General features: G+C 39.0%; 1 protein-coding gene across 10 annotated transcripts; it reads right to left on the bottom strand.

Annotated features, from left to right (window-relative positions):
* Positions 19,428–205,834, bottom strand: MEF2A (myocyte enhancer factor 2A). 10 transcript variants are annotated; one of them, XM_018065836.1, is made up of 12 exons: positions 205,663–205,807; positions 172,548–172,633; positions 114,544–114,735; positions 93,196–93,399; positions 70,373–70,504; positions 67,845–68,064; positions 67,040–67,099; positions 49,527–49,714; positions 32,557–32,580; positions 28,738–28,864; positions 24,791–24,917; positions 19,428–23,532 (listed from the first exon to the last, which is right to left on the bottom strand). In XM_018065836.1, exons 3-12 carry the CDS (start codon positions 114,595–114,597, stop codon positions 23,172–23,174), a joined length of 1,497 nt encoding a protein of 498 aa, XP_017921325.1. In that variant the 5' UTR covers positions 114,598–114,735; positions 172,548–172,633; positions 205,663–205,807; the 3' UTR covers positions 19,428–23,171.

Consider the following 274,978-nt stretch of genomic DNA (forward strand, 5'->3'; position numbering starts at 1 on the left):
TTTGGTATCAGGGTGATAGTGGCTTCATAGAATGAGTTTGGGAGTGTTTCTTGCTCTGCAATATTTGGGAAGAGATTCAGAAGGATTGGTGTTAATTCTTCTCTAAATATTTGATAGAACTTGCCTATGATGCCCTCTGATCCTGGACATTTGTTTGTTGGGAGCTTTTTTATTTCCATTTTTAATTTCAGCATTCATGATTGGTCTGCTCATATTTTCCATTTCTTCCTGGTTCAAATTGGGAAATTGTGCCTTGTGAGTAATTTGTTCATTCCTTCTGAGTTATCCATTTTTTGGCATATAGTGCTTGTAGTAGTTTTTCATGATCATTAGTATTTCTTTGGTGTCCATTGTAGCTTCTCCTTTTTCATTTCTATTTTTACTGATTTGAGCCTTCTCTCTCTTCTTGATGAGTCTTCCTAAGGGTTTATGACTATTTTTTATCTTTTCAAAAAGCCAGCTTATCTTCATTGATCTTTTCTATGATTTTCTTCATCTCTATTTCATTTATTTCTGTTCTTATCTTTATGATTACTCTCTACTAACTTTGGATTTTGTTTGTTCTTTTCTCTAGTTGCTTTAGGAGTAAGGTTAGGTTGTTTATTTGAAATTTTTCTTGTTTCCCGAGATAAGATTGTATTGCTATAATTTTCCCTTTTAGAACTGTTTTGCCTCATCCCATAGGTTTTGGATCATCATGCATTTGTTTTCACTTCTCTCTAGGCATTTTTGCTCATTTGTTTCCTCTTTGATTTCTTCATTGACCCATTGGTTGTTTAGTAGTATATTGTTTAGCCTCCACGTGTTTGTGTTTTTTTAACTTTATTTTCATATGGTTGATTTCTATTCTCATAGTGTTGTGGTCAGAAAAGATGCTTGATATGATTTCAGTTTCCTTAAATTTACTGAGGCTTGCTTTGTGGCCCAGCATGTGATCAGTCCTGAAGAATGTTCTATCTGCACTTGAGGAGAATGTATATTCTGCTGCTTTTGGATGGAATGTTTTATAAATATCAATTAAGCCTATTTGGTCTAATGTGTCATTTAAGGCTGTGTTTCCACATTGATCTTCTGTCTGGATGATAAGTCCACTGATAATAGTAGGATGTTATAGTCCCACTGTTATTGTGTTTCTGTCGATTTCTACTTTTATGGCTGTTAGTATTTGCCTTACAGATTGAGATGCTCCTATGTTTGATGCATATATATATTTGATTATTACATCTTCTTAGATTGATCCCTTGATCATTATGCAGTGTCCCTTGTCTCTTGTAACAGTCTTTATTTTGAAGTCTGCTTTGTCTGATATGAGCATTGCTACTCTAGCTTTATTTTGATTTCCATTTTCATGGAATACCTTTTTCTGTCCCCTCACTTTCAGCCTGTATGTGTTCCTAGATCTGAAGTGGGTCCCTAGAAAGCAAAATATACATGGGTCTTGTTTTTGTATCCATTCAAGCAGTTTACTTCTCAGGTTGGAACTTTTAACATGTTTATATTCAAGGTAATTTTCAATATGTATATTCTTACTAACATTTTGTTAATTGTTTGGATTTGCAGGTCCTTTTTTATTAACCCTTCCCCTCTTGTTCTCTTGTGATTTGATGACTCACTTTAGTGTTTTGTTTGGGTTGTTTTTTCTTTTTTCTGTATCTATTATATCCAAGCAAGGCTTCAACACTACGTGAACCATGAAATTCCAGATGTTCAAGTTGGATTTAGAAAAGGCAGAGAAACCAGAGATAAAATATCCAACATCCACTGGATCATCAAAAAAAGCAAGAGAACACCAGAAAAACATCTATTTCTGCTTTATTGATTATGCCAGAGCCTTTAACTGTGTTGACCACAACAAACTATGGAAAATTCTTAGAGATGTAAATACCAGACCACCTTACCTACCTCCTAGGAATCTGTATGCAGGTCAAGAAGCAAAAGTTAGAAACATACGTGGAACAACAGACTGGTTCCAAATCAGGAAAGGAGTACATCAAGACTGTATATTGTCACCCTGCTTACTTAACTTATATGCAGAGTACATCATGTGAAATGCTGGACTGGATAAAGCAAAAGCTGGAATCAAGATTTCCGGGAGAAATATTGATAACCTCATATATGCAAATGACACCACCCTTATGGCAGAAAGCAAAGAGGAACTAAAAAGCCTCTTGATGAAAGTGAAAGAGGAGAGTGAAAAAGCTGGCTTAAAACTCAACATTCAGAAAACTAAGATCGTGGCATCTTGTCCCATCACTTCATGACAAACACATGGGGAAACAGTGGAAACAGTGACAGACTTTATTTTGAGGGGCTCCGAAATCACTGCAGATGGTGACTGCATGAAATTAAAAGATGCTTGCTCCTTGGAAGAAAAGTTATGACCAATCTAGACAGCACATTAAAAAGCAGAGACATTACTTTGCTGACCAAGGTCCATCTAGTCAAGGTTATGGTTTTTCCAGTAGTCATGTATGGATGTGAGAGTTGGACTATAAAAAAGCTGAGTGCTGGAGAATTGATGCTTTTGAACTGTGGTTGCAGAAGACTCTTGAGATTCCCTTGGACTGCAAGGAGATCCAGTCAGTCCATCCTAAAGGAAATGAGTCCTGAATATTCATTGGAAGGACTGATGCTGAAGTTGAAGTTCCCATACTTTGGCCACTCAATAAGAGGAACTGACTCCTTGGAAAAGACCCTGATGCTGGGAAAGAATGAAGGCAGGAGGAGAAGGGGATAACAGAGGGTGAGATGGTTGGATGGTATCACTGACTCAATGGACATGAGTTTGAGCAAGCCCTGGGAGTTGGTGATGGATAGGGAAGCCTGGCATGCTGCAGTCCATGGGGTCACAAAGAGTTGGACATGTCTGAGTGACTGAACAGTCTGATATCTACTACAGATTTTCAGTTTGTGATTATTATGGGATTTTGTTATAGCAGCCTCCATGTAAATTAGATTAAGTTGCTGGTATTTTAATTTCAAATGCGTTTCCAATATTTTTCATTTGTACCCTCCTCACAATTGCTGGTTTTGATATCATATTTGTGTGGGGGTGATTTCCTACTTTTATTGTTTGTATTTTCTGATATGCTTTTCCATTTGTAACTTTCTTGTTTATATTTTTGGACTTTCTTTTTTGTCTACAGAATTTCATTTAACGTTTGTTTCAAAGCTGGTCTGGTGGTTCTGAATTCTCTTAGCTTTTGCTTGTCTGTAAAGTTCTTGATTTCTCCATTGAATCTGAATGAGAGCCTTGCTGGGTAGGGTATTCTTGGTTGTAGATTCTTCCCTTTCATCATTTTAAATATATTGTGCCACTCCTTTCTTCCCTGCAGAGCTCCTGCTGAGAAATCCAGTGACAACCTTATGGGGATTTCCTTGTATTGTATTTGCTGCTTTTCCCCTGTCCCTTTTAGTATTTATTCTTTGTCTTTAACTTCTGTCCATTTGATTATTGTGTGTCTCATTGTGTTGCTCCTTAGGTTTATCCTGCCCAGGACTCTCTGTGCTTCCTGGACTTCTGTTACTGTTTCCTTTCCCATGTTAGGGAAGTTTTCAGCTATGATCTCTTCAAATATTTTCTCAGGCCCTTTCTCTCTTCTTATTCTAGGACTCCTATAATTCGAAAGTTGGTGCATTTGATGTTGCCTCAAAGGTCTCTGTGGAGAAGGCAATGGCACCCCACTCCAGTACTTTTGCCTGGAGAATCCCAGGGACCGGGGAGCCTAGTGGGCTGCCATCTATGGGGTCGCACAGAGTTGGACACAACTGAAGCGACTTAGCAGCAGCAGCAGCAGCAAGGTCTCTGAGACTGTCCTCATTTCTTTTAGTTGTTTTTTAAATTTATTTTGTTCCATTGCAGTGATTTCCACCATTCTGTTTTCCAACTCATCTGTTCTTCTGCTTCCCTTATTCTGCTCTTGATTCCTTATAGTGTACTTTTCATTCTATTTATTTCATCTCTGTTCCTTGGTTCTTCTAGGTGTTTGTTAAACAATTCTTATATCTTATTGATCTGTGCCATTCTTTTCTCGGAGATCTTGGATCATCATTAAATTATAACTCTGAATTCTGTTTCAAACTGGTTGCCTATCTCTACTTCCCTTAACTGCTCCTCTGAGGTTTTAACTTGTTCCATCGTCTGGGTCATATTCCTTTGCTGTTTCATTTTGTCTGGCTTTCTGTGATTGTGACTTTTATTCTGCAGGCTGCAAGGTTATAGTTCTTGCTGGTGCTGTCTCCCAACTGGTTGATGAGGCTGTCTAAGAGGCTTCTGCAGGCTTCCTGGTAGTTAGGACTGGTTGCTGCCCATTGGTGGGTGGAACTGAACCTTGCCCCTTTGTCAAGCAGGACCACAACAGGGTTTCTGTTTAGCAGGCAGCCATGGGCTCCAGAAGACTTTAAGCAACCTGTCTGCTGATGAGTGTGGCTGTGCTCCTGTCCAGTTGGTTGTCTGGCCTGAGGTGACCCAGCACTAGAGATGTTGGCCCCTTTCTCTTGGTGAGAAATCCTCCAGAAGGGTTCAGGCCAATGAGTACACCTCAAAACTGTCACTGTAGGTGTTTTTGTGCTAACAGTGAGTTAACAGCCACCTCCTGCCTCTACAGGAGACTCTCCAATTCTGCAGGTAGCTCTGGCCTTGACTCTTACAAGGTCACTGGTTTTTGTCCCAAGTCCAAGTGTGCATGAGAGCGTGCATGTCCCCTCCAAGAGTGGAGTTTCTGTTTTCCCCAATCTTGTGGAGTTCCTGTAATCAAACCACACTGACCCTCAAAACCAGATTGTCTGGGGGCTTATCCTCCTCTTGCTAGGCCCCCATGCATGTGAGCCTAGTATGGGGCTCAGAAGTTTCATTCCTAGGAGAGAACTTCTTAGGTATGATATTTCCCAGTTTGTGGGTTACCACCTGGTGGATACGGATTTTACTTTATTACAATTGCTCCCCTCTTGTTGTGGCCTCTTTTTCTTTGGCTGTAGGATATCTTCCAGCATTTGGTTTTTGTTTTTGTTGTTGTTGATAGTTATACAGCAGTAAGTGCAATTTTGGTGTTTTCATAACAAGTATTGAGTTCATGTTCTTCTACTCCAGCATGTCTCAGTCCCCTCAAAATATTTTACTAAGATATTATTCATCGTGATTACTGAGATTTTTGGTACCCCTTAGACTTTGCACACATGGATAGTGCCTCATTCATCCCTCTATTCCCAACCCTGCTGCTTAGACATAGATAAGCATATTTATAATGTTAGATTTTAGGTACTAGGCTAGGGGTTGACACTCTCAGTGGAGACACAGGGTAACCTTATAGCTACTTCATCCCTTGATTGATTGATATATATTACTTGTTACTATACTTTGTGGACAATACTGCAAGAAACATACAAGTTCAGATTCCCTTTTGATATCTTGTTTTCATTTGTTGTTGCTGTTCATGTCTGACTCTTTGCGACCCCATGGACTGCAGCACACCAGGTTCCGCTGTCCTTCACTAGTCTTCTTTATAGTCTGACTCTTACATCCATACATAATTATATGGGCCTTTGTCAGCAAAGTGATGTCTCTGCTTTTTAATATGCTGTCCGGTTTGACATAGCCTTCTTTCCAAGAAGTAAGCGTATTCTAATTTCATGGCTGTATTCATTCACAGTGATTTTGGAGACCAGGAAGAGAAAATCTGTCACTGCTTCCACTTTTTCCCCTTTATTTGCCATGGAGTGATGGGACCAGATGCCCTGATTTTAGTTTTATAATATTGAGTTTTAAACCAGCTTTTTTTACTCTCCTCCTTCACCATCATCAAGAGGCTCTTCAGTTTCTCTTCACTTTCTGCCAACACAGTAGTATCATCTGCATACTCAGGTTGCTGATATTTTTCCTAGCAATCTTGATTCCAGCTTGTAACTCATCCAGCCTGGCATTTCACATGATGTATTCTGCATAGAAATTAAATGAACAGGGTGACAACATACAGTCTTGTCGTACTCCTTTCCCAATTTTGAACCAGTCAGTTGTTCCATGTAAGGTTCTAACTGCTGCTTCTTGACCTGCATACAGGTTTCTAAGGAGACTGGTAAGATGATCTGGTATTCCCATCTCTTGAAGAATTTTCCACAGTTTGTTGTGATCCACACAGTCAAAGGCTTTTGTGTAGGTAGTGAAGCAGATGTAGATGTTTTTCGGGAATTCCCTTGCTTTCTCTATGATACAACAAATGTTGGCCAGTTGATCTCTGGTTCCTCTGCCTTTTCTAAATCCAACTTGTCCATCTGGAAGTTCTGGACTCAAGTACTGCTGAAGTCTAGCTTGAAGGATTTTGAGCATAAGTTTACTAGCACGTGAAACAGGCACAACTGTATGGTAGTTGGAACAATTTTTGGCATTTACCTTCTTTGTAATGGGATGAAAGCTGAACTTTTCTAGTCCTGTGGCCACTGCTGAGTTTTCCAAATATGTTGCCATATTAAGTGCAGCAGTTTAACAGCATCATCTTTTAGGATTTTAAATAATTCAGCTGTAATTCCATCTCTACTAGCTTTGTTTGCAGTAAGGTCTAAGACCCACTTGACTTCATACTCCTGGATGTCTGCCTCTAGGTGATTGACCACACCATTGTGGTTATCCAGGTTATTAAGACTTTTTTTGCATAGCTCTGTCTATTCTTGCCACCTCTTATAAATCTCTTCTGCTTCCGTTTGGTCCTTACCATTTCTGTCCTTTATGGAGCCCATCCTTGCATGAAATGTTCCTTTGATATCTCCAGTTTTCTTGAAAAGATCTCTAGTCTTTCCCATTCTATTGTTTTTTGTTGTTTCTTTCCATTGTTCATTTACAAAGGCCTTCTTATCTCTCCTTGCTATTCTTTGGAACTCTGCATTCAGTTGGGCATATCTTTCCCTTTCCCTTTCCTTTCACTTCTTTTCTTTTCTCAGCTATTTGTAAAGTCTACTCAGACATCCACTTTGCCTACTTGCACTTCTTTTTCTTTGGGATGGTTTTGGTCACTGCCTTCTGTACTATGTTATGAATCTCTGTCCATAGTTCTTCAGGTACTCTCTCTACCAGATCTAATCCCTTGAATCTATTCATCACCTCCACTGTATAAGCATAAGGGATTTGATTTAGGTCATATCTGCAAGGTTTAGTGGCTTTCCCTATGTATTTTTGATCTAAACCTGAATTTTGCAATAAGGAGTTCATGATCTGAGTCACAGTCAGGTCCTAGTCTTGTTTTTGCTGACTGTATAGAGCTTTTGCATCTTTGGCTGCAAAGAATATAATCAATCTGATTTTAGTATTGACCATCTGGTGATATCCATGTGTAGAGTCATCTCTTGTGTTGTTGAATGGTGTTTGCTGTGACCAGTGTGTCCTCTTGACAAAACTCTGAAAGCCTTTGCCCTTTTTCATTTTGTTCTCCAAGACCAAACTTGTCTGTTACTCAGGCATCTCTTGACTTCCTACTTTTGCATTCCAATTCCCTATGATGAAAAGGACATCTTTTTTTGATGTGAGTTCCAGAAGGTTTTGTAAGTCTTCATAGAATCGTTTAACTTCAGCTTCATTGGCTTTAGTGGTTGGGACATAGACTTGGATTATTGTGATGTTGAATGGTTTGCCTTGGAAACAAATGGAGACTGTTTTGTAATTTCAGAATTCCACCTAAGTACTGCATTTTGGACTCTTTTGTTAAATATGAGGGCTACTCCATTTCTTCTAAGGGATTCTTGCCCACAGTAGTAGATATAACAGTCATCTGAATTAAATTCACTCATTCCAGTCCATTTTAGTTCACTGATTCCTAAAATGTTGATGTTCACTTTTGCCATCTCCTGTTTGACCACTTCCAAGTTACCTTGATTCATGGACCTAACAGTTTAGATTCCTATGCAATGTTGTTCTTTACAGCATTGGACTTTACTTTCATCACCAGACACTTACACAACTGATTGTCATTCCCGCGTTGTCCCAGCCGCTTCATTCTTTCTGGAGCTACTAGTAATTTCCCTCCACTCTTCTGCTGTAGTCTATTTGACACCTTCCCTCTTGGGGGCGCTCATCTTCCAGTGTCACATCTTTTTGCCTTTTTGTACTGTTCATTCACGGCAAGAATACTGGAACGGCTTGCCATTTCCTCCTCCAGTGGACCAACGTTTTGTTAGAACACTTCACTATAACCCATCCATCTTGGGTGGTCCTGCATGGCATGGCTCATAGCTTCATTGAGTTTTGCAAGCTTCTTCACCACAACAAGGCTGTGATCCATGAAGGGGTGTTTTTGTTTATTTTGTCTATATGCCAGAAGTGGGATTCCTGGGTCATCATTAGTTTCAAAAATTGGGAGGAGCCTCCGTACAGTTTCCATAGTGACTAGAGCAGTTTAGGTTCTCTCCAATTGTGCATTGCGGTTCCCTTCACTTTACATCATTGTTAAGCTTATTATCTCACATTTTAGATGACAATCATTTTAACAGGTGTGAAGTGACGTCTCATTGTGGTTTTGATTTACATTTCCCTGATGATTCATGACATTGAGAATCTTTTCATGTTGCCTGTTGACCATCTGTATTTCTCCTTTGGGGGGGGGTGGAAAATCTATTCAGATTCTCTGCCCATTTTTAAATTGGATTGTTTATTTTTGCTATTGAGTTGTGTTAGTTCTTTAATATAGTTTGGTTATTAACCCCTTAGTAGATAAATGGTTTGCAGATATTTTCTCCTATTCTGTAGGCTTTCTATTTTGTTGATTGCTTCCTTTTCTCTACAGAAACTCTTTAGTTTGATATAGTCCAAATTGTTTAATTTTTATTTTCTTGCTTGTGCTTTTGGTGTCATATCCAAAATATCCTTGCTATGACCAATGTCAAGGTAATTTACCCTGTGTTTTCTTCTAGTTTTATGGCTTCCGGTCTTATATTTAAGTCTTCAATCCATTTTGAGTTATTTTTTGTGATTGGTGTAAGACAGGGCTCTGCTTTTACTCTTTTATGTATGAATATTGTTTTTTCAGCACCACTGACTGGAAAGAGACTATCAAATTTTCTCAGCACCGTTTAAAGGAAAGAAACTATCATTGCGCTATTGAGCATTCTTCACTCCGTTGTCAATATTGGTTGACTATATTTCCAAGGGTTATATTTGGGCTCTTGCTTCTGTTCCATTGACTTGTGTGTCGATTTTATTTTGTCTGCACAGGGTGGGTTGCAGGATCTTAGTTCCATGATCAGGGATTGAACTATTGCCACCACAGTGAAAGTACCAAGCCCTAGCCCTGAACCACAAGGGAATTCCCTGTATGTCTATTTTTATATTATTACAACATTATTTTGATTACTGTAGCTTTGTAGTATTATTGTTTGAAATCAGAAAGTATGATGTGTCTTTCTTTGTTCTTCTTTCTAATAGTTTTGGCCATTTAAAGTCTTTTATAGCTCCTTACATATTAAAGGATTTTTTTTTCTATTTTTCTGAAAAATGTCTTTGGAATTTTGATATGGGTTGCAGTGAATCCATAGATGGCTTTGGAGATGATGGACATTTTAACAATATTAATTTTTGCAGTCCATGAATACTAGTTATCATTTTGCTTGTATCATCTTCAGTTTCTTACATCACAGTTGTAGTTTTCAGGCAAAAGAAATTTTACCTCCTTAGCTATATGTATCCCTAAGTATTTTATTCTTTTATTTGCTATTATGAATAGGATTGTTTCATTTCTTTTTCAGATGTTTCATTGTTAGTGTATAGAAACACAACTGTTTTCTGTATGTTGATTTTGTATCCTGCAACTTTACTGAATTTATTAATTAGTTCTAGCAATTTTAGAATTGTGTCTTTAGGATTTCATATACAGATATAAGATTATATCATCTGGAAACAAAGTCAATCTTACTTTCTTGTTTGGAGGTGTCTGTTTTTCCCTTGCCAAATTTCTGTGGCTGATATTTCCAGTATTATGAATTGCAGTGGTGAGTGTGCGCGTTTGTCGTGTTCCTGGTACAGGGTAGAAGGTTTCAGCCTTTCAGCAATTGAACATAACATTTGCTATAGAGTTGTCATGTATGACTTGTATTGAGGTATGTTCCTTCTATATCTCCTTTCTTGAGCATTTTTATCAGGAAAGGATGTATTTTGTCAAATGCTTTTTCTACATCTGTTGATCATATGATTTTTATCTTTCATTCTATTAAAGTGGTGTAGCATGTTGACTGATTTGCACAGGTTGAACTACCTTGTGTCCAAGGATAAATCTCTCTTGATCATGGAAAATGATCGTTTCACTCAGCTAAATTTAGTTTGCTAATATTTTTTTGAAATTCTTTGCATCTATCTTCATTAGGGATAATGGCCTATAGTTCTCTTTTCTTGAAGTATCTGTTTTTGCTTTGGTATCAGGGTAATGGTACCTTGTAAATGAGTTTGGGTATATCCCTTCCTCTTCAATTATTTTTTGGCAATAGTTTGAGAAGGATTTTCATTATTTCTTCTTTAGATGTTTGGTGGAATTCATCAGCAAAACCATGTGGGTTTTCTGTGTGGGGAGGTTTTTGATTACTGATTCAATCTTCTTACTCAATATTGGCTTGCTTAAATTTTTCTATATCTTCAGTCTGGGTAGATTCTGTGTTCCTAAGAAACTTCATTTTTTTTCCTAGGGTATACAGTTTGTTAGTGTGTAGTCATTGCTCACAATCCTTTGTATTTCTATCATTTGTAATATTTTTTATTTCATTTTCTGATTCAGTCTAGCTGAAGATTTCTCAAGCTTATTATCTTTTTAAAACACCCAGTTCTTGGTTTCACTGATTTTTTCCCTATTATTTTTCTGGTCTCTATTTCATTTATTTCTGCTCTGATCTTTTTATTTCCTTCTTTTTACTAAATTTAGGCTTTTTATGTTCTTTTTTCCCTCGTCCCTTGACTGGCAAGTGAGGTTGTTTGCTTGAGCTTTTTCTTTGTTAAAATAGGCAGACGTTTATCACTACAAACTTCTCTCTCAAGACTGCTTTTGTGGCATCTCATAGGTTATGACATGTTGTGCTTCCATTTTCATTGGGTTTTAAGCTAACTCTTAATTTCTCTATTTCTTTTTTGACCCACTGATTATTCAGGAATATGTTGTCTAGTCTCCATATATTTGGGGTTTTTCCAGCTTTACTCCTGCTATTGATTTCTGGTTTCATACCACTTTGGTTAGAAAAGATACTTAGTATGAGTTCATTCTTAAATATGCTAAGACTTTTTGTGACCTCACACTTTAGCTTCCTGATCTATAACAGTTTAGTCTGATGGCATATAAAAGTTGTATCTATTTATTCCTCCTCCCCTTTTCGGTTTTTGATGATACCATTTACATATTTTATTGTGTGTTCATTAACAAATTGTTGCTACTTAAGCTATGCTTCATACTTTTGCCGTGGAGTCTTTATCTAGAGGTAACTAGTTTGCACATCACCATATTACTGTACTCGAAATCTTATTCTCTCCTTTACCAGTGTGTTCTATATTTTCAAATGTTTTCAGTCGATTAACTAGTGTTTTTTAAGCTTGAAGAATTCTTCTCAGCATTTCTTATAATGTAGGTTCAGTGGTAATGAGTCCCCTCAGATTTTGTTTATTAGGGAAAGATTTTATTTCACCTCTATTTCTGAAGGACTTTACTGGGTAAGGTATTCTTAGATGGCAGTTGCTCTTAGCACTTTAAATATATCATGTCATTTTATCCTTGCCTAGTATCTGGTGAGAAATCTGCTAATAGCTTTATGGAGTCTCCCTTGTATAAGGGAATTTTTTCTCTTGCCATCAATCTTATCACTATGTTTTTTGGAAAATAATGTTTTGGATTGGTGACCTGTTAGCTTTTTGAACTTGAATGTCCAATTCTCATGTCGGGAAATTCTGAGCCATTATTTCCTTAAATAAGCTTCTACACCTTTCCCCCTCTCTCTTCATTCTGGGACTCCAGTAATATGTACTTTATTTCTTTTGATTATGTATTAACTCCTGTAGGCTTTCTTTGTCCTTTTATTTTTTCTTCTTGCTTTTCGAACTGCACAGTTTTAATCAATGTCTTCTTGCCCACTGATTCTTCCCTCTATTTGTTCAAATATGCTGTTGAAGGTCTTTGTTGAAGACTTCAGTTCGGTCATTGTATTCTTTGACTTCAAAATGTGTTTTTTTTTAATGTTTTCTGTCTCTTCATTGAGCTTCTCATTTTGTTCTTATTTTCCTTGTAGTATCAAATTGATGATCTGTGCTCTTTTATAGTTCTCTAAGCATCTGTAGAGCAATTATTTTTAATTATTTGTTGGGAAATTCCCGAATCTCCATTTGTTTGGTCTGGATATGAGAGGCTTACTGTATTCCTTTGGTGGAGACATGCTTTCCTGGTTCTTTGTAATCCCTGTAGACTTCTGTAGGCGTCTGAGAATTTGATGAGGCAGTCACTTCCACCAAACTTTGTGGGGACTGATCCTGGTAAAAGAAGCCTGTCACCTGTGGAAAGGGGAACACCATATTGTGTGGTGACCCCTGGTCTAGTGGCACAGGCCACATGGTAGCACTGGATCCAATGGAGATGTGATGTCTGTCTCAAACGAGTCAGATCTGCAGTATTGACAACTGTATTCCTAGGTGAGCACTCATGGAGTCTGAAATAGCTGCAAGGGATATGGGCCTTCTAAGCTGTGCCTCCTGGATCAAGTAGCTAGTGATCAGGGCAGACAGTAGTGGTGGCTGGAGCCAGTGGTGGGCCCATACTGTGCTGCAGGGGCCACTGCTGGTGCTTATGTAGTGGCAGAGGTTATTTTCAGGCACACTTGAAGTGATGGGGGTCAAGCCTGGTAGCAAGATGTGGGTCAGTGGCATCTGTGGAGGACCTGGGTGTCCTGCGGCTTCACACTCTCCCTCGGGGTATGCATCCTGCAGTGGAGGATAGTGACAGGGTTATGCCTGGGGGCATGCAGATCCTCAGCTGGAGGAACTAGCTACAGGTGAGCATGGTGGTGCTGGCCAGCAACAGAAGACAGGGCCTCGTCTGGACTCAGAAACAGCTGCTGGGGGCCCTGGACACTGGTGCTCTCTCCTATATCTGTTTTCTCTCTCCCTGGCTATGCACACTGCAGTGAAGGCCAGGGGTGGGGCTCAGGCTGGAGACATGAAGGGGCACTGTCAGAGGGGCTGGTTACAGGTAAGTGTGGTGGTACTGGCCAGGGACAGAAGGCAGGGTCTGGTCCAGGCCTGCAAGCAGCTGCAGGTGCCCTGGATGTCCATGTGCTACACTCTCCTGGGGCGTGTGTGCACTATAGTGAGGGCTGGTGACGAGAGTTGAGTTGTTGGCATGCTGGAGCAAAGCTGAAGGGGGTCTTGATAGGCAGGCATCTTGTTGCTGCCAGTAAGGGAAGGCAGGGCCTGATCCTTGCCCAAAAAGCAGCCTCTGGGGATTTTGGCTGTTAGGATGTCTGTCTGTAGCTGTACCCCCTCCTCTCTCTGTTTATGCGCTACAGTGGAGGCCAGTGACCAGCATTAGGCTTGTGGCGTCAGGCTTGTGCATATATGTGGGCATTTGGAGGGTCCAGTCCCTCACACAGAGCCAGTGGTGAGGGTCAGGTGAGGGCACAGAGGCTTGTGTCTTACATTCATGGAGCTCCTGAAGCCAGAGTTTGCTCCAGGTGTAGCTCCCAGATTCTGGTGGAGGTGAGGAGAGACTCAGGTGTCTGACCCCTTTGTGCAGCCACGGGGACCTTGGTGCACTACCTTCGTCAGGTCCAGGCTCTGACGGAAGGCAAGAGAGGGAGGGGAGGGTGGGGAAGCAGGGACTGGAGCGAAGTGCAGCTGGCTGGTTTTCGGAATGTAAATGGTGTGGCTGGCAAATAGGAGCAGCTGGCTGGTGACTTCAGTGGTAGAAGCTGCTGAGTTTTTCTGTAGGGCAAGTCTCCCACTCAGGGGACTCTTCCTAGCTGGGAAGTGCCTTTTTGCTGCTGAATATTGTGTTGGAGGATGGGATAATGCAGAGGCAAATGTTGTATTTGTCTTCTCTTCTTGTTCAGTTATTCTCAGTGTTTCATTTTGTTAGATTTTTTTCCATGGTGTTGCTAAAATTTTGAGAGATCTCCTGGAGTGGTTTTATTTGTCAATAGCTGCCTAATCACTGGGGAAGCTGGGATGTCCTACATACCCATTTCCCCCCCAGAATCTATTTTATTATCTTGCCAATTGCTCTGGCTAGGACTGCAAGTACGTTGACCAAGAGTAGAGAGTGGGTGTCCTTGTCTTGTTCCTGATGTTGAAAAGCTTTCAACCTTTCACTGTTGCCTGACTGGGGTTGGATGGTTGTGGGTTTGTCATGTTGAGGTTTGCCCCTTCTATACTCACGTCATTGAGGATTTTTATCATGAAAGGATGTTTTGTCAAACCCTTTTTCTGCATCTATTGAAATGATCATGATTTTCATCTTTCATTCATTAATGTGATTTATCACACATGGTTTCACACATGGTTTCATTTGTATATGTTGAACACATGAAATCACACATGGTTTCATTTGTATATGTTGAACCACCCTTATATCCTAGGGATAAATCTCACTTGATCATATATCCTTTTAATGTGTTTTGCTAATATTTTGTTGAGAATTTTTGCATCTCTGTTCATCAGGGATACTGTCTTGTAATTTTCCTTACATTGCCCTTATCTGACTTTGGTATCAGTAAGTCCTGGCCTCATAAAATGAGTTTGGCAGTGTTCCCTCCCATTCAATTTTTTTGGAATAGTTTGAGGACTGGCAATTCTTTAACCAGTAGGATTCACCAGCAAAACATCTGACCCTGGGCTTTTTATGTGTTGGGAGGTTTTTGATTACAGATTTAATGTTATTGGTCTAGTCAGATTTTCTGTTTCTTCCAGATTCAGTCTTGGTAGGTTGTACGTTTCTAGGAATTTATCCATTTCTTCTATGTTGTTCAATTTGCTGGTATGTAAGTGTTCATAAAGTCTTATGATCCTATGTATTTCTGTTATTATCAGTTGTAATATAGCCTTTTTCATTTCTCATTGCATTCTCTCTCCTATTCTTAATTAGTCCAGCCAAAAGTTTGCCAATTTTTTTTCAAAATCAGCTCTTTGTTTTGAATCTTTTACATTTTTTTCTATGACCTATTTCATTTCCCCTCTGATCTGTTGTTTCCTTCTCTCTGCTTACCTTGGCTTAGTTAGTTCTAAGTTCCTTGAGATGTAGTTAGGTTTTTTATTTGGGATCTTTCTTTTTTATATATGTATTTCTGGGCTTCCCTCATAGCTTAGTTGGTAAAGAATCCACTGCAATGCAGGAGACCTGGGTTCAACCCCTGGGTTGGGAAGATCCCCTGGAGAAGGGAATAGCTACCCACTCTAGTATTCTGGCCTGGAGAATTCCATGGACTGTATAGTTCATGGGGTCGCAGAGAGTCAGACTTGACTGAGCGACTTTCACTTCACTTTATATATGCATTTATCACTATAAATTTCTCTTTATGAATCACTTTTGCGGCATCCCATTAGTTTTGGTATGTTTTGTCTCCACCTACATTTGTTTCAGGATATTTCTTGATTTTTTTTTTTTTGACCCATTAGTTGTTCAGGAGTGTGTAGTTTATATCCTGTTTATACCAGATACACTGGAAGGATTAAACCAGAAGCTAGAGATTAGTTATCAGTAGAGGGCTGGCAGGAGAATTCAGGGAGCAGTTGAGTAGCAGGGGTGAGAAAACAGTGACAATACTCTTGAGTTATCTTTTGATAGCTCTGATTCTTCCAACATAGTGAAGGCAATGGCACCTCACTCCAGTACTCTTGCCTGGAAAATCCCATGGATGGAGGAGCCTGGTGGGCTGCAGTCCATGGGGTCGCTGAGTGGGACACAACTGAGCGACTTCACTTTCACTTTTCATTTTCATGCATTGGAGAAGGAAATGGCAGCCACTCCAGTACTCTTGCCTGCAGTATCCCAGGGACGGAGGACCCTGGTAGGCTGCTGTCTATGGGGTCGCACAGAGTCGGACATGACTGAAGTGACTTAGGAGCAGCAGCAGCAATGCTTCAGATACCATTCATTCATCTCCCCTCCAATAAAAAACAACTAGCATGAGAGGGAGTGCATGTGTGCTCAGTTGTCTAACTCTGCAAACCCAGGACTGTGACCTGCCAGACTCCTCTTTCCATGGATTATCCTGGCAAGAATACTGGAATAGGTTGCCATTTCCTTCTCCAGGGGATCTACCTGACCCAGGGATTGAACCTGCATCTCCAGCATTGGCAAGTAGATTCTTTACCAATGAGCTAGCCACCTGGGAAGCCCACAAAGGGAGGGTACCTGAAGTAAAAACATCAACAGATGATCCTAACTATATTGAATAACAACATGGAAAGTGGTTGGGAACTAAAACTATGGAAAACACTGCCCTCAACGGATAAATGTAAGGCCAGATGGGAAAGGAACTATTCAAATGCTCTAATCTGGTCAATAAATGTTTCTCACTTAGGTGTGGACTGGCAATTTTTTTTGGCTGCAAGTCAGGCAGGATCTTAGTTCCTAGACCAGGGATCAAACCAGTGCTCCCTGCAGTGGAAACAGAGTCCTAACACTGGACCAACTAAGTCCCTGGACGGGCAGTTCTAAAACTAATGTGTACAGTAAAACTGAAGAAGTAAAACAGACTGCAGATAGTAAAGTCAGGTTCTTACCTCAGGAGAAAATTCACAAATAAGGAAAGGAGAGGCTAAAAGGAATCCTGTGAAGTCGAATTGAAATATAAAAGTATTACTACAAAACTTGTGTTTCCACATACATGTTTAGATAACTAGCTGCAAAATATGAATTTATGTCTGTTTTCAAGAGTATGCATGAGTGCTAACCGTGTCCACCTCTGTGAAACCCCATGGACTGTAGCCTGCCAGGCTCCTCTGTCCATGTGATTATCCTGGCAAGAATACTGGACTGGGTTGCCATTTCCTCTTCCAGGGGATCTTCCCCACCCAGGGATGGAACCCACATCTCCTGCATTTGCAGGCAGATTCTTTACCACTGAGCCACCTGGGAAGCCCGTGAGTGAACATACCTACACTTATTTCCTAGCTTTGGCTGCAGAGAGGGCCAAAGAGCAGTAATACTCTAGTAGCAATGAGCAAATACAGTGCACTTACCTCGGTTTCTAAATGCCATTCTCCAATACATGGATCTAGGAATCTTAGAGAGGTGGTTATTCCAGTACCTCGAATGAGTGTCAGTGTTTAACATCTTGCCAGAAAGTAAAGAAATGCTTGAAAAATGGGAAGGAGCTTTTCCAAGAAACATCAGCATCTACCTGAAGCTCTTAATGACCAAAGCTGGAATAATTTCAGGAACAGAATGATAGTACTAGATTATAACCCAAAGGAAAAAAAAAAAATCATGAATCCATTATAATATAATCAAATAAATCAGTGGGGAGAGGGACAGCTCCCAATTAATAAATGTAGAAGAAATCAGGCAAATACTTCAGAAATAATTATTGTGACCAAGAAGCTAAAGTTAATAGGTATGTTTGAAAAATCTATATAGTTTCAAAGTATCTCCCCAAGATACTTATCAACAAGGAAAAGATGGTAACTTCACAGTGGAGAAACCCAAAAGAAACCACTTAACCAAGTAGTCGTGGTCAACATCACCTGTGCAAACATACGACATCATGAAATGCATGATGCATTATGGGCGCACTTCTGTGGTATTCCTGCCAAAATGCATGCTCATTATAATCGTAAGAAAACATCAGACAAATCCACATCAAGGGAATATTATTCAGGATAACTGGTCAGTAGTCTTCAAAAGCACCTTGTCTTTTTAAAGACAAAAAAAGACTGTGGAACTATTACAGAGACATAACAACAAAATACAATGTGGGATCCTGGGTTGGATCCTGGAACAGAAATAGTGGATAAAGTGGTGAGATTCAAGCAAGGTGTTTAGTTACGAGTGCTCTATCGGTGTTAAGTTCTTGGTTCTGATAGTGGTACCGTGCTGTGCTTAGTTGCTCAGTGGTGTCTGACTCTTCGAGATAGTGGTACTGTGGTTATGTAAATATTAACATTAGGGAAAGCTGAGAGAGGGACATATGAACCTACTATTTTTTCAACTTTTCTGTAAGTTAAAAATTAATTCAAAACTAAAGTCTAAGAAGAAAGGTAGGAGAGGATAATATGGTGAAACCAGTTAGTATAACTGACTTTTTTCTTTCCCCAGCTACGTTCGGACACTTCGGTATTCAGAGAGCAGCCCGCCTGTGGGGTCTAGGACACGTTCTCGAAGCTGGGTCGTCTGGAAGCAGACACTGAAGTGGAGGTGGGAATTCACTCTGGCAATGTGCAGTCCTGGGCTGGGGCCCAGCTCTCACACTGTCCCGGGGCACATGTCCACTCAGCCCCTGCCAGCCCCTCCCTGGAGTGCTTCAGGTGCCCGTGGGGAACCTCCCAACCCTTGCGTCAGCTGGAAGGAATACAGCTGTCTCCTCAGTTCTACAACCAAGGGGTACTTTGACTCCTTGTGAGAGACTGGACAGGCAGATGGGAGGTGGCAGGAGCCATCCTGCTGGCAGAAGACCATCACTGAAAAACCATTTTCTTGGCTGGTACCAGTCAGACACAGAATCAACTTAAAAACAAGACAGAGCCTAGAGGAAGGCAGGATGCATGGGAGCTAACTAGGAAGTCGCAGTGAATTGATTTCAAGTAGCTGCAGCTGTGATTATTTTTAGCCACAGGCTTCAACCAGCTTTCAAAACCGGCTAATCAGAGTTTCACAGTAGCTAGCAAGTAACGGCAGCACAAAAATTTAGCTTTTAATTTAATTGACAGCAAGAATCTGCTTAGCTGGGAGATGGCTCGGAAGGCAAATCAGAGGAAAAAAACTTCACTGCAAGTGTAAGATAATTTTTCACATCTGTCACTTTTGAAAATAAAAATTTATTTAGTAAATCTGTTTCTGCCACTCCAGCTCAGTATTATGTATGCATTTTGGGTAAAACAAATCATTTCGCCACCTAAACTTGAAAGGAAAATAAACTGATGACAGTTAAGTTCTAACAAATGCCCCACATCCATCCCCGCACTCCAGTAGCATATCCTGCAGGAAGCTGTTATCAGAGCCTGAATGGGTTTAATGTAGCCACACCAACAGGCACAGAACAGCCAGGCTGGCTGATGCCGGGACTAGACTGCTGGCTGCTTCCTTGAGGGTCCAGGGCCGCCCAGGAGGAAGAGGCCTCAGGAGCCAATACGGGGGTGGGGGGGTGGGGCGCTGTAACAATTTCCTCGACCACATCTCAAAGGAAGTAAAAGGGACCTGCAGGCGGAAGAGGTTTGGGAAAGAGAAGGGAATGGAAAAGAGGGCGACTGGTGGCAAATATGACAGAGTCTGGAGTACACAGGAAAAGCCAGTCCGTCTTTACTGTAGTGAGTGCAGGATACAAATAGTTTACAACAACCTCTAACATTTTCTTACCATTTGATAAAAAGTTCACTATAATATTTATTGTATAATGAAGGAAAAAAACAACACATTCAGGGAAAAATTGAGATTAACTTATTTTTTCTTAAAAGGTTCATCTCAAGGATGGCAACAAAGTCCAGCTTGTGCCGCCAAACGGTTTTACATGTTCAAACCGTGTACAGCTTCTTGTGTGAACTGTTGACTACAAACATTTACCAAATACATAAATCTCTTTTAAAAAAGCCATTTTAAATATAGCAAAGCAGTGTCTTCTTGCACAGCAAAGTGAAGAAAGTTTCTACAGAGAAATAAAAGTTTTACATTTGTAAAATCTTTTTCACATTCTAATCATCTAGCTTCTTATGATCCGATGCCAGGAGTTTTCTGGTTCCTTATTTACTATGTATTTCTTGTGCGCATGATGGTTAATACAGAAAATATGTTAATGCTTTATTAGCTGTCCTTACAGTAAAAGGAAATGGTAAAACATATATTGTTCTTTTAGAACAAACCCCTGATTTAGTCACTTAACACAATGGACATAATTAGGGCTCAAAAGATGGAGTTTTGATTGGGACCATCTGTAGACGTACAATGGTGACTTTCCCTTTCAATGTAGTACCAGGTAGACTGCTGAAGGAAGTACAGCTGCTGGAAACCGTACTTGAACCAGTGCAATTTACTCTAGCTTTTTTTGTTTTTGTCTTTTAGTAATAAAATACTTCATCTGCAGGGATAAAATTTCTTGCAATGGTGTCATACAAAACACAGGAGTCCAAAAAGGGTAAGAAAAGTAGGTTCTAAAGTAATGTGGTTCGTGTCTTCCCCACTCTGAGCTGGTTCCCACCAGGAGATGCATGTGTGTAATGTGTTCGTACATGGGGTCTGGGCGAGGGTGCCTCTGTCAAGTCCATATGCTCTAAGTCACACTGGGCATATGAGAAAAGGGTTAACAGTCAAATACTCAGTTCCTGAAAATGGAATACATTGTTACTTGGTCAGTGTAATTGAAATACAAACTCCGAGCCTTGGTAATATTATTTTAGAAAACAGTAGTTGTACTGATTATAAACCTGCATAGAAAGAAAGACTATTGAGATACAGTCAGAAAAGCCATCTCGTAAGGCACACAAGAAAATAGACAGTAAATGTGAATGTGTTAACTCCTATCCCATGTACAGCAGAAGTTCATGAACATGCATAAATAACAACCAAAGAAGCACTGAACACTTTCAAAGCTATAAATGGTTTACAAAGTGGTAAGGATTATCTTGGAAATTCAGTGTTGGGAAACTGCGTTGTTTCAACTAGGTGTGACCTCATGAAGAAATGTGCCTGTAAGTTGTTCAGTAAAATAAGTATATTTAAAACAAAACAAAACAAATCCATTCTGAATAAAAGCCAAATGTCTAAACTGATGAGAGGAGAGAGTGTATCACCCTCCCTTTTTTGGCCTCTATCAAAATTTACTACCCAAAATGTCATTAAAAACAGAATTCCACTTTGCAGCTGTGAATGCCACAAGTTTATCCTGTACCTAACTACCTATGTGTCAGCCAGGAAATCTGGCTGATGATTTGTCACAACAGCATATGAGGAAAATGTCACAAGGAACGCAATTTAGGGGGAAAAAGCAAAAACGTAAGTAAAAATTGTAGGTAGCTGCTTAATATTAAGTTTAAAATATAAAATAGCAGTAATTTTCAACCCTTATTTTGAGTTTCTCAAGAAAACGAGTATTTAAAAATCGACGATGAAAGATATACAGGACTTTGAATTTTGTCATGGCACAAGCCCAGGGAACTGCCGAACTTGCTGTCACCACTTAGCTGTCTTCCTGAGAGAGTAAGGCCTTGGTCAGCATCTCAGCTGAGGGCATCAGGATGGCAAGAGTCATGCCAAGGATCTGCACCATGAGAGGACTTCTCCCCACACTGAAGTGCCATTCAATGCGCAGAGTGTCCAGAATGACAGTTATCTTGTAGCCAGCTGCATCAATCTCCTTTAGAGGGTCAAGAAACAAAGATCCCTTCCCCCACAAATATTCTTACCTAATCATTTACCACTTATAAAACCTTTGTGCTCATCTACTATTTTGCCATTTTCTCTAATATTAATTAAATTAGGTCAGTTTTTCTACTATATTTTTTTCCTCACAAAAGGCAAGTTTTAAATAATGCCTTATAAAATCTGTTACAACACATTTTACATTTATGCAGGATGAACTTAACATCAATTTTTTTTGCCACTTTGCTATTTATATACACATATAAAATATATAATAATGTTCAACCCATACAGCACAAAGATTACAATGTAACATCACACATTCACCACCAGTGAGGGGAGAAACCCCTTTATACAATCCTCTGAAAAGACTGGGCCAATAATTAAAATCCAAAGTACAGTATATTTAACAAAATAGTAAATATTAAACAGTGAATACTCTACTTAATAAGGATCTCGCCTTTTCCCCCTAAATTGGCGGCAATCCACAAAAATATACTTTTTAATCTGGTGACCATACAATACATAGGTACTTACATCAAAGGTGATAATATATTTAAGATGCTATATACACAAAGAGTTTGGCTCAACTTTTAATTTACATATAGAATAATAAGTGTTCATGGCTTTTTTTTTCCAAGGTTCTGCTTGCAAGATATTTTTGTTTGTTTTTTTCCCCCTCTCAAAATAAAACTAAAAAGTTAAAACAAGATAAAGCTATTCTCTAAAAAAAAAAAAAAAGTTACAACATACAGCTTTGGCTTATATAAATAATTCATAGCAGAATGTGTTCAAAAGTAGTGAATATAATTTTATATATAGTCATCAATTTATAAGGGTGTTTTCTTTTATATAAAATATACATGAGCTAAAATCAGTTTCTTTAATTTTATGATATGAATGTAAAAAGAAACTTCTGACATATTCCAATTATAACTTAATATATTAATTTACTGTTAATGCTCTATATCTCTAGGCTAATATTTTCTGAATATCTCATGCGTGTTTTCTATTCTCTCTCTTTTTTATTAGCTAAAGATCACTTCTTTGACCCAATACATTTTTGCACGTGCAAAACAGTTATGTGTGGGGCTTTTTTGTTATGTTTTTTAATATCAACAGCCCTTTCCCATGCACCTCTTTGCAATAGAGACCCATGCCAGGTTGGGTAATTAATATAAATGACATTTTATGTACAGTATTGCTTTCTTGGTTCCTGCTTTTCTACTGCTCTGTTCTACAAAGCATTTTTCTTAAGTAACTACAGTCACTGCACAGTTAAATAAAACAAGTAGGGGCCCTCTAGGTTTCTGCAAGCTAGTGTGGGAGAATTATATATAGGGTACATGTTTCTCTGCAAAAACTGGTTATCTTATGAAACAAGTAGTCCAAGGAAGTGCCAGACTAGACTCTGCCTACAGGGTGCTCTGTTTGCCGTGGTACACACACCTGCAGATCTACAAGAGTTAGCAGGTAAGTGCCTGATTCTGTGTACGCAACACACACCCACACATACACACACTCACACCCACATACATATATATGTAAAGGGATATATATGTATGTATGTACATATAAATATATTTAACTCATGTCCTTATTTACCAGTTTAGATATGTAGAGCAGTTCACTGCAGTAACACAAAGTACAAACACCTGCCTGGAAGCCTTAGGTCACCCACGCATCCATCCGCATCCGCTTTACGGAAGGGCTTTCTCTGTCCTCAGAGTTTGGGGGCCGGCCGAGCACAACGGGAGAGTGGAAGTCGCCCCGCGGATCCTCCCGGTCACTGCCGTCGTACGAGCTGCTGGAGCTGCTCAGACTGTCCACAGGGGAGCGGCCCACTTCCTGCCGGGGCTGCGGCTGTGGGGCCTGCGGCGGCGGCGGTGGCGGCTGTGGCTGCTGCTGCTGCTGGAAGCCTGATGGGGTCATTCGATCCCGGGGAGGTGAAATTGGTTCTGACTTAATGTTGATGTTTTGGTTGGTATTAATGGATAAATTTGAACCCTGAGATAACTGCCCTCCAGCACTGAAGGAAAAAAACAAAGATCTGTTAGCTGGTTTGTGAGTGCATCTGCATGAACGGGCTACTACAGATACCACCTGACTGACAAAGAGCCCAGGGTCTGAAACACTGCCAGAACTCCCCAAGACCAGTTCTGGTGTTTCCTGCAGTGCTTCACACAGAAAAAATAACATATCCCTGGTAAAAACAGAAATGAGTACAGTCAAGATGTCTAGTGGCTGGTTCTGTTACCCAAATCTTGGTACTTCTGTGGCTGAAATTTCCAAAACAGTGTCAGTGACTGATGCGCGGGGACCAAAGCGGCAGAGGGACAGTGGCACCCCGACCCCAACTCCCTCTCCCCTCTGCTCTGCCTCTGTGACAGCACCTGCCACCTACGCTCACAGCAGCTCTCAGAAGGCAGCCACGTCACCCCACTCTCCAGATGAGTCTCAGAAAGGCTAAGTGAGTGGCTCAGAGGAAGACACAGTTAAGTGTGCACACGCCTTTTCCTCAGTCTGAGTACCAAGCCTTTTGCACCTGCCTTTGCACGGCTATTTTTAGTGTACTCATTTAGGATGCTCTGCACACGCCCGAGGGCCAAACACCTGTGTAAGCAGAGATTTCCTTCAGATACCCTGGCCATTTCTCCATGACACAGTTCCCAAGTTGATGACCAACGACAGTGTGTACTGTGGAGCTACCAGGATGCAGGGAGCCTCTCTGGGGACTTTTAGGCCAAGAGGCTGGGAGTCCCACGTGTCCTGACAGGAGTAACACAGCTAACCTGTTATGCTGTCCCCTCTTCTGGATTGTTCTCCTCCAGCTTCTCCTTGGGCTGACTATTCTAGTTTTACCAAAACACCATTCCTTCTCCTCCTGCTAGTGATGCCTGTCCTACCTGAGCACCACTGTAATCCCTTTCCATGCTGTCTGTAAGGAACATTTTTGCGAACCCTTCCTGGAGAGGTACAATGTGTGCAGTGGACTGGGGTCAACCACATGAATCCCCCGTAGCCTGACCCATACATAAGAAACCAAGCCCCTACCACCCTTCCCTGCGATCCAGGGATAAAGCAACGGGTACAGCTTAATGCTGATGTTTTGGTTGGTATTAATGGATATTCTTATTCTGTCTGTTGATGTTAACCAAAGCAAGGAAAGAGAAGGGTGGCAGGTAGGCCTGAATGCCTTCAGGTTACCTTTCTTCTACCAGTGGAATGAAACACAGGCTGGGAAGCATAGGTAGAGGTTTGGTGAAAACATCTAGTCAGTTACTCACACGAGAGAGTTGAGGGCAGCTTGTCCTAAATGGTGCTGCTGCCAGGCCGACACCTGTCCCAGAGACAGCATTCCTGGCGAGTTGAAGCCCTGCAGGGCTGACAGATCTGCACTAGTCAGTGAGTAGTCTAAAAAAGAAGAAAATGTTCCTTGTGTGTGTAATAAAAGGACCATACAACACCTGCTTTTCAAATAGTTGTGCCCAAACTTTTCTTAGTCTGAAAGAAGCCAGGTACTTCATAACATCGAAAAACTCCCTTTGTGCTTAGTCACTCAGTCGTGTCCAACGAGCCTGCCAGACTCCTCTGTCCATGGGGATTCTCCAGCAAGAATACTGGAGTGGGTTGCAATGCCCTCCCCTCCAGGGGATCTGCCCAAGCCAGGGATAGAACTCGGGTCTCCTACATTGCAGGCGGATGCTCTACTGACTGAGCCACCAGGAAAGCTAAAAACACGCTTCCGGTCTACAACTGACAAAACATTTTCTTTTGGGAGGTTTCTAGGACCTAGCTGTATTCAGTTGTCTGGGATTATTTCAGTAAAAGAGGTTTCAATTCTGTACTAAATATTTATAGCTTATTATTTCACAAAAAGTTGAGATACTTATTCTAGGATTGTAAACAGAATTAACAAAAATGCTGTCACTAAAAGATATTCCTATACAATTGCCATTTAAAATCTATATGCCCACCACTACCCTCATGAACAAAGAGAAAACACTCCAGTTCATCCTGACTACAACTAGTTCAGCATGTCTCATACTTTTGAAGTACAGGGGAAGCAGAAAAGATTCAGGACCCCTTTTCCCGGGCTGTCAAGCTTAGTGACATAGACAGTATATTCATTATCATACAATTAACTAATTGCATTTCTTCGAAGTACAGGAACTGTCAAAGATCCCTGATTGCATGAAAAGTCAAAGTTCATGAAAAACTTTGTGTTACAAGACATAAACGCTTCAGTCATAATCATTTTGGCCAAGACATAGTATGTTAGTTATCATTCATATGTAGAGTTATTTCAGTTCAACATTAACATTTGTTTTTTTCTATTTAGTTCTAAAAAGAGGTGGCAAAAGCTCTTCTACTTTTAACTTCTTTTCTATGTCTTGAGAGAAGTATTTAAAGAAATTAGTCTCCCTAGTGAATTAGCATTTTAAAAAAGAAACTGAATTTAAACAGCACAGCTGTGCTTGGGATCTTTTCTCAGTCACTGTTCTCTAACACTGCCTTGCCCCTCCCCACAGAAGCTGAGTCGGGGGGTCCATCGCACTGCACCTTCTACAGTGCCTCCAAATCCTTCCAACTACCCACTTGACATGTCTACTTGTCATGATGTCTGTCCAGACACATCAAGTCTGACATGACCCCACTGAACTCGTAATTTCCTCCAAACCTGCCTCTCTGTAGTAAATGGCACCAACTCTCCTGTAACTGTTCATGCCAGAAATCTGTGGGTGTTACCCTTGATACTTACTTTTTCCACCAACAATCAAGTCTAGTCAATTTTAGCTACTGTCTCTCAAGCCTGCCCACGTCTCACCGTCTCTACTGCCACCAGCCTAGTTCACACCATTAGCATTCATTAGCTGGACTATCATAGTAGGCTCTTGTGTGGTGGCCCCATGAGTGCTGTAGTCAAGTGATCATACAAAACAAATATAGTCATGATACCGCTCTGCTTACAACCTTTTTATGGCTTCCCAATGCTCTCAAGATCATGTCCAAAAGTCCTCAGCAAGGTGTATGCATCCCAACCTGCCTCTGTGGTTTCAACTCTACAGCCATCCAGACCCATCAGCCATGCTCCTGCTGTCTCTGCACACAGTGCTCCCCGTTCCTGGAGCACTCTCCCTACTCTGCCTGGCTGAGGCAGGTCGAAGCCTCTTCACGTCAAAGCTTCAGAATGGCCCTTAACACGAAGGTGATAAATTACTCCTAGAGCTATTTGTCTTGTGTCTTTCTCCTCTGATAGACCCTACGTTCCATTGTTAACTGTGTGCTCCTATGTATTTCCAGTGCCTGACACAGTGCTTGTCACACAGAACACACTCTATATCTGTGCTGAATGGATCCATGAATAAGTTGAGAAGCTGGGAGTGATCTTACAGATGGGCATGAGGAAGTGTCTATATGATTCCTCTACACAGAACTACTGTACTTTTTGAAATGTTGCTCACTTATTCATCCCTGTACTGACTGACTGGCACTTGTTTGATTCTTAACTATGTACAGAAAGGTAGTTGATATACTAATGAAAGACAAATTATAGATGCATGTTTTAAAAAGATAAATACATTAAAGATAATGTGGTAACATTAAACAGAACAGGTGCTCTGAGAGAAAAGTAAGTAGTTACAGGAGTGAGACTGATAAGGGAGGGTTTCAAGAGAATGTGACTCCATTTCTGTGTTTTGGTAATTCCTTCTGGACTTTGGAAAAAATATTCTTTAAAGCCAATGGCATTTCTAAAAACAAATATAGTGGGGTATCTAAGTTTTCTATTGGAAAAACCTGTCATGAAATGCTCAGTAAACTGTAATGTAACGGTGACACCCAGCTCAAGAACCATCTCCTTGGCCAACGCTCCTCTGAACATTCTAGCTCACAAATTTTCTACTTTCCTCACCTTCTCAAGATCAGAGTATAAACTGGTAACCTCAACAACTCAGGACTTCCCCTCCATAGGTTACCAGCTTGGGTATGTCTCCTTTTCTAGAATAAACCTGGGAGAAAATGTATGTCCCTAGACCAGTGTTGCTCATATAGCTGGTGACCAGGGCAATGAAACAGAATTTCTATGAACATATAATCCCTGGGTTTACTCTAGATTTAGTTGATGGATTTGGATATTTTTTTTAATATTGACTATTGGAAAAGGTAGTAGACATTTCCTAAGCAGCTTTCTTTTCAACAAAACCATTTAAAGTTGTTTTTGTTTTAAAAGAACTACTTGGAATTAAAGCAGCAATCAAATGTATCAATGGCTCTGCACCCCTCAGGGAGCTCCACAGATCAGGGTGAAAGACTGTGCTACAGCATTTACCCTGAAGTCTGAAATTAGATGATCTTTATTCATCTATTTATCAGAATCACAAAAGAATAAATGCCCTGCCCTGTGGTCTCTGAAAAACTGGCAAGGTATTTTTAACTCTTTCCCTCGCTCCTCCACCTTTTGAGGCATCAGGTGTTTGGCTCAGCTAGTGAGAAAGGGAAGCTCCCCCACGTGTCCTCTGCCAATCCCTAAATGGCACATCTAGAGAAACCGTCATACATTGGGCTCACCACACAGTGAAAGCACCCCTCCAATCACTGCAGTATTTTTAAACTTACCTAATATACTCTCTAAATAGGGTATTTGTGGATGAAAAGTCTAAATTACATGAATGAGTGAAAAGCTCACCTCAGAGGTGAGGAGTGACTGGCTTTGAAGAGAAGTAAGAAAGCTCCTGGTCTTGCCCCCGAGGCACAAACAGTATAAACCAAATGGGCTATCACATGGAGGAAAATGTGACCTGCTGACACAGCCACCTCGATCCACCTCCCTGAGTCCTGAGGGCCCAAGGGATGCAGCCTTTCCCGAGGCAGGCTGACACAGCATACAGAAAAACATCTTATTTCAGAAGCTTGGAAGAGTGAGATGCTATGTGACAAGAACTACATAGGAAACACCAACTGTTTTGCTCCGTTTGCTGTGCGTCATAATTTGATAACAGCTAGTTGTCTCTCAGGGGTAAGCAGAAGTTCATGCTGGGGAATCTTTCTATACTCAATGTGTACTGTGTAATTTTTTCAAGACTAGCATGTATCTCATTAACATATCCAACTGTGAATCTAAGAAACTTGAAATAATTTATTTCAATAAATACATATATTTTTAAGTCACAAAAGCACACACTGAAACAAAACAAAGCAAACCACCCCACAAAAGGCAACAGGGCAGGCCCACCTGTGTTGTAGGCGGTCGGCATTGCTGAGTACACCAGGCCCTGCGGAGGCAGGCTTGGCGTTGTCACAGACACCACTGGGGTAGCTAGGGGCTGAGTGGCTTGAGAACTGCTTATCCTTTGGGTATTCTGTGAGAGAGTAGAAAAAAGTGTTATTCTATGAGTATTTATATTTAAGCTTACTATTTAAAATAGAATGTTCGATTTAAAAGTGACATTTTTCACAGTTTTATGATGTGAACATCATTCCCTGAAGCAAGTGATCACGTGAAAACTTTAAAAATACTAATGAGAATAACTAAATATTTAATTTTAAGGGATGTATTTTGCATTAATCATTCATTTTCCCCTAGTGCCTTTTTCAGAGAGTTTATTGATGTTAGAGATACATCCTTAAAATAGAAACTTGCATTAGAGCTGATAACACTTATATGCTAACATAAATGAGGACTTGAGGCCCCAACTTATAAAGACTGCCAGGCTACCCTACCTAAGTAAGATATGTGTAGATTTTAAATACCTGAGGATAGCAAGGTTATCTGTGTATATAAAGATTATAAGTCCATGAGAGTCCAAGAGAGTTCAAAACGACTTCTATTTGCTGGATTTACAAGTTAACAGGGTTTTAAGTCATAGCTTACTAAACTGCAGCTTGTATTCATATTTCCTTCCCTGAGATCCTGCAGTAAACACACAAATATGTATATGTGTATGTATTTAGATATAAATTTTTATTAAGATTTTTTTAAAGAACAGTTTTAGGTTCACAGAAAAATTGATGAAAAGGTACAGAGATTTACCATATACTCCCTGACCCTATACATGCAGAGCCTCTCCCATCATCCGCCATTGACCTATTTTTTAATGGCAGACTCAGTCATGTATCCCTTCTCCGGACGCTTATGAATGGAGAAGCTTTGAGTAGAGAGTTTTTAAATAAAATATAATACTTCTGATAGGGCTGCGGATGACCAGCAGTAAATGCTTGCTGACTGACTGCATCTACATAGCATCCCATCTACAGTGGGAGTGAAACAAAATGAACTGCAGAATAATCAAGTCAGTTTAAGACAGTCACCATTCTGTAAGGGTATGGGTATCAAAGAGCAGTTTCTCACAACGCTGCCTTAAGCAAACACGTTCTAAACCTGAGAATCAGTGAAACAGAGACTCCAAGTTCCATGTGGTTAGAACACAAGAAGGCTAAAGCCTAACTCCAGGCTTATTTTTTTCTAAATGAAGAAGTTACAGCCTGGTAACTGACATTTAGGGGACCTAAGCCATATCAAAGTATAACTCAGCGCCCCTGAGACTACAGAAAGTAGGATGTCATTCAGTTTTCTCTATTACCATTTCAAATGGTCATCAGATTGAAGACCTTTGGTTAGATCTAGGTATTTCATATCTCATTTTATTTCTTTTCAGTTTGTATTTTCTATCCAATCTTAAGTTAGAGGATATTAGAAAGACCACTCAGGCTACACTGGCCTGATTCTTGCCCCAGAGTCACTAATTCCTGAGCACTGGAAAAATCCTTGACCCTCTCCAAAGCAGAGAAGACGGTGATCGCTGCACTGCTGCTCGGGAGTGCCACTGTGAGAATCTAGTAAGGCAACAGTGAGAAGTGCTTTCATGAATTAAGTACTTCAGAAATGTAAGATATATCCTTAAATTGTTCTAAGATACTCTCTGGCCCAAGATTTCTACATAACTGGCTTTTTCTTTTTAAGGTAAATACAGTTATTCCTCCTGATCCATAGCTATTCCCTTGGAGCTGTCAGAAAGGAGAGTTGTTCTAGAATTGCAAGACTTTTAAAGGCATCTTTATAGCCTGGCTCTGAACGGGCCTTTAGTGTAGGTTCCAGGGCACTCACTTTGGGTCAGAGCCACTCATGATTCTATTCTAGAGCTCAAGCCAATTTGAACAACTTTCTAGATTCTAACAGATTGTGTCTCTGATTGTGATTTGGTTCTACACACAGAGCTCTGCATTTTAATTAAGTTTTAGAATTTGAATTAGCTTAAGTTTTAGAGAATATCAATGACTATTTACAGTTTTTGGTTAAATATTTGTTTCTTAATCAAAAGTATTTTTATGTGCTAGATTTTACAATCTTCAAATACTTAGAAATTTACCTTTGAGATTTTGTAATTGACGGTATACTTTAAGGAATGTAAAAGTCAACATATTAACAACTAAATATACATTTCTGTCTCAGCATCAAGTTAAAAATTTTAGTGAATTTTTGACACAGAGATCTACTTTGAGAGAACAGAGATCTGTTCTCACAAATTTTGTCACTGAAACTTCAAGAGTCAAATACTAGGTGAAAAACACAGTATGACATGGTCTAGCTTGGCTCTATCCATGCCCTACCTTCACCTCCACGGAAGTCTCCTAATGTGACCTCAAGATGGGGTGGCGGTGGTGGTGTGTGTGTCTGTAAAACGGTGACACTCCAATATATTGGTTCTACCCATCAAGGCTCATAATCTCAATGGCATTGATTTCAACAGCCACTAGAGGGCAACATACTGCTAGATAATTCATAAATTCACAAGGAAGCATTTATGATTAAATTCTTAAGGGTATAAATAGTGAGATTTAATCTAAGACAAATTATTTAAACTATCATTTGCTAATCATTATTGTATCAGTAAGTAAAGTATTTCCCCAAAAGATACTTAAAATCTGCACATGATATAATCCAACACCACAAGAATTCCATGGCCAAGAGATTTCCATGGACTGTATAGTCCTTGGGGTCGCAAAGAGTCAGACACGACTGAGCGACTTTCACTTTCATCACTTTCAGTGTATTTCAGTTACCCAATGTGAAACCACATCCAAAACTGTGAGAGTGATCACAAAGGTAAAGAAGAGTCTCTAATTTCAAGGGCAGAGCACAGACAACCTCATTCGAAAAGAAACAAACTGCGCAAAACACACCCGCATGCATATGTATGTGACCAAGTGTGAAACGGCAGATGCCTCCCCCATGCTTCCATGCACTCTAAACCCCTGTCCATGCTAAAAACTGAACATTTTCAAGTCTTTAGTTCCCTTAAAGTCACCTAATTAGCAGCTGACTTTGAAATCAGAAGATCAGTTCTGTGAGGTTTGAGTTTTAGTTCCCAAAGAAAGAGCCACTGAAAGTTATTTTTAGTCAAATTTATTTTCTAGAAGAAAAGCCAATAGAAATCATTTGTTTTTGAAAAAAAGTAACAGCTACTATTAAGGACAGAATATCTTCTGATAGAAAAAAAGGAAGTTTATGTATGTTCAATTAAAGACATTCGTTTTAATAAACAGGGAACCCCCTTGTGGTTCAGATTGTCTCATGCAGGATGAAATAATTCTAACTCTGTGAAAAAGGTGACCTCACCAAAAATGATGTAATCTTTTTGAAAGAAAGAGAAACAACACAAGACAGTGTGTTACAATCTGAGGAACTGTGAGGGTGAAGTCATTTTCTAAAAATATATTAATAATTTGGGGAACTATATAAGGTATTTTATATCTTTCCCTAAAAAATTCTTTAACATGTCTTGTGATCATGGACAGCTATTGTTTATAAAGGCTCTATTCCAAAGTTTCCAGAACAAATAAAACAGGTCAAGATACATAATTATGAGTAGAAAAACCACATTCTGCAGTACCAGTGCTTGGTTCAGTTATTCAAAATGTTTGGACAGTATTTAACAGCAAGAAAAAAAAAATCTGTGTAATAAAGGGAACATTACTCAGATAAAAACACTGAAAACAATTAGTACTTTCCATATTTTTTTCCAATTCCATTCAAGTAGAAACCCACACTCACCAACTCCAATTCCTCTTCCTCCGACTGCACTCAGCACATAAGAGGAATAAGAGAGTTACTAAGACTGTTGGTAGTTGAATATAAAATACTTCTTTAGAAAGCATGTTATCTGAACGCTATGAGTTGTTTGGAAATCTAAAGAGATGATTACATAGGCAGTGAGTACAAATATACATTATTTATTGTCTCTGTACCTGTAGCTGACTTCAAAAGACAGGAAAGATTCTTTTAAATTCTCTAGGGCCAGTATTTAAAGACCCTCCTACCCCAGTTTGTTCTGTTCTTATGCCATGCTGTGATAACATATAAAAGGATTTCCTAATTGTGAAACTAGTTTCTGTTTGGAATCTGGAGAATGCCAACGCTATTTTTTGTTTTTGTTTGTTCAGACGCTAAATTGTGTCTAACTCTTTGTGACCCCATGAACTGCAGCACGTCAGGCTTCCCTGTCCTTCACCATCTCCTGGAATTTGCCCAATACTTACATCTAAATCTTCCCATCCCTACCCTACCTGGTTACACATGTACATTTATCTTAATTAAATTCTGTGGTGGGCAGAAATTATGTTTTCTTTTTTCCCACAGTAACTAACACAGTATTATGAAACAATAAGAACTCAAATATTTGTTAATAAGTATAATAGTTTTACAAATTTATTTATCATTTGCAAATATAATTTTCAAATGAGCATAATAATTTCAATGGAGAAAAGCCACATAAAGAAAATGAGAGGAGAAATGAACTGATAAATCGCCTAAATAAAGAAAATGAGAGGAGAAATGAATTGATAAATCATACAGAAAAGAGATGAATGAAACATATTGCTCCTTTTCTTTCTACACATATAAAAATAGTAATATGCTAGAATACTCCAACTAGTTTTAAAAAATTATTTTACTTGAGTAAGTCAAGCTTCTCTGTCAATCTGCGAAAGGTATCTTTATAAGCATCAGTGATGCATGAAGTCCCAATCTGAAAGCAGGTTTATCTGCAGACAACAGTGTGAAAGAGGAGTGAAGCTCATTACTGACTCTGAAAAATAACTACCTGGCCTATAAACTGCTGTTTCAAACATGGCAAAATCCTCTTCAACTGTTCTGTTATAGATATCTTCACCCATCTCCAACTGTTAAGACACAACAAAATACTATGGGTGTGTGTGTATTCAGTTTTCACTTTAACTTACAGGGATAACAGTGTAAATACTGATAGTTTCTGGGGCAGATATTATAATTCCACAGAGATGCTTCATGAACTCTTAAAAAAGACCAAGATAACTGACAAGTTGCTAAATGTCAAACTTGTAGTTTGTCCATCAATTCTGCAGTTTATTACAATTCTTATAAACATATTTCTATGCCTTAAATGAAACTTCCTTTAGTGTTTATTTCTGAAGGACAGTGGCAGTATTCCACATCCAGTTCCTGAAAGACAAACCAAATGACTAGGATTCTCTACTATAAAAATCACTCTTTTTCTTTTTATAATCAACTTTTTATTATCTGGGGAGTGACATTCTGAGATTTATTAAATGTCCTGTTTCTCCTTAAATTTTTGCTAACTTTAGTACTCATCCATTGACCTTGCCTTCAAGGTCTGCGCTGTCGTATTATAATGGTGATTTGCCATTTCGCTCATTCTTTCTACATGCATTGATTAGAATTCTTCTCTAACGAAGAGCTGTCCCTTCTACATTTATTCATTCAATCACTAAGTTAGTCTCACTATTTTGTAATCCTTTGTGTTATAATCCAATAATATTTTTTTTTCTTTAAATCTTTATTTTTTGAGCAGTTTAGGCTGACAGCAAAATTGAGGGGCATACACAGAGATTTTCCATAAACTCACATATACATAGCTTTCCCCATTATCAAAGTGGTACATTTGTTACCATTATCACCCAACATCCCTAGTTTACATTAGGGTTCATTCTTGGTGTTGCATAATTCTATGGGTTTGTTCAAATGTATCAACCATTATAATATCAGAGTATTTCACTGCACTAAAATGCTCCATGCTTTGCCTATTCATCCCTCCCTTTTTCAACCCCTGATCTTTTTACTAAAAAAAAGAAAAATTGTGCCTTTTCCAGAACGTCATATATAGTTGGAATCATGCAGTAGGTAGCCTTTTCAGGTTGGCTTCTTTCACTTAGTAACATGTATTTAATTTTCCTCCATTTCTTTTTATGGCTCAATCACTTATTTCTTTTAGCACTGAAAAGTGCTCCATTGTCTGGATGTACCACAGTTTATCCAATTACCCACTGAAGAATATCTTGGTTGCTTCTAACTTTTGACAATTATGAATAAAGCTGCTATAAACATCCATGTACAAGTTTTTATGCAGGTAAATGTGACTGCTGGATCATATGGTAAAAGTAAGCTTAGTTTTTTAAGTGGAGAAGGAAATGGCAACTCACTCCAATATTCTTGCCTAAAGAATCCCAGGTACAGAGGAGCCTGGTGGGCTGCCATCTGTGGGGTCGCACAGAGTTGGACACAACTGAAGTGATTTAGCAGCAGCAGCAGCAGTTTTGTTAAGACGTCACCTGTCTTCCAAAGTGGCTTACCATTTGGCATTCCCACCAGCAATTTGTGACAGTTCCTGTTGTTCTACAAACTCACCAGCATTTAGTGTTCTCAGTGTTCCAGATTTTGGCCATTCTAACATGCATGTAGGAGTATATCACTGTTGTTTATTTTGCATTTCCCTAATAACATATGATGTGGAATGTCTTTTCATACATTTATTTTTCACCTATATATCTTTTTTGGTGAGCTGTCTGTTAAGGTCTTTGGCCCATTTTATAATTGAGTTGTTTTCCTATTGTTGAGTCTTAAAGAGTTCTTTGTATATTTTGGGTAGAAGTCCTGTATTGGAAGTGTCATTTGTAAGTATTTTCTCCCAGTCTTTGGCTGGTCTTCTCATTCTCTTGACATCTTTTGCAATTATTTCTTGTGTGGATCATGCCTATAGTGTTATATCCAAAAATGCATCACCATACCCGAGGTCATTTAGGTTTTCTCACTTATTCTTGTCTAAGAATATTAAGAGTTTTGCATTTAAAAATTTTGGTCTGCAATCCATTTTGAGTTAATTTTTGTGAAGAGTCTGAAACTGAGTAGGGCCCTGTGGGGCTCCCAGGCACAGAGGTCTTTCTGTCCCCCATTTCTTGTAAGCAAGACTTTCTACATGCATTGATTACAATTCCTCTCTAAGGAAGAACTGCCCCTTCTCCATTTATTTATTCAGTCAATAAGTAACAGTCTCACTATTGTTTTTCTTTGTGTTATAATCCAATAATATTATTATTTATTTTGCTGTTTAAATTATTCTAGATCTGGCCATTGGGAGCTCCTCTGAAAGGTTGGCTCCTGTGACTTGACATGTATTTCCTTATCTGCTGGCACCTCTGCATCAATGTGCATTTTCCTGGCCACAGCTCTACAATCAATCACTTCTGCAAGGAGGCTTGATTCCTTTCACTGGAGAATGGTGTTTAGAAACTAGGACCTGAGGGCTAGGTGTGCTCGGTTTCCAGGTGTCACTGATTTAAGACTCAGCAGTCAGAGTGAGGAAATATCAGATGTATTCGAATTCATGTGTACAAACATCTATACTTTTGTATCTATCTGTATATATGTTAAAAAAAAATACATTTATACTGAAACCTCCAACTACAATCCAGAAAAATAGGGCTCATTATAATCTTCCCATTCACCTTGCTTAACAGAAAATTTATTTCTCAAAAAACCTGGCTCTATCTACAATGTATAATATTCACTTATTTAAGGGTGTGTGTGTGTCTGTGTGTAACAAATTTACCATCTTGAGCAATAGTTTCCAAAGTTATGTAGACCAGTTCATCCCCTTCCATATCATATCACTCATTTTTAATAATTATTCATGTATTTCATCTTGGGTTCCCCTGGAATCCTGGTTGATTTTTTTAACTGCATATAGTTAAAAAAAAAATCACTCTGTATTGTATAGTTTTGTAGGTTTTATCAAAAGCATAGATTCATGTATCCAACAATACAGTATCACATCCACTCAAACATTCCCTATACTACTCCTTTTGTAGTCAGCTTCTCTCCCTACCCCTGGCAACTACTTACCTGTTCTCCATTTTCCAGAATGAAACATAAATGCAATCATATCTTTTGGATCAGGCTTCTTTCAATTAGCAAAATTCATTTAAGATTCATTTATATTGTTGTGAATTAAATTCATCCCTTTCTTTTTTTAATTGCTGAGCAATATTCCTTTCTGCAGATGTACCAGAGTGTGTATATGCATTCAGCTGCTGGAAGGTTATTTCTGTTGTCTTCTTTGGGGGAAATTAGTGAAAAATACAGTTTCTGTGTAAGTATGGTTTTCAATTCACTTGAGTAAATTCTCTAGAAGCAAGACTGTTCGGTTGTATGACAAATACATATTTAACTTTATAAGAAGTTGCCAAACTGCTTTCTGAAGCAGGCCTACTATTTTGCATTCTAAGTAGGAATACATGAGAATTCCTGTTGCTCTGCATCCTTGCCAGAACGTGGCACTTATTGTTTTTTTTTGGTTTTGTTTTTGTAATTTTAGCCTCTCTAACAGGTACGCAGTTGTATCTTTCTGGATACAAGTCTTCTACTAGATCGCTGATTTTGTAAATATTCTCTCCTAATCTGTAGACTGATTTTTTATTCTCTGAACAGGGCCTTTTCATGGAGTGAATCTTAAACTTTGATAAACAGCAATATATTCATTTTTTATGGACTATGCTTTTGGTGTATTTCTCTAATGTTTTCTTCTAAAGTGTCACAGTTTTGTGTTTTACATTTGGATCTATAATACATTTTGAGTTAACTTTTGTATAAGGTATGAATTACACTTTGAGGTTCCATTTTTGCATACTGATGCCAAATTGCTACAGCACCACTAGTTGTACTGACTATCCTTACTCCATTGAACTGCCTTACTACCTTTGTAAAAAACCAATTGAATATATTCTCTGGGCTCTCTTTGACCTACAGTGCTCATCTTTTTGCCAGTACCACAGTCTTTTAAAAAATATTTATTTATTTGGCTATGCCAGGTCTTAGTTGCAGCACACGGGATCTAGTTTCCTGACCAGGGATTGAACCCAGGCTCCCTGCATTGGAAGCATTGAGTCTTAGACACCAGACCACCAGAGAAGTCCCCCATACGTTCACTACTGTAGCTTTACACTAGGTCTTGAAACCAGGAAGTGTTAGTCTATCTTGTTCTCTTTCAACATTGTACCAGCTATTGCAGTTCCCTTGCCTTTCCACACATATTTTAGAACTGGCTTGCTGATACCTATGGCAATCTGTGCTGTGATGCAAATCAGGGTTGTGTTTAATCTTCCAACCAATTTAGGAAGGAATAACATCTTGACATAGCTTTTCCTGGTGGCTCAGTGGTAAAGAATCTGCCTTCAATGCAGAAGATGTGGGTTTGATCCTTTTAGGTTGGGAAGATCCCTTGGATAGGAAATGGCAACCAACCTCGGTATTCTTGCCTAGAAAATCACATGGACAGAGGAGCCTGGTTGGCTATAGTCCATGGGGTCATAAAAGAGTTGGGCACAACTTAGCAACTGAAAACAAATTATTTGGCTCTTTGGTTTCTTTCAACAATCTTTCATAGTTTTAGCATGAAAATCATATGGTTAAATTTGTAGGTATCTTTTGAGTAATGTTTACATGATATTTTAAAATTTCATATTCCAATATGAAACTTCCACTGGAAGATTTTTTGGTAGGTTCTTTATGCTTTTCTACATATTATATCTTCTATGAATAATGTTTAATTTCTTCCTTCCCAGTATGTATGCATTTAATTTTTTTGCCTTACTGCCTCATCCAGGACTTCCAGTATAATGCTGAGTATGAGTGGTGAGAATAAAACATCACTATCTAGTTTCTACTATTATTTTACTAAAAGACTGAAGTTTCCCCTTATTAAGTATATTAGTTGCAGAATTTCTGAAAACAATCTTCATTAGGTTAAAAAAGTTCCTTTCTTCTCCTGGTTTGGGAAAGTTATTTTTATTATGAATAAAAGTGGAATTCTTTTAACATGGTAAATTACAGTGAATTAGCCTTTGGTCTGACTCCCTTTCTCTACTGTCTGTTTTAAGTTTCATTACTTTCCGCTCATTTTTTCCTTTTCTTCTGGTTCCTTTCGGTTAAGTTTGCTCTTTTTCTCTCCTAAAGTAAAAGCATACTGATTTGAGACCTTTCTTTCTAATATAAATGTTATGAATTTCCCCTCTCAAAACTCCTCCTAGTTGGTCTCCAAAATTCTGATATGCTATAGATTTCAAAATTTCTCTTGATAGTTCCTCTTTGACCCATGAGCTATTTAAAAACATATTCTTTAACTTCTATATGTGGAGGTTTTCCTGTTGTCTTTTGTTATTGATTTTATTATGGTCAGAGACTGTAATCTGTATGATTTCAATTCTTTGAAATTTGCTGAGGTTTTATGACACTGGATACCCAAGGCATGTTGCAAGTGCCCTAAAGAAGAAACGTATGTTCTGCTATGCAAAGTGAAGGGTTCTATAAATGTCTCTTACATCAGGGTGGTTAAATATTTCTCAGTCACCCAGATCCTTAACTGAATTTTCTGCCTACTTGTTCTATCAACTACTGAGAGAAGAGTGTTGAATATTCCAACTATAATTATGGATTTTTCTCTTCTACTTTTTAGTTGTATCATCTTTGTTTTCTGTATTTTGAATGTTTACTGTTAGGTGCATACACATTAAAGATATTTCTTGGAATATGTAATATTCTTCTTTCAGTTCAGTTCAGTTCAGTCGCTCAGGCATGTCCAACTCTTTGTGACCCCATAGACTGCAGCACGCCAGGATTCCCTGTCCATCACAAACTCCCAGAGCTTGTTCAAACTCATGTCCATTAAGTCAGTGATGCCATCCAACCGTCTCAACCTCTGTCATCTCCTTCTCCTCCTGCCTTCAGTCTTTCCCAGCATCAGGGTCTATTCCAATGAGTCAGTTCTTTGCATCAGGTGGCCAAAGTACTGGAGTTTCAGCTTCAGCATCAGTCCTTCCAATGAATATTCAGGACTAATTTCCTTTAGGATTGACTGGTTTGATCCCTTTGCAGTCCAATACGAGTCCAAGGGACTCTCAAGAGTCTTCTCCAACACCACAGTTCAAAAGCACCAACTCTTCGGTGCTCAGCTTTCTTTACGGCCCAACTTGCACATCGATACATGACTACTGGAAAAACCATAGCTTTGGCTAGAGAGACCTTTGTTGGCAAATATTTGTCAGCAAATATTCTTTATCCTTGATAATATTTCTTATTGTGCAGTCTACATTGTTTGAACTTAATATGGCTGTACTAGCTTTCTTTTGGCTAATGTTTGCATAGTATATTTTTCTCCATCTTTTTACCTATATCTTTACATTTAAAGTGGGGTCCTTATAGACATTGTATAGTATGACCTTTCTATTTATTTTAAAAAACCAATCTGACATTTTGTCTTTTAACTGATGTTTATTACCATGTTTACTTGTATGCTGCTGCTGCTGCTAAGTCACTTCAGTCGTGTCCGACTCTGTGCGACCCCACAGATGGCAGCCCACCAGGCTCCCCCGTCCCTGGGATTCTCCAGGCAAGGACACTGGAGTGGGTTGCCATTTCCTTCTCCAATGCATGAAAGTGAAAAGTGAAAGTAAAGTCACTCAGTCATGTCTGACTCTTAGCGACCCCATGGACTGCAGCCTACCAGGCTCCTCCGTCCATGGGATTTTCCAGGCAAGAGTACTGGAGTGGGGTGCCATTGCCTTCTCCCGTTTACTAGTATAGTTGGATTAAAATCTACAATCTTGCTAGCTATATCTCATTTGCTCTGTCTGTTCTTTATTTTTTGCCCTTTCTCCCATTTCTTGGGATATTGGAGCATATTTTGTATTTCTATTTTATCTCTATTGCCTTATCATTTATACTTCTTTTTATTTCCTGTAGTTTTACTAGGGTTTACAATATCTACTTTCAGTTAATTTGAGTTAAACTTCAAATGTATACCTCATCCTGTGTAAAGACCCATAAAAGTGTATTTCTAATTCTCCACTCTGTCATCATATTAGGTTGGTACAAAAGTAATTGTGGTTTCGCACTGTTGAACTTTGCTGTTTGATATTGGAATACATTCTTAAATAAATGTGGGTATGTCATACATCATTTTAATGTATGATTCTCACTTTATTTTTTTGCTAATGACTTACTTTGTGTGTATGTTAATCACAGTCGTGTTCGACTCTCTGTGACCTCATGGAGCCTGCCAGGCTCCTCTGTCCATGGAATTCTCCAGGCAAGAATACTGGAGTGGGCTGCCATTTCCTCCTCCATAATAACTTACTACTTGCTGTTTATATTTATTTTAGACTAGAGAAATGATGTTAGACAAAAAGCAAATTCGAGCAATTTTCTTATTCAAGTTTAAAATGGATCGTAAAGCAGCAGAGACAACTTGCAGTATCAACAATGCATCTGGCCCAGGAACTGTTAACAAATGTACAGGGCAGTGGTAGTTGAAGAAGTTTTGCAAAGGAGAGAAAGCCTTGAAGATGAGGAGCACAGTGGCTAGCCATCAGAAACTGACAATGACCAAGTGAGAGGATCATTGAAGCTGATCCTCCTACAACTACACCAGAAGTTGCCAAAGAATTCAACACTGACCATTCTACAGTCGGTTCGCATTTAAAGCAAACTGGAAAGGTGTAAAAGCTCGATAAGTGGGTACCACAGGAGCTGACTGAAAAATAAAAGAAACTGTCATTATGAAGTGTCATCTTCTTTTATTCTATGCAACAATGATGAATCATTGCTTGATGGGATTGTGATGTATGACAAAAAGTGGATTTTGTACGACAACCAGCAATGACCAATTCAGTGGTCAGACCGAGAAGAAGCTCCAAAGCACTTCCCAAAGCCAAACTTGTACCAAAAAAAGATCACAGTCACTGTTTGGTGGTTTGCTGCCTGTCTTATCTACTATGGTTTTCTGAATCCTGATGAAAACATTACATGTGAGAAGTATGTTCAGCAAATCTATGAGATGCATCAAAAACTGCCACGCCTACAGCTGAAACTGGTCAACAGAATGGGCCCAGTTCTTTTCCATGACAATGTCCGACCACACATTGCACAATCAACACTTCAAAAGTTGAATGAATAGGGCTACAAAGTTTTGCCTCATCCACCATTTTCACCTGACCTCTTGCCAACCGACTACCACTTCTTTAAGCATCTTGACAACTTCTTGCAGAGAAAATGCTTCCACAACCAGGAAGAGGCAGAAAATGCTTTCCAAGAGTTCGCTGAATCCCAAAACATGGATTTTTATACTACAGGAATAAATAAACTTATTTCTTGTTGGGAAAAATGTGTTGATTATAAGATTCCTCTTTTAATTAATAAAGATATGTTTGAGCTTAGTTATAATGATGTAAAATTCATGATCCAAAACCACAATTACTTTTTTACCAAATTAATATTAATACATTTTATTTCTACATGTGCTGTAAACACAAAAGTCACTGCCACTACTTTTGCTTTAGAGTCAACTATCTTTTGAAGCAAGTAAGAAGAGGGAAAACCGCCAGATCTTGGTTTCTAATAACATTCTCCAAAAACAGGCCAAGGTTCCTCAGAGAAATGCCTGATTGTAGAACTGGAGCAAAAAATACACAAGATGATCCTGAAGCATTCCAAAGTAACCAGAAAATAAAACAGTAACTCCCCTACCTTTTCCCCTGCTAAAAAAACCCCACAACAACAAGGGTATATAAAAGGGGACAGGAACCAAATGAATAGTCCTCAATAGCTAAAGCTGGAACAATTTGAGCAACAGAATAAACCAGCACTGGTAGAATCATATATTAACAGAATTTAGTACTACTATAACCTAAAGTATAAAATCAATGTATATGAGTTCATATTAATATAAACAAATGATTAAATGAGAGAGAACAATAAGTAACCTGTGCAGAAGAACTCAAAATAATCTATAATCTGCAGTAAAAAAGGTGGAATATAACCTCCATTCCTTATATGTGGGCCTCACACAGTAAGTTCCTTCCAAACAGGGCAGTATGGGAAGGGGAAAAATAGTAGCAAGTGAAATACTACACCAGCAAAGTGATCAAAGTAATCAATAGTCATGGAGATAGTATGTACCCTTGATATAATGTGATGAAAGGGGCACATTAGTTCCATCACCTTCCTCCCTCAAATGTGTAACACCAGCCTAACCATGAGGAAAACATCAGAAACACTCCAACTGAGGAACATTCTACAGCATATCTGACCGGTACTCCTCAGAACTGTCAAGGTCACTAAAGTAAGTAAAGTCTTAGATAAATATCAGAAGACAAGAAGAGCCTAAAAAGACATGACTACTATGTCTACTACTACTAGATAAACTACTATTCGATATGGTATGCTGGACTGGATTCCAGAACAGAAAAAGACATAAGGTTAAAAACTAAGAGTATTTGAATACTCTGGACTTTAAAACAATGTATAAATGGACTTTATAACAGTTTATCAACATTGACTCATTAGCTGTAATACTAATCTGTTAGTAACAGGAGAAACTGTGAAGCATATGGGAACTTTCTGTACTATCTTTGCTATCTTTATATAAATTTAAAACTGTTCTAAAATTGAAATTTATAAAATAGAAGACAAAATTAACTTTATTTTTATCTTCATTTATTCCATTTCCATTGTTCTTTATTTTTATTTACTGTACAGACCCAAGAATTTTCTAGTAGCATATTCCTTCTTCCAAAGGCCATCCTTTAATATTTTTTGTAGAGTATATATGTCTCTTGGCAATAAATTCCCACTTTTTGTTTGAGAAAGTTTTTACTTCTTTTTCATATCTTGAAAGATATTTTTGCTGGGTACAAAATTCTAGGTTGAGAGGAGGTATTGCTTTGTTTTTTGTTTTTTTTTTGACTCTTCTCTTTACATTTCAGTTTTGGTAATTCTATGGACAGATTTTTATAACACTGTACAGGAGGCAGTGACTAAAACCATCCCCAAGAAAAAGAAATATTTACAAAGCAAAATGGTTGTCTGAAGAGGCCTTACATATAGCTGAGGAAAGAAGAGAAGCGAAAGGCAAAGGAGAAAAGGAAAGATACACCCACCTAAATGCAGAGTTCCAAAGAATAGCAAGGAAAGATAAGAAAGCCTTAAGTGAACAATGCAAAGAAATAGAGGAAAACAACAGGATGGAAAAGACTAGAGATCTCTTCAAGAAAATTAAGAGATACCAAGGAATATTTCATGCAAGATGGTCACATTAAAGGACAGAAACAGTATGGACCTAACAAAATCAGAAGAGATTAAAAGAGGTGGCAACAAGACATAGAAGAACTGTACAAAAAGGTCTCAATGACCTGGATGACCGCAGTGGTATGATCACTCACCCAGAGTAAGACATCCTGGAATGCAAAGTTAAATGGGCATCAGGGAATCATTACTATGAACAAAGCTAAAGGAGATGATAGAATGTCAAATGAACTATTTCAAATCTGAAAAGATGATGCTGTTAAAGTGCTGCATTCAATATGCCAGCAAATTTGGAAAACTCAGCAGCGGCCACAGGACTGGAAAAGGTCAGCTTTCATTCCAATCCCAAAGAAAGGCAATGCCAAAGAATGTTCAAACTACTGCACAATTGCACCCATTTCACATGCTAGCACAGTAGTGCTCACAATCCTTTAAGCTAGGCTTCAACAGTACGTGAATCGAGAAAACCCTCAGATGTACAAACTGGATTTAGAAAAGGCAGAGGAACCAGAGATCAAACTGCCAACATCTGTTGGATCATAGAGAAAGCAAAGGAATTCCAGAAAAAACAACTACTTCTGCTTCCTTGACTACTCTAAAGCCTTTGACTCTGTGGATCACAACAAACCAGAAAATTCTTAAAGAGATGCAAATACGCCACCACCTTATCTGCCTCCTGAGAAATCTGTATGCAGGTCAGGAAGCAACAGTTAGAATTGGACATGGTACAACAGACTGGTTCCAAATTGGGAAAGGAGTACATCAAGGCTGTATATTGTCACCCTGCTTATTCAATTTAGACACAGAGTACATCATGTGAAATGACAGGCTGGATGAAGCTCAAGTTGGCATCAAGATTGTGGGAGAAATAAATATCCTCAGATATGTAGATGATACAACCCTAATAGCAGAAGTGAAGAGGAACTAAAGAGCTTCTCAATGAAGGTCAAAGAGGAGAGTGAAAAAGTTGGCTTAAAACTCAACATTTAAAAAACAAAGATGATGGCATCCAGTCCCACCACTTCATAGCAAATAGATGGGGGAAAATGCAAACAGCGACAGATTTTATTTTCTTGGGTTCCAAAATCACTGTGGACAGTGACTGCAGCCATGAAATTAAAATACACTTATTCCTTGAAGAAAAGTCATGACAAACCTAGACAGCGTATTAAAAAGCAGAGATATCACTTTGCTGACAAGGTTGGTCTAGTCAAAGCTATGGTTTTTCCAGTAGTCATGCATGGGTGTGAGAGTTGGACCGTAAAGAAGGCTGAGCGCCAAGGAATTGATGCTTTTGAACTGTGGTGCTGGAAAAGACTCTTGAGAGTCCCATGGACAGCAAAAAGATCAAACCAGTCAATCCTAAAGGAAATTAACCCTGAATATTCACTGCAAGGACTGATGCTGAAGCTCCAATACTTTGGCCACCTGATGCAAAGACCCGACTCATTAGAAAAAACCCTGATGGTGGGAAAGATTGAGGACAGGAGGAAAAGTGGGAGACAGGATGAGATGGCTGAATGGCATCACCAGCTCAATGGACATGAGTTTGTGCAAACTCCAGGAGATGGTGAAGGACAGGAAACCCTGGTGTGCTGCAGTCCATGGGGTGGAAAAGAGTCAGACATGACTGAGGACAGCAACAACGTCTGTTTATTATTTCAGTTTGGACAATTTTTACTTACAGTAGACCTATAGATCTTCCTCCTACCAGGCCTTTAGTGCAGTTTCAGTTAATTTAATTAAGAACTAGGCTGAGTTTGTGTTTCGTTGTTGGTATTGTTACCCTCAGTATAGTTACCACAGGCCTCAAATGCCTCTGGCGGCAGTGGGAGACTGGTTTGCTAGAGGTATTTTTGCTTGTTTTTTCCCAGAGAAAACTGCTACATTCTCAGTTTTTAGGCTTCTCCTTTGTGTTATCCATCAGGCTGCAGCCTTCTCAGAAATTCTGCCATGATATGGCACTGTTCCTTCTCCTTCACCACAGGCTGAAAGAGTTTCCCTTTCCCATTGCCCCAGTACAGTGGGAATTCACCAGTCCCCTAAGGGTGACCATTTGTGTTGTTCATCTCCACACAGATTAAGACTCCTATTCCACAGGAGTGAAACAGAAGTACCCAGAGAAAACTTTTTGCCCATTCTGTAGTGGTGGCTCTTCCCCTATCCCAGCTGTATACCAAAAAGATATTTTTTTCAGAACGTTCCCAATTTTTTCTGCAAGAGAGCCTAAGACTTGACCAGCTCTATAAAGTCAACAAAAACAAGACCAGGAGCTGACTGTGGCTCAGATCATGAGATCCTTATTGCCAAATTCAGACTTAAACTGAAGAAAGTAGGAACCTAAATCAAATCCCTTATGATTATACAGTGGAAGTGAGAAACAGATTTAAGGGCCTAGATCTGATAAGACAGAGTGCTTGATGAACTATGGACGGAGGTTCGTGACATTGCACAGGAGACAGATGTAAGACCATCCCCATGGAAAAGAAATGCAAAAAAGCAAAATGGCTGTCTGGGGAAGGTCTTACAAATAGCTGTGAAAAGAAGAGAAGTGAAAAGCAAAGGAGAAAAGGAAAGATATAAGCATCTGAATGCAGAGTTCCAAAGAATAGCAAGAAGAGATAAGAAAGCCTTCCTCAGCGATCAATGCAAAGAAATAGAGGAAAAAAACAGAATGGGAAAGACTAGAGATCTCTTCAAGAAAATTAGAGATACCAAAGGAATATTTCACACAAAGATGGGCTCATTAAAAGAGAGAAATGGTATGGACCTAACATAATCAGAAGATATTAAGAGGTGGCAGAGAATACACAGAAGAACTGTACAAGAAAGAGCTTCAGGACCAAGATGATCATGATGGTGTGATCACTCACCTAGAGCCAGACATCCTGGAATGGGAAGTCAAGTGGGCCTTAGAAAGCATCACTATGAACAAAGCTAGTGGAGGTGATGGAATTCCAGTGGAGCTGTTTCAAATCCTGAAAGATGATGCTGTGAAAGTGCTGCACTCAATATGCCAGCAAATTTGGAAAACTCAGCAGTGACCACAAGACTGGAAAAGGTCAGTTTTCATTCCAATCCCAAAGAAAGGCAATGCCAAAGAATGCTCAAACTACCACACAACTGCACTCATCTCACATGCTAGTAAAGTAATGCTTAAAATTCTCCAAGCCAGGCTTCAGCAATACTTGAACTGTGAACTTCCAGACATTCAAGCTGGTTTTAGAAAAGGCAGAGGAACCAGAGATCAAATTGCTAACATCCGCTGGATCATGGAAAAAGCAAGAGAGTTCCAGAAAAACATCTATTTCTGCTTTATTGACTATGCCAAAGCCTTTGACTGTGTCGATCACCACAAACTGTGGAAAATTCTGAAAGAGATGGGAATACCAGACCACCTGACCTGCCTCTTGAGAAACCTATATGCAGGTCAGGAAGCAACAGTTAGAACCGGACATGGAACAACAGACTGGTTCCAAATAGGAAAAGGAGTACATCAAGGCTGTATATTGTCACCCTGCTTATTTAACTTCTATGCAGAGTACGTCATGAGAAACACTGGGCTGGAAGAAGCACAAGCTGGAATCAAGATTGTTGGGAGAAATATCAATAACCTCAGATATGCAGATGACACCACCCTTATGGCAGAAAGTGAAGAGGAACTAAAAAGCCTCTTGGTGAAAGTGAAAGAGGAGAGTGAAAAAGTTGGCTTAAAGCTCAATATTCAGAAAACTAAGATCATGGCACCTGGTCCCATCACTTCATGGGAAATAGATGGGGAAACAGTGGAAACAGTGTCAGACTTTATTTTTCTGGGCTCCAAAATCACTGCAGATGGTGACTGCAGCCATGAAATTAAAAGACGCTTACTCCTTGGAAGAAAAGTTATGACCAACCTAGATAGCATATTTAGAAGCAGAGACATTCGTTTACCAACAAAGGTCCATCTAGTCAAGGCTATGGTTTTTCCAGTGGTCATGTATGGATGTGAGAGTTGGACTGTGAAGAAGGCTGAGTGCTGAAGAATTGATGCTTTTAAACCTGTGGTGCTGTAGAAGACTCTTGAGAGTCCCTTGGACTGCAAGGAGATCCAACCAGTCCATTCTAAAGGAGATCAGCCCTGGGATTTCTTTGGAAGGAATAATGCTAAAGCTGAAACTCCAGTCCTTTGGTCACCTCATGTGAACAGTTGACTCACTGGAAAAGACTCTGATGCTGGGAGGGATTGGGGGCAGGAGGAGAAGGGGACGACCGAGGATGAGATGGCAGGATGGCATCACTGACTCGATGGACGTGAGTTTGAGTGGACTCTGGGAGTTGGTGATGGACAGGGAGGCCTGGCGTGCTGCGATTCATGGGGTTGCAAAGAGTCGGACACGACTGAGCAACTGAACTGAACTGATATCGCTATCCCAGAGGTTTTACAGAGCTCTGCCTATGAACACTTGGCCTCCAGCAATTCACCAATCACCCTAGCTTAAGTCAATATCTGTGTCTTGACCAGATAAGTCTGTGCTCCAATGTTCTCTCCCTGCAGTATCTGTCCCTCCCTAGAGTCTGTGCCAGCTGGTCCCCTGAAATCTCAATACTACAATGTGTTCAAGGAAAACTATGAACTTGCTTGTCCAATATTTTGTTTAGTGTACGGCTGGGAGCAAGTTTTCAGTTTTCTATATCTCTGAATGAAAAAGCACTTTGCTTTTTGACTTAATGAGTTTCAGTTCTGGCTCTCTTTTGCACTATGTTGGACCAGTACTGACCTTTCCCTTGGTCTCCTTATCTTACCTAGCGAAGATCACAGTTTGAGCTTCCAATGATACAATGCACATAAAGACGTCTGGGAATCCATAAAGTATTATACAGTGTAGAATTATCTAAACCCTGATAGCACTGCTTTTACTTAAAAATCAATCAAACGGCAAGTTCAGCAGCTGCATAGTAGAAAGACCACCTGGTACATCACACTGATTGAAGTCAGACAGATAAAACTTGCATATATAACTTTTTCTGTAGAAAGCTAAGTTGGTAAACATTCTCCCCTTCTTCATAGACCCAGGATTCAAAAGCAAACAAGGCTGGAACATTGTTAAGGGCTAGAGTGGGAAGACCTATATTCTTTATAGAGTTAAATGGGAAGGTTATTTGAGAAGGAGTAAACAAAAAAACTTATTAGCAGAAGTTTTTATGCATTCTTTCCTATTCTATAATAGTTCTCTTTGTATGTAGAACTTTCTAACAGAGTTTTTATTACAGAAAGGAATATGCTAAAGATACTGAAACTATGCAAACGCACAGAGAAGTACTTAAGTCAAATTTAATTTATCAAATTAAGGATGAGATCTCTAAGTAAAGATTCCAGTCCAGTAAATGAAAATTAACATAATAACTTCTTCATATCTAGCTTTAATTTAAATAACCATTAAGTAGGTTTATCTCAGGTTTTTTCATAATCCATTTTAGTGTAGTTAAAATAGACTTGTCTCTTCAAATGCTAATTTCCAATAGAAATACTCATTAGGAAAAGGTCTAGGTCCCATGGAAGTACAGAAAATTCCAAAGGAAAACATATACTATGTATAAAATGCATGCTTTAAAGAATGAAAAGTTTAACGTACCAGTGGAGGCATCATGCCCTTGCTGGAAGGGGGGATGACAACTCGAAGATCTGGTTTTCGACTGTTCATTCCAAGACTGCCACCACCTGGAGGAGGGGGAGACTTTGTAGGCATAACTTTGCCTAAACTATTTGCACCAGTAGTTCCGATCAAATTTGGAGAAGCTCTTGAGTTTACAAATCCATTCCCTGGAAAAAAGAGAATTCATTCATTACATGAAACGAGTCATTAAAATACTTTGTACAAATGTTTTCCTCAGCCCCAGGTTTCAAGTGAATCTTATAATAACACTCATAACCATGTTATCTTTGAATAAGCAAAAAATAAAAATAAAAATGTCAACCTAGTCTGAAATACATTAAGACTAACACCACTTGTTCCCAGCCTTACTACTTGGACCTGCTCAGAGAAACTTCAAACACAAGATGTTCCTAAAGGGGTCTCTCTGACTGAGGGACCAAGATGATGGGGGATGTAAGAAGATGCCTGAGATCAACCTATTCATTCATTCTCACAAGAAAACAAGGGCATTCCTACTAAGTTCAGGGCATCTCGTTAACTGAAGCTTATTTAGCACTCAGCTCTAAAGCCTTATTTTCACTGAGTACTTCTTTACAGCTCTACCTAGAGCTGTTCTATTTCTTTAGCTGCCACTCAGGTCTTCATTAAGTATTTGTGATTTCTATAACTTTAATCATCTAACTCCTACTTTTTAAATTTCCTTAAGAATTAGAAAAATAGAGGAAAACAACAGAATGGGAGAGACTAGAGATCTCTTCAAGAAAATCAGATTATCAAGGGAACATTTCACGCAAAGATGGGCTCGATAAAGGACAGAAACAGTATGGATCAAACAGAAGCAGAAGATATTAAGAAGACGTGGCAAGAATACACAGAACTGTACACAAAAGATCATGACCCAGGTAACCATGATGGTGTGATCACTCACCTAGAGCCAGACATCCTAGAATGTGAAGTCAAGCGGGCCTTAGGAAGCATTACTATGAACAAAGCTAGCAGCGGTGATGGAATTCCAGTTGAGCTATTTCAAATCCGAAAAGATGATGCTGTTAAACTCCGACACTCAATATGCAAGCAAATTTGGAAAACTCAGCAGTGGCCACAGGACTGCAAAAGGTCAGTTTTCATTCCAATCCCAAAGAAAGGCAATGCCAAAGAATGCTCAAACTACTGCACAATTGCACTCCTCTCACATGCTAGCAAAGTAACGCTCAAAATTCTCCAAGTAGGCTTCAACAGTACATTAACTGTGAACTTCCAGATGTTCAAGCTGGATTTAGAAAGGGCAGAGGAACCAGAGATCAAATTGACAATATCCACTGGATAAACGAAAAAGCAAGAGAGTTCCAGAAAAACATTTACTTCTGCTTTACTGACTATGCAAAAGCCTTTGACTGTGTGGATCGTGACAAACTGTGGAAAATTCTTTAAGAGATGGGAATACCACATCACCTTATCTGCCTCCTGAGAAATCTGTACGCAGATCAAGAAGCAACAGTTAGAACTGGACACAGAATAACAGTCTGGTTCCAAATCGGGAAAGGAGTACAACAAGGCTGCATATTGTCACCCTACTTATTTAACTTATATGCCGAGTATATCATGCGAAATGCCGGGATGGATGAAGCACAAGCTGAAATCAATATTTCTGAGAAGAAATAATCAATAACCTCAGATATGCATATGACAGCACCCTTACGGCAGAAAGTGAAGAAGAATTAAAGAGCTTCTTGATGAAAGTGAAAGAGGAGAGTGAAAAAGCTGGCTTAACACGCAACATTCAGAAAACTAAGATCATGGCATCTGGTCCCATCACTTCATGGTAAACAGATTGGGGAAACAATGGAAACAGTGAGAGACTTCAAAAACACTGCAGATGGTTACTGCAGCCATGAAATTAAGACGTTTTCTCCTTGGAAGAAAAGCTATGACCAAGCCAGACAGCATATTAAACAGCAAGAGATGTTATTCTGCCTACAGAGTTCCATCTAGTCAAAGCTATGGTTTTTCCATTAGTCATGTATGGATGGATGTGAGAGTTGGACCATTAAGAAAGCTGAGAGCTGAAGAATTGACACTTTTGAACTGTGGTATTGGAGAAGACCCTTGAGAGTCCCTTGGACTGAAAGGAGATCAATCCTAGAGGAAATCAGTCCTGAATATTCATTAGAAGGACGGATGCTGAAGTTGAAACTCCAATACTTTGGCCCCCCTGATGCAAAGAACTGACTCATTGGAAAAGACCCTGATGCTGGGAAAGACTGAAGGCAGGGAAGAGAAGGGGACGACAGAGGATGAGATGGCTGGATGGCATCAATGACTTGATGGACATGAGTTTGAGCAAGCTCTGGGATTTGGTGATGGACAGGGAACCTTGGTGTGCTGCAGTCCATGGGGTCACAAAGAGTCGGATACAGCTGACTGACTGAACTGAACTGCTAAGCAAGTCAATTGGATATAAAATGCTCATCAAATAAATAAGATTAAAACTATTTCTCTTAAAAAAAGGCATGAATATGTGTTCTTAATTTCTCTGATAATATATAGAAGATTCTTATTTACTTGATTTGCACTCAAACCTGAAGGATAAAGTGGTATTTCCTCTCAAATACATTATAAAATGATGCAAAGGTATAATTTAGAAAAATGCATTATCAAGAAATACTAACTTTTTCCATGAGGAATCTAGGTACCAGAGTAACCCGATAATCAAATTACAAGAATGAAAGGGGACCTAAAAGCATGATATTTATGAGTGTAAAGTCAGAGTCTGCAGCAGATGATTACAAGATGATGTAAAAAGCATTTGGTAACTTGCCAGACTGAAACAGATGTACCATTCATTATTTTGTGGAGTATAGTGATATACTATCTAATGTATGCCATCTTACTTCCAGTTCATTTTTTTATGACCAAAAAGAAGATATTGCTGGGACAAACTTTTGAAGTATATACTTTTAAGCATATAACTCATCTTGTCACAGCCTACAAATTTAGGAATAAAGTACTGACTTTAAATGAATAAACCCAATATAATGTGACTTTTATTAAAATGTGTTTTCAGGCTTTATGATAACTTATGCCTTGATACCACTGTGACAAAAATGCTTAGCATTGCATACTAATACCTCTAGAAAGTTGACAAAGCTAATCTTAATTATGGTCCTATAGCTCTACGGCAAGTCATTCAATTGTATCAATCTGGCTCTTATTTCAGAATATCTTATCAGCTGAAATATTGCACTGACGTGGCTGGAAAGAAGCACTCCCATGTTCTTAATTCTGTTCTTCTAAGGCTTATTACTATGAATCTACCTGAGAGGTTGAACTGACATGGAAAGGATTTTGAAAATCTCCAAAGATTCTGAAAAATTCATCCAAAGCAAGGTTAATAATTAACTCTGTCATAGTTGACAAGTTTATCATAAAATCAAACTTTCAGCAGATTACTCAATAAAAAAGTAAATAAATGAAAATATATTTAAAGTCTACAGAAATTATGTCATTTGTATAAAGAAATTAAGTTTCTAAAATTTAAAAAGATCATGGGTTTTAAAATCACTGATGACTTATTTACTTGATTCAATGAAAATTCCTATATGATGAACATGGATTTTGTCCATTAAACACTTAGGATCTAAAACAGAAAATCATGAGATTCAGGTTCTTCTGTATTCCCTCTAAACCTCTTCTGAGTGCACAGTCCCTGAAAGGCTACATTCTCCTTCTCTTTTAAAGACTTCATGCATCCCCATGGCTTCAACCTCTGCCTCAAAATGACTCTTAAATATGTATTTCTGCTCTGTGTCTCCTAATTTCCAGGCTACACACAACCATGTGGTGGGAAGTTTCTCCCAGATATGCTGCTGTCATTTCAAACTCAACCTGTTTTAAATGGCTGTTCTACTGCTTCCTCCATCCTGCCCATTCTCACTTTCATAGAGCTATCAAGCTTTGCTAGTCTTTCTTGATAATCCCTTTCTCCATAGCTATCTCTTTTTTTTAAGTGTCACTGCCTCTGCTGTAATGCAAATCCTTATTACCTTCACTCAACTAATCAACTCCAAGATCTCACTGAGCTCATTCTACTCCAGTATACTTCTCTTTCTCTACATGTTTTAGAAAAGTGAAATTGCTGGATTTTGGTGATTTTACTTTGCTTGATCTTTGAACATAGGCCCAAAGTTAAAGAGTTCCCCAAATCATCTGAATTACAGCATTACCTGAGTATTAAATGAAAATTCTCTCTAGAGAAATTTACTTAGTAAACCATACTCAATAAGCAGATTGTCTCCATGATAAATGTATACAATTTATAGTATGTGCAAAACTAGCAGGTTTTATTTGGACAACAACATATATAACATACTTACAAAATCATAAGAAAAAAACAAATGAATGCTCTACTTTACTATAATAATTTTATGATTGAAGAGGTACCATATTGTCAAGGCTGCATTTTGTCACCCTGCTTATTTAATTTATATGCAGAGTACATCATGTGAAATGCCAGGCTGGAAGACTCACAAGCTGGAATCAAGATTTCTGGGAGAAATATCAACCTCAGACAGGCAGATACCACTTTAAAGGCAGAAACTGAAGAGGAACTCAAGAGCCTAGTGAAAAAGTTGGCTTAAAACTCAACATTCATTAAACTAAGATGGCATCCAGTCCCATCACTTCATGGCAAATAGATATGACAAAATTTTATTTTCTTGGGCTCCAAAATCACTGTGGATGGTAACTGCAGTCACGAAATTAACAGACGCTTGTTCCTTTGAAGAAAAGCTATCATAAACCTAGACAACAGCTTATTAAAACGCAGAGACATCACTTTGCTGACAAAGGTCTATACAGTTAAAGCTATGGTTTTTCCAGTAGTCATGCAGAGGTGGACCATAAAGAAGGCTGAGTGCCAAGAACTGATGCTTTTGAATTGCAGTGTTTGAGAAGACTCTTGTGAGTCCTCCCTTGGACTGCAAGGAGATCAAACCAGTCAATCCTAAAGGAAATCAACACTGAACATTGATTGGAAGGACTGTTGCCGATACTGAAACTCCAATACTTTCGCTACCTGAGGCAAAGAGCTGACTCATTGGAAAAGACCCTGATGCTGGGAAAGATTGAGGGCAATAGGGGAAGAGGGTGACAGATGATGAGATGGTTGGATGGCAGCACTGACTCAATGGACATGGGTTTGAGCAAACTCCGGTAGATAGTGAAAGACAAGAAGGGTGGTGTGCTGCAGTTCACGGGGTTGCAAAGAGTTGGACAGGACTCAGAGACTCAACAAGAACAACAAAGTTCAAAAACTAGAGAAAAAGGAGGGAACACATACATTCCCACTATTCTAACTATTATAATCATTTCAGGTTTCTTCTCCTTTCCATGTATATATTTTTGGCATAGTTTTAAATCACAACTAAAAAGGAATTAAGTTGAAATTTTTAATTTACTTAATTTTCATATGTTGAATATGTTGATATTTTCCTGTTATTCCCTACTAGAAATAATGTTGCAAGGAACCTCTGCATAATCTGATTGATTTCTTTAGGAGAGATTCTTAGAAATGTGATAACTTACATATTTCTTACACATCTCAGAGGAAAATGGGTGTTTTTATGACTACTGAAATATCCTGTCAATAACTTTCCAAAACGACTGTTACTAATTTGCAATACTATAAACAAATAACAGATCATCAGCTTTAACCACCTTCATCAGCTTTCCATGTCACAATAAAAGGTGGCAATAGTTGGCAATTACTAGATGGGGATTTTTGGTTTCATTTTTATTTGAATTTATTATTATTATCAACAATGAACATCCTTTTCAATTTTAAAAATACTAGTTGGGTTTCTTTTCTGCATTGCACATTTAAGTACATTAAATGTTTATCCATTTATCAAATATTAGATGTGGCTTGTACTTTATCTTCTTCTCTTTTACATTTTTATTGGACTTTAGTTGCTTTACAATGTGTTAGTTTCTACTGTAGAGCAAAATGAATCAGCTGTACATACAACTCCCTCCTTTTTAGATTTCCTTGCCCTACAGGTCACCACAGTACATTAATTAAGTAGAGTTCCTGGGCTGTAGAGTATGTTCTCATTACTGTTCCATTTTATACACAGTATCAACAGTGTATATCTGTTAATCCCATGCCAAACCTCTTCCCCCTTGGTATCCACATATTTGTTCTCTATGCCTGTGTCTCTATTTCCTATTTCTCTTAAGAATGAAAAAAATCTATTCTCTCACATAAGATGGCTTGGGAAAGTGGCTGCAGGCTCAGTGCCTGCAGGCTCAGTGCCTGCAGAGTTCAACATAGAGGACACACAGTCTCTACAGCTTTGCACTTTGCCGACCTTGGCTGTTGTTGGCTTGTCTTTATACTGACTCACTTCATGATTTTAAGATTAAGCTGCCCATCAGCTGCTACATGCAGACAGTAAAGCTCAGACTCAAAAGGCCACCAAATCTTTGTGAGTGTGAATGTGTGAACTGTTTTTCTCTCTAAATTTCAGAATTAATAGTATAACCATAATACAATTAATAGTATATAATACAATTAATAGTATAACTACTATACAATTACATTCTCTTATAGTTTTAAGTATCTCAACATATGTGATGATAATTATTTTTAATAGCAAAGTGTATTTCTAAAACTTTTAATACATATACAGAAAATTGTACAAAACAAAAACTTAGAGGAGCAAGGATTTACCATATGAACCCTGAAACCATTAGCAGACCAAGAAAAAGAACATTGCTAGAACCCCAAAGAATACTGCTAGTTTGATTACAGTCAACAAAAACAAGATCTGTGATTCAGATCATGAGATCCTCATTACCAAATTCAAACTTAAATTGAAGAAAGTAGGAACCTAAATCAAATCCCTTATGATTATACAGTGGAAGTGAGAAATAGATTTAAGGGACTAGATCTGATAGATAGAGTGCCTGATGAACTATGGAATGAAGTTTGTGACACTGCACAGGAGACAGGGATCAAGACCATCCCCATGGAAAAGAAATGCAAAAAAGCAAAATGGCTGTCTGGGGAGGCCTTACAAATAGCTGTGAAAAGAACAGAAGCGAAAAGCAAAGGAGAAAAGGAAAGATATAAGCATCTGAATGCAGAATTCCAAATAATAGCAAGAAGAGATAAGAAAGCCTTCTTCAGCGATCAATGCAAAGAAACAGAGGAAAACAACAGAATGGGAAAGACTAGAGATCTCTTCAAGAAAATTAGAGATACCAAGGGAACATTTCATGCAAAGATGGGCTTGATAAAGGACAGAAATGGTCTGGCCCTAACAGAAGCAGAAGATATTAAGAAGAGGTGGCAAGAATGCACAGAAGAACTGTACAAAAAATATCTTCACAACCCGGATAATCACGATGGTGTGAACACTCATCTAGAGCCAGACATCCTGGAATGTGAAGTCAAGTGGGCCTTAGAAAGCATCGCTACAAACAAAGCTAGTGGAGGTGATGGAATTCCAGTTGAGCTATTTCAAATCTTGAAAGATGATGCTGTGGAAGTGCTGCACTCAATATGCCAGCAAATTTGGAAAACTCAGCAATGGCCACAGGACTGGAAAAGGTCAGTTTTCATTCCAATCCCAAAGGAAGGCAATGCCAAAGAATGCTCAAACTACCGCACAATTGCACTCATCTTACACACTCGTAAAATAATGCTTAAAATTCTCCAAGCCAGGCTTCAGCAATACTTGAACCGTGATGTTCAAGCTGGTTTTAGAAAAGGCAGAGGAACCAGAGATCAAATTGCCAACATCCACTGGATCATCGAAAAAGCAAGAGAGTTCCAGAAAAACATTTATTTTTGCTTCATTGACTATGCTAAAGCCTTTGACTGTGTGGATCACAATAAACTGTGGAAAATTCTGAAAGAGATGGGAATACCAGACCACCTGACCTGCCTCTTGAGAAATCTGTATGCACGTCAGGAAGCAACAGTTAGAACCGGACATGGAACAACAGACTGGTTCCAAATAGGAAAAGGAGTACATCAAGGCTGTATATTGTCACCCTGCTTATTTAACTTCTATGCAGAGTACATCATGAGAAATGCTGGGCTGGAAGAAGCACAAGCTGGAATCAAGATTGTTGGGAGAAATATCAATAACCTCAGATATGCAGATGACACCACCCTTATGGCAGAAAGTGAAGAGGAACTAAAAAGCCTCTTGATGAAAGTGAAAGAGGAGAGTAAAAAAGTTGGCTTAAAGCTCAATATTCAGAAAACAAAGATCATGGCATCCGGTCCCATCACTTCATGGGAAATAGATGGGGAAACAGTAGAAACAGTGTCAGACATTATTTCTCTGGGCTCCAAAATCACTGCAGATGGTGACTGCAGCCATGAAATTAAAAGACACTTACTCCTTGGAAGAAAAGTTATGACCAACCTAGATAGCATATTCAAAAGCAGAGACATTACTTTGCCGACTAAGGTCCGTCTAGTCAAGGCTATGGTTTTTCCAGTAGTCAGTCATGTATGGATGTGAGAGTTGGACTGTGAAGAAGGCTGAGCACTGAAGAATTGATGCTTTTGAACTGTGGTGTTGGAGAAGACTCTTGAGAGTCCCTTGGACTGCAAGGAGATCCAACCAGTCCATTCTGAAGGAGATCAGCCCTGGGATTTCTTTGGAAGGAATGATGCTAAAGCTGAAACTCCAGGACTTTGGCCACCTCATGCAAAGAGTTGATTCACTGGAAAAGACCCTGATGCTGGGAGGGATTGGGGACAGGAGGAGAAGGGGACGACCGAGGATGAGATGGCTGGATGGCATCACTGACTCGATGGACATGAATCTGAGTGAAATCCGGGAGTTGGTGATGGACAGGGAGGCCTGGCATGCTGCAACTCATGGGGTCACAAAGAGTCAGACACGACTGAGCGACTGAACTGAACTGACAGTTCCTTCATATTCACTGAAGTATAGCGTTACTTCGTGTAAAGATACTATCATATACTCATCTACTCTATTGTGGACAGACATCTGGATTCTTTCTAGATGCTGGCTGTAATAAATAATGACGTGCACATTCTTTTACATATCTCTTGGTGCCCATGATGCAAATATGCACTTCTCTAGTATGTAAAGATGAGTGAAAATGCTGGGTCATGGAATACACATATTTGCAACTGAGTAGATGTCAAAATGATCACACCAATTTGCACTACCATCATCAGTATATAAGAGTTTGGACTTTTCCATACTCTTGTTAACACTTGGTATTATCTAGTTTGCTTTAGCTGCTTTGGTAGGTACCCAATGCTATCCTGTGGTTTTAATTTTGCGTTTCCTTGATTAATGAATCACAAGCTTCTTTTCACATGTTTATTAGACACCTGGATAGGTTTTTTTTTGAAATGTCTGTTTTCATGCACATTTTTAAAAACTAAATTTTCCTTTTCTTTATAATTTTTATGTGTTCTTCATAAAAAACCTGTTTTATATGTACGCCACATATATTCTCTGACTCTATGTTGCCTTTTCATTCTCTTTATGGTATCTTGATGAACAAAGGTTCCAAATTTTAACACAGGCAAGCTGATCAATCTTTCCTTTACGGTTAGGCTTTCTCTGGTTTCCTATTTAGCAAGTCTCTTTTTATCCTGAGTTTTGTTGTTGTTCAGTCGCTAAGTGATATCCCACTCTTAGTGACTCCACGGACTGCAGCACGCCAGGCTTTCCTGTCCTTCACTATCTCCTGGAGTTTGCTCAAACTCATGTCTATTGAGTTGGTGATGCCATCCAACCATCTCATTCCTCTGCCACCTGCTTCTCCTCTTGCCCTCAATCTTTTCCAGCATCAGGGTCTTTTTCAATGAATTGGCTCTTCACCATCAGGTGGCCAAAGTATTGGAGCTTCAGCATCAGTCCTTTCAATGAATATTCAGAGTTTATTCAACACTTAAAAAGTTCAAGGATGCTTCTGCTTTCAATAGGACATGGGCCTGAAGCCTTCCAGCTTTTAGAAACAGACAGAAGACTCCAAAAAAAGTTAAAATAAGATTAAGGCAAATGGGGGGGGGTTCACCTATAAATGTATTATGCATTTGAAAATGACAGGATCAGTAAAACTGATGGCAGTTTAAAGATAAAGTGAAACTACCTGGAACTGGTCTATCATAAGTCTCTAAATGTGGACGAATACAATAAGTTATCACATATTTTAAGTATAAAACATTTGGTTAAAACAAGTAGAATGGACAATCTCTGCTTACAGTATAGAATAAATATTCTTTCCAATGTTTACATTCTTTTTGTATAAAAACAAAAACTGTCATTTTGTGTGCAAAGAACCAAATCTGACCACATGCTGAGCCACACACACAAGTATACAAATTTCAGAGAATTTAATCATACGGAGGTAAGTACTCTGGTAACAAAACAGTTCAGCTAGAAAACAATACCTGAAGATAACTACAAAACGCCATGCATTTGGAATTAGGAAACTGACTTCTAAAAAACTATAGATCAAAACAGAGGTTATAATGGAAATTAGAGAATAGAAATTAGAATATATTTTGAATTGAACATTGATACAAATATAACATTTCAATAACTTCTGCTTTTATCTTTATAACTTACTTCTAATTTTCTTTAACTTTTTTGTTCCTACAGAGATACAGGCTTATTTAATTATTTAGCTCAGGGTTTTCCAGCCTTCCATTTTAAAAGACAGGTTTCTCTTAAAGCACAACTTTACCTACATCCCACATGGGTTTTATAAGCCTTCTGGAATCTGTTCAGTTCAGTCGCTGGAATCTGTGGCTTGATGTGTTTGTCAGGTTTAGAAAACTCTCAGTGATTATCTGTTCAAATACTGCTTCTGGCCAATTTTCTCTCTTTTTGCCTACTGGGATTCCAATTTTAACTATGTTACAACTTCTCGCTGTACCTTGTAGGTCTTAATCTTCTTTTGAATTATCCATCCTTTAATCTCAAAAATTCTGAATACTGTTCCTGTCTTATCTTTTAATTCACCAATTCTCCCTTTTGCTTTGACTAAATCTCTTACAAAACCCACTTAATAACTTTTAAACACTATTACATTTTTTAGTTCTAAATGTTCATTTTTAAAGATGCCAATTCTCTGGACAAAATTCTTAATCTACTTTTTATTTCCTTGACATAATAAACATTGCTATGTTAAAGTCAAAGTTTGTGCCTAATAATCCCAAACCCTGGAATTTCTAAGAAGTTGGTTCTATTGTCCATTTTTAATGCAGGCTTTCATTTATTTTGTATTGCTCCTAATTGCGCTTTTAGTTAGTAATTTGCTGGTATGTCAAACAGAAATAATAAGGTCTGGAAGGGTGTTTTATTCTTTTTATTATTATTCTACAGGTACCCAAAATGACATAATGATCTCAGTTCGTTTCCAAGGCAAACCACTCAATATCACAGTAATCCAAGTCTATGCCCCAATCACTAATGTCAAAGATGAAGTTGAACAATTCTATAAAGACCCACAAGACCTCCTAGAATTAACAACAAATACAACAAAAATGTCCTTTTCATCATAGGGGACCTTGATACCTGGAGTAACAGGCAAATTTGACCTTGGAGTACAAGATGAAGCCGAGCAAAAGCTAACAGAGTTTTGCCAAGAGAACACACTGGTCATAGCAAACACCCTCTTCCAAAACACAAGAGATGACTCTACACATGGACACTACCAGATGGTCAATATAAATATCAGACTGATTATATTCTTTACAGAAGATGGAGAAGCTCTATACAGTCAGCAAAAACAAAACGTGGAGCTGACTCTGGCTCAGGATCATCAGCTCCTTATTGGAAAATTCAGGCTCAAGATGAAGAAAGTAGGAAAAGCAACTAGGCCACTCAGGTATGACTTAGATCAAATCCGTTATACAGTGGAGGTGATGAACAGATTCAAGGGACTAGATCTGGTACACAGAGTGCCTGAAGAACTATTTTCAGAGGTTTGTTAACACTGTACAGGAGGTCATGACCAAAACCACCCCCAAGAAAAAGAAATACAAGATGGCAAAGTGGTTGTCTGGGAGCTAAGAAAAGAAGAGCAGCAAAAGACAATGGAGAAATGGAAAGATACCCAACTGAATGCAGAGTTCCAGAGAATAGCAAGAAGAAATAAGAAAGCCTTAAGTGAACAATGCAAAGAAATAGAGGAAAACAGTAGAACTGAAAAGACTCGATCTCTTTTAAGAAAATCAGAGATACGAAGGAATATTTCATGCAAGACAGGTACAATAAAGGACAAAAACAACAAGGACCTAACAGAAGGGATTAACAAGAGGTGGCAAAAATACACAGAATAATGATACAGAAAAGCTCTTAATGACTAAGGTAACCACAATGGCATGATCACTCACCTAGAGCAGGACATCCTGGAGTGTGAAGTCAAGTGGGCCTTAGGAAGCATTACTACAAACAAAGCTGGTGGAGGTGATGGAATTCCAGTTGAGCTATTTCAAATCCTAAAAGATGATGCTGTTAAAGTGCTGCACTCAGTATGCCAGCAAATGTGGAAAACTCAGCAATTCCACAGGACTGGTAAATGTCAGCTTTCATTCCAATCCCAAAGAAAGGCAATGCCAGAGAATGTTCAAATTACCGTATAATTGCACTCATTTCAACTGCCAGCGAGATTATGCTCAGAATTCAAGCTAGGCTTCAACAGTACCTGAACAGAGACTTCCAGATGTGTAAGCTGAGTTTAGAAAAGGCAGAGGAACCAGAGATCAAATTGCTAACATCCTCTGGATCATAGAAAAAGCAAGGAAACTCCAAACAAAAAAATCTACTTCTGCTTCACTGACTACACAAAAGACTTTGACAACAGTAATATTCCTGAAGAGATGGGAATACCAGACCACCTGACCTGCCTCTTGAAGAATCTGTATGCAAGTCAAGAAGCAACAGTTAGAACTGGACATGGAACAACGCACTGGTTCCAAATAGGAAAAGAAGTACGTCAAGGTTGTATTGGAGAAGGCAATGGCAAGCCACTCCAGTACTCTTGCCTAGAAAATCCCATGGATGGAGGAGCCTAGTAGGCTGCAGTCCGTGGGGTTGCTACAAGTCAGACACGACTGAGCGACTTCACTTTCACTTTTCACTTTCATGCCTTGGAGAAGGAAATGGCAATCCACTCCATTGTTCTTGCCTGGAGCATCCCAGGGACAGGGGAGCCTGGTGGGCTGCCGTCTATGGGGTCACACAGAGTTGGACATGATTAAAGCGACTTAGCAGCAGCAGCAGCAAGGCTGTATATTGTCACCCTGCTTATTTAACTTATATGCAGAGTACATCATGAGAAACGGTGGGCTGGATGAAGCACAAGTTGGAATCAAGATTCCCAGGAGAAATATCAATAACCTCAGATATGCAGATGACACCAATCTTATGGCAGAAAGTGAAGAACTAAAGAGCCTCTTGATGAAAGTGAAAGAGGAGAGTGAAAAAGTTGGCTTAATGCTCAACATTCAGAAAACTAAGGTCATGGCATCCAGTCCCATCACTTCACAGGAAACAGATGGGGAAACAGTGGAAACAGTGGCTGACTTTGTTTTGGGGGGCTCCAAAATCACTGCAGATGGTGACTGTGGCCATGAAATTAAAAGACGCTTGCTCCTTGGAAGAAAAGCTATGACCAACCTAGACAACATATTAAAAAGCAGAGACATTACTTTGCCAACAAAGGTCCGTCTCAAAGCTATGGTTTTTCCAGTAGTCATGTATAGCTGTCAGAGTTGGACTATAAAGAAAGCTGAACGCTGAAGAATTGATGCTTTTGAACTGTGGTGTTGGAAAAGACTCTTGAGAGTCCCTTGGACTGCAAGGAGATCCAGCCAGTCCATCCTAAAGGAAATCAGTCCTGAATATTCATTGGAAGGACTGATGCTGAAGCTGAAACTCCAATACTTTGACCACCTGATTTGAAGAAGTGACTCATAGGAAAAGACCCTGATGCTGGGAAAGACTGAAGGCAGGAGGAGGAGATGACACAGGATGAGACGGTTGGATGGCATCACCAACTGGATGGATATCAATTTGAGTAGGCTCTGGGAGTTGGTGATGGACAGGGAAGCCTGGCGTGCTGCAGTCCCTCGGGCTGCAAAGAGTTGGACACAACTGAGTGACTGAACTGAACTGAATCCTGCAAGATGATTTTTCATTAGGAAAAAAAAAAGGGGGTTCTACTGTAATATCACTTTGAATAACCACAGTTTAAAGCATTAGTAAAAATGCTAAACAGGTTAGCATTGTAAAGGCTCTGACATGTCCTACAGTAAAGAAACCTGTTTAGTTTTACTTGGTACAAGGTTTGCCACTCATATAGGTAAGTAATTCTTTTCATGTAGTTCCAAGAAACATACTTTGAAAAATGTAGATGAGAAATCATATCCACAATTTTTAATATATTTTCTTCTTAATTTCTCTGGGAATTTAAAATGTTTAATCTTTACATTAAAAAAGGTTTCAGGGATAAAACTGAGTTTAAACTATTTTTCCAAACTACTAAACCAAAACGGCATCATTATAGGCTAAAATACATTTTCTGACTCTTCTTCACAAAAACTAACAATACTTCTACAATACCTATGAGAGACCATTTATTGGGGCGGGGGGTAATTTACAGCAAGAAACAAGTATGCTATAAGTACCACACAAAAATAATAACTTCCATTTGGTATCTGAATTAAGTGATGCAATGTGTCTACTTAGTTGAATCTGAATTCTAAGGTGGTACATGTTAAAAAGCAGTTACAACAAAAACATCATTTAGGATATAAAGCAAACAAGTAGAAAAAGTAGAAATACACCTAGCACAGGTAAAATAGGTTTATAAGAGTATGAACCAGTGAGGAATCAAGACATTCAATCTTGATGTGTTGTAAGACTGAGGTTATACTGTATTATTGTGTAGTAACAAATAGACTTTCAAGTAACTCACTAAGCAGTTAAAATATCTTAATACTTAAATTTTAAATTAAAAAAAAATTCATGTTCACTAATTATGATCATTAACATGATTAATTAACACTATTAGCACTAAACATATTAAAACAGTTGCCTATGACTGGGGACTGTGGGTGGGGGAGGAGAAAGGGGACAGGAGTGGAGAAGAAGTGTAAAGGTTAAGTGAATAGCATACTGAGAGATGCTGAGACGACGTGCCATGATTTCAACAGTGTGACTAATGTGACCCTCCAAACCTGAGGGTCTAGAAACAAGCGGAGGAAGCTTACAAAAGAAACATGAATTTAAAAAAGAAATAAAAGTAACAGGATTAGATAATATGTAAAAGGTCAAATTAAGACGATGACAAAATCTGAGTCTGAAATCATCAAATGGAACACAGAAAACTCAGCAGCAAAGTCTAGATTTATAGTTGCACGGCAGATAAGAAACAATAGAGAAAAAGCTTTAGGGAAGTATGGACAGTACAAACACCAAAAATAAAGCAAGAAGAGAATTAAAAGACTTGTTTGATAGGAAGGAGAATCATGTTTATCAAGCCAAAAGGATGAGAAGAAAAAACAAAGGCAAAGGGAAAACACATTAGAAATCTTCAAATAGTTATGAAATAAAAATAATTTTGGAACTGAAACTAAGAACTAATCAAAATTAATATTAAACAAAATAGAAACTATTGATTCTAGCCTTAGGCAGGCTGGAAGGTAGAGAAGAGAGCAAGATGCATAGTGTTGGGAGAATAAAAGCATATAGGAAAATGGAACACAACAAGAGTATGCTGCTGCTAAGTCACTTCAGTCGTGTCCAACTCTGTGCGACCCCACCGACGTCAGCCCACCAGGCTCGCCCGCCCCTGGGATTCTCCAGGCAAGAACACTGGAGTGGGTTGCCACTTCCTTTCCCAGTGCATGAAAGTGAAAAGTGAAAGTGAAGTCGTTCAGTTGTGTCTGACTCTTCACAACCCTGTGGACTGGAGCCTACCAGGCTCCTCTGTCCATGGGATTTGCCAGGCAAGAGTACTAGAGTGGGGTGCCACTGCCTTTTCCAATAAAAAGAGTATATGGGCATGTAAACAAACTAAAATAGAATTGAAAAGAAATAAACTATAAATATTAGGAAATACAGTTACAAGGATAGCAGTCCTAATGTATAATTGGTAAGACCTTTATGAATTTCTTCACATTTAATTATCTGTTAAAAAGATCATATAACAGGTCCTATCTATTGAGTCCATTAAAACAGATTAATACAGAGGCAGAAACAATTAGGCATTTATTCCTACTTTAGGTCATTATATGTTTTGTAACTCTCATTAAATAATGTGTTTCTTTCTTTCTCATCATTTTAAATTAAGTTATTCAATTCAAAATTTTTATTTATCAAAATTTTATTAAGGCTGAAAAGTAGAAGTTTCTCAGTTATGTCCGACTCTTTGTGACCCCATGGACTATACAGTCCATGGAATTCTCCAGGACAGAATACTGAAGTGGGTAGCCTTTCTGTTCTCCAGGGGATCTTTCCGACCCAGGGATGGAACCTGGGTCTTCCACATTGCAGGCGGATTCTTTACCAGCTGAGTCACAAGGGAAGCAGCTCCTCACATTTTTGGAATAAGTGGGTTGAACATATGTAATAGGGAATTTTTCTATAAGTGATCTGTTTTCAGATGTCTCTTTGATCACACAATATCTAAAAACAGAAAGGAATTCCTTCCCTTGCTTTCAGATAAAAATGAAGGTAACTGGGATTATCATACATGAAGAGACCAACACAACTAAATCTGACGGTAACCTAAAATAATAGTTATTCCTGCGACTCTATGGCATATATGCCATGTTTCTGTAATGTTAAGATCATAATGTATCTTTACCAGGATTTCGGGGCTGGGCAGACACATTTACGACACTTTTAAACTGTGAGTCATCTTGGGAGGGGTTCCCAAGCGAAAGAGCCAACCTCCAGCAACCATGACAACACGTAAATGCTCCACACGCGACCATCAAAACTGACCCTCTGGAGACAGACTTCTTAACGAGGCCCACTATTTCCTCCTATGGCAATCTCCCTGAAAACATTTCACATAATTGTAAAATACAGCAGTCTGCTAACAGTCTGACCTTGGTAGGGACAGACACAGAAAGCTTCTCTTTAAGAAACTGTCTTAACGTAAAAATTGTATTAAGGCAATTTAGTCTTTAGAAAAGAACAATGTCTGCTATGAAGGAGGCATTCAATAAATATTTACTGAATGAATAAGTGAATGTAAGGCCAAGGTATGAGGAATAACACAGGGGTATCAAAAACTCTTAAGTATTAGTGAAAGCAATAACTGAAGAAATCATAAAGTGACATGGTCTACTCTAGTCATTTATCCCCATATTTTCCTCTTTACTTGGTAGAAACCCTTGTTCGAGGGACAGTATTCCTTATATTCCAGATAAGACAGATGCCAACAAAGTGAGGCAGTAGGAATTCACTCACCCACTGGGCTGCTTCCAGCTCCATTTGGCACTGTGAGGTCTGAAGTGCTCAACATCCCACCTAACAACATTACAGAAAGAGGAGAGAGGGCAAGAAGTGAATGTGAACTGACTCTCCTTATCTGAATGAGAATGACCTGACCAGAGGTAACCCTCACTTCATTGCTAAAACACACGAAAATAAAAACTAGCCCGGTGTGAACTAGGCATTATGATGTAGTCAAAACATATAGGCACTCATCTATCAAGCTCTGGACATGTCTGCCGTCTTGTGACTCAATACCAAATAAGTACATATTGACAAGAATAGGGGCAGTGCTAATGAGTGCTATAAAATCTAGGAATAATGGGACAGGAGATAATTGCATTATACACAGAGATGCAGTAAATGCACCTCAAATTTCTGAGTTAATGAACAAATCAGGAGGAAGGGGATGCAGAAAATGCTCTAATTCTAAGTGAGTCTACTTCTCCATTTATTTTTTAACACAACTGGCTCACAATCAATTTTTAATCTTTATGATATCCTAAATAAATTGTCTGCCTGTCTAGGTATAGTGTCCCCATGATATGGAAAGCTTATTTTCCAAAATAGGCAGGTTCTCTATTTGTTCCACAATACCTGTACAATGCTAGAGCCACAGACTTTCAAAAAAAATACTTTACAATGGGGGCAATTATGTAGTAGTGACTTGCTCATCAAAGCAAGAACATTAAGAGTAGCAGAATAAGAAACTGTTCATATCAGCAATTAGTTTTTTCATTCTTTTAGCTAAAGAGTCAGAATAATAAGTGTCAGCACATACCTGCACTGCCAGTACTTGGTGGTCTCTGAGGAGCTCCAGGGGATACATTTCTATGTAACGTGGCCTGGGGTGGAGAGAGCATGCTTGTATCTGCTAATGCGGAGCTGGCTGCCAAAGACGGGGACACAAGCGAACTCCCTGGGTTAGTGTAAGACAAAGCACTGGGGCTGGTCACAGGGACTGTGACAGACATTGAGAAATTCTGAGGTGGCAGACCGGGCTGTAAATAAAGAACAAGGAAGAGAAGACTGTTAGTTTCATTTTCATCTAATTAAATTTAATAACTTATGCACTTTAATTTGGTAAGGTAACACTAGTTACTAAAAGTAGAGGATGGAGGTAAGTTCTTAAAATAAATTTGCAGGTTTAACTTTCTTTACAATTATATGAGAATGTTTACCATGAACATTTTCAACTTCAATTTTTATACAGTAATACATATATTCTAATATAATATGTACATTATATATTTCAAATATTCATAGAGATGAACATGAAAGGCCAGAACCTGATATTAAAGATGTGCTGTCCAACTTAAAACATTATAAATACATCATTGTTACCAAGAAAGCATAAATTAGCACTTATATACATGCAAATCAGTTTAGTAACATTACACTTCAGTTGGGAGATTCCAAATATAACAAAAGAGAGAAAGGATGTACACGTATTATAAACTTCATACATCAAATCTGCCCTGGTCTGATTTAATTCACTAACCTTCATGGACAAAACTAAAAAAAAAAAGCCAAATTTTATATATGTATATATAACACAATGCAACAAGTGTAATAAAAGTGCAAAAAAAAAAAACTTAAGCAAAATTAACTACTGACAAGTTATCTTTAAATGTATAAAGATTAAATTACAAAGTTATGTTACTTTCCTCCAAAATATACCACGGTCCCTTAAAAACAGTATTTTCTATTTTCCTCTTTCATTTCCTCCATAGGCCACTTATACTTGTTAACCATGATAAATATAACAACCCTCTTTATAATTTGAGAGAAAATAAAAAACTTTCCTCTCCCTAAATTTTAAAACAGTGATTTCCAAATTAAGGTAATACTACTAATTCAAAGTTGAAAGAGTATAAATAACTAAGTACTTTATTCGATAGTTTATTTCAGGGAGAAAATTATAACTCATTAAAAGATATAAAACAATAGATACATGATAAAAATTTTTTAAAGGTAAAGCAATTTTATTTATATAAAGTTTTTGCAGCTTAACGTTATGTGCAAGGTCTCCAACATCCATATGAGGTCAAAAGGAATTTTACTTTATTTTTTCTGTTGTTATGTTTCCTAAGAAGGATATTACCACAAAAATATCTCCTTAAATCTGTTGTCCATGGGCTTCTTCTTATAGCATCAGACTATTTTGAAGAAATAATCCATAATACATACTTCAGGGCATAGTTTTAAGAGAATTAACTCTGGTAGTGAAATAAATAGCAGTGGCACCAATTTATTCAGGAAGACTACAACACATACACATAGTGTTAGAAAAATTAGATCAAGAATAACTGTCTTAAGCAACTCTTGCCAATGGAGCTTCAGTGAGAACTCTTTGAACTATCAAAAGAGCACTGTTTTACCATTAGATGTGTGAGCATGGAAAATTTTTTAAGTATAACTATTTGTTTTGCAACCAGTTTAAGAATACTGTTTCCTTAAATTAAAATCAAGTCAAGGCACTCTTCCTTAACACTGACAGTGCAAGAAAAGCATAGGAATTTGGAGGTACTGTCGCCAAGTTGTTTTAGGACACTTACAAAGAGTCAAAAAGTAAGCTACTATTATAGCAACTATATAAAATAATTAAAAACAATTTTGAAGCACCAAATTATGTAGTAAAATCTAGCTATTTTATATTTTATAGTCTCAAAATCTAAAGTCCATACAATATTTTAAAAGTCGTGAGAGGGAGAGGGAAGTCTCAAATGCATCCTTATATTTAAAATCATGGGAATTTAAAGCTGGAAGGGACCTTAAAAATTTTATGTGAGCCAATTCATTCACTTTACAGATGAGGAAATTGGAATCTAGGATGTTTAGATGCCCTATTCAAAAAGGAGATAGTAGCAGAGCCCAGATTAGGATGTTTTCTCTTCACTTCTACATTTAAGACACTGAAGATGTACTACTGTTAAGATTTCCGCAATTTTATCTTGAAGTTCTATAAATTCAAAAGAAATTCGTACCTCCCCCCTCCCTCCTTCTACTTACTGCTGTCATCACCCACTGTGAAAACAAACAACAAGAGGTGTGGTCAGTCTCTTCATGCACAAGATAAAAGCACAAACCATACTTTAGTACTCACTGCGATTTTATGATTCCGCATCATATTATCAAATTCCTCATTAATTTTTTTATATTTTTCTTCTGTATGTGGAGTTAGCACATAGGAAGTATCAGGGTCTGGGCTGTCGCACCCTCTGTGTTCCTTCTTGTTCAGAGCCTAAATAATGAAGTTAACAAAAAGGATCAACAAATAAAAAGGAGAGGTAAAGTAAAAGTACTTACAGGGCCTCGTTTGAAAATAAAATCACTATCTTCATTTAGTTTGCTGAATCTGTCCTCCGAGAGTGGACTGTGCTCAAAGTAATCGTCAGCATCAGGGCTCTCACAACCATTAAGGCCTTTTTTTCTTAAAGTCTGAAATACAATTGGAAAATTCACACACAAATGATACTAACTTGCCATGAGTCTTTTTTGTAAAAAGTAAGAGAGCACAGACTGAATGAACTGAGTAATACAAGAGCCACTGAAATGGTTTTAAATGATCACAAGTGTACTGTAATTCTTCAAATAAGGTAATCCTTATCACAAGCAAAATTATGTTCCCACTGTATATTAAGAGAAAAGGAATATTTCCATATTTGGATTATTCCTTTCCAAACTTCCTAGAGAATATGAAATTACTCGCTGTTCTGATAATTACAATCTAAATCTGATTACAGCCTAATCAACATGTCTGACAGGATCAATGAGTATGAGATCCCAAAATATATCAAGATGATACTTTGAGAAGTTATTGCAGCATCTTTATGAAATGAACATTTCAGCAACTTCATCTACTGACATTTCTTTTGGCCTGAGAGTTTATCCCATTCACCAGAAAGAATACGCACGATATCCCAATAATTTCATCCCTAATTTGTTCTTAAATGCTATGATTTTCCTGCCAATGCAGGAGATGTAAGAGATGTGGGTTCAATCCCTGGGTTAGGAAGACTCCCCTGGATGAGGAAATAGCAACACACTCTAGGGCTTCCCTTATAGCCCCGTTGGTAAAGAATCTGCCTGCAATGCAGGAGACCCTGGTTCAATTCCTGGGTCAGGAAGATCCACTGGAGAAAGGATAGGCTACCCACTCCAGTGGGCTTCCCTTCTTGGGCTTCCCTTGTGGCTCAGCTGGTAAAGAATGCGCCTGCAATGCAGGAGACGTGGATTCAATCCCTGGGTTGGGAAGATCCCCTGGAGAAGGGAAAGGCTTCAGTACTCTGGCCTGGAGAATTCCATGGACTACACAGTCCATGCGGTCGCAAAGAGTCGAACAGGACTGAGTGACTTTCACTTTCACGTATTCTTCCCTGGAAGATCCATGGACAGAGGAACCTGGAGTTCTACAGCCCATGTGGTCACAGAGTTGGACACGACTGAGGCAACTTAGCATGCAAGCACATTGATTTTCCTACATAACTCTGAAGCATAAAAACTCAAATACCTATTTATGTATGACAGCAATGACTCTTTCTTACACAGAATGTACATATTACTGACTTCACAAATCTTTAAATTTTGTGATAAAAACTAATTCAGCATGATCTTTCCCACCCTTTGCTACCTCTTTCTATAGAGCTCCCTCATGGATTAATTTAATCCACTGAATTGACTTTCTGGAGAATTTTCTTGAATGTCCTGGACCATACTGATTATTTTTCTGTTTTCTTACTTAAGGATAAAAATATAGTGAACAGTTTTTTTTTTTTTCATATTGCATTTTTCTAATTAAAATCACTACAAAATGACTTGTTTAGTTAAAAGACTAGGGCTTACTAATCTATAGAATATTAATTAACTTCCAGAACGTCTAAATTTAAAAAAAAATCCTCATCGGTCTTATTATAAAGTAGAATTTTTTTTAAAATAGATTTTTAAGCTCAACAACTTAGATAGCTTTTAGATTTGCTGATTTTCAAGCCAACCACAGAGAAATTTTCAGATGTTAAAATTTTCCAAGTAGGCATACCAACTTAGCCTAAGAAATGTTTGAACAATAGACTAACATTAGATGAATGCATTTGTACTGCTAATGATTATTTATGTTAACTTAAGGTATATTTTAAATTAATTCATAATAATGGATCTTGGTATCCTTTCAAACATGATTTATAATAACTGTGAATGCTATTTAAATTCTTCTTTTCTTGAAAGTAGTAAAATATAAACACACAATACATTAAGATATGAGAATTTTTAAAAAATTTATCTGGTCTATTTTTAAATTTCACTTTGTTCAATTTGATGCTTAAAGAATCAGAAGTAATCATTGGGATGTCTATGTTAACTGCTCAAATTTCTTGGCATGTACTGGGAATCCCACCATAATGCCTCAAACTTCCACCACAACACATCACTAAATATGAGCAGACAGCATCAGTTCAGTTCAGTTCAATTGCTCAGTCATGTCCGACTCTGCGACCCATGAACTGCAGCATGCCAGGCCTCTCTGTCCATCACCGACTCCCGGAGTTCACTCAAATTCTTGTCCATTGAGTCAGTGATGCCATCCAGCCTTTTCATCCTCTTCCCCTCATTCTCGTCCCCTTCTCCTCCTGCCCCCAATCTCTCCCAGCATCAGAGTCTTTTCCAATCAGTCAACTCTTTGCATGAGGTGGCCAAAGGACTGGAGCTTCAGCTTTAGCATCCGTCCTAACAAAGAACACCCAGGACTGATCTCCTTTAGAATGGACTGGTTGGATCTCCTTGCAGTCCAAGGGACTCTCAAGAGTCTTCTCCAACACCACAGTTCAAAAGCATCAATTCTTCGGCACTCAGATTTCTTCACAGTCCAACTCTCACATCTATACATGACCACTGGAAAAACCATAGCCTTGACTAGATGGACCTTTGTTGGCAAAGTAATGTCTCTGCTTTTGAATATGCTATCTAGGTTGGTCATAACTTTTCTTCCAAGGAGTAAGCATGTTTTAATTTCATGGCTGCAATCACGATCTGCAGTGATTTTAGAGACCCCAAAAATAAAGTCTGACACTGTTTCCACTGTTTCCCCATCTATTTCCCATGAAGTAATGGGACCAGTTGCCATGATCTTCGTTTTCTGAATGTTGAGCTTTAAGCCAACTTTTTTATTCTCCTCTTTCACTTTCATCAAGAGGCTTTTTAGCTCCTCTTCACTTTCTGCCATAAGGGTGGTGTCATCTCCATGTCTGAGGTTATTGATATTTCTCCCAGCAATCTTGAGTCCAGCTTGTGCTTCTTCCAGCCCAGTGTTTCTCATGATGTACTCTGCATAGAAGTTAAATAAGCAGGGTGACAATATACAGCCTTGACATACTCCTTTTCCTATTTGGAACCAGTCTGTTGTTCCATGTCCAGTTCTAACTGTTGCTTCCTGACCTGCATATAGGTTTCTCAGGAGGCAGGTCAGGTGGTCTGGTATTCCCATCTCTTTCAGAATTTTCTACAGTTTACTGTGATCCACAGAGTCAAAGGCTTTGGCATAGTCAATGAAGCAGAAATAGATGTTTTTCTGGAACTCTCTTGCTTTTTCAATGATCCAGCAGATGTTGGCAATTTGATCTCTGGTTCCTCTGCCTTTTCTAAAACCAGCTCGAACATCTCGAAGTTCACAGTTCACATATTGCTGAAGCCTGGCTTGGAGAATTTTGAGCATTGCTTTACTAGCATGTGAGGCAGCATACACCACACCTATTTCTCCAAAATTAGCCTCAAGGCTCTAAGTTATATATGTGGGTCTAAGTGATCACTGAACTTTTATGTATACTTAGTCATAAAAAGTCCTGTTGTTTATAACTGAAGGGTGAAGATAAATTCTGCCCCATTCATGGTAGCAAGTTCTGCCTGCCAAAGCTCTGCAACTTGCTATCAGCAATGAAGATGTTAACACTGAGAATACTGGAACACAATGAACTCTCATAACCAACACAGCTACAGAAACAACAAATACAGTAGATGCCTATATACAGATTTTATCATGAAGTTGATTTATTCTATCCTGAAATCTCCAGATATTTCTCCCTCCTGTTCCTATACCTTAAGGCTAGATAATTCAGTCTTGCTCTTCTAGTAACAACAATCACCCAAGTGTGTCTCTCTGAACATTTTCAAATTACAGAAGAAAAAGAATATGGCCTTTGTTTAATAATCACACACTTTTATCCTAGAAGAGTAGGGTTAACCCTACTTGTACTAATGAGGAAAAGTGTTCTGGTATCTCCAGTTCTGCAAGCCTTCACTTTAGATGGGGTTCCTGTCATGGTGAGAGAATTCAAGAGGCTGTATCAGCTCTACAGATAAGCTCATGTACCTCTGCTGGATATCCAACTTGGGTTTTATCACTAGGACATGAAGAGTTGTTTTGAGGATCCAACTACCATAAAAAGACTTTTTCTGTCTTCTTTATCAATACACCATAGCATAATATTAAAAGTTTCTCCTGCGTCACTGGTACTAACAAGTGGAATGCTGGTATCTATTAACAAGGCCAGGCGAGGCATATAAGAAACAGGCTAGCTTCAGCTTTCTTAAATACTGCAAGCTAGCCTCAATAAAAACACTTGGAAAATACAACCTGAAAGGTCACCATTAAGGGGAGAGTCTGCTTTTAAGTGGGAACATTCAAGAATATTAGCACTGTGTACTCTTTATAGTTATTACTGATGATAATAATGTTCCACATTCTTAAGTAAGCAAGATTTTAAAAGTATTTCATTCTTATACATGTGATTGACAGTTTTTCAGACCATTATGGCAAAACTTAAGGAGAAGACTCTATTGTGCCAGAATAATTTGATATTTTCAGGGGCATACATCACTGAAGTTAATGTATTCTATCTGCTTTTCTTAAATGACTGTATTCTGAAGTATAGATTATGAATTGCTAAAGGGATCAATGGGTGATGAAAAATTAAATTATTAATCAATTTATGCTGTCTTGATACAATCTGTTCTGTGTCTTTATATCAGTGTTCCAAATATATCTAAAGGGTCTAACTAGAAACATTATTTACATGAAATTGTAAAATTAGTGTACCTACAAATTTTATCAATCTATTTCTACAGAAGACAGACATTTTATTTTTGGAGTGTCAGTTAAACACTTTTAAAAACACAAACTTTCTACTTGTCACAACAAAGTTAAACTCTTTAATAGCTTTTCTTTTTGTGATGTTGAGAAATTTTACATAGGTTTTAAATAATGAATACCCTTAGATAACATTTACCTTCAATACTCATTACATAAAGACAGATTGTAAAAATTTCTTAAAGGGATGAAAAAATAATTGCTAAGTGTCCTTAATTTAAAGCAATGCATCCATTAGGACACATCCTTCCAGGTTATCTGATTCCTTGAGGTTTGTGCTGGTCTTTGAGCTCTTTTACAACTCTGCAGAAACAGAAGTTTATTTGTAGAAAGCTGAGAGTAATACAAATAATTACCATTTATAGACATACAAATAGATGCTGTCTGCAGGTGGTCTCAACTGACCTCTTTTCTCAATGAGGAAGAGGTCTGTTTTGCATCTATGAATAAAATTCATTTTGCCTTCTTGATGAGTGATAGTCACATTCAACTCTGAGACCCCATGGACTGCAGCCGGCCAGACTCCTCTCTCCACTGGAATTCTCCAGGCAAGAATACTGGAGTGGGTAGCCATTCCCTTCTCCAGGGGATCTTCCCAGCCCAGCGACTGAATCTGGGTCCCCTGCATTGCAGGCAGATTCTTCACTGTCTGAATCAACAGAAAAGCTTCTAGATGGGCTCATGCACTTGTCTTTGGCTTTACCTTTGGATTTACCTTTAACCAGCTGCAACATTTTTTGTGCTCCCTCAGAAATTAGTAAGTTAAACTCTTGACACGTTCATTATATAGCTGAGAGTCATGATTTTACCTTTTTCTGGAGAAAAAACAAAACCACCTGTTTAACAGTTGTTTAAGAGTGAAATCACCCTTGACTCATGATTCACAGCAGATCCAAATGCAGGGGAAAGAGTCTGCTCTTTTTAGAACTTAGTACTGGACTGAGTATTGATTTTTAAAAGAAAAAACAATGTGCTGTTAAAATTTTTTTAAATATTTGATTACCTAATTAATGACCTGTATTAATTTATTATGGTATCAACAATTAAGATAATTATGATCAGAGGATTATCAGATTTCAGTCCTCTTATTCAAGAAATTAAGGAGAATAATCCTTAATTTTTGTGATAATTCATAAATGAAATTATTATTCATACTACAGTATTAAGAGTGTAATCATCTAAAAGTGCAAACCACAGAGTCTCTCACAACAGGGTTCCTTCTCCATCTGAAGCTTACGAGGGCCAAAGTAAAATTTAAGCTATTGGGGAAAGAGTAGGTAGTGTTTTGACTATAAGCATTTCCAGGGAGAAGGAATCCCTATAATGTATCTAAACTTTCCAAACAGGATATACCTAAATCAAACTTACAAGTAAAAGGATGTTTTCTTCTCAGTTTTGGTATTAATTAAATCAGTTTTGTTGAAATGAAGAGTAACTTGAAGCTCACTTTATAGTTGGATGAGAGTAATGATTTTATACCTTCTTCCAAATCTATTCTGAAACTTTGAAAAACTATACACCCAAGTGACAAATGCACATTTTCATTTGGATATTCGGCTAATATCACTACTTCAGTTTAATCAAGATGGAATTTCTTATCTTTTATCAAGTATCAATAGATCTCCTCTTTGGACTTAGCTATGTCTAGTCAACACAGCAAGCAATCTTGCTGTTCACTTTGCTCCCTCCCCACATTAACATGGAATTCCAAATTTTGTAGATACATTATTCCATTTCTACTGCCTCCATACTCACACAGGCCTGTGCTGCTTTATACCTGGACTCTTACTATACCTTCCTTCACTTCTCTTTCTTCTAATTTGTCCCATAAATTGTTACAGATTCAGTTCTCTTCCATATCACTTTGTATTTGTCACCCTTGTTTTATATATTTGATGGCTCTCAGTGATCTAAAAGCAGTACTCTCTCAACTTTTTAGATTATCCCACCCCACCTGTAAACATATTTCATGCACAGCCCCCAATATATGCATACACTGAAAAAATTATAAGCATGAATGACTGTCAATCTTCTAAAACAGTAACAAACAAATCTTGGGATAAAATATAATTTCTATTATTTTCTCCCTGAACCGCAGTAGTTTTATACATCTTACATCCCTCCTGAAATAACAAACATGGAGTACAAAATCAAAATTCCTTAGCCTGACTGCAAGTTACCTAAAAGCCTTTTTTTCCTTTCCCATTTTTATGCTCCCTGAAACTTCTGACCCAGCCAGAGTAGTCAAAATTATTGTCCTCCTTACAGTCATAAAAATCCCTCACTGATGTTACCCCACTTGCTTGAAACCCTGTCTTCTCTCTTACCTGTGTGACTATCTTATAGCTCACTGTGGCCTAGTTTGAACTGCATTTTTCCATGAAACCTTCCTTCCCCGCTGCTTCATATGCTGAAATTGTAAGAGCACTTACTCTTTAGAGCATTCATGTAACATATGCAACATTGTATTTACTTCAGTTCAGTCCAGTCGCTCAGTCGTGTCCGACTCTTTGCGACCCCATGAATCGCAGCACGCCAGGCCTCCCTGTCCATCACCAACTCCCGGAGTTCACTCAGACTCACGTCCATTGAGTCCGTGATGCCATCCAGCCATCTCATCCTCGGTCGTCCCCTTCTTCTCCTGCCCCCAATCCCTCCCAGCATCAGAGTCTTTTCCAATGAGTCAACTCTTCACATGAGGTGGCCAAAGAACTGGAGCTTCAGCTTTAGCATCATTCCTTCCAAAGAAATCCCAGGGCTGATCTCCTTCAGAATGGACTGGTTGGATCTCTTTGCAGTCCAAGGGACTCTCAAGAGTCTTCGACAACATCACAGTTCAAAAGCATCAACTCTTTGGCACTCAGCTTTCTTCAAAGTCCAACTCTCACATCCATACATGACCACAGGAATAACCATAGCCTTGACTAGGCAGACCTTAGTCAGCAAAGTAATGTCTCTGCTTTTGAATATACTATCTAGGTTGGTCATAACTTTTCTTCCAAGGAGTAAGCGTCTTTTAGTTTCATGGCTGCAGTCACCATCTGCAGTGATTTTGAAGCCCCCAAAAATAAAGTCTGACACTGTCTCCCCATCTATTTCCCATGAAGTGACGGGACCAGTTGCCATGATCTTCGTTTTCTGAATGCTGAGCTTTAAGCCAACTTTTTCGCTCTCCTCTTTCACTTTCATCAAGAGGCTTTTTAGTTTCTCTTCACTTTCTGCCATAAGGGTGGTGTCATCTGCATATCTGAGGTTATTGATATTTCTCCCAGCAATCTTGAGTCCAGCTTGTGCTTCTTCCAGTCCAGTGTTTCTCATGATGTACTCTGCATAGAAGTTAAATAAGCAGGGTGACAATATACAGCCTTGACATACTCCTTTTCCTATTTGGAACCAGTCTGTTGTTCCATGTCCAGTTCTAACTGTTTCCTGGCCTGCATACAGATTTCTCAAGAGGCAGGTCAGGTGGTCTGGTATTCCCATCTCTTGAAGAATTTTCCAGAGTTTATTGTGATCCACACAAAGGCTTTGGGATAGTCAATAAAGAAGAAATAGATGTTTTTCAGGAACTCTCTTGCTTTTTTTCCCTGTATTCTTCAACTAATGTATGAACTTTCAGACTGAAGTATAGACTGCTTTACATTTTCAGAGTCTAGACAAACAAGGTGCCACACACATATGAAATATGTATTTATTAATACCTGCACAATAAAAAAAACCACATAGCAAAGGAGAGACCAGGATGATGTGATGTTACTTCAGATGTTTTCTAAAACATAAAGTTATGAATTTGTTATATTTAAGCAATAATATAAGGCAATTCAGAGACATTAATTTGTACTAGGTCGAACCACAGAAATTGTTGACAGCTGACTGCATTTGAATCACAAAAATACAATTTTATAACTATAATTTCATATGCAAGTTCAACTAATAACAATCTAGACTCTGAAAGCTTCTGGGATACTCTCCAGTGGGCTTTTGGATACAAAAGATTAGAACTGATAGTGCAAGAAGACCTCTCATTTTAAGTGTACATTTAGCTATAATCAACTAACAGCCAAAAGTTCTTATTTTGGATCTTATGTTGAACAAAGACGGCTGAAGAATAAACCAAGAGGTCTAAAAATCAAAAGTCATACTTTTCTTAAATAAGAGAAACTCCATGTCATCTACAGAGGATCAACCCTGTTAAAAAAATCATGTTAGCACTGAGACAAAGGTCCACAGTTCACTAAATCTTTTATACTACTGAGAAAGCATCAGCAAGACAGTATCATAACTTAAGTTTCTTTAAAATTTGGGAATTATGTTCTGGTTACAAAAATGGCTAATTGTATAAGAAGCTAGAACATCAATTAGTTTTACATGAAGACCATCAGTTGTGCCTTCAGGAGAGTCATCTTGCACACTAGCCATGGTGGCAGAGATGAGGGACTATGGAAACTTTGAGACAGAGTTCCTCTTCAGGCCTTAAGGAAGCCAGGCATTCCTTTCAGACTTGGATGCCATCTGCCTATATTTTTCCAATAAATTCTTCTTTAGTTAGAGTCACTTCAAATGAATTCCTATTCTTTATAATCAAAGAACCTTTATGAAAAAAAACTGTCACAATTCTTTGAGTCATTAGTTAATAGTCTCCTTACCTAAGTCATCTAAGTCTCCTAAGCAAGCCTGGCTAATGCCTCCATAACTGAGACCAGAAAAGATCCCAAACTTGGAAAAGCTGACTCAAATTATGGTATAGTATATACACCAACAAAGATCTTTAAAGTCACATATTCTACTGTTCTACTTATAAAGTATTCACAACCTCATCTTTCAAGTTCAAAGAAACAGTTTTAGAATTCTGGGTATATAAAACACTGTTTGGCTGGCCCTGAACATTTGCTTGTCACTTTCTGGTTTACATTACTAAATCTGTTGGTGAAACTGAAGTCAAGTGAAGTCGCTCAGTCGTGTCCAACTCTTTGTGACCCCATGGACTGTAGCCTGCCAGGCTCCTCTGCCCATGAGATTCTCCAGGCAAGAATACTGGAGTGGGTTACCATTTCCTTCTCCAGGGGATCTTCCCTACCCAGGGACTGAACCCAGGTCTCCCACATTGGAGTCAGACGCTTTAACCTCTGAGCCACCAAGGAAGCCCACTGAAGACAGCAAGAATAAGGGAAGAGTAAAAAGGAGATAGAAACCAGGAAAAAGAAACCTGAGGAGGCAAGAACAATGCTGTTTTAGACTTTTTTCTGGATATCTCAGGGTTTTTTTTAAACACAATAAACAGAAACATATTTCAAAAAGGATTATAAATTAGGCAGAGGCAGCTAATTTTAAATAGATTTCCTTTTGCTTATATTCTTTCATCAGCAAAAAAACATTTAAAATTTCAAACATAATAAAAATAACATTTATTCTCCATGGAAATTATATATACAATGCAGATATATATAAAATATATATGCCTTAATATATATATATATTTATACACACTATAACCTTTGGTGTTTGTTCACAGAATGAGGAAATTTAGGACTCAGGATATTGTTCATTATAAATATATTTAAATAAACATTTGAGTCATGTGGAGTCTGAAATAAAAACTGATAAAAATCCCAGAGGACTGGTATTTTCTGGAATTTTTAGATGATAATGAATTTTGGATTCAGGAGTCTGTACTGCCTGTTTAACAGAGCCCATGTCAAATAAGACTGTATTTTTAACTACCATCAACCAAGAATTAAAAATATTCTTTGACACACACTCAATTTTATAATGATAACTATCAAATTCCATTCCAAAGTAGTAATAATCATAGCACCTAGAAGTGAAACCAGGGAATTAAAAGTACTCAAAAGGTATATACACAGTTTTAAAATGCACGAAGAGCTCAATTATACCAATCCACAATATTATCAACCACCTTAAATCACATTTCAGTGAAACAACGAAGCAACTCCATAAACACTGGCTGAATGGATAATTTGTCACCTCTAGCATAAAGAATATATTAGTGCTTAAAATTATGGAATGTCTTAAGTCCCAAGGAACTTAAACTAGATTTTAGAACTTTTTTTAATGTGAAAGGTTCTCCTTTCTTCCATTTTTAATAATTGTTTCCAATTCTGAAAGATACTTATTCTTTCCAGACACTTTGAAAACAAAAACGTTTTTTAAAAACTGGACTTAATACATAAAAGGGCTTTCGTCGTAGTTTAGTCGGTAAAACAATCTGCCTACAGTGCAGGAGACCTGGGTTCGATTCCCAGGTCAGGAAGATCCCCTGGAGAAGGAAATGGCAACCCACTCCAGTATTCTTGCCTGGAGAATCCCATGGACAGAGGAGGTTGGCAGGCTATAGAACATGGAGTTGCCAAGAGTTGGACACGACTTGGTGACTAAACCACCACCAACAGAAGGTGCATCAAAATCGATATAAAATTCAACAATTACAAAGTGAACAACAGTAATTCTAATCAGGTCAAAAAATACACTAGAACCAGAACCGTGTGTATCTCCTTCAATCACATAACCCTCCCCTCTCTCCTCCATAGTATACCATCCTAAGTCTGTGGTGTCAACTTCCTGTACTTTTATCATAGGTTTACGATATATATCCCTCAAACTATAACTGGCTTCTCCAGTGGCTCACTGGTAAAGAAGCTGTCTGCAATGCAGGAGACATGGACTGAACCCCTGGGTCAGGAAGAGCCACTGGAGAAGGGAATGGCACCCCACTCCAGTATTCTTGCCTGGAGAATCCAGGACAGAGGAGCCTGGTGGGCTACAGTCCATGGGGTTGCGAACAGTCAGACATGACTTAGTGACTGAGCATGCACATATTTCTAAATATTATGTGAATGGAATATATGCACTGTATTATTTTGTCTGTTCTCCTTCAATACACTGGACGTTTGGGGCTGCAGGTAGTTACAGCTTGAACATTTTTATTGAATACTGTACTATATTATGTGGGAGAAAACTTGTTATCCATTCTGTTACAGACAGACATTGAAGGTGCTTCAACCTATGAGCTATTATGGAAATGGAGCTATGCACATTTTTGCAGACATAGTTTACTGTGTATCTGCACACACTTCTCCAGCGTATATTCTTAAGAGCAGAATTGTTAGTTCATAAAATGATATCGTCACACTAGATAATGCTGAACAATTTTTTAAAGTAGTTGTATCAATGTATTCTACCTGCAATGAAGATTTAACTTGCTTTCCCTTCATTACCAAGAAAATGAAGCACATTTCAAAATTACTAGCCATTTGCATTTTCTTTTTTGTGAGGTGCCAAGTGTTCCAGGACTTTGCCAATTTCCTATTGAGTTGTCTTTTTCTTATCGCTTTACAGTCATTCTTTTACTTGTAATCAACGTAAGTTCTTTGCCACTTTTATGTACTGTCGAAAACAATCCTTTCCTACTCTGTGACATGTTTAACACTTGTCTTTGGATGAATACAGGTTCTTAACAAAATTAAATTTATTCATTTTTCCTTTACAATTATCCTCTATGGTAGCAATGTTTATGTCTTGTACAAGAATTCCTTCCCTACCTCAAAATCATGAAGGTATTCTCCTACATTATATCCCAGAAGTGTTACAATTTTGCCTTTCACATTTAGGTCGATAATATTTCAGGATGTCAATTTTGTATAAGATACAAGGTAGGTTCAATCTCACAGTTCCCCCATATATATGTATCCAATGTCCCAGCATCACTGCTTAAAGAGTTGGTTCTTTCCCCCTTTGACGTGCAATACCACATTATGTGCATGGTTCTGTTTCTGAGCTATTACTTCATTGATTTATTTAGTATTTGTGCCAATGCCACGTTACTATAGCTATAACATTAGTCTCAATATATTGTAATACAAAGCTTCTCATCTTGCTATTCTTCAGAGTATCTTCTCATCCCCTTAATTTCCCTATATATTTAAGGATCAGTTTTTGAATTCTTGAAAAAATTAATTTGTTGGGATCTTGACTGGCATTTGCTTGACTCTATATGGATTATTCATGTAGCATGGACATATTAAAACTTTTGTTCATAATAATAGGATACTCTGTTAAGTCAACCCTGCATTCCTGGGATAAATCCAACTTACAATGTATGAATTAGAACACAGCCTAAATCCCCAATTTAATCCTACTTCCCCTTTCAAACCAAGTGGAATAGCATCATATAAATCTCAACATAGCTAAAAATCTATCATAATTAAGAGATGAGGTAACAGTCTATTTCTATAAACTTCTTTTTAAAAGTTAATTATCTGTTTCCAGCTTATCATTCTTACAATTATTTGACCACTTGGACTTTTAAATACCTTTAACAGCTGTCCAATGACCACAGGACAAATGTCAAATGTCACAGCCTGGAATACAAGATGTTCCATCAACTATACCCAATTTGTTTTTCCTTTATTACTCCTCTACACAAACTCTCCATTCAACAGAAATTCTGTGTATGATGTGAAACAGATAATGATTTTTTTCTATGTGCATACCCAAAATCATTCAGTAACTAATATATCCAAGAAATGCTAGTTACAATACTAATTATATTTGAACTGTTATTAAGAAAATATCAAATGATAGGATTTGAGAATTCTAATATCACTTCTCACAAAACAGCTAAATATCCACCTAAAATCTTACTTTCTACTGTCCTACGGAACATAACTGGTAGGTTTTACTCTTCAAAGTAACAGAGCAATTTTTAAAAACTTAATGAGCTATACAAATGTGGAAAACAGCAATAACAATATTCTAATTACTTAATACTATGAGATAATTCTGTATGAACACTGGTGGCATAAAGAAGCAAGCAAAAATTTTAAATTCCTGTACAAATACTAGCTGATATTTCTAAGTTTTCTTCATAGAACATAAATATTTTTGAGGTTAAGACTGATTCTAGAAATAAGTCAAGTCCAGGAATTGCCACAAAATAACTAACCAGTTATATGCAAGAAAATTTGTAAAGTAGCAAAATCTTTCAGAAAAAGATTCTCTGTTGAATTATAAGAGGTAAATTCCAATATGAATAATCAAGCATTCATACATTCATGAAGACTCAAGCATATAGCTTATTTACCAACATTATTCACTAACATTTTCAAAACAGTACTAAAAGTTTACTTTCTGGTACTTTAGTGCTAATGAACTAAAATAAGAACTACTAGAAATATTATTTGAATAAATAAATATAATAATCACATACCAGTGTGCTAGAACAGCCTTAGGATACATAAGGATTAAAGCATACATTACAGGTATGAATCAACCCTTCAAACAAAAACCTAGATAATTATAATGTATGTGCATATTATCATTCAAAATTGTTTATATAAGCAGTTTACACTACCATTGGAATTGTTTATAGGTACAACACTGATAGCACAATTGTAAATTAAAAAGTACAGTTATGACTATCTATGCCAAGAAAACGTCTCGCTTTCTTTAGACTATAGATTCCAAAACTGAGTTCCTCTCAGGACTGAGCTACAAAAATAACTTCAAAATATTAGGTTGGTGCAAATGTAATTGTGGTTTGAACTGTGAATTTTAAATCATTATAACTAGCCTCAAATATACCTTTATTAATCAAAATAGGTACCATTATAATCAACACATTTTTGCCAATGAGAATTAAGTTTGCTTATTCCTGTAACATAAAAATCTGTGCTTTGGGATTCAATGAACTCTTAGAAAGCATCTTCTGCCTTCTGCTGGTCGTGGAAGTGTTTTCCCTATAAAAAGTTGTCAAGATGCTTGAAGAAGTGGTAGTCAGCTGGCGAGAAGTCAGGTGACTATGGTCGATGAGCTAAGACTTCGCAGTCCTATTCATTCGACTTCTGCAGTGCTGGTTGTGCAATGCGTGGTGGAGCGCTGCTGTGGAGAACTGCGCTGTTTCTGTTAGCCAATGCCAGCTGAGGTGTTGCAGTTTTCTGTGGATCCCCGTGATCTGCTGAGCATACTTCTCAGATGTAATGGTTTTGCTGGGATTCAGAAAGGTGCAGTGGATCACATGGGCAGCAGACCACCCAACAGTGACCACGACCTTTTCTGGTGCAACTCTGGCTTTGGGAAGTGTTTTGGAGCTTCTTCTCAGTCCAACCACTGAACTAGTCATCACTTTCCATCGCACCTCACAATCCAATTGAGAAATGGTTCACTGTTGTTGCACAGAATAAGATGACATTTCAAAACGACCATTTTTTTAAATTTTCAGTCAGCTCATGAGGTACCCACTTATTGAGCTTTTTCACCTTTCAAATTTGTTTCAAATGCCAAACGACAGTAAAATGGTCGAGTTCTTAGGTAACTTCCCCCATGATCCTCTCAAGTGGTCACTGCCAACTTTCAATAGCTGGCCACTATGCTCCTCATCTTTAAAGCTACTGTCTCTTTTGCAAAACTTCCTGAACCATCACTGCACTGTATGCTCATTAGCAGTTCCTAGGCCAAATGCATTGTTGATGTTGTGAGTGGTCTCCAGTGCTTTATGACCCATTTTGAACTCAAAATAAGAAAATTCTTTCAATTTGCTTTTTTTCTAACATCATTTCCCTAATCTAAAATACACAGGAAATAAGTCATTAGTAAAAAATATATATAAAGTAAGAAATGTGTATTAAAATGATATATAACAAAACCACATTTAAGAATGTATTCCAATATCAAATGGCAAATTTCAACACGACAAAACCACAGTTGCTTGTGCACCAATAAATATATAGTTATCCTCTTAATTTTAAATGAATTGAATGGCCAGTTTTTTTTTAATTGAATGTATTAGCTATCTTTATATAAAAGAACTGAAATATCACTTAAGACTATAGATATATCTTGCTTTTCAGGCATACCCATATCATTGTTGAATATGGTAAGCACTCTACATCTTTTGCTCTAAACAGGCTTCCAGCTCTAATAGTAATATAATGTTTATATGCTGAATGGTTAATATTTGGTCGGAAACATCAGTATCTTAGAATTCTAAGTGCCTTGAATCCATACTGAAATGTATCCAACAAAGGGACTTCTGAGGTAAGATAATAAAATAGCCACACATAATCCTATTAGGGAAACAGAGAAACATGTCCAGTTATCACCATATTCCTAGTGTCCAGTACAACGTCTCATATACAGTATGATAAACATCAGTTCGATAAATTTAAAAATGAAGAAATAATGCAGTACGTCCAATACTTTTACCCTTTTCACTTCTCTTCAACGCCTTTCAAAAAAATTATAAAGCAATTCTAACAATTTACAGCTTGGGAAATGCAAGACTCAGTAAAACTCAGGTAGCTTTATTAGGCTCTTTCAACAGGTACCCATATCTTCAGAAGGAAGTCAAGGGTATTTATTATACATCTGTTTGGGATCTGGTTTACTTCTCGCGTTTTAGCTATCTCCACTCTTCACACTGCTGCTGCTGCTGCTTAGTCGCTTCAGTCGTGTCCGACTCTGTGCGACCCCATAGACGGCAGCCCACCAGGCTCCTCTGTCCCTGGGATTCTCCAGGCAAGAATACTGGAGTGGGTTGCCACTTCCTTCTCCAAACTCTTCACACTACACTACAGCTATCCTTAGCTGATTTTTAACTGTGTAAAATAAGCATGCTATGCTTCATTTCCTACTTTTCACATAAGCTATCCCACCCCATCTACCTTTCTTCTGATTCTAACCCCCTCTCTCTTTCCAACCCTACCCTTTAAAGGACTCAGGTGATGATGTCGCCTCTAGAGGGAGCTTTTTTTGACCACCCTTCTCCCAATTCTCTGTACCCTCCTTCCCTCCTTGGTCAAAAATCTGGTCAATGTACTGAAGAACTTCCCGAGAAAAAAGAACAATTTATCTCATCATAAGTACTGAAACACTCAACCCATGACACACAGGGATATAAAAAGGATACAAAGATATTTATCAATAATCACAAGAAATACATTACAGAAATATGAGCTGTATTATGAAGTGATATATATGTATATATATATCACAACCCTTTCCACCCATGACATGAACTCCTGTTTATTTTTCAGTAACATCAATCTCTGATGGAGAAAAACCTGACTTCAAGAAAATAAAAATCACACGCAGAAATGCACAATTCCTTATAAAAAGCACGTAAATGAAAACCAATAATCGTATGATAAATAATAATATTCAAATACATAGCAAAATGAAAATAGTAAAACCAAAACTGCAGGAGCTACAGTGACTGCTGCATGAGGCGATGGCGCAGGACATGTGGGCGGAGGAGGAGGGCCGTGAGGATTGGGGGCCTCACCCTGGGCATCACCGTCCTGCTGCTTCAGGCTCTGTTAGAATAAAAGAGCAGGGCAGGGGGCTGGAGGTGGAGGAAAGCTTTGTCTTGTCTTCAGATGTTTCATTATTTTTTCCCTTTCCCTGCCGCTCCACTGCAGCCCTGTAAAACATTAGGCAAGCCTCTTAAACACTCCCTGTCTGTTCCATTCCTCATCTGTAATATGCGGAGAAAAAAACTGATGGGCTCAAAAAGACTTTTTGAGGATATAATAATACTGTCAGAAATCCTAAACATAATCGCACCTCCAGTTCTGTAGCTAGGTGATCTCAGGAGAAAAAAGTCATCCATCTTTTTTGCTCAACTGAGGAACTGGAGTCCATCTCCCCACACATCCCCACCAGATCCCCTAAATACATTCAAAGAAGCACTTGATAATCATATAGAATTAAATCAAAATGTCACCCATTAAAAATAGTTTGCAATTCACACCAATATCAGCATACTATCTTGAACTATTCTTTAGAAGGTCTTAAAAAATATGACTTATGCTTGCTCACAACTCGAAATTATTTCAGAGGAAGTCTTAGAGATAAATATATTTTAAAAGCTGGATAACCACTGCCGAGAGACTGCATGTTTAGGACAAGTTGATTCAAGTTAATAAATACCAGGATGCTTAGGTCTCATTTCAAAAGTCTCTGATGCAATAGGTCTGAGTTGGAACCTCAAAACTTTCTAACAAGTTCTCTGGTAATCTTGATGCTTCTGGTCAAGGTATCACACTTTAAGAACCACTGATTTTAAATGGCATGAATCACTGGTATGATTACTTTTGCTACCAGCTGTTTTTATTTAATAATTCATAAACACATCTTATATTGATGCCCTATCCTCCTTTCTATATTACTTCCAAATTCTGTTGTAATTTTAAAGCAGGGAAGAACTATTACGACTCAAAAAGTAGATTTTCTCTTCCTTCAGAATGCAAATTATCATTTTACTTCATTCACCACTGTGCCTCAATTTTCTCACCTGTGAAATGGGGACAATCAGATTCAATAAAATAATTTTGTTGTTGTCTTTAAGTCACTAAGTTGTGTCTGACTCTTTGTGACCCCATAGACTGCAGTGTGCCAGCTCCTTTGTCTTCCACTATCTCCCGGAGTTTGCTCAAATTTATGTCCATTGTGTTGGTGATGCTATCTAACCATCTCATCAATAAGATAATAATATCAATAAAAGCCCTTAGAAGAGTACCAGGTCATAATGAGTACATTGATAAATGTTTTATATTATTCTTATTGCAATTACCTCACTAATTTTCTGTTCATTATTGAGGAAAACTTACTCATGTTTGTCACATGTTAATACATTACTGGTATATGTATAAAATCTTATCTGTTTATGGTGAAATGCTGCAGAGCTCCGATGGATCTGGTAAACTGGGGAACAAAGGGAGGAGTTAATGTTAAAAACCCAGGTTCTAACCCACTTCTCCCATTAAACTGCTACATGACTCTAGGCAAGTCATTTAACTCTGGTCTCAACTTCTGCTTCTGAAAAAGCTTACCTTGGATATGAAGATCAAATAATATCTAATCAAGTGAAAAAAAATTTTTTAATACTATAGTATTCTGTGATGAATAAAGTACCGCTATTTGGGAACGGTTCACAAGATATTAATAAGAAAGACAATGGGCATGGCTTCTATATTTACATGCTTAAATGGCAGCACGATGATCTGAATCACCACATTAACTATTTACTGAATGTTCAATGCCACCAAGTCATTTTAAATATATTACATGGAGAAATACCTAATATTTCAAATATTACTGCAAATACTGCAAAGTGAAAGACATGTCATTACAAAGTCATCTTGGGCATTTATTGAGTAGCAGCTGCTACTTCACTTCATTCCTTTAGCATAATTTTTATTTTGATGCAGAACCATTCTATGGTCTAGGCTTTTATTGAGTTTAAATTCAATTTATACACACATGTGAATGAATAATGGCAACTAATTATACTGGTGATATTTATTTCTAGTTTCTAATACTCTAGGATATATCTAATATTCTTATAAAATTGCATAATAAAGTTCACAAATTTTTAAATCAATATCCTGAAAAGAAGATTTGGGGGTTATAACATTTTCTTTGTACCTTCGGTTAAATTACTATCTTTGATAGGACCAAACAAAATCTGCCACCTTTTTTTGTGTACATACATAAAAAGATATAATGTATATCTTGATGTTTTCTAATGAACTATACGTATTAAAGTAGTAAAACTCATTTTTTAATAAAGAATGTACCACATCATAGGTGATATATATATTCAACACTGCAAACCTTAATTTAAAATACCTAAATGCAACTTAAAATACATAAATGCTGTTGACTTTTAATAAGCTATCAAGAAAAAAATTCTTATCAACTATGATTAAAATGTTAAAACGGATTAAAATTTTGAGACTAGTTTTAAAATGTATATGAAATAAGGAAAGCAAAGATACAAACACCATTCTATATATGTGTTCCTAATACCTGTGGTTAAAAATTGAAAGGTAAATGAATGTATTATGTCCTCCTACGTTTATCATCACAATATTCAAATACCAACTACTTCTACTTTATTGTATTTATTCTACAGTGCTCCCAGAAAACATATTAGATTTAATTTCATGTGTGTCCTTATTTCGTAGACTATGTAGATGTGATCAACAGTACAGGGCACGCATCCCTCTATTCTACCCAGTACATGTCAAAAGGGCCTGTGTGTTGAATCCAATAGGATAGAAATACATCCACACAAGACTCCATTTTAACATATTTAAGATTCTGTCAAAGAATATTTTAGTAACAAGTGGGAAAGTAAAATCCTGCTAGTTTTAAAAACTATCATATGCAACAGGAAATGGGTGAATTCAGGTTAGAGGCCTTATGAAAGTTGTTCATGAAGTTTTCAGTTAGTTTCACTGTTGTTCATACTACATAAGGAAACAGTCTAAAGTAGATCACTTGTAGCTGTTCATGACTCTATTTATTGCTGATGTACTCAGCCACATGAGACAGCCAAAGAGTCCAGAACCAACTTGTCAGAAGTTTAATATAAAATCTTCAGTTGGTAAAAGTATATTTCAGTGGTTTACAGAACCATAGGTAGGGAAAAAAACTATTGTGGCTTGATTTTGAAATCTGAAAATCACTTTGTGGAGTCCCTGGCACACAGAAGTCCCTCAAAAATGTTTGTTAAATAAACAAACACAAGTCTAAATGTTTGCTTCCAATTACTATAACTGTTTGAAACAAAACTATATGTAAAAGGAAAATATACTTAAAATGATATTCTAAAAATATACTTAAGTAAGATATTTGTAAAGCACTTAGAAAGTGGCCCATAGGAAGCTCTGTATAAGTATTTGTCATTACTCTTATCCTGCTAACTTAGTCTGGTCCACAACAATCTTGGTAGCTCCATTAGTATAAAGCCATCACTACAACCAATAAAAAGAACTCAAGTTTGTATGCACTACTAGTGAGGATATAGTTGCATATCACCTTTACATGTGGAAGAAAGACTGTCTTATAATGGTAATCATCCAGTTTTATAAAGATTAACTCAGTAAGAAAGACATTGACATACAAGAAAGGTGCATTAAGTTTTATAATTTTATCCTATCGCAACAAATTAAATCCCTTATAATTCAATGTGTCTTCTGTCTTTTATTCATATGTGTCTTGTATTTATATAATTCAGAGCTTCAAAAAGAGCTACTGGTAAAATCCATGTTTGCTTATGTCTAAGAAATTCAATTGAAAAATAAATGATCAAAATGCCAACTGATAATTGAGCTGCAAATATTTTCTTTCATACCGAAGTAAACTATAATATAGGAGGAGTGCTAAAAAATGACTGGGATTTACTCTCTGACACTCACTGCTGACCACAACCTGAGATGAAGACTCAGGTAATTTGAAAATTCTGTGAGGATTAAGTCACCCTATATTCTTCATATTCTCCAAGGAAGTAAGCTTTAGTCTGTGCAAAGTACCCTCAACTTCCAGGGCCCAAGAACAAAAACTGCTGCAATGAAAGAGCAGAGTAGTTAGGGTCAAGGAAGGTGGTTGCCTTCCATTATGAAATTAGTCTGAATATCTATTTGTTTATTAAGGTCAACTCTTTTTCTTTGATTTAAGGTAGTGGAGCTTTTGGTAAGACAGAGAGTTTTTAAAATAAAGATGTCATTTTAAACTAAACACCAGGGATACCTTCTGTTTCAACGAAATCCAGTTACAAAGTCTCTTATGAAGTTTATTCAAATCAAGATCCCCTAATTTATAAAATTTTGATTCAAAATGCATTCTGATATGTAACAAGAGTCTACTAGTTTATATTGCACATAAGTAATAAGATTTACCATAAAAGCTAAATGATATAAAATAATTTACAACTGATAAAAACATAACTGTGCTAAGGAGTCCAGTTAAAAGATGTAACCGTGTAGTTTAAGTGATCAGCAAAAGCAAGATCAAAAGCTTCACAGACACTTAATAAAACAGTGACACAAATAAAACAGTGGGCACATCAAGCAACAGACGAACTGTAACTGTAGTCAGACTATTACTTTCCATTTTAAGCAACTGATTATTTAAAAAATAAGGATTTTTTCTAATAAAATTAGTGGATTTTTTTTGGCAGTCAGAATGAATCAATTACTGTCCAAAAGGAATGGTTAAGGCAGAAAAACATGGGAGATATTTAAAATGCATTTTCAGAACTATAACAATGTGTGGAGGCAAATAAATTAGATCCCTACACAATAAAGTATCTTAATTTCAATTTCTGAAATAAAACCTACGTTGGGACTACATTTCTTCTCTTATGGTTATTTCTGCTTCATTTCCCATGATTTCAGTATTTTAACCAAGGAAATCTCTAATTTATTGAAATAGTTTTCTAATATTATAAAATTAAAGACATCTTTTTATGCAGTGGGGCAAAAACCTGTTTTGAACAAAAATAAAACAAAACTTCTAAGTATAAATAAAAAGATAAAAGTAAATATGAAACTAGTATAAAATGCTATAGACATATACACAAAAACTTATCTTTTATAAGAAGATTTTTATAACAGGAAAGAATTAAAGGGAAAAGCATATTGATTCTCCTTTTTAAGGTTTTGTCCTAAAATACTTTCTGAATGGACTAAAATCATTCTAAACAACTTTTATTTTCACTAAATAGGTTGGTAGAACTATGAGATATCGAAGGAAAAGAAATTAAAAAAAAAAAAGGGACCATCCTCCTCCCAGAACTAAAGGACTATAAACAAAACAGAATAACTTCTTCCATTTCATTAGTGTTTAAAATTGTGGTTAGTCACTGAGGTAATGAAATAATTAAGACATAAAAAAACTAAAACTTCATACTGTCCAAAGTGATATAGTTTCTTATAAGATTAATTTTAAAACGCATATAAAAAGTAATCACAGATGAAATGTTAGATTATACGGATGTACACACTATATCAGCCTTGTTTATTTTTTCTTGGTGATTAGGATATGCTTATAAATGGGTCATCACATAGTAATAATTAGATCCTTCTAAGAAACAATTCATAGAAAAAATATAATAGATGTATGTTTTGGCTATAAAAAGTGATCTAATTTAATTACTATCTGCAATTCAGGCATCACTAGATGTATTTGTTACCTCAACAATATCCGAGTTGGTTCTGCTTTCATGAGGTTCATTATATTCCGTATACTTGAGAAGAACCTTGTCCATATCAGTGCTGGCATACTGAAACAGTTTGTTAGAGCTGTTGAAAATGATGAGTGCTATTTCACAGTCACAGAGCACACTAAGTTCATAGGCTTTCTTCATTAATCCAAACTTTCTCTTTGTAAAAGTGACCTAGAAAATTAAAAAACGTGTATTTTTATTAAAAGTTATTAGTAGTACTGGAATATAGGCTACCTGAAGATGAGTTCTCTTTTAATAATGAGTCTGATTTCAAAGGTGAAAAAACTTCCCAGCTTCATACTCCACGAGTTTCTTTCCCCAGTTTGCCAAAGGACTACAATTCTACATATATTTTGCACCTCCAAGGGCCTGACAGAGTAGTCTCCTGAGGAGGTTTCCTTTATCCTTGGTTGTGACTCTGGGCAAAGAACCAGAGAAGGAAACAACTAACTAGTGGCCTCTTACCACCCAGCTTCAAAAGGCATTAGAAAGTCCAAGTCCTGCCTCAAGTAGTCCATCGTGTGTGTGTGTGCTGAGTTGCTCCTGTCCAACTGTTTGCAACCCCATGGACTGTAGCCTGCCAGGCACCTCTGTCTAGGGATTTTTTGGGCAAGAATATTGGAGTGGCTCCATTCCCTTTCTCCTGAGGATCTTCCCGACCCAGGAATCGAACCGCATCTCCTGTATCTCCTGCACTGCACTGGATTATTTACCTGCTGAGCCATCAGGGAATTACTCATCACTCAGACTTTAATCCCTAAACAACAAAATACATCCGCTAATCTAAATTATCCTTCCTCTCCTTTCCAATCCCTTCTATTTCACCCATGAAAATTCACAGTCTAGATCAGCAAATTCCGCAATGTCCTCAAAGTCTTCCTTGAAAATTTCTCTAACTGAAACCTCTCACCTGAAGCCCTCTCAAATAGAGACTAATTTGTTTTTTTTCAAATACTACATGTCCTGTACTCAAGGGTCTGGAAGATATGTCCTCTTTTCCTTCCCATTCTCTCCTCCATTTTCCTTTCTTCTCTAAAAACCCCCAATGTTTTGAAGCTCAATCTATTTGCAGTGATGGAGACCTGGGTTTAACCCCTGGGTTGGGAAGATTCCCGGAAAAGGGAGAGGCTACCCACTCCAGTGTTCTGGCCTAGAGAATTTCATGGACTGTATAGTCCATGGGGTCACAAAAGTCGGACACAACTGAGAGACTTTCACTTTTCAAACTCTCCTTGTGGGGACCTCGAAGTCATTCATCCCCATGCACTGATAAGTGTCATATCTCTTTCTGAGTGAGTGAGTCAAAGTCTCTCAGTGGTGTCCAACTCTTTGCCCATTTATTCCTTTATCTTTATGCAAGTGGCTGACAATTACTGGGAACATAAATGTGCATGCACACTCAAGTCCACATCCCCCTTGTTTTTCTAAACTGATGACCATACATCTGAACTAACACTTAACATTGCCTGACATTATAACTTAGCTTATTTGTCCCAGTAGCCCATTCTGATACATAAGGATAAGAGGCTTGTGGAAGCTTCCTGATGGGAGGTACTGGCTATTGTGCAAACTGGATCTTGCTCTGATGGGCGGGGCCATGTTGAGTAAATCTTTAATCCAATTTTCTGCTGATGAGTGGGGCTGTGTTCCCTCCCTGTAGTTTGGCCTCAGGCCAAACCATGGTAGGGATAATGGCATAATGTCCACCTCCTTCAAAAGGACTTATGCCAGCATGTCACTGGCAACCAGAACTGTTATACAGAGTGCACCTGACCTCGCAGCAGATAGAATCAATCACAGAAAACTAATCAAACTGATCACATGGATCACAGTCTTGTCTAACTCAATGAAAGTATGAGCCATGCAGTATAGGGCCACCCAAGACGCATGGCTAAGAGTGAAGAGCTCTGCCAAAATGTGGTCCACTGGAGAAGGGGATGGCAAACCACTACAGCATTCTTGCCTTGAGAACCCCAAGAACAGTATGAAAAGTCAAAAAGATATAACACTGAAAGACGAACTACCCACATTGACAGGTGACCAATATGCTACTGGAGAAGAGCAAAGAAATAGTTCCAGAAGGAACAGAGTCTGAGTCAAAGTGGAGACAACACCCAGTTGTGGATGTGTCTGGTGGTAAAAGTAAAGTTCAATGTTGTAAAGCACATTGCATAGGAACCTGGAATATTAGGTCCACGAATCAAGGTAAATTGGAAGTGGTCAAACAGGAGATGGTAAAAGTGAGTATCAACATTTTAGGAATCAGTGAATTTTATGGACCAGAATGGGTGAATTTAATTCAGATGATCATTATATCTACTACTATAGGCAAGAATCCCTTAGAAGAAACGGAGTAGCCATCATAGTCAACAAAAGAGTCCAAAATGCAGTACTTGGGTGAAATCTCAAAAAATGACAGAATGATGTCTGTTTCCAAGGAAAACCATTCAATATCACAGCAATTCAAGTCTATGCCCCAACCACTAATACTGAAGAAGCTGAAGTTGAATGGCTCTATGATGACCTACAAGACCATCTAGAACTAACACCCCCAAAAGATGTCCTTTTCATCACAGGGGACTGGAATGCAAAAGCAGGAAGTCAAGAGAAACCTGGAGTAACAGGCAAATTTGGGGTTGGAGTACAAAACAAAGCAGGGCAAAGGCTAACAATTTATCAAGAGAAAGCACTGGTCATAGTGAACACCCTCATCCAACAACACAAGAGAAGACTCTACACATGGACATCACCAGATGGTCAATAACGAAATCAGATTGATTATATTCTTTGCAGCCAAAGATGGAGAAGCTCTACACAGTTAGCAAAAACAAGACTGGGAGCTCACGGGGGCTCAGGTCATGAACTCCTTATTCCCAACAATCTTGATTCCGACTTGTGCTTCATCCAGCCCAGCACTGCACAAGATGTACTCTACACATGGAGAAATATCAATAACCTCAGATATGCAGATAACAGCTCCCTTATAGAAAGCAAAGAGGAACAAAAGAGCCTCCTGATGAAACTGAAAGAGGAGAGTGAAAAAGTTGGCTTAAAACTCAACATTCAGAAAACTAAGATCATGGCATCCAGTTCCATCACTTCATGGCAAATAGATGGGGAAACAATGGAAACAGTGGCAGTCTTTATTTTCTTAGGCTCCAAAATTACTGCAGATGGTGACTGCAGCCATGAAATTAAAAGACGCATGCTCCTTGTGTTAGGGGAAGCACACTGACTGAAACCGCCCACCCTGGCCAGGCACCATAGTAACCATTTGCACGAGTTGTTTTATGACAGGAGATCCTGATAAGGAATATGGAACTAATAAACCACCACCAACCGGAAGAGTTTGGGAAAGGTCTAAGGGAGACACTGCGTGTCCGTCCACTTCCCAGAATCCCTCTCGCTAGCATCCATCTTGGCTGAGCAATGTGTGCGCCACCAGGAAAGACTCTGAATTAGAATGACTGGTCAAAGACCACCCAGAAATTAATCCCATCACCATAAAACCCGAGACTGCAAGCCCCGCGGCAGAGTAGTTCTCCCGGGTTCCTTTACCCTACTGCTCTCCACCCAGGTGCCCTTTCCCAATAAAATCTCTTGTTTTGTCAGCACATGTGTCTCCTCGGACAATTCATTTCCGAGTGTTAGACAAGAGCCCAGTTTCGGGCCCTGGAAGGGGTCCCTCTTCCTGCAACACTTGGAAGAAAAGCTATGACCAACCTAGACAGCATATTAAAAAACAGAAATTACTTTACCAACAAAGGTCCATCTAGTCAAAGCTATGGTTTTTCCAGTGGTCATGTATGGGTGTGAGAACTGGACCATAAAGCTGAGTGCCAAAGAACTGATGCTTTTGAACTGTGGTGTTGGAGAAGACTCTTGTGAGTCCCTTGGACTGCAAGGAGATACAAACAGTCCATCCTAAAGGAGATCAGTTCCCAGTGTTCATTGGAAGGACTGATGCTAAAGCTGAAACTACAATACTTTGGCCACCTGATGTGAAAATCTGACTCATTAGAAAAGACCCTGATGCTGGGAAAGAGTGAGGGCAGGAGGAGAAGAGGTGACAGAGGATGAGATGGTTGGATGGCATCATCCACTCAATGGACATGACTTTGAGCAAGCTCTGGGAGATGGTGAAGGACAGGGAAGCCTGGCATGCTGCAGATCACGGAGTCAGGAAGAGTGGGACAGGACTGAGCGACTGAATGACAACAAAGCCCATTCTCCAGGTGGAGATACTTCCTATCTTCTCTCCCTCAAATCCACTCTCCACTGATAAGTGAAGTGAAGTCACTCAGTCGTGTCCGACTCTTTGCAACCCCATGGACTGTAGCCCACCAGGCTCCTCCATCCATGGGATTCTCTAGGCAAGAGTACTGGAGTGGGGTGCCACTGCCTTCTCCAGGGGATCTTACCAACCCAGGGGATCAAACCCGGGTCTCCTGCACTGTAGGCAGATGCTTTACCATCTGAGCCACCCTGCTTCAAACCACTGAGAAAACAGAAGCAAGTAGCAACTGTCTCACTTCCCATCACTGAATCTATTTGTCCAACCGCTTCGTCTGTACGTTTCCACACTCTTCCTTCTCTGCTGGTATTAGTGACATCTCTGTTTCTAGTCTTTTCCAGATGCTGCACTCTCCTTCTTCATCATGGTTTCCTTGCTCTCTGTCAGATCAAAGGCCATAAACTTATGCTCGAGCATATTCTTTGACTTTACACTGCCTTTCCAGTCACCACCCCTTCTTCTTGCCCTTCTTTGCTCTACTTCAGAATAAAAATATTTGAAAGAAATGTCTATAGTTATCACCTCTAATTTCTCACCACCTATTCTCTCCCCATCCTACTGCAATCAGACTTCCCGTCCTCATATTCTGCTAAGACTTGCCAATATCATGACACTGACCTTCAATTTACGTGACTGAAGTCAATGATCACTTTTTTTTTCTTATCTTACCATATATCTCATTTGACAAATTTGACCACATTCTCAATCTTCATTTTCTTTTCCAATGTTTATGGCACCACACTGTCCTCGTTTTCCTCTTACTTGACTGACTTCTTCCTCTCAGCCTTTAGAGCTATACCGTCTTCCTCTGCTCAACCTTTACACACTGAAGTGCCTGTGAGCTTTAGATCAAGGATCCCTTCTCTTTACCCTCACAGTCCTTCCAGGTAATTGCATCCAGCTATCCAGCTTCATAATTTTAAAAGTAACAAATATGCTCTTTCTACAGTCTCCTCCAGTTCAGCAAATGGCACTGTCATCCATTCAAACAAAAGCAAATATCTAAGAGTTATCCTTCATCTCTCCAATCACAAAGGACTCTACCTAGTCCTTCAGTAAATTGTGTTAGCTCCACCTCTAAAACATATCCCAAATCGATCCACTTCTATCTACACCACTATACCACCCTAGGTTAAGTAACATGGTATCTCATGTGAATTATTTCTAGAATCACCTTATTAGAGTTCCTGCTTTACCTATTGCACCCTACAGTTTATTGGCCACATACCTGACAGACTGATATATTTGAATCATAAATCAAAATGTATAAGTAGGAGTTTATAGAGTTTTTCACTGCACTGAAAGTAACAGTCAAACTCATTAAGGAAACAAAATAAACGATCTGGCTTCAAACTATGTGGCCTTATTTCATCTCTCTCTCTCTCTCCCTCTCACACACTATGCTGCACTGGTGTGTACAGTGCGTGGGTTTCCCTTAACCACCAGCTACTACTCCCTATCTTAGGAACTTGCCTATTTCCCCTCTCTGTGAAACGCTCTTCACATCACATCTATTTCCTTCTCTCTCCTTTTAAAAAAAAAGAAAAATCTCTTATCATTATTTAACCTTTTTAAAAAGTCCTTAAAATACAAATACACAAATATATGACTTTATATAAATGTATATATAATGTGTTTTGCCTGCCTCCTTTTAACGCATGTTTTCAACTTGGTATTTTTCATCTCACATTTTTGTACAAGATCATATAATCATATATACATTTAGATATATATACATATAAGGGATCTTGTCAGCATTTTATGAAACTGGGACTCTTATCAATACTCTTTGACATTGTTTTGAACGGTGGTATTGGAGAAGACTCTTGAGAGTCCCTTGGACGGCAAGGAGACCCAACCAGTCAATCCTAAAGGAAATCAGTCCTGAATACTTATCGGAAGGACTAATGCTGAAGGTGAAGCTCCACTACTTTGGCCGCCTGATGTGGAGAACTGACTCCTTAGAAAAGACCCTGATGCTGGGAAAGACTGAAGGCAGGAGGAGAAGGGGATGACAGAGGATGAGATGGTTGGGTGGTATCACTGACTCGATGGAGATAAGCAAGCTCTGGGAATTGGTGATGGACAGGGAAGCCTGGCGTGCTGCAGTCCATGGGGTTGCAAAGAATCAGACACAACTGAGTGACTGAACTGAACTGATCCAATACTTTTTGTTTTCCTCATCAAGCCACACCTCACAAATGTGTAAGTCAAACAGTATAGTTCTTAGGTAGTCTTCTGAATAATTTCATAATTTTTTCATATAAATGTTACTACTCTTACAAAGTACAAAATAAAAATCTTATTTCTTTTTCTGCACATCACAACTGTAGCTCCCACTCACTACAACTAGAGAAAGCCCATGCTCAGATGTCAAAAAAAAAAAGAAAACCAACAACACAATTTTTAGATTTACTACCTGGTAATCAGCATATGTTTTTAATATTCTCCTGTATTGAATTTACTGTTGTTTCTTTGGTTGGGTAGGTAATTTTTAATCTATTTGGTGAATGCTCTACATATACTTTTGTCTGGTATACCTTTTCTCATCTCTTTCTTTCTGATATTTGGGGTGGATGAAACTGGAGGCTATTATACAGAGTGAAGTAAGCCAGAAAGAAAAACACCAATACAGTGTAATAACACATATATATGGAATTTAGAAAGATGGTAACAATAACCCTATATGCGAGACAGCAAAAGAGACACAGATGTATAGAACAGTCTTTTGGACTTTGTGGGAGAGGGTGAGGGTGGGATGGTTTGGGAGAATGGCATTGAAACATATATATTATGATATGTGAAACGAATCACCAGTCCAGGTTCAATGCATGATATAGCGTGCTTGGGGCTGGTGCACGGGGATGACCCAGAGGGATGGGATGGGGAGAGAGGTGGGATGGGGGTTCAGGATGGGGAACACATGTACACCCATGGCAGATTCATGTCAATGTATGGCAAAACCAATACAATATTGTATATTATAAAGAAATGTTAGCTAGTCAGAGTAGGGAAAAGGATTTCAAAATGGCAGTGGCTAAAAGACAAGGAAGGGAAAAGCCCGCGAAAACAGAACAAAGGAAGTTCCGAGGACCTGAGTGAAGACCTCAGGTAGAACAAACAGCACTCCTGACCAATCCCAGTTTGCGTAGGGCAGGCCCAGGGGGAGGAGAAAACATATAAAAGGAGGAGCCAAAGTGTTTTCTCTCTCTCTCCCCTCCATGTGCCTGTGCTCTTTCTCTCTCTCCCCTCCATGGGCATGCGTCCTTTCTCTCTCTCTCCCACCCCCATACCCCACGCGTGTGCTCTTTCTCTCCCTCTCTCTCCCACCCCCCCCCCCCCGCCACGTGCATGTACTCTTTCTCCCTCTCTCTCTCTCCCCCTCCCTTCCCCGTAGCTGGCACCCTCCTCCACCCTCTTTTCTTCACATCTTTGGGTTGGCATGCCCTCTCGCTTCCAGGATGGATTCTCCTGCTATCTTCTAAATAAAATAGAGTTATAACACTGATTTGTCTAAGAGCTATAACATGGTTTGTCCAAGACCCGAAAGCTGTGACACGCGGAGGTCTTTAATGTCCGTCCCTCCAAATCTTTGTTGTGGACGAGACAGAACCGACGAGCATACACTCATGTGACAGTAATTAGCCTCCAATTAAAATAAATAAATTTATATTAAAAAAGGGGGGATACCAATAAAAAAAGGTTGGTTTAACATTTGAAAATCAATTTAAATAAATAAAGAACATTTATCAAAAACAAAAAAAGAAGAAAGATTCCATTGTGTCTCCTGCCTATATTTGGACCTTGTGAACTAAATGGAAGTGATTTTCCTTTAAATAAACAGGCCCATTCACATTTATTGATGTGACTGATAATAGAGATTTCATTGATATTTTAGTACTTTAATATTAATATTTATAATTATGTATATTTCCTGTTATTTTCATCTAAATGATGTGTTTTCTTTGCTTCTTTGAGAAAAATTCAATGAGGATTAGCATTTTTGTTCTAGTGGTTATCTTTGTAGTTACAACTTTTGTAAATGCCCTTAGTCTCTGTTTTCATGTTTAATCCCTAACTATTTGCTATGTCAAATCTTGGTGAAATTTTTTAACTTCCACCTACTGCGTATAATTATCAGTACGCTTGTTCTACTTTCCTGTTTCCCCTTTTCTTTCTTACCATGTCTCGACTGCATTATTTGTTTTGTTCAAACCAAAGTAATATATAATAAATAATATATAACACATTATTCTTCCACTCTTGCCCCTATTGTTGCTTTAGGGTTATATCTATAGTTAAGTATATTAAATGTTGGTCAAGGATCTTTTTCCTTATTTCCTCAGGCATCTCTCAGCTGTATGGAGCTTATCTTCTACCAGTTCAGGTCAGTTGCTCAGTCGTGTCCGACTCTTGGTGACCCCATGAATCGCAGCACGCCAGGCCTCCCTGTCCATCACCAACTCCCGGAGTTCACTCAGATGCACGTCCATCGAGTCAGTGATGCCATCCAGCCATCTCATCCTCAGTCGTCCTCTCCTCCTCCTGCCCCCAATCCCTCCCAGCATCAGAGTCTTTTCCAATGAGTCAACTCTTCGCATGAGGTGGCCAAAGGACTGCAGCTTCAGCTTTAGCATCATTCCTTCCAAAGAAATCCCAGGATTGATCTCCTTCAGAATGGACTGGTTGGATCTCCTTGCAGTCCAAGGGATCTCAAGAGTCTTCTCCAACACCACAGTTCAAAAGCATCAATTCTTCGCTGCTCAGCCTTCTTCACAGTCCAACTCTCACATCCATACATGACCACAGGAAAAACCATAGCCTTGACTAGACGGACCTTAGTCAGCAAAGTAATGTCTCTGCTTTTCAATATACTATCTAGGTTGGTCATAACTAGATACATAATAGTAGCTCTTGAGTACAGAATTACCTGAGCTCTAGTAGGATTAACTTGAAACATCTTTGTATTTGAATACAGCTTAATTGCAAATGAAATCCTACCTTCAGATACTTTCCCCTGCATTCATTGAAAATGCTGCTCTGTTGTCTTCCTTTGTATCTTGATTTTGCAAAATTTGATGCCAGTCTAATTCTCTGTACTTACAAATTTGCTTTTGTTTTATACCAGAAGCTCTGATGATTTTTTTCTTTATCTTAAAATCTATGGAGATGTAAAGAAGAGAATGGATATGTAGGGAAGGGTGGGATGAAATGGGGAGAGTAGCACTGACACATATACACTACCATCTGTAAAACAGGGAAGCAGTTGGAAGTTGCTATATAGAACAGGGAGCTCAGCTTGGTGCTCTGTGATGACCCAGACAGGTGGGATGGGGCGGGGATGGGAGGGAGTCTCAAAAGGGAGTGGATCTATGTAAACATATAGCTAATTCACTTTGTTATACAAAGGATATTAACACAACATTTGAAAGCAATTACAAAGCAAAAATAAACAAATGGGATCTAATTAAAATTAAAAGCTTCTGCACAACAAAGGAAAATATAAGCAAAGTGAAAAGACAGCCTTCTGAATGGGAGAAAATAATAGCAAATGAAGCAACTGACAAACAACTAATCTCAAAAATATACAAGCAACTTATGCAGCTCAATTCCAGAAAAATAAACGACCCAATCAAAAAATGGGCCAAAGAACTAAATAGACATTTCTCCAAAGAAGACATACAGATGGCTAACACACACATGAAAAGATGCTCAACATCACTCATTATTAGAGAAATGCAAATCAAACCCACATTGAGGTACCACTTCAAACCAGTCAGAATGGCTGCGATCCAAAAATCTGCAAGCAATAAATGCTGGAGAGGGTGTGGAGAAAAGGGAACCCTCCTACACTGTTGGTGGGAATGCAAACTAGTACAGCCACTATGGAGAACAGTGTGGAGATTCCTTAAAAAACTGCAAATAGAACTACCTTATGACCCAGCAATCCCACTGCTGGGCATACACACCGAGGAAACCAGAACTGAAAGAGACACATGTACCCCAATGTTCATCGCAGCACTGTTTATAATAGCCAGGACATGGAAACAATCTAGATGTCCATCAGCAGATGAATGGATAATAAAGCTGTGGTACATATACACAATGGAGTATTACTCAGCCGTTAAAAAGAATACATTTGAATCAGTTCTGATGAGATGGATGAAACTGGAGCCGATTATACAGAGTGAAGTAAGCCAGAAAGAAAAACACCAATACAGTATACTAACACATATATATGGAATTTAGAAAGATGGCAATGACGACCCTGTATGCAAGACAGCAAAAAAGACACAGATGTGTATAACGGACTTTTGGATTCAGAGGGAGAGGGAGAGGGTGAGATGATTTGGGAGAATGGCATTGTAACATGTATACTATCACGTAAGAATCGAATCGCCAGTTTATGTCCGATTCAGGATACAGCATGCTTGGGGCTGGTGCACGGTGATGACCCAGAGAGATGTTATGGGGAGGGAGGTGGGAGGGGGTTCATGTTTGGGAACACGTGTACACCTGTGGTGGATTCATGTAAATGTATGGCAAAACCAATACAGTATTGTAAAGTAAAATAAAGTAAAAATAAAAATTAAAAATTAAAAAAAAAGAAAGTAATTACACTCCAATAAAAAAATAAGAGAAAAAAAGAAAGGAGGATAGAAAGGAAATGTAAACAAATTAGAAGGAAATAAAACTGTCCTTATTCACAGATGACATGATCGTCCATGCAAAAAATCGCTACAAATAAATTCCTGAACTAAAAGAAAACTAATGAATCTTTTGTAATCAGATCAATTTTACAAAGATAAAGTCAGTAGCAGAATGAAAAATAAAGCTCATTCAACTACCAATAAAAAATCCTATTATCACTAGGATACGTATCAAAGTTGACCTCCACAGGTCCACCTAATCCTTGCTGCTACTGTTAAGTCACTTTAGTCGTGTCCGACTCTGTGCGACCCCATAGACGGCAGCCCACCAGGCTCCCTCGTTCCTGGGATTCTCCAGGCAAGAACACACTGGAGTGGGTTGCCATTTCCTTCTCCAATGCATGAAAGTGAAAAGTGAACGTAAAGTCGCTCAGTCGTGTCTGACTCTTAGTGACCCCATGGACTGCAGCCTACCAGGCTCCTCCATCCATGGGATTTTCCAGGCAGGAGTACTGGAGTAGGGAGCCATTGCCTTCTCCAACCTAATCCTTGGAATCTTATTTACGAAAACTTTAATTATGTATCAGTTCTATGGTTTCTTTTTCTTTTATACATAAGTTGGATCTTCTTTATCTCCCTTTCAACCATTTTCTCTCAAACCCTTTGACATTACTTATTTTCATTCATTTAGCTGTTCCTGCCTGCCTTCAATTAATATTAAAGATTCATTTGAGTATATATTCCTTGGCCACTTTGTAATTTAGCCTTTGTTTTAATATTATTTTATCTCTTTTTTCTTTCAATTGACTTAATCAGCTTAATCACTTTGTTTCATCCATGATTTCTTAAAAAAATTCATTTCTATCCTTAGTATTCAAAATTCTGAATCTTGATTTTTGTCTGTAACACTCCTAACTACTTGTCTAAGGAAATTCATTTCAGCATGGATAGTCATCAGCAGTTTTTTTTCCCCACTGCTTCACTGTTTGGGGAACAATCTTGTCACATGAATAGCTATAAATATCATTTTCTTTTCTTTATAACAATTTATAGGAGATGAAAGTAAAAGATGAGAGTGAAAAAGTTGGTTTAAAACTCAACATTCAGAAAACTAAGATCGTGGCATCTGGTCCCATCACTTCATGGCAAATAGATGGGGAATCACAGTGAGAGACTTTATTTTGGGGGGCTCCAAAATCACTGCAAATGATGACTGCAGCAATGAAATTAAAAGACGCTTGCTCTTTAGAAGAAAAGCTATGACCAACCTAGACGGCATATTAAAAAGCAGAGACATTACTTTGTCAACAAAGGCCCATCTAGTTAAAGCTATGGGTTTTCCAGTAGTCATGTATGGATGTGAGAGTTGGACTATAAAGAAAGCTGAGCGCTGAAGAAATGATGCTTTTGAATTGTGGTATTGGAGAAGACTCTTGAGAGTTCTTTGGACTGCAAGGAGATCCAATCAGTCCATCATAAAGAAAATCAGTCCTGAATATTCATTGGAAAGACTGACGCTGAAACTCCAATATTTTGGCCACCTGATCCAAAGAACTGACTCACTGGAAAAGACCTTGATGCTGGGAAAGATTGAAGGTGGGAGGAAAAGGGGATGACAGAAGATGAGATGGTTGGATGGCATCACCGACTGGATGGACATGAATTTGAGAAGGATCCAGGAGTTGGTGATGGACAGGGAGGCCTGGCATGCTGCAGTCCATGGGGTCACAAAGAGTTGGACATGACTGAGTGACTGAACTGAACTCAACTGATATAGAAGATTGCCTGCATCAATGAATTTCTACAGAAAGAATTAGCAGCACTTAGTGGGTAGTGATTGAAAATATTCTTAGTTCAAGAGCACCTCTCCTTTTAAAGCAGTTAAGTATGGTTTCTTTAATGAAAGGCTTTTGGGGGGAGTGCTGGCAGTGGGGAAAAGAGTTTTGTGTCCTTTAATTAAAATAATTTTGCATATACTTTTGTCTTGAAGGATGTGTGTGCGTGTATCTTCTTTCATTTCCATTTATCTAACATTTTCCAAAAAGTACCTCTGCCTTCCTTTTGGCCCTCTTTTCCCTGAAACAGCTGCTTTTTGAAGACTACAGACTTGCTTGGACATATACTTTTAGTCCTTTCCTTACCTATGGTCAATTCTGATCTACAAGGAGTATTTTCCAGAATTTTTGGACTTAGTTAGAATTCCTCTTTTTGGTAGTGATTTCAAATCAGTCTTAACACAGCTACAAGGTCTCCTCTTCTCTTTTCCCACATACTTTTTCCTAATGTATGCTTCAGTTCAGTTCAGTCGCTCAGTCGTGTCCAACTCTTGGCGATTCCATGAACAGCAGCATGCCAGGACTTTCTGTCCATCACCAATTCCCGGAGTTCACCCACATCCACATCCATCGAGTCGGTGATGCCATCCAGCCATCTCATCCTCGGTTGTCCCCTTCTCCTCCTACCCTCAATTTTCCCCAGCATCAGGGTCTTTTCTAATGAGTCAGCTCTTCGCATGAGGTGGCCAAAGTACTGGAGGTTTCAGCTTCAACATCAGTCCTTCCAATGAATATTCAGGACTGATCTCCTTTAGGATGGACTAGCGGAATCTCCTTGCAGTCCAAGGGACTCTCAAGAGTCTTCTCCAACACCACAGTTCAAAAGCATCAATTCTTTGGTGCTCAGCTTTCTTTATAGTCCAACTCTCACATCCATACGTGACCACTGGGAAAACCACAGCCTTGACTGGACGGACCTTTGTTGACAAAGTACTGTCTCTGCTTTTTAATATGCTGTCTAGGTTGGTCAAAACTATCCTTCCAAGGAGTAAGCATCTTTTAATTTCATGGCTGCAGTCACCATCTGCAGTGATTTTGGAGCCCAAAAAACTAAAGTCAGCCACTGTTTCCCCATCTATGTGCCATGAAGTGATGGGACCAGATGCCATGATCTTCGTCTTCTGAACGCTGACCTTTAGGTCAATTTTTTCACTCTCCTCTTTCACTTTCATCAAGAGGCTCTTTATTCTTCTTCCCTTTTGCCATAAGGGTGGCGTCATCTGCATATCTGAGGTTATTGATTTCTCCCAGCAATCTTGATTCCAGCTTGTGCTTTCTACAGCCCAGCTTTCTCATGATGTACTCTACATATAAGTTAAATAAGCAGGATAACAATATACAGCCTTGACGTACTGCTTTTCCTATATGGAACCAGTCTGTTGTTCCATGTCCAGTTCTAACTGTTGCTTCTTGACCTACATACTGGTTTCTCAAGGGCAGGTCAGGTGGTCTGGTATTCCCATCTCTTTCAGAATTTTCTACAGTTTATTGAGATCCAGACAGTTAAAGAGTTTAACATAGTCAATGAAGCAAAAATAAATGTTTTTCTGGAACTCTCTTGCTTTTTTGTGATCTAGAGGATGTTGGCAATTTGATCTCTGGTTCCTCTGCCTTTTCTAAAACCAGCTTGAACATCTGGAAGTTCACGGTTCGTGTATTGCTAAAGCCTGGCATGGAGAATTTTAAGCATTATTTTACTAGCATGTGAGATGAGTGCAATTGTGCGGTAGTTTGAGCATTCTTTGGCATTGCCTTTCTTTGGGATTGGAATCAAAGCAGACCTCTTCCAGTCCTGTGGCCACTGCTGAGTTTTCCAAATTTGCTGGCATATTGAGTGCAGCACTTTCACAGCATCATCTTTCAGGATCTGAAATAGCTCAACTGGTATTCCATCATCTCCCCTAGCTTTGTTTGTAATGATGCTTCCTAAGGCTCACTTGACTTCACATTCCAGGATGTTTGGCTCTAGGTGAGTGATCACACCATCGTGATTATCTGGGTTGTGAAGATCTTTTATGTACAGTTCTTCTGTGTATTCTTGCCATCTCTTCTTAATATCTTCTGCTTCTGTTAGGTCCCTACCATTTCTGTCCTTTATCAAGCCCATCTTTGCATGAAATGTCTAACTCAATGAAACAAAGCCATGCCCCGCGGGGTCACCCAAGATGGCTGGGTCATGGTTGAGAGGTCTGACAGAATGTGGTCCACTGGAGAAGGGAATGGCAAACCACTTCAGTATTCTTGTCTTGAGAACCCCATGAATAGTTGAAAAGGCAAAAAGATAGGACACTGAAAGATGAACTCCCCAGGCTGGTAGGTGCCCAATATGCTACTGGAGACCAGTGGAGAAATAACTGCAGAAAGAATGAAGGGATGGAGCCAAAGCAAAAACAAGACCCACTTGTGGATGGGACTAGTGATAAAAGCAAGGTCCGATGCTGTAAAGAGCAATACTGCATAGGAACCGGGAATGTCAGGTCCATGAATCAAGGCAAATTGGAAGTGGTCAAACAGGAGATGGCAAGAATGAACATCAACATTCTAGGAATCAGTGAACTAAGATGGACTGGAATGGATGAATTTAACTCAGATGATCATTATATCTACTAATGTGGGCAGAAATCCCTTAAAAGAAATAGAGTCGCCATCATTGTCAATAAAGAGTCAAAATGCAGTACTTGGATGCAATCTCAAAAACAACATCTCTGTTTGTTTCCAAGGCAAGTCATTCAATATCACAGTAATCCAAGTCTATACTCCAACCAGTAACGTCAAGGAAGCTGAAGCTGAACAGTTCTATGAAGACCTATAAGACCTTCTAGAACTAACACTCCAAAAAGATGTCCTTTTCATTATAGGGGACTGGAATGTAAAAACAGAAATTCAAGAAACACCTAGAGTAACAGGCAAATTTGGCCTTGGAATACAGAATGAAGCAGGGCAAAGGCTAATAGTGTTTGGCAAGAGAACGCACTGGTCATAACAGACACCCTCTTCCAACAACACAAGAGAAGACTCTACAACCATCACCAGATGGTTGACACCGAAATCAGACTGGTTATATGCCTTGCAGCCAAAGATGGAGAAGCTCTATACAGTCAGCAAAAACAAGACCGGGACCTGACTGTGGCTCAGATCATGAACTGCTAATTGACAAATTCAGACTGAAATTGAAGAAAGTGGAGAAAACCACTAGACCATTTGGGTATGACCTAAATCAAATGCTTTATGACTATACAGCAGAAGTGAGAGATAGATTTAAGGGACTAGATCTGATAGATAGAGTGCCTAATGAACCATGGATGAAGGTTTGTGATACCGTACAGGAGACAGGAATCAAGACCATCCCCAAGAAAAAGAAATGCAAAAAAGGCAAAATGGCTGTCTGAGAAGGCCTTACAAATAGCTGTGAGAAGGGAAGTGAAAAGCAAAGGAGAAAAGGAAAGATACATCCATTTAATGTAGAGTTCCAAAGAATAGCAAGGAGAGTTAAGAAAGCCTTCCTCAGCGATCAATGCAAAGAAATAGAGGAAAACAATAGAATGGGAAAGACTAAAGATGTATGCTTGGGTCACCACAAAGATTTGCAATAGATGTCAAGAAACAGCACACAGTGACTTGGAAATAATTTTCTACCTGGAGGTAATGTGAATTTAGACATTCCTTGCCTTCTAGTTGTGCCAAGGTTGTAGGTTTTATGTTCCTGTTTTTCTACATTTTTGGAAAAATTATGTTGGAAGAGTCAGGATTTATTCAGCCACCATTACTCTGATTACCAAGAATTCCACCTATAAATCTGAATCTTTATTTTGCAACAGGTTTATTTTTCTACTTGAGATATATTTAGCATTTCATTTTAAATGTTACAAAATTTAAATATAAGAAATCAGTATTAATAAAGCCATTTCAGTATTAGTCAAAATAAATTAATTTTATTTTTAAATTTTAATTTTATTCCAGTATTATAGTCACTATAAAGAAAAAGAACAGGACTAAAGGCTAGCCTACAAAATTCAGTGCCAGTATAAACTGAGGTAGATTTTATTTTAATCTAACCAGCTTTCCTGATTTTGTGTCAAATTAAACTAATACAATTCTTTGAATTCAAGAAGGTTAGATTATATCATCTCCAAAAGATCTTTTATATTTTAAATCCCAAGGACCTGCAAAATTTTTACACCATATACATTTAGACATATCTTTATTTCACTGTTGAATTTAAAAGTCCTGGAGAGACTTCAAGTGTCTGTTCTAGCCCTTCCAACTCCAGTGGAAGTTGCCACTTAAGTAATAAAACAGAACAAAATGAAAATTAACAACTCTTCTTAGATTCCTCAAAGAGCTGAGGTCCCAGGGCAACTTCTGCCCCACCTGCCAAACTGGAGACAGACAGAGACAGATACTAAGAACCATAAATCACCAGAGCCATAAACAGAAATTGCCACAGGAATCAGTACAAGGGTAGGAAAATCTGAACTGTAATTAGTGAATCACTGGAGGCTAATTTTGGACAAGTATAAAGATTAACAACTCTAGGGGGACCCAGTTTTGGAGGGTACACCTACACTTATGTGAGTTTTACCTGTAGGACCTCTATCAGATTCTCATAGTAAATCAAAATAATCAACTAAGATGATATAAAATAGTCCAAATATATATACAAAGGATGATAAACAGTAAGGTCCAAGAAAACTGGGGAGTCAAGATATATTATCAGAATAGATTTTTTAAAATCCAGCCATATACTATTTACAGAAATATACCTAAAGTATAAAGATATAAATAGGTTGAATGTAAATGTAGAAAATTAGACCTATCAAGAAAATATTAGCCAAAAGACATATGTAGTAGCTATAGTAATGTGAGACAGTAGATTTAAGTAGTTTAAAACAGCATGCCTTACTGAGGACAGAAAAAGTCAGTAAGTATTTTAAAAATTCACCAAGAACACATAACAATTCTAAATACGTATGAGCCTAATGAAATATTCCCCAAATATCTAACACAATATGTGTTAAACTAGTAAAATACATACAGAAAATGACAAATCCATATTGTGGTAAGTGTAATTATTGACATGTCTCACTGAGCCAAAACCAAATACATAAATAAAATACAGATACAGATAATCTGAACACAAAATAAGACTGAACTAATAGACATGCAGAATCCTGTATGCCACAATTAAAAGAATACACATTTATCTAGAGTTCAATTGGAACATTTACAAGCTGATTATGATTTAGAAAATGAAGCAAGATTTAAATCATTTCATTTTTTTAATTTTTTTTATTTTTTTTAGCCTAGAACATTCAAGTTTAAAGAAAAACAGAATAATACACTGAACAATCTTTCTATACACATAAAAACTCTAAGCAACAACAAAAAAAAGTGCCAAAGAGACATATGGCTCCCTGTTTTCAACTGTCGTAACAAACCAGAGTAAACCAGTTACAGATATTAAACTGTAAAGTTATACAAAATTTGATCAATATGGCTAACAAGAAAACAGATTCTTTATCTTCTCTGTGTTTTATAAAGTTTGAACAATTAGTTATTGTAGCTGATTATATTTGTTCCACCTTCCTGAGGGGGAAGCATACTCTCCTGTCTCACTGAGATCTGGCTTGATCATGAAACTGATGGAGCCTCTTCTGGCAAGATTATATATTCCTTGTCCTCTCAGAATCAAGAGTGCCCAAGTTTCTTTCTCTGGCTAATGAAATGTGGGCAGAATTTAAAACGGTGTTGCTCCATGAGACCAACAGTGTCTGAGGTAGAGGCTGTTCTGTCAGCCTCAAGTGTTCATAATCTACTGGTAAAGGTGAAATAACCTACTAAGAAACACTGAAATAAGCCCTGTCATAAAAGTGTTTATAAAGTGTTTTGGTAAAGACTGAAATATGCTATCTGAAACAGATTAACTACACACAGAATCAATATCTGGAATATATGAAGAAATTCTAAGAAAAAAATCAACAACCCAGCAAAACCACAAAACCACAAACAGGTAACATTTTACCTTCATTAGGCCAAAAAATATGCAAAATAAAATGAAAAACCATAAAGTGAGAAAGAAAGGAAGAAGAAAGGTAAAGTGTACAGGAAGAAGAAATTTTCATAATTTACTATAGTATATCTGGTACAACCACTTGGCAGAGCAACTTGAAAACCTCACAGTATAAAGTTATGAAGGACATACTCAACCCAGCAACTCCTCTAGAATCACAGAGACATGTTCACAGATGTAGCCTGGGCATCATTTCTAACATAACATGCAGCAAAATTTCTAAAAAATTGGAAACAACCTAAATGTTCTCTGATAGAAGCATTGATAAATGAACTGATGCACATTCTTTCCTGCAAACTACTTGTACTACAAGAATGAGTTACACAGACAAATGTCTGAAGCACTACATTGAGTGAAACAGCAAGTGCAGACGAGAATGCTAATTATGTAAGATTTTTAAATTGTGCTGAAATGATAGTATGCTTAATTAATAAAGAAAATAAAAATTAAATCCATTATGCAAGGTTCCTTTGGGGAAGAAAAGAAGAATGAGACTTCCAAAAATTACAAAGGAAGTACATTTCTAATTTTCTTCTTTTACAAGGGAAGGTATCTGCAGCAAATATGTCAGAATCGACCTACATTACTTCTGGAAAAGTAACAGTGTTTGAGGTATTGTTCTCTGTATTCTGCCTTAAAATAATTTTTCAACTCATTTTTTTAAAAAGTATAAGAGGATGTCTGCCCCTAAATGGAGTGACTGGTGGAAGAACAAAGAACCCACTGAGATCAACTACAAAAAACAGTGAAATACACCGAATACCTGTTCTAAGACATCAGAAAGCTGCTGAAGCACGAAGGACTGAAGATGCCAAAACTCTAGAGGGATGAAAGACTTCACTTCCAGTTAGAAGCTCCTGGTGAAACTGTGTTTGTCCTTCTTGTCCTTCTAATACTTCTTTTAAAAAAGTAAACTTCATATTAAAATATAACATAAATGAAAACCCACAAACCACTAAGTGTGTGGCTCACTGAATTTTGGGGGGAAAAAAAGAAAAGAACATTTAGCATAACCCAAAAACTCTCTTTGTCCTGTCTCCCAGTCATTATCACCTTGTCTCAAGTAAAGTCAGAAACCTGGCCTCTAGCACCACAGATTAATTATGCCTGTTGTTGAATTTTTTTATGAACAGCTTGTGTTTTTTTTTGTGCTTTCCTAGGATGATTTTTGCAATAAAACGCACAGGGCCAAAAGAGTATCCATCTGAAAAGTGGCAAATTTTGACCCCTACACCTCAAACCACATAAAAACCAAGTTCCAAATGAACAGTAGATCTAAAACCCAAAAGCCTATTTACAAGAGAAAAATGTATATATATACACGTATATACACACATATAGACTGTGTTCTATCCACACAATGGGATATTATGTACCAATGAAAATTTACTAAGTGTATCTCCATGCAACAATAACAGTGAAGAATTTCACGAACATAATGCTGCACAAAGAACGCATGCTGTTCCAATGATATGAAGTATGATATTTATGAGCTCAAAAACTCTAGTAACTCAAAACTCTTGATCCGTGGAAGAAAAGCAGTAACAAACCTAGACACTATTAAAAAGCAGAGACATTACTTTGCCTACAAAGGTCCATATAGTCAAAATCATGGTTTTTCCAGCAGTCACATAAGGATGTGACTACTGTATGTAGCACAGAATCAAAGGGCAAAAAGATATACTGAAAAATGAACTCCCCAGGCCAGTAGGTGTCCAATATGCTACTGCAGAAGAGGGGAGAAGTAACTCCAGAAAGAATGAAGAGACTAAGCCAAAGCAAAAACAATGCCCAGCTGAGGATGTGACTGGTGATGGAGGTAAACTCTGATGCTGTTAAGAACAATACTGCGTAGGAACCTGGAATGTTAGGTCCACAAATCAAGGTAAATTGGAAATGGTCAAACAGGAGACGGTAAGAGTGACCATCGACATTTTAGGAATCAGTGAACTAAAATGGACCAGAAAAGGTGAATTTAAATCAGATGACCATTTTATCTACTACTGTGGGCAAGAATCCCTTAGAAGAAATAGAGTAGCCTTAATAGTCAACAAAGAGAGTCCCAAATGCAGTACTTGGGTGCAATCTCAAAAACAACAGAATGATCTCTGTTCATTTCCAGGACAGGGAAGCCTAGTGTGCTGCATTCCACGGGGTTGTGAAGAGTCGTACACGAATAAGCAACTGAACTGAAACCTACACAATGGATGGTACCAGTGGAATTGCAGTGATTTTACTTTCCTATGTTGCTTATCTATGTTTCTATAATTAACAAAACGATTTCTATAATAATAATAAAAAAGTTACTTTAAAGGATATGATGGAAAGTCAGAAATTTTGGTAACTAAATTTTTTAATGTAGTCTAGAAATAAAAATATTAAGACTTTAATTAAAACACCATTCTATTCTGTACTTTTTTTTTAATCTACATCTATTAAAATAGATAAGTTAAAATTTTCATTTACCTGTCGATTCCTTTCATCCATTATGCGTGTGATTTGTATTTTCTTCCGCCCCATTTTCAGTCACCTTTCCTTCCTTATAGTCCAAATATTTGAATCAAAAATTGATTTTCTTTAATACCCTAATGCATGGTACACAGCTTCTGTTATTTCAGCTTCTAGTTTGAGGGCTACAGCCAAAATTTTCTGTAAGATCTGAAAGAAAAAACAAATTAGAAAATTTACGTTCTGTAGCACATCATGCAAATGTTATACAAATTTTAAACCTGCCTTTGACTATATTATTAGTTGAAATTTTTCACTACATAAAATCAGTAAACAAGTTGAAATCTTGTTAATTTTACCACTAAAATAGCTCCTGAACTTTTTCATGCCCTTAATTCTGGCTAAAACAATGTAACAATTATAACCTTTAAGTTTTTCCTCAATGCATATAATAACAGCAAATATCCTTAATGGCTTTTGATGGCTCCCATGTCAAAGGATGAACTCATAAATCTACATGTGTAGCCCCAATCTGCTTTTACAAATTCTTCCTGCAAACTGCCCTAGCCACTAACAAAATTACTATTTGTCAATCCACAAAGACATTATATGCTTTCATAATAATACATACCTAAATTAAACTATTCCTTTAGCCATTTAATTAACTCTTCCTCATCAATCAAGATCCAGTTCAAATGTCATCACCCTGGATAAATAAAAGGCCAATAGCCCTTGGTAGAATAAACCACAGCATCTTATTTTGTACGTTAAGTTCCAAAATCATTTACCTCTCAGACTGTGAATCTTTCAAGAATAACAATTTTCCCCCCCACTTATCTCTATTGTAGAATGACTGGCAATGATATAGTTTGTCATGCTCTGAACAATAGTTTCATCCAAAACACAATGCTATTAAAACTTAAGTAATAAAATATTTACAGAGGGATGGGGGACAAATCTTAAAACACAGTAATAAATTTTCAGGGGAATCTTGAAGTATTTTTTAACACTGTACATGTAACTCTATAGAACTTTAACTGTACCGTGCAAATCCAGTGTTTGATTAAATTTGGCTTTTGCTCAAAAGCGGTGAGCCTTCAATTTTTATTCATTATCTCAGCATTTCTTACATTTCTTCCCTTATTCATTCTGTTATTTTATACATGTATTAATTGATAATCTATTAATAACTAATAACCTATGCAAAACAGGTACTTTGAAATGCTGAATGAGGTACCTATGATAAAATAGTCAAGGAAAAATGGCAAAATTTCTAACCTCACAGTTCAGAGTCTAGTAGGGCAAAACAGACATTAGTCAAACCATCATACAAATGAGTACGTATAAAAACTCATTTATCTGACCTAAATTCATGGTCAGGGCAGGCTTCACTGAGAACCGCTTCATACTCAAACCTGAGTATGCAGGTGTTTATACCAGACAGAGAACAGTATGTGCAAAAACTCTGTGCTAAGAAAGAGCAAGAAATATAAGAGGAACTGAAGGATGGTTAGTCACTTGTACGAATCAGTCAAACAAGTAGCTGTGCTGTAGAATATCTGTTTATTAATAGACTGTAATATAAACCATAGAAGTTGGCTTATTCCAAATCATGTTCCCTAACAGATGACAGTGCACCCAATTCCCATTATGAAAACTTGCACTGTAGCAAGCAAGACAAATATTCACACATTTCACCACTGAGATAATACGTTAAATTCTGTAAGGTATATGCACTGTATTATCCTGTATGATCTGTAAAATTCTAAATATATCTGAGCATTTTGCTTTTGACAATGGTACAGTAGGTTGATTTAAACCAGTATGTCCCTGATAATCATTAGAAAAGCAGAGCAAAAAGTAGTCTGTTTAAAACCGAAGAATTGAAAAAAAAAAAACAAAAAAAACTTTCAAGACAGTGAGAATCTGCACAGAAATTCTTCTGAGACCTAGATGAAACAGGTGGGACCAGACTTAAGAAGTATAGCTTCAAATCTTTTCAACCTGACCATATTAATTAAGGTACTATAGGCTACACCTAGTATCATTAGCCTAGCTGCATACCAATAAAACCTTTCCAAAAGGTTTTGGCAAAAGTAAATCTTATCAGCAAAAAGACCCCAAATTTAAATTATCTTATCATTATTCATATAAAAGTCTACAGAAAAAAACCCAATCAAGATCTGACTGAACACCAAGGTTTTAAAACAGCACTAGAAACAGACCCATAGTAGATCCAGAAAATGGCGCTAGCAGAAAACAGTTTTAATACACTATTGACCAGAGACATATTAACACAACTTTTGTCACCTGGATGCTACTGACTGGAGAAGCTGCAATATTCATATGTAACAAATCACCAACCAGGGGGGTTAGTTTCTGCAAAAAACCCTCAGTTAATAATGTCATAAACTAAGCTACTTTAATGTGTTAAAAGGAAGTGTTTTTTTTTTTAACAATTTTAAACAATGCTAAAAACATGGAAAACAGAAAATTGAAAAATACAATTTTAAAAACAGAAATTAAGAAACTGATGGATGACTTTAACATTAGGTTAAGTACAACTGGAGAAAGAATGATCCAGAAAACAGAAAAGAAGAACATACCCTGAGGCCCAAAAAGACACAAAAATGGTAAATACAGAAAAGTATGAAAAAATATGACACATGAAGAAAAGGTCCAAAATATGTAACTAGAATCCAGAAAGAAGGTAACCACATACAAGCAAGAAAAAATACTTAAGGGCCTGATAGTTTAAAACTTCAAAAAACAAAACAAAACTGAACAATGACATCAAGCCAGATTCAAGATCTAAACTTCCAAGCATAACGAATAGAAAGAAAACCACACTTAGGCAAATCAAAGTAAAGGGGGAAGGTGGAGGGATGGACAGAAACAAAGAGACAGAAACAGCCGCAACAGACCTAAAAAGCAGCCAGAATAAATTAAAGAATATTAACTCTAAGAGTAACAGTAAGATATAGCTGGCTTTGAATAAATAATGGAAGCCAGAGGACAACAAAAGGATATCCTCAAAGTGCTGGGAAGAGGGGAAATGTCAAAACAGATTTCTGTATGTGAAAAAATACCCTTCAGAAATGAAGACAAAATAAAGACATGTTTAGTCAAACAGAATCAGAGAATCTGTCACCAGGAAGCACTAAAGAGACTTCTTCAGGTAGGAAGAAAAGAGGGCTTCCAGATGCAGCTTGGATATACACCAAAATATGAAATACATTGAACAGGATAAATCTGTAATTCTAAATGAATACTGACTAAACAGAATAATGACAACATTTTGTGCAATCTAAAATATTACAATGGACAACAATAACAGTACATAATTTGGAGGGGTAGTACTGATAAGCTGAAGTGTTCTAAAACCTTTCAATGACTAGGAAATGGAAAAAGTTCTAATTTACTTCAAATTTCAGTACATGAAAGATGTATACGGTAATCGCTGGGATAACGACAGGGAGGTCAATTAGATTATATATAGTTGTTCCTTGGTATCTGTTTCAGGAACCTCAGTTCAGTCGCTCACTCGTGTCTGACACTTTGTGACCCCATGAACCACAGCAGGCCAGGCCGTCTTGTCCATCACCAGCTCCCAGAGTTCACTCAAACTCCTGTCCATTGATCAGTGTTGCTATCCAGCCATCTCATCCTCTGTTGTCCTCTTTTGCTCCTGCCCCCAATCCCTCCCAACATCGGAGTCTTTTCCAATGAGTCAACTCTTCGCATGAGGTGGCCAAAGGACTGGAGTTTCAGCTTTAGCATCAGTCCTTCCAAAGAACACCCAGGGCTGATCTTTAGAATGGACTGGTTGGATCTCCTTGCAGTCCAAGGGACTCTCAAGAGTATTCTCCAACACCACAGTTCAAAAGCATCAATTCTTCGGCGCTCAGCTTTCTTCACAGTCCAACTCTCACATCCATACATGACCACTGGAAAAACCACAGTCTTGACTAGACAGACCTTCATTGGCAACATAATGTCTCTGCTATTGAATATGCTATCTAGGTTGATCATAACTTTTCTTCCAAGGAGTAAGTGCCTTTTAATTTCATGGCTGCAATCACCATCTGCAGTGATTCTGGAACCCTCCAAAATGAAGTCTGACACTGTTTCCACTGTTCCCCATCTATTTCCCATGAAGTGATGGGACCGGATGCCATGATCTTTGTTTTCTGAATATTGAGCTTTAAGCCAACTTTTTCACTCTCCTCTTTCACTTTCATCAAGAGGCTTTTTAGCTCCTCTTCACTTTCTGCCATAAGGGTGGTATCATCTGCATATCTGAGGTTATTGATACTTCTCCCAGCAATCTTGATTCCAGCTTGCGCTTCTTCCAGCCCAGCGTTTCTCATGATGTACTCTGCAAAGAAGCAGGGTGACAATATAAAGCCTTGATGGACTCCTTTTCCTACCTGGAACCAGTCTCTTGTTCCTGTCCAGTTCTAACTGTTGCTTCCTGACCTGCATATAGGTTTCTCAAGAGGCAGGTCAGGTGGTCTGGTATTCCCATCTCTTTACAGTTTATTGTGATCCACACACTCAAAGGCTTTGGCATAGTCAATAAAGCAGAAATAGATGCTTTTCTGGAACTCTCTTGCTTTTTCCATGATCCAGTGGATGTTGGCAATTTGATCTTTGGTTCCCCTGCCTTTTCTAAAACCAGCTTGAACATCTGGAAGTTCACAGTTCACATATTGCTGAAACCTGGCTTAGAGAATTTTGAGCATTACTTTACTAGTGAGTGAGATGAGTGCAATTGTGCGGTAGTTTGAGCATTCTTTGGCATTGCCTTTCTTTGGGAGTGGAATGAAAACTGACCTTTTCCAGTCCTGTGGCCACTGCTGAGTTTTCCAAATTTGCTGGCATATTGAGTGCAGCACTTTCACAGCATCATCTTTCAGGATCTGAAATAGCTCAACTGAAATGCCATCATGTCCACTAGCTTTGTTCGTAGTGATGCTTTCTAAGGCCCACTTGACTTCACATTCCAGGATGTCTGGCTCTAGGCAAGTGATCACACCATCGTGATTATCTTGGTCGTGAAGATCTTTTCTGTATAGTTCTTCTGTGTATTCTTACCACCTCTTATTAATATCTTCTGCTTCTGTTCAGTCCATACCATTTCTGTCCCTTATCAAGCCCATCTTTGCATGAAATGTTCCCTTGGTATCTCTAATTTTCTTGAAGAGATCTCTAGTCTTTCCCATTCTGTTGTTTTCCTCTATTTCTTTGCACTGATCACTGAAGAAGGCTTTCTTATCTCTTCTTGCTATTCTTTGGAACTCTGCATTCAGATGCTTATATCATTTCTTTCTCCTTTGCTTTTTGCTTCTCTTCTTTTCACAGCTATTTGTAAGGCCTCCTCAGACAGCCATGTTGCTTTTTTGCATTTCTTTTCTATGGGGATGGTCTTGCTCTCCTGTACAGTGTCACGAACCTCCGTCCATAGTTCATCAGGCACTCTATCAGATCTAGTCCCTTAAATATATTTCTCACTTCCACTGTATAATCATAAGGGATTTGATTTAGGTCATATCTGAATGGTCTAGTGGTTTTCCCTACTTTCTTCAATTTAAGTCTGAATTTGGCAATAAGGAGTTCATGACCTGAATCACAGTCAGCTCCTGGTCTTGTTTTTGCTGACTGTATAGAGCTTCTCCATCTTTGGCTGCAAAGAATATAATCAGTTTGATTTCGGTGTTGACCATCTGGTGATATCCATGTGTAGAGTCTTCTCTTGTATTGTTGGAAGAGGGTGTTTGCTATGACCAGTGTGTCCTCTTGGCAAACTCTATTATCCTTTGCCCTGCTTCATTCCGTATTCCAAGGCCAAATTTGCCCGTCACCCCAGGTGTTTCTTGACTTCCTACTTTTACATTCCAGTCCCCTATAATGAAAAGGACATCTCTTTTGGGTGTTAATTCTAAAAGGTCTTGTAGGTCTGCATAGAACCGTTCAACGTCAGCTTCTTCAGCATTACTGGTTGGGGCATAGGCTTGGATTACTGGGATACTGAGTGGTTTGCCTTGGAAAGGAACAGAAATCATTTTGTCATTTCTGAGATTGCATCCAAGTACTGCATTTTGGACTCTTTGGTTGACCATGATGGCTAGTCCATTTCTTCTAAGGGATTTCTGCCCACAGCAGTAGATATGATGGTCATCTGAGTTAAATTCACCCTTCCAGCCCATTTTATTTGAGGATGCTAAAGTCCCTTATCCCGGGTTCGATCCCTGGGTCAGGAAGATCCCCTGGAGAAGGAAATGGCAACCCACTCCAGAATTCTTGCCTGGAAAATCCCATGGACTGAGGAGCCTGGTAGGTTAAGTCCATGGGGTCACAAAGAGCTGGACACGACTGAGTGACTTCAATGGCATAGCATCGGCATATAAAAACCACACATTCTCTCATATACTTTAAGTCATTCTTATTTTACTTATAATACCAGATAAATGTATAAATGCTATTAAATAGTTTCTTGCATGTGGTAAATTCAAGTTTTGCTCTGAGGATTTTTCTGGAATTTTTTCTGGGATATTTTCAATCCATAGTTGATTGAATCCACAGTTACAAAGTCCATGTATATGAAGGGCTAACTGTATAGCTAATAAAGCTATTAATAACAGAGGGGGGAAAAGATCAATAAATAATCCAGATTAGATTTTAAAATACCTAATTATAACGTGATTATAGAAAATACACCTAAAATATGGGATTATGGAAAGAATAAGCATAAATAAAGATATATTTTGTATGACACAAACCATAAGAAAGCTTGTAGGGCTATACTTTATCACAGAAAACTTTAATGCATGAGAAAGATATATATAGATACACGGGTAAAAATATAGTGGAATACTTCATTATAATAAGTGTTCAATTTACCAGGAAGGCACCACAATTCCAAATTTGAATTTACCTAATAACACTAAACTTCCCTGGTGGCTCAGATGGTAAAGCGTCTGTCTACAAGGCGGGAGACCCAGGTTTGATCCCTGGGTCGGGAAGATCCCTTGGAGAAGGAAATGGCAATCCACTCCAGTACTACTGGCTGGAAAATCCCAGGGACAGAGGAGCCTAGTAGGCTACAGTCCATGGGGTCGCAAAGAGTCGGACATAACTGAGCGACTTAACTTTCACTTTCACTTTCAATAACACCAAAAGTCAGGTATCTTTTCCTGAAACGGAGCTATTTTTTTGCAAAATCCTTATCATAAGCTTGTTTTTTCCACTTTAAACATGAAAAATCATATAACATATTAATTAATACTCCCCAATCACTTCTCATTTAAACTTCAAATCTTTTGGGTTCCCTAGTAGCTCAGATGGTAAAGCATCTGCCTGCAATGCAGCCAACTTTTTTACTCTCCTCTTTCACTTTCATCAAGAGGCTTTTTAGTTCCTCTTCACTTTCTGCCATAAGGGTGGTAACATCTGCATATCTGAGGTTATTGGTATTTCTCCCAGCAATCTTGATTCCAGCTTGTGCTTCTTCCAGCCCAGCATTTCTCATGATGTACTCTGCATCGAAGTTAAATAAGCAGGGTGACAATATACAGCCTGACGTACTCCTTTTCCTATTTGGAACCAGTCTGTTGTTCCATGTCCAGTTCTAACTGCTGCTTCCTGACCTGCATACAGATTTCTCAAGAGGCAGGTCAGGTGGTCTGGTATCCCCATCTCTCCAGCAATATTAGAGATGCACAATCCTTTTGTTTTGTTGTTCAGTTGCTAAGTCGTGTCTGACTCTGTGACCCCATGGACCGCAGCACACCAGGCTTCCCTATCCTTCACTATCTCCCGGAGTTGGCTCAAACTCATGTCCATTGACTCGATGATGCTATCCAACCATCTCATCCTCTGTCATCCCCTTCTCCTTTTGGTGACACTCAGCAGATGCTTCAAAACGTCTACAAGTGCTTCTAATATTTAAGAAATTTCATTTGGAGGGTAATTTGTGACCTTCCTCATAGACTTATTTGTTAAAATATTGCATTAAATTTTATAGATGTAAAAACCATTTTTTCCTAAATAAACTAATAAACAAGGATATATTATATAAAGTCAACATGAATAGAACTACGCAAAGTCCACAATTCTAACAAGTGCGTTTTAACACAGCTTTCTCAGTAATTAAAGGAACAAGCATGCCAAAACAAGAACAAGCAGACCAGAAGACACAGGAAAAGACTTGCACTTTACCACAAACAACCTGAAGTTTAGAAACTATACCCAACAAGTGCAGAAAATAACATTCTTGGTAAATGCATAAAAAACATTTACCAAAAGTGACCACAAACTGGAGCAAAACTAGGTGTTAACAAATTTCAAAGGATAGGCATGTCTGTAATCTCAGACAAATTAAGACGTGAATTAATAACAATAAGAAAAACCTTATATACGTGAACATTAAACAATAAACCTCTGAACAGCCCATGAGTAAAGGGAAAAATCATAGGGAGAGCTAAAGCAAATTTTTAATGGAATGTTTTTAAAACAGTTACTATCAAAATGTGTAGGGACACAGCTGAAACTGTTCTTAAGAAGAAAATTTTTAGCTTTAAAATACATATTCAGTAGAAAGGCCAAAAACCACTGTTCTAAGTAACAGTCTGAAAGAGGTACCCAAAAAAAAAAAAAAAAAAAAAAAACCTGAACTCCAAAACAGAATAAATGATAAAGTAAAGGTAAGAGTTGGATCATCAAAAAAGCAAGAGAGTTCCAGAAAAACATCTATTTCTGCTTCATTGACTATGCCAAAGCCTTTGACTGTGTGGATCAAAATAAACTGGAAAATTCTGAAAGAGATGGGAATACCAGACCACCTGACCTGCCTCTTGAGAAACCTGTATGCAGGTCAGGAAGCAACAGTTAGAACTGGACATGGAGGAAAAGACTGGTTCCAAATAGGAAAAGGAGTACATCAAGGCTGTATATTGTCACCTTGCTTATTTAACTTCTATGCAGAGTACATCATGAGAAACGCTGGGCTGGAAGAAGCACAAGCCGGAATCAAGATTGCTGGGAGAAATATCAATAACCTCAGATATGCAGATGACACCACCCTTATGGCAGAAAGTGAAGAAGAACTAAACAGCCTGTTGAAAGTGAAAGAGGAGAGCGAAAAAGTTGGCTTAAATCATCTGGTCCCATCACTTCATGGTGGGGAAAACAGTGGAAACAGTGTCAGACTTTATTTTCCTGGGCTCCAAAATCACTGCAGATGGTGACTGCAGCCATAAAATTAAAAGACGCTTACTCCTTGGAAGGAAAGTTATGACCAACCTAGATAGCATATTCAAAAGCAGAGACATTACGTTGCCAACAAAGGTCCGTCTAGTCAAGGCTATGGTTTTTTCAGTGGTCATGTATGGATGTGAGAGTTGGACTTTGAAGAAAGCTGAGCACCGAAGAATTGATGCTTTTGAACTGTAGTATTAGAGAAGACTCTTGAAAGTCCCTTGGACTGCAAGGAGATCCAACCAGTCCATTCTAAAGGAGACCAGTCCTGGGTGTTCACTGGAAGGACTGATGCTGAAGCTGTAACTCCAATACTTTGGCTACCTCATGCAAAGAGCTGACTCATTGGAAAATACCCTGATGCTGGGAGGGATAGGGGGCAGGAGGAGAGGGGATGACAGAGGATGAGATGGCTGGATGGCATCACCGACTTGATGGACATGAGTTTGGGTAAACTCCGGGATTTGGTGATGGACAGGGAGGCCTGGCGTGCTGCAATTCATGGGGTCGCCAAGAGTCGGACCCGACTGAGTGACTGAACTGAACTGAACTGAAAGATAAGAGCAAAAAGTAACAAAACAGAAAATAAGCATACAACAGAGAGCGACAAAGCCAAAAGTTCGTTATTTGAAAAACTAGTAATAATTGATAAACTTCTGAAAAGAGTAATATAGGAAAAAAGGAAGCAATCCAAAACCTATCTGGTCCCAGAAGTCTTACACAAAGAAACACAGACTGTCCTATACATACATTTATCACATGAAGATTGGTACAAACAGTAAAAATGTGACAGTACAGTAAATTACGTATTACCATGAAATTAAACTGGCATGTATAATTCTAACACTACCTGCTGTTATGTCCAGCTCACACACTCAAATAACCTAATTCCAACAATCTTTTGATCCCACTAGGTCCTACAATTTATTAAGCTTATCACATTTCACTGTCCCTCACCCACTTTATGTGGATATAGCTCCTTACCCAGTTTAATTTTCATACATTCTTACTCCTTTGGCTCCGACTATCCCTCCTATGCCCATACTTCCTGGGGAAAAACCCACCCCTGCCAAGGATGGCTTACTCCCATGTAGCTGAATATGGCTGAAAAACAAACAACCATGCTAATTAAAATTACTCTGACTAAATTCATGATCATGAACCTCAAACCTTAAATATTCCCTTCATACTGCCTAGCAATCTTCTATTCCCAATTTCCTAGCTGATTATTTAATACCATATTATATCCCCTCACATCTACAACACTCATCCTTAACCTTCACTTTCAGGTGATGACTTTGCTACCTACTCTACTGACAGCAACAACAACAAAAAAAGCGCAATCAGTAGAGAAGCTCTTCAAATTCCTGCTATCACAACTATCAACCCACCAGAATCTATCTCATATACTCTGCCTTCCTTCTTTTTAAAATCTTGGCTCAAACAATAATTCTTTTCTTTCCTTCAATGTCATTTTTTTCTTCCATACTGAAGAGTTCCCACCGGCAAAAAAATAAAAGATGCTATTATTATTTCACTTACCTAAAACAAAACACAGAAAACAAACAAAAAATCTTGATGCTGAGAAACATTTAAAATACATTAAATGATAAATTAATGTTTGCTGATTGTCAGAAGTTCCAATTCTGTAAAGATGTCAATTCTCCCCAAATTAAGACTCCATGCAATCCCAGTCAAAATACCAGCAGGTTTCTTTTACCATATGCAGAAACTGACAATATTAATCTAAAATTCACTTGAAAATACAAAGTTACAAGAATAGTGAAGGCTACCTTGAAGGATAAAGCTCCACAGTGGTCCCCAACCCCCAGGTCACAGACTGCTACTAGTCTGTGGCCTGTTAAGAACTGGGCCGCACAACAGGTGGTGAGTGGAGAGGAAGCCAGTGAAGCTTCATCTGTATTCATGGCCACTCTTTACTGCTCACATTACCACCTGAGCTCTGCCTCCTGTCAGATAGGAAGCAGCATTAGCTTCTCATAGGAGAGCAAACCCTACTGTGAACTGTGCATACAAGGGATTTAGGCTGTGCACTCCTTATGAGAATCTAAAGCCTGATGATCTGAGGTGGAGCTGAGGCACTGCGGAGGGACTGCAAATGCAGATTATTAGCAGAGAGGTTTGACTGCAGAGTCCTAATAAATCAACTTCTTGCCGATTCATATCAAAACCCAATCAGTGAGTGACAAGTGACAATCAAGCTGCACCTGGTGGCAGGCTATATCGTGGCAAGTGAGTTGATGCACTTCCTTTGTACAGCTGCATCTGGGGCCAGGCTTTAAGCAGAATCCAATATTATTTTACTCTGCACGTGGCCTGCCCATTATTTGATTTACCTCTTCCATCTGCATCTCTTTCCTGCACTGCACACTTGTCTCAGTCATAGTTTTGGGAAGCCCACAAGCTAATCCTAGCCAAAATGAGTTAAAAAAAAAAAATCACCGGAAAGCCTCTTTGCAAAGGGGGGAAAGATCCAGTGATGAGACAGCAGAAGATTCTAAGACTGACTTTTAACAAAATGAAAACTGCATTTAAAAGGAAATACCAAGAGTCCTATTTAAATTACAGTTTCATTGCAACAGGTGATTCACATTCTCCAAGCCTGCTTTGCATAGTATGTGGCAACTGGCTACATAACAAAGCCATGAAACACTCCAAATTGCTCTGCCTCCTGGAAACCAAGCACCCTGCATTAAGACAAGCCTTTAGAATTTTTCAAAAGAAAAAGCTGTGAACACAAAGAACAGGAACAATCATGGAAGGCCAGCACTTATTCAAATGTGTCTGCATTAAGAGCATCATTCTTAATGGTTTAATCTCATTGCTAAAGCTAAGAAGCCCCTTACTATAGGTGAAGAGTCGATCCTTCCTGCTGATAAGGAAATCCATTGTGAACTTTCAGCAGAGGCTGCAGTACAAAAGGTGAAATGTGTTCTTTTTTTTTGACTAGCACCGAAACTAGACAAACTGATGAAACAGCAAAGAATACTGAGGCACAGTTGTCAGGGAGGGTTAATGAGTCACGTGGTACTCAACTGAGGTTGACAAATCTACTAGTGTTGACAGCAAGACAATAATGCTTGTTTTCATGCAATACATTGTTCAGGAGGATGTGCATAGGGATATATTATGTGCACTTTTGTTGCCAACCAACACCACAGGTGCAAGTCTTTGAGTACATATCAGGAAAACAGAACTGGTCATTTTTATCGGTATTTATATGGATGGAGCAGCTGCCATGACTGGATGGCTTTATGGTTTCACTAGCCAGGTCAAAGAGGTTGCTTTCAAATGTGAGTCTACACACTATGTCATCCATAGAGAAATGCTGGCTAGCCAAAAAATGCCACCTGAACTTAACAGTGTTTTGTAGGATGTGATTAAAATTATCAATCACATTAAAGTACATGGCCCTAACTTACATCTGTTCATGTAACTGTGTGAGATGAATACAGAACACATATGTCTTCTCTTATACACAGATAGCTTTCTAAAGGTAGGTTACTGGCTAGAGTTCTCGAGTTATGAGAGCTGCTCTAGAGATTTCTTTTGGAAAAACAGTCACCACTAGCAACACATTTCAGTGATACAGAATGGGTGGCAAACCTTGCTTACTCGTGTGACATATTAAACCTGCTCAATGAACTCAATCTGTCACTTCAGGGGAGAAAGAAGACTGTTCAAGTCAGCAGAAAAAATGGCTGTGTTCGAAGTCAAACTGGAATTATGGATCAATGAGTGAACATTGGGGTTTTTGACATATTTCAAATATTAGCAGAGATTTTGAAAGAGACTGAGTCAGGGTCTTCTTTCTCCCAGCTAGTGCATGATCACCTGTGTCAGCTTTCAAGAGTCAGAGCATTCATTACTTCTCTGAACTGGGAAGGAACGGATCCAAGACCCATTTGTGAATAAGCCAGATGAACCTACTTTGTCTATGCTAGAAGAGTATCAACTGCTTGATGCAGCAAATGATGGTGGCCTTTAAAGTATGTTTGAGACAACTTCAGATCTCCATATGTTCCGGATTAAAGTCAAGGCAGCATATCCTGAGACCGCCACAGAAGTACTGAAAAGCCTGCTTCCATTTCCAACATCCCCTCTTCGTGAAGCGGGGTTTTCTGCAGTGACAGCAACCAAAACGAGATTATGGAGACTGAATATACCATCACCCCAAGAAAGGACTGTCTAGTTGCAAGAAACCAAGCTCAGGGCTCCCACTGCTTCTGCATTATGGTGATTTGTATAATTACTTCATTACATATCAAAATGTAATGATAAAAGAAATAAAGTACACAGTAAATGCAATGAAACTGAATAATCCCAAAACCAACTCCCACCCCCTGGTCTGTGGAAAAACTGTCTTCCACAAAACCAGTCTGTGGTGTCAAGAAGGTCAGGGACCACTGATTCACCAGGCTTATTATAAAGCTAAAGTAATTAAGGTAGTGTGCCCCCAAACTGTTCTGAAAAGAAAACTCAAGGCTAATAGAAGAAAAGAAATAGTAAACATCAGAACAGAGTGAATAGAAAAAGAGTAAAAAAAAAAAATCAATAAAACCAAAAATTGGTTTTGAAAAAAGGTTACAAAAAGGGACAAACCTTTAGCTAGATGGGTTTTGAAAGAAGACTCAAATAAAATATCAGAAATGAAAGAGACAATATTACTTACCAGAAATAAATATGACAGTAGCAGACTACTATAACAAAAGTATGCCAACAAATGGAAAAACTAGATAAAATCCACAAATTCCTAGAAACACAAAACCTAAATAGAAGAAAGAAAAGCTGAACAGACCTACAACTAGCAAGAAGGCCAAATAAGTAATCAAAAATCTCCTAATAAAGAAAAGTACTCAACCTGATGGCTTCACTGGTGGGTTCTACCAAAGATTTAAAGAAGAACCAACACCAATCCTTCTTAGACTCTTCCTGAAAATGGAAGAGGAAGAAACATTTCCTAAGGTCAGCTTGGCCTGATAATAAACCAAAGACACTAAAGGAAAGTATAGATCCATATCCCTATGAACACTGATGCAAAAACCCTGAACAAAATGCCAGCAAACTAAATTCAGCAGCACAGTAAAAGGATTAAACACCAAGATGAAGTGGGATCTATTGCTCGAACTCAAGAATAGTTCAACATACTAAAATTAATCAGTGTGATATGCCACATTAAAAAAATGAAGAGGAAAAATCACATAATCATCTCAATTGATGCAGAAAAAGGATTTGACAAAACACACTATCATTTTATGATAAAAAAAATTCCTACCAGGAATAGAAAGAAACTACCTCAACATAATAAAAATATATAAGAGAAAGCTCCAACAGCTTACACCATACTCAATGGTGTAGGGCTGAAAGCTTTTCCTCTAAGTTCAGGAAGAGGACAAAGATAACGAATTTTGCTACTTCTATTCAATGATGTAGTAGAAGTTCCAGCCAGAGCAAAACATCAAGAAAAACAAATAAAAAGCATCCAAACTGGAAAGGAAAAAGCCTAATTATCTGTTTGAAGATGACATGATCATATATGTAGAGTTCCCAAAAGATTACACAAAAAACCTTGCTCAATAAATTCATCAAAAAAGTAGAATAAAATCAAGACACAAAAATCAGCTGCATTTCTATACACTAACACTAAACAGTTTGAAATAAAAATCATTCCATGCACAATAGCATCAAAAAGAATAAAATATTCAGGAATAAACTTAGTCAAGGAAGTACACACTGAAAACTAAAAAAGACTGATAAAACAAAGAAAACAGACACAATTAAAAAAAACCACATTCACAGAATGAAAGACTTAATTGTGTTAACACACCAATAATACCCAAAGTGATCTACAAATTCAACGCAACCTCTATCAAAACCCCAATGATTTTTTTGCAGAAATAGGAAAAACATTCCAAAAATTCGTATGTAATATCAAGAAACAGCCAAAACAATACGAAAAGGAAGAAACTGCAAGTCATACTAGCTAACATCAAATTTTCCACAAAGCTACAATAATCAAGACAGTACAGTACTGGCATAAGGACATACAGGCCAAAGAAACAAAAAGCCCATAAATAAATCCAGGCATGCACGGTCAAACGTCAGAAAGTGTCAGCGGATGCTATCAACAGAATAAAAACAGCAACCCACAGAATGGGAGGAAATAATTTTATATTACATATCTGATATGAGATTAATATCTAGAATATATTAAGAATCCTTAAAACTCCACACAGAAAAGAGCCCATTTTAAAAACAAGAAAAGGACTTGAGTAGACAGTTGTTTAAAAAAGATACACAAATGGCCAATACGCACATGAAAAGATGTTCAACATCACTGATCTTTTGGCAAATGTATATCATGAGATAACACTTCACACCCATTTGGATAGCTATTTTATCACACAAACAAAAAACCAGTGTTAAGGTAGATGTGGAAAAACTGGAACCCTTATGCATTGTTTTGGGGAATCTGACATGGTACAGTTGCTTTGAAAAACTGAATGGCTCTTACTAAAAAATTTAATATAGAATCACTACTGATCCAGCAATCCTACTTAGAGGTATATACACAACAAAATTGAAAGCAAGGACTTGAATAACGTATCTGTACACCAATGTTCACAGGAACATTATTCACAATAGTCATAAGATAGAAACAACCAAAATGTCCACTGGAAGATGAACAAAGCAGCTTAATGTGGTGTCTGTACACACACACACACACACACACACACACACACACACACACACACACACGCACACGGGAATCCTTTTCGGCCTTAGAAAAGTAAATCCTATCACATACTACAAGGATGAACCTTGAAAATATTAGGCTAAGTGAAATAAGCCGGCTGCAGACAGACAAATACTGTGTAATTCCACTTATATGATATTCCCAGAGTAGTCAAATTCAGAGACAGAAAATAAAATGGTAGTTGCCAGAGATGGAAGGGATAAGGAACAGAAGAACGAATGAGGTGTCAGTGTTTGATGGATGCAGTGTCAGTACCGGATGACGACAGAATTCTGGAGATGGCCTGTGGTGATCACTGCTTAGCAATGCCACTGGACTGAGAACTTATGAATAGTTAAAATGGTAAATACTGTGTTATGTTCACTCTTGCCATCTCCTGTCTGTCCACTTCCAATTTAACTTGAGCCACAAATCTAACATTATAGGTTCCTATGCGATACTGTTCTTTACAGCGCTGGAATTTACTTCCACCACCAGTCACATCCACAACTGGGCACTGTTTTTGCTTTGGCTCAGCCTCTTCGTTCCTTCTGGAGCTACTTCTCCACTCTTCTCCAGTACCATATTGGACACCTACCAACACAGGGGGTTCATCGTTCAATATTGTTGTATCCTTTGGCTTTTTATACTGCTCATGGGGTTCTCAACGCAAGAACGCTGAAGTTGTTGTGATTCCATCCTCCAATGCACCACATTTGGTCAGAACTCTTTACCATGACCCGACCATCTTCGGTGACCCTACACGGTATGGCTCATATTTCACTGAGTTACACAAAGCTAGTGATCAATCTGGTTAGTTTTCTGTGATTGTGGTTTTCATTCTGTTTGCCCTCTGAGGATAAGAGGCTTGTGCAAACTTCCTGATGGGAGGGACTGGCTGTGGGGGAAACTGGGACTTGCTCTGCTGGGCAGGGCCATGCTCAGTAAATCTTTAATCCAATTTTCTGTTGATGGGTGGGGCTATGCTACCTCCCTGTAGTTTAGCCTGAGGCCAAACTATGGTAAGAGTAATGGTGACCTCCTTCAAAAGGATTTATGCCAGCCTAAGTCATTTTTGTTAAAATGAGGAACTACATTCTTAAAAAGATTCCCCATAGGTAACTTGGAATATAATCTTTAAAAACTGTGAATCACTGTACTGTACACATGAAAATTATATAATACTTTATTTTTGTTTAAACTATATAATACTTTATTTTTATTTTTTAAAATTATATAATACTTTAAATCAAATAAACCTCAGTAACAATGTTTTTAAAGATTTTTTTTAAATTCCCAGTATGGGCTGTGCCATCCTAATTTAAGGGATATCATGGACTCTGGCACTCAGATTCAGACCAATTCATACTAACACTGATTATACATGTCCAGTCTTTTAAAATCAATTTACTATTTTAAAGAAATTTGTTGCTTAAGTAAATAAATATTTTAAGAGCATGGACTTGAAACAGAAGGTAATCTTTACTTTTTAAACCTGGCCTGTCTTGATACCAACTTTTGACTTCATCATAACATCCCATTTTGGTGATTCTGGTAAATCAACTATTTATTAATTTTTTCCAGAAGTTACTAAAATAAACTTTGTAATAAAAGTCACTATGTACATCAACAACTGAACATTTTAAATAAATAAACAGGTATCTATCAAGAGAAAATCTCTAATGACTCATAACTTTGTTAAAAAGAAGGGAATGTAAAAATTCAATTTTGGATATAATAAACTTTAAACAGTCATGCATCATATATTGAAAATGTCAAAAAGGAAGCTAGATATAAGACTCAGACCTTAGAGCAAAAAATACACTTTGGGGAGTCATGTGGGAAACAATGTGCTCACCTAAGGATAAAATGTAAAATGAACAGGGAGAGTGAAAGCCCCAAGGAAGATTTATTATTATTGTTGCAAATGAATAGTCCAAAATGATCCTCAAGACATAAGGCTTTAAACAAGTTGGCCAACATTAAAAAAAAAAAATTCAAAAAGAAATCAGACTTTCAGCCTCCCTTGAAAAAACCATTCTACTTTTAAGAATTTATTCTAAGGAAATAGTAAGACAAAGACAAAAAATATTTACATATATGGATGTTCATCCCAATGCAACCAAAGTAGTGAAAACGTGGAGGGAAGATATATGCAAGCATACAGGAATGACCTGTTTATATAATAAAATACCACAGCCATTAAAAAAGTTGAACATTTTACAGCAAATGTCCACAATATATTGCTGTGGGCAGAAAGTATATAATTCTAGTATCATTTCTTTTAAATTCTGTAGGTATGGTATAAAAGAGGCATTGTATACTCATGTTAAGGAAACTAATAAATAACCTCTTGACACTTTTTAAAGATTATTTTCATTTTTTTATAAAATAAACATTATTGTGATAAAGAAAAAAATTACAACAAAAACTAATGGCCACTTTTAAAATTAAAAGAAAATTAAGAGTCTGAAAGATAGCAAGCATGAACTTTAAACATTACTGAAATGTTCCTTCTACTTTAGCATCTTGTACAATTTCCAGTTGTTCTTTGTTCATAACTTGCTTGGAATTTCGAGGCGTTATTTGACTGAGAAGTCGGTCTATTACAAGTGATGTGAGAAAACATGGGTCCTAGACCCAAGTGTCACTAAACTAGCTATGCAACCTTTGGTACATGACAATTTCTAAGTAAAAGTAACTTTTTATAACCAAAAAGTTGAAATTATATATGCTATATGTACCACACAAGGCTAGAATACTATATATTTGCAAATATTTGAGGAAAATGACTTATTATTACTTCTGACAAATATATCTTTAAGCATGGCATAACATGTTATACCTAATATTTATGATCAGAAATGAGTAATTTACTGTCTGCTATTTCACGTATTTATGTCCCCTGAAACGTATTTATACTTTTACTGCATATACAGCAGAAATCAAGAGAAAAAATTAGATGAAAAACAGTAGGTATTAATAATTTTCAATAACTGAATGTCAAATTGGTATCTAAGGTTATACCTTATAAAAAGCAAATAAACATGAAATATATACTAGTAACATGTTACAGTACATAGTAATATAGTGTCTAATTTTATTTAGGGTGTATACACACACATATACATTTATGTATATATAGCTTGAAATTTTCTCCTTAGGTTCAGTAGATACTCTCACTTGATTTCTTACTTTTTCTATAAATATTTTATCAATGAACAGAAGAGGAAGAAAGAGTGCTGAGTCAATACTACTCCAGGACCTGTTTTAATCTAAACCTAATTTTTCACCAAAATTTAATCAAGCTGCTTAAAAAGAGACACAGATGTGTAGAGCGGACTTTTGGACTCAGAGGGAGAGGGAGAGGGAGAGGGTGGGGTGATTTGGGAGAATGGCATTGAAACATGTATACTATCATGTAAGAAACGAATCGCCAGTCTATGTCCGATGCAGGATACAGGATGCTTGGGGCTGGTGCACAGGGATGACCCAGAGAGATGGTATGGGGAGGGGGGTGGGAGAGGGGTTCATGTTTGGGAGCGCATGTACACCCGTGGTGGATTCATGTCAATGTATGGCAAAACCAATACAGTATTGTAAAGTAAAATAAAGTAAAAATAAAAATTTAAAAAGAAAAAGAGTAGAATACTGTAATTTTCACTTTCCTTAGAAATCATCTTGTATTATAAACCCTACCCCCTTCAGTGAAGAGACTGATGTCCAAGGATAAGAGTGGGCCCTCCAAAATCTCAGTTCCAACAGCCAGGAACTTTTCTACTATAACACAGCAGTTGTTTTTTTTTACTCATGCACGTATTATCTTCTCAATCAGATTCATATACAATCTTCTCAAATTGGAGCCAAGACTCAATCCAAGTCCATGTGACTCCGTAACAGCACGTTTACAGTTGTATCCTGCTGCTGTAGACTCGAAGCTAAAGCCCACCCTTTGTTTTCCCACCGCAGCTAGTCTCAGGGGCCGAGGACCAGCCTTGACCAGGAAGGGACCCTGGGTTCAGAAATCCCAGGTCAACAGTCTCGCTACTAGCCCAGCCTTAGCAGAGAAACACTTACCTCACTGTTGGCAAAGGAGCACCGTGGCAAAGAACAAAAAGCCAGGGACTACGAATCCCGGCTAGATACAGAAACCTCACCACCACTTCCAGTTCCTCCCCTCCTCTTCTCCCCTTCCATCTTTAATGGCCACGCCAGGGACACCACAATCCTTTAAGTTACAGCTGCTCTCTTCTTCTGCTTGCCCACACTATAGGATATAGATCTTCCTTGACCTACTATACTACTCTTGCACAATTTAAAATTCACATGTGCCTTAAAAGAAAGTAAAAAGAGTGTCTTCAGCAGGTATACTAATGTCTGCAACCATTTAGAGAAATTTTTATTTTTAAACTTTTAACATTTTCTCACAGTTTCTCATTCTCTCTTCCTCTCCCCTCATGGAATGAAGAATATTTTCTTATATAAGCAAAGTACAGCTATCAAATTCAGAAAACATATCATTTATACAATACTTTAAAGTACAGGCCATATTCCATTTTTGTCAATTATCCCAATAATGTTCTTCAGAGCTTTATTTCCCATTCTCCAATACAACATCTTTACAGATTCACATGTCATATTTGGCTGTCCATATTTTCAGTCTCCTTTAATCTAAGGTTTCTTGGCCTTTGCCTATCATGACATTGACATTTTGAAGAATATGAACCAGTTATTCTATAGAATATTCCACAATTTATATGTGTCTTATGTTTCCTCACATTTAAATTCCCAGCCAAAACGCTATATAAGTGGTTCTGCATCCTTCTTAGGATCATCATATGCAAAGGCATTTGATGTCCATCTACTCACTTACTGATATTCATTTTGATCACCTGATCAAAGCATCATCCAATTTCTCTGCTGTATAGACCTATTTCCCTCTTGCACATAACAAGCAATCTGTGGGAAGATAAAACTATGTAAATATTCTATTCCTATCAAACTCATTCCCTGGATTGAGAACCCTTTGATGATTCTTACCTGAACCAATCTATACCATGACAATTATAAAATGACAGTCTTTGGATTCCACTACACCCTCCACATTTATCAACCATAAAGAAGAGTCTGCCTCTCTGCTCTATATTATTTATATATTTATTATCAGTATGGATTTGTATGTTCCTCTTTTATTGAGAGGGTTAAAACCCATTACCCTCATTACTCATTTTGATGATCAAATTATGCTCAATTTGACTAGTGAGACCCTCCCCCTTCAAGCTGGGTCCTGTGACTTATTTATATAGTCTTAGAGCACTTCCTTTGGAGAAGGCAATGGCACCCCACTCCAATACTCTTGCCTGGAACTGCATGCACGGTCTGTGCCACAACACAGCCTGAGCCACCTGTCTCCTGCTGCCTCAGAGGAGAGGGGTGCAGGGGGCACGGCAGTGGTGCTGGGTGCTGGAAAGCGGGGCTTAGAGCGCAGACCCAGGGAGTACCGTTGCCTGCTGTGAAAAGACAGCCATAAAGGACAAAAGTAGCAAGTTCTACAACCAGGGAAGTTTGGAGAAGCAGCCCAGGACACCACAGAAGCAACACACTGTACTGAGTGGCACACAAGGGGTTGGGTCGTCATTGCAATCCGGTTCTTCACCCATGGGGTTCTGCCTCCTAAGGCACTGGGAGGGTCACTCATCTGGGCAGGCTTACCCATCCCTCAAGCCAAGGCCTCCTTCACCCACACAGACTCCAGGATCATGAGAGCCGCCCAGGGCAAAGTCGCCTCTGGAAGTCAGCCCTGGTGCCCCTGCCTGAGATGGGAATCCATCAATGCTGGTAGGGCTGAGTGCTAAAGTGTGAATGCTGAAGAGAGAATCCAGGGAAGGGTGATAGTTGGCTATACAGATACAACTGGAGGAACAGGGCTGAGGCATTCCGTGGCCAGGAACGCCACTGGAGGAAATGTGGTCTTCCCAGGAAACCATGGACTCTTGCTCAGTGACACACAAGAGGCAGGACCACCAATGACTCCACAGTCCCAGCCCCTGCCTCTGTGGGCACTGGGAAGGACTCCCAACAGACCAAGTGCACCCCACTCTGTAGAAACTTCACACACACACACCAGTGATGGTTGCTATACCTCTCCCAGACTAAGTAAGTCAGCCCTAATCAGCTACTGCTTTCGTTCTTTCTTGCATGGACAGGGATCAGATGCCTGAGAGTGCTGCACACGCAGAGGTGGGGCCAAAACCAAAGCCAAGCCCCAAAGACCACAAGACTAATGAAAAGGAAAGGAACTCTCCCCATGTGGCTACACAAGCTGCAGATTAAATCCTTGTGTCCTGCCTCTGTGAAATATCTGAATAGGCAACAACGAGTGTTCCCACAACTCAGACCAGTCTAACTTTGGCGGCAGTAAGCTTGGGAGCAAGTACATGTGGGAGTTAAACAAGATCACAGTGAGTGCCCACAGCAGGTCCAGAGACCTACACAGAGTTACTGGATGGCCTCCAGCGTAGACTGTGGTTCACTGCTGGAGCAACTACACTGATAACAGAGGCCCCTGGAAATAGATTCTAATTGCTATTATTCATTATTGTTTGTTCAGCTGTTGTTTGTATTATTTCTTCTAGTATATTTTTTCTTTTATATTTTTAATTTTTTCTCACTTTGTGCTTTCCTTTTTTGTCTCTTTTTTTAATCTCTCTGTTTGCTGTTTTCTTCACTTTTAGCTTACTTCTGTTTTTGTGTTATTTTTTATTCTTTATTTTTGTTAGTTTAGTATATATTGACTAGTCTCATTTTTAAGTTATTTTGTTTGTTGGGGGCTTTTTGTTTTGTTTTTTGCCTGTTTCCTGTTTCTGTTTTTTTTTTTTTTTTTCCATCAGTTCTGTTGGGTTTGGTCTGTTTGTTTTCTGTTTTGGCGTTGTTCTTATTTGTTTCTGTTTGCTTTGTTACCATTCTTGGGTTTTCCTCGTCTGTGTTCTTTTCCTTTATTTTCTTTTTTCTCTGGCTGTGTTGCACAGCTTGTGGGTTCTTAATTCCCAAGTCAGAGGTTGGGCCTGGACCTCCAGAGTGGGAGCACCAAGGCCAGGATAGTGGACTGCCAGAGAATTCCCAGGTACGTGAAATATTAATCAGCATGAGCTCTCCCATAGGTATCCATCTTGACTCCAAGACATGTCTCCACCTAGCTGCCTGGAGGTGACAGTGCTGGACACCTCATGCCAAACAAGGCAGGAACAAAGCCCCATCCATTAGCAGGAAGGCTGCTTCAAGTGGTGCTAAACTCAGAGACATCCCAAAACACACAACCTGACGCAGCTCTGTTCATCAGAGGGGAAAGACACAGCTCCATCCACCAGTCCCTTTCACAAGGAAGCCTCCACAAGCTCCTGGACAAACCTCACTGACCAGGGAGCAGAACAACAGAAGCAGGAGGAACTATGGCCCTGAAGCCCCTGTGAAAAGGACAGACCACAAAACCGGTAAGTTAGACAAAATGAGACAATACAGAAGTAGGTTGCAGACAAAGGAGCAAGGTAAAAACACACAAGATCAAATAAACTAAGAGAAGCTAGGCAAAAAGAATTAAGCATAAAGAGAGTAAAGATGATCAAAGATCTCAACAGCAGAATGGAGGCATGGATAGAAAAGATACAAGAAATCTTTAACAAGCACTTAGAAGAACTAAAGAACAACCAACCAATGATGAACAACAAAATAAATGACGTGAAAAACACTGGAAGGAACCAACAGCAGAACAAATGAAGCAGAAGAATAGATAAGGGAGCTGAAAGACTTCAGAATGGCAGCGATAACTGCCATGGAGCAGAATAAAGAAAAAAGAATGAAGAGAAATGAGGATATTCTCACAGACCTCTGGGACAACATTAAATGCACCAACATTAAAGAGAAAGAGAAACAGCCTGAGAAAATATTTGAAGAGACTATACTCAAAAACTTCCCTAATATGGGAAAGGAAAATGTCACCTAAATCTAGGAAGCTCAGAGTCCCATACAGGATAAACCCAAGGAGAAACACACCAAGACACCTACTAATCAAACTAACAAGAAGGACATATAAAGGAAAAAAAACTGAAAGCAGCAACAGAAAAGCAACAAATAACATACAAGGGAATTCCCATAAGGTTATTAGCTGATTTTTCAGTGGAAACTCTGCAGGCCATAAGGGAGTGGAAGGATACATTTAAACTAAAGAAAATGAAAGAGCTACCACCAATATTCTATCCAGCAAGGATCTCATTCAAGTTCAGTGAAGAAATCAAAAACTTTACAGACAAGAAAAAGCTAAGAGAACTCATTACCACCAAACCAGATTTACAACAAATGTAAAAGGAACTACTCTAAAAAAGAAACACAAGGGTAGAAAAAGACCTACCAAAACAAACCGAAAACATTTCAAAAATGGTAATAGGAACACACATATTGACACTTACCTTAAATGTAATGCAGTAATTGCTTCAACCAAAAGATACAGACTGGCTGAATGGATACAAAAACAAGACCTTATATACATGCCATCTACAAGAGATCCACTTCAGACCTAGGGACACATATAAATTGAAAGTGAGGGGATGGAAACAGATAACCTATGCAAATGGTAAAAAAAAAAAAAAAAAAAGCTAAAGTAGCAATACTCATATTAGACAAAATAGACTTTAAATAAAGAGTACTACAAGAGACACGTAAGGACAGTATATAATGATCAAGGGATAAATTCAAGAAGACATAAATGTAAATATTTATGCATCCAACACAGGAGCCACCTCAATACAAAAGACAAATGCTAGCAGCTATAAAAGGTGAGACTGACTGCAACACAAAAATTGTGGGGGACATTAACACTCCACTTACACCAAAGGACAGATCATACAGACAGAAAATTAATAAGGAAATTCAAACCTTAACTGACAATTATTCCACACACACTTAACTAATACTTAGAATACTGCATTTCGAAGCAGCAAAATACATTTTCTTCTCAAGCGCATATGGAACATTCTCCATGAAAGATCACATCTTGGGTCATAAATCAAGCCTTGGAAAATTTAAGAAATGAAATAATGTCAAGCATCTTTTCTGAAAACAACACTATGAGATCAGAAATCAATTACACGAAAAAAAAAAAAACTGCCAAAAAAATAAAAAACCAAACACATGGAGGCTAGACAACATGCTACTAAATAACCAAGAGATCAATGAAGAAATCAAAGAGGAAAATTTTTTTTAAACCTAGAAACAAATGACAATGAAAACACAATGACCTAAAACCTGTAGAAAGCCACAGAAGCACTTCTAAGACAGAAGTTTATAGCAATAAAGTCCTACCTCAGGAAACAAGAAAAATCTCAAACGAACATCAAATCTTATACCCTAAGCAACTAGAGAGAGAAAAACAAAAGCCAAAGATGGCAGAAAGAAAGAAATCATAAAATTAGAGCAGAAATAAATGAAACAGAAATGAAGGAAGTAATAGTTGGTGTTCTGAGAGGATAAACAAAATTGATAAGCCCTTAGACTCAACAAGAAAAAAAGGGGAGAGGACCCAAATCAATAAAGTTAGAAATGAAAAAGAAGTTACAACTGACACTGCAGAAATACAAACGTTCTACTACAAGCAACTATATGCCAATAAAATGGACAACCTGGAAGAAATGTACAAATTCTTAGAAAAACGCAATCTTCAAGACTGAACCTAAAAGAAATAGAAAATATAAACAGCTCAGTCACAGGTAATAAAATTGAAACTATGATTTAAAATCTTCCAACAAATGAAGTCCAGGACCAGGTGGCTTCATGGCTGAATTCTATCAATTTACAGAAGAGCTAAGACCTATTTTTCTCAAATCCTTCTAAAGAAAAAAAAATTACAGAGGGAGCAACACTCCAAGCTCATTCTATGAGGCCACCATCCTCTAATAGGTCAGTATCGCCGGTAAACAAAGACACAACATCCTCAACAAAATACTAGCAAACTGAATCCAACACCACCTTAAAAAGATTATACACCATGATCAAGTAGTATTTATCCCAGGGATGCAAGGATTCTTTAACATATACAAATCAACCAATGTAATACACCCTATTAAAAAACTGAAGAATAAAAACCATATGATCATCTCAACAGATGCAGGAAAAGCTTTTGACAAAATTCAATATCCATTTATGATTAAAAAAAAAACTCTCCAGAAAGTGGGCACAAAGGGAACATATCGCAACATAATGAAGGCCACAGAGTCGGACATGACTTAACAACTGAACAACAACGTGACAAACCCAAAGCAAACACTATTCTCAATGGTGAAAAACTGAAAGTTTTTTCTCTTTGAAAGGAAAAAAACAACAGTGCCCACTCACCACTATTATTTAACATAGTTTTGGAAGTCCTAGCCACAGCATCAAAGAAAAAGAAATAAAAGGGATCCACACTGGAAAAGAAGTAAAACTGTCACTGTCTGTAGATGACATGGTATGATACAATGAAAATCCTAAAAAGAAAAAAAAAAAAAATCCTAAAGATGCCACCAGAAACTATTAGAGCCAACCAATGCCACCAGAAACTATTAGAGCCAACCAATGAATTCAGTAAAGCTGAAGGATAAAAATTCAATACATGGAAATCTCTTGCATTACTATATACTAACAATTAAAGATCAGAAAGAAAAATTCAGGAAATAATCTCATCTACCACTGCTGCTGCTACTGCTAAGTTGCCTCAGTCGTGTCCGACTCTGTGTGACCCTAGAGACGGCAGCCCACCAGGCTCCCCTGTCCCTGGGATTCTCCAGGCAAGAACACTGGAGTGGGTTGCCATCTCCTTCTCCAATGCATGAAAGTGAAAAGTGAAAGTGAAGCCATTCAGTCATGCCTGATTCTTAGCGACCCCACAGACAGCAGCCTACCAGGCTCCTCCGTCCATGGGATTTTCCAGGCAAGAGTTCTGGAGTGGGGTGCCATTGCCTTCTCTACATTTACCACTACAACCAAAATAATAAATTACATAGGAACAAACCTATCTAAGGGGTCAAAAGACCGGTATAGAAAACTATAAGATACTGATGAAAAGAAATCAAAGATGACACAAATAGCTAGAGAGATATACCATATTCATAATTGGAAGAATCAATATTGTGAAAATGACTATACTATCCAAAGCAATCTCCAGATTCAGTGCAATTCCTATCAAATTACCAATGGCATTTTTCTAAAAACCACAACAAAAAATTTTACAGTTTGTATCAAAACACAAAAGATTCCAAACAGTCAAAGCAATCCTGAGAAAGAAAAACAGAGCTGGAGGAATCAGGCTCCATGACTTCAGATTATACTACAAAGCTACAAAAATCAAGACAGCATGGTACTGGTGCACGCGCGCGCATACACACACACGCACAGATGCAGATCAATGGGATAGGACAGAGAGCCCAGAGATGAACCAACACACCTATGATCATCTAACCTATGACAAAAGAGACAAGAATATACAATGGACAAGATAGTCTCTTCAATAAGTGGTGCTGCAAAAACTGGACAGCTACATGTAAAAGAATGAAATCAGAGCATTCCCTAACAACATACACAGAAATAAAACCCAAAATGGATTAAAGGCCTAAAGGTAATTCAGACACTACAAAACTCTTGGAGGCAGGACACTCTTTGACATAAAATGCAGCCAGATCTTTTTTGAGCAATCTCCTGGAGCAATGAATATAAAAACAAAAATAAACAAATGGGACCTAATTAAACCTAAAAGCTTTTGTAAGGCAAAGGAAACCATAAACAAGACAAAAAAGACAACCCTCAGAATGGGAGAAAATATTTCCAAGTGAAACAACAGACAAAAGATTAATCCCCCAAATATACAAACAGCTCATGCAGCTCAATATCAAGAAACAAACAAACCAATCAAAAAATGGACAGAAGACCTAAACAGACATTTCTCCAAAGAAGATACAGCAGATGGCCAATAAGCACACGAAATGATGCTTAACATAACTAATTATCAGAGAAATGAAGATCAAAACTAAAATGAGGTGTGACCTCACACCAGTCAGAATGGCCACCATTAAAAACATCTACAAATAATAAATGCTAAAGAAGGTACAGAGAGATGGGAACCCACTTACACTGTTGGTGGAATGTAAATTGATACAGCCACTATAGAGAACAGTATGAAAGTTCCTCAAAAACCTAAAACAGAACTACTATATGACCCAAAAATCCCACTCCTGGGCATATACTTGGAGAAACCATAATTTAAAATGATACATGCGCCCCAATGTTCACTGCAGGACTATTTACAATAGACATGACATGGAAGCAACCTAAATGTCCATCAACAGATGAATGGATAAAGATGCCGTACATATATACACAATGGAATACTATCAGTCATTAAAGGAATGAAATAATCATGGATGAACCTAGAGACTGTTACACAGAGTAAAGTTAGACAGAAAAAGAGAAAAAATTAATTATCATATATTAACTGATGTAAATGGAATCTGGAAAAATGGTACAGATGATCTTATATGCAAAGCAGAAATAGGCACAGACATACAGAACAAATGTATCGATACGAAGGAGAAGGGTGAGGGGGATATGGGACGAACTGAGAGATTAGGAATGACATATACACTGCTATGTATAAAACGGGCCTCCCTTGCGGCTCAGCTGGTAAAGAACCCGCCTGTAACGCGGGAGACCTGGGTTCAATCCTGGGTTGGGAAGATCCCCTGGAGAAGGCAAAGGCTACCCACTCCAGTACTCTGGCCTGGAGAATTCCATGGACTGTATAATCCATGGAGTCACAAAGAATCGGATACAACGGAGTGACTTTCACTTTCACATATAAAATAGATAACTACTAAGAACCTCTTCTACAACCCAGGGAACTCTACTCAGTGCTCTCTGGTGACCCAAATAGGAAGGAAATCCAAAAGGGAGGGAACATATGTATATGTACTGATGATTCCCTTTGCTGTACAGCAGAAACTGACACAGTCCTGTAAAAGGACTATATTCTAATAAAACTAAATAATAAAAAATAAAATATATCCAAAGTTGTCTTCCTCAAGGGGTCAGAAGCCCCTGGCACAGAAGCACTGCCTACCATACACACAAAGCAGTTTTAGAACGGTCCCACTTAAACTCTGTGTGTGCATGTGTGTGCTCAGTCATGCCCAACTCTTTGCATCCCCATGGACTGTAGTGGACTGTAGTCAGCCAGGCTCCTGTCTATGGAATTTTCCAAGAATACTGGAGTGGGTTGCCATTTCCTACTCCAAGGGATCTTCCCAAGCCAGGGATCAAACCCACATTTCTTGTGTCTCCTACATTGGCAGGCAGATTTTTTACCACTGGCACCACCTGGGAAGACCAACTCACATATAGTATTAACAGCCATCCCCCAACCCCAAATCACTGAAAGAGCTCCATATATTCTTTTTTACATAGAATAAGGAGATATCGTCAAGTACTATGTTCAAAAATTATTTGGATCAGTTGCTTCCCCTATTCTGAGTGATGGTAGCTATTCACTTACCATATACACAAATAAGTTCATTTCTATGCATGTTCAGCTCTAGGATTTTTTTCCCTCTTATCCTTTTAATTTTTTTAATATGCAGAATATTAACAAATTTATACACATCAAAACTATAGTGAAACCTAGAATCAAAGCAAGTGTCCACTTTTCCCTACCTCTTTCCCCTTCCCTCCTCTTATAGGTAACCAATTTCAACATTTACTAGTTTATCTTTTCTGTGTTTCTTCTCTATAAAACTAAGATAATACAGATAAGTTATACAGATATGTACCTTCTTTCAAACATGAAAGTAATTCTATCTGCCTGCTCTTTTGCAACTTTACTTTTCTCACATTGTATCTTCTTTTTCACTTATTGTATCAATTCATAGAGATCATCTCCATTTTCCTCACTAAATTTCATTATAATATAACTATTTATTAACATAATATGAGGAAAGCAGGCTTAATACCAAAAGCTTGATAAATAAAATCAACATAATAAAACTTACAAGTATTGAATTTTAAAGGAGAAAAGAAGAACAGACATGTTAATCCTATTCATTTTATGGACAAGAGAAACTAATTTTTAGAAGTAACAGTCTCAAAGTTACAAAGTTCAGTGTAACATATCATACAACCAGCAAATATTGAGTATTAGGCACTAGGCTAAACACTAAGAAACCAAATATGAATGTTTAAAATAAAAACTAAAAAAACTTTGTCTTTAAGAGAGCCATGGGAATAAATATCAATATAGTGCTACGTTCCAAAACAAACAAATGTATATAATTTACAAACACAGTAAAAGGGAGAAAACAGAAGTGGGGAAAGTGGAAGCAGTGATAGATTTATTTACTTGGGTTCCAAAATCAGTGCAGATGGTGACTGCAGCCATGAAATTGAAAGACACTTGCTCCTTGAAAGAAAAGCTATGACAAACCTAGACAGTGTATTGAAAAGCAGAGACATCACTTTGCCAACAAAGATCTGTATTGTCAATGTTATGGTTTTTCCAGCAGTCCTGTACGGATATGAAAGCTGGACCATAAAGGAGGCTGAGCACCAAAGAATTGATGCTTTTGAACTGTGGTGCTTTTGAAGATTCACTGGAAGGACCAATGCTGAAGCTGAAGCTCCAATATCTTGACCACCTAGTGCCAAGAGTCAACTCACTAGAAAAAACCTGATAATGGGAAAGATTGAAGCCAAAAGGAGAAGGAGGCAGGAGAGAATGAGATGGTTGGATAGCATCACCAACTCAATGGGCATGAACTTAGCAAACTCTGTAAGCTAGTGGAGAACAGAGGAGTCTGGTGCGCTACAGTTCACAGGGTCGCAAGGAGTTGGACACGAATTAGTGACTGAACAACGACAACAAGAGGAGGGAGCAACTGTTTCATTTAATTGGTTTGTTTGATTTCAAGTTTGTTAACATATTTACTGGGATAGAGAGTACATGGTATGAAAGACAATGAGAAACTTTAACAAAACTATAAGGAGCTGAAATGGTTGTGCCACAGGTAAGATAATGAACAAAGACGATTAGGAGATATAAGCAGGAGATATGAACTTTATCATAAAAGGAATGTGAAACCACTGATATTTCTATCTGGCTTTGTGGCCTTGGAAATATCACCTGACTTCTCTTCGCAAAACTATAAACTATGGATAATAATAACATATATATGTATCACATGGACTTTCTAAAGAATAAGTGAAATTTGCATAAAATTCTCCTTAGAGTGCCAAGCATATATAAAGTGTTTTGTTAATGCTAGCCAGGACTTCAGCTCTAACATTCCACAATTCTAATTAATATTTACATATTTCTAAAATGAAACATACAAAATCATTTGAAGATTATAATCTCTGCTGAACAAAGACTGATTTTTACCTTTGTGAATACTATGCAGACAACATAAACCATCAGTGTATAAATTTCAAGGACATCCAAAAAATTATTAAAGATTTCACTGCAAGTGAAGTGAAAGTGTTAGTCGCTGAGTAGTGTCCAACTCTTTGCAACCCTGTGGACTGCAGCCCGCCAGGCTCGTCAGTCCATGGAATTCTCCAGGGAAGAATACTGGAGTGGGTAGCCATTCCCTTCTCCACAGGATCTTCCTGACCTAGGAATCGAACCCTGACCTAGGGATCAAACCTAGGGATTGAACCCTGCGTTGTAGGAATATTCTTTAACTGTCTGAGTCACCAGGAAGCCCTAAAGATGTCACTATGGGAGTGGGAAAAACTACTGTATTTCTCCAAACTGACTTCCCTGGTCAGATAAGACTCTACTGTGTTTCTGTACTTTTAGGAAAACCACAAAATGCTGCAAAGAAAGAAAAAAATGCTACATCAATCTACCCAAATCCTCTCAAATGAAATGTGAAAGCGCTACTATGACTCTCAGCTGTCATTCTTACAATAATCATGGTAAATCTTTTGAAACTGAAGGGAGGGATCTGTCTGGCCTATCCACATAGTAAGAATTCCACAGGTGCCCAGAAGTACCATTACTCTGTCATTCCAAAAGTTTGTGTTGGTTAATTTTAAAAAATCAATTATATATACATATTTTGTAGCTATAATGTATGATTAAAAAGTCAACTGAAAGTCAAGAGCCAGGAAAGAATCATTACTGCTTTCCAGTGACATCTCAAGAGTATGAAGGAAACTTTCCCATCTTTGACTGGATTCTCAGAAAATCACTCAAAACAGTGCTTATTAACATGCATCTACATTAAACACTTTTCCCTAAGACTTATTATTACTTTAAAATGATTAATGCCCAATAGTTAGAGAGTGGAGAAGGCAATGGCACCCCACTCCAGTACTCTTGCCTGGAGAATCCCATGGACAGAGGAGCCTGGTGGGCTGCAGTCCCTGGGGTCACTAAAGAGTCGGAGACGACTAGGCGCTTTCACTTTCTCTTTTCACTTTCATGCATTGGAGAAGGAAATGGCAACCCACTCCAGTGTTCTTGCTTGGAGAATCCCAGGGACGGGGGAGCCTGGTGGGCTGCCATCTATGGGGTTGCACATTTTTACATGACATTTATGCAAGGCAAGGATCGCATTTTCAACATTATTATTAGAAGGAAGGACACTTCTGGGAAGGTGAAAACTTTGCATTATTTTCAAGATAATTAGATTTCCAGATAGCAAGACAAACAAGACCAGAAGGAAAGTAATACTTTGAACTCAGTGAAATTTGCCCAGTTTAACTGATAAGGTATTTATTGATAACCATTAGAAACAACATATTTTCAGAACAGCCAAAGGTAAGGAAAAATCTTCAAGTGTTTCAATGTTTAGTTAAGTGTAAGAAATAATAAAGGTATAAACAGCACAAACGCAAAAAGAGACTTGAACATTCTCACATGAATATTCTAGCTCTATGTGGCATTCTAATTTAGCATCATTGTTTTCTTCTACAGACAGAACCTAAACAGAGAACAAAAATCTTTAACCTGCTACACTTTACTTCATTTTACTCTGGCCATTACAAATAGAAGGAAGACTCCTAACAGAGTCCAACCTTTCACTTCTAAAGGAATTCAAGACAACAACTGATTATTTTTAGGGCAGAAAAGATTTTGTGTAATTAACAACAAAAAAATGCATCCCAAAAATTTTGACATATTTTCATTACATTTCTATCATCCCAAGATATGATTCATTCAATTTCAACTAATTTGAGTGTATACTTCCAAAGAACTAACATACAGCCAAAACCTCTAAAACATATATTTTAAGAAAATATACACATTAATTACCTAATTGATATTAACATTTTTTGCAACACTCTAAACTTTATAAAAGAAAGGACTTTATTTAAAAAAAAAAAACAACACTCACTTCAGCTAATGATGTTAAGGCTTCCCTGGTGGCTCAGTGGCAAAGAATCTGCCTTGCAGGAGAAGCAGGTTCAATCCCTGGATCAGGAGGATCCCATGTAAGGGGGCATAGCAACCCACTCTAGTATTCTTGCCTATAGAATCCCATGGACATAGGAGCCTGGTGGACTACAGTCCATAGGGTCTCAAAGAGTTGGACATGACTGAAGCGAGTTAGCACAAGGATGTTAAAAACATTAGAGGCTCCTATCCTAACAAAAGCATAATTTTCTTGAACCTATCAAGAAGCTGAGGTTGCAAGACAACCATGTAAATTATAAAAGATGACAAGCCTCTCTGAGGAGACAGGACACAAGAACTAATTCACCTTTGGCAGAACATGGGAGAAATACGCTGCTACAGAAGCTGGTAGGAAAAAAATCAGATGACACTAATGTTTCCTTAAACACTGATTCCGAAGTGCAGTTCTCGGGTAAAATCTTGAAAACGACACAATACTCTCGGTTTGTTTCCAAAGCAAATCATTCAGTATCACAGTAATCCAAGTCTATGCCCCAAACACTAATGCTGAAGAAGCTGAAGTTGAACAGCTATACAAAGACCTACAAGACCTTCCAGAAGTTAACACCAAAAAAAGATGTCCTTTTCATACTAAGGCACAGGAAAGTAAAAGTAGGAAGTCAAAGAGGCATGGAATAAAAGGCAAGTTTGGCCTTGGAGTACAAAGTAAAGCAGGGCAAAGGCTAGCAGAGTTTTGCCAAGAGAACGCAATGATCATAACAAACACCCTCTTGTGACAACACAAGAGACAACTCTACACATGACTATCACCAGAAGGTCAATACCAAAATCAGATCGACTATATTTTTTGCAGCTGAAGATAAAAAAGTTCTATACAATCAGCAAAAATAAGACCAGGAGCTGACTGTGGCTCAGATCACAAACTCCTTATGGCAAAATTCAGACTTTAAGTTGAAGAAAGTAGGGGAAACCACTAGGCCATTTAGGTATGACCTAAATCAAATCCCTTACGATTATACAGTGAAAGTGACAAATAGATTCAAGGGATTAGATCTGATAGAGTGCCTGAAGAACTATGGACAGATGTTTGTAACTTTATACAAGAGGCAATGATCAAAACCATCCACAAGAAAAAGAAATGCAAAATGGCAAAATGGTTGTCTGAGGAGGCCTTAAAAGTAGCTGAGAAAAGAAGTGAAGCGAAAAGCAAAGGAGAAAAGGAAGGAAATACCTATCTGAATGCAAAGACGCAAAGAACAGCAAGAGGATGTACGAAATCCTAAGTGAACAATGCAAAGAAATAGAGGAAAACAGAATAGGAAAGACTATTTCTCTTTAAGAAAATTAGAAATATCAAGGGAACATTTCATGCAAAGGCAGGCACAATAAAGGACAGAAATCACATGGACCTAATAGAAGCAGAAAATATTAAGAAGTGGCAAGAATACACAGAACTGTATTAAAAAAAAAGATCTTAATGACCCAGATAACCAAAATGATGTGATCACTTACCTAGAGCCAGACATACAAGTATGAAGTCAAGTGGGCCTTAGGAAGCAGTATCAAGAACAAAGCTAGTGGAGGTGATGGTATTCCAGCTGAACTATTTCAAATCCTAAAATATGTTGTTAAAGTGCTGCACTCAATATGTCAGCAACTGTGAAAACTTAGCAGTGATCACAAGACTGGAAATGGTCGGTTTTCTTTCTTTGGGATCAAAGAAAGGTAGTGCCAAAGAATGTTCAAACTGCCGGACAACTGCACTCATTTCTCACGCTACTATGGTTATGCTCAGTATCTTTCAAGCTAGGCTTCAGCAGTATGTGAATCAAGAAGTTCCAGATGTACAAGCTGGGTTTAGAAAAGGCAGAGGAACCAGAGGTCAAATTTTGCCAAAATTGTTGGATCAAAGAGAAATCACGGAAATTCCATTAAAACATCTATTCTGCTTCACTGACTATGTAAAAGCTTTTGCCTATGTGGATCACAACAAATTTAAAATTCTTAAAGACAAGGAATACCAGAGGTGGAATACTAGACCACCTTACCTGCCTTCTAAGAAACCTGGATGCAGGTCAAGAAACAATTAGAACATGAAAGGGAACGATGCACTGGTTCAAAATTGCGAAAGTAGTACGACAAGGCTGTATATTGTCACTCTGCTTATTAACTCATATGCACAGTCCATCATGCAAAATGCCATGCTGGATTAATAACAAACTGGAATCAAGATTGCCAGGAGAAACATCAACCTCAGATATGCAGATGATGCCACTCCAACGGCAGCAAGTGAAAAGGAACTAAAGAGCCTCTTGATGAGTGTGAAACAGGAGAGTGAAAAAGCTGTCTTAAAAATTCAACACTCAGAAAGCTAAGATCATGACATCTGGCCCCATCACTTCATGGCAAATGGAGAAAAAGTGGGAACAGTGACAGATTTTTTTTCTTTGACTAAAAATAACTAGGCAGTGACTGCAGCCATTAAATTAGAAGACACTTGCTCCTTGGAAGGAAAGCTATGACAAACCTAGACAGCATGTTAAAAAGCAAAGACATCACTTTGCTGACACAGGCCCATGTAGTCAAAGGTATAGTTTTTCCAGTAGTCAAGTACAGATGTGAGAGCTGACCCATACAGATGTGAGAGTGGGACCATGAAGAAGGTGGAGAGCAGATGAATTAATGCTTTCAAACTGTGATGCTGGAGAAGACTCGAGTCCCTTGGCCTATAAGACCAAACCAGACGATCCTAACGGCAATCAACCCTGAACAGTCTCTGGAAGGACTGATGCTGAAACTCCAATACTTTGGCCACCTGATGAAAAGAGCCGACTCTTTGGAAAAGACCTTATGATGGGAAAGATTGAAGGCAAAAGGAGAAGAGGGCTGCAGTGCGTGAGATGGATAGATAGCATAACTGACTCAATGGACATGAATAAGAGAAAGTTCCGGAAGATGGTGAAGGACAAGGAAGCCTGGTATGCTTCAGTACCTGGGGCCGCAAAGAGTGGGACATAACTTATCAACTTAACAACACAACACAGCAGTCTTTACAAGAAATGTTGTGTGAGCTGAGCACACAATGAAACACTGCTAACCAATAGCAGTATTGGGTGACAGAAGGCAAAATTCAAAGATGAGCAATCAATTCCTGTAACTGACTTTCATAATGTCTGGTTCATTTAGTCATCATTGGTTCTTGTCTCACTGTAGCGGAGCGGATCACTTTTTAACGACGAATCACTTGTAACTCAAACAGGCAGGATTTTATTAAGCAGGCAGCATTCATAAGGACAAACTAGTTACAGCTTTGTTACAACTCAAGCAGGAAGCAGGCAGTTCACTTCCCAGAGGCAAGGGCAGATCCATCCAGGAGGGAGTCCCATCCCATCTAGCTTCCCATTGTATACTTTGTCTCCTCCCCCTGAAGCCTAATTGGTTCAGTTCAGTTCAGTCGCTCAGTCATGTCCGACTCTTGGCGACCCCATGAATTGCAGCACGCCAGGCCTCCCTGTCCATCACCAACTCCCGGAGTTCACCCAGACTCACGTCCATCGAGTCAGTGATGCCATCCAGCCATCTCATCCTCCGTCATCCCCTTCTTCTCCTGCCCCCAATCCCTCCCAGCATCAGTCTTTTCCAATGAGTCAACTCTTTGCATCAGGTGGCGAAAGGGCTGGAGTTTCAGCTTTAGCATCATTCCTTCCAAAGAAATCCCAGGGCTGATCTCCTTCAGAATGGACTGGTTGGATCTCCTTGCAGTCCAAGGGACTCTCAAGAGTCTTCTCCAACACCATAGTTCAAAAGCATCAATTCTTCGGCGCTCAGCCTTCTTCACAGTCCAACTGTCACATCCATACATGACCACTGGAAAAACCACAGACTTGACTAGACAGTCCTATGCAAATACGATTAATTGTTCTGTCCCTGGGTCTGTTTACATCCTACGCAAATAGGGGAACTGTACCAGCGTTCACCTGATTGGTTATACGCAAGACCAATCAGAGAGAAGGGGGTGTGTTTTGGGCATATTTTTTTTGATGAAGACTCCCACTCTGTTCCTTAACCTCCCCTTTCACTGACTTTTGTGCTGTTGTTAATTTTTACCTTCAGCCTGATTCTGCCATCTTGGACTCCTTTTTCTATTCTACCTGACAATAATCATATGCAAATTAAAAAGCAGATTAACAAATGACTGTAACAAAGATAAAGCAGCAAAGTGGAACAGTAAACTTGTAGATTTAGATAATGAGTTCAGTTGCTTAGTCATGTCCAACTCTCTGCAACACCATGGACTGCAGCATGCCAGGATTCCCTGTCCATCACCAATTCCCCCAGCTTACTCAAACTCATGTCCATCAAGTCGGTGATGCCATCCAACCATCTCATCCTCAATCATCCCCTTCTCTTCCTGCCTTCAAAGTTTCCCAGCATCTGTCTCTTTTCAAATGAGTCAGTTCTTCATATCAGGCGGCCAAAGTACTGAAGTTTCAGCTTTAGCATCAGTCCTTCCAATGAATATTCAGGACTGATTTCCTTTAAGATGGACTGGTTCAATCTCCTTGCAGTTCAAGGGACTCTCAAGAGTCTCCTCCAACAACACAGTTCAAAAGCATCAATTCTTCAGCACTCAGCTTTCTTTATAGTCCAACTCTCACATCCATACATGACTACTGGAAAAACCATAGCTTTGACTAGATGGACGTTTGTTGGAAAAATAATGTCTCTGCTTTTGAATACTGTATAGGTTGGAATAGCTTTTCATCCAAGGAGCAGGTGTTTTTTAATTTCATGGCTGCAGTCACCACCTGCAGTGATTTTGGAGCCCCCCCAAAATTAAGTCTCTCACTGTTTCCATTGTTTCCCCATTTATTTGCCATGAAATGATGGGACCAGATGCCACGATCTTAGTTTTCTGAATGTTGAGTTTTAAGCCAACTTTTTCACTCTCCTCTTTCACATTCATCAAGAGGCTCTTTAGTTCTTCACTTTCTGCCATAAGGGTGGTGTCATCTGCATATCTGAGGTTATTGATATTTCTCCCGGCAATCTTGATTCCAGTTAGTGCTTCCTCCAGCCTGGCATTTTGCATGATGTACTCATATAAAATAAGCAGAGTGACAACATACAGCCTTGACATACTTCTTTCCCAATTTGGAACCGGTCTGTTGTTCCACATCCAGTTCTAACTGTTGCTTCTTGACCTGCATACATATTTCTCAGAAGGCAGGTCAGGTGGTCTGGTAGTCCCATCTCTTTAAAAATTTTCCAGTTTGTTGTGATCCACAAGTCAAAGACTTTGGCACAGTCAATAAAGCAGATGTTATTCTGGAACTCTTGCTTTTTTGATGATCCTACGGATGTTGCCAATTTGATCTCTGCTTCCTCTGCCTTTCCTAAAACCTCAAAAGCTACCAAAGTACACTGCCCAAAATAGATGTTCAATAAACAGTCACTTAGTTAATGAATGGAGGCAATAAATCAAAGTATAAGAAAGATTTCAGGCCTCAGGCTGTGAAAATTCTCTAAAGTCAACCTTTTGAAAGAAGTCAGTTGTTTTTCACTGAACTACAGGTCACTAACATTCATCCAATTCTACATGTACCAATAGCTGTGTCAAAAATTAATGTGTGCTATCTCATTTAGTAGTCACAATAACCTTGTGAGGTAGTTAGCATTTGCTCCATTTCCAGGGTGAAGCAACTGAGGACAAAATGGCTAGTCATCATCCAAAGTTATACCAAGGAGGCAAAGTTAAAATCTGGGCAATAATGCCATGTACAGTACAACAATAAAGCATCATGGGTTGGGGGGGAAGTGGGGGATAAATTCAGAGACTGGGATCAACTAATATACACAGCTATGTACAAAAGAGACAAATAATAAGAACCCACTCTATAGCACAGGGAGGGGGACAGCAGCATAGCACCACCAGTAGGACAATTTGAGCGGTGGCTGAAGAACGGCTACCAATTAAAAATGTCAGGGGGACGTGTCTGGATGGGAATGATCCATCACTAAATAAACTGAACTGCAATATCTTCAGGGTGTGACACAACTCCAATTTCATAAGTCTAGCATTAAGACAATTTCTTCTCAATTGTGTGTGGCTGTACAGGAGAAACCGCAACGCTGCACTGTGTCCTTCCTTTCTATGCCCACTGAACTAGCTCCTTAGTTCCAACGTCAGAGGGCAATTTATCTGGAGCTATAATGGGCTACCAAAATACAAAGGCCATGAGCAGTTATCAGGTAACTGAGAGTTCTGACCTCCTACAAGGTCTCCATCTCCCAACCCCTCTTATTCTGCAGAGATGACACCCTTCCTATACCTGCCAAGGATATAGTTTCAAGCATTTGCAGAGGAACCTGAGCTTCTGCCTATTTCCCATTACTAATCCTGCCTCAATGTAGCCAAAATAAAAAAAAATCAAAAAAATCAATAAATCAATATTCCTTCCAATCTCTGTTCTTGGAGGATCAGAGGAATCACAATTTCTGGATTACCAATGGCTAGCTCAGGTGACAGAGGGTGGCCAGGGGGGTTGGGGGTGAGGAGGGTATACTTTAGACTGAGGTTCTCTCAGTTACTACAGCTGTTTACTGTTTATGCACCAAACAGTAGTAACTATATATTTCAATAAATAAATCAATAAAATTCCTCAATTTAATGCAGTGACTCTCAACTGGATATTAAATTCAACTGAGGAGCTAAAACATCTATTTTGCATGCATGAACTTACCCTGGCCCCACAAAAATCTATCAAATCATAATTGAGACTAATGTCAAAGCAAGAGTAATTTTTAAAGGTTCCACATACTGTTATGCACCTATTATGATGCACATCCCTGGCTCAGAGCAACTGCTTTATTATGTTACAGCACTAAACTTCTTTTTCATTCAAACACTGGTTGGCTATGTGTAACAGTTAAGTGACAAAATCACATAAATCAATAAAGATCTAATTCTATCACAGCTACACAATGCACCTCATACACATATTTATATTCATTTCCACAAAGAAATACCTTCTCTCCCATTTATTTTACAGGAATTACGGGGCTGTCTTAGTCTTTTTCCCATATTTGATAAAGAAAGACAAGAAGAATTTTGTAATCCTTATATGTCTTCTGTGAGGAGAAACAGCTTAAAGATACAAAGAAGCAGGGAGAACACACATTCTGGTGTACCTGGGACATGCAACTTTATTTTTATTGTATGGGAGTAATTATTAAGTGAGACCCCTCACTCTCAAACATATCCTGGTTTGAAGATAAATTATATCCGAAGTAGGCCAATGTTTTCATTTCTATATGCCTTTTAACCAATTTATAATTCATATATGCCATTGAGATCTTTTTAAAAGTGTACAATTGTGAGTGTACAATTTTGCTTTTTTTAAACAGTAGTCAAAGTTGTGCAACCATCCCTACTATCTAACTCCAGAACATTTTTATCATCCTAAAAAGAAGTCCAATGCCCATTAGCTATTATTCTCCATTCCTTCCTCTCCCCAGCTCCTGAAAACTACTTATTTACTTTCTGACTCTCTGGATTTACCTATTTGAGGCAAGTCATAAAACAGAGTCAGACAATAGGTAGCCCTTCGTGTCTGGTTTCTTTCAGTTTTCAAAGCTCATTTGTGTTAAGTATTATCAGCACGTCATTCCTTTTTTGGCTGAATAATACTGTATTCTATGGATACCACATTTTATTTCTTCATTCAACGGTGATGAACATTTGGGTTATTTCCACTGCTATGAACAGTGATGCCCGGATTTTCGTGTGTAAATGTTTTTAATTTTCTTGGGTGTATGTCTAGGAGGAAAAGAGCTGGGTCATATACTAACTTTATGTTTAACTTTCTGAGGAACTGCCAGGCTGTTCTCCAAGGGGTATGAACCATTTTGCCTTCCTAGCAGCAATATACAAGGGTTCCAATTTCTACACATCCTCATCAATACCTGCTATTGTCTTATTTTTGTGACAACCATCCTAATGGATGTAAAGTGGTATTTCAGTGTAGTTTTCACTTGTTTCTCTAATGACTCATGATACAATGCAGCGGTCCCCAATCTTTTTGACACCAGGAACAGGTCCCGTGGAAGGCTATTTTTCCACAGACTGGAGTGGGAGTGGGGGTAGGTGGGATAGATGGTTCAGGCGGTAATACGAATGATGGGGAGCAGCAGATGAAGCTTCACTCGTTAGCCCATCATTCATTTCCTGCCGTGCGGCCCAGATCTTAACAGGCCACGGACCACTATCTGTCCAAGGCCTGGGGGTTGGGGATCCCTGACAGACTGTATCTTTTCGTGAACCTACTGGTCATTTGTATATCTTCTTTGAAGAAATATGTATTTCAAATCCTTTCATAAACTGGGTTATTTGCCTTTTTTTTGTTAACTTGTAAGAGTTCTTCATATATTTTGGATATTAGACGCTTATCAGGGGCTTCCCAAGTGGCACAGTGTAAAGACTCTGTGTGCCAATGTAGGAGACGCAAGAAACGGGTGCAACACCTGGGTCAGGAAAATCCCCAAGAGTAGGAAATGGCAACTCACTCCAGTATTCTTGCCTTGAAATCCCATAAGCAGAGGATCTGGTGGGTGGGTTACAGTCCATGGGGCCGTAAGAAATCAGACACCACTGAGTAACTGAAGACAGAACAGCATATAAAGCAAGGAACCCACTCTGTTCATTTACATGTGGATATCTAGGTGTCCTAACATTGTTTTATGAAAAAGTCTACCAAAAATAAATGCTGGAGAGGGTGTGGAGAAAAGGGAATCCTCTTACACGGTTGGTGGGAATGTAAACTAATACAAGCACTACAGAAGACAGTACAGAGATTCCTTTAAAAACTAGGAATAAAACCACCATCAGTTCAGTCGCTCAGTCGTGTCTCACTCTGCGACCCCATGGACTGCAGCATGCCAGGCTTCCCTGTCCATATGACCCAGCAATCCCACCACTATGCATATACCCTGAGGAAACCAAAACTGAAAAAGACATATGTACCCCAATGTTCACTGTAGCATTATTTACAATAGCTAGAATATGGAAGCAACCTACATGTACATCAACAGATGAATGAATAAAGAAGCTGTGGTACCTACACACAATGGACTATTACTCAGCCATAAAAAGGAATGCATTTGGTCAGTTCTAATGAGGCAGACGAACCTAGAGCCTATTATACAGAGTGAAGTAAGTCAGAAAGAGAAAAACAAATACTGTATTTTAACACATATATATGGAATCTAGAAAGAGGATACTGATGAAATTATCTGTAGGGCAGAATGGAGACACAGACAGAGAACAGACTGATGAACACTAGCGGGGGCGGAAGAGAGGATGGAAGCTAAGAGGAGAGTAAGGTGGAAACATACACTACCATAAGCAAAATAGAGAGTCAATGGGAATTTGTTGTATGACTCAGGGAACTCAAATGGGGACTCTGTACCAACCTACAGGGGTGTGGATGGGGAGGGAGGTGGAAGGGAGGTTTAAGAAGGAGGGGACACATGTATATCTATGGCTGATTAATGTTGATGTTTGGCAGAAACCAACACAATACTGTAAAGAAATTACCTATTAAATCTTTTAAAAAGGCTATCGCTTCCCCAGTGAATAGTCTTGGCACCCTTGTCAAAAATCAATTCACCATAAATGAATGGTTACACTACTAGAGACTCTCAATTCTACTCCACTATTCTATATGTATATCCCTACATGAGTAGCAAACACAATGTCTTGATTACTATAGCTTTGTAGTAAGTTCTAAGATCAGGTAATGGGAATCCTCCAACTTTTATTATTTTTAAAGATCATTCTTTGGTTATTCAAGGTATCCTGAATTTCTATGTGAATTCTAAGATCAGCTTGTCAATTTCTTCAAAAATAGCCAGCTAAGATTCTGACATGGATTGCACTGAATCTGTTTGGGGTGTACTGCAATCTTACTAAGTTTTCCAATTCATAAACATGGTATGCCTTTCCATTTACTTAGGTTGACTTTACATTTTTTCAACAATGTTTTCTAGTTTTCAGAGTAGAGGAAATGCACTTCTTTGTTAAATTTATTCCTAAGTATTCTATTCTTTTGATACTATTATAAATAAAACTGTTTCCTTAATTTCATTTATGGATTTCACTATCATTCTACATGATTCGAGACTTCAAAAATACAGAATAACATTTTAAAAAGTAATTAGACGCTTACTGCATTTATTTTTTATTGAAGGTAGTTGATTTACAATACTGTTAGTTTCAGGTGTACAGAAAAGTGGTTCAGTTATATACACACATACACATAATAAACATATAATTTTCATATTATTTTCCATTATAGGTTATTTTAAGATACTGAATATAGTTTCCTGTGCTATGAAGTAAATCCTTATTGCCTACCTACAGAGGATGAAATGGTTGGATGGCATCACCGACTAGATAGACATGAGTCTGAGTAGGCTCCAGGAGTTGGCAATGGACAGGAAAGCTTGGCATGCTGCAGTCCATGGGGTCACAAAGAGTCAGACATGACCGAGAGACTGAACTGAACTGATTTTATATATAGCAGCAAGTATCTGTCAATCTCAGATTCCCAATTTACCTCTCCTCATCCCTTTTCCCCTTTGTAACTGTAAGACTGTTTTCTGTGTGTGAGTCTGTTTGTTTTGTAAATAGATTCATTTGTATTATTTTTCAGATTCCACATGTGATACCATATGATAATTGTCTTTGACAAACCTCGCTCTGCATGATATTCTCTACTACTTTGCATGATAGCTATACATACTACACACACACACACACACACACTCACTCTCTCTCTCTCTCTCTCTCTCTCTCTCCAATCTTCCTCGTCTATTCTTTATCCAATGGACACTTAAGTTGGTTCCATGTCTTGGCTATTGTGAATGGTGCTGCTATAAACACCGGGGTGCATCTGTCTGTCTTTCTGAATTAAGAGTTTTTGTCTTTTCCAGATACAAACTCCGGGTAAGGCTGCTGAATCATACAGCATTAATAATTCCATTTTTGGTTTTTAAGAACCTCCAGGGAACCTTCATACTATTTTTTATAGTGGCAACACCAATTTACATTGCCATCAACAGTGTAGAAGGTTTCCTATTCTCCACAGTCTCTCCAGCATTTATTATCTGTAGACTTTTTGATGATGGCCATTCTGACCAGCATGAGGTGATATGTTACTGTAGTTTCGATTCGCACTTCTCTAATAATTAGCAAAATTGAGCATCTTTTCATGTACCTACTGACCATCTGTGTATCTCCTTTGGTGAAACATCTACTTAGTTCTTCCGCCCATTTTCTGATTAGATTGTTCTCTTATACTGAATTTTATGAACTGCTTGCATATTTTGGAAATTAAGTCCCTGATGGTCATTTGCAAATATCTTCCCCCATTCCACAGGTTGTTTTTCTGTTTTGTTGATCGTTTCCTTTGCTGTGCAAAAACTTTTAAGTTTGATTAGCTCCCATTTGCTTATTTTTGCTATTATTTCTTTCACCTTGGAAGACTGATATACATAAATATTGCTATGATTTATGTCAGAGACTGTTTTACCTATGTCCTATTCTAGGAGTTCTATAGTGACATGTCTTATATTTCTAAAGCATTTTGAGTTTATTTTTGTGCACAGTGTGAGGGTGTGTTCTAACTTCACATGCAGCTGCCCAGCTTTCCCAACACCACTGATCAATGAGACCATTTTTTTCTCCACTGTACATTCTTGCCTCCTCTAAGACTGACTGAAGGTGCATAGGCTTATTTCTGGGCCCTCTATTCTGTTCCATTGATCTATTATGTCTATTTTTTGTGCCAATACCATACTATTTTGATTACTGTAGCTTTGTGGTAGTCTCTAAAGTCTGGGAGGGTTTTGTCTCCAGCTTTCTTCTTTTGCCTCAAGACTGTTTTGGTAGTTCGGGGTCTTCTATGGTTTCATACAAATTTTAGTATTTGATGTATTTCTGTGAAAAAAAAAATGTCATCGGTATTTTTATAGGGATTGCAATAAATCACTAGATTACTTTGAGGTATGGCCATTTTAATAATATTCACTCTTCCAATCCAACAGTATAGGATATATTTCTATTTCTCTGAATCACCTTCAATTTCCTTTATCAATGTCTTATAGTTTTAGCATACAGGTCTTTCACCTCTTCAGTTAGATTTATTCCTAGGTATTTCTTTGATGTGATTCTAAATGGGATTTTTTTTAAATTTTCTCTTTCTGAAAAATTGTTACTGTAAAGAAATGCAACACATTTGTGTATATTAATCTTATATCCTGCTACCTTGCTGATTTCACGTATTAATTTTTGTGTAGAGTCTTTAGGGTTTTGGCAGATGGTGACTGCAGTCATGAAATTAAAAAATGCTTGATGCTTGGAAGAAAAGCTGACAAACCTAGACAGCACATTAGAAAGAAGAGACATTACTTTGCCAACAAAGACCCATCTAGTCAAAGCTATGATTTTTCCAGTAGTCATGTATGGATATGAGAGTTGGACCATAAAGAAAGGCTGAGCACCGAAAGACTGATGCTTTTGAACTGTGGAGTTGGAGAAGACTCTGAGAGCCCCTTGGACTGCAAGGAGATCTAACCAGTCAATCCTAAAGGAAATCAATCCTGAATATTCATTGGAAGGATTGATGCTGAAGCTGAAGCTCTAATACTTTGGCAACCTGATGTGAAGAGCTGACTCATTAGAAAAGACCCTGAAGCTAAGAAAGACTGAGGGCAGGAGGATGACAGAGGATGTTGGATGGCATCACCAACTGGATGGACATGAGTTTTAGCAAGCTCTGGGAGATGGTTAAGGACAGAGAAGCCTGGTGTACTGTAGTCCACGAGGTCACCAAGTGTCAGACACAACTGAGCCACTGATCAACAATAATAATACAGAGTATTATGTTATCTATAAATAAGGACAATTTTACCCCTTCCCTTCCAATGTGCATACCTTTTCTTTTTCTTGTCTGACTACTGTGACTAGGACTTCCAATATTATGTTGAAAAGAAGTGTAAGAGTGGGATCCCTTGGCTTGCTCATAAACTAGCAGGAAGGCTTTCAGCTTTTCACCAGAGTATTATGTTGGCTATGAACTTGTCATAAATGGCTTTTATTATGTTCAGATATGTTCCCACGATACCCACTTTTGGTGTTGGAGAAGACTCTTGAGAGTCCCTTGGACTGCAAGGAGATCCAACCAGTCCATTCTGAAGGAGATCAACCCTGGGATTTCTTTGGAAGGAATGATGCTAAAGCTGAAACTCCAATACTTTGGCCACCTCATGCGAAGAGCTGACTCACTGGAAAAGACTGATGCTGGGAGGGATTGGGGGCAGGAGAAGAAGGGGACGACCGAGGATGAGAAGGCTGGATGGCATCACTGACTCAATGGACGTGAGTCTGAGTGAACTCCGGGAGTTGGTGATGGACAGGGAAGCCTGACGTGCTGCGATTCATGGGGTCGCAAAGAGTCGGACATGACTGAGCAACTGAACTGAACTGATACCCACTTTGGTGTGAGTTTTTATCACAAACGGATGATGATTTTTTTCTGCACTTATTAAGATGATCATGTGGATTTTGTCTCTTCTTTTCTTAATGTAGAGTGTCACATTGATTGATTTGTGTACGTGAACCATCCTTGTTCACATACCCTGGGATAAATCCAATCTGTTTGTAGTGTATTTTTATGTGTTGCTGGATTTGGGTTGCTAATTTTGTTCAGAATTTTTGTATCTATATTCATCAAAGATACTGGCCTGTAATTTTCTTTTTTGGTTGTGTCTTTGTCTGGTTTTGGTATCAGGGTGATGGTGGCATCATAGGATGACTTTGGGAGTGTTCCTTCCTATTTAATCTTTTGGAAGACTTTAAGAAAGATTGGTGTAAGTTCTCTGTATGTTTAGTAGAATTTCCCAGTGAAGCCATCTGGTCTTGAACTTTTGTTTGCAAGTTTGCTTTTTTTTCAATTACAGATTCTATTTCACATCTAGTGTTTCATCTATTCAAATTATCTACTTCTTTTTCATTAAGTTTTAGTAGGCTATATGCTTCTAGAACTTGTTCATTTTTTCTAGACTGTACAGTTTGCTGGTATATAATTGTTCATAATATTATCTTATAGTTTTTTGTATTTCTATAGTATCAGTTGTTATTTTTCTTCTTTCATATCTTATTTCTTTGGGTTTTCTTTCTTTTCTTTTTGGTGAGCCTAGCCAGAGGCCTGTCGAATTTGTATATCCTTTCACAAAACCAGCTCTTGGTTTTATTGATCTTTTTTATTACTTGTTGATCTCTATTTTATTTGTTTCCACTCATATTAATTTCCTTCCTTCTGCTGACTTTGGGTTTTGTTTCTTCTCTTTCTAATTCTTTTAGGTGATAGGTTGGATTATTCATTGAGATTTTTCTTGTTTCTTGAGGAAAGTCTATATCACTATGAACTATATCACTATGTCTCATCAAATTACTTCTGGGCATCCCATGGATTTTGTAAGACTCTATTTTCATTGTCATTTGTCTCGAGGTATTAACTGATTTCTTTGATCTCATTGCTGACCCACTGGTTTTTTAGTAGCATGTTATTTTTTTATTGCATTTAAACATGAATGTCATAGGTCCTTTAATTTTTATCTACTACAAAAAGAAAAGGGCTTTCAAATCCCCGGGTTGATATCCCCTGGAGAAGGGCATGGCAATCCACTCCAGTGTTCTTGATTGGAGAATCCCATGGACAGAGGAGCCTGGTAGGCTACAGTGCATAGGGTCACAAAGAGTCAGATACAACTGAAGCAACTTAATACAGGATCACAGCACACAAGGGGAAAAAACTGATCTAAACAAGCAAGAAACTCTAGTAGTCATCCACTTTAATAAAAAAATATTCAAAAAAATCAAGCAGTGCCAGTTTTCATCCCAATTTTCAGTGGGCAATGCAACCGCACATTCACACACAGGCACAAATGATGTCTTGCATTTCCTTATAAACTATATAACAAAATAACCACTCATTCTCATAGTCACAGGAACTTGAGGGAGACTATTTTACTGTAAGTTTCAATGCAATTAGAGATTCCCTGCTCCTACAGAATTATCTTTCAGTTAATTTTAATATAAGAACATTTTTTCTTCCTCTAAAATAGAATGCTTTAATTATTGTTTACAAACAATTAAATCCAGGCAGAAATTCAAATTCTAAATTAAGACTATCACTTAACTATTGTTTTATGGAAAATGAGCAAAGCATTCCATTTCATCCAAAATTGCACATACTGAATCCTAACTACACATTTTAAAAATACAAAGATATGTTGTGAACATAGTGATGGCTACTAGTCAGTATTTAATGACATGATTCAACAAGGAAAACAAATTTTACTTTGAATATAAAGGTTATACACTTATAGCTATTATTTGAAAATGCAGTTTTGCTATATAACTTATGTAAACGCAAAATATGCCCTACAAACAATTACACTAAATTTTATGAAGCTCTGACTTTAATGCTATAAATTTTAGGTAAAATTCAACAACATTAACATACAATTCAAGAAATAAGATCAATAATGGTACAAAGTACAGAAAGCATTGAGAAAATAATCCCATACTAACTACAAAAGAGATTGCCTAACAAACTTGTGGATATTGTGATAGATATTCTGGCCTGAGAAAACATTTCTAATGCTATAACTGTATCATAAGAAAGGCAAGAAATCATAAGGTCTCAAAGCAACATGAATAAAGATGGAGGCTGTACTCTGCACATGGACATATGGCCGAGTGAAGGAAAGCAGGGACTGAATCCAGTTTGTTCTCCACTCTCTAAACCCTGAACCCTGGTAGACAGCATCATCCATCTAAAACTGAGAAAAGAGCTTTTATCTAACTCTGCAAGGGCTAGCTGTGGCCTGGCTATACCACATCCAAAAGACTACCTTTTAGAAAAGTTAAGGCAACTAAAAGTTAATGCAAAACTGCATTTTCAAACAATAGCTATAAGTGTATAACCTTTATATTCAAAGAGATACTAAATACTGTGTCCTTTCTAAAATCATAACACCAAAATATCACTTCTCACTATGAATTTGTTTTTAATGTTTCAGGTTAAATTATTAATATGGCAAAACATAAATAGGTTGAAGAGAGAGGAAAAATCATCTAAAACTCATAATTAAAAAATAATCATGAGAAATAAAAAAACACACTGGATACAGTAAGAACAGAGTATACACTGAAAAAACAAAAAATCAGTGAACCTAGAAACATGACATTAACTATTCAAATAATGAAAGGGGATAGGGAGTCAAGGGCCAAAAAACAATCTCAACTGTTTAACTGAAATTCCCTCCCTCCAAAATACTGCCTAGGATTAGTGGATACTGGGAAGAAATAGTGGCCAATGTTTCTAAATTTGGTTACCAAAAAACACTCAAAAACACTAAAACATCATTTTCTCAAAGAAAACCATATGAAGGCATATAATTGATAAAAAATTATAATCAAATGACATCATAATCACAATCACTGAAAAAGCTGTAAAGCTGAAGAGCAATCAAACAAAATAGAAAGTTTACATATGAGGCAACAAAAAATAACAGCAGACTTTCTGTCAAGAACTTTACAATTTATTTCAGAAATAACTTCACAACATATTACCAGAGATAAAGAGGGCTATTTCAAGTCAGAAGGCTCAATTCATCAAAAACATGTTTTAAAATGCATATACCTATTAACAGAGTTTCAAAATACATGAATCAGTAAGTGAAGGGAGAAAAAGACAAATTCACAATTAAAGCTGAAGATTTCCAAACCCTTCTCTCAGCAATTACTGCAACAAATGGAAAATCAGAAGGGACAAATCTTGAAGAACACTACCAATCAATCTGACTAATATTTTTAGAAAGCTTCACTCAACAATACAGAATACACATTCTTATTAAGCATACACAAAACATTTGTTTACAGACAACATTCTGCACTCTATAATAAACATAGGAAGTATGTTACTGAACCACAACAGAATTAAATTAAAAAACTATTAGAGAAAACTAGAAAATTAAGGAACTATTTGGAAATTATATAGGTCCAAGAAAAAAATCACAAAGGAGCTTAAGAATTCTTTTAACTTCATGTGTACAAACACATGTAAAGATACTCTGTATGATGCAGACAGAGAAAAAATTTTAAATATTAAGTGCTCCTTTAGAAAATGGTGGTCTCAAATACTAGAAAGACAGGATATCACTATAGATCCTTCAAACATTAAAGAATAAAGAAATATGAAACTTCATGCCAATAAATTAGACAACCTATGTAAAAACAAATTCCTTAAGACACATAAACTAAAGCTATTCAAAAAAATTAATATATATCTGCATAGGCCAATATCAATTTATTCAACCAAATAAATCAAATCCACAATTTAAAATCTCCCCACAAAGAAACTCCAAGGCCAGAGATCTACTTTGGTGAATTTTACCAAACACTGGGGCAGCAAATCACCCTAGTATAATTGCTATGAGAACCTCATGAACTGTATAAATGGACAAAAAGATATGACACCGAAAGAAGAATCCCCCAGATCTGAAGGTGTCCAATATGCTACTGGGGAAGAGTGGAGAGCTACTAATAGCCCCAGAAAGAATGATGCAGTTGGGAAAAGCAGAAACAATGCTCAGTAGTGGATGTCTGGTGATCAAAGTAAAATCCAATGCTGCAAAGAACATTACTGATAGGAACCTGGAATGTTAGGTCCATGAATCAAAGCAAATTGCAGGTGGTCCAGCCGGAGATGGTAAGAATAAACATCGATATCTTAGGAATCAGTGAACTAAAATGGACAGGAATGGGTGAATTTAATTGAGATGACCATTATCATCTACTACTGTGGGCAAGAATACCACAGAAGAAATGGAATGGCCCTCATAATCAACAAGAGAGCTCAAAACGCAGTACTTGGGTACAGCCTCAAAAATGAGAGAATGATCTCAGTTGTTTCCAAGGCAAGCCATTCAACATCATGGTAATTCAAGTCTTAAAGGAGATGGGAATACCAAACCATCTTACCTGTCTCCTGAGAAACCTGTATGTGGGTCAGGAAGTAACAAAGGAAAAACTGACTGGGTCAAGCTTGAGAAAGTAGTACGACAGGGTTGTCTTCTGTCACCTTATTTGTTTCATCTATATGCTGAGCACATCATGAGAAATGTCAGGCTGAATGAGTTACAACCTGGAATCAAGATAGGCAGGAGAAACACCAGCAACCTCAGATATGCAAATGATACCACTCTAATGGCTGAAATCAAAGAGGAACTAAAGAGCTTCTTAATGAGGGTGAAGGAGAAGAGTGAAAGAGCTGGCTTAAAACTAAATATTAAAAAAACTAAGATCATGACATCTATCCCCATTACTTCACGGCAAACAAAAGGGGAAAAGGAGTAGTGACAGATTCCCTCTTCCTGAGCTCTAAAATCACTGCAGATGGTGACTGTAGCCATCAGATCAGAAGATGTCTGCTTCTTAACAAGAATGCTATGACAAACCTAGACAGTATGTTGAAAAGCAGAGACATCACTCTGCCAACAAAGCTGCGTATAGTCAAGACTATGGTCTTCCCAGTGGTCACATATGGTTGTGAGAGCTGGACTGTAAAGAAGGCAGAGTAACAAAGAACTGATGCCTTCGAACCGTGGTGCTGGAGAAGACTCTTTCAGAGTCCCCTGGACAGCAAGATGAAATCAGTCAATCTTGAGGGAGATCAGCTCTGAGTACTTGGAGGGACTAATGCGGAAGCTAGAAGTCCAGTATTCTGGTCATCTGAGGCCAAGAGCTGACTCACTGGAAAAGTCCCTGATGCTGGGAAAGATTGAGAGCAGGAGAAAAGGGCATAAGAGGATGAGATGGCTGGATGGCATCACCAAAGCAATGGACATGAACTTGGGCAAACTTCAGGAGATGGTGAGCGACAGGGAGGCCTGGCACATTGCAGTCCATGGGGTTGCAAAGAGTGGATACGAGTGGTGACTGAACACTACCACCAAACACTTAGAGAAGAACAACAACTATATAAAAACTTTTTGAGAAGAAAATCTTTCTAACTTATTCTATTATCCTGATATAAAAACCAGACAAAGACATTATTTTAAAAAACTACATACCAATCTTGAGAAAGAAAAACAGAGCTAGAAGGATCAACCTTCCTGACTTTAGACTATACTACAAAGCTATAGTCATCAAGACAGTATGGTACTGGCTCAAAAACAGAAATAAAGACCAAAAGAACAAGATAGAAAGCCTAGAGATAAACCCACACACCTAAGGGCACCTTATATTCGAAAGAGGAGGCAAGAATATACAATGGAGAAGACAGCCTCTTCAATTAATGATGCTGGGAAAACTGCACAGCTACACATAATAAGAATGAAATTAGAACACTTCCTATTGTCATACACAAAAATAAACTCAAAATGGATTAAAGACCTAAATGCAAGGTCAGACACTGTGAAACTCTTAACACAAAGCATAGGCAGAACACTCTTTTACATAAATTAAAGCAAGATCCTCTTTGATCCAGCTCCTAGAGTAATGGAAATAAAAACAAAAATAAACAAATAAGACCTAATTAAACATAAAAGCTTTTGCACAGCAAACAAAACTATAAACAAGATGAAAAGACAACCCTCAGACTGGGAGAAAATAATCACAAATGAAGCAATGGATAAAGGATTAATCTCCAAAATACACAAGCAGCTCATGCAGCTCACCTTCAGAAAAAATAAACGACTCAATCAAAAAATGGGCCAAAAACCTAAGCAGACATTTCTCCAAAGAAGACATACAGATGGCCAACAATCACATGAAAAGATGCTCAACATCACTCACCATCAGAGAAACACAAATTAAAACCACAATAAAGTATCGCCTCCCAGTGGTCAGAATGGCCATCATCACAAAATGTACAAACAATAAATGCTGGAGAGGATGTGGAGAAGAGGGAACCCTCTAGCACTGCTGGTGGGAATGTAAATTGATACAGCTACTGTGGAGAACAATATGGAGATTCTTTTAAAAGCTAGGAATAAATCTACCATATGACCCAGACCCCACTATTGAGCATACACCCTAAGAAAACCAAATTCAAAAAGACATAAGTACCCCAGTGTTCACTGTAGCACTATTTACAATAACCAGGACATGGAAGCAACCTAGACGTCCATCAACCGATGAACGGATAAAGAAGCTGTGGTACATATATAGAATAGAATACTGCTCATCCATAAAAAGGAACAAAACTGAGTCAGCTGTAACGAAGTGCATAAACATAGAGTCTGCCATACAGAATGAATTATTGCATATACATGGAATCTAGAAAAGTAGTACTGACGAACCTATCTGCAGGGCAGAAATAGAGATGCAGATATAAACACACTTATGGACACAGGAGGGCAAGGAGAAGGTGGGACGAACTGAGAGAGCAGCACTGACATATACACACTACCATGTGCAAAACAGTTAAGCTAGCGGGAAGCTGCTGTGTAATACAGGGAGCTCAGCTTGATGCTCTGTGACGACCTAGATGGGTGGGATGTGAGCAGTGGGAGAGGGGCTCAAGAGAGGGGATATATGTATTCAGTACAGTTCAGTCGTTCATTCGTGTCTGATTCTTTGCGACCCCATGAACCGCAGCACGCCAGGCCTCCCTGTCCATCACCAACTCCCGGAGTTCACTCAAACTCATGTCCATCGAGTTGGTGATGCCATCCAGCCATCTCATCCTCTGTCATCCCCTTCTTCCCCTGCCTTCAATCTTTCCCAGCATCAGGGTCTTTTCCAAGGAGTCAGCTCTTCATATCAGGTGGCCAAAGTATTGGAGTTTCAGCTTCAACGTCAGTCCTTCCAATGAACACTCAGGACTGGTCTCTTTTAGGATGGACTGGTTGGATCGCCTTGCAGTCCAAGGGACTCCCAAGGGTCTTCTCTTCCTTTGAACTGTGAACACTACTGTTCAAAAGCATCAGTTCTTCAGTGCTCCCCTTTCTTTATAGCCGAACTCTCACATCCATACATGACTACTGGCAAAATCATAGCCTTGACTAGATGGACCTTTGTTGGCAAAGTAATGTCTCTGCCTTTTAATATGCTGTCTAGGTTGGCCATAACTTTTCTTCCAAGGAGCACGGGCCTTTTAATTTCATGGCTGCAGTCACCATCTGCAGTGATTTTGGAGCCCAAGAAAATAAAGTCTGTTGCTGTTTGCAGTGTTTCCCCATCTATTTACCACGAAGTGATGGGACAAGATGCCATGAACTTCATTTTTTCAATGCTGTTTTAAGCCAAACTTTTCATTCTCTTCTTTCACTTTCACCAGAGGCTCTTTAGTTCCTTTTCCTTTCTGCCATAAGGGTGGTGTCATCTGCATATCTGAGGTTATTGATATTTCTCCCGGCAATCTTGATTCCAGCTTGTGTTTCTTCCAGTCCAGCGTTTCTCATGATGTACTCTGCATAGAAGTTAAAGAAGCAGGGTGACAATATACAGCCTTGACGTACTCCTTTTCCTATTTGGATCCAGTCTGTTGTTCCATGTCCAGTTCTAACTGTTGCTTCGTGACCTGCATACAGATTTCTTAAGAGGCAGGTCAGGTGGTCTGGTGTTCCCATCTCTTTCAGAATTTTCCACAGTTTACTGTGATCCACAGAGTCATATTTACAGCTGATTCATGCTGCTGTACAGCAGGAACCAACACAACATTATAAAGCAAATATCCTACAATTAAAAATTTTTTAGGAAACTACAAACCCATGTATACCATGAACATATATGAAAGCATCTCTCATTAACACAAATCTGAATTTTTACAACAATTTACATACAACATATATACATTGTTGTACAATGTACTTAATGGTAAAAGACCTAAGATCAGGAGTAAGGCAACAATGTCAGCTCATCACTTCTATTTAACATTGCACTGAGACTACTAGGCAGTGCAATAAAGCAACAAAAGAAGTAAAAGGTATAAAAATTGAAAAGGTAGAAGTGAAATAGTCTATTTACAGACAAGATGAGGGTCTGCCCAGAATATCTGAAAGAATCCACAAAACTGCCACCAGAACTAGTGAGTTTAGCAGAATCATAAATTACAAGGTTTTATGCCAAAATCTATTATATTGTTGTATACTAAAAACAAACAGTTGGAACTGATATTACATAACCATTTACAATAACATAAAAATAGGAAACAGAGACCAACAAGATATATGCAATATCTTTACAGTGAAAACTACAAAATATTGCTGAGAAACTAAAGACAACTTAAATGGGGAGAGATACCAAGTTCATGCAACAGAAGACTCAACATCCTTAAGAAATCAATTCGCTCCCAATTAGCCTCCATGATAACAGCATTCATAATCAAAATCTTGTTAAGGCTTCTCTGCAGAAAATGATAAGGTAATTCTAAAATACAGAGAAATGGAAAAAACAGGCTAGAAAACAACCTTGAAACAAAAGAGCAAAGGTGGAGGGTTTACACTCCCTGATTTTAGGACTTACATAAAGCTATGATAATCAGGACAGTAACGTCATAAGGATAGATACATAGATCAATAGATATAATAGGGTTCTGAAATAGGCCCACATATAATGTCAACTGATTTTCAACAAAGTTGCCAAGGTAGTTCAGTAGGGAAAAATAACAACCTTTTCAATAATGCTTCTTGAACAATTTGACTTTCATAGGCAAAGAAATAAATCTCATCTCTTATGTAATACCATACATTAAAATTAACTCAAATGAGATAAAAGACTTAAAATGTAAGAGCCTAAAGCAGTTTCAAGACTTGAAGAAAAAGAAAAAAGGTAGGGAAAATATTGCCCAATATCTATGCCAATTCCTCCAATTTCTACTTCAAATTAGGGCAGAATAATCATTAAGGAAAACAAATCTGATGTTCTTAAGTCAACATTTGAAACTACTCAAAAGGAAAGAGCATTTCCCTCTAAGTACTCAGTAACTCCAAGCCAAGTAGTTCTTAATTCAATCACATCTCTCAGAACCATGCAAAGCCTGCTATAAAGAATAATCTTTAGAACTGAGTAAAAGAAGTTATCATAGACAACTCCCTGAAGCAAATACAACAGCTAAAGCTATGGTCATAGCCACCAGAGGTTCAGGGGAAGATACAGAAATACAGGGAAATTATAGGGAAAATTCTCTGGAATGGAAGTGGCTAAATTCCTGCAGTGCTTTAATTCAAATCACTCAGTGTTGAGCTATTAGTGAACAAAATATATACATATGAGATGAGAAAAGAAAAAAATCAAACACTGAAAGATTTCTAGAAAACTAAACAAGACTTATATTTTAAAATTTGAATTAAACAAGATTTATATTTTAAAATGTGAATTAAACTTCATTTCCCCCATTCTTCCTGTGCATATACAAGTTTTCAACTAAAGGATACTTTTCAATTAAAAAAATACCTTTTCCCCTAGCTCCCTAACCTGAAGAATATCATAAAATGGGTTGTTCTGCAGTCAAGATTTAACAAGAAAAATGTATACCCATAGGAAGCTTGATATCAGAATAAAGTATTATAAGAAAAAACTCATTTTGTAAGTTCATAAAAGTTCTTTCTACCACTGAAGGAAAAATTTAAACCTTACATTAAGTAGCAAAACTATTCTTAAAATGAAAAGAATAGTAACAACAGACAATATTCTAAGTAACTTTCACAAGGTTTACTGACATAACCATCAGGCTTGATCAATTGTATCTAATAGAATGTCAGTGTGAACATATGACACACCAAAAACCATCCCCTCATGTTTTGCAAAATTACATTATTTTGCAACATTCTAACATTACTATAACTCACTTCTCTTCCATTTTGAACAGAAAACAGAATTCAGGTGAAGTTTCACTTATGAAAGCTTTTTGAGAACTACACATCTTACTAGCATATTGAAATAATTAAGCTAGGCCAATGTAAGTTTTTAAGTCAAAATAGCCTACTCCAGAACTCTGCAAATATGGGCGTATGAGTTAAGGCAAAAAATAAGTCACAAAAAAAGTTCACGTTTAAAAGATTTCTTAAATTTGCTTAATTTTTTCCTTCAATCCGTCTACCTTTCAAGAAATATGGCTAGACCTGTCCACTTTGTCTTTCATTTGAAAATCCCTCTAATCTGCCAACTTATTGTCTCAGTATGTATGGACCATAGATTTTCTTTATTTTCAAATATGTGTAATTGTCATGGAAGATGAAAGTGGAAAAGATGTAAAAGTCTGGAATTATCTCAGCAGTGTCACTATTCAAGAAACTGTCATCATACAATATTACATATATTGTGTGTATGTGAATATCAGACTGGATTTTACACATTTCCTTAATTAATCTATATTAATCCCCTAAGTAAACTCCAAAATGACTGTTATTCAAGCTCACGAGACAGTCGATTTTTTTTTCAAAAAGATTCCCATTGTATTTATGTACTTCATAACACAGAAAAATGAAAAAAAAATGTCTTACTAGAAGTGATGTATCAGCAAAAAGTGCACTTAGATGTGATCCTTGCAGCAAACTCTTCTTTGTTCCTTTTTTACAAAGTCCAATTCCTTAATTAAAAAATATATATATATTAAGTGGGTTATTCTTAACTCTAAAACAAAATTAAACATAATTTCATCACTACAAATTTCAACACTCAACACTACCCCTGGCGGATAGTTCTACAAATACTTACTGAATAGAAAAATAATGTTTAAATTTTTAATTTTTAACTGGAGGATAATTGCTTTACAGCGTTGTTGGTTTCTGCCATACAACAATGTGAATCAGCAGTAAGTATACATATGTCCCCTCCCTCTGCCCATTCCAACTCTGAGATCATCACAGAGCACCAGGCTGAGCTGTGTTATGCAGTAACTTCCCGCAGCCATCTGTTTCACATGCAGCATCGTGTATGTTTCAATGCTACTTTCTCAATCCATCCCACTCTCCTCCCTACTACTGTGTCCACCAAGTCCATTCTCATATGTGTGTCTATTCCTGCCCAGCAACAGGTTCATCAGCACTTGGAAAATACATCTTTACAACTCAGTTGTTTTATCTGGCTAATAAAAACATAATGTTAGCCAACTGGGCATTTCTAATGTCACTAATCCAATTTTTCAAGTTTTCTTAAAATGTTTAGTAATATTCTACCCATGCCAAGATCCACAAATTGGTGTCCCAGGTCTCATTTTCCTACCCTCTGTATCCCAAGATATACTTTACACTTACATGATACACAGAGCCTACTGAACTTACGTTCTCATAAAATAGTTGAAAATATTCACTGTATCACGTTCTCACTTAGGGAAAAAACTGTCAAAGGGTCAGTGTCTTATACTGCCATAAAATATGTATGTAGTCAATGCAACTGCCGGAGAAGGCAATGGCACCCCACTCCAGTACTCTTGCCTGCAAAGTCCCATGGACGGAGGAGCCTGGTAGGCTACAGTCCATGGGGTCGCTAAGAGTCGGACATGACTGACTTTCACTTTCACTTTTCACTTTCACTTTTCACTTTCATGCACTGGAGAAGGAAATGGCAACCCACTCCAGTATTCTTGCCTGGAGAATCCCAGGGACGGGGGAGCCTGGCGGGCTGCTGTCTATGGGGTCGCACAGAGTTGGACACGACTGAAGCGACTTAGCAGCAGCAGCAATGCAATTGCATATATTTAAGAGTTTCCATTCTTTTAAAGGGAACAACAAAAATGAACTTTTATAAAAAGGCAAAAACAAGTATGAAACTGAATAATGTCTATTATTCACATTAATAAAGGAACACTAGAGAATGCTAACCAATGGTGTAGTGCATAAAGAATGATCTCCAGTCTTGTTACACTTCTGCTTGGAAATAGAAGCAAGACTGAGGTCTCTGGCATTGCAGGTGGCTTCTTTACCAACTGAGCTATGAGGGAAGCTCCAGTAGCAAGACACTTCGGTGGAAAGAGAAAGATGTAAGCCTCTCCTCACCCTGGTTGGCCAGGTAAATTATAATGTTAATCTATTCAATTGGTGCAAAAAGTAACTGCAATTCTGCACTGTTGAACTTTGCTATTTGATATTGCAATACATTTTTAAATAAATGTGGGTAAAGTTATACATCATTTTAATATGCATTTCTCACCTTTTTTTTTGGCTAATGACTTATTAGGGACTTCCCTGGTGGCTCAGACAGTAAAGCGTCTGCCTACAGTGCAGGAGACCTGGGTTCAATCCCTGGGTTAGGAAAATCCTCTGGAGAAGGAAATGGCAACCCACTCCAGTACTCTTGCCTGGAAAATCCCATGGACAGAGGAGCGTAGTATGCTGCAGTCCATGGGGTCGCAAAGAGTCGGACACGACTGAGTGACTTCACTTTTAATGACTTATTACTTGCTGTGTTGTTGTTGTTCAGTCACTCAGTCGTGTCCGACTCTTTCCAACCCATGGACCACAACACACCAGGCCTCCCTGTACTCCACCATCTCCCTGAGCCTGCCCAAACTCATGTCCAGTGAGCCAGTGATGCCATGCAACCATCTGGTACTCCATTATCCCCTTCTCCTGCTCTCAATCTTTCCCAGCATCAGGGTCTTTTCCAATGACTCAGCTCTTCACATCAGGTGGCCAAAGTATTGGAGTTTCAGCTTCAGTCCTTCTAATGAACATTCAGGATTGATTTCCTTTAGTATTCACTAGTTTGATCTCCTCGCAATCCAAGGGACTTTCCTTTCAAGAAGCAATCATCTAATTTGATGGCTGCAGGCATGGTCCACAGTGATTTTGGAGCCCTAGAAAATAAAGTCTATCACTGTTTCCACTGTTCTCTATCTATTTGCCATGAACTATCGGGACCAGATGCCATGATCTTAGTTTTCTAAATGTTGAATTTTAAGCCAGTTTCTTTCACTCCCCTGTTTCACACTCATCAAGAGGCTCTTTAGTTCCTCTTCACTTTCTGCCATAAGGGTGGTATCATCTGCATATCTGAGGTTATTGGTATTTCTCCTGGCAATCTTGATTCCAGCTTGCACATCATCCAATCCAGCGTTTCACATGATGTACTCTGCATGTAAGTTAAATAAGCAGGGGACAATATGCAGCCCTGGCATACTCCTTTCCCAATTTGGAACTAGTCCATTGTTCTGTGTTGCCTCTTGACCTGCATATAGGTTTTCACAGGAGGTAGGGAAGGTGGTCTGGTATTCCCATCTCTTGAAGAATTTCCCACAGTTTGCTGTGATCCACAGTGTCACAGGCTTTAGCATAGTCAATGCAGAAGTAGATATTAATGTCAATGAAGTAGATGTTTATGTCAATGTTTATTTATGTCAAAGTAGATGGTAAATCAATGAAGCAGAACTAGAAGATTCACTGAGCATGGCCCTGCCCACCAGAGCAAGACTCAGTTTTACCCACAGCCAGTCCCTCCCATCAGGAAGCTTCCACAAGCCTCTTATCCTCACCCATCAGAGAGCAGACAGAATGGAAACCACAATCACTGAAAACTAACCAAACTGATCACATGGATTGCAGCCTTGTTTAACTCAATGAATCTATGAGCCATACTGTGTATGGCCACTCAATACAGATGGGTCAACATGGTGGAGGGTTCTGACAAAACATCCACTGGAGAAGGGAATGGCAAACCACTTCAGCATTCTTGCCTTGAGAACCCCATGAACAGTACGAAAGGGCAAAAGATACCTTGCTGTGTATTTTATATTTATTTTAGACTAGGGAAATGATGTTAGATCAAAAGCAAATTCAACTGATTTTTTTTATTCGAGTTCAAAATGGGTAGTAAAGCAGCAGAGAAAAATCGTAATGTTAACAACGCATTTGGCCCAGGAACTGCTAATGAGCGTACAGTGCGGTGGTGGTTCAAGAAGTTTTGCTAAGAAGACAAGGGCCTTGAAGATGAGGAGCACAGTGGCCAGCCATCAGAAGTTGACAGTGACCAACTTAGAGGATCATCAAAGCTAATCCTCTTACAACTAAAGGAGAAGTTGCCAAAGAATTCAGTGTTGACCATTCTATGGTCATTCAGCATGTGAAGCAAACTGGAAAGGTGAAAAAGCTCAATCAGTGGGTGCTTCCTGAGCTGACCAAAAATCAAAAAAGAACATTGTTTTGAAGTGTCACCTTCTCTTATTCTACACAACAACCTTGAGCCATTTCTAGCGTGGATGGTGACACGCAACGAGAAGTGGATTTTATACAACAATCGGCAACAACGAGGTCAGTGGATGGACCAAGAAGCAGCTCCAAATCACTTTCTAAAGTCAGACTTGCACCCAAAAAAGGTCATGTCACTGGTGGTTTGCTGCCCGTCTGATCCACTACAGCTTTCTGAATCCTGGTGAAACCATTACATATGAGAAGTATGCAACAAATCAATGAGATGCACAGAAAATTGCAATGCCTGCAGCCAGCACTGGTCAAAAGAATGGGCCCAATTCTTCTCCATGACAACACCCAACTGCTCGTCACACAATCCACGCTACAAAGTTTTGCCTCATCCACCACATTCACTTGACTGCTTGCCGACCAGCTGCCACTTTTTCAAGCATCTCGACAACTTTTTGGAGGGAAAATGCTTCAACAACCAGCAGGACTCAAAAAAGAGTTCCAACAGTTTCCAAAGCATGGACTTTTACGCTGCAGGAATAAACAAACTTATTTCTCATTGGCAAAAATGTGTTGATTATAATGGCTCCTATCTCTATTAATAAAGATGTGTTTGAGCCTAGTTATAACGATTTAAAATTCAAGGTCTGAAATCGTCAATTACTTTTGTACCAACCTAATAGCGATTTAGAATTGCATGACTCAGTAATTATGGCAATCTCCAAGTAAATCTGCTTCATCAAATGAAAATGGTAATTTCTCCACACAAACACTAACATTTTTAATCTTATTCAGTAGTATTAATTATTGTGGTACTGCAGTTTTGTTTCTAACTGAAATGTACACCCCTTTTAGAGGCAGGGGGAAAGCCACAATATGCCAAACATTCATTTTATATAAACAAGTTAAGTATTAAAAACTTGAACGTTAAAACACACACATACACAAACAACTAAGCCTTTTGTTTTTTGTGAAGTTAAAAGGAGCTAGAAGCCTGATTTCTGCTTTCAATCTAATTGTACTGAAATGTAGAACTCAGAAAAAGGTCCTCAAATACAGTTACAGTACTAACTTCTAAAATCTAATAATTCAAAACAAAACTATTTTTCATGTGTTCTCAGCCTAAACAAAACTAATTATTTTAAATGTACTTTGACACTAGATTTGTGTCAGTGTCACAGAAGGAATTAAAAGTTTAGCAAGCTGACCCTTGGTAAATAACTCATTAAATACAAATTTGATGATTACACACATAGTACATATTCTTATATCAAAAATATTAATTCCTCAACTCTATAAGTTAATTGTTATTGGCAAGTTTGTTTTATATGCAGTTCTAAAATAGTTGCTAAAAGGCAATATTCTAAAAACCAAGTTCTTATAGTGAGAAATATACCCTCACCCTCAAAAAATAAAACCAAAACTAAAATGTTAAGTGGTTCAGTCAGTTATCATTAAGTTTCACATACTGAATATCCAAATCCCATTACTCTGTCCAGGCAACAGCTAGACAGCTGGTACCTCTAAGAGGCAGCTTTCCCAAACCTGGTCCCCACCAATTTCCTAGCACCCTCTATTTTCTTCTCCCTCAACTGTTACCGCTGTTGTTAACCTGGCCTACAAGCTATCATAGTCCAGGTAACAATGGCTTGTTAAGTTTTGTTCAAGTTTTGACCTCTGACTGGAAACAGCTTTCCCCCTTGTCTCTTAGGTAGACCAAAGGTCCAGTTCAATGACACCTTCTGTGAAGGCATCCTCAGGTATCCTTTACCATTACCATCACTTACGGGGGGGCAAACTAAGTACAGTTTTATAGGTATGAGTCTATTATACTATATGCTTATTTAACAGAAGGAACTTTTTTGTACTTTATTCATTTCTGTATCCCCAATATCTAGTCAATATCTGGAACACACTTCAGCATGCATTCAGAAAACATTTACTAAGCATCCAATCTATACCCGACACTTTTCTAGGTGCTAGGAATAAATTTCTATATCTATTCCTGACTTAAGAGAACTTACATTCTAGTGGAAGTGACGTGCAACACATAGTGAATACAGGATATATAATATACACAGGAGGTTAGTATAAAGTTTTTTCAATGAGAAAAAAAAAAAGCAGAAAAGAAGTACTATCATAGGGAGGGGATTAAAAGTTGAGAAAAGGTATCCAGCAAAGGCCTAACGTAACAATGATACTAATAATAACTAAACAGCAACAAAAACATTTGAGTATTTACCAGATGGACAGGGAGGCCTGGTGTGCTGCGATGCATGGGGTCGCAAAGAGTCGGACACAACTGAGCGACTGAACTGAACTGAATCAGTATCCTAACTGCTTTACACATATAAAGTGATGTAAAGCTAACCATAACCTCTCATTATTAGCCTCAGGAGGAAACAAATACTAAGAAGCAACTAGCCAAAGTCATACAGCTAAATCAATAAAGCAGTAAAGCCAGGATTAGAACCCAGGAATGCTTTTAACAGCTATGTATAACCACAGTTCAGTTAATGCTTGTGCTGAATAAATTCAGTAAATGAAATAAATGAATGTATAATACAGCAATATACTCAAAAGACAGCAATGTCTATCAGTCTCAGAGGGCTAATACATTCGAGCAGCTTCAGAAATACAATGCATATATCAATACCCATGAAGACATCCTGACAAATAACAGGTCAGTGCTTGATATGAACAAAAAATGATAAGCACTGATCATTTCTCTACAACCTTAAAAATACATTTTTAAGTTTCTATATTACAATTATCGTAACTAAAAATTACACAAACAGTATCACAAAAATCACATGGAAATCATTAAAAAAACTTTTTAAAAGGGTACCCTAAAATAAGTAAGTCCTTTGAAGGCATTATCATTTCAATGATAATTAAATGTTGCAATTCATATTTTATACTGTAGCACAAGTTATTGTCATCTTCCAGTTTTCTGTATCAACAAAAAGGGTTAAACAAACGACCAAGGTTCAAAACCTTTCTTCAAATGTCCCAAATATGCTTTACCAAGCAAACAGACAAAATCCAGTACAACTGTTGTTACTGAAGACCTGAATGACCTAAATTAAGTGATCTGTTCCTTACCTCCTTTCTCTTGCCATATTAGCTTGTTATTTAAGTGTCTAATCAGTGAATGTAAATAAACTAGAAAGCAAAGTGAAACCAAAGTGCTGCTAACACGACACTGGCATTCCTAGTCTCAAATCCTGAGGGCCTAAGAAGTATCTCCTCAAATTTTGATTAAAATTATTGATAAAATTATGAAGGAAATTACTGTCTTTATGTTTGGAAATTATCAAAGTTTCTGCATATTTTGAGCATAAATTTTAAGCATAACACACTGTCAAAGAAAAGAGTTGTCTATGTAAAAACAGTTTGAAAAGTCAATCCAGATTAAAACAAAAATAAAACAGACCAAAAAAACCCAAAACATAAAGTAACTGTCTATAAACACAATAGAAGGTGTTTATTTGCTGAAATATGAATTTCAAATACATTTCAAATTTCAAAAGCTACCAGAGGTTACATAAGATTTGGAAATGTTCAAGTTTCAACCAGAAGGGAGAAGGATCTCACTGAAACCTGGTGCAATCAGTAGAAACCAAAGCAGAATGACCCTCTTAATAGTAATGCTAACCTACTTTTCCATAAGAAATTGAATATACCACCAACACAAATAAAAATCTGTTGAGAAGAAACCAACAAAATCCACACAACAGCATGATGAATGTCCAAGAGTCAATCAAAACTTACTAAACATAAGAAAATGGGAAAATGTGTTAACGTATCAAGGGGAAAAAATTTGAGAAAAGAAAACAGACCCAGAAACAAGAAAAAGATGATATTCTCAAAGATATAAACTTTAAAATGCTGCAAGTATATTATAGGATTTAATGAAAACTAGAAAAAAGATAATTACTTTGAAAAGAATCAAATGAATCTCTAAAGATGGAAAATACAGTATCTCAAATAAAAAAAAACTGGATATACTTGGCAACAGATTCAACAGTGCAGGGAAAAAAGATTCCTAAATTGAAGATGTGAAAATAAAAAGCAAAAAAAAAGAAATGAAGAACAGAGCATCAAGTACCTGCAAGAATATCAAGGGCAGTCTAAAAGTGGTGTAATTGTAGTCCCAGAAGGATAGGGAGTCAGAAAAAAACATCTGAAGAAATAAAGGCAAAAGAATTTCCAAATTTGAGAAAAACTAAACCTGTATAGTCAAGAAACTCACTGAACAAAAAACAAGCACAAAGAAACCATACCAAAGCACATAATTAACAACTGAACTGCTAAAATCCAGTAATATTAAAAAAAAAAAAAAATCTTAAAAGCAACCAAAGTAAGGGAAAACTTGTTTTAACAAGTTTAAACAAAGGAATAACGCCTTTGAAGTGCTAGGGGAGAAAACCTGTTACTTAAAATCGACATAAAGCAAAAATACCCTTCACAGATGAAGGACAAATAAAGACACTTTCAGATATACAAAAGCTCAAAACCTGTCACCAGTCTGTCACCTTGCTCTACAAGGAACACTGAAAGAAGTTCTTCAGGAAGAACAGTAGAACCGTACAACCAAGTGAATGTAAACTATGGATTAGTTAATAATAATGCATCAATATCAACTGTAACAAAGGTATCACACCAATGCAACATGTTAATAATAGGAAAAGGAGACAGATAAAGAATGAGAAAGAAACAAGTATTAGTATATGAGAACTCTGTACTTCCTGTTCAATTTTTCTATAAATCTGCTCTGCTGCTGCTAAGTCGCTTCACTTGTGTCCGACCCTGTGCGACCCCAGAGACGGCAGCCCACCAGGCTCCCCCGTCCCTGGGATTCTCCAGGCAAGAACACTGGAGTGGGTTGCTATTTCCTTCTCCAATGCGAGAAAGTGAAGTCACTCAGTCAAGTCTGAACCTCAGCGAGCCCATGGACTACAGCTTTCCAGGCTCCTCCATCCGTGGGATTTTCCAAGCAAGAGTACTGGAGTGGGGTGCCATTGCCTTCTCCAATAAATCTGCTCTAAGACACAGCAGATAAAAACTTATTTCTACACAAAGACCGACCAATAGAAATGATGTATGAGTTTATTTTCTTTTAATTTTTAAAAAATACAAGTTTGTAAAGCAAAAGTAGAAATAATATAAAAAAATGACAACATGCAAAACATTATTATGCAAAACAGATGATGAAAATAGCACAAAAGTGAAGGGGAGAAATTTTATTTCCAAATTGGAAACCAAAATGTTCATCAAAGGTGAATGAAAAAATTGTGATATAAACATATAAAGGAACACTAGGCAACAGTAAACTGGAACAAAATACTGATAAGACATAAACATGGATTAATTGCAAAAAACATTTTGGTGAGGGAAAAAATCCAGATACAGAATACATATTGTATGATTCAATTCAGGAATACATTTGCAAAATTCTGAGCAACTATCAAATACATACGAAGGTCACGCATTATGAAAACATATATACAACACCAAAAAGCTATACATATGTAGTTAAGACCAAGAACAATCAGCATTATCTTTTGAGTCTTAGTTTTCTCATCTATAAAACACTACAGTAATAGTTCATACACTTCATAAATTTAGTTATGAGAATTAAATAAGCATATATACTTAGCATATTGCCTGACATACAGTACAAGCTCTAAGTGCTAGCTTTGTAAAGAAATAACCCAGAAAAGGAGGCAAGAGGAAGAGATGGAGAATGCCACTGGAAGTCAACTGGTCAGCAATATTCCTATTAAAAAATGATCACTTTATTGAAGAAATCAGAAATCAAAAACTATATACATGCATGCGTGCGTGCTGAGTGTCCAGCTCTTTTTGACCCTATGGACTGTAATCTGTCAAGCTTCTTTGTCCATGGGAATTCTCCAGGCATGAATAATGGGGTGAAAGACAGAAATGTAGATCAATGGGACAAAACAGAAAGCCCAGAGATAAATCCACGCACCTATGGACACCTCATCTGTGACAAAGGATCAAAAAGACAATCTCTTTAACAAGTGGTGCTGCAAAAACTTGTCAACCACCTGTAGAAGAATGAAACTAGTACATTTTCTAACACCATACACAAAACTAAACTCAAAATGGATTAAAGATAAATGTAAGACCAGAAACTACAAAACTTGTAGAGGAAAATATAAATCACATAAATCACAAAAACATAAGCATACATACAGAGGAAACCACAAAAACATAAATCACAAAAACGTAAGAGACACAAATCACAGCAAGATCCTCTATGACCCATTCCCCAGAGTAATGGAAATATAAGCAAAAATAAACAATTGGGACCTAATTAAGCTTTTGCACAACAAAGGAAACTATAAGCAAGGTGAAAATGCAGCCTTCAGAATGGGAGAAAATAATAGCAAATGAAGTAATTGACAAAAAATTAATCTCCAAAACATACAAGCAGCTCATGCAGCTCAACACCAGAAAAACAAACAACCCAATCAAAAAGTGGGCCGAAGAATTAAACAGACATTTCTCCAAAGAAGACATACAGATGGCTAACAAACACATGAAAAGATGCTCAACATCACTCATTATCAGAGAAATGTAAATCAAAACCATAATGAGGTGCCAGCTCACACCAGTCAGAATGGCCATCATCAAAAAGTCTACAAACAATAAATTTCTAGAGAAGGTGTGGAGAAAAGGGAACCCTCTTACACTGCTGGTGGGAATGCAAACTGGTACAGCCACAATAGATAAGTGTAGAGATTCCTAAAAACACCGGAAACAGAACTGTCATATGACCCAGCAATCCCACTGCTGGGCATACACACCAAGGAAAGAAGAACTGAAAGAGACACATGTACCCCAATGTTCATCACAGCACTGTTTACAATAGCTAGGACATGGAAGCAACCTAGATGTCCATTGGCAGATGAATGGATAAGGAAGTTGTGGTGCATATCAGCTATAAAAAAGAACACATTTGAGTCAGTTCTAATGAGGTGGACAAAACTAGAGCCTATCAGAGTGACATAAGTTAGAAAGAGAAATACCAGTATAGTATATTAATGCATATATGTGGAATTTAGAAAGACAGTAATGATGATCCTATACACAAGGCAGCAAAAGAGACACAGATGTAAAGAACAGATGTTTGGACTATGTGGGAGAAGGGGAGGGTGGGATGATTGAGAGAATAGCACTGAAACATGTATATTACCATATGTAAAATAGATGACCAGTGCAAGTTCAATGCATGAAGCAGGGCGCTTGAAGCAGGGCGCTCAAAGCCAGTGCTCTGGGACAACCCAGAGGGATGGGGTGGGGAGGGAGGTGGAAGGGGGATTAAGGATGGGGGGACACATGTATACCTGTGGGTGATTCATGTCGATGTATGGCAAAAACCACCACAATATTGTAAAGTAATTATACTCCAATCAAATTAATTAAAAAAAAAAAAAACCTGGGGTAAAAAAATACTGGAGTGGGTTGCCATACCCTCCTCCAGGGGACCTTCCTGACCCAGGGATCAAAACCTCCTCTCTTATGCCTCTTGCATTAGCAGGTGGGTTCTTTACCACTAGCGCCACCTGGGGTGCCCAAACACTGTACACAGCAAAGGCCACATGAGACATTTTGGAATATATTTGGAATCATTTAATATAACGCTAGAATTGAAAAACAAAAATTTTACTAAGGCCTTAAAAGGACAGATTTATAAACACATAAAAAGATACTAAGCCACAAGAAACAATACATTTTTGTTCATTTCACAGAAGCAAACATTGAAGGAAGAAAGTGATTTCAAGTACACAGGAAACTAGAGACTTTCAAAATACAGGAGGTAAGAAAGATGACACAAATGAGAGCAAGTGTGAACAAAAACAGCAAAGCAGGGTGTAGAATGGATGGATGGGCAGAACACAATTATGCACCACTTTGAAAACAGGAAAGCATTTCAACCTAATACTACAAAAAATACAAAAATAAGACAAAGGCAAGACTAATCCTGCCGAGTGGAATAATGCACAATTTCAGCATCAGTATAATGTTAAAAAGCTAGGTTCTTATACAATGCCCACTAAAACACAATCTGTTACATTCTTAGCCAGCAAATGGAGAAAGCATCATTTGCGTTAAAATGTGATAGTATACTGATGCCAAGAAATGCCCATCTTCCTCCATGCCCTTCCACTTCCATCTGCTTCCCCCAAAGTACCCATTTACTCCAAAACATCTCTTCACACAGCCTCTGTTTAAAAATAAAAATAAAAAAGGAAATAGCTTTGAGATATAATTCACACGCCATAGAATTCATACATTTCAAGTATATACACCTGGATGTTTTTTATATTCACAAGAATATGCAACCTTCACCAGTAATTCTAGAACATTTTCATCACCCTTAAAAGAAACTTTATCTCTGAGCAGTCACTCTCCACTCCCTATTCCCAACCCACACCCCAAGCCCTACAGTTAGGCACCAACTTTTTGTCTCTCTAGAACTGCCTATTCTGAACATTTCCTATAAATTGAACCATAGTATGGTCTTCCATGACTAGCTTATTTCACTTAACTGTTTTCAAGATCCATTCGTTATAGCATGCATCAGTACTCCAACCCACCACATTTTATTTACTCACTCATCAGTTGACGGACATTTGAATTGTTTCCACTTTTTACCTATTATAAATAATGCTGCTATGAGCAATGGTATATGAGTTTTTGTGTGGATATATGTGTTCATTTCTACTGTTATAACACAATATCTCTGCATTTCATTTTCTATACTCTTGCTTCGTTATGGTATCTAACATCTTCCCCATAATGATACACATATCTGAAGTTAAGCCACAAATGACTAAGCATTTTACATAAATTACTAGTTCCTATTTTATTCTCCAAATAATTTATCACCCTCAAATCTATAATCAGCAACCATATTGACAGCATTCATATTAATATTTAATATCAACATTTATTACATGTTCTGATACTGCTATATTTCACCAAGTAGAGGATGTTACATCTCAAATGCTGAAGCTCCGTCTGTTCTATGCTTCCACCCAACCTTAAGGGCTAACACTCCTAGTATTCCTTGTCAGGCATATAGTTACTGGAATTTATCACTTTTCACAGTCCTCAACCACTCAAACCCTAATAACAAAAAGTATACTTTGTCCAGAAAAAAAAATTTTTTAATAAACACACTTTAAAATTTCACATTAGGCACTTAACATGATGAATGGCCAAATATACATCACTTTGGTTAAAAAGTCTGGTAAGCTGCCAAAGTGTGTCAAACAGATGTCCATATTAATAAGGATGTTGGCCAGAATCTAGAAAAAATTTGAACACTTTATTTCCTACAGTTTGAATTGGAATATGCCTCAGAGGTCTTTTTAGGAAGACAAGCTCTAAAACTGATGAAATGAAATGGAATCCAGGCGTAAAATTCAGACTACCAGTCTAATCCACATCAAAAGAGGGTTCAATCTATTTAAAACTAATAGTAACAACAAAAATATCTGCACTAATGGAAAAGAAAAAACCCAAACCACTCTAAAGTTATTCTCAAAGATGAATACTATAACTTGGGATTTTCATTGCAAATAATTTGATATTGTTTAAGGGCTGCTTTGAGCCTTAAAATAGAGAGGTGGGGGTCTTTAGATTATCCCGACAGTATTACCTCTGCTTGCATTCTGGTGTAACTTCCTTAAGTGGCACAGAATTAGGAAGACTTACAGCTACTGCCCTGAGAACTGTACAGCATCTACTGCTTGTTACACTGACAACGTATCCTAGAAGAGCTGTGGCAATTATAAACCACTGCAACAGTTTACTTCCCTGCTAAGCAGATCCATGGAAGTGCATGTGTCAAAATTTCATCTACTGTATCTCCTAGCAGAAAAAAATGTTCAGAATTACTGATCCAGACCAGCAGCAGCAGTTCAGTCCAAAACCTCAGTTCAGCCCAAATCCTAGGGTAAAATCTAGGCTCATTTTAAAGACAGAAATTTAATAGATCACTATATATTCACTAAAAATCAACATGAAAATGCAAGAATAAGACACAAGCATAAAACCTTCAATGCAGTGTGTATACATCTACTGCCTTTATTATAACATCAAACATGGTAGGTACAAAAGGACAGATACAAAGTTTAATGGAGGATTTCAAAAGAAAAGCCTCCTAATTGGAAGAAATGAGTTCTTTATGGAGAACACAACATTTGCCCTGACATGGAAAGACAATCAAGAAGTGAGATTCAGAGAAGAGGGAGAAAAGAATGTCTATCTTTATACATGTCTTCTACTTGAAGGCATATATTCCCACGGATTTATTTCAAATAATCAAAGAATGAGGCTAGAACTGTCCTTTTTAAACAGGTGTTGCTAAGTATTATTCTTTAAGGAACCAAGCTTTTATTAGACATATCATCTTCCCTATCTCGTTATATTGGTATATTAGTATTAAAGAAGGCCCTGGTCAATTCCAAGTTTAAAAGACTTTTCACTAGCTCTTACTCAGCTGAAGAGCCAAGCTGAGCCTGCTCCACATCCAGAGTGCTCTGCAGCCTGGTTTCATGCTCTCTCCCGTTTACTGCCTTCTACTTCTGAGCCAAACGACACAGTGATCTGTTTCCAAGGCAAACCATTCAATATCACAGTAATCCAAGTCTATGCCCCAACCAGAAATGCTGAAGAAGCTGAAGTTGAACAGTTTTATGAAGATCTACAAGACCTTCTAGAAGTAATACCAAAAAAAGATGTCCTGTTCATCACAGGGGACTGGAATGCTAAAGTAGGAAGTCAAGAGATACCTGGAGAAGCAGGCAAAATTGGGGTTGGAGTACAGAATGAAGCAGAGCAAAGGCTGAGTTTTGCCAAGAGAATACACTGGTCATAGCAAACACCCACTTCCAACAACACAAGAGAAGACTCTACCCATGGACGTCACCAGATGGTCAACACCGAAATCAGACTGATTATATTCTTTGCAGCCAAAGATGGAGAAGCTCTATACAGTCAGCAAAAACAAGACAGGGAGCTGACTGTGGCTCAGATCATGAATTCATTATTGCCAAATTCAGACTTAAATTGAAGAAAATAGGGAAAACCACTAGACCATTCAGGTATGACCTAAATCAAATCCCTTATGACTGTACAGTGAAAGTGTATAATGAAATATAATGAAAGTGAAAGTGAAATATATATTCAAGGGATTAGATCTGACAGACAGAATGCCTGAAGACCTATGGATGGAGGTTCGTGACACTGTAGGGGAGGCAGGGATCAAGACCATCCCCCAAAAAGAGAAATGCAAAAAGGCAAAATGGTTGTCTGAGGAGGCATTATAAATCGCTGAGAAAAGAAAAGAAGTGAAAAGCAAAGGAGAAAAGGAAAGATATATCCATCTGAATGCAGAGTTCCAAAGAATAGCAAGGAGAGATAAGAAAGCCTTCCTCAATGATCAGTGCAAAGAAATAGAGGAAAACAACAGAATGAGAAAGACTAGAGATCTTTTTAAAAAAATTAGACATACCAAGGGAACATTTCATACAAAGATGGGCACAATAACGGAGAGAAATGGTATGGACCTCAGAGAAGCAGAAGATAGTAAGAAGAGGTGGCAAAAGACTACACAGAATGCAAAAGCGCAAGTCGCTCAGTCGTGTCTGACTCTTTGCGACCCCACAGACTACGCAGTCCATGGAATTCTCCAGGCCAGAATACTGGAGTGGGTAGCCTTTCCCTTCTCCAGGGGCTCTTCCCAACCCAGGAATTGAACCCAGGTCTCCCGCATTGCAGGCAGATTCTTTATCAGCTGAGCCACAAGGGAATAGTACACAGAACTATACAGAAAAGATCTTCATGATCCGGATAACCACAATGGTGTGATCACTCACCTAGAGTCAGGCATCCTGGAATGTGAAGTCAAGTGGACCTTAGGAAGCATCACTATGAACAAAGCTAGTGAAGGTGATGAAATTCCAGTTAAGCTATTTTAAATCCTAAAAGATGATGCTGTAAAAGTGCTGCACTCAATTTATCAGCAAATTTGGAAAACTCAGAAGTAGACACAGGAAGGCAATGCCAAAGAATGTCCAAACTACCACACAACTGCACTCACATCTCACAGGCTAGGAAATTAACGCTCAAAATTTTCCAAGCCAGGCTTCAATAGTACATGAACTGTGAACTTCTAGATGTTCAAGCTGGATTTAGAAAAGGCAGAGGAACCAGAGATCAAACTGCCAACATCCACTGGATCATCGAAAAGGAGAGTTCCAGAAAAAAACCTACTTCTGTTTTATTGACTATGTCAAAGCCCTTGACTTGTGGATGACAACAAACTGTGGAAAATTTTTCAAGAGATGGAAATACCAAGACCACCTGACCTGCCTCCTGAGAAATCTGTATGCAAGTCAAGAAGCAACAGTTAGAACCGAACATGGAACAACAGACTGGTCCCAAATTTGGTAGGAGTACGTCAAGACTGTATATTGTCACCTTGCTTATTTGATTTATATGCACAGTACATCATGAGAAATGCTGGGCTGGATGGAAGCACAAGCTGGAATCAAGATTGCCGGGAGAAATATCAATAACCTCAGATATGCAGATGACACCACCCTTATGGCAGAAAGCGAAGAAGAACTAAAGAGCCTCTTGACAAAAGTGAAAGAAGAGAATGAAAAGTTTGGCTTAAAACAACATTCAAAAAACAAAGTTCTTGGCATCCGGTCCCATCACTTCATGGCAAAAAATAAGGAAACACTGGAAACAGAAACAGACTTTATTTTGGGGGGCTTCAAAATCACTGCAGATGGTGAGTGCAGCCATAAAATTAAAGACCCTTGCTCCTTGGAAGAAAAGTTATGGCCAACCTAGACAGCATATTAAAAGGCAGAGACATCATTTTGCCAACAAAGGTCCATCTAGTTAAAGCTATGGTTTTTCCAGTAGTCAGGTATGACTATAAAGAAGGCTGAGCACTGAAGAATTGATGCTTTTGAACTATGGTGTTTGAGAAGACTCTTTAGAGTCCCTTGGACTGCAAAGAGATCCAACCAGTCAATCCTGAAGGAAATCAGTGCTGAATACTCATTGGAAGGGCTGATGATGAAGCTGAAACTCCAACACTTTGGCCACCTGATATGAAGAACTGACTCACCGGATAAGACCCTGATGCTCGGAAAGATTGAGGGCAGGAGGAGAAGGAGATGACAGAGGATGAGATGGTTGGATGGCATCACTGACTCAATAGATATGAGTGTGAGCAAGCTCTGGGAGTTGCTGATGGACAGGGAAGCCTGGCGTGCTGTAGTCCATAGGGTCACGAAAGAGTTGGACAGGTCTGAGCAACTGAACTGAACTTCTGAGCCAAACTGGGTTCAATACATGTGGAATGTATTTTCTACATTTCTGACAATAAAGCTTGACATCCAGTTCAAATATCAATTCTCCCATGAAGCATCCCCTGGTCACTTCTAAACTCTTCCTTCCCTGAACTCCTTATTCTATACATTGTGTCTAAATTTACACATCACATGGTAATTAATGTAGCACAGTAATAAATGGGGTTTTACTCTTTCTACACAATCACCAACTAGAAGCAAAGAGCTATATCTTATATGTGCTTATGTTTCTGCATCAATGATACAGAAACAATAGTTAAAGTAGTGACAATGGAAAATGAAAAAAATACAAAAGGAAGGCGCAAGGGAACAGAGCCATGGAGACTGCTTCCAGGCTACCATATTCACCAGGAAGAAAAGGGGTAGAGCAATGAAAAGAAATTGTATAAAATGCCTCTCAAGTCATTATTTATGACTTAGAGAAGCTATGAAAAAAGAAATGAAAGCTCATATATGAGATACAAAAGACAGGCAGCTAAGTACTGACTGCCTTTAAACACCATGAAAAAGGCCGGAGGAAAATTCCAAAAACACATCATTAATAATAAAAGGTTTTGATTTATATTATGGAAGATTTCTGATGTTTAAAGTCAACACGCCTTTTAATTTTGGCCTATATTTTTAAAAATAAATGTATGATGACTAGTAGAACATGTCAATTTCTACTCCAACAACATAAAACACTGATCAAAAACTTGTTAATTCTATGGAAAGAAATGTTTAAATGTAATAAATATTTTAAGCAACTAAATTCTAGAAACCAAGCATAAATAACTTCCAACTTTAGGTTAAACTTCTCATGTTAAAAAGACAGAGATATAAAGTATATAAGAGAGAACTAATCAACTTTAGCTACAATAAACATAGTGCTAACCTATTAAACACAATAAAAAGTATACAACCAAGAAATACAATACCTACAGTTTACTGTAATCAAAGGACAACAGTTCAAATCATAAAACTGAGAAGGCTGAAAAGGAGTAGAAAAACAATGAGAAGAGATACAAGTAGTTTGACTTTCAAGGAAGTCAACATCTATCAGATCAATTTCCAAGTTTATAAATTATCTTTTTCAAAAAGGTATTATATTATATTGTCACTAGAATAAATAAGTACCAAGTCTTAGGTTGAATATAGGTCTATAACTCATTCATATTATAATAAAACCAAGGTATTTCTAATATACGTTATTGAAATAAATCTTTGAATTAATAACTTGACAGAAAAAAGTACTTAAGACTCCTGTAGTAACCTAGAACCTGCATTTGTATGCCAGCAGAATGAAGTAAAAATATTTAAACTAGCTTATTTTTCCTACAAGGTACTTTCTAAAGTCTCCAGCTCAGCAATGGAAGTTGACTTACTTATTCCTTTTCGTAACTAAAAGCTTTGCAGCACCAGTAGTGTAAGCAATAGATTCCTGCTCTCTCTCCCCCAGAAGCAGACATTTTAGTGAGGATGCTGGTGGTAGCATTATCTAAGTAACTAAAAATATTCCCCCTATTCTCTGGTGACTCAGATGGTAAAGAATTCACCTGCAATGTGGCAGACTGGGTTCAATCCCTAGGTTGGGAAAATCCCATGGAGGAAGGCATGGCAACCCACTCCAGTATTCTTGCCTGGAGAATCCCCATAGACAGAGGAGCCTAGTGGGCTGCAGACCATGGGGTCGCTAAGAGTTGGACACAACTGAGCAACTAAGCACAACACAAACCATATGAAAAAAATGAGGAAAAGGAAATTCTACTCAAAGCCAAGCTTTCAGCACAGCCTGAAAACCAAAAACAACAACAACAAAACAAGTATGACTAGAAACAGAAAAACTACCAAATCTCAATGCCTGACCTCTAAGACTGTCACTCCACCCCCACTAAACCACAAGGCTTGGTGCCAGCAAACAGGCCTTAGGGTCATTTGCAAAGACCACCAAAAATATTAAACCCACTCTAAATGTAGGAAAATACTGGAGAAATGGGCAGAGCAGACCACAGAATATAGGCAAGGAAGTTCAAACTTCTGGTGATTTAAACAAATAGGTATCATTTAAAGCATGAGCCACCATGTAAAGCCTTGAGCACAACACTCTGGGAGAAGACAGAAAAAAAGGAGGAGTGTCCTTTGGCAACTGGATGGTAAAAGGAAAAAGAAAAAGGGAAAATTTTAAGGCCTTGCTAGATCAAAAAGAATCATAGAAATGGAAGTCTCACAATCCATCTCCTCAACCATTAAAACAGACAAATAAAAACTACTGAAATAACAGGACTATTCTATACTGACAGAAGAGGGCACCATTAAACTAGGAATACCGTAAAAAAAACCCACTACCATAAAAATGAACAAAAGAAAAGTGCAATCCAGAAAATCAGGGAACAGAATTTGACATATCATGTGAGGGGAAAACCCTACCAAAAATAACCTCAAAGCAGGAAAAAAATCTGTAAGTCAGTATTCCAAACAGAATTAAATATATTCTATTCATATAGTACCCCTAGTAATTAAGAACTATTATTATATTAATAATTGGATTAATATATTCAAACAAGCCACTTTAAAAACCACTTTGACTCAGCAATCGAAAAACTAAGAACAAAAACAAGAAAGTTAAAAGTAACTGAATTTAAAAAATTAGAAAAAAATTTACAGAAATGAAGAATAAATTGCAAGGCACCCAAGGAAGAATTATCTCAAATGAAAATGATCTACCACAGTCCATAATATAACAGCATCTGTTATGAGCCACATCCATCCACATCTAGTGTTGTTTCATCTGATTTCAGGTTAACTATCTACGACTTCATAATAATTCACAAGCCACAACCCTTCCAAAATTCATCTACATTAGCAAACTTTATGTGTTTCCCATACTAGAAAGGCATATTTACTCTTTATGATTACTTAAACTATTTAATACAGTTAAAACTGTACTTAACCACAGTTAAAACCATGGCTGCTGTTAAATAGGTTTATTAGGTTCCTGCGTGTGTGTCTTCAGTTGCTTTAGTATGTCTGACTCTTTGAGATCCCAAGGACTGTAGACTGCCAGGCTCCTCTGTCCATGGGATTTTCCAGGCACGAATACTAGAGCGGGTTGCCATTTCCTCCTTCAAGGGATCTTCACAAACCAGAGATTGAACCCACACCTCCTGCACTGCAGGCAGATTCTTTACCACTGAGCCACAGGGGAAGCCTTTAATGTGTCACTGACAAAGTCTGAGTATATTCTCCTAGATCCACGGATGCCCCAAACCCCATGATCTTTACTACACAACTCTGCACAGCACAGTGATTTTTAGGAACATACACGCTACGTTTCAGTGGAACCAACTGTAGATGTGAATGTATGGGTTAGTATACACATATTTCTTAGCTCTGCTGAGAAGGCATAGAAACAATGATACCTCAGGGGCAATTAGCACACCTAGCACCCAGATCTTGGTTTCTAAATGCCATCTTCCAATAAAAGGAGCCAAGGCTCTTCAGAAAAGGGTGATTCCAGGACTGGAAAAGGTAAAATACAAGATGTGCCTGGAGCAATTAAACAGCCTCCTGCTTTGTTAAGAAAAATGTGTTTATTTGTTGTGGGTTTTTTTCTTTTTTTGCTTGTTTAACTTAAGAAAATCTTAACTGCAACCACGAAATTAAAAGACGCTTGCTCCTTGGAAGAAAAGCTATGACAAACCAAGACAGTGTACTAAAAAGCAGAGACATCACTTTTGTCAACAGAAGTTCATATAGTCAAAGCTATGGTCTTTGCAGTAGCCAAGTACGGATGTGAGAGCTGAACCATAAAGAAGGCTGCATGCCAAAGAACTGATGCTTTTGAATTGTGGTGCTGGAGAAGGCTCTTGAGAGTCCCTTGAACACCAAGGAAATCAAACCAGCCAATTCTAAAACAAATCAACCCTGAATATTCACTGGAAGGACTGATGAGGAAGCTGAAAGCTCCAATACTTTGGCTACCTGATGCACAGTCGACTCACTGGGAAAGACCCCGATGCTAGGAAAGACTAGGGCAGGAGAAGAAGGGGGAGATAGAAGATGAGATGGCTGGATGGCATCACTGGCTCAATGGATATGCTGCTGCTGCTGCTAAGTTGAATCAGTCGTGTCCGACTCTGTGAAACCCCATAGATGGCAGCCCACCAGGCTCTGCCGTCCCTGAGATTCTCCAGGCAAGAACACTGGAGTGGGTTGCCATTTCCTTCTCCAATGCATGAAAGTGAAAAGTGAAAGTGAAGTCGCTCAGTCTTGTCCGACTCCAAGAACCGCAGCCTACCACACTCCTCCGTCCGTGGGATTTGCCAGGCAAGAGTACTGAAGTGGGTTGCCACTGCCTTCTCCACAATGGACATGAGTTTGAGCAAACTCAGGGAGATGGTGAAGGACAGGAAAGCTCGCGTGCTGCAGTTCATGAGGTCAAAAAGAGTTGGACACAACTGACAAACAACATCAATTGAGAACACAGTATTTGAAAGATTTCACTTTTATTTTCCAAGGTCAAACACAGAAAATCTTGAGATAATCAAAACAGAGTTACTCTGCCTTAGGGCAAGCACACACACAGGCTTTTATAAATAGACAATTCCTCCTCTTTCCCTGCCCATTACATATCTTCACTTCCACTCCTCTTCAAATACCCATTCCATGGCCAACTCCTTAGACATGGTCATTACAGGAACTGTTCCACTTCTAAGAGTAAATTATTCATCCCACTCTCTGACTATACCCTCTTAATCCACCTAAGCAGTCTATCACAAGTAAATTCATCATCTTCCTCCAGAGCCTAATCCTCCCTTGTGCTTCCTATTTCAGTAAACTCATTCATTCTGTCAACTGCCCAAGCCATAAATCTAATCATCACCCTAAACTCTTTCTCTTTCTCCTTCCACAAGCCCCCACTATGTATCTTCTCAAATTCAACTATTTCTCCAATCCTCATTCCACTACCATAGTCCAGCCACCTTAGCCCTTTTAACTAGTTTTTTGTAATATCCTCCTCAATTATTCTCCCTACCTACCAATTTTAACTCTCTCTAAAGAAGCTGACACAGACCAATCAGTATTACCTTTTAATTTCCTGCCAGGCTTAAGATGCTGAGATTTTCCCTAAAACACAATACAAATTCGCTTAGTTGTGTCCGACTCTCTGTGACCCCATGGACTGTAGACTACCAGGCTCCTCGGTCCATGGGATTTTCCAGGCAAGAATACTGGAGTGGGTTGCCATTTCCTTCTCTAGGGGATCTTTCCGACCCAGGGATCGAACCCGGGTCTCCCGCATTGTAGGTAGATGCTTTACCATCTGAGCTACCAGGAAAGCCCCACAAATTCCTTAACATAGCTTAAAGGGCTCTTCAAATCTGGTCCCTACTTACCTCTCCAGTGTCATCTCTCTGGCACTGCCTGATTCATCCATAGGTACTCTTTGAGTTTCTCCAAGCAATCTAAGCTCCCTAAGCATATCTCTTGTCTTTATTACAGGTCTGGTACACTCTACCCGTTCTCTTCACAAAGCTAAGTCCTATTCACCCTTTAGACTTCAACCTAAGTTGAAGAAGTCACTGGAATAAATTTTCCTCAGTTAAGTTGCTCAGTTGTGTCTAATGCTTTGTGACCTCATGGACTGCAGCATGCCAGGCCTCCCTGGCCATCACCAACTCCTAGAGTTTGCTCAAACTCATATCCATCCAGTCGGTGATGCCATCCAACCATCTCATCCTCTGTGGTCCCTTTCTCCTCCTGCCCTCAATCTTTCCCAGCATCAGGGTCTTTTCAAATGAGTCAGTTCTTTGCATCAGGTGGCCAAAGTATTGGAGCTTCAGCTTCAGCGACAGTCCTTCCAATGAATATTCAGGACTGACTTCCTTTAGGATGGACTGGTTGGATCTCCCTGAAACTGGGTGAACTGTGCCTTCTATGTGCTCCTGCAGCACTCCACACATCAAGCACACAGCAAGTGTTCATTCTTATTCCTCATCACCTAGCCCTACGGATTGAATAAGATAATGAAAACCAAACTATGAAATAAATTACCAAAGTAACATAATGCTTACAAAGAATTAGAACCCAATGACTTCTGGCTCAGGAACACAATATTCTTTCCACTATACTTTGCAGCACTTAATTTTATTTTCATAAACAAATCAATGTTAATTAGATATAAAGCATATAACCTAGAGTTAAAAAGGATCTAGATATCATCTCATTTTATAATTAAAGTGAAGCCCAGAAAGGGCTAAAGAACAGTACAAAACAGCAATGCCAGGATTAGTCATTTTGATGTTCTTTAATTACATACTTTAGTCTCAGGAATAAGGTTTTTAAAATTTTAAAGCTGAAAAACTTTTTATTTCAAGGTTAGCAGAACTATTAAAAACAAAACAAATGAATCATCAATTCACTTAGAAGTTTCCATAAAACTTTTAACAAAACACAAGATTATTTAACTATGGTATAACACTAATAAATATAATACTGAGTCATTATTATATTTATAATATAAACAACACATGGGCACCAATCATGCTCAAGGCACTGTGAAACATACTCACTGAGCAAACAAAGATACAAAACAGAATTCCTATCTCCACAAAGTTTAAAGTAAGTTTTGGAAAATGAGACCCAACCATTACAAAATTAAACAGAAAAATTACAGGACAAATTAGTCACTTAAATGGTTAACAGTTTCAAAAGAAGTGATTCTGTTGCAAGATGTTTTAGGAATGTAAGAAAAATTACAATCTACTGCCTGAGCAATCAGCATAAACTCAGAATTTCTTAGCTTATTCAGCTGAAAGGGCTCAAAACAATGATATTCCAGTGTCAACAAGCTTACCTGCTGTCCAGTTCTTGATTTCTAAATACTATGACCCAATGAAAGAAACCAGGACTCCTTGAAGAAATGGCTGATTCTAGGACAGCAGAAAAAGCAGACAATGAACCTGAAATATCTTTTGTCTCAAAAGGAATGAAGTGCTCCAAAAATGATAGGAATGTGTCAGTCAATGAGTTAACTTGAAGGAGCTCCCGCTGACCAAATCTGAGTTTATTTGGAACATCAGTGAATACTGACAAGTAATGAGAGAATAACCTACTTAATTTAAAAAAAAGAATCTCTGAATTTATATTGATATTAAATAAACAAATGAGAAGGAAAAGTTCTAATTTACAACTTAACAGAAGGCCAACTAGCAAATGTAGAAGAAACAGTAAAAAAAAAAAAAAAAAACCACTTCGGAACCACTGTACAGTAACTGATTCAAGCAAAAATCATTAATGAATGTTAAAACCATTATGTGAACATTTTAGGGAAAACAAAAACACAGCCTCAAAGCGGCTCACCAAATATTATTCCATAATAACAAGGAGGAAAATGAAAATTTTTATATGGAGAAAAAATTGGTAGGCAAACTTGAACTAGTGATAGAAGTAAACATCAACAACAAGGGATCAAACAGACATGATATTGCCTCCTGACAGTGATGCACTGAAGGAAAGATGTATCAAAGCTTAGCCAAAAATGCAGAACTTGACTCTACCAGCGAAGAAGCAACACAACAAACCCAAAGTAATGGACATCCTACAAAACAAAGGACTGTACTCCTCAAAACTAACGATTTCATGGGGAAAAAGGTTCAAGGACTGTCTCAGGTTAAAGGATATATGACACTAAAATAAAATTAAAAAGGAATTGAAAAAAATAACTATTAAAGAATCTTACTGGAACTACTGAAGAGACTCCAACATGAACTGTATAATAAACTACTGTATCAGTATTAAATTTCTTGAATCCATCATACTGTGGTTATGTAAGAATATCTCTTTGTTCTTAGGCAATATTGCTGAAGCATTTAGGGGTAAAGGATCACGATGTATGAGACCTACTCTCAAATGGCTCAACAATAACAATAATTATGACAGGAAGAGGAGGAGGGTAAAGTAGGAAAAAGAAGATCTAGAGAGTGGATTTCTGCTATTACATTGTAATATATGGTATGTTGTATGTTTAATATGTGGTTTCCTTGTCAGCAATGTACATGAATGCAGCATTTCTATCCCTTGTATGGGTCTGTGATGTTCTGCCTCAAAAGATATGCCTCTGACTTTAACTGAATACACTTGAATCTTTGGTATCCTCTATAGATGTAATCAAGGAGCTTCAATTATAGATAAAATAATATCAGTTTCCAGACTTTGAAATCACTCTTCAAATACAGAGAACCATAAGGCAAATATGCTAAATATTAACAATTGATGAATCTAGGTGACAAGTATATGAGCTCACTGAATTAGTCTTATATCTAAAGTTTTCCCAAAATAAAACATTAAAACAACAACCACCTTCTGCCAACACCAAAACATTACTTTGGGTAAACTGAGTCATTTCTGAAAAATAAAATCTTTTGACTCCCAGATTCTTTTCTCCCTTTTCTTCATGATCCATGTCACCTTAACTGTATTAAAAGTTTTCATCACCAAAATAAACATTTGACAAAGTAGCCCCCAACATGCAAATAAGTCACATTTCAAAATCTCATTTGTAAGTCAGATGTTTAGAATGTAGAATGATCTTCACCATTACAAACAGTGATTCGGTTCCTAATGCTGGCCACAAAAACTCTCACAAGATGGAATCTCAGGATATGCTCAATAGTCTGGGATTCCAACCTTGACCCAGAATGCATGTCAATATGTACAAAAAATGCACAAACTAGTATTTTATAATCTGGAAAGCACTTTTATCATTTTTAAAGTCTCATTTGGAAAACTTGATTTGGGTTGGTCATCTTAGTTGTTCAGACAACTTTCACTCAATTCAACATTTACTGAGCATTCACTATGTGGCAAGACAGGTTTGTATTGAGCATACTAAAAGACCAAGGCAGTATCTCTGACATAGGAACTCACCCTAGCAGAAGAGACTGACGTCAATTACAATACTTTAAATGTTCAATGAAAGTGAAAAGAGGACAGTGAAAAAGTTGGCTTAAAACTCAACATTCAGAAAACTAAGATCATGGCGTCTGGTCCCATAACTTCATGGCACATAGATGGGGAAACAGTGACAGACTTTATTTTTCTGAGCTCCAAAATCACTGCAGATGGTGACCACAGCTATGAAATTAAGACACTTGCTCCTTGGAAGAAAAGTTATGACCAACCTAGACAGCATATTGAAAAGCAGAGACATTACTTTGTCAACAAAGGTCTGTCTAGTCAAGGCTACAGTTTTTCCAGTAGTCATGTATGGATTTGAGAGTTGGACTATAAAGAAAGCTGAGCACTGAAGAATTGATGCTTTTGAACTATGGTGTTGGAAAAGACTCTTGAGAGTCCTTTGGACTGCAAGAAGATCCAATCAGTCCATCCTGAAGGAAATCAGTCCTGAATATTTATTGGAAGGACTGATGCTGATGCTGAAACTCCAATACTTTGGCCACCTGAGGTGAAGAACTGACTCACTGGAAAAGACCCTGATGCTGGGAAAGATTGAAGGCAGGAAGAGAAGGGGACAACAGATGATGAGATGGTTGGATGGTATCACTGACTCAATGGATATGAGTTTGAGTAAACTCTGGGAGTTGGCGATGGACAGGGAGGCCTGGCATGCTGCAGTCCATGGGGTCACAAAGAGTTGGACATGACTGAGCAACTGAACTGAACTGAAATATTCAATAACGCATTTTACTCTACAAATATTGTTTGCAGTGAGAGCAAGGGAGGTAAACTTTGTCTAAAAAGATTAAAATCAGTATCAAGATAACATTTGGGGTATAACTTAAAGGATAACTTTCAGTAGGTATATGAACAATGGAGCATTCCAATCCCTGGCAAAAACATGAACAAGCTACAGAAATACTACATTCAGATAACAGAGATAAAGACCATACTTATGCAATAATCAAACAAGATACCTACAAATATACTAAGTATTCTTAAAGGAAATAAAATATGGGATAGAGTAACTACTGGACTGCAACATTAAACAGGATGGTCTGAGTAAAGAAGTGAGATTTGGGCCAAGTTCCAAAGAGTCTGGCCAGGTCAGCCTTATGAAAACATCTCAAGCAGGTGGTACAAAAAGTGCACAAGACCCTAAAATGGAAGTAAAGAGTTTAAAAAACTCTTGAGAGGTGCAAGTAGCTGGCCTCCAATGAAGAAAAAGACAATGAGAACAAGAAAGATCAGAATGGGAAGTCACTGGAAGAGTTTAAGCAAAAAATGACAAGATTGAGGCTCTTAAAATGGTCCCTAGGATTGCGGTATGAATAAAGAACTTATGAGGAACAGGAAAAGAAACAAGATGCCCAGTTAGGAGGCCACTGCAATAATTCATGTAAGAGATCATGATGCCGTGAAATAAACAGGCGGCAATGAAGGGCTTCCCTGGTGGCTCAGCTGGTAAAGAATTCACCTGCAATGTGGGAGACCTGGGTTCGACTCCTGGGTTGGGAAGATCCCCTGGAGAAGGGAACGCCTATCTACTCCAGTATTCTGGCCTGGAGAATTCTATGGACTGCATAGTCCATGGGGTTGCAAAGAGTCGGACACAACTGAGTGACTTTCACTTCACAATGATGGCTAAGAGCAGTGGATTGGCGCAAGATAAACTCCGAAGGTACAACAGAACGTGTGGATGGACTGCATCTGAGAGAAAAGAAAGGAATCCAAAATGTTATCTCAGGTTTCTGGCTTGAGTACTGCCACTTACTAAGATGGGGAAGGCCAGCAGAGACATCAGGGTTTGAACATAAGAGGGAGGAAGAAGGTTGGCAGAGAGGAGTAAATAGCTGTATTTTAGTCATGTAGCTAACATTATGTTTGAAATCCCAACTAGATTTCCAAGTGGGTATCAAAATCAGGAAAATTCTGGGCTAGAAAAATAAAAGTGGGAGATATCAGCATAAAAATAATAGCCTTTTCAGGGAAAAGCAAACAGCTGGCCTTAACTGGGTCATAGAAACTGAAGGGTTGTTGCTGACAATGAGCCTGAAAAGATAGGATAGAATATATTATGAAGTGAACCATGACTAATAATGGCAACAGCAGTAGTAGTAATGATAGTAACAGTAAGAGAAAAAAAAAAAAAAACTACATTTTAAGGTACCAAGCACTGTGCTAAAAGCCTGATAATATACATCTCATTCAATCATCTCAACAACTCTGTAAAGTAGATAATATTATAATCACTGTTTTATACACTGAGCTTCAAGAAGATTGAGAACTTGCCAAAGAACAAAAAGTGCTAGAGTGGGTATTCTAAAACTTAGGCAGTCAGATTTTAGAGATCAACCTCTTATCTCTTACATTACTGCCTCTTTACTGATTTTATATGCCTTTGAAGTTTTTCTTAAAAGAAGTATAACACTTAGATCTGAATTTTAGAAATATAATTCTAGTCTTTATATAAAAGATAGATTGCTAGGGGTGGGGATAAAAAGTAAGACAAGTAAACACAGTATCAGTCAATGCAAAAGACCTTGTTTTAATAAGCCAACAGTTATTAGTTATCTTACTAGGTTACATGAAGAGTATCCTTTTGTTCCAAGGTTGACAAATCATACCTCAAAGTAATCCAAGTCAACCTCCACATACATGCTGCTGGCAACAAAAATAAGCTGCTAAAAAAGGTCCAGCTCATGCAGTATAAATTTACCACCCACTACCAAAACATTTCTCAAAACATGTAACAATGTAACTTTATTGATTGCTGAATTTAAGTTCATAAATTAAAAGTTTCTGAGGAAAATAAAATGAGTAAGGATTCAAGACAACCATAAAAAGATATGCCTTGGTTGATAGTTATTAGAAATCAGATCAGCTAGTATGTTTTTGCACCCTTGTTAACAATTCCTCTAGATTTCAAAATCATCAATCATTAAACTGATGAAGTAGTAAATTATCTGCTGTCCTACACCACTGTTCAAATAACACCATTAGCCTCATAAACCGGCTAATTTTTTTTTATGATTTCGAGTGATTACTAAGATGATTCAATGTTAAATAAACTACTAACTTCAGCAAGTATCAATTCCAATAATAATTATTAAAATCAGCAAATGACAAACATCTATATAATGTAGTATTTATTAATTATGTGTTAACACATATCCTGTGCCATGCATGAGACTTATTAACAAATGGGCTTACACTCTCAATTATAATAAACTGGAGTCATCCATTTATCATAGAGTACACAGATAAAGCATACAAAAATAATTTAGTTCCACCAAACAAATAAAATGAAGAATAAAAAATTATAATTACCCACTAGAGAAAAACTATTTTTTAGATATATATACACCAGGCTTCCCTAGTGGCTCAGTCAGTAAAGAATCTTCCTGCAAGGCAGGAGACCCAGGTTCGATCCCTAGATGGGAAAGATCCCCTGGAGAAGCAAATGGCACCCCACTCCGGTATTCTTGCCTGGAAAATCCCACAGACAGAGGAGCCTGATGGGCTACATATAGCCCATAGGATGCAAGAGTCGGATGTGACTTAGTGACTAAACCAGGTATGTTATAAAAATATTTTTTCTAATTTCAAATTTTAAATACCGTATTTTAAAGATGTCTCTCACAAATAATCACTAAGAGATATGTTTCATTGAAAGTTAGAAAATATACTCACATTTGACTTTTATTTTTTTTAACATGCAGAGAGATCATGGAAGTTAGAATCCAACAATGACTGCAGATAAGCCAAATAAACATTTAATGTATAACATGACAATGAATTTAAGATGTTGGGATATTTTATCCCAAACAAATATATGAGCATTCTCCTGTATTTATGCATTATATGAACTCCTTTTTGGTAACAAACACAAAGATACATGTAAGAGGCATCACCTATACAATCATCACAGGAAGGAAGGGATGAAGGGAGATGAGGCAATATACATTTTGTACACATTTTGTACATTAAGCCTCAAGCAACCCCTAGGACCTATTACACCATTGTTTCATTTAATTTTAACAATTCTATGGGGCAGGTGGTAAAATTCCTTCCCATTTTACAGAAGATGTCTCATAACTTTGTCAGTGGTAGAGCTGGGATCAGAACCAAGATCTGACGACAAAGTCAAGCAGCCTTCCTTTACTTGCAAATCACCACAATGTGTTAAAGTGTTTTTTGCAGGAAGTTATCTAACTAGAATATAGACTTTATTTTCCATATTTATAGTTGTCTTATTACTCCTCAATTTAGCAAGAATATTCAGAAATTTTCTTTCTAATCTAGAAAAAAAGGCAATGCTAAACATGTTCAGTCCACAAAACATTATTTTTCATTGCTCCATCACTAATACAAGAAAAATTTCAGCTAGACTTTGTAACATTCATATGTGCCAAGTGTATATCTTTCAAAGCAAAAAGATACATGCATGGTCTGATTACAAGACAGAATATATAAAATTTAAAATACCCACAGAAAATCGAGGACCATCATCATTGTATGTTACAACAAATCCCTCTTGCTAGACTTTATAAAAGCAGCAAAAGGAGAGAAAAAAAGATGGCTTTCCAAAACCTGACTGATAAGCATGCTATTTCCCAGTAACAAATTTATGGTTTCTTCCTCCTAGATCAGAAAACACATCTATTAAAATAAATTTTCATTGAAATATTTCAACTTCAAAATCATATTCTAATATTTTCATAATTACTTAACTACTCTCAGAATACACTTCTATATTTCTCTCTTGATAACCAATGAGTGATGACATTGCTGCTTGAATATTAATAAAATTAAACTGCACTGCATCCTAAAAGTAAAATGCAAAGCAATAATGCAACTGCCCTGAAAAATAAAGCCTCACCATTCAAAATAACTCATCTTGAAAAGATTATTTCTAGTTCCATTTACCAAAGCAAAGGTCTTTGTCACAAGTACTCCCATTAAGGAAGCATTAAAAACTCTTAACAATATAGATCATTCTCAAGCTTTAATTCAACAGTGATATTAACAATTATTACTTCTAAACCCCAAAAAGCTACTTTCCTTCTACGGAACACCCTCCACCACTCAATCACTCATTACCCTAAACAATTTAGTGGGGAGGAAAAAAAAACTTCCTAGGAAGTAATTTAAGGAGTTAAACATAATTTTATCATCCTTTCTCCAAGATGAATAAAACCATTATATATAACAATAGTGTGAATTAAATAATTGTGTTTAGAGAGATCACTACTACCTCACAATGGCTTTAGTAAATAAACTTTCACTGGAAGCACTCTTTCAGGTATTTTCACTGCAACACCATTACCACAACTTTTTACACTTTACTACACTGCTCAGTGAGAATTAAAAATGATTTCAGAATCGGTTAGTGCATCATCATATAGAACTAGACACATAACATGTGTTCATTGTTTGATATAAAGTCTAACTAAATTTGTCATCCACTTTAGTGAAGACACTTTTGACTTTTTTCCTAAAACAAAAGCTGCCATTCACAGGAAAAGACATGAGTAAAGACTTATAACTTCAAAAATGAACCAAACCAAAAGATGTACATACAAAAGTCATAATAAACAAGGGTTATTTTATCCTCATTTCTTAAATTCATACTAAAATAAAAGCCATTTCTGTGTTTGCAGGAAAAAATCTTTAAGCTATTTTGTTTACCTTTGCCACAGACTGTACAAGTACTGCCAAGGTAACACAGATTTTAAAACTGACAACTGGAGTACTTGGCAGTTGCCAAAACAACACAGCTGGATTCTTAAAGGAAAAGTGCTCTTGTGTAATGTACACCTAATTACAGCTTTAGGGAACCTTCTCTCTATTTACTAAAAAAAAAAATACACATGGAAAACATACTGCACTAAAACTTGACAATTTTCAGACAATATTTTTTTAAAAAATACACGTAACTTAACACACCACAGCAGGCCTTTTTAAAAGCACACTTATTAGAATCACAATCTCACTATAAACTAAAATGCAGGTTAACATTGTGCTATGACTCTTCAATCCGCACATGGATCCCTACCGGATCCTGACAGGATGCTCGCTTCTTATCTCAGGAATCAAGTCATCAGGTCTGAGGACATTTTTACAGTGACACTTTGGGGGGGGGGGGGCGCGGAGAACACAACAACTTGTTTTTTCTAATGCAGAAACGCTCACCATTTCCAAACTTGTTACACTATCTCACCTACTAAGGGATCCTCATGGATCAAAGACAGACGGAATCGAACTGAAGGACAAAGTTTCCATCACAGAAAACCTTCCCTGCGAGCTGGGATCTACTTTGGATGGACGTCCGGGGGGCAGCGAGCGGTTCCCTACGCAGCCCCTTCTCCCCCGCGACGTCTCCCCGCACCGTCGGGAGTCCGCACCCGCAGGTGCCCCCGGCCCAGGCCACCTTCTGGCCGCAAGTACCGAACCGGCCAGTGACACACACACACACACCAACACACACACAGAGTTCCGCTCCGTTAGACCAACCTTCTTCCAAAACAGAAATGAAGGAACTTCTTCCAACAAGAGCGCAAAACGCCTCCTGCAGCAGGGGTCAGTCGCTTCGGGGAGACCCCTGCCTCGCACTGCAAGGTTAAGCAAACGGCCCTCGGGCGTTTCCCCACAGAGAGCCTTCGGACCCCCAGGGAACTCCCTCAACTTTCAAGGAGGCGACGTCCGCCACCGCCCCCCAGCCCCAGACGCGACGTGCGCCCCGGGAGGCTCCGAGCGCCCAGCCCGCGCCGCCGCGCCTCCCTCAGCCGGCCCGCGACGCCCCTCAGCCCGCGGGCCCGCCCTCGGGGCACCCCGCCCCCACCTCCACAGGAGGCGCCGACCCCGACGCGACCACTGCTCGCCGCCTCCCCGCACCCCACCCGGCCCGCCGCAGCGCGCCTCCGCCCCGGCCCCTGCCAGCGGGACGCGGCGCCGCGCCGCCGTCCCGGGGGCCCCGCGGGCGCCCCTCCCGAGCGGCGCCGCCCCCCGCCCCGGCGCCCCCCAGCCCTCACCCGGTCCTCTCGCCGAGACGCAGCCCCCTCGGGCCCCACCGACCCCACCAACCGAGCCCTGTCGCCCGCGGCCCTCACCCGGTCTCCGGCGAATGCGGGCGGGCGCGCACACGCCGCAGCCAGGGCCCGCCACCCGCGCTCCGCGCCGCCCGGAGCCGCCTCCTTCAGCCCCGGACTCGCCGGGACATCCGCGCACGGATCCCCACACCGGGGCTATTTTTAGGAGCCAGGCCCCGGCCAGACCGGAACTCGTTCAGTCGGCGCGCGTGCGCACTGTCCCCACGGCCCTCTGTGTTCCTCCGCCAGGCTCGCCTCTCGCTGCCTTCCCCTTGCTCCCTCTTTAGCGTCTCCCTTCAGGTTCTCTCTCAGCGCTGAGTTATCCTCTTGGTGGGGCCCAGAGCCCAGAGTCGGAAAGACAAAGGTTACGGGCCGGGAGAGCCACACCGTGTGAGGAAGAGCACTGCCCCACAAAGGCGCGCGGGGCGGACTATGTTTTTTCGGGTGGGTGAGGAGACGAATCACCCGGCACAGGAAGGAGATGACGGCGGTTTGGCGCCGGGGCAGCGCGCCGGAGCCCGCTTCCCTCAGAAGGACCGTGTTCTCCTGGAAGGGATATTGGTCACTTGATGAGGACTCGGGCGCCTCCCAGGGCGGGGCGGCCCGGCGGCGTCGCGCCCCGCAGCCCCCGCCTCCCCCGCGGCGGCCTCCCCGACCAGCCGCCGAGGCCCAGCCGGGAGCAGCTCCAGTGACGAGGCGCGTGGCGGGTCGCCTAGCGCGGCCGCTCGCTCCGGCCAGCCCGGGGTGCCGAGGGGCGGGGCTCCCGGGGGCGGGGCCGGCGTCGGGGCGCGCGCCCGGCGTGGCCGCGAGTCCGGTGCCAGGCGGCGTCGCTCCGGAGGGCCCGGATCTCGCCCGCCGGACTTCTGGAGCCGCCACCGGAGCCCCCCGCGGGGCGCACTCGGCGCCCCCTGACCTCCGCTCGCCCCGCCCACGGCCTCGGTGCGGCTGGTACCGCACCTGTGGTTTTGCCGGGGCTGCGGCCAGCCCACCTGCCCTGAGCGAGCGCAGTGGGACCCAGGCCCCTGGCACGCCGAGGCAGGTCGGGCCCCGACCGCCCCCCCCGCAGACGGCGGGACTTGACGCGGCGTGGAAGGTGGGCGACGCCTTTCTGGGTGGTCAGCCAGGCTCCCTGCGTCCCAAGAGAGACTCAACCTACTAGCCTTTACTACTAGTAATAGTTGCTAGTAGGCGCAGCTGGTATACCTTGAGTGCTGAACGGTGTGAATAGTTTGCATTTTGATAGCTCGTCATCCTTACGACATCCCTATGAAGTAGATTCAGTTTCTATTCCCATTTTACATAGGAAGAAAAGGAAGCTCGAGTGCCGAAGTGACCTTCTGAGGTTACAGCTGAAGAGGAGGGCACTGGGTACTTGAACTCCTGACCACCCTGCGTACTGCCTTTTCTGAGAGAGGTGCGAAGGAGATGTGTTTAGGGAGCTGTTGGTTTTTGTCGAGGGTGGTCATTAGGAGGTGAGCCGTTGTGGTCTTTGCATCGTGAAGGCTGTTCGCCTGGCGTTTCTACAGCCACGCTGCCTATCTCTGCACCTATGCAGTGGACACAGAGCCAAATAATTATATTCGTTTGAAGATGAAAAATTCATTCCCAAGGCACTTGAAAACAAAGTGGTTGAGGTGAGTGAGCAGATTCGCAGAGGCTATGGGTAGAGGAACTGGGAAGTTTCAAAGGAAGCTGGAGACTAGCAGGCTTCCTCCCTCAAGGACAAGGCAACCTACTGGGGAGAGCCCAACACAAAAGGACACACAAACACCAGACACAGGCAGATTAACCTGGAGTTCTGCTCAGAGTTCCACAATGTGTTCAGAGGAATCAGTAGCAGGAAGGTTTAAAGAAAAAAAAAAAGTGTTAGAATTTGGTGTGACCCTGCAAACCATGTGGAAATGCACACTTTTTAACCTGCCAGAAGCTGCAGACCCAGCTGGATTTGGCTTCTCTGCTGCAAGAAAACAGAAGAGTTGAACAGTTTTCCTTCAGAAAATGGTGCGGTGGAGGGCCCACAAGCAATGGCTTCCCCATTCACCTACTCTTCATCCTGGAAAGAGAAGAGGGACAATGAGAACACATTTTTCTGAAAGAGTTTTTCATACTCTCATTGTTCCTTCCCATCTACCACCCTTGGCAGAAGCTGACCTTCTTGGAGGTACAGAAGACTCAGTTCAGACTGCCTACCTCCTACCCATTTAGTGCTATTGGTCATTCCAGAAAGTCAGGTAGAGAACTTGGCTTTGAGTCTAGCCAAAGCAGAAATGAAAAGTGTTTGTGTTGCATAAGAGCACCTCTTTCCCTAACTGCCCCGCCCCCACCTTGCAAATCAAAGCCCAGGCCTAAAAATTGAAGGAAGGAGGGGGAAAAGTTTAAGAATTCTAGAGCACAGCTATTGTAAAATCCATTAGCAAACCATAATCACTTATTTGTAACTAAAGTAACCAAGCTTAGGAGATTATCACAGCCTTTATGGTCTCAGAAGCATGTGTCTAAAGTCCAGTGTCTCCAACAATTTGCTGCACTCAGCTGGGCATAGACCATGTGCCGGTGGCTTCAGAGGAACTTCCGAAGAGCAGCATCTCTTAGTCCTCCAACTTTTTCTGTCCTCCTTAAAGCACTTAGGTGTCCAAATGTGTCTCAACTGAAGGGGCTCCACATTGTGTGATACATTGTGTGAGGCAGTGTGATACAGAGGTGAGAAGGAGCAGCCCTTCCTTTAAAGAGGCTGGCAGGCCATGGGGGAGGTACACCTTAAAACACAAGCCAGCTTGATAACCACCGAGAGGAGGGTTTCCAAGGAGACTAGAAGAGCATGGAAGATGAATATCTAAAAGGGGAAGAGAATTAGGGAGGTCTTCCTAGAGGAGACAACCCCAAAGTGAATCGAAAAGCCTCCAAGAAGGATGAAAAGGGGTCCTCTCATTATGTCTTGATCTGAAGAATAAAGCCCAAGCTCCCCAGGAGGGAGAGATCTCAGACCACTGGTCAGCCTTACCCTCAGCCTTTCCTGCCACATACCTCACTATCCCCATTCAGAAATATGAATCACACACCAGGCTATTTCCTGTGTCTCCAGGATCAACCCCTTTTCATCCATCAGGTCTGCATTAGGCATCATTTTCTCTAACTGCCCTTCTCTAATACCGTTCCTAGTTGAAGTGTAAATATTTCTGTATGTATGTTTCCTTCCTTCTGATGAGTAAGCCCCGTGAAGACAAGAAATGTGATTTATTCCTTAATTGACCTGCTGTATCTAGCACAGTGCCTGGCATGTAGTAGACAGTCAAATGTTTGTTAAATATTTATGAGCAGCCTATAGGCAAGGGAAGTGCTGTGTTCAAGGACCCTGTGAGTTTGGCTCGAGAGAAATCACAGCTAGAGCAATGTGCCTGGAGCCTGGAGTCTGATCAAGCTCTGAGGAGTGGTGAGAGACAAACCTGGAAGAGCAGTCAGGAGTGAGACGGGGCAGAGCCTTAGCCCATCAAGTCAGGCCATTTGGATTTCTTTCTGAAAGCAAAGGGAAGCCCTGACAGATTTCAAGCAGGTGAATAGCAAGATCTATTTGGCGTTTTAGAAGGTTTGCTGAGGGCAGTAGTGGGGTTGGACGGAAGGGAGCAAGACTGGAGGCAGGACAACCAGTTAGGAGGCCCTGGCGGTTTAGCCAATGCTGTCAGAACCTCTGTCCTTCCAACCCCAGATATCTCCACAGACTGTCCCCACACATGCTAATGGCTTCCTGTTTCTCTGTTGAGGCTCTAGCCCCAGGAGAGGGCTTGCTTGGGCCAGTAGATATACACACCAGCTTCCTCGTACCTTGTGAAGACAATTTTGAGGCATGTACCTCAAAATTTCTCTCAGGGGTCCCAGTGGATTGGGCCCCAGTTGTCCTCAATAGTGATCCACTCATTAGCACACTTTTTAATGTCTCCCCTCACTTCCCACATCTCATTTTCCAGCTCCCCCACAGCCCTTCCCGGCATCACCTCCCAAATAAACCACATGCACCAAAATTCTTGGTTTGGGATCTGCTTTTCAGAAGACCCATTGAAGACAAATCGGAAATGAGATAAGAAAGAAAGAGGACCTGTCTGAAGACAGTTGCCTGATGTTAAGGAGAGGGCAGAAGCAAAACGTGGAGCTAGAAGGAGAATTGACTGCTTGTTGACCACTGAATCTGGGATCAGGGAAAGCAGAGGAGACTCAGCTGCCTCCAGGTTTCTGGCTTAGTCTCCTGAGTGGATAACTGCAGCATCGTTTAAGTGGAAGACACTCGAGGAAGGTGAGGTTGAGGGGGCTGGATGAGGGGAGTATGATGAGTTCCAGTCTCCTCATGTTGAATTGACATGCCTGTGGGACAAATTATCCTTAGCCTCGTGGGGCTGGAAAAAGATTCAGCTAGATGAGATAGGACAATATAGGGAGGGCTTCCTGGAGGAGGAGAAATTTAAGCAGAGTTTTGAAACTGAGGTATATGGGCTGGAGGAAAAAAGAGACATAACTGTGGATCAGAAGAATAACAATGAGAGAAATGGATAGTAAAAAACAGAACAAAAAAGATTTATAGGGAGGAAAAAGAAAATTTATTTGAAACAGGGAAAATACAAAGAGCCCCCAAAGGATTTCAACTTGTGAGCTACTTGAAGATAGGGGCCATGCCATATTCAATCTTGTGTCCTCCACTCTTACACAAAGTTGATATTTATTAATTATTGGGTGAACCAGAAAAAGTGTCTTAATAAATATTTTTCATGATGTCTTGAAGGTTTTAAATGTGTTTCAAATTAGCAAATTTAACTGTGTAAGGATGTCTGTCTTGTTGAGATATATCACATTTAAGAGAAACATCTTGCTTATAAAGTTCTACTAGTAAATTTTACTTATAAATCTGACATAAGATCTAATGACTTGTAAATATTTCAAAAAATCAAAATGCCACATTTTAAGCCTAAAGCAAAAGACATAATCCAGTTTGTACTAAAGTGTACACCTCAAGTTCTTTAGCATTGAAGTCTTAAATGTATGTGTGAAAGAAAGAGACCTTTTGTGCATTCCTCTTCTATTGCAAGTTACGTGCTCAACACCCAGATCTAAAAGCCATTTTCCAATAAAAGGAACCAGGGATTCTTAGGGAAGTGGCTGATTTCAGCAGAAGGAAAAAAAAAAAAAAAAAAAAAAAAAACTAAATAAACCTATGGTGCCAGAAAGCAAGGAGTTTCTTTAATAAAAAAAAAAAAAAAAAACATAGGGCAGGTTAATGGGACATAGGAGCCAGTCTGAAAGAGCTGCCAATGGCCAAAGCTGGACCAGTTGGAGCAGCAATGTAATTAATGCTGGTGTTAGAGCATAACCTATAGAATAAAATGAGACCATACTGATATGAATACATACCTGACTGAGTAAATAAACAGGACAGAAAGTATAGATTTCACTTACAGAAGAATTCCCATTTTAAAAAAAATGTAGAAAGAATGAGAATGAAAACCACCATTAGGCAAACACCACAATTAATAACAGTCTGTAGAAAGAATGTTCAGTAGGTGCAAAAAATAGTGGGGAAAAGAATTATGAGAACATGACATTTATATATTCTCAAAGTAGTTGCCTGCAAGATATTTGCTAACTATGGAGAGAAAAATAGTAACTTTATGATAGGGAAACCCAGCAGACACCACCTGAGCCAAGTGAACAAAATCCACATCACCAGCAACAAAGTCCACTCACAGTGTGCACCTGTCTGTGTGAGGCGATGAGAAGGGCATGTCCCTTCTCTCATATTCCTGCCAAAAATGTCTGATCTGAATCTAATAGAGAACCTCGGATAAATACATATCTAGGCACATTCTACCAGATGGCTGACCAACGTGCATCGAAAGTGTCCGGATCATGGAAGACAAAAACAGAGGAACTGTCAAAGACTGCAGATCAAGGAGACTTGACAACTCAGTGCAAAATGGGATCCTGGATTGGGCCCTGGTTCAGAAAAGGGACGTCAGTGAGAAAATTGGTGAAATTCAAGTAAAATCTGTAGTTTAGCTAATACTGTTATGTCAGGGTTAGTTTCCTGGTTTTGATAATTATAGTATCCAGGAGCTACCCCATGTCCGAGGTCAGGGGCGGCGGCCAAGAAGAGCTACCTCACGTCCGAGGCCAGGGGCGGCGGCCGGGAGGAGCAAGCCCACGTCCAAGGAGTGGTGGTTGCGCGAGGTCCAAGTTCAAGATCAGGAGGAGCGGCAGTGAGGAGATACCCCTCGTCCAAGGTAAGAGAACGCCAAGTAAGATGGTAGGTGTTGCAAGATGGCATCAGAGTGCAGGCACACTGAAACCATAATCACAGAAAACTAGTCAATCTGATCACACTAGGACCACAGCCTTGTCTAACTCAATGAAAATAAGCTATGCCATGTGGGGCCACCCAAGACGGGCAGATCATGGTGGAGAGGTCAGACAGATTGTGGTCCACTGGAGAAGGGAATTGCAAACCGCTTCTCAAACCACTTGCCTTGAGAACCCCATGAACAGTATGAAAAGGCAAAATGATAGGCTACCAAAAGAGGAACTCCCCAGGTCAGTAGGTGCCCAATATGCTACTGGAGATCAGTGGAGAAATAACTCCAGAAAGAATGAAGGGATGGAGCCAAAGCAAAAACAGTACCGAGTTGTGGATGTGACTGGTGATAGAAGCAAGGTCCAATGCTGTAAAGAGCAACATTGCATAGGAACCTGGAATGTCAGGTCCATGAATCAAGGCAAATTGGAAGTGGTCAAACAGGAGATGGCAAGAGTGAACATTGACATTCTAGGAATCAGCGAACTAAAATGGACTGGAATGGGTGAATTTAACTCAGATGACCATTATATCTGCTACTGCAGGCAGGAATCCCTTAGAAGAAATGAAGTAGCCATCATCGTCAACAAAAGAGTCCAAAATGCAGTACTTGGATGGAATCTCAAAAATGACAAAATGATCTCTGTTCGTTTCCAAAGCAAACCATTCAATATCACAGTAATCCAAGTCTATGCCCCAACCAGTAACGCTGAAGAAGCTGAAGTGGAATGGCTCTATGAAGACCTACAAGACCTTTTAGAACTAACTCCCCCAAAATATATCCTTTTCATGATAGGGGACTGGAATGCAAAAGTAGGAAGTCAAGAAACACCTGGAGTAACAGGCAAAATTTGGCCTTGGAATACAGAATGAAGCAGGGCAAAGACGAATAGAGTTTTGCCAAGAAACGCACTGGTCATAGCAAACATCCTCTTCCAATAACACAAGAGAAGACTCTACACATGGACATCACCAGATGGTCAACACCAAAATCAGATTGATTATATTCTTTGCAACCAAAGATGGACAAGCTCTATACAGTCAGCAAAAACAAGACGGGGAGCTGACTGTGGCTAGGATCATGAACTCCTTATTACCAAATTCAGACTCAAATTGAAGAAAGTTGGGAAAACCACTAGACCATTGAGGTATGACCTAAATCAAATCCCTTATGATTATACAGTGGAAGAGAGAAATAGATTTAAGGGCCTAGATCTGATAGATAGAGTGCTTGATGAACTATGGACGGAGGTTCGTGACATTGCACAGGAGACAGGAATCAAGACCATCCCCATGGAAAAGACATGCAAAAAAGCAAAATGGCTGTCTGGGGAGGCCTTACAAATAGCTATGAAAAGAAGAGAAGTGAAAAGCAAAGGAGAAAAGGAAGGATATAGCATCTGAATGCAGAGTTCCAAATAGCAAGAAGAGATAAGAAAGCCTTCCTCAGTGATCAATACAAAGAAATAGAGGAAATCTCTAATTTCCTCTATTAGAAACAGAATGGGAAAAAATGGGAAAGACTAGAGATCTCTTCAAGAAAATTAGAGATACCAAGGGAACATTTCATGCAAAGATGGGCTCGATAAAGGACAAAATGGTATGGACCTAAAAGAAGCAGAAGATATTAAGAAGAGGTGGCAAGAATACACAGAACTGTACAAAGAAGATCTTCATGACCAAGATAATCACGATGGTATGATCACTCACCTAGAGCCAGACATCCTGGAATGTGAAGTCAAGTGGGCCTTAGAAAGCAGCACTACAAACATGGAATTCCAGTTGAGCTATTTCAAATCCTGAAAGATGATGCTGTGAAAGTGCTGCACTCAATATGCCAGCAAATTTGGAAAACTCAGCAGTGGCCACGGGACTGGAAAAGCTCAGTTTTCATTCCAGTCCCAAAGAAAGGCAACGCCAAAGAATGCTCAAACTACCACACAATTGCACTCATTTCACACACTAGTAAAGTAATGTTCAAAATTCTCCAAGCCAGGCTTCAGCAATATGTGAACTGTGAACTTCCAGATGTTCAAGCTGGTTTTAGAAAAGGCAGAGGAACCAGAGATCAAATTGCTAACATCTGTTGGATCATGGAAAAAGCAAGAGAGCTCCAGAAAAACATCTATTTCTGCTTTATTGACTATGCCAAAGCCTTTGACTCTGTGGATCACAATAAACTGTGGAAAATTCTTCAACAGATGGGAGTACCAGACCACCTGACCTGCCTCTTGAGAAACCTATATGCAGGTCAGGAAGCAACAGTTAGAAGTAGACATGGAACAACAGACTGGTTCCAAATAGGAAAAGGAGTACCTCAAGGCTGTATGTTGTCACCCTGCTTATTTAACTTCTATGCAGAGTACATCATGAGAAACGCTGGGCTGTAAGAAACACAAGCTGGAATCAAGACTGCCAGGAGAAATATCAATAACTTCAGATATGCAGATGACACCACCCTTATGGCAGAAAGTGAAGAGGAACTAAAAAGCCTCTTGATGAGAGTGAAAGAGGAGAGTGAAAAAGTTGGCTTAAAGCTCAACATTCAGAAAACAAAGATCACGGCATCTGGTCCCATCACTTCATGGGAAATAGATGGGGAAACAGTGCAAACAGTGTCAGACTTTATTTTTCTGGGCTCCAAAATCACTGCAGATGGTGACTGCAGCCATGAAATTAAAAGACGCTTACTCCTTGGAAGAAAAGTTATGACCAACCTAGATAGCGTATTTAGAAGCAGAGACACTACTTTGCCAACAAAGGCCATCTAGTCCAAGCTATGGTTTTTCCAGTGGTGATGTATGGATGTGAGAGTTGGACTGTGAAGAAAGCTGAGTGCTGAAGAATTGATGCTTTTGAACTGTGTTGTTGGAGAAGACTCTTGAGAGTCCCTTGGACTGCAAGGAGATCCAACCAGTCCATTCGGAAGGAGATCAGCCCTGGGATTTCTTTGGAGGGAATGATGCTGAAGCTGAAACTCCAGTCCTTTGGCCACCTCATGTGAAGAGTTGACTGATTGGAAAAGACTCTGATGCTGGGAGGGATTGGGGGCAGGAGGAGAAGGGGATGACAGATGCGATGCCTGGACAGCATCACCGACTCCATGCACATGAGTTTGAGTGAAATCCGGGAGTTGGTGACGGACAGGGAGGCCTGGCGTGCTGCGATTCATAGGGCCACAAAGAGTCGGACACGACTGAGCAACTGAACTGAACTGAACTATGTAAGATTACATTCAGGGAAGCTGGGTGAATTCTTTACACTATGTTTGTCACTTGTGGTGACTCTGAAAGTATTTCAAGATAAAAAAACTTTTAAGTGACAAAATATTTTAGTATTCTATAGTTTGTTCAACTCTGCAACAATAAGCCTCATATGGAGTTTAACTTAAAGCATTGTTACAGTCGTAAGTTCAGCTTCAAATTGAGCAATATTAGAACTATTGCAAAATATTTTTAAGTTTGAATGTTTTGAGGTGGCCAACATTCTGAATGGGGAAGAAAAAACAGAATATAATATACAACACTAGAGTCCATGACTGCCATGTCTACGGCTATTTCTAAACACCAGATAGTGACGCACACGTATAACTTCTAATGTTACCTGTTACATCTTTTTCAAGCATTAAAAATGTTTCCACTTCTCTTATTTGAATATATCATGGGCTTTTATGCTTGAATACCTTATGATGAAAAGGATGAATTCAGGTACTCAAAGAAGAGGATAAAAGACATTTCCTTTACTCAGTTTATAATCTTGCATGTCAAAATCTACATGAAGATTAAATAAACTTCAAAAATATAAGAAATTGAATCTTTGACAGCTAGATGTTTTATACAATGAACTTCAAATAAGTCTTTCAATTTCTATGATATATTGTCATTTTTGTTATATTTTATTTTGTTCCCTCTGCACAGTTTATTCTGACTTTGTGATCCTCTCCACAAGCAACAATACATTCACGCATCAATTACAGTAACTCCCAACCTTGAGTTTATTTTCTTTTCACTCTTTTGGATTCCATTCAAAGAGGGGCTGCACTTCACATATTCTCCCAGCATCCCACTCACATCTACCCCTTGCACATGAGATTATGATCTCTCTCCTCTTATTGTCACAAATATGTCTTCTAAAAGCTAGAAGTGTCCTAGTTTCTCCTCAATAATTTCTTCCCAGATGCATCACAGCCATTACCAGGCTCTATTTGTCTAATTAGGATCTCCATTTAGACCTATTCTGGGCCTGTGTGTCTCTAAGATCTCATAAAGAGAGAGAGGGTCAGTGTTCTCTGTGATGGCTGTGTTACATAAATCATTCCCAAATTGCTACTTATGATCTAGCAAAGATTTTTATCTGTTAGGATTGTATGATGTTAAAAGCTGAAACAAATCTGGGAGTCACCAAAATAAGTAAGACTACAAATTTTTTAGTCCAATGTCCTTTGTACAAATCACACCTCTCCATTTCCCAGGTGTATCAATTTGGGAGAGTTGCTCAACTTCTCCAAACCTCTATCTTCCTACCTATAAGATGATAGGAATTCTTCCTCAAGATAGTTTTGAGGATTGAGTAACCCCTATAAAGTGCTTACATAATCTAAGTGCATAAATAGTAGCTACATGTTTGGCTGTTTATTGACTGATTTCACAAACTTATACTGAGCCCTTACTGTGTGTCAGACGCTGTTCTAAGCATGGGGAATACAGAGAAAATCAATGTTCTTAGGAAGTTTGTAGTCATGGATATACACAGACACTAAAAAATATATGTAAACAAGAAGATGTCAGATGGCAATGGGCTATAATGAAAGAAAAACACAAGATCGTGAGAGAGCCATCGAGAGGAGACGTAAGCTGGGGCTTCCGAGCAGGCTTCTCTGAGGCAGTGACATTTAAACTGGGTGACAAAGTAGTGTCTCGGGCAAAGGGAAGGACAGTGTCCTGAGGTGGGACTGAGCTTATTTTGTTCAAAGAACAGAAAGAAAGCAAGTATGGCTAAAGCAAGGTTGGGGAACCCAGGAAGGTTGTAGGCTATTGGAGGGTTGTTGTGGCATTGTTATCTAAGTGGGAAAACAATGAAAAAGCAATAGATTAAATTATCAGCGTGTTAGTACACATTCCTCACTTTCCATTCAAAAGGGGCAAGTGAGGCATCTGTCTGTTAATTAGCACTTTTTTAGCTGCAAATGACAGGAACTCAAGTCAAACCAAAATTAAAGGGAGAATTTATTGACTTGTTTGACTGAAAATTCAGGGCCATTTCTAATTCCAGTGTTGTTTGATTGGAAGCTAAAACACTCACATGCTCTCTTTCCCTCTCCTTTTGTCTCCACTACCCCATATATTTTGTTCTGTGCCCTCAAATTCTTATGTTGAAACATAACCCCCAGTGTTCGGAATGAGGAGGTGGAGCCTTTGGGAGATGATTAGATCATGAGGGCAGAGGCCTCAGGATGGGGTTAGCACCCTCATGACAAAGACCCAGAGAGCTCCCTTTCTCTTCCCACTAGAGGACAAAGCAAGAAGGCCATCTGTGAACCAGGAAGCAGGCTCTCACAGCACGCCTAACCTGGCCGCACCTTGACCCTGGACTGCCCAGCCTGTAGAACTGTGAGAAATAAATTTCTGTTGTTTATAAGGCATCCAGCCTATGGCATTCTGTTATAGCAGCCCAACCAAATGAAGACTTTGAGAAACAGCGTTCTTTAAATTTCTGTTTATCAAAGTCCCAGAGTTAAGCCTGGCCTGGCTAACATGTCTCTTTGTGAACCAATCACTGTGACCAGGTGACAGAATGCTCTGATGGGTCACATCTGAGTCACTATCTGCCCCTGGAATATCCTGGAGGGGGAATTAAATGCATCAAAACCTCAAGAGCTCATGGACTGAAAGCAGGGAGAGTAGTTCTCCCCAAGTTGAGGTGCTTTCATCCAAAGAAAGGGGTCTGTGTGCCAGACAGACAAAAAGAAAATAGATATTTTTACCAAACTAACCTTGGGTCCACTTGCTCAGGTGCAGTAAAGCCTGTGACACTGGGTTTATAACACGTACTGACACTGGGATGTGGTGAAGGAAAGCGCAGCACATATTGCAGACGCTGAGCAAGCGGTCCAGGCAGCTAGTGCTCACGGGCTTGAACTCCCCAAAGGCTTTCAGGGAAAGGTTTCCAAAGACAGGGTGAGGGAGAGGGGGAGCAGCTCACAGATATTCACCTGACTGATTGGTGGTGAGGCAGTCGGGAGTCAGCGTCATCAACCTTATGGTTTCAACTGGTCTCGGGTCTGCTTATGGACAGCATGCAGTTAACTTCTTCTACCTGGTGGGGGTTTCAGTATCTGCTGCTGCTGCTGCTAAGTCGCTTCAGTCGTGTCCGACTCTGTGCGACCCCATAGACGGCAGCCCGCCAGGCTCCCCTGTCCCTGGGATTCTCCAGGCAAGAACACTGGAGTGGGTTGCCATTTCCTTCTCCAATGCATGAAAGTGAAAGTGAAGTCGCTCAGTCATGTCTGACTCTTAGCAACCCCGTGGACTGCAGCCTACCAGTATCTGCAAACGAGCCCAAAAGATATAGCTCAGAATAGTGTCATAGCCGTTGAGGAGGAAACAAATGTCCCTGACTCTGATCTAATGGCTAAGCTATCGTAATTTTGTTTTGCTTGATATTCATACATTTTTTTCACTTCTCCGATTAAATTTATTCTTTGACTCAAGTCTTTCTATGGACAAAAAAGGCAGGTAGAGGACCTGGGAGGGGGTCTGTTCCGGGAAGGGCCCATAGGGTCCTGCTCAGTTACAGACATCACAGCAACTGAGTGGCAAGGGTTGATTGTCTGCTTGTATTTAGACAATGAGGGGAGAAAGTTGGTTCCTACCCTCAAAGCTAACCCTGGGCTCCTAATGGAAAAGAGACACAGAAGGAAAATTACCAGTAAGAAACCTAACCGATTGTATTGTAGAGCCTGAACTTCCATGTTCTGCCTTGACTTCTGACCCTCACAGGGCTGCAGAGTCCTACTCATGAGTTCCTTGTTCTCACCAGACATCCATGGCCCCTACCCAGCCCCTGTCAGCCAGATCAGCCAGATCAGCCAGACCCCACCCAGTTCTAAACCTCATAGGTTTCATTTCATTCATTCAGCCCACACAATTATTCAAACAAGGAAACCACATGGTCCTGCAGGAACCAGTGGGCATCTCACCCTCCTGTTACTACAGAGCGTTTCTCCCACTGCTCTTGCTGGTTCCGTCTGCTCCTGAGAGCAAGCCCAGAGTGGCACTGTGTGGAGTCCAGTCTCTTCCTCCCTCAGGCTGTGGGTTCATGTGAATCATAAACTACCGCCAGTCTCATCTGTCCACGGCTGGGTGTCACGTGTTTGGCCATCTTGTGTTTTTTAGGCGATCCCTCCTACTCCAAGCGGGTGAATAGGAGGTGATCAGATCACAGACTTCAGTAGCTTCTCTAAGAGTAGTCAGAGCCATCTGCACTTGTTGGTAAATCTGAGCTCTCTGGACTCTGATGAACCCTGAAAGCTTCTGCTGGTGTGTCCTGGGGACCTCCACACACACACAGGCACACTTCATACCGCCAACTCTCTCGCCTGGTTCCCACATGATCTTCTTTCATACGAGGTCTGGCCAGCAGGCGTGGTATCTTACTCATCAGAGCCTTTGCCAGAGTCTAGCTGAGGACCTGACACATAGTAGGCTTCTGATAACTGGTCCCTGGGTAAAAGAATGGATCTTTGTCTTCAATCAGGCAATGGCAAAGTGTGGAACATTCTGGTCTGATGCAACCGCTTGAAAACTCGGTTTAAGTTGGAGCCAAAGTGACCAACCCAGAAAATCTGAGAATGGAAAATCTATTTTATCCTGGGCTTTACAGAGGAAGGAAATACTGGAGGTCAGAAGCCATGGTTTTCAATGTTCACATTAGCGAAGTATCAAAATGACTTTTTTTTTTAAATGAAGCTGCATTTTTATACTATTTTCAATGAAGTCCCTGTTTTTGTCAAAAATTTCAACCTCTGCTGGGTAATTGCACAACCCTTGGCTTTCCTTGGCACGACTGACGTCTTTTGGTACACGCTGTAGGCAAGATTTTTATGAGGCCTGATTCTTGTCTTGACTTTATTTGATCATGTATATCTGTAATTCAGCACATAGATTAAAGCAGACAGATAGCACCTCTCAGCACCGGAGAAAGACGATAACAAAATATTTATCATATATGTATCTACAGGAATGCAAAACACCTTTCCAGAAACCATGCTTCAGCATGTTGTGTGAGCTAAGCACACGGTCTCAAGGGGCTGGGGCCTCTCCATGAGAATCACTTGCAATTTCCAAGAGCCTGGATAAATTAGATTCAGCCTGCAAAAAAAAAAAAAAAAAAAAAAAAACCTGAAGAGCTTCATCAAAATTCTTCACCAGAATTCTCTGTCCTGGTCTTTGGATCTATAAAAGGGTGCATTTTTGAGCAATTTCTCTTCAGAATACCTGTTCTAGAACTGAACACAGTGGCAGAGCTGAGGTTAAAGAAAGACTTTTTCACCTTTTGGATTAAAAAAGATGAAAAGATGTGTTAACACACTGAGTTGGCAAGGGTGTATAGAAACTGGCACCCTTGTACCTCTCTAGTGGAAGTGAAAATTGGTACAGTCTCTTTGGAAGGCAATTTGGTTAGTATTTATCACAATTTCACATACACATACCTTTGGCTCAGCAATTTCACATCTAAGAATTTACCCCACAGATATACTTTATATATATATATATATTTGCAGAATTGTTTACTGCAGCAAAATAATTTTTTTAAAAAAGAAATATCTATCGAAGTGGTGTTGTTGTTCAGTCACTCAGTTGTGTCTGACTCCTTCTGATCCCATGGACTGCAGCATGCCAATTTCCCTGTCCTTCAGCATCTCCTGGAATTTGGTCAAACTCATGTCCATTGAGTCAGTGATGCCATCCAATCATCTCATCCTCTGTCGTCCCCTTCTCTTCCTGCCTTCAATCTTTCCCAGCATCAGGGTCTTTTCAAATGAGTCAGCTCTTCTCATCAGGTGGTCAAAGTATTGGACCTTCAGCTTCAGCATCAATCCCTCCAGTGAATATTCAGGGTTAATTTCCTTTAGGGTTGACTGGTTTGATCTCCTTGCAGTCCAAGGGATTCTCAAAAGTCTTCTCCAACACCACAGTTCAAAAGCATCAATTCTTTGGCGCTCAGCCTTCCTTATGGCCCAACTCTGATATCCATATATGACTACTGGAAAAACAAAAGCTTTGACTATATGGACCTTTGTTGGCAAAGTAATGTCTCTGCTTTTTAATATTCTCTCTAGGTTTGTCTAGGTTTCTTCCAAGGAGTAAGCGTCTTTTAATTTCATGGCTGCAGTCACTGCCCATAGTGATTTTGGAGCCCAAGAGAACAAAGTCTGTCACTGTTTCCATTGTTTCCCCATCTATTTGGATGAAGTGATGGGACCAGATGCCATGATCTCAGTTTTTTAAATATTGAGTTTTAAGCCAGCTTTTTCACTGTCCTCTTTCACTTTCATCAAGAGGCTCTTTCGTTTCTCTTTTCTTTCTGCCTTAAGGGTGATGTCATCTGCATGTCTTAGGCTATTGATATTTCTTCCAGCAATCTTGATTTCAGTTATGCTTCATCCAGCTCAGCATTTCACATGATGTACTCTGCTTCTAAATTAAACAAACAGGGTAACAATATAGAGCCTTGACATACTCCTTTCCCAATTTTGAACCTGTCTGTTGTTCCATGTCTGGTTCTAACTGTTGCTTCTTGACCTGCATACAGGTTTCTCAAGGTGAGATTGGGTAAACAATTTATGGTACAACCATACAAGCAAGTATTATTCAGCCATCATATATTCAGTTCAGTTCAGTATGCATGCATGCTAACTCACTCAGTCATGTCCAACTCTTTATGACCCTTTGGACAGTAGCCTTGTCCATAAGATTCTCCAGGCAAGAATGCTAGAGCGGGCTGCCATTTCCTTCTCCAGGGGATCTTCCAGACCCAGTGATCAAACTTGCATCTCTGCATTGGCACGTGGGTTCCTTACCACTAACACCACCTGAGAATCATATATATTATATATATACGTATATATACGTATACATACATACAGGTAGCCTGTGTGTGTGCTTGTGTCTGTGTCTGTATGTGTGTGTTTCCCAAGGCCAGCGCTTTTCAACAGAAATAACACTGATCATATCTGGAGACAACTGGACAGGGCAACTAGCGGGTAGAGACCAGAGAGGCTGCTAAACATCCTGCTGTACACAGAACAGCTCCTCCTCTCCGATGACCATAATTAGCACAAAATGTCAGTAGTGCTGAAGATGAGAAACCCTTCTCCTAGACAATCTGAAGCTTCCTTAGGTAATAACAGTGGCTACCTCTGAGAAGAGAAACTAGAAGACTGGATGTAAACTTTTGTCCCAATGGAAATTTTATAGGTGTGTATATACTCCATCTAATGTACTCAGTATGAAGCAGAAAATGTTCATTCTCATGCTTTCTCGGGCAGGGCATCAGAAAGCAACAGGCCCTGATGGGAGCCTTTTCTCCGCCTCTTTTGCTTCAGATCTCGTCTTTGCTTTGAGCAAATGACAGACACCCTGAGTGAGCTCGAGGCTGAGAAAAAGTGCTTTGTATTCACAAGTTCCTGGGCCATTTCTGGTCACCCAGGGATAGAAATATCGCTGAGGTGTTGACGCTGAAAGTAAAGTGTAACTTTCCTTTTTGCTTGCCTCTGCTCATGTTGACTTGAGACCTTGATGGTGTAGAAAGGCAAATGCTCTTTCCCTTCCCCATATGTATCAGTAAAATAAGTCAACTCAGGGATCTGCTTCTCTAATGGCCTTAATGTGCCGTTTTTATATTTCAAATCGTAAATTATCTCTTAAAATGTTCTAACCATCATTTTGAGTTTGGCATATAAAAGTTTACTCAAAGAAGTTTGCCAAAGTAGTATGTTCACTAACGCATTATTTATAAGTCTGAATCTGAAAATAAGAAAAGTGTCTGGGAGAAAAATGTTATATAAACTATATCAAAGTCATTCTACAGAATATTCTGCTGTTAAAAACTAAAGTAGAGCCTCACATATTCATATGGTATGATCTTTAAGATGCATCATTGGAAAAAAAGCAAGTTAGAGAACAGCGTATATAATAGGCTTCATTCTGTATAAATTATAAAAAAAGAATATGTTTAAAATCCTGTATTGGCATATGTATATTTTGCTTTCTGGAAAGAAAATATGACACTCTTAACAGTGACTTCTTTGGTGAAAGGGACGGAGGGCAGGGGAATGGATAGAGTCTCGGGCTCTTGGCATTTCATACTCTCAGATGCTGTTTAAATGTTCTAACCATGCGCATGCAACATTTAAATAATTTTTTCAACAGAGGTTATCAAGATGGCATGGACCATTTAAAATCTTTTAGTATTCCTGTTTGCTTATAAAAATACACACAACATACAAATATTATAAAAGAAAATTTATAAAATATCAAAATTTAAAAGAGGGAAGGGATGATCAAATTAAATAGATAATTTAAATTATTCTTTAAAATTACATAGAGTCAAAGCAATGTACAGTAAAATGATATATGAGCCTTTAGATATGAGTGATACTATTGAACAAATTTGAATAAAACGTCTTGTTGTTTTCATTGTTATGGTTACTATTACCCCTTGGTCTATTAGTATTTTTGAGTGTCTACTACTGTGCGCAGGAATCCCTTAGAAGAAATGGAGTAAACATTTCTCAAAAATGACAAAATGATCTCTGTTCATTTCCAAGGCAAACCATTCAATATCACAGTAATCCAAGTCTATGCCCCAACCAGTAACACTGAAGAAGCTGAAATTGAATGGCTCTATGAAGACCTACAAGACCTTTTAGAACTAACACCCACAAAAATGTCCTTTTCATCATAGGGGACTGGAATGCAAAAGTAGGAAGTCAAGAAACATCTGGAGTAACAGGCAAATTTGGCCTTGGAATACGGAATGAAGCAGGGCAAAGGCTAATAGAGTTTTGCCAAGAGAATGCACTGGTCATAGCAAACATCCTCTTACAACAACACAAGAGAAGACTCTACACATGGACATCATTAGATTGTCAACACAGAAATCAGATTGATTATATTCTTTGCAGCCAAAGATGGGGAAACTCTATACAGTCAACAAAAACAAGCCCAGGAGCTGACTGTGGCTCGGATCATGAACTCCTTATTACCAAATTCAGACTCAAATTGAAGAAAGTTGGGAAAACCACTAGACCATTGAGGTATGACCTAAATCAAATCCCTTATGATTATACAGTGGAAGTGAGAAATAGATTTAAGGGCCTAGATCTGATAGATAGAGTGCTTGATGAACTATGGACGGAGGTTCGTGACATTGTACAGGAGACAGGGATCAAGACCATCCCCATGGAAAAGAAATGCAAAAAAGCAAAATGGCTGACTGGGGAGGCCTTACAAATAGCTGTGAAAAGAACAGAAGTGAAAAGCAAAGGAGAAAAGGAAGGATATAGCATCTGAATGCAGAGTTCCAAAGAGTAGCAAGATGAGATAAGAAAGCCTTCCTCAGCAATGAATGCAAAGAAATAGAGGAAAAGAACAGAATGGGAAAGACTAGAATCTCTTCAAGAAAATTAGAGATACCAAGGGAACATTTCATGCAAAGATGGGCTCGATAAAGGACAAAAATAGTATGGACCTAACAGAAGCAGAAGATATTAAGAAGAGGTGGCAAGAATACACAGAAGAACTGTACAAAAAAGATCTTCATGATCAAGATAATCACAATGATGTTATCACTCACCTAGAGCCAAACATCCTGGAATGTGAAGTCAAGTGGGCCTTAGAAAGCATCACTACAAACATGTAATTTCAGTTGAGCTATTTCAAATCCTGAAAGATGATGCTGTGAAAGTGCTGCATTCAATATGCTGGCAAATTTGGAAAACTCAGCAGTGGCCACAGGACTGGAAAAGGTCAGTTTTCATTCCAATCCCAAAGAAAGGCAATGCCAAAGAATCCTCAAACTACCACACAATTGCACTCATTTCACACGCTAGTAAAGTAATGCTCAAAATTCTCCAAGCCAGGCTTCAGCAATACGTGAACCGTGAACTCCCTGATGTTCAAGCTGGTTTTAGAAAAAAGGAACCAGAGATCAAATTGCCAACATCCGCTGGATCATTGAAAAAGCAAGAGAGTTCCAGAAAAGCATCTATTTCTGCTTTATTGACTACGCCAAAGCCTTTGACTGTGTGGATCTCAATAAACTGTGGAAAATTCTTCAAGAGATGGGAATATCAGACCACCTGACCTGCCTCTTGAGAAACCTATATACAGGTCAGGAAGCAACAGTTAAAACTGGACAGGGAACAACAGACTGGTTCCAAATAGGAAAAAGAGTACATCAAGGCTGTATATTGTCACCCTGCTTATTTAACTTCTGTGCAGAGTACATCATGAGAACTGCTGGGCTGGAAGAAACACAGGCTGGAATCAAGATTGCCGGGAGAAATATCAATAACTTCAGATATGCAGATGACACCACCCTTATGGCAGAAAGTGAAGAGGAACTAAAAAGCCTCTTGATGAAAGTGAAAGAGGAGAGTGAAAAGGTTGGCTTAAAGCTCAATATTCAAAAAACTAAGATCATGGCATCTGATCCCATCACTTCATGGGAACTAGATGGGGAAACAGTGGAAACAGTGTCAGACTTTATTTTTGGGGGCTCCAAAATCACTGCAGATGGTGACTGCAGCCATGAAATTAAAACACACTTACTCCTTGGAAGGAAAGTTATGACCAAGCTAGATAGCATATTTAGAAGCAGAGACATTACTTTGACAACAAAGGTCCGTCTAGTCAAGGCTATGGTTTTTCCAGTGGTCATGTATGCATGTGAGAGTTGGACTGTGAAGAAGGCTGAGCGCCGAAGAATTGATGCTTTTGAACTGTGTTGTTGGAGAAGACTCTTGAGAGTCCCTTGGACTGCAAGGAGATCCAACCAGTCTATTCTAAAGGAGATCAGCCCTGGGATTTCTTTGGAGGGAATGATGCTAAAGCTGAAACTCCAGTCCTTTGAAGAGTTGACTGATTGGAAAAGACTGATGCTGGGAGGGATTGGGGGCAGGAGGAGAAGGGGACGATAGAGGATGGGATGTCTGGATGGCATTACCGACTCGATGGACATGAGTTTGAGTGAACTCCGGGAGTTGATAATGGACAGGGAGGGCTGGCGTGCTGCAGTTCATGGGGTTGGCAAAGACTCGGACACGACTGAGCGACTGAGCTGAACTGAGTCTAAGCAAGGAGCTTTGTAGTTAAGTCTATGAAGGAGGTAAAGATGGTTCAGATGTGGATACAGACGTATACCCCATGAGTCACCTGCCAGTGAAAGTGATGAATTTATACTGTATCACGTCTGCCCGGGAACTAGCCAGGGTTAGGGACTCAGGCAGCTCCCAAGTAAGAATCAGGCCCACCGACTGGGCCAGTCTGGTTTGAGGACCAATGGCAAGGTCTCTCTCAGATGGACTGGGACCTGAGATCACCATCATTGCACTGAGTCCTTGACAACGGATTTGACAACAGAGGCTGATTTGAAATAAAATGCTCATGATTAAAATGCATTCAAGCAGGCACACATTTCCCAAACTATGAAATCCAAGTCTAAATATAATCATTTGTTTAATTCCTTCTGATAGCAGATAATGTAAATTTTAACCAAATAGGGGCAAAACAGGTTATTTCTTATATTGAATCACATCCATCTCAGGAGTCCCCTCCGCCCCCTCTCTCTCTGACATTGACCATATACTGGACTGGAGGAGATACTCGTTCTTGGCCATTCTCTGTAACCAGCTGGCATCCCTCAGGGACCTGCAGTCCACTGTGGTTGGTGTCTTCTGAGATGGAGATGCCCCTCTTCCAGCTGTGAGGCTCCTCCAGGTGACCTATTGGTCATAAAATGCATGTAAAACCCTTATAGGACCGAGATCCGTGAATCAGATCATTGAGATTTCATCCTTGTTTTATGGTTCTCCATACTGGCTGCACACTGGAATCAACTGAGAAGTTTTAAAAAATGACTGGGCTCCTCCTTTCTTCCCTTTCCCTTCTCTCTTCACACAAAGTGTTAGTCACTCAGTCGTGTCCGACTCTTTGTGACCACCTACCCGGACTGTAGCCCACCAGGCTCCTCTTGTCCATGGGATTTCCCAGGCAAGAATACTGAAGGGGGTTGCCATTCCCTTCTCCAGGGGATCTTTCTGACCCAGCAATCGAGCCCAGATCTGCATTGCAGGCAGATTCTTTATCATCTTAGCCACCAGGGAAGTCCCAGTCACCTTTCCTCCCAGATCTGATTTTAATTGGTCTGGGGAGCAGCCCAGACATTGAAGATTCTAGTAGTCTTTAGGTGATTTGAATATGCAGCCTTGGTGGAGGACCACTGCCTAGCTCCTCCAGGAAATCCTCTCAGTTCATTGAGGTTTCAGTTAGAAACAGGGCCCTCTGATCCATTAGTTCCCATCCCATCTTCTTCCTTTGACATGACCTATTATTGCACTAGTTAGAGCTGCCACACTTTTAGTTACAAATATACCCAAATGTGTAATGGCTCAACATATGAGAAACCTTCTTTCTCAGGTAACAATCCAGGTGGGCAGGGTAAGCTGTGCATGTGTGTGGTGGGGAGATGTCCTGCTTTCTACAGGTCTCAGGCACAAGCGCTATGATTGTGCCATCTGCAACAGTAGATTCCAAGGTCCCTCTAGAGGTCACCGAAACAGTCAGCTGAATGGGGACAAGAGCCTGGAAAAACACATAAGGAAGGTTTTGATGGGCAGGCTAAGAAGTGGCCTTCAGATCTTCTCTTCTCATTGCATTGGCGGGAATTATTCATATAATCACATCTAACTTCAGGGGAATATGGGAAATGTAGCCCAACCATGTTCCCGAGAAGAAGCAGAAAATGGATCTTGAACCACTGTAGTCCCTACTGCGTCACTACAGCTGCTTCCTGCAAACAGCTTCAGTTCTCTAGCCCTTCTCTGCATTTTTCACAATTCGCTGGCCACACCCTAACTTATGATTAAATCATCACCTGCCTTTTTTAAAAGAAAAGCTTATATTCACGCAACCTGTACATGAACGTTTATAACTGCTTTATGTATTTATTTACTTTGGGCCATGCCACTAGGCTTGCAGGATCCTAGTTCCTTGACCAGGGATGAATGTGCACTCTCAGCGGTGAAAGTGCAGAGCCCTAACCACTGGACTATCAGGGAATCCCCATCACCTGACTTTTTGCTCACTGCACCTAACAGATGGGGAAAAGGTGGAAACAGTGACGGATTTCCTCTTCTTGGGCTTTAAAATCACTGCAGATGGTGACTGCAGCCATGAAATTAGAAGATGATCGTTTCTTGGCAGGAAAGCTATGACAAAACTAGACAGCATATTAAAAAGCAGAGACATCACTTTGCCGGCAAAGGTCCATCTAGTCAAAGCTATAGTTTTCCAGTAGTCCTGTACAGATGTGAGATTTGGACTATAAAGAAGGCAGAGTGCCAAAGAATTGATGCTTTTGAACTGTGGTGTTGGACAAAACTCTTGAGAGTCCCTTGGACTGCAAGGAGATCAAACCAGTCCATCCTAAAGGAAATCAGCACTGAATAGTCATTGGAAGGACTGATGCTGAAGCTGAAACTCCAGTACTTTGGCCACCTGATTGAAGAGCTGACTCTTTGGAAAAGACCCTGATGCTGGGAAAGATTGAAGGCAGAAGAGGGCAACAGAGGATAACATGCTTGGATGGCATCACCGATTCAGTGGATATGAACTTGAGCAAACTTCAGGAGATGGTGAAGTACAAGGAGGTGTGATGTGCGGCAGTCCATGGGGTTACAAAGAGTCAGACACAACTTAGTGACTGAAAAACAAGAAGTACACCTAAACAGATGAACATGGCTAGACACAACCTGATATTTAGTTCATGATTTTAAACCTCAGATAGGTACCCAACACTTGTGGCAATCTGACTACATTTCTTTCATAAGCTTGTTCTCCTCAACCTCTTCCAAGACTTAGCATGTTGAAAATTGGACTTGATTGACCCCTGCACCCAAAACTGATCCAGGCTTCCCCATCTTGGGAAACGACTATCCAGCAAGTGGCTCAACCCAGATAAGTGGCCATCCTCCTGACTCCTCCCCTCCCCCACTACAACCCATCATCAAATCTCATCAGCTTGCCTCTAAAACATATCCTAATTCTACCCTCCTCCACCTCTCCAGGCCAAGCAACCATTCTCTCTCATCTACAAAATCGTCTACCAGCCCTTGCCTCTCTTGCACCCTATTCTTCTAGGCAGCCATGGGGCATTCCTCAAACCTGAGCGCTATCATGTCACTCACCTGCCCAACCCCCTAAAGTGGCTTTCATTGCACCTTGTAAAAACTCAGTCTGGTTACCAGTGCTTACATGGCACCCATTGCATAACTCCCCTTCTCCAACTCCATCCAGCATCACTATGCCCCCTCTCCTCAAACCTCCATGTCTCTTCCCTTCTGCAGAACCTTCACACTTGCCATTCTCTTTGACTAGAATGCTTTCCTCCTATCTGTTTAAAGCTGGCTCCTAAATATCCTTTAGGTCTCCAATTAAGCCCCAGTGGACCAGACTAACCCAACCAGCCTTCTGAGCAGGTCCCATTATCCTCTAGCATTTCACTGTTTCCCTCACAGCACTCATTACTATCTATAATTAGTTGTGTGTGTATACTCTTTTATTGCTCCAACGTATAAGATTCTGAGTGACTCGAGGGCAGGCCTATGTCTGCCTTGTTACTGTCTGTTGCGGATGCCCGATGCATTCTATTTACACTGGTTGAATGCAGTATAGATCAACGAATGTAGTGCAATAGATCAATGCTTCTTAACACTTATTGATTTATTGTTACTATTATTTAAGAACCTGATGAAAACTTTAGGCCTTTCCCCCTGAAAAAAGGTGCATTGCATTAAGTTTTGGGTTATTTCTGGGCCTCCAGAAGCCTATTCACTAACAAATTTGATTCATAACTCTAGAACTAAATGGCACTTTTAGCTCTAAGATTCTTATCTTATAGTAACACATTTTATTGTATCAACTATTCTGTTAACCAATAAAAGTACCAATAAAGGAAACAGTAAATCCTTAATAAGAAGGCATCCAGGAAAGGTAAGTTTTTATGGGATGGTGAGAAGAAGCAGGAAATTCCAGGCATATAGAATCCCAGAGGTAGCTAAGAACCAGGATGGACCGACCCCCTTCCCCACCCCAGGCAGCCTGATAGATAATGCAGCTGCAGAGGTGGGAGGAGGGAGAGCCCACTTGCCAGGCTATGAATGTGAGTTTTCCAAAGGGCCCTGTAGAGATGTTGGGGCACCCGTATTTCACCTTCTTGGCAGCTGAGACTGATGGGGGGTGGTGTACTAGTTGTGTCTGACTTTCTGTGACCCTTGGACTATAGCCCATCAGACTTCTCTGTCCACGGAATTTTCCAGGCAGAAATACTGGAGTGGGTTGCCATTTCCTCCTCCAGGGGATCTTCCTGATCCAGGGACTGAACCTGCGTCTCCTGCATTGCAGGAGGATTCTTTATAGAACAAGCTCATCAGGGGACTCTTCCCAAGGTGAACTGTGAGGGCTCTGACAGTATGTCTTTCCTTGCCTGAATTCCTTCAGCATGTCCACATTCTGGCACGCTCGAGACACCTGTTCCCGTTGTTCTCTCCTCCTGGACAGCAGGGTCCATGTCATCCCTACAGCAAGCACTGCAGGGCTTGCACACAGAAATGCTTGTCTAGGGGTGGATAATAAAATCTACGTAATAATAATATAATGAATAATTTAATTCCATAATGAATGGATATTGTGCTGTGGCCAGGGCATTCACAAGCCCCAGGGGAGACTCTAGAGGGGCTGGGGGCAGGCGTGGTATCCAAGGACCCCCTCCAGGGAGGTGGGACTCATCACAGGGGAAGCTTTAAGACTGGGACAGCTCATCATGTCTTAATGTAAGGTGACATGTGACAGTTGAGTCCTCAGCCCAACAAGTGCTAGGACACTTGTCAGCATAGCTGCTACAGATTCCTGGGCAGGTCACGAGAAGAGCCCAGGGCCAGCCATCTGAAGGGCCTGAGGGGCGTGGGCAACCACAGGGACCTCACCTGCAGGTCACAGCTGTCCCCGGTCTCGGGCAGGCAGGCAGGAGCCCCCGTCACTGCTGCGTCCAGAAGCTGACACTTTGATTCAGCTGTTGGACATTCTGTGAAGCATGTGTTGTGGGCCACTGTGGTCGATGACACTAGTGCTTAAAACTCTGAGACCAGCTTAGATGGGCTGTGGTGCCTTGCCTGTCATGATTTACACAGAAAGGCAGCTTCTGTGCAAAGTAGAAACTGCCCTGCACATAAACGGTCCCTGAATCTCACCAAATCCTCCATCAATGGACATCACCTTATTTCAAGAGTTCCTCTTCTTTGTTTATTAAAGACATTTTGAGAAAGGTCATTATCAGGACTGTATATTATTTCAGCTTTTAATTAATAGTTTAAATATTAAATTGGGACTCTGTAAATAAATGCATTTAGAGTAAAAGCAGGGACAGCATATACTAACCTTAGGAGAGTAAAACCCTCTGGGATTTGAAGGAAAGGAGAGGAGTCATTGAAGGGAGGGATGCTTAGCTGCTTCTCTTTTATTTATTTATTTTTTCTGTTTTATTTTTTTCTTTTTTCAAAATTTGTTTATTTTAATTGGAGGCTAATTACTTTACAATATTGTAGTGGTTTTTGCCATACATCGACATGAATCAGCCATGGGTATACATGTGTTCCCCATCCTGAACCCCCTCCCAACTCCCTCCCCATTCCATCCCTCTGGGTCATCCCAGTGTACCAGCCCTGAGCACCCTGTCTCATGCATTGAATCTGGACTGGCGATCTGTTTCACATGATAATATACATGTTTCAATGCTATTCTCTCAAATCATCCCACCCTCGCCTTCTCCCCAGAGTCCAAAAGACTGTTCCATACATCTGTGTCTCTTTTGCTGTCTCGCATATAGGGTTATCGTTACCATCTTTCTAAATTCCATATATGCTTCTTTTACTTTTAAAAAAACACACAAAGATCTGAAGCAAATGCAGCCAAATATTAACATCTGTTAAATCTAGGTGGTGGAGGCTCTGTGGATGTGTATAATATCATTTTCTGTACTTCTTGTACCTTCGAAATGTTTATAATCAAAATAAATGTTTTTTTTTTTCATGATGGGCTGTAGAAAGGAAATAGACTTTATGAAACTTAGGTATGCATTGGATTTCTTAAAGCTCTATGTATGATTATTTTGTTTGGAGATAAGAAAAGGGACATAAACATCACATTTGCATATGGAAAGCATAATAGTAATTACAGTAAAAACAAACATATGATCTTAGTATGTGCCAGCACAGTTCTAAACATGCTGCTCATTAACTCACTTGGACACTAGCGCAAACCTCCATCTGGGGTTGCGATCATTTGACACAATAACGATTTTATTACTGGGGTTTCCAACTCGGACTCACTAAGTGAAATTAAGCAGGCAAGCATCAAGCCAGTAAAGACCAGACTTCGGTTTCTCGGTGCATGGGCTTCAAGAGTAAGTAAGCCAGGAAGAAACAAACTTCCATCTCTGATGTAGCACCCTGGGGGGAAATGAACCTTTGGAAAACCAATCCCACTTGTAGACGAGACAAGTGGCCAGACACTGTGAAGGGACAGACTTCTTGGGATGGCTGTCTCCCAGTCATGCTCCATTCCCTTAGAGATAGCCACTGAATGTATACATGGATTATACATATGCCCTTTGATTATGCCCTGTGGATGTGTATAATATCATTTTCTTGCTTGCTTGTAACACTTTGCTTGCTTGTAACACTTATGTAAACAGATGCACTTGGGTGCATTCTTATGTCTTGCTTTACTAAACATTTATTTATGAGATTCATTTCCGTAACTGTGTATACTGGTAGTTCATTCATTTCCGTTGCAGCAGAGTTTTTCATCGTAGGAATACACTGTAATTTATCGACTTATGAAATCACCAATGGACCTGTATGGAGTTTTCAGCTGAGGCTCTATGACTTGTGCTGTGCCGAATACTCTTGTGTATGTCTTTTGATATAAATTCGTATGCATTTCTGTTGAGTAGATCCTTAAATGCTCAACTTTTGTAGACACTTCAATTGGGTTTCCACAGTGGTCTCCAGCAGCGTTCAAGTTGTCCTATAATATCATTAAAGCTAAAATATGTCTGTGTTTTAAAGACTTGTTTTATGTAGATATTTTTAAAGTCTTTACTGAATTTGTTACAATGTTGATCCTGTCTTATGTTTTGTTTTATTGGCCACGAGGCATGTGGGACTTCGCTCCCTGACCAGGGATGGAGCCTGCATCCCTTACACTGGAAGGCAAAGCTTTAGCCACTGGACTGCCACTGAAGTACCATGTCTTTTTTTTTTTTCTTTTTAATGAGTACCTAATATATGTGCTCACACTTAGCATTTTTCCAGGAAAGAGAGATTTGGTGGGGCAAGAGTTTCCTTCTGTGTTGTTTTTCTCTTTTCTTCTTTTCTTGTTTATCCACATATACTTTCTATCCTAGGTGAATTTATCCTAGAATATTCTTTCTATTCTACTGTAATTTATCAAGCTCCATAAAAATGTTAATAATTGCTACATTAAAGTTATGCACATGTAAAAATTTTGATAGATACTGCTAAATTGCCCACAAAAAGCCTGAGTAATGTATAGTCCTACCAACAATGGAAAAGAGTAGCCATTTCCCCTCACTTTCTCCAATCCTAGATATTAACAAATTATAAAATTTCATATTTATATTTAAAAAAATTTTACCCCCAAAGGATATTTTATTGTATTTAAATTTGCAGGGTTTTTATGTTTTTGAGGCAGATTGAAGAATTTTTACATGTTTATTGGCCATTTTTATTTCCTCTTCTGTGATTTGCCTGTCCATATTCTAAACTAGTGTGTCTCTTGTTTGTTTTTTTAAATCTTCCATGTATTGGAGTATTTTTTTTTTAGATCTGCACTTTGCAATATGAGTCACATCGGCCATATTTGTCTATTTAAATTGAAAATAATTTAATTAAGGCTTCAGTTCCTCAAACTGGTCACATCTGAAACAGGCATAGCTGCATGTGGCCTGTGGCTGTCCCTTTGGGCAACACAGAGTGTGAACATTTCCCTCATTGCAGGACATTCTATGACAGTGCTGGTCTAGGTAATAACCCTTTTTCTGTATTGGTGTGGAAATATTTTCCTTTAGCCCATCCTTCTATTTTTGACTTTTGAATGCTTTCTTTTGTGGTACAGAAAGAACACATTTTTACATGGCCAAATTATTAATCATTTTTATATGGATCTTGTTTAAGAAAATCTTAAAAGTTTTAAACATTTTATACTTTTTTTCTAATTATTTATGAGATTTGTGTTGCTCTTTAATCTATTTAAAATTAATTTTATAGTGCAAAATTAATTTTATAGTGCAAAACAGGAGCTCAATTAAATTTTTCACAATGGATTGCCTGTCTTTCTAGAACCATGTACTGTGCTTGAAAGGAGAAAAACCAGAAATATCAGTGAACAGTATGTGATAACAGTATGTGATAACAACCACATACCTTTGATCAAGGTAATGAAAATTTCCTTCTGTTTTAGCTTGCTAAGCAGTTTTGGCAAGAATAAACATTAAATTTTGTCAGCTGCTTTTTCTATACTTCTCAAGAGTATCTTTGCTTCTTCTCCCTCACTAGGACAAATTCTACTCTTCAGTTGGGAAAAATGTACTATTTTTAATTCATTAGTGGACTTGATGTGCTAATATTTTATTTAGAATTTTTGTATGTATTCAGAAAAAAAGACTAGCTTTTTTCTTGTTGATACACAGTATTCCATTGTATGAACATATTATATTTTGTTTAGTCCACTCACTATTAATGGACATTAGCATTTCCCAATATTGTTCTAGTTATCAACAAAGCTTCAGTGCTGCTACAACCGTGTATCTATGTCATTTTCAGCTGGATAAGAATATCTAAAAAATAAATTCCCAAACATGAGACTGACAGCTCAAACAGTAAGTTTGTTCAGTTCAGTTCAGTTCAGTCGCTCAGTCGTGTCCGACTCTTTGCGACCCCATGAACTGCAGCACGCCAGGCCTCCCTGTCCATCACCAACTCCCGGAGTTCACTCAGACTCACGTCCATCAAGTCAGTGATGCCATCCAGCCATCTCATTCTCTGTCATCCCCTTCTCCTCCTGCCCCCAATCCTTCCCAGCATCAGGGTCTTTTCCAATGAGTCAACTCTTCTCATGAGGTGGCCAAAGGTCTGGAGTTTCAGCTTTAGCATCATTCCTTCCAAAGAAATCCCAGGGCTGAAGTTTGTAGATATTGCCAAATTGACCCCCATCAAGGTTTCTACCAATTTACACTCAGATTGGAAATGTATGAGTGGCTGTTTTCCCAACAGTATCCTTGAACTGTAACTCCATCTCCTTGACTCGGCAAGGCTGCCTGGGTCTGCCTGTATCTTTCCGCCATACCAGTGGTCCAGAAATTGTCTCCAGGCAGGGAATGGAGCAATACTCACCTTACTTATCTCCCTTCTATGAGGGATCACAGTCCCGTGCTCCCTGTTGTTCAGTGTCTGAACCCAGCTGTTTACAGTATTTTGCTGTTTTCTAGCTGTTTGTAGTGGGAGATCAAAGCTGCTCTTGCTACTCCATCACGAATCAGAAGCAAAAGCCCGGCTTTTATTTTTAGTTTTCAACTTTTCTCTGTATAGCATAGAGTTAGGTTTGGGTTTATAAGTCAATCTGAAAATCTCTTAAATGGGTGACTTCAGCTGCTTTCAGAGAAGGCAATGGCACCCCAATCCAGCACTCTTGGCTGGAAAATCCCATGGACGGAGGAGCCTGGAAGGCTGCAGTCCATGGGGTCGCGAAGAGTCAGACACGACCGAGCGACTTCACTTTCACTTTTCACCTTCATGCATTGGAGAAGGAAATGGCAACCCACTCCAGTGTTCTTGCCTGGAGAATTCCAGGGACGGGGGAGCCTGGTGGGCTGCCATCTATGGGGTCGCACAGAGTCAGACACGACTGAAGCAACTTAGCCGCAAGCTGCTTTACATTGATTGACATGCCAGACATGTTTGGCCTCAGTTCTGCCTTTATTTTATGTTATGCTTATTTTTTATATTCACGTCATTCCTATTCTTTTTTTCTTTATTTTTGGGTAAGGTTCTTCTTCAATTTAGGCAGCCTTATATTTCTAGTTATTATCTTCACCAATTCAGAAATTCGTCTCTCACTTTTTTTTCCACTTGCTTCTATAAAGAAAATGGTAATGAAGTTTTATTTATTCTCTATAGATATAGATCTTAGGATAAATGCTATTATTATATTTATTTCACAGATGATGAAATAAAGCTCAAAGAGCTTCAGTTCCCAAGATTACAAACCAGGAAGGTGCAGAAACAGACTCTGAATCTAAGACCACCTGACTTTGGAAGTCCACGTTCATTTTATTCTATTCTATACAATATTAACTATATTATATACCACATCACACTACTCTATAGCATACTCTAGACTATGCACCCTCCTTACTTTCTGAGGGTGAATTTGCAATTCTGAAATATATATATACTGTAAAGTTTCATGTTGTTGCTGTTTAATTGCTAACTGGTGTCTGACTCTTTGCGACTTCATGGGCTGTAGCCCCCCAAGCTCCTCTGTCCGTGGGATTTCCCAGGCGAGAATACTGGAGTGGGTTGCCAGTGCCTTCTCCAAGGGCTCCTCTTGACCCAGGATCGAACCTGAGCCTCCTGCATTGGCAGGCAAGTTCTTTACCAGTGAGCCACCAGGGAAGCTCCATAAAGTTTCCTAAGTGTTATTACATAGCCATTACTGAGTTTAAAGACAGGTACATTAGTTCGGTTGTTAAGTTGCTGGTTATGACTGTTTTTATTTCCAAATGATAACCAAAAATAATTTTTGCATGGGAAAGAGGGGTTCTTTTGCCCCTCCTATTTTAAACTTTCCTACAAAGAATGGATTTAAAGAAGTTAGGTAGTACCTTAACTCAAATCTAAGTCAGGGGCAAATTTCCTACTTAGTAATTAAAGAACTCATATGTATTTCCTCGAGGGACAGAGAGGCCAGAGCCCTTTCAGGTCATGCCTGAAGATGAGCACGGACAGAATATGGACACAGGGAGGTCATGAGGCAGTAGGAAATCGACACAAAAACCCAGGGTTCCTGTCCTGAGTCTGTGGCTCATGAGCTGGGGAGCCTTGGGCAAATAAATCACTTACCCTCTTGGGGTTTCAGTTTTCTCATTTTTAGAAAGAGTGTGTTGGACGACATATCTTATGTAAGATCTCCTTTAGGGCAAAAATGATATAATTTTATATTCTTAAAAATGGGGACTGTGTGAGTTATACTGTTATAGTTAAAACACACACACACACAGCTTATAAAATCACTATATACAGTAGATATCTAAAGGAAATGCCAACATATTAAAAAAATCAAATGTATATCTCTGGGTGGTAGAATTACTTTCTGAATGTTTTTTTGCCTCTTTCAATTTCTGTACAATGAATATGTATTATTCTTGTAATCTGAAAAAATGTATTTTTTTAACACATTGGAAACTGGAAGAGAACCAAAAATAGAATAAAACAACCCAAATTTTAATGTAACCAGGATACCAGACAGAAGGCCCAACATCCCACACATTATGAAACGTTTTAAGATGTCAGGGGGTCAGGATCTCATCTGACAGATGGACTCACCAGTAACCCAGTCCCTCTCAGCAGTATCCGGGGACAGTGTTTCCATAATGACTCACAAGGACTGTGCCAGCCAGACCCAGAGCATGGCCTTTTCCATTTCCAGCTCCAGAGTTGTGACGGCCTGACACTGTGGTTCTCATGGAATTCTGAAACAAGCCTGGCTTCATCATAATGACTGCCTATTCAAGGCAGAAATGGGAAGGAGGATATGACTAATGACATTTGGAGGCATTATGGGAACAAAACCAAAAATTACAGTGACTCTCTGGTTGGGACACGCTGGATAGGAACAGAACTGTGTATTCACAAGTCCAGGAGTCTGTGGCCTGGCCAAAGGACCAGAGGCAAAAATAAACAGCAGACCTGCCCAATTTGTCAGTTATGAGAGACGAAGACTTGAGATTCAGGATGAAAGGTGGGAAGAAGTCATTTGACAGGTGGGCTTCCTAGCACTAGGGCAAACTTCCTTGGTCTGGGAACTGGAAGAAAGGAAGACCCATTTTGGCACATCACCATGATCATGGTCGATTTAAATAAAATCATTGCCATTTTGTAAGCTCAGCCAATTGTGTAAAATCCACTCCTTCCAGGCCCTCTGGTTTCCATTGATTAAAACAAGGGTTCTTACCCTAGAATCGTAGAAGGGGGTCTACAAATAGAATTCAGGGGTCCTTCAACTTAGGAGAGCGAGAGAGAGAGAGAGAGAGAACTGTTGCTTGTTCATTTCTCTAGCCTCAGACTGAAATTTAGTATTTCCTTCCAAATGCATGTTGGCAACAAACCACAGTTATATTAATGATGCCTTGACATTACTCCCAAGAGAGAGTATGGAAACATTCAAATCACACGGCAATTGTTGCACATGCCTCAGAATATTGTTTATATTCATTACTGCTTGAAAATTACAGAACTTAGACCCGCCTCTAGATCTTGTTAGCAAAGGCATTAATTAAGAAGTACATCTATTACTCCAGTGCACAAATCAGTTAGAAAAATCTGTTAATAACTATAAACACTATAACTGTTTACTTTGGAGCCCTATATTTTACTTTGTATATTTGGAAACATTATTCTGAGAAACAGCCATAGGTTTCACAAGATGGCCAGAGGGTTCACAGTGTAAAAGCAGTTCAATATTTCTCCAATAAACGATAGGCACTTTCTTTTTCACCCACATTCAATATGAATGTCAATTCAAGACACTGGCCATTGGCAATAAAAACAGTGACTCTTGAGAGATGGCTGGAATTTGCAGAGCAGAGCATTAGAGAAAAAAGTGTTACAAGGAGAAAGGACTCTAGAGATCTGTAGGAGATGCCCTCAAATACTCATCTGAGGACAGATCAGCATGTTTATGAGAGAAGACAACCCACGACTGAGCAAAGAATCCTCCACAAGAATCTGAGGGAACAATTCCTGGAGCTCACACTGAGCAGGAGCCTCATAAGATATTGGGTATTAGTTTTGCCTCGATAGTGGAGGGAAATTAGCCCTAAACAAAACACTGCAAAACACTACTCTGGTTCCGCCTATCAAAGCTTAAAAACAAGATCTTAAAGATTCAAACCAGTCCCAAGTAACTTACCTGAATTTCAGAACAAAGCTCAAGAATATTAATAGGAATAGAAATACAAAAGTGCCTAGCATCTAACAAGGTAAAATTTACAACACCTGTATCCAAGTTAAAAAAGCACCTGGCATGCAAAAGAGCAGGAAAATATGAGCCATAATGAGAAAAAGTCAATAGCAACTGACCCCAAAATGACATGAATGTTATAAATGCCCAGCAAAGACAGTTATTGTAACTGTTTTCATGCATTCAAGAAGATGTATGAAGATTATATATGTATTAAGTTTGGTTAAAAAGTAATTGCAGTTTTGGATTGTGAATTTTAAACCACTAAAACTAGGCTCCGGAGAAGGCAATGGCAACCCACTCCAGTACTCTTGCCTGGAGAATCCTGGGGACAGCAGAGCCTGGTGGGCTGCAGTCCATGGGGTTGTGAAGAGTCTGACACGACCGAGCAACTTCACTTTCACTTTTCACTTTCATGCATCGGAGAAGGAAATGGCAACCCACTCCAGCGTTCTTGCCTGGAGAATCCCGGGGACAGTGGAGCCTGGTGGGCTGCCGTCTATGGGGTTGCACAGAGTCGGACACGACTGAAGCGACTCAGCAGCAGCAGCAGCAGCATAACTAGGCTCAAACACACCTTTATTAATTAAAATAGGAGCCATTACAATCAACATGTCTTTGCCAATGAGAAATAAGTTTGTTTCCTGTAGTGTAAAAATCTGTGCATCAGGATTTGATGACTCTTGGAAAGTATTTTCTGTCTCTTGCTGGTTGTGGAAGCATTTTCTCTGCAAAAAGTTGTTGAGATGCTTGAAGAAGTGGTAGTCAGTTGGCAAGAGGTCAGGTGAATATGGCGGACGAGGCAAAACTTCATAGCCCAATTCATTCAACTTTTGAAGCACTGGTTGTGTGATGTGTGTGGAGAAGAATTAGGCCCATTCTGTTGACCAATCCCGGCTGCAGATGGTGCATTTTCAGTGCATCTCATCGATTTGCTGAGCATACTTCTCAGATGTAGTGGTTTTACCAGGATTCCAAAAGCTGTAGTGAATCAGATCAGCAGCAGACCACAAACCAGTGACCGTGACCGATCCTGCGGCAAGTTTGGCTTTGGGAAGTGCTTTGGAGCTTCTTCTCAGTCCAACTACTGAGCTAATCATCTCTGGTTTTCGTATAAAATCCACTCTCCATTGCACATCACAATCTGATCGAGAAATTGTTTGTTGTTGTTGCAGAGAATAAAAGAAGACCACACTTCAAACGATTATTCTTTTGATTTTCAGTCGGCTCAAGAGGCACCCACTTATTGAGCTTTTTCACCTTTCCAATTTGCTTCAGACGCCAAATGACTGTAAAATGGTCAATGCTGAGTTCTTCAGCAACTTCTCCTGTAGTTCTAAGAGGATCAGTTTCAATGATCCTCTCAATTGGCCATTGTCAACTTCCAATGGCTGGCCCCTCTGTTCCTCATCTTCAAGGCTCTTGTCTCCTTTTCAACACTTTTTGAACCACCACTGCACTGTATATTTGGTTTGTTAGCAATTCTTGGACCAAAATGCATTGGTGATGTTGCAAGTTATCTCTGCTGCTTTACACTATTTTGAACTCAGATAAGAAAACTGCTGGAATTTGCTTTTTGTCTAACATCATTTCTGTAGTCCAAAATATGTCATTATGAAAAAAATAAAGCAAGAAATGCACATTAAAATGATGTATAACATAGCTACACTTATTTAAGAATGTATTCCAACATCAAACAGCAAAGTTCAACAAATGCAAAGCCACAATTATTTTTGCACCAACCTAGTATAATCTACCAGAGAAGGCAAAGGCACCCCACTCCAGTACTCTTGCCTGGAAAATCCCATGGATGAAAGAGCCTGGTAGTCTGCAGTCCATGGGGTCGCTAAGAGTCCGACATGACTGAGCGACTTCACTTTCACATTTCACTTTCATGCACTGGAGAAGGAGATGGCAACCACTCCAGTTTTCTTGCCTGGAGAATCCCAGGGACGGGGGAACCTGGTGTACTGCCGTCCATGGGGTCGCACAGAGTCAGACATGACTAAAGCGACTTAGCAGCAGTATAATCTACATACACAACATAAGTATTTGTTGTTCAGTTGCTAAGTTGTGTCTGACTCTTTGCAACCCCGTGGACTGCAGCATGCCAGACCTCCCTGTCCTTCGCTATCTCCCAGAGTTTGCTCAAACTCTATTGAGTCAAGATGCCATTGAACTATTTCACCCTCTGTCACCCCTTCTCCTCTTGCCCTCAATCTTTTCCAGCATCAGTTCTTTTCCAATGAGTTAACTCTTTGTATCAGACGGCCAAGGTATTGGAGCTTCTGCTTCCACATAGTCCTTCCAGTTGATTCAGGGTTGATTTCTTTCAGGATTGACTGGTTTGATCTCATTGCTGTCTAAGGTACTCTCAAGAGTCTTCTCCAACATCACAGTTCAGAAGCATCAATTCTTTGGCACTCAGCCTTCATTATGGTCCAACTCTCACATCCATACATGATTATTGGAAAAACCATAGCTTTGCCATATGGACTTTTGCTGGCAAAGTGATGTCTCTGCTTTTAAATACATTGTGTAGGTTTGTTATAGCTTTTTTCCCCAAGTAGCAAGCATCTTTTAATTTCATGGCTGTAGTGACTGTTTGCAGTGATTCTGGAGCCCAAGAAAAGAAAATCTGTCACTGTTTTTATTTCTTCCCCATCTATTTGCCATGAAGTGATGGGACCAGATGCCAAGATCTTGGTTTTCTGAATGCTGAGTTTTAAGCCAGCTGTTTCACTCTCCTCTTTCGCTTTCATCAAGAAGCTCTTTGATTCCTCTTTGCTTTCTGCCATTAGAGTGGTATCATCTGCATATCTGAGGTTGTTGATATTTCTCCTGGGAATCTTGATTCCAGTTTGTAATTCATCCAGCCCAGAATTTTGCATTATGTACTCTGCATATCAGTTAAATAAAGCAGGGTGACAATATACAGCCTTGATATACTTCTTTCCTGATTTGAATCAGTCTTTTTTTTCAACATCCTCCTGTCAGTGGTTGTTCAGCAGCTAGTTGCAATTTTGGTGTTCTCACTGGAGAAGATGAATGCACGTTCTTCCAATCCACCATCTGAAGACTTAATACAGCATAAGTATACATGCATACATACTATACATACATACATACATACATACATATATATATAACTACCTTGTATCTACTTACAATGTTTAAATATATATCAGAATTCAAAGATGAAAACTACCATGTCTGAGAAGAAAAAATACACAAGATAGTATTAGTACCAAAGAAGATAGGACTGATATGATGCTGTAGAGCAAAAGTTCAGTAAGCATGAAGACAAAGCAATAGGAACTACCCAAAATGAAACACCAAGGGAAAAGAAAGACTAATCAACAGTAACAGAGAATCTGTGAGCTATGGGACAGCTTTAAGTGGCCTAATATATGTGTAAATGGAATCGCCATAGGAGGAGAAGGCAGAAAAAAATTTGAATAAATAATGACCCCCAACAAATTACTAAAAACTTTAAACCCACAATCTAAATTTAAAAAGCTCAATGAAACTCAGGCTTCAAATTTCTGAAGAAACTTGGAAAAAACAAAGGTACATTGTAATCAAATTTTTAAAGCCAGTGATAAAGAAAAAATCTTAAAACCAAGAAAAAAAGACTTAATCTTCTGAGGAATAAAGGTGAAGAACATAGCACATTTCTTATCTGAAACAATGCAAATGAGACAATAGTGGATGAATATCTTCAAAGCACACCACACACACACACACACACACACACACGCACACACACGCGCACACGCACACACCCCTAAGCACCCAGGTGGCGCTACTGGTTATTATACAAAGTATTTAGGGAAAAAAAATAATATCATATTTTAAAACTGTCCCAGAAAATTGAAAAGGAGGAATATTTTCCACTCATGCTATGAGGTCAGCATTATACCCTGATACCAAAATCAGACAAAGATATGACAAGAAAAGAAACTACAGATTCAAATGCCTCACGCACATAGATATGAAAATCTTAACAAAATTTTAGCAAATCAAAGCAATTCCTCTGAAGAGCCTAAACTTTTTAAAATAGCTCCATATTCTCTGTTTATTGAATCTTCTCTAATGCCAGCCTGGAGTGAGGAACTACCTATGTATTTATATAGTCTCTGCTGCTGCTGCTGCTGCTGCTGCTAAGTCGCTTCAGTCGTGTCCGACTCTGTGCGACCCCATAGACGGCAGCCCACCCAGCTTCCCCGTCCCTGGGATTCTCCAGGCTGAACACTCTTCAAAGTAAATATTGTTAAACACATTGTATAGATGAGGAAAATGAAACTCAGAGAAGTTGCATCCCAAAGATCACATAACTGTTAAGTGGCTTTGAGTACCAGGCTTCTGTGTTACTTCTCTGCTTGCTGAAGACTGTAAAACATTTTCCTTAAGGAACTCTAACTGTAACTTTAGTCTGAATTGTTCCCCCACAATGAACACAAAAGGTAAGAAAATTTATTCTCAGTTGACCTGTATCACAAGGAAAGGTAAAGAAAGTTCTTCCTGAAAAAGGAAAAGAGACACCAGATGCAAATGTGCACCTGCACAAACTGAGAGCTGTGCAGAAGCGGTGAGAGCTTCCCAGGGGCTCAGCAGGAAAGATCCACCTGCAATGCAGGAGACACTGCAAGAGACGCAGGTTTGATCCCTGGGTCAGGAAGATCCCCTGGAGGAGGGCGTGGCAACACACTCCAGGACTCTTGCCTGGAGAATCCCATGGACAGAGGAGCCTGAATGGCTACAGTACACAGTGTTACAGAGTCAGACATGATTGAAGCGACTGAGCAGGCACTCGCGCGTGTGGAAGTGGTAAATAAGTGAGCAGACAGAAAGGTCTTTGCACTGCAGACTGGCCATGCGTCTATTCGTCCCCTGCAGAAGGTTGGATGGGTTCACGACTACCTGTGGTACATTTCTGGGTGCCACCAGGGGGGTTATCAGAGCAAACTTTAGGTTCTGAGGGCTTACCTCAAAGTCTGCAAAGGTGCAGCACTTCAGTTGTAGACAAATAGAAAGCTACAGATCATTCACAGTGGAAGAGCTACTGTGTGTGCCTGCCTTCCCCCAGAATGCTTCAATTTACAGTGCCAGCAGGAAGTCATGGGAGTGTCTGTAGCCATCTGCTGCTGTGTGGAGCAATAAGAGTGGGTTGTAAGGACAGGGTGAGATAGTTGCACTGTGTCTGACCCTGTGGTAAGTGACTCATATGCCTCCATCTGTCTACTCTTCACACAATGTTCTTCCCATTTTACGGATGAAGAAACTCAAAGATAAAACACTACTGAAGAAAGCAAAATGCAGAACAATGTATACGGTATACGATGTTTCATGTCAAAGAAGGGCGAATAAGAAAATACATATGCATGCATTCACACATATACATACATGCTTATTTCCACAAACAGAAACATAGAAGCTAATGAAAATGGCACCGGGATGGTAGCAGGATGGGAAGATGGGAGAGTGGGGAGACAGGAGTGTGGTAAAGAGATTGTGGCTGGCACAATGTCCTTCTCTTTTTTAATAGCTTTGAATTTTGATCTATGTAAATGTTTCATATGTTCAAAATACAACATTTAATTGAAAAGAAATGAAAAAAAATCAAACATTAAACCTGAACATGAGCTAATGAACACTATCAAATTGGTAACATATTTATGCAAAGAAAATAATGATTTCAAGTTAAATTCTCTGCATTCTTGGAGGTGAGCTTATAATTTGGAAAGCAACAAAACAGTGTCATAATAAGCAGAGGGGAACTGCTGAGCAGGAGTCTTGCTTCTGTTCTATCTATTCCTTGAGGACAAAGAGCTTCCTCTACGACTTTGAGTTTCCTGTGTAAATTAAAAAGCTGGAATTGAACAATTAAAGGAAATACGAGCTGTCATCTTGATGACCTTTCCCTAAATGGGGAAAAATATAGTAACAGGGTGCCAATGAATATGTTGAAAGGATAGTTCAATTAATGTAAAGAGCTAATTGGCATGGTTTAGAGGAAGCTATAGTAATCTAGCTGCTGCTGTGGTTAGTAAACAAGAAGTTGAGCGATTTAAGTTTTTGCATGGAAAGTAGAGGATTCTCAGAGAAATCAGTGAAAGATGAGGGATGTGCTTTCATTGCTGAATATTTGTATTATGTGGATCAAAATCTGGTGTAAAAATATCTGAGGGGCATGATGGTGCTAGATCAGTGGATAAAAGTATGAAAAGCAATTGAGAAAAGAAAAAATATATATAAATACATATGTAGTCCCTCACTCCAGTGTTTAGATTAGCTAGACACTTGGCAAATCTCTGTAATATTTGGTGAATGAAGTTAAAGAGGGTTGTGCTATGTATTAAATAATGACTGTCAAGCAGGCACTCTTCATCATGGATATTGTTCAATTAAGTGATACAGAGTTTACTTAGGATTAACTTGAAATAGCTACCAGTTTCTGAATTATGGTTTTGGTTTTTGCTATTCTCAGACATGAATATCTTAGTTTCTAGAATTTTGAATCAAGCTAATTATCATAGCGAAAAGAAATATTTCTTGTTTTTAAACTCTTTTAAAATATTTGACTATTTGGAGTAAAATAAAAATAATGTACCATGGGACATACATAGAAGTACCATAGCACAAAGTCTTAAGGGTGGAAATGGAACTATACTATTTTAAGATTACTATGGAAGTCCTATATACTAAGTACTATGGAAGTACTACGGAAGTTATATAATATTATTTGAAATAAGATTAAAATAATTGAATAAATATGATATATACACAAATTAATTATTATAATACATTAAATTACTGCATTATAATAAATATATGCTAAATTATTATAATAAATATGTAAATAATAGTATATATATTAAATCATCGAGTCAAAGGACATGAGTTTGACCAAACTCCAGGAGACAGTGAAGGACAGGGAAGCCTGGCATGCTGCAGTCCAGGGGATCGCAGAGAGCTGGACACAACTGAATGACTGAATAACAAAATGCATAATCTTATCTCAAATACAATTTCACATACCTACAGTGGATTCTTTTATGAGTTTAAACTCAGCAGGTCCACTTATACAAAAATTTCTTTCAGTAAATATATGCTATAGTAGTACACAATCAGAGGATGGTTGAATCCATGGACGTGTAATAGCTTGTAGGGAGGGCTGACTGTAAAGATACATGCGAATTTTCAACCACACAGAAGGTTGGTGCCCTAATGTTCCTGTTGATCAAGGGTCAACTGTATTTATGTATATACTGTAAACTGCAACTGCTGAAAAAATAAAAGCAAGCAGTATAGTTGATAAGCTGATAGTGAAGATATTACAGGATCATAAAAATACTCAATCCAAAAGAAAGCAGGAAAAGAGGAGAAAAAAAGGAAATACCAAATGGAACTAATAGTAAAGACATAACAGTGAAAGTGAAAGTCGCTCAGTCACGTCCAGCTCTTTGCAGCCCCACGGATTATACAGTCCACGGAATTCTCCAGGAAGAATACTGGAGTGGGTAGCCTTTCCCTTCTCCAGGGGATCTTCCCAACCCGGGGATCGAACCCAGGTCTCCCACATTGCAGATGGATTCCTTACCAGCTGAGCCACAAAGACATAGCAAGATAGATTTAAATCAATCTTATCAATAATTATACTAAACATGAATGATGTGAACACTTCTGTGAAAAGCCAGAGACTGTCAAATTAGACAAAAAGCAAGATCCAAGTATATACAGTCTACAAGAAAATCTTTTAAAATATGAAGTCAAATATATGCTAAAAATGAAATGATGGGAAACAATACACCATGTGTGCAGAAAAGAGTTAATATAAAAGGCGCCAAGACTGCTGTCCTTGTCATTCCCCACATACACAGACTGAAAATACCACTCAAATGAAAAGTCCTTCCCCTCATATACAGATTGAAACAAAAATGGCTCAAATTAAATCTTTTCAAAAGATACAGAAAAAGCATTTGTTAAAAATTCAACATCTGTTTATGATTAAAAAAAACAACTTCTCAGTGAACTAGAATTAGAAGGCAAACGTGTTAACCAGATAAAGGGTACCTACAAAAGCCCTACAGCTAATACATTTAGTAGTGAAAGGATGGATTCTTACGCTTAAAATCAATCTGTTGAGGGGCCTGTTTGTAACTGGTGTATTAAATTAAGAGCATGCAGAATATGACCTGCTGAGTGAGGAGGCACACAGCACCCAGAGTGTTGGCAAGTGGCTCCTTCAGCATCCAAGCTTCGGTTTTAGAGAAGTGAAAGTCCTGGGGTAGTTCTGATTAAAGGCATAGTTTCAATATATTAACAGAAGAAGTAAAGTCACAAAATGTATTTTAGATCCCAGAAATGGTAGGAGTGTGCAATGAATCAGGCAAAGGGCAGTCCCCAGTACCAGGTCATGATCCAACAGGGGAGAGAGAGCAGGTGGAAAGCACTTGTTACTTACAAGGTGATTGGGGTAGAGGTCACTAAAATTCAAAGGGCTCAACAATAAGTAGTTATTTTAAAAGATGCCCCAGGAAAAGCAAAATGGGAACTTGTGGTAGGAATCTTAATCTCAACTCTGGGTATGAGCAAGATTATCATACTGTAAAACGCATAGACAACAGCTCAAAATAGCTGTTTTGTGATTGCAATGAGAAGCAAGGTAAAGATACCTACTCTCATCACTTCCTTTCAAAGTCTACTGATTATCCTGGTCAATACAATAAAACAAGAGGGAGAAAAAACAGAAGTTACATAGATTTGAACAGTGTTGAAGGATGGAGGGAAGTACTCACTGAACTGAGAAGGCATATTGAAACCCAAAAATTAGGCTGGCAGCTCCATATAGTCAATAGATCAGTTTGCAATAAGGTTATTTACTCACAGGGTTGGAATTGGGATTGGCTGAAAAGTGATCTAGAAGCGTTTGCAGCTGCACTCTGCACCACCAAGGGGCCATTGGGACAATTTTATTGTTAACCTAGGGTATCGGGGTAGGTGCTTGAACACAGGGCATGCATTTCTAAGTTAAGATTTATGAATGAATAACTAGATTTGTGGGTGCTGGAAATACATCGGCTAAGGCTTTCATCATTGTTCGGGGACCAACAGAGCATAGAGGCCACCTGATCCTAAAGATTACTAAACAATATCTATTAATTACAAAGCCCTTGACAACAGAGAAGTGGTTTACTGCACAGTACAATCCTAGGGTGAGTCGGAGGACAGAAGAAATTGTCCGAAGATAGCATTGACATCACTGACTTGTTGGACATGAGTTTGAGTAAGCTCCAGGAACTGGTGATGGACAGGGAATCCTGGCGTGCTGCAGTCCATGGGGTTGCAAAGAGTCAGACACAACTGACTGACTGAACTGAAGATAGCATTAGTTATGCTAACAGTTATGGAAGCAGAAAAAGTACACTCTCTTGATTAATGGAAGACAGACCTACATATAAGAAAACCTGAACGGATCTAAAAAAAAGGCAAATTTGGCAAGGTTATGAGATACAAAATTAATGAAAATGGTAATTACATTTATATTTTATAAGTTGGTAGTTAAAATTATAGTACCAATTATAATACATTAGAAATATATATTATATATGAAACATTGGAAATAGAAATATATTTACAAAATATGTGTGAGAGCTGTACCCTGAAAACTTTAAATCTTTGCTAAGAGAAATTTTAAAAAGTGTGAATAAATGAAGAGATATACCATGTTCATGGATGGGAACACTGTTACAATGTTAACAATTTACAAATTAATCTTAGATTCAATGCAGTACCAATTAAAATCCCAGTGAGCTTTTTTCTGGGTATGGGGAGGGAGATGGCATAGAGGCTGATAAGATGGTTTTAAAATTTACATGGAAATTCAAAGGACTTACAATAGCCAAAACAAATTTGAGAAAGAACAAAGTTTGAGGCTTCATACCATCTAAACTGAAAACTCAGTGTGTGTATATATACACACATTTTCTCTCTGTATATATAAGAGAGAAACACACACACTTATATATACATATACACACACTTATATATACATATATATACACACACTTATATATACATATATATGACATGATATGATATGATATAAGGAGTCTAGGTTTGTTAGACCAACAGATATATGGGCAATTGAATTTCAGCAAAGATGCCACATAATTTAATAAGGAAAGGACTGACTTTTCAATAAGCACTGTGGGGACAACTGGATATTCATATAAAAAAAAAACAAACCTAGACTCCTTATATCATAAGGAGTAAAAAAATTTACATTGTGTAAAAAAATTACTTATAAATGGATCACAGACCTAAATATAACAGCTAAAGCTACAAAATTCCTAGAAGGAAACATAAGCATATTTGTGCCAATAGGTTAGGCAGATTTCTTGAATAAGATATAAAACACAAATGAAAAAAAAATGATAAGCTGAACTTCAGCAAAGTACAAATCTTTTGCTTTTCAAAGATATTGTTCAGAACCCGTTGGCCAGTGCAGGAGACATAAGAGACATGAGTTCAATCCCTGGGTTGGGAAGATCCCCTGGAGAAGGGCATGGCAACCCACTACAGTATTCTTGCTAGAGAATCCCATGGACAGAGGATCCTGGTGGGTTACAGTCTATAGGGTGGCAAACAGTCAGACATGACTAAAGCGACTTAGCATGCATGCAAAAAAAATTTTTGTGAAAAATTTAATAAAGTTTGTGTATCCAAACTATGTAAACAACACTGATAACTGAATGATGAGTTGAATAATTTAGTTAAAAATGATTTTAACTGTTCAAAGTATTTGAACAGATAGATCATGGGAAAATGCGAAAATTGTAAATAAGTACATAAGTAGGTGCTCAATATTATATCATCATGTGAATACAAATTAAAGCCACAATGAGATTCTATTCCACACCCACTAGGATGTCTAAATTGAAAAGACTTGACAATGTCAAGTTGGAGCAATAGGAATTCTCATACATGCTTGCAGAAGTGCAACAGGGAATAAATATTGTGGAAAACAAACAGTTTGGTAGCTTTAAAAAATTGATAACACACATTTGCCATACAAGCACACAAACCTAACTATGCTAGATATTTAAACAACATAAATGAAAATATTTTATTATGTAAAGATGTGTACTGAAATGTTCATAGAATGTTAGTTTTATTCACATTGTATAAGAACCTGGAATGTTAGGTCCATGAATCAAGGTAAATTAGAAGTGGTCAAACAGGAGATGGCAAGAATGAACACTGACATTTTAAAAATCAGTGAACCTAAATGGACTGAAACAGGCACATTTAATTCAGATGACCGTTACATCTAGTACTGTGGGCAAGAATCCCTTAGGAGAAATGGAGTAGCCCCCATAGTCAACAAGAGTCTGAAATGCAGTACTGGGGAGCAATCTCAAAAATGACACAATGATCTCTGTTCGTTTCCAAGGCAAACCATTCAATATCACAGTAATCCAAGTCTATGCCCCAACCAGTAATGCTGAAGAAGCTGAAACTGAACAGTTCTATGAAGGTCTATAAGACTTTCTAGAACTAAACCCCAAAAAAGATGTCCTTTACATCATAGGGGACTGGAATGCAAAAGTAGGAAGACAAGAGATACCTGGAGTAACAGGCAAGTTTGGCCTTGGAGTACAGAATGAAGCAGGGCAAAGGCTAACAGAGTTTTGCCAAGAGAACACACTGGCCACAGCAAAAACCCCCTTCCAATATAACAAGAGAAGACTCTACACACGGACATCACCAGATGGTCAATACTGAAATTAGACTGATTATATTCTTTGCAACCAAAGATGGAGAAGTTCTATACAGTCGGCAAAAACAAGACCAGGAGCTGACTGTGGCTCAGATCTGTGGCTCAGATCAGAACTTCTTATTGCCAAATTCAGACTTAGATTGAAGAAAGTAGGGAAAACCACTAGACCATTGAGGTATGACCTAAATCAAATCCCTTACGATTATTCAGTGGACGTGACAAATAGATTCAAGGGAGCGGATCTGATAGACAGAGTGCCTGAAGAACTGTGGATGGAGGTTCGTGACACTATACAGGAGGTAGTGATCAAGACCATCCCCATGAAAAAGAAATGCAAAAAGGCAAAATGATTGTCTGAGGAGGCCTTACAAGTAGTTGAGAAAAGAAGAGAAGCAAAAGGCAAAGGAAAAAAGGAAAGATACACTCATTTGAATGCAAAGTTCCAAAGAATAACAAGGAGAAATAAGAAAGGCTTCCTCAGTGATCAATGCAAAGAAATAGAGGAAAACAATAGAATGGGAAAGACTAGATCTCTTCAAGAAAATTAGAGATACCAAGGGAACATTTCATGCAAAGATGGGCACAATAAAGCACAAATATGGTGTGGACCTAACAGAAGCAGACGATATTAAGAGGTAGCAAGAATACACAGAAGAACTATACAAAAAAGATCTTCATGACTCAGATAACCACGATGGTGTGATCAGTCACCTAGAGCCAGGCATTCTGGAATGCAAAGTCAAGTGGGCCTTAGGAAGCATCATGACCAACAAAGCTAGTGGAGGTGATAAAATTCCAGTTGAGCTCTTTCAAATCCCAAAAGATGATACTGTTAAAGTGCTGCACTCAATATGCCAGCAAATTTGGAAAACTCAGAGGTGGCCACAGGACTGGAAAAGGTCAGTTTTCATTCCAATCCCAAAGAAAGGCAATGCCAAAGAATGTTCAAACTACTGCAAAATTACACTCATATCATACACTAATAAAGTAATACTCAAAATTCTCCAAGCCAGGCTTCAATAGTATGTGAACTATGAACTTCCAGATATTTAAGCTGAATTTAGAAAAGGCAGAGGAATCAGAGATCAAATTGCCAACATCTGTTGAATCATTGAAAAAGCAAGAGAGTTCCAGAAAAATATCTATTTCTGCTTTATTGACTATGCCAAAGCCTTTGACTGTGTGGATCACAATAAACTGGAAAATTCTGAAAGAGATGGGAATACCAGACCACCTGACCTGCATCCTGAGAAACTGTATGCAAGTCAAGAAGCAACAAAACAGAACATGGAACAACAGACTGGTTCCAATTGGGAAAGGAGTATGTCAAGGTTGTATATTGTCACCTTTTTATTTAACTTATATGCAGAGTACATCATGTGAAATGCCAGGCTGGTGAAGCACAAGCTGGAATCGAGATTGCCAGGAGAAATACCAACAACATCTATACACAAATGAACCACCCTTATGACAGAAAGCAAAGAACTAAAGAGCCTGTTGATGAAATTGAAAGAAGAGAGTAAAAAAGTTGGCATAAAACTCAACATTCAAAAAACTAAGATCATGGCATCTGGTCCCATCCCTTCATGGAAAATAGATGGGGAAACTATGGAAACAGTGAGAGAGTTTATTTTGGGGGGCTCCAAAATCACTGCAGATGGTGACTGTAGCCATGAAATTAAAAGACGCTTGCTCCTTGGAAGAAAAGCTATGACCAACATAGACAGCATATTAAAATAGCAGAGAGATTATTTTGCCAACAAAGGTCCATCTTAGTTAACGCTATCGTTTTTCCAGCAGGCATGTATGGATGTGAGAGTTGGACTATAAAGAAAGCTGAGCACCGAAGAATTGATGCTTTTGAACTGTGGTGTTGGAGAAGACTCTTGAGAGTCCCTTGGACTGCAAGGAGATCCAACCAGTCCATCCTAAAGGAAATCAGTGCTAAATAGTCACTGGAAGGACTGATGCTAAAGCTGAAACTCCAATACTTTGGCCACCTGATGCAAAGAACTGACTCACTGGAAAAGACCCTGATGCTGGGAAAGATTGAAGGCAGGAGGAGAAGGGGACGACAGAGGATGAGACGGTTGGATGGCGTCACTGACTCAATGGCATCACCAATTCGATGGCATGAGTTTGAGTAAGCTCTGGGAGTTGATGATAGACAGGGAAGTTTGGCATGCTGCAGTCCATGGGGTCGCAAAGAGTTGGAGACGACTGAGTGACTGAACTGAACTGAACTGAATTTTATTTATAACAGCTCCCAAAGTGAAAACAGCCCAAACGTCCATAAGCTGATGAACGAACAGACAAATCTTGGTATATTGTTCAATAGACTGTGACTCAACGTCAAAATGTAACAAGCTACTAATATCTAGAACAAAGGGTTAATTTCAGAAGCATTATGACTAAGTAAAAGAAGCCAGGACTTGTAGGATTCCGCTTGAAGACAATTCTGGAAAATGTACACTATCACTACAATCTAGTGATACTATCCTACAGAAAGCAGATCAGAGGCTTCTTGGGGTTGTGGGTGGAATGCGAAGAATTAGCTGCAAAGCAGTACAAGCAAAATTCTTAGTGGTGATAGAAATGTTGTACATCAAGATTGTGATGGTGGTTAATTTGACAAAGCTCATCAAACTGTATACTTAGAACTGTTGAATTTTACTGTGTGTAAATTATACTTCAATAAGGAAAGAAAAGTGGTATTTAATTTGCTTCAGCTCATGGTACTGCCGCACTTTAATCCCCTTGTCCGGTGCCTAGCAGACAATATAATCATGGTTACACAGCTTCCCTTCTCCCACTAGCTGCCCCCAGGTTTTCCTCAAGGGAAGCACACGTTTCCTCTAATCAGTCTTCTTCAAGAATGGACCCTTACGAGCTTGGGTCAATTAGCATCTTATATTCCTCTGACCACTGTGATTGGCTCCAGGATAGGCACATGGTCTGATCTGGACAAATGAAAGTCAGGAGGACTTTCCTGGGGGATTCTGGGAAAGAGCTTCATTCTTCTCCTCTGAGAACAGACTCTTCCTCTAGTTGGTAGATGTGAGGGAATGTGTGGGGGTATGAGTCCTGGAATTTGCTAAAACCATTGCTACCACTGTGGAAGCTGGCCTGGGAGGAAACCAAATGCAGAAGAGGGCAAGACAGAAAATCCTTAAAAAATTTTATTGGTTTCATAGGGCTGTCATAGCAAGACCCCAGAAACTGGGGAACTGAAACTACGAAGCTTGTCTCCTGGTTCTGGAGGCTAGAAGTCTGAGATCTAAGTGTCGGCAGGTTGGTTGCTTCTGAGGGCTGTGAGGAGACTGTCCAGGCCTCTCCCCCAGCTTCTGGTGGTCGGCGGCCATCTTTGGAGTTCCTTGGCTTGTAGATAGACTTCCTGTGTGTGTGTCTATCTCTGTTACCAATTGTCCCTTCTTACAAGGACACAGGCCATACTGGATTACAGCCCACTCCAACCACCTCAATTTAACTTGGTTACCTCTGTAGAGACACTATTTCCAAATAAGTCACATGATGAGGTCCTGGGGGCCAGGACTTCAACACAGCTTTTTGAGGGGGAGACACAATTCAACTCATAGCAAAAATGGAGCCATTTGTCTGAGGATGTGGTGAGTCAGTTAGTCACACAGTACCTGAACACTGCCCTACCACTGACTTCTGCATTGTTGGAGCCATTAAATACTATTAAATACCATTTTTACTTTAGAATGTTTGGGTTGAATTTTTTTGTTTGCATCTGAAAAACTCCTAATTTTTCTAGGCAGGCAACTAGGGAAACATTTCAGGACTTTTTTTAAACAATGGAAAGACGATATCAGACTATAATTACGGTTCTCAAAGAGCTGTTCCCAGACCGGACATCAGCATCTCCTGGGAACTTAGTAGAGGTGCAGATTCTCAGGCCTCAGCTCAGACCTATGGAATCAGAAACCCTAGGTGTGAAACCCTATGTGTTTTCACAAACCAGGCAGGTGATGTGAGGCCCGGTCAAGTTTGTGAAGCACTGAGCTGTAAAATAGACTGTGGTTTGATAGGCAAAAGCTAGAAATACTGTTTTATTCATGGCACAACCACAAAGGACATCGTTTGCAGGGCAAATGAGCCAAGGCAGGAAACCATGCCAGAGCCCACTCCTTTTCTCCTCTTCTCCTCTGTGAGTGTGTTTGTGTGTTTGTTTTTGATTGTGGTAAAATATTACAAAACATAAAATTTACTATTTTAATCCATTTAAAGTATACAATTTAGTGGAATTAAGTGCATTTATAATGTCATACCGTCATCACCACCATCCATTTCCAGAAATTTTTCAACATCCCAGACTGAAATTCTGCATCCATTATACCCTAATTCCCCATTCCCTCGTCTCCCCAGCCCCTGGTAACCTCTGTTGTTCTTTCTGTGAATGTGTCTATTCCGGGTACCTCACACCAGTGCTGTCGTGCAATATTTTGTTCTTCTGTGCTTGGATTATTTCACTTAGCATAATTCTTTCAAGTCTGATCTTTTGTTTTTATAAATGCCCAAGTCAAATATCCTTTGCCAGCTTCAGCCTATAGTTCTCAAGTTTAATCTGGTAGCACGGTCATCACTTTCCTTATCTAATACATTGACTAGATACACTTTTTCATAATATGTGCCACCCTTCTGTTTGAAGATGCTTCATTTGACCTTCTTATTTAAACATTTAAGGACAAAGAACAAGTTTTCAGGGGGTTGGGCATCCATAAGACTAGCTAAGTATGGGTTTAGGAAACAATTTCTGTTCTTAGTATTCTCTCAATAGTTTAGTTTCCCCTAAGAATCTAACTTTCTAATACGTTGAGCCTGTAGATTGTAATGAAAATTGGGAATTTACTCTTAAAAGTGGAGAAGACAATGGCAACCCACTCCAGTACTCTTGCCTGGAAAATCCCATGGGTGGAGGAGCCTGGTAGGTTGCAGTCCATGGGGTCGCGAAGAGTCTGACACGACTGAGCAACTCCACTTTCAGTTTTCACTTTCATGCACTGGAGAAGGAAATGGCAACCCACTCCAGTGTTCCTGCCTGGAGAATCCCAGGGACAGGGGAGCCTGGTGGGCTGCCGTCTATGGGGTCGCACAGAATCGGACATGACTGAAGCGACTTAGCAGCAGCAGCAGCACTCTTAAAAGAGGGAACTCCTTCAGGTTCTCACCGTGGGATGTCCATGAGATGAGGTGACCAACACTGCACCTCCACCGCGGTTCTAGACCTCTGCAAAGTGCCTTCTTAATATCTCAGTTTCAAAAGACACATGATTTTGTAGAAGATGCTACTACTTACAACTAAAATAGGTTCCAATTTGTAAATTTCAAAATAAAATTCACTTTCTTAGTACTATCCAGTTAACACACTTATTTTTACTTTTTATTATGAAAAAAATTTAAACATTGACAAATGAAAGCCTCATGTATGCATCATCCAGTGTCATCCGTTAGTCACATCTTGACAAGGATATTCAATTTAATTCCCCCCACCAACACACATATACACACACTTGTATTTTTTTTTTTTTGGAATATTTAAAATAAAATCCTAGATATTATCTAATTTCACCAGTATATTCTTAGGTATGAAACTTTCACCAGTAAGAACTACTGTTTACATATCCATAATACCATTTTCATTCCTAACAAAATTACTCTTATGTTTTGTAAGACCCAGTCCATAATCAAATGTCTCTAGTTGTTTTAAATATGGTTTCTTACAGTAGCTTTTTTGAATCAAGATCCATGAAAAGTCCACAGATTGAATCCGGTTATGTCTCTCTGTGAAGTTCCTTCTCTCGTTTTATGCCACTTGTTGAAACAACTGAATTGTTTGAGGAGTACACTTTTCCAGATTCTGTGTTTGACTGTTTCCTTGTGGCATTCTTTAACTTATTTCTCTACCCCATGCACATCCTGTAAACTGGGATTAAACCCTAGAAGATTGATAGGTTTGCATTATTTTCATTTTTTAATCTCAGAAGAATACATAATAGATGGGGTTCTGTACTTTCTATTGCCTCAAATCAAAGACTGAACACTGTGTTTCACTGTCACATTTTCAGCGATGTTAAGATTACTTAGGACATGTAGTTTTTTCTGCCTGATTCATCTTTTATAAAGTTTCCCATCACTATTTCTTCTAGTGACACCAGCAACCACTGACAGTCAGTGCAGGGTATATCAAGAACTTCAAGAATATTTAATTCCTCTGAGTCCAAATATTATTTCTAGAAATGAATAATAAAGAAGAATAATATATATAACAGAATTTTAGGAACAAAGATGTTTGTTGCAGCATTATTTAAGAAGAAAGAAAGAAAACAGAAAAAAGGGATGGAAATAAAGGAAGAAAGGAAAGAAAAAAGAAAAAGAAGCAATCTGATAATACAAAAAACTGAAACATGGTTACTTAAATAACTGTAAACCGCACAATGGAATAAAATAAGACCATGAGTGCTTTTCTGATTTGTTATTGTTTCTCATAATTTCCAATTTTTCAAAATAAATAAATGCATTACTTTCTTCATTTTTAAAAAGTTATAACAAAGAGTTCTTAGCCAGATGGCATGGTACAGCAGATGTCTGGTTATCTGAGAGTAAAAGAGAAGTGGAAAAAAATTATTTCTAAGATCATTTCTTCCCTGATGGCTCAGATGGTAAAGCGTCTGCCTACAATGCAGGAGACCCGGGTTTGATCCCTGGGTCAGGAAGATCCTCTGGAGAAGGAAATGGCAACCCACTCCAGTACTCTTGCTTGGAAAATCCCATGGACGGAGGAGCGTGGTAGGCTATAGTTCATGGGGTCGCAAACAGTCGGACACAACTGAGCAACTTCACATCACATCAGATCATTTCTGAATCTAAAGTTCTATGGTTCTCAGTCCCCTCTGATGAGTTACAACTCAGTAAAGGTAGAGCAGCTTCTGTCCTTGTGCAGACCAGCATCACTGAATCTTGATGACATTGCGCTCTTTGCCTTAGGACTAACTGCTCTGCTTCTCTCCTAGCTGAATCTCTATCTTGGATAAAGATCCAGTCAATTACTTCATCATTTCATCAGGTACCCCTTCTCCTACAGTTTTTATGGACTCTAGGTCATTGTCTTTTGGGGGGTCCTGGGATAGTATTAAAATCTTGGGGGGGAATTTTCTAAATTGACTGAAAACATTAAAAAAATAAAAGACTGCAGAATTATGATATGAATAATTTAACACATAGAATTATCTGGATGAGACATCTTGAGTCTCCTTTCTAGATTTATTTAAAAATACTAAAAGGTAAAAACATGACCTCAACATATGCTGTTCCTTCTGTTAGGAATGTTCATTTCCCCTCCCCCCAGCTAGCTTCATTTTATTCCTCAAAATTAAGCTGAACCATCACCACATCAGGAATTCTTTCTGTGTGTCTCAGATTAGATTTGATGCAAGTATATGTTTCTATAGATCCTGGTTCCTTCTTGTATGCAAGGAGGCAGCTGTACCTTTATAGTGAGATAACGTCTATCTGCCCCTTTGGAATGTATGTTCCATGGGGGCTGGGACTATGTCAGATGGGTCACCTAAGAGTCTCCACTTTCTTATTCTGTGCTTGATACATACTAAAAGTTCAATACATATGTGTTGAATGAATGCAAGCATTTTTTCATCAAAACCAATGGGTTGACTTCAACTAAAGTTTTTACTAGTAAGACTGAATTGAACACAACACCATATGGGTTGACTCAATTAAGAGGTCATTGAAATACTTTTCTTCACACGTGTGAGAGTTCCAGATCCATATCCACTGACCACACCACAAGTATATCACCAGTGTTCCATTTCCTCCAAGTTCATCTCTTCTGCAAAAGTTCTCCTCTTTATTGAATGGCCTCAGCTTTGACATTTCATTCTCAACTATATCTTGCTGCGCTTGCTCTAAGTATCCTGAAGTTGTCTGAAGCTTTTGTCTTCTAGTTGGACTTTCCTGAGGGCTCAAAGTAGAAAGACTCTGCCTGCAATGCAAGATACATAGGAGATGTGGGTTTGATTCCTGGGTGAGGAAGATCCCCTGTAGGAGGAAATAGCAGTATTCTTGCCTAAAAAATCTCATGGACAGAGGAGCCTGACAGGCTACAGTCCATGGGGTTGCAAACAGATGGACATGACTAACAGCACACTGACCCTCTCTTAGTCAACAGTTCCTCTAACCAGAGAATATTTTTTTCAAGTAACACAATAAATAGACAGTGAACGAATCTTGGCTGGCTGACATTAAGTTACCCTTCATACTTAAGTATCTGTAAAGTAAAACATAGCTTGACCATTTGATGATCACCTCAAAACTGATGAATGGATTTTCTCTAAGGTGGCTATATCTAACCTTTGGAGATTGCAATCAACTTGAGAATGAGGAAAGCTGCAGAATTCATGGGAAAATGATCATTAGCAAACTACAGATTTAGTAGAATTGGACTGAGTTGTATATTAAGTAGAATTCATAGAACGTAATGTGGAAATACACTTCTTTAATTCAGACCCATAATGAATGTGATGCATGGTCATTTTATAAGTTCATAGTCCTGAGATGCTATATAGAAACTGTGTTCTTTAGATGGCAATTATTTAAATAACTTGGGAGATTAGAGGTGGAGAAAGAAATTAACACTAAGTAACTTTGCAGAGTGAAGTGAAGTGAAGTGAAGTTGCTCAGTCGTGTCCGACTCTTTGCGACCCCATGGACTGTGGCCTACAACGCTCCTCCATCCATGGGATTTTCCAGGCAAGAGTACTGGAGTGAGTTGCCTGCCATATCCTTCTCCAGGGTATCTTCCCGACCCAGGGATTGAACCCAGGTCTCCCGCATTGTAGGCAGATGCTTTACCATCTGAGCCAAAATGTCAGGTTGGAAGAAGTACAAGTGGGAATCAACACTGCTGGTAGAAATATCAGTAACCTCAGATATGCAGATGACACCACCCTTATGGCAGAAAGTGAAGAGGAACTAAAGAGCCTCTTGATAAAAGTGAAAGAGGAGAGTAAAACAGCTGGCTTAAAACTCAACATTCAAAAACTAAGATCACGGCATCTGGTCCCATCACTTCATGGCAAATAGATGGGGAAACAATGAAAACGTTGAGTGAGTTTATTTTGGGGGGCTTCAAAATCACTGCAGGTGGTGACTGCAGCCATGAAATTAAAAGACACTTGCTCCTTGGAAGAAAAGCTATGACCAACCTAGACAGCACATTAAAAAAGCAGAGACATTACATTGTTGACAAAGGTCTGTCTAGTCAAAGCTATGGTTTTTTCAGTAGTCATGAATGGATGTGAGTTGGACTATAAAGAAGGCTGAGCACCAAAAAATTGATGCCTTTGAACTGTGCTGTTGGAGAAGACTCTTGAGAGTCCCTTGGACTGCAAGGAGATCAAACCCAGCCCATCCTAAAGGAGATCAGTCCTGAATATTCACTGGAGGACCTGATGCTGAGGCGGAAGCTCCAATACTTTGACCACCTGATGCGGAGAGCCGACTCATTGGAAAAGACCTTGATGCTGGGAAATATTGAAGGCAGGAGGAGAAGGGGATGACAGAGGACAAGATGATTGGAAAGTACCACCGACTCAATGGACATGAGTTTGAGCAAACTCCAGGAGACGGTGAAGGACAGAGAAGACTGGGGTGCTGCAGTCCATGGGGTTGCAAAGAGTCGGACACAACTGAGCAACTAAACAACAACCTGCCACATCAGTGACTTCATTGTGCAGCGCCCTGTGTATACATGATCATGAGTCTTGACACCCAAACCCTGGAGACAACTGTTATTGACTCCATTTTACAGCCAAGGAAACTGAGGTTCAGAGGGTTAATCATCTAGCTTGAGATAATACAATTACTAAGGAGTGAAGCCAGGATTTAAACCCAGGCCTGAAGAGCACATATGCCCCAGAACTCTTTCCTATAGCATATGCTTTTCAAACTCCAGCCAGACTTTGCGTAAGCACAGCTTCCAAACTTCACTTTGCATTGATGTGTAGAAATTTTACTCACAAATCTGTAACGCACCTTTTTCTTTTAGGCACCCACACTTTGAGTGCACAAAATATTAAAAGTGTCCCTGGGCATATGTAAAGGAGTATTTTGGCAATAAGAATAAGCAAGTAAGATCTTAGGATAAAAATATGAAAGGTCTTATTTCTTTTGCCATTCATCTTAGACAAAGCAGTAAAATTCCATTATTAGATAAAGTTCCAATATGTAACTATTTCCATTATTAGAAAAGAAGAATTTAGTAGCAGAGTTCTAATCTCTCTCAGACTCAATCCCGTCTGTGTCTGTCTGCATGCATGCTCAGTGTGACCGACTCTCTGTGACCCCATGGACTGCAGCCCATGAGGCTCCTCTGTACGGGGAATTTTCCAGGCAAGAATAATGGAGTGGGTAGCAATTTCCTCCTGCAGGGAATTTTCCTGACTGAGGGATCGAACCTACTTCTCCTGCATTGGCAGGCAGATTCTTTACTACTGAGCCACCTGGGAAGCCCTATTAGAATCAATGCTTTCCTTTAAAACAAAGATTTTGTGTTTTTATGATCCTGCAATAAAAGCCATAGATTACCTACCTGAATACATTATTTCAAAATAATTTATATGCTTTAAATATGAAGCAGAGAATATTTATATTAAAATAATACACATTTCAATATGTATTAGTCAGACATGTCTAGACTAGAAGATATAATGAACTCATCAGTTTTTTGCACCAATATGTAGAATCACACTTACAGATACAGTCTAATCCTAGAGTGTTATTTTGAGGGTCCAAACACCACAAACTGTGTTGCTAATGAGGATGTGATTTTCTGAAAAGGTGAACAATTCTCGGTGGAGTTTCAAGCAAAATGCAACAGTCTTTTCTAAATTTATGTGATAGCTGCATTCCTGGAAAATTCAGTGCATCTTAAAATATGCAAATATTACTTTCTGCTTATATGTAAAACAGAGTATTAGAAATGCAGATAATTGCAGACAGCTTCCCTGATGCCTCGGTGGTTAAGAATCAGCCTGCCAAGGAGGAGACTTGGGTTTGATTCCCTGGGTCAGAAAGTTGACCTGGAGAAGGAAATGACAACCCACTCCAGTATTCTTGCCTGGGAAACCCCGTGGATAGAGGAGCCTGGTGGGCTACAGTCCACGGGGCCACAAGAGAGAGGGACACGACTTGGCAGGTAAACAGTAACATTTGTTGGCCCCCACTGTGTCAATGCTTGACAGGATACCCTAAGGTTGTGAGAGATCTGGGACAGTTCTTTGCCTTACAGGGTTGCCCTACGGACACTGTCTAGGCATTCTTGGCCCCTGCCCTCTAAATGCCAGGTCAATTATTATGGTGACCACAAACTTTCTCCCTTCCCCTGACCACACTTCCAAAATTTCCCACGATGAACAACTGATGTGCCAGGCCCTATACATGATTCCCTATAGATGTCATTAATAATTTAATATTTTTCCCATTCAATAAATAATACATATCCTTTTATCTGTTAGACATTTTGCCATGCTGTGGATGTACAGTTGTGAACAAGACAGTCAATGGTTCCTGACCACAGAGTGAATGATCTATCAGAGCGGATGGGTGACAAAAACTTAGACGTGAATGTATAATTACAAACTGTGTCAAGTGCTATGAAGGAAAGAACTGGATACTATGAAAGAGAAAGCACACTTCAACTTAAAGAAGAGTATCAGGAAAGTCTCTCTGAGCCATCAATTTAAGCCAGGACCTGAAAGATATCAAGGAGGCAGTCATGTGAAGTTACTCTGTGCTCTTCATGGAGGAAGAAAATGAATCCTGGAGAAGTAATCAGTCCAAGGTTACACCGCTTCTAAATAGTTGAACATATTTGAACCCAAACTTGTCTAGTTCCAAAGGCCATCAGCTTTACAGATCAAAAATAGATGGGTGATTTCTCCAAAGTAGATATACAAATGGCCAATAAACACACAAGAAGATGCTACACACTGTTAGTCAATAGGGAAATGCAAGTTAAAATACTAATAAGATACCACTTCACACGAGAATGGCCACAGTAAAAAACACAATAATAATTAGTCTTGGAAGGGGTATAGAGAAATTGGAGTTCTTAAACTTTGCTGATGAGAGTGTAAAATAGTTTAGCCATGGTGGAATATAGTATGGTGATTCCCTGAAAAGTTATGCATAGGATGACCATATTTCCCAGCAATTCCACTCCTAGGTATATAACTCTCAAATGGAAAAGAGTCACTCAAACAATTCCTTTTTTCATAAATGTCCATGAACACTGTTCACAATGGCCAGAAGGTAGTTTAAAAGCCCGCAGATACCCCTCAGTTGACAAGTAGATGAACAAATTGAGGTATATACATACAGTGGGATATTATTCAGCCTTAAAGAGGAATGATGTTTTGAAATATGCAACAAAGTGGAGGAATCTTAAAATCAATCTACTAAGTGAGGGAACCCCGACACAAAACACCTATTGTATGATTCCATTGTACGAAATATCCAGAACAGTTAAGTACGTAGCAACAGAGAACAGACTGGTAGAGCAGGAAAGGGGGAAGTAACTGCTCGGTGGGCAAGGCGGTTACTTTGGAAAGAAATGTCTTGAAACCAGGTCAGGAGGTCCTTCTAAAACATTGTGAGTGATCATAGAAAAAGAAAGAGAGTTCCAGAAAAACATCTACTTCTGCTTTATTGACTACACCAAAGCTTTTGACTGTGTGGATCACAACCAACTGTGGAAAATTCTTCAAGAGATGGGAACACCACATCACCTTACCTGCCTCCTGAGAAATCTGTATGCAGGTCAAGAAGCAATAGTTAGAGCCAGATATGGAACAAATTGGGAAAGGAGTGTGTCAAGGCTGTATATTGTCACCCTGTTTATTTAACTTTTATGCAGAGCACATCATGAGAAATGCTGGACTGGATGAAGCACAGGCTGGACTCAAGATTGCCAGGAGAAATATCAATAACTTCAGATATGCAGATGACACTACCCTTATGGCAGAAAGTGAAGAGGAACTAAAAAGCCTCTTGATGAAAGTGAAAGAGGAGAGTGAAAAAGTTGGCTTAAAACTCAACATTCAGAAAACTAAGATCATGCCATCTGGTCCCATCACTTCATGGCAAATAGGTGGGGAAACAATGGAAACAATGACAGACTTTACTTTCTTGGGCTCCAAAATCACCACATATGGTGACAGCAGCCATGAAAGTAAACGACACTTGCTCCTTGGAAGAAAAGCTATGACAAACCTAGACAGCATATTAAAAAGCAGAGACATTACTTTGCTGACAAAGGTCCACCTAGTCAAAGTTATGGTTTTTCCAGGAGTCATGTATGGATGTGAGAGTTGGACCATAAAGAAAGCTGAGCACTGAAGAACTAATGCTTTTGAACTGTGGTGTTGGAGAAGACACTTGAGAGTCTCTTGGACTGCAAGGAGATCCAACAAGTCCATCCTAAAGGAAATCAGTGCTGAATAGTCACTGGAAGGACTGATGCTAAAGCTGAAACTCCAATACTTTGGCCACCTGATGCGAAGAACTGACTCACTGGAAAAGACCCTGATGCTGGGAAAGATTGAAGGCAGGAGGAGAAGGGGACAACAGAGGATGAGATGGTTGGATGGCATCACCACCTTGACGGACATGAATTTGAACAAGCTCCGTGAGTTGGTGATGAACAGGGAAGCCTGGCGTGCTGCAGTCCATGGGGTCGCAAGGAGTCGGACACGACTGAGCAACTGAACTGAACTGGAAAATACAGAACAAAATTACATGTAGTTCCACTACATATTACAATTATTTTTAAGTATATAAATTAATATTTTTAGTTGGAGTTTCAATATCAAACTCTCAAAAATTAATAGAATGAATGGACAGAAAAATAGAAGGATATAGTAGACCTGAAAAACATCATGAATCAATTCAACGTAATTAAGATTTATACAATTTTCATACAGCAGCAGGATACAAATTCTACTCAAGTTCCCACAGACTATAAACCAGGAGACACTAGAACATATTCAGGGACATAAAACAAGGTGCAAATTTTTCATGATCTAAAGGTATTGAAATCACACAGAGTCTGTTCTCTTATCACTGTCAAATTATGTTAGAAATCAATATCAAAAGATATTTGAAAATAACTCACACATTTTCAAGTGCAAATTGACATTGACCAACAGAGATCTTTGACTTAGCCAGTGAGAGCCTCAATAAAGTTAAAAGACAACACAGAGGGTGATTATGGAAAAGAAAGAATTTAAATGAGAAATTAATACCAAAGATACTTTAAAACGCCATGTTTTGGGAAATTAAATGTCCACTGTTAAATGATGGGTGTATCTTAGAAGCCATAACAATGAAAATTGGAAAATATTTGTAACAAAAAAAAAAGAAAAGAGAATTTATCAGAATTTGTTGCATACAGCTGAAATTGCTCAATGCAACTAAATACAATGTGGAGCTTTCAATAAGATATGAAAGCAAATAATGGACACTAGCATAAAATTTCGGAGAAGGCAATGGCACCCCACTCCAGTACTCTTGCCTGGAAAATCACATGGACAGAGGAGCCTGGTGGGCTGCCGTCTATGGGGTCACACAGAGTCGGACACGACTGAAGCGACTCAGCAGCAGCAGCAGCAGCATAAAATTTTGTGAAATTTGAAAAAAAAAAATCTGTACTTTAGTTAATAGTACTGTATCACATGTTAATTTCCTGGTTTTGTTAAAATGAAATAATATTCCTTTATATCCTCAGAAAAGTTAGGAGTTTCAAGCCTCAGTCAATTTTTTTCAAAATAACACTAAAATAATAAACTTTCTAGACTTTTAGCACTAAAACTAAATGCCAGAATAGATGAAACTATATCAAAATTTTTAGTGAATGTTAAGTAGAAATACAGCATTCTATTCATACTTAGTCAAACAAGTGGAACCAAAATGTCACAATTTTTTAGCTAAGCAAAAATTCATGTTTTCTAAAGTATGTATATTATACTATATTATAGTATGTATAATATATATTAAAAAGTTTTTCTACTACACTTGATAAAGGCTTGATAAAGAACTACAAAAACAGAGACAGAGTAATTGGAAAACAAAATAATGAAATGGGAGCACTGAATATGAAATAGAAAAAGTGAAATAGACTAGATAAAATAAAAGATTACTGTCCAGTTGTTTTTAAACATGGCTGATCATTAGAATCAAATCTGGAGATTTGAAGAAAAATAGCTACGCACTTTTATTTTTCAAAAAATTCCAAGATGACGCTACTATGACTCTGAATTTGAAAAAGTGATTACAGGTTTTTCTATTAAATGGTGCTCATGCTCATACTGGAGGAGAAGGGGACGACAGAAGATGAGATGGTTGGATGGCATCACTGGCTCAATGGACATGAGTGAGCAAGCTCCGGGAGATGGTGAAGGACAGGGAAGCCTGGCGTGCTGCAGTCACAAAGAGTGGAACACGACTGAGCAACTGAACAGCAACATGCTTGCGCTCAGTTGCTCAGTCGTGTCTGACCCTTTTGACCCCATGGACTGTAGCCCACTAGACTCCTCTGTCCATGGAATTTTCCAGGCAAGAATACTGAGTTGCCATTTCCTACTCCATGGTATCTTCCTGACCCAGAGATCTAATCCTCGTCTCTTGCGTCTCCTGCATTGGCAGGCAGATTCTTTACCACAGAGCCACAGGCACAGCCTATTAAATGGTAGTTTTAGTGATATGGATTCTATTATTTTCTGTTGGCCAGTCGTGATACAATGGTATTAAAGCAAATAATAGTTCTATAATCACAATAGTTTCCCTGATAGCTCAGTTGGTAAGGAATCTGCCTTCAATGTAGGAGACCCCAGTTCTATTCCTGGGTCAGGAAGATCCCCTGGAGAAGGGAAAGGCTACCCACTCCATTATTCTGGCCTGGAGAATTCCATGGACTATATATTCCATGGAGTCACAAAGAGTCGGACACGACTGAGTGACTTTCACTCACTCAGTCACAATAGTAAAAGATGTTTACCGTTTTTCACAGTCAATAGCCAAAGAAAAAATAAAAAGTCATTACAATTGTAAGCCATAATGGAAACATGACTAACCTAACAATAGGAAATAATTACATGCAGTTTGGGAAGGTCAAGCAGTGACGTGGTAAGTGGAACTGCATATATGCACATTCTCATCCACCCAGCCAGTCTATGTCTTTTTGTTGGTGCATTTAATCCACTTATGTTTAAGGTAATTATCAATATGTAAGCTAATTATCAATTATCAATATGATCCTACCACCATTTTAAAAAATTATTTTGGGTTTAGATTCTGTAGGTCTTTTTTCTTCTCTTGTGTTTCCTGCCAAGAGAAGTTTCTTTAGCATTTGTTGTAAAGCTGGTTTGGTGGTACTGAAGTCTCTTAACTTCTGCTTGTCTGTAAATCTTTTGATTTCTCCATCAAATCTGAACAAGGGTCTTGCTGGATAGAGTATTCTTGGTTGTAGTTTCTTCTTTTTCATCATTTTAAATACATCATGCCATTCCCTTCTGGCTTATAGAGTTTCTGTTGAGAAATCAGCTGATAACATTATGGGAGTTCCCTTGTATATTATTTGTCACTTGTCCCTTGTTGCTTTTAATATTTTATGTTCATCTTTAATTTTGTCAATTTGATTACTATGTGTCTCAGTGTGTTCCTTCTTGGGATTAACCTGTCTAGGACACTCTGTGCTTCCTGGACTTTTCTGATTATTTCCTTTCCCACGTTAATGAAGTTTTCATGTCATTTCTTCAAATATTTCTCGAGATGTTTCTCTCTCTTCTTCTGGGACCCCTATAATGCAAATGTTGGTGCATTTAATTTGTCCCAGAAGTCTCTTTGTGCCTTTTCATACTGTTCATGGGGTTCTCAAGGCAAGAATGTTAAAGTGGTTTGCCATTCCCTTCTCCAGTAGACCACGTTTTGTCAGAACTCTCTACCATGACCCATCCCACGGCATCTGGTCCCATCACTTCATGGCAAATAGATGGGAAAAAAGTGGAAACAGTGACAGATTTTATTTTCTTGGACTCCAAAATCACCGCTGATGGTGACTGCAACTATGACATTTAAAGACGCTTCCTCCTTAGAAGGAAAGCTATGACAAACCTAGAGTGTATTAAAAAGCAGAGACATCATTTTGTCAACAGAGGTCCATATAGTCAAAGGTATGGTTTTTCCAGTAGTAAGGTACGGATGTAAGTTGGACCATAAAGAAGGCTGAGCACTGAAGAATTGATGCTTTCAAACTGTGGTGCTGGAGAAGGCTCTTGAGAGTCCCTTGGACAGTAAGGTAATGAAAATAATCAATCCTAAAGGAAATCTATAATGAATATTCATCAGAAGGACTGATGCTGAAACTGAAGCTCCAATACTTTGGCTACCTGAGGCAAAGAGCCAACTTGTTGGAAAAGACCCTGATGCTGGAGAAGATTGAAGGCAGGAGGAGAAGAGGATGACAGAGGATGAGATGGTTGGATGGCATCATAGACTCAATGGACATGAGTTTGAGCAAGCTCCAAGAGATAGTGAAAGACAGGGAAGCCTGGCGTGCTGCAGTCCACAGGGTCACAAAGAGTTGGACATGCCTCAGCAGCTGAACAACAACAAGAGAGGTCTCTTAGGCTGTCTTTGTTTGTTTGCTTTTTCCATTCTCTTTTCTATACTCTATTTAGTGGCAGTGATTTCCACCTTTCTGTCTTCCAGGTCACTTACATGTTCTTCTGCCCAGTTATTCCACTGTTGATTCCTCCTAGGGCATTATTCATCTCTGTTTGTTCTTTAGTTCTTCCAGTTCTTTGGTAAACAGTTCTTGCATATTCTCCATTCTTTTTCCGAGATCACGGATCATCTCCACTATCATTATGTGAATTCTTTTTCTGAAAGTTTGCCTATCTCCACTTCATTTGGTTGTTTTCCTGGGGTTTTATCTTGTCCCTTCAACTGGGACATAATGCTCTGCCTTTTCATTTTGATTAACTTTCTGCGATGTGGTTTTCATTCTGGCAGTTGTGGGACTGTAGCTCTTCTTACTTCTGTGTGCCCCGTGGTGGATGAGGTTAAAAGGCTTGTGTAAGCTGCCTGATGAGAAAGGTTAGCAGTGGGGAAAACTGAGCCTTGCTCTGTGGGTGCTGGTAAAACTTTAATCCAATTGTCTACTGATGGGTGGGGCTATGCTCCCTCTCTGTTAGTTGTTTGGTGTGAGGTGACTGAGCCTTGGAGTCTACAGGCTCCATCCTAGTGTTAATGATGAGCTCCAAGAGGGCTCATGCCAAGGGGCACCTCCCAGGACTGCTGCTAAGTGCCCCCAACCCCACAGCAAGCCACTGCCAATCCTCCAACATTACCAGGTAGATCTGGTTCAGTCTGCTATGGGGTCACTTTTCTTTCCCCTGGATCATGGTGCACACAAGATTTTATTTGTGCCCTCTAAGAACGGAGACTCTGTTTCTCCCAGTCCTGTGGAAGTGCTGCAATCAAACCCCACTGGCCTTCAAAGTCAGATATCCTGGGGACTCCTAATCCCTTTGCTGGATCCCCAGGCTTGGAAGCCTGACAGAGAGCTCAGAACCATCACAACAGTGGGAGAACTTCTTTGGCATTATTGTTTTCCAGTTAATGGGTTGCCCACCCAGTGGGCCTTTTATTTTAAAATCCCACAGTGGGATTTTATTTTACTGTGATTGTACCCCTACTACCATCTTGTTATACCTTCTCTTTTGTCTTTGGACATAAGGTATCTTTTTCTGGTGGGGTACAGATCTCTTAAAGAAAATTAGAGATACCAAGGGAACATTTCATGCAAAGATGGGCTCTATAAAGGACAGAAACGGTATGGACCTAACAGAAGCAGAAAATATTAATAAGAGGTTGCAAGAATACACAGAAGAACTGTACAAAAAAGATCTTCATGACCCAGATAATCACGATGGTGTACCACTCACCTAGAGCCAGACATACTGGAATGTGAAGTCAAGTGGGCCTTAGAAAGCATCACTATGAACAAAGCTAGTGGATTTCAAATCCTGAAAGATGATGCTGTGAAAGTGCTGCATTCAATATGCCAGCAAATTTGGAAAATTCAGCAGTGGCCACAGGACTGGAAAAGCTCAGTTTTCATTCCAGTCCCAAAGAAAGGCAATGCCAAAGAATGCTCAAACTACCGCACAATTGCATTCATCTCACATGCTAGTAAAGTAATGCTCAAAATTCTCCAAGCCAGGCTTCAGCAATACATGAACCGTGAACTTCCTGATGTTCAAGCTGGTTTTAGAAAAGGCAGAGGAACCAGAGATCAAATTGCCAACATCCGCTGGATCATGGAAAAAGCAAGAGAGTTCCAGAAAAGCATCTATTTCTGCTTTATTGACTATGGCAAAGCCTTTGACTGTGTTGATCACCACAAACTGTGCAAAATTCTGAAAGAGATGGGAATATCAGACCACCTGACCTGCCTCCTGAGAAACCTATATGCAGGTCAGGAAGCAACAGTTAGAACTGGACATGGAACAACAGACTGGTTCCAAATAGGAAAAGGAGTACGTCAAGGCTGTATATTGTCACCCTGCTTATTTAACTTATATGCACAGTACATCATGAGAAATGCTGAGCTGGAAGAAGCACAAGCTGGAATCAAGATTGCTTGGAGAAATATCAATAACCTCAGATATGCAGGTGATACCACCCGTATGGCAGAAAGTGAAGAGGAGCTAAAGAGCCTCTCGATGAAAGTGAAAGAGGAGAGTGAAAAGGTTAGCTTAAAGCTCAACATTCAGAAAACGAAGATCATGGCATCTGGTCCCATCACTTCATGGGAAGTTGATGGGAAACAGTGGAAGCAGTGTCAGACTTTATTTTGGGGGGCTCCAAAATCACTGCAGATGGTGACTGCAGCCATGAAATTAAAGGACGCTTACTCCTTGGAAGGAAAGTTATGACCAACATAGATAGCATATTCAAAAGCAGAGACATTACTTTGCCAACAAAGGTCCGTCTAGTCAAGGCTATGGTTTTTCCAGTGGTCATGTATGGATGTGAGAGTTGGACTGTGAAGAAAGCTGAGCACCGAAGACTTGATGCTTTTGAACTGTGGTGCTGGAGAAGACTCTTGAGAGTCCCTTGGACTGCAAAGAGATCCAACCAGTCCATTCTGAAGGAGTTCAACCCTGGGATTTCTTTGGAAGGAATGATGCTAACGCTGAAACTCCAGTCCTTTGGCCACCTCATGCGAAGAGTTGACTCATTGGAAAAGACTCTGATGCTGGGAGGGATTGGGGGCAGGAGGAGAAGGGGACGACAGAGGATGAGATGGCTGGATGGCATCACTGACTCGATGGACATGAGTTTGAGTGAACTCCGGGAGTTGGTGATGGACAGGGAGGCCTGGCGAGCTGCGATTCATGGGGTCGCAAAGAGTCGGACACGACTGAGCAACTGAACTGAACTGAACTGAGCATCCTCCTGTTGATAGTTGTTCAACAGCTAGTTGCAGGAGGAGATGAGCATACGTCCTTCTCCTCAACCATCTTGAAGCTATCTTTCATTTTTAAAAAATGGATGAATACTCTTGCCTTTTTAAGATTTATATCCATCTACTTTGGAAAAGACCTGACTTGTTTATGTATTTTCTTCCAATGTAAAGTTATGGTCATGTAGAGAGCATTACTCCACAGAAATTTTCTCATGAGAAAACCCATTGGAATAATAGAGAAACTCCATTTCTCAACCTTGGGAACTTTCTGAGCTTCCTCGACTGGGAGGCAAGGAAGGAACAGGGACTATAATATCAAGGAATCCCATCCACCTGCAGTCCTGGTGGGCAGATGATGCAGGTTGTGGGTACCTCCTGAGGGAGAGATCACTAAGGGGAGCACGGAAAAGGAGAGAGGGGAGGGGTTGCATGGTGGGAAGGGAGCACCGAACAGATTAAGGCCAGCAGAGAGGTGGCGAGGGGAGGCTTGAATAGGATCTGGGGGAAACTCTCTGTGGTGTATGCTGGGTGAGAGCTCAGAGACCACCCTCTAGAAACACCAAGAGGAGAGTTCTACATTATTTTAAAAACTTCTGGGGCTAGATTTTTTCTCTCTCAGAATGTTAAAGAACTCAGAGAAATGCAAGTCCTTGGTGCTCACGTTCTAAACTGCAGTTCTCAGACACAGAAGGTCCCCATGTAGAAAGTCGCTACTGTTCAAGAAGGAAGCTCCTAAAATCCTATTTTCAGAGGTTTTGAAGGAGTTCAAGACTACACCATTGGGTGAGGAACCAAGCAGTCTTTCTGTGCCTGAGACAAGTCCCAACTGCCCCTCCAATTTGCCCCCCTAATTTGCCAAACCATGGGAAAACAAACCAGCAATTAGAGTCATATTTTTAAATAGTCTAAGTTTTATGTGGCACTCTCTCCCCACGTACACAGTCTCGCCAAAACTCTGTTATTTTGACAGAGGAAATACAAAGAGCGGGTTTAAAATGACAAGTCACAGTCTAAGTCAGAAAAAGGAAGTGGGTTCTCTGGGAAGCCTCCAGGCTGGACTCTGTGCAGTTGTCCTAACTTCACAACATTCAGCGCCCGGGACAGCCGTGGCCTGCCCCTGAATGGGAAAGATCCCTGCTTCCAATTTTTCTGTGCAGATGCATGGTCCCTTATTGGTCATAGGTGTCTTTACCGTCCTGCTTGCTTTCGGTTGCAGCAGATGACGGGGGAGTTTGGTCCCTGACTCCATGCCACTTAAACGTCAGGAATGTTCTCATTGCTTCTGTTGATGAAACGAACCTGACCCATTCCCCACTGAAGCTCGTGACATTTTATCTGTTCTAGAAATGACAGAAGACAGGCCCTCTGGGATTCATGAGCCTCTGCTGGGATTTTCACGCCAGCCGCCATGTTAACATGAAGCAACAGCTGGGTTGAAGAGAGCTGATAAAAATAGCAACATCAGCCCTGCGAGCAAGCTGCATGGAAGGAGGGAATGAAGTATTGAATGTAGAGTAGCATGTTACCTTTTCTGAGTCTAGAGCTGTGTTTCTTGGGGTCCCCCCTTTTTCAGATTGAGATCTGTTTCCACCTAAGTGTTGCGGAGGAGGACGTGGGAAGGGGCGGGTTGCTCCCACTTCTCCTGTTCCCCACTGGTAGGCACCTGGCCCCCCGATCGTTTCATGGTAGATCTTGTAAGCTGATGGTGTAGCCCTTGAGTGATTGAGTTCAACACTGGGAACTTGGTTTTTAGGGTTTCTATGTGTTGCTGCAGAAACTTCCTGCTGTTACCCCATCTTTCCATTCATTAAAGTTTAGCTTGCAATTGAACATTCTGACATAACATAGCTGAGATTTTTGGCAGTAACGTTAACCATATTCAAGAGTTTCCTTCAGACGACGTTAAATTTTTCATATCCTCATGAACGCTTGCCACCTTCTTTTAATAACTTGTAAAAACAAGCTTCTCTCAGGAACTTCATTGTTCCAATATTTTCCCAGCACACATTTACTTCTTTTAAAAGTATGTTAGATGTATGTGTATTTATAGAGTCAGAGTGTACTTAGGTGGGTTAGAATTCAGCATCTAACTTATAAAAAGTCAGCAATATGAATGGATCTTACAGAAAAGTTATTAGAAGTCTAGTATTTTCTTCATAAGATCTTATTTTTCTCCCTCTATGCTATTTGGTCACTTCAACCACAAAATTATATTTTGTTAAAAAAAATGGGTATATTCACTAACTCTAACCTTGGGGTTTGAAAATAGCCTTTTAGAAATATGAGTAGAAAATTTACGAAGGGGCGGTAGTAAAAGGAGGGTTTCCTTCCCTTCCTCCATAATGAAAAATTTAGTCTTACTATTTAGTTATCTTAGGAGAAACTTTTTGGAAAGGAAAAGGAATTGTTTTCAATTTCCAGCTACTTAGACAACTGAAAATTTTTAAAACTCATTCTTATTAAGATGCAAAAAACTGCCAAATGCAATGCAGAGCCCAAATGAATTCATGCCTTTTAAATGCAGAGTCCAAGCGAAATCATAATTTTTAAGTACCCACACAAATGGGAAGTTCTTCTTGGATGGCTAGTGGTTTAGAAAGTTCTCTAATTCTCTCACTCAAATGTGGTGACTGTTTTAAGGCTGAAATAAAGTTCCCCAAAAACTTTAAAAAGCATTTTGTAATAAAATGCAATGTGGTTAACTGAGATTTCAACCCAAGTGATCATAGTTTTGAACCCAACAAGCTCCACTTCAATTTCCAAATTGGGATCTGGCTGTGTTTCTGTAACACTGATCTGTCCCTCAGCCTTAATGCACAAGGTATAAGCTTGTCCAGGGCCGTAATAGCAATGGAATCAGAGAACTATCTCACCTCGAATTCACACAGCAGTCTGTTGTATCACAGGCATATGAGGAAAGTGATGTTCAAAGACGTTATGGAACTTGTCTGAGCCGCCATAGCTGAACGGGCTTTGAAACTGGGTTCCTGCCTGCAGACTGGGTATTACAGCCATTCACATGAGTGTGCATTTGCTACCTAAACTGTTAAGGG

The sequence above is a fragment of the Capra hircus genome, chromosome 21 (genome assembly GCF_001704415.2).
Source record: "Capra hircus breed San Clemente chromosome 21, ASM170441v1, whole genome shotgun sequence".
In the NCBI taxonomy this organism is placed as follows: Eukaryota; Metazoa; Chordata; class Mammalia; order Artiodactyla; family Bovidae; genus Capra; species Capra hircus.

Excerpts from the sequence above, each read along its gene's own strand:
- MEF2A (XM_018065827.1), bottom strand. The coding sequence starts at position 114,597 with ATGGGGCGGAAGAAAATACAAATCACACGCATAATGGATGAAAGGAAT. Across the intron at positions 70,308-93,195 it reads CCAACTCGGATATTGTTGAG|GCTCTGAACAAGAAGGAACA; the intron begins GTAACAAATACA and ends TTCATTATTTAG. Across the intron at positions 32,581-49,526 it reads AGGGCATGATGCCTCCACTG|TCGGAGGAAGAGGAATTGGA; the intron begins GTACGTTAAACT and ends TGCTGAGTGCAG.